Consider the following 288,358-nt stretch of genomic DNA (forward strand, 5'->3'; position numbering starts at 1 on the left):
AGCAACGCCACCCACCACCACCCTCCGCGCCTGGACCCCGGTCAACACCGAAGACACCGTCCACATGATGAACTCCGTCCACTCCGGATCTCCGACCGACCCCTGCCCTCACCACGTCTTCAACAAAGCCGACGCTGTCATCACACCCCACCTGCGGGACATCATCAACACCTCATTCGACACCGCCACCTTCCCCGAGAGCTGGAAGCACGCCGAACTCAGCGCTCTACTCAAGAAACCTACAGCAGACCCCACCGAACTCAAGAATTACCGCCCCATCTCTCTACTCCCGTTTCCAGCCAAAGTCATCGAGAAAACCGTCAACAAACAGCTGGCCGCCTTCCTCGAGACGAATGGATCCCTCGACCCATCGCAGTCCGGATTCCGCACCAACCACAGCACCGAGACCGCCCTCATCGCCCCCACTGACGACATCCGAGCCCTGATGGACAACGGAGAAACAGCGGCCCTCATCCTCCTAGACCTCTCCGCGGCTTTCGACACGGTCTGCCACCGCACCCTAGTGCAGCGCCTCAGCAACGTCGGAATCCAGGAGAAGGCACTGGAATGGATCGTCTCCTTCCTCGACGGAAGAACACAAAGAGTCCGCCTACCACCGTACAAGTCAGAGGCCACCGAAGTCATCTGCTGCGTCCCTCAAGGATCCTCGCTGAGCCCTACTCTCTTCAACGTCTACATGAGCCCCCTCGCGGCCATCGCACGCCAACACGACCTCAACATAATCTCCTACGCCGACGACACCCAGCTGATCCTCTCCCTGACCAACGACCCCGCCGCCGCCAGAGCCAACCTGCACGAAGGGATGAAAGAGGTAGCCGAGTGGATGACGACGAGTCGCCTGAAACTGAACTCAGATAAGACGGAGGTCCTCATCCTGGGCTCCTCGCCCTCCGCCTGGGACGACTCCTGGTGGCCCCCCGCCCTGGGCACCGCACCCAAACCGACGGACCACGCACGCAACCTGGGTTTCATCCTGGACTCCTCCCTCTCCATGACCAGGCAAGTCAACGCCATCTCCTCGTCGTGCTTCAACATCCTGCGCATGCTTCGGAAGATCTTCTGGTGGATCCCCACAGAGACCAGGAAGACCGTCACCCAGGCCCTCGTCAACAGCCGACTGGACTACGGCAACGCACTCTACGCCGGAACCACCGCCAAGATCCAGAAGAGACTCCAGCGCATCCAGAACGCCTCAGCCAGACTCATCCTCAACATCCCACGACACAGCCACATCTCCGGACACCTAAGAGACCTGCACTGGCTCCCGGTCAACAAGAGAATCACCTTCCGCCTCCTTACCCACGCACACAAAGCTCTCCACGATTAAGGCCCGAGCTACCTCAACAACCGCATCAACTTCTACGCTCCCAAACGCCACCTCCGATCTGCCAGCCACGCCCTCGCCGCCGTCCCACGCATCCGCAGAGCCACTACAGGAGGAAGGTCCTTCTCCTACCTGGCCGCCAAGACCTGGAACTCCCTCCCGGCCGACCTGCGCCTGACCCAAGACCACCTCTCCTTCAGGAAGAAGCTCAAGACCTGGCTGTTCGAGCAGTAGCGGCACCCCCCCCCCCCCCAAGCGCCTTGAGACCCTACGGGTAGGTAGTGCGCTCTATAAATGTCTTTGATTGATTGATTGATTGATTGATTGTGTCGGACAGAGAACCACAATTCATTGCACGATTTTGGAGAATGTGGTGTAAGGCCCTTCAATTCGAAGTAGCCACGTCTACTAGCTTCAATTCGCAGACGGATGCCCAAACAGAAAGGCTGAACCAAACCCTCAAGACTTATCTGCATTTTTATTCCAAAGAAACAAGTGACTCCTGGGTGTCTTTATTGTGGTTCGCAGAATTTTCCTATAATAACGCTTGGCACAGTTCCATAAAGGAAACCCCTTTCAGGGCCAACCATGTTTTTCATGCTAAAGTACTTCCACTATCCCTTCCCTGTGACGTGGTAAGTCAACCGACTGTTTTGTCACAAATGAGGGTTCTCCAAGTTATGCATAAAAAGGTGCAGAACAATCTGAAATGGGCTAAGCGGTTGTACAAAACCTGGGTGGATTGCCATCGCCATGAAGGCCCTACGTATAAACCAGGTGATCGTGTGTGGTTATCCACTAAAAACATCCTATTCACAGTTCGCAGCATCTTTCATCCCAGATTCATTGGTCCCTATACTGTTTTGCGCAAAGTCAATTCTGTGGCGTATAAACTGAAATTGCCTGCTTCTCTGCGTATCCATCCAGTTTTCCATTGTAGTTTGCTGAAACTGACAGTAGGGGCCAGACGGATGGCAGTTCCACCAGTGATTCGGGATGGGCAGCTGGAATACGACGTTTGGAAGATATTGGACTCCAAGTATCGGAGAGGAAGGCTGTGGTACCTCATCTTGTGGAAGGGGTATGCTGCAGAGGATGACTACTGGGAGCCTTCTACGAACGTCCATGCACCCCGTGCAGTCCGCCTGTTCCACACTTGTTATCCAGCCATGCCTGGCTCTAGGAGGCACTTGGGAGGAGGGCGTACTTTAAAGCGCTGCGCTTAAGCACCTACGAGAACAATTCGAGAGGGTTATGTGGAACTACATCTCCAAGGATTCCTGTTATTGGGAGCGGAGCCTAGGGATTATCTCCCAGCAACGCGATCAAGGCGCCATGCGTAATTCTGGTTGTTTGCTTAGAGTCATGTGCATACACGGCTATTGGTCTCTTCCTGTTCTGAAGTTTGTCCTTCGTGCCACCGAGGATTTGGTGGCGTTTCCTGTTGAGCAGTACACTTTTGCTATGTTGCGGGCTGTTAAGAAGCTCCGCCGAGCTTCGTTTGCCTTGTCCCCTGAAATGGAAGCGGGAAAGAGGTTTCTTCCGTGCCGACGATCGGGAGTGCTGCATTTCGCTCGCTTCTGTTTTCTGGCAGGATCAAGGCACATGGGGATTCCGGAGTCTCCGTTCTCCTGTTCTTTGAGGCTTCATCTGAGGCTGGATTACAAGGCTACTTGGGCTCGAGCAGCGGGCAATCTTTGTGGGAAGGTTACTTGCACCTAACTTTATTCAGGTATTACGTTTTCTGTTCTAGCTGATGTTCTGTACCTTCCCTTGGATATTAATTCCTTAGACTTTGGGTTGAACATTACTTTTTCCTCATTAGCTTGGTTGCTATTTTTTTATCTTATTGTTTGGCTCCTTAACAAGACTGCTTAGCGGATGCTGATGTGCTGGAACACAGTATCCCTTAGCATTTGTTTCTTCTTTTTTTCTTTCCGCTGAATGAATGGAATAACAGGGTACCTATGAGCTGGTGGAGTTCATGTTTGACGAGAAGCGGGAACGAATGGCAAAATAATACGTCTCCACTTTGGTGTTGTAAATTACATCATTACAGTTTGAGAGAGGCATCTCTACTGGTGATAGAAAGGAACACAGTGGCCACTACCTAGGTTGTTTAAGGGTAACAGTCAGTTTTAGTGAGATCAAATGGAGTGTAGCCTATTGTAGACATGTATTGACCTTGTGCTCTTTTGGTTACAGGTATCCCCATCCCCACTGTTCCTTTCCTAATTCCTTTCCCTAACTTGATTGCCTCAATACTCTGTGTTACTTGTTCAGAGTTGGGGCCATCAATAGGTGGCCCCTTTTTGTGCTTCGCCCGGGTTCTGAGGAGTTACAGTGGACCATTACACTTTCATCATCTTGCAGAATATTTCTGCAAGGGCTTGAACTTGTACTTGCCTCCTGCTGAAGTCTCAGGGCTACAAGACTTCACCATCAGCTGCCCCCTGAATTTCCTTGCTGGGAATTTTGTCTGCAGAAGCCTGAGTGTCGCTGGGAGCTGGAAGTGCGACTCAACGAGAAGAAGCGTGTTGCTGTCGCATCGCCGGAGAAGCGTGTCGAAGCCGCAGAGGCCGCTGCCGCATCACCGGAGAAGCGTGTCGCAGGGCCTGTCGCAGCTCAGAACTTGTTGAGTCACCGCAAGGCCGTCAGGTGTGCACTCATCATCTTCACGTCGTCGCATCGCCGCACCATCTTATCGCATCGCAACCGGGACGCACCACGAGATCGTCGCACCTGCTACTCTCCAGTAAGGAACAGACGCATCACCTACTTTGGGCAAGCACTGAGGAACAGACGCATTTCCTCCTCCAAAGCAAGTAACCAACGCATCGTTCTCCGGCTAACCTTTTGCTTATCTTGCGTGACGCCTCCAAGGGTACTTTGTGAGAAACGTGTCACATTTACCATCTAAAGTAAACTGAATTATTTCTGCCAAAGACATTTTCTTAATACTGTATAGTGGATTTTTGTCGTTTAGGTCTTGTGTTAAGTCTATATAAAGAATACTTATTTTTTATAAAACCTGTGTTGTGGCCATCTTTAGTGTTTTCACTGTATTACTGTATGTGTTCACAAATGCTTTACACACTGCCTCTGAGATAAGCCTTACTGGTCGTGCCAAGCTACCACAGGGTTGAGCAGGGGTTATTTTAGGAGTGTAGCCCCCCTCACTCTGACTAGATGCAAGGGTCCCTGTCTGGACAAAGGTACAAGCCATTGCCAACTATAGACCCCCAATTCTAACACATAAAGACGCATCAGTGTGCTGCTTCTTTTCAGATCCAATAGGCCACATTCATTGGGAAGCTCTTCAAGCCCACATGCCTGAAGATGGTTACACCTCATAACGGTGCCACCCAACACTGGTTGTCTACCTACATCTCACAAACAGACCATACAAATTTTACCTTTATGGAAGAATTGAGGCCGCAGTTTATTTGGCAATTTTTTCAACTTACAAGCGATCCTTCAACCACCACTTCTTTCATTATTCGGCGAGCATGTGTCCTTCTTACATAGCAATAGCACTGTGCCCTACATTCAGGTCTGGCCAGACTTCCCAGGTAAACTATTACCTTGAGTGTAACCATTCACTCACATTCCGGGCAAGCGTCTGCTTCCAGCCCAACCGGGTGACCTTTTGTTTATGGCGCAACCAGATTTCTTTCTGGGCAAGTATCTGCTTCCAGGACAACTGGGTGACCTTTCACTTCGGGTGCAACCACACATTCCTTCCGGGCAAGCGTTTGCTATGTGGCCGCCGGAAGACCATTTACTTCCGGTGTATTTATTTCATTCAGGGCAAGCGACAGCTTCCAGCCCATGAATGAATTGATATCATTCATGATTTTCCCCACCTTCCCTGCAAGGTGACCCGGTCCCCTGTAAAACTGACTTCTTCCAGGCCGCAGGCTCTGCCCTTGATTGTTTCCTTCTGGTCCAACCCACATGGCCATTGCGGGAGCCTGCCAGTACCCCCTAGGTCCTGACTGTCACCTGTTTGTAGCTTGTTCCCCACCATCAACCTGCTTGGACTCTCATACCAAAAGAACCTCCTCTAAGTCTCCTATGCCTCTGCGACAGATACTCCTTGATGTACCCATTATCTACTTTTTGCCTTCTCTAAGGGGGGGTTTCTCCCCTGCAGAATGCAGAATCTCCAGGAGAAAGAGGATCCATGTGAGGCGCCTGCGGGTAAATACCTGCCACCGCTAAGGGCAAATTCCTATAGTTACATTTACGACTGGACTGAACCCAGTGTCCCACACCACTGTCCAGCATCTTTCCGCCTTCGTTTAACCCTCTCATTACCCCTGTCTAGTCCTGGTTCTGCTCCCATGGTCCCTACCCCTTCGAGAAGAGGGGGGCCGGACCAAAAGACAGAACTCATAGTGTACATGTTTTTTTTGGGGGGGGGGGGGGGAGGGGGGGGGGTAGTTTTATATCGTGCAAACTTGATTCGAAGGTATCAGAGGACTTTCCATGCCTCTTACAATGGCCACACCTTAGAGACACATCACAACCCAATGTCACTATCACAGGACACAGCAACTGAGTGCATTCCACCAGTGCCAGCCAGCATCGATATCACCGGGACAGTCACTGAAGCACCCCCATTGGCTGCCTGAAACAACAACAGAAGGTCACTCACGGGAAGCTCATGGACCTGCAGTCATAGAGAAAAGCAGCCAGCCATTTGATCCTGGAGCGTAGAGTCAATAGCGGTTGTCGTAACTGAAAAGATGATAAGACAGACTTGGTAGATGTTGTAGCGCCCAGGGAGCGAGACTGCACAAGATACCTTTTGGGCCTAAGACTCTATGTGGAATATTAATGACACACGGACACTGGTTGCCAGTTGAGACCGGAAGTCACGAGCGACCCCGGCCCATTTATTTATAGCTCTCTGGCCACGCCTGGCCAGAGAGTGATACAGTGTGCAGGGCATTTCCGGTGGGTTGCCTTGGGAGACCGAACACTAGAACGCTACATCCCTTATCAGGTTGGATTTTGAAACAAAAATAAAGTCACTGTATTCTAGCACATAGTGTCCGCTAGCATTTGGCTAGGCCTGGGATTGGGCCGGAGTCCATACTTGTGTCGATGCGTCTCGCGTGAACCTTGTGGACTTGGGTGCATCCGGCTCACAGGTTGGTGATCTGAATTGCCGGCTCCGAGCACCGGTGTCTCCCCATTGGCACCGGGCGCATTATTTGCTGCCATGTGGTCAGAGTCATTCAGTGGTGTATTCGATGTTTCTGTTTGCGTGAGGGAAAGTTGGCTACCAGCCATGTCCAGGACTTGTTTGAACCACGAAATGTTTCTTGTCACCGTCTCACCGTTCTTTTCTGCCGTGAAAGCCGTTCCACTGGTGGACTTTACCATCCATATTCCTGGTTCATAATGGGTTCGAAACTTTCCGGTGTTCCAGCGATTCTTTATCAGTACTGAGCATCCAGGGTGCAGCACACGGGCTTTCGCCTTTCGTTTTCTGCTTGCTTTATCGTTTATGTGTTGTCTCCTCGCTTGAGTCTTATTGGGATCGTATGATTGGTGATCCCCGTTGTCAACTCTTGGAAGCATGTCTCTACGTGGCCCTGCCAGCATGAGTGACCATGGTGACACCTCTGTTGTGCAGTGGGGTGAGCTACGATAGTCTCTTAGGAACCGCTGCAATGCGACTTCAGGGTCTGTGCCTTCGGCTGTTGCAATTCTCAATACTTTATTATTAGTTTGCATAAACTGCTCTACTTCGCCGTGCAGCTGCAGCTCACGGAATACCTGGAGAATAACTTACTACTGCACGACTCGCAATCTGGATTTCGGGCAGGATACAGTACGGAGACGGCTCTGCTGGAGGTCTCGGAGACCATTCGTGAGTGCGTGGACAGAGGCGAGGAGGCCATGCTGGTCCTCCTCGACCTGTCCGCGGCATTCGATACGGTATCCCACTCCATCCTCCTTGACCGACTACGACAGATGGGCATTGGCGGCACTGCCATCAGTTGGATCGAGTCCTTCCTCTCTGGAAGAAGTCAAAGGGTGCTGTTGCGGCCCTTCAGATCGGAGAAAAAACCCTTATCTTGTGGTGTGCCACAGGGCTCGGCCCTCAGCCCTCTGTTTTTTAACATATATCTTGCCCCTCTGGCCGGAGTGGTGGAGTCCTATGGAGTCAGGGTGGTCTCCTATGCTGATGACACTCAGCTAGTGTTCTCATTTAGGGGCCACTCTGACGCCGCGTTCTCCAACTTCCGCCGGTGTCTTAACAACATCAGTGATTGGATGTCTGATAACCATCTAAGACTCAACGCTGACAAAACAGAGGTGCTGTTTTTTAACCAGAAAAACCCCATCCCCTCCTCCTGGTGGTGGCCCACGGCACTGGATCCCGCTCCCTCTCCGGTCCATTCGGCCCGCAACCTGGGCTTCCATTTCAATGACTCGCTATCTTGTAAGACCCAGATTCAAAAAGTGACCTCGGCTTGCTTCCTAAAGCTACGCATGATCCGGAAAATCCTTCCCTATCTCCCTTTGGATTCCCGCAGGACAGTCACCCACGCTCTCATCACGTCCCACCTGGACTATGCTAATAGTCTCTATGCCGGAGCTCCCCAATACCTGACTGACCGGCTTCAGATTGTCCAGAATGCAGCAGCGAGGCTGATTGGTAACATTTCTTATCGTCAGTCAGTTGCCGCATATCGTAGGGAACTGCACTGGCTTCCTGTGGCCAGCCGAATTCAGTTTAAGATCCTCACTCTGACTCATCGAGCCATTAATGATCGCGGACCAAACTATCTAAAAAAACGAGTTCTAATATCCAGGTCCATCAGATCTTTAAGATCCAATGACCTATGCCTCCTGATCTCTCCCCGCTTCAGACTTTCCAGAATGGGTGGCAGAGGATTCAGCGTCATTGCTGCAAAGCTATGGAACTCCCTGCCAGTCGATCTCAGATTCTGCTCCTCTGAATCTGTCTTCCGGGCCAGACTCAAAACCTGGCTCTTTTCTAGACTCTGATCTATCATGTCATCTCCCCTGTCTGTTCCCTTTTCCCCTCTGAGACTCAGGTTCCAGCGCCGGGACACCCCTCCGGGGGTAGCTGTGCGCTTTACAAGCTACATAAAATAAAATAAATAAAAATAAATACTTCGCCGTTCGCCTGCGGCCACTGAGGCGTTATGCAGTGATGTTTAATCCCTAGGTGTGTCAGAAACTCACGGAACTCATTGCCCTGGGACGGGGGCCCATTATCAGTTTTGATGATGCAGGGAATCCCAAATAGATCAAACACCTTTTCCAGTACTGGCTGGAGGTTGTTAAATGATGTGGACGGGAGTACTTCCACTATAGGATATTTGGAGTAGCTGTCTACTATGACTGCCGTGATTCTCCCATCTGGGAAGCTTCCAAAGTCGAGACTCAGTCATGCCCACAGTGATGGCGCTGGGTCCTCGGTTATGACAGGTGCAGGGGCTTCGGAGTTCCCGGTGAGTTGACACCCTCGGCAGTTGCGTACTACGGCTTCGACCTGGTCCTCAAGGTCTGGGAGCCATACCTTCTCTCTCATTAGAGACTTACTTCGTCCCACGCGGTATACAACCTTTAGCACGCATTTTTTACAACCCACTACCAATACCACGCATCTTTTACAACGCATGCCATTACAACGCATAGCGCTTTGGGGCGATCTGACATAGGGCATGGATAGCGAATAGGTTAATTTACTATCCAATAACCTTCCCTAGTGTCCATGGGGACTGGTGTTGGAATAGTAAATTTAACTATTCACTATCCAGCACCCAAAGCACTATGCGTTGTAAAGGTATCGCGTTGTAAAAAATGCGTGGTAATGGTATGCGTGGTAAAAGTGTGCGTGCTAACGTCATACATCCGTCCCACACCTTGGTGTCCTTCATGTGATAGTATCGTCGCTCGTTCTTGCAAACTGATCGGCATCACGATGCGCAACCCTCTTAGGATGATTCCGTCTGCTGTCGAGCTAAGCTCATTCCTCACCTTCCACAATTTGCCCAGACGACTGCGGTCAACTTCGCTCCAGTCTTGTAGGTCCCTGAGGAAGTGGTCCCACGATCCACCGTTCAGTGAGCTGGATACACGTAGAAGGCATGCGTCTTTTCTGAAGTGTTCCTTCACTTTGTCTAGGGACAGTGCGTGAGGGCATGACCACTGTGACACCATGTTGATGAAATCTTCAGTGCGTTCTTCCTGCTCCTCACCAGACGTTGACTCTGCCGCTGGATGGCGGGATAGGAAGTCTGCCAGGTTCTTAGCACCAGGTCGGTACACCAACTCCATCTGATACTGTTGCAGCTGGATGGCCGATCTTTCAATTCGAATAGGAGGGTGAGGCGCGGTTCCTTTAAAAAGTGGTGGGAGTGGTTGGTGATCTGTGACCACTCAAAATGGGTTTCCGCTTACATAGAGAGGGAAATGATTGCATGCCCATTTGATTGAGAGTGCCTCTCGTTCGATCTGGGAGTAGCGGGTTTCAGTTGCAGTGAGGGATTTGCTTGCGAATGCGATAGGGACCCACGTTCCGGGCTCGGTCTCCTGGTTTTTCTGCAATCACCATGGGTGACACCCAGGGGGTCAGTCCTGTCACCTTCTCGATGACTCCTTGCTTTTCTAATTCTTGAAGTTCTTGCTCAACCAGCAGCCGCAGATGGAACGGAATCCTCCTGTGCCTTAGTGCCACTGGTTGGATGGCTTTGTCTATTTGTAGCTTTACGGGTGGTCGACGTATTTTCCCTAGCCCTTTGAACAGTTGGGGGAACATGTCTAGGATGTCGTCTACTTGTAGTAGTTTGACTGCATTGGTGAATGCAATTAGGCTCAGGTCTTCTGCAGTGTGGCTTCCCACTAGTAAGTCCGCCTCCCGGTCTATGACGTGGAACACTGTCGTCACTTCATGATCTTCAGTCCTTACTTGTACTGTCTTCTTTCCTTTAAGGGGGAGTGGGGTCTTACTGCCATACGTGAAGATCTTGATTTTCGACGGCGTAAGCGCCGGTCTTGGGTTTAATTACTTGTAGTGCTGTGACCCCATGACATTGACGGTGGCTCTGGTGTCGATTAGGCCGTTTACTTTGGATCCATCGATCTTGATATTGCATTTTGGCTGTGGGCGTCGTCTTTTCTTGAGATCATTTGCAAATGCTACGAAGTAACACTCGATGCCGCCTTCGATACGGTGGATCACACCATCCTCCTCTCCCGTATCGGAGCGGCGGGGATCGGGGGAACCGCCCTGGTCTGGTTGTCCTCCTTCCTGAGCGACCGCACCCAGGCTGTTCCCCTGGGTGACTTCACGGCGGACATCCGGAAAGTTCAGTGCGGGGTGCCCCAAGGTTCCTCCCTTTCTCCTCTCTTGTTTAATCTGTACATTGCTCCCCTAATCTTCTCTCTTCAACAGATGGAGGTCGGCGTATTTAATTATGCGGACGACCTCCAGCTTGTCTTCAATCTATCTTCTCCTTCCTCTATTCTAAACTTTCAATCTGTTATGCTTCACATCAGGGACTGGATGAACCACAACCACCTTAAACTCAACCCCGTCAAAACCGAGTTGGTGCTGACGGGTGGTTCATCCAGCCCCTGGTCCCCTCTTTTCTGGCCCCCTTCTCTTGGCCCTCCTCCTACCCCCGCTTCCTCAGTCAAAACACTTGGTATAAAACTTAATTCTCAACTCACCCTTCACTCCCAGGTTAGCTCTGTGGTATCTTCTTCCTTTCTTTCACTGCGCACTATACGCAGGGTGTCCCGTTTCTTCACTCTCTCTGCTCTAAAGCTCATCATCTTGGCCATGGTGGTATCCCGCCTGGACTATGGCAACGCCCTGTATGCCGGCATCCCCGCCTACAGTCTGCGTCGCCTACAACAGATCCAAAACCAGGCGGCCCGCCTGGTTTTCAAACTCCCCAAATTTCACCACTCTACCCCGCTCCTGAAATCACTTCACTGGCTCCCTGTGCGAGCCAGAATTGAATTCAAGCTTGCTTCCATCACCTTCCGGGCCCGACACGGACTCGCACCTGAGTTCATCTCCTCCGAGATTGTTTCCTATGTTCCCACCAGGGAACTTCGTTCGTCCTCCCAGTCCCTCCTCACCATCCCACTCTACAGGAGAAAGAAGTGGGGAGGCTCTAAATTTGCCACCCTCGCCCCTACCCTCTGGAACTCCCTTCCCCTTGAACTCCGCACCATCTCTCTCTACCCACAATTCCGTAAACAACTCAAGACCTATCTATTCACGAAATCTTTCGAACAATAACTTTCCTGTTCCCCCAGCCTTTTAATTTAGGATCCCGTCAGTAATAGCGCCAAGAAACCGCAGGTATACGTGCGCTCTATAAGAAATTTCAAATTCAAATTCAAATTCAAATTCAACACTCCTCATCGTCCTCTGTTGACGAGTCATCCAGCCATTGGGGGTAACGACTGGAGCCTCTAGATGATTTTGGCGCTGTGGTGTCTTCTAGCGTCAGATTTCTGACTGCTCCTGTCGGTGGCTTTCTTCCTGTGGCACCTCTCCCTCTGGAGCTCCCTCTGCATACGCTTGCAAAATGATTAGGGATCCCACATTTTAAGCATGACTTTCCTCTGGCCGAGCAGTTTTCTGGGGGGCGTTCTTCACGACCACACCATCCACACGATGTTCGCCGTGTGGTTCTTGTCGGCCATCTTCCTCTGCCTCCTCGCGCTGACGTGCGGAGTGCGTCGACTCGCTCAGTCTTGATGCTGGATACTTGATCAGAACGTGAGGTGAGCGCTGCCTCCATGGCTATTGATCTTGCGTCTGAAAGCTCGCGAGACCTGGCGAGGATTAGTATTTTCTCTAGCGTTATCCGGGTTGGCGTAATATCAGCGTCCGCAGAGTCTTGTTGCGGCACCCCTGTATCAACTGCGCCATTACTTCTTTGGCTTGGTCGTCCTCGGTGCATGTGCTCGCCAGTTCCCTGAGGCATGCATGATATGCATCCATGAACTCTCCTTCTCGTTGTCTTGCTTGCCTAAGCTTGAACCGTTCATAGTGTGGATTGAGTTGCGGATCAAAATGTGCGTTGAGCGCGGTGACGGCGGCATCACATTTGTTGGCGGCACCGATATTCGGGAGGTGCTGAAACAATTTATAAATATCGTCACCTGCAGTGTAACAATAACGATCTTTGTTACTGTGTCATCTGTCTCACGTGTGGCTGTGAAGTAGTTATTCAGGTGGCTGACCGACACCTTCAACCTCGGGGATGCAGTTGCTGGTTCAATGAGTTCACTAAACGGTGGTAGCGCCGTGATTTGAGGGTGCACCGGGTGCTCAGCTGCTGGAAGTGCGGCTGGTTGTTGGGCTGCACCACCTTGGGCAGCTGGTTGTTGGGCTGCGCCACCTGTATTCGACATTATCACTTGTTACCGGTCTTGTCTGTTCTATTTGGTGTGTTTATCTGGTCTCTGAAGGTTTCTCTGTGTTCTTAGGCCTTCCTCTAATATTGCTGGATTCACCAGTGCTTGTTTACTGTATGCTCTCCTATATCTTTGCTAGACTTGCCAGTGCTTGCTTGCTGTGGTCCTTCTTGATTGCATTGACTGCCTCCGCTGATTACTTGCCTCGGCTTGGGTTATTTGTGTACTCTGGGCCTCTTGAGGTATGCCTTGGCTGTCTTCATTAACTTTTTGCCTTAGCTTGTGCTTGTTTGAACTTTTTGGGGGGGCCTCTGTATCTCTTCCCCTGGGGCTGTTTATGTGCTTAAACAATTGGAGCCTCACCTACATGTATACACATCCATATGCAAAACCATGCGGAATAGGGACCCCTTCTTATTAGTGTCCCCAGGGATTTGTTAATAACATAAATCCTATGGTTGGGATGTGTGTAGTTACTAAAATCACACAGGACCACAATTACCTCATCCACCAGAAAAGTGTGAAAGATAGCCTGAAAACTGTCGACTTTGCTTAGGTTCAGGTCTGTTCTGAACCCATTCTAAGATGGCCGCGCCTCACGTTCACGTGGTGGGCGGAGTCGCGTTCCCTCCGGCTACTTCCGCATCCTGGCAGTGACTCAATGCGTGGATCGTCGGAAGCGCCGGAGGGACTCGGCGACAGTAAGGAGGATGGGTGGTTGATCGTGGTTATAATTGTGAATGGTGACAACAATGTAGTGATGAGATAGAACCCGCCACTCGTATGTAATGTGGGGCACGATCGAAACTTTACTTTTAAGTTTACGCAAAAGATGCTTAATAGAATAGAGAGAGTGTTAAGCATGGGCTGCTCTTTACACTTTACCTGGCTCGCTTGTGGGTGTATGTTTTGCGCCGACACATTGGGAACGGGCAGCGGACCACCGGGGCTGGTTGATTGAGATTCTAATGGTCAAAGTTCATACGGGTGATATCTCAACAGTAAGCCATATGTATGGAGACACTAATTTGAATTTGTTCGCTCTTTGTCCCCCCACATGTACAGGTGGCTGTGATTTTCACCGGCCATATGCAGGTACACGTGTATGCTTAACACGGTGCCCCTATGAGTGGTGCTGGTATGCGCTAACGTAGCACCCTCAAGGTAAATTTACCTCAAATTGTGTGCCAATTTTAAGCTGCTTCAGTGATACCCCAGCTGCAGGGGTTTGAACGGCGTTTTGCCTGCGTCTTTCTTTTTATCTTTCACACAGGTCCACAACTACATGAAAAGACTGTGAATTTCCTACCCCTCATTGCCCTGATGAAATCGCTAAAATTACAGCGATGAAACATGTCGGCTTGAGTATCAAGAGAGTTATGGTACACGTTTACCATTTTTAAGAAGTAAGGTTCTGCTGCATCAGAATAAAACGGTAAAGCAAGCACAACCCTACCACACTTTTACTTATTATTTGTGTGTTTGGTTAGGGGTCTTTATATCGGTTTTCTGTACAATATATAGTGTGTTAGTGGTGTAATGTTTGCCACTATTCATGTTTTTCACATCACTATTCTCATTCATTAAATTCTTTATTTCGGCTAATATGCCATAAAAGACAGTGCATACATTACATTGCATTTCATTAATAGTTAAAAACATATTATCACTTGAATACATAAAACACAAAATATAAAATACAATACAAGTTGGATGGTAATTTGAGCAGATACATGCATTCATAAGGAGATAAAGAGGACCATCATGTCAATCCCAGCATCGGTGCAGTTACAATTGATGCCCTATTTTTTTCCTTTGATAAAAGATAGAGAGCAAAAATCTACTGACACTGAATGTTATTTGTTGTGATGAATTTGTTAGTAAGATTCTCAGAGCCTGAGAGCATGACCTCAAGCCCAGAGGTAAGCATATTGGTTTAATCCACCTCCTTCTAGCTTGAGCATATAAGGGGCAGAAAAAAAGAATATGCTGTTCATTTTCGGTCTGTTTTTGGTCACACATTGGGCAGAGTTCGTCCATTTCTGGGGCTGCTGTGTCACGATTTCTAGCCCACCGTGCCAAAGTAGTTTTGATCAGTAGATTACCATAACGAAACTTTAAAAATAAAGTTTTGGCGAGTGGCGGCTCGATCTCATCCATAAACGTCTCATAGAGCGGTTCATCCTTAAAGTTTAGGAACTTTGCAACTAAGGTACCACTGGTTGCAATATTTACAGTCCTACTTAGCATAAAACTCCAAAAGGCTCTTTTTAGGATTAATTTGGGATTAGCAGGTAGTTGCTCAGGATTCTCCCAAAAATGTTTCAATCCTATATTATTCAACCATGTCTTGATGTGCCTTAGCCATGGAGTGGTACTCTGGCTGTCAAGAATCATGATTTCTTTTAACCCATCTCGGTAATCTTGAAGTTCGGGCACTTGCCATAGTCTCACCCACAGCATTAAAGGTCGAATCAAAACTTGGTGATCAGTCCTTTTGAGGTTTAAATCAAGCTCCAGGGGAACTAAAGGGGTGCCTCTGGGGACCCTAACCAAGCTACGCATAAAATTGTTATCTAAAACACTAAAAGATTCCCTAGACCCGGGACCCCATATTTCAGCACCATAAAGTACAGATGCTTGGACCTTAAATTTAAATAATTCCATCACTGGGGATACCGCTTTACTAGTGCTCATACTTTGCTCCTTAAGTATTGGTTTGACGTTTTGCATGTATGTTAATTTACTTTTGTCAATTTGGGCTTTCCAAGTAAAGTTTGAATCCAAAGTCACCCCTAAATAAGAGAAATGTGGCACTGATTCAAGCGTGACTCCTTTAAGTGTTAGACAGCCCTTATCTGGTTTGATAGGATTTAGGGCCATACATTTGGTCTTCTTGCCATTGATCTCCAATCCCTTTTGGCTGCAATATTCATTAAAGGTGTTTAATAATGTCTGCAACCCATTTTTTGTTTGGGAGATCAGAATGGTATCGTCGGCAAATAGCAAGGATGTCACCTTTTCACCATTCAATTTTGGAGCATCATTTTTACATCTCTCTAAAAAAGAGGGGATGTCGTTTACAAAAATGGAAAATAGCGTCGGGGCCAGAACACAACCCTGGCGTACTCCTCGTTCAATGGGTATTTTTTGAGTTAATTCGCCATTTGGACCCCATCTAACTCTCGCGAAGTTCCCATTATGTAACTCTTTTATCGGGGCGACAAGATTTTTTGGCAAGCCTGCTGCACTCAAGGTAGCCCATAGGAGACTGCGGGGCACCAAATCAAATGCAGCCCTTAAATCTACAAAGGCTACATATAAATGACACCTCTTAATCACTACGTACTTCCAGTAGAGGCAGCAAAATCTAAAAATTTGGTCTATTGTGCTGACCTTGGATCTGAAACCGGCTTGGAATTTGGTTAAAAAGGAATTTTCATCTAGCCAATTACTCACTCGTATTAGAATGTGTCGTGAGTATATTTTCTGTAAAATGTCCATTAGACTTATTGGCCGATAATTACAAGGGTCCATCCTATCTCCTTTTTTAAAAATTAAAACAATTTCTGCTCCCTTCCAACTTTCTGGAAATTCTAAAGTGCAAGAAAATGTATTACACAAGTAGTTAATATAAGGTGCCCACACTTCAAGGTTGTGCTTGTACAGGTCCCCTGGGATTTTATCCAAACCTGGAGCTTTACCGGATTTAATTTGAGATATTGCCAGCTCTGTTTCCCCTATAGTAAAAACCAGATGTTCAGCTGGAGATTCAAGATTTTCCACACTCATATTCATGTATGGGTCATCGTATTTTTTATATAAATTCGTGAAATGAGTGACCCATGTTAACTCATCCAAGAAAACATCTTTAGATACCCTACCTACATGGTTCCCATTAGCGACCAGCCTCCAAAAGGCCACATTATCACGTGACTTGGCGGCTAGCAGCAATTCAGCCCATTTATCTTCCTCCCAAGCTATCTTTGCAGCCCTTTGAACAGATTTGTAGTCGCTCCTTGCTTTTTTTACGTCTATTGGGGATTTGGTCTTAATTGCCAATAGTAGTTCCCTCTTTGACTCTCTGCAGGATCTGTCATACCAGGGCTTACTATGGGACAGATTCTGTGTCTTCTGTTTGATTTTTTTTAGGCATCTTAGTGACTAATAACTTCAGATCAGCAAAAAAATTTTGGTGAATTTGGAGAAATGAAGTAATACCATCATTATCGCCTATTCTTTCTAAGTAAGGACCAAAGGTGTCTGCCAAAAGCGAGTATATTTCACTTAAAATATCACTATGATCCAATATAAATGGCCATTTTAGGGACCTTCTATTATTACTGATATGGATCTCCGGATTAGCGACTTCATCTTCCTCAGATGTTGAATGTTGGACCATGTCATTCAACAAATAGGCATCCAGCGTCAGGTTTAAGGGAAAATGATCACTTTCATACCGTTCCATTACTTTGAGGTCTATAAGATGAGGCCAAAGGGGAATAGAGGCAATCACAAAATCTAAATTGCTTTTATAGTTGTTCCTGGTGAATGTTGGTTTTTTTAAGCTGTCGGAGGGTAACCGTCCGTTACATGCCCTAAGGGAGTGTTCCGTACATAGATTAATAAGTTGTAAGCTCAGAGTTGTACATTTAACCTGTTTTACGTTCTCCAGGATAGGGATTTTGTTTGCCTGGTCTTCATCATCAAAGATTTCACTAAGGCCTAAGACTGGCTCAAAATTACAATTTAAATCACCAGCCAAGATGACAAAGTCCTCTCTGGGGTCCAATCTACTCAGAAAGCAATCTAAATTGGCAATGGTCGGTGATTCTTTTGAGGAGGGTGAAGGCCTATTATAGACATTTATTAGAAATAGGTTCCTCCCATTGCAAGCTGTAATCTTTAAGGCCAGTATGTCTACGGAGTTAGTGGATATCTCCTCAATGTTTACCCTTATATTTATTTTCACCCATATCAAAAGTCCCCCTGACGGCCTACCACTTCTAGAGGGTATCGCACCAATCCCATAAGTCTTGTAACCTACCCTGTGAGGTGTCTCCACAGCCCAAGTTTCCTGAAGGAGGCAGAAATCAAAGGACTCTATGTAGGTGGCCCACTCCGGATCCCTTAAATTTTTATCAACTCCGGCTATATTCCAGCAGATCATTTTTATCGGAATTTCGGGGGTGACTAATCTCTCAGGGAAAGTCCTAGGCGTCACTGCCTGGGGATTTGGGATGACATCGTGGGGTACAGTAACATTATCATTGTCGGTTTCGCCCATACAGCAAAGAGCTGTATTAACCAATACATCATTCACATCATCAAAAAACACAGTATTAGCCAATACATTCTGAGTGATATTACTCATGTCATCACCATTCAGTATATCTAACCCCGCACACCCCAGCATCTCATGGCATCCATCACAGTCGTCTAGACCGCTAAAGATGTCATATCTATTGGAGGTTTCTAGCGGTGTAAATGGTTTCAGATTATCCATTCTGCCCCTCTGGATGTTTTTGGCCGATACATAGTTCCATCCCATTGGATCTGGTGCTATCGAGGTGCATGGTATGTAGTGCATATTATTTACATTCTGCAGAGGGGGGGCATATGACGGATAACAATTACTCCCAGCATTTTGTACAATGGAATGGTTATTTGGTTGGATTGTGGGTAGGTGGTGTGGTTGCTGATACTGCGGCAAGAGAAGCTGTGATGGAAAAACCACTGACCTCGGATAAAAATAAGTTAATGGTTTTGGGATTATTATGTTATTTGTATTTCCAGCTTGCCAGTTCAATATGAACTGGACAGCGTTTGGATCCCTAAAATTCACCACCACTACGTCACCATCGATGTCTTTGGGTCTACCCCCCAGCCATTGCAGGCGACGTACATGAACAATTTCTCCATTAACATGCTTTGCAATGGGCCTATACAAGCTGAGCCAATGCATGATTTTATTTTTTAATTGGGCAAAACCTTCCCTCTTGTTTGGTCCAAGCACGGGCACCCCAGTTAAAACTACCACGTAGGGTACTGCCTCTGGTGGAAGTTCGGGCAGAGGTGTCCTTCTAGCTTTCCCCCAAGCATGGCTCGTATCTCCCGCCTCCCTTGTTGGTTTCACCAAAGGTGGATTGGATATGTTGCCAGTGTTTTTATTTGTAACATTTAATGATGGTATAGCAACAAGGTTTTTTGGGTGAGGAGGATTAGGGGGTGGGTGAGTTTGTACAGTCGTCATCTGCATATTCCCCGTGGATTTAGAAGTAGATGCAATAGGGGGTGGGATATTAGTAAGAGTAGTAGTAGCTTTGGGTGCTTGAGCTTTGGCTGATATATTTTGTGGGACATTTGCTACAGTTGTTTTAGTCGCATTACCCAAACCGATGTTAATTACATCATCCTTTTTACCCAAAACACGCTCAATGTTACACAATCTACATTCCACCTCCATCAACCTCTCCAGTATGCTTGCTGAGTAAGACTTAATCAAACTCTCTATGTCAAGTAGGGACACAGGGTCCCTGCTCGCAATAGGTGCATTAGTAGCCGAGGATATGTCCATAGAATCTTCATTAGCTGGTGGAGTGGTTGGCATGGCAGGAGAAATTATTGGAGCAGTACCCCCCTCACAATCTGTATGTGGCGTATTAAGTTCTTTACCAGCATTACTTATTTTCTTGCCAAAATCGCGGCAACTTAGCTTTGGTTGGAGCGGATCTCCCCTTTTCCGCGGTTTTTTATTTGGTGGAGGACCATAGGTTTTTTGAGCAGGAATCAGTTTTTTAACCTTAGAGCGAGTTATTTTTACAACAGGCGAAGCTTCTCCTTTTGATGAACTTTGGTTATTAGAAAGTAAAGATGACACACTCGCATCTGGGGCGGGTAAAGAGCTTTGTGTAAGCACAATTACATTAGCTTCCAAGGGCTGGCTATCCAATAAAGAGGCTGAGTCATTTACTGTCAGATCAATGTCAGTGTCATTAGAACCATTAGCTGGAAGCAAGGGCAAAGGAACTAGGCCATTTTTTATGTTTTCCACAGAGCGGCGTCGGTCGGCCCTCTTCTCAGCCAGGACAGACTCCCTAGCAATGTCGGGGGATGATTTGGAGAAATAATTATCTAGAGTGCCATTTAGCAACACTCCCTGTTTGTCAGGTACAGCCAGGTCTAAATTTACCGAAGCCATTTGCAAAGACACGGAAAGGGACCAAGGCAATCAAAGATAATAAAGCGTGATGGCAACAAAAAGTACCTTATAGGCCAAGGTTTGTGGCCAGTCCAGTCTCCTCGGTTCTCGGAGGGTCTCAGAGGGTCCGCCCTTAGTCCGGTCTTTGTCCCGGGTGATGTCCCGCACACGCGTCCCGCTAACGCGTGGCTAAGCCAGATCTTATACAGGATGAAGAAGGGAGGGGGCGGAGACACGGGAAGAGGCAGCAGGTGTGCTTGGTGTAACGCGCACAGCCTGGTGGGCCTCGCAGTCCCGTCCTCCTGCAGCAAGCACTCCCCTACAGCGTTTTCGATGTCCTACGGGCGCGGCAGCACAAGCAGGGGGCGGAGACACGGGAAGAGGCAGCAGGTGTGCTTGGTGTAACGCGCACAGCCTGGTGGGCCTCGCAGTCCCGTCCTCCTGCAGCAAGCACTCCCCTACAGCGTTTTCGATGTCCTACGGGGCTCCAGACGGCCAGCAGCAGCACAGGTCAGTGACTCCTTGACGAGCGGCACCCGCGGAGCGGGGGCCGCGAGGAGTTTTCAGCGGCAACACAAGCAGGGGGCGGAGACACGGGAAGAGGCAGCAGGTGTGCTTGGTGTAACGCGCACAGCCTGGTGGGCCTCGCAGTCCCGTCCTCCTGCAGCAAGCACTCCCCTACAGCGTTTTCGATGTCCTACGGGGCTCCAGACGGCCAGCAGCAGCACAGGTCAGTGACTCCTTGACGAGCGGCACTATTCTCACGTCTGCACTATTATCTTCTTTTAGTGCACTTTTGTCTTTTCACATAGAGAGAGTGGCCAATGATGAGAAGTGGGTATACCGGCAATTACTAACCGGGAACCCCCTCGGGTGGTGCTACCGTGAGGTACTCTCTCTATCTTTCACACTTTTCTGGTGGATGAGGTAATTGTGGTCCTGTGTGATTTTAGTACCTACACACATCCCAACCATAGGATTTATGTTATTAACAAATCCCTGGGGACACTAATAAGAAGGGGTCCCTATTCCGCATGGTTTTGCATATGGATGTGTATACATGTAGGTGAGGCTCCAATTGTTTAAATACTGTGTGAGTGGGGGGCTGCCTCACCTACTCCTTTCCCCCTATATCCCCTATTGATTGTACTGTTTATGTGCTGCCTGGTAGCTCCTTCACGCGATCTCTTTACTTTGAATATTGAGGCCGTCTGTGAGGCCCTCGTCGCTCCTTGCGCTGGCTTTTCCTGAGCGCTTCGCTTGGGGCGTGATTGGGGCTTTACTGCGCATGCACGACCTGTGGAGCCGTCTCTTCAGGCACGCGTTCCCTCGCTGCCCTTCTTTCGCCGTCCGGCGCTGCTGCTGCGGGTAGGTGATACCGGCTTCTCCTTTTTTTTTTTTCTTCTTCAGGATTGTTTGCCTGATCCCACCTTCTTCGCCAGTGTTGCGCCCAGGGAGCGTGACTGGACAAGATACCTTTTGGGCCTAAGACTCTATGTGGAATATTAATGACACACGCACACTGGCTGCCAGTTGGGACCGGAGGTCACGAGCGACCCCGGCCCATTTATTTATAGCTCTCTGGCCACGCCTGGCCAGAGAGTGATACAGTGTGCAGGGCATTTCCGGTGGGTTGCCTTGGGAGGGCAAACACTAGAACGCTACAGATGTGAGAGTACATTTATTCTCAACCATGAAGACCAACACCCAGGCAGTAAATGCCGTCCTAGGGTTCTTTTATTCTCTCAATATTCCCAACATTTCATTCATTTCTTAGGGTTCTTTTATTCTCTCAATATTCCCAACATTGCATTCATTTCTATCAGGCAGGCTGATTATAATAAGTTGTCATTTCTATCAGGCCTAAACCCTTTTTAAGGCTTGCACCATCATAGGCAATTCAGTCCTGCTGTCTTGATTATAAGCTTTGAAGGAAACAAAAAAATGCAATAAAAACGTTATTTTCAGTGGAAGTACACAACTTTTGTAAAATCAAAACCTGTATTCAAATTAACCGACCTGTTAGTGATGCCTAATCTTCTCTCTCAATAGTACTTTGAAACCTGGTTTTTTGTTGTTGATCACATAGGGTCTCAACAGCTGCACTGTGAAGCGAAAGCAGAGAAATGTAACTAGACAAATTTAATAGCAACAAAAAGGGGTTGGCGGACAATCGGCTAATATTTTTAATTTAAAATTGTAGAATGCCATATATCATTAAACACATTTTGAAAAGGGGTTACGTCACTTGTTAAAAAATTCTGAGCATTTTACGATTCCTTCAAATGGACTAAACTTTCTCATTCGGTCCTTCTTTATAAAGAAAGTTAGGGCAAAGAATGTGGCTGTATGGCCAGAACAGCAGAACTGGAGAACCAGATTCGGGTATCGGGGTCGGCTCAACGTGCGATTCTGGGCAAATCATGCCAAAAACAAGATAACCATGTGCAATGTACATAGCGCTCGTGTAACGCGCCTATACCTTCAAAAGGTCGACTTCGCGCTCTATAAAACTGAAAAATAAGTTAGCGGTCTAGCACTCAGGAGTCTGTGGGCGCGTCATTTTCTTCGTGAATTTGTTTTAGTATTTTTTTTTTGTTGTTTCGATCTTCCCGCCTACTTCCGGAAACTTAAACCAATAGCACGCCCAGCTAGCTGAACTCACCGATCACTCACGCAACTGCTACTTCAGAAGGGGCGGGATATTATGTTTGGCTTTTGTGTCTAGACTCGCTGAGTGGTGCCTGATTGTCACGTGACTCGAACGTATTCGTGACGTCTCCTTTGGGGTTGGGAACTTATGCGCTGGCGCGGGATAGTTGCTTGAGCGTAGGGAGGGAAAAATCGGAGTGTAAAACCATGGAGAGTGCTGGGCGAGACCAAGAGCCAGCTGCGCAAAAGAGGAATCTTCCCTGGTAGGAAAAAAAGCGTCTGTACTCCTGTTTGTTGGGCCGTATACGCCAGCCCCTGACATTGTATTGCAGGGTGCATATTGCTTTCCACGCTTGCTTTGTAGTGGATGCTGGCTTGCACATGTCATTGTAGATTTGGACTTGCTCACATGCTAGGACATGTTGATTAATCAGACGGCCTAGCAATAGACTTGTCACTATAGTTCCATAGTCCAGTCTGTTTAATAGACACGCAGTCAAGCACATGCACTGGTTTCGGGCAGTTCCCTGGCACTCATTTTATCTATATCAGGTGGGAGAGAAGTTGAGTTGTCAATGACTGAAACTAAACCTGCAATCTTTTGGCTGTGTAGAGCTTATTAATAAGGAAGGGGAGTAATTCACTGCAGTTGATGATCCAATTGGTGTTGACAATTAATGTAATCTACTTGTAGTTTGTTCTTTCAAGCCTGGTCTGGGCTTGAAAGCCATCTGTGACTAAAGAAATACATTTTACCTGGGTAGTAGCAATTTAGCCAGTCGCCAGAAAAACAGTGAAGTTTCATTTCAGTAGACAACAAATAGAGGAACTTAAGTGCTAAAATAGTTTAGATTCTACACCGGGTGCAGGTCTTAAAAAAAGAAGTGGGGGGACAAACCAAGTTAGACAGTATGCAAGTGACATCATGGCCTGGGACATTGCACGGGGCATCACAGGTAGTGGCATCATAAGCCATGACTTTACAGAAAGTCACATCACAAGAAGTGACATCTGATCTTAAGACCGCACACATATGTTAGCTTGTCTATTATGAGTACATTTGAGCGAATTGAGTATACAAACACACCTGATTTAGGCAAGAGACTCACACTTTTGTAAGCTACACATAAAACAATGTTGTCTTTTGTCATTGTAAAGCCTCCTTTACCACAGGGGTGCACAAACAAACTCTGTCACCAGACCACCCCACTAGGCCTAATATTCCATATGCAGCACATTTCCATGTAGATGTCATTGCTAAAGCTGCCTGCGCTCTCCAGAGGTGAGACTGCTCTCCTATACAAAGTGTGCTTACTGAGCCCCCCACCACTAAGTAGCACCCACCTAGCGCCTTGAGACTCTCACGGGTGAGTAGTGCGCTTACAATTTCCCAGATTGGTTGATTTGAATGTGTCTGTGGTGGACATCTGCACTTATATTTGGAGATTAGGGCTCATTTTTCACAAACATACCATTACCCAAAGCAAGATAGAAAGGGGTGAAAGAGAAATGGGAAAATAATGCTGAAGGCAGAAATTAGGAAGAAAAGAAATCCAGCAAGAATGAGCCAGTGTAGATTAGTGAAAGAAAAAGGTTATGGAAATCTTGCTTTTCAACAATTAGGCCCTAAGAAAAAGTTTGAGGCTTTGCATTTGTTTTTACAAATGACACACTGACCCCTCCATCCCCCCATGTCACCTCCACATTTAGCAGCAGACATCTCTCAAATTCTTATGGTTGGCATAACTATATCTAAGCCACCCTCACCAGCGCAACCTGACCTCTTACCCTGAAAGAAAACAGTGGCAGATCATCTGAAATGCCAATTGACTTGATCCAGGGCCAACGTTTTTCCACAATTTTGCTTATGGCATTGCTCTGGGTGCAGAAAGTGGTCACGCAGACTGCCCTCTCCATAAATCTTTTAGGACGTGGAGTGAGTAAAGTGCACACCCCAGCCCTCCCCGTAATACCCGATATTCCCACCCTGCCCTAGCCCTTAAAACTACCTCAGCCCCCCACCCTGAACCCTTAAGCTGATTCCCTCCCCGCCCTGTAAACTGCCCCCGCTCTGAGGCTTACAATCCTGCCCCATGCTAATAAAAAAAACTACCCCGCCCTAAAACTGCCCTGGGCCCTAAAATCCAGGCCCATCCCCTTAAAATTACCCGAACCTCCTCGCTTTGAGCCCTAAAACCCTGCCAAAAAACAACCCTGACTACCCTCCAAAACCCTGCCTCAGCCCCACTTACCAGGCTGCGTCCCGCAGCTTCCTCTCCCGATCCTCCCTGTTCTTCCGACTGCTGACTTCCTTAACCATGCATCTACTTGGTTACGACATATGTGTGGGTTAGGCAATCTTTGTTCTGTTTGCTTGAAAACTGCCTGGTGTCTCAGCCTGCGTTGTAAAGGCCGTTTCCTGTAGACATGTGTCAGGGCACTCTAAACCTCCAATCCAGCAAGAGTGGGAAAGACTGAATACTGGGCCACCAGGCCTCTGAGTCAAATTGCTCTGTCTGACACGCTTCAGGCAGAGGCACTTTGACTTTTTAAGACTTGTGACATTCTAGCTAGGCGCCGCTAGTGAGTTCGTCACGTAAATGGGGAATAACCACAATCCCTTGACAGGGAAGTTGGACTCTGGAGGTGACCCAGGGAAAGCAAGTGTCCCTGCCTTAAAAAAATGGTATATGATTTAAACAAAGTACATGAGTGGATGTACGGGAATGCCCATGCACCACCCATGTAATCCCTATCAGACACACGGTAACACAAGGCAGCGCAATGCGCTGCTCTACATTAGTTTTTTATTTATTTACAAAGCCAGATAAATACTATCCTATGAGACTGTTTCCTCTTTGTATGTGTACTGTAACATACATGCAAAGAGGAAATAATGAGGAGAAATAAAGATATTTTTCCTTATTACGCCAGTCTGTTAGACTCACCAGTTTGGTATAAACATATGTTTACAAGTCTTTGTAAATATGTGTTTACATCAAAATACATGGGTAGATACACGGGAACACCCAAGAACCACCCATGTAATACCTACATGGTGCAAGGTAATGCAAAACAGGGCAATGCTCTGTCTTTTATTAGTTTTTTTCATTTTTTATAAAGCCACACAAACCAGATTTGTGGAGCACTGTAGATACCCAAAATAGATTTTGCGTCCGGGTTATCCCAGAAAAGTAACGCAACCCAGACGCAAAATCTGGGCCTCAACTTATATATATTCTTTTAAACTCTGCCACAAAGAAAGTGGCAACAAGTAGATACGTGACAATACATCTGTTCTGCTTAATTGGTTGCAAAGACTGAATTTTAAAATATCTTATGGAGTTTAGGCACCTTCTGCTGCACTATGTGTTCCCAGTAAATCTGAGGGATTTATAATAATGGTACATTCACTCTGAAGGTTAAACCATTTGATGGAAAGATCTGTGTTTTGCCTAGTGCCAGTTTTGACTCAAAGTAGATTAATGAGTCTCATGCAATGCACATAATCTAACATGCAGATTATAGAATTTTATTTAATGTAGATATGAGAGTAGGTTACTGCTTTAAACACGGGCAATCCTTTTGTTACTTGCAGTTGAATTTCAAGCCTTCTAATATAGTACCATGAGCTATGAAGGATATGTGATGCCTGCACCTTGTAACCCTCACGGTATTATGTAACATATCTTGTACTTTGATTAACAGCCTTATATGATTTTTTGTCAATCTAATGTGTACGTGTTCTGTAAAGCGCTCTGACTCCTTGCATTGAGTTGAATAGCGCTATAAATAAAATACTGGTATTTATACTGTTATTTTGTACTGGGACAGAGCAACGCATCTGACATTCTTGCAGTGCATGCAAATCTATTATATTTGGGATCTGAACAAAGTCAAAATTGTTCCTCTGTTAAATACCTGTGAAGTTCTAATAAGCTGTGTGCTTTTGGTTCCCTTCCACTGGCTTTACATCTAGGTGTGTTACTACAGGGAGCTCTCCGCCTGGATACTCGAACTAAAGGAGGCCAAATGGCCCCTTAAGTTCGACTTTGGCTATTACCCAGATGGAAACTGAAACAACAAAGCCCATTCTCCACTTGCACTTTGCTGGTCGGAATGAAAGCAGACAATGAACAGGTGCTGCTGAATATGTCCCTGTGTTTGAAAATTACACTGGGACGAGTTCAGAATATTATTCAGTGGAGCCCAACTTCTTGGCAGGGTGGACGGGGCCCACCCTGTGAAAATAGTGAATGGACACTATCCAAGCAAGTTTACCCATCACTTTTGCCCTGATTCTATAGTACCCACTATTTATAAATAGTAAGATGTATCTGCTTTACACCTGGCTCTTGAACAAATAGTACAGAAGCTCTGCTGTTAAGTGGGCATTCAGATAAATGACATTCCTTGTCTGCTCAGCAACTACTAGATAGATCAGAATATCTGAAATAAACTTGGTTGTCTACGTCTGGCTTAATAGTAGATCTGTGTTTATCAGCTGAATAACAGATTTTCTTTTTATTTAAATTTTTATTGAGGGAGTACAAAAGTAGGGAAAAGTGTGAATAAACATAAAACATTACAAATCCATGATCCATTAAATATATGGTGAGCAAATATAAGACTCTTCTAGATTAGAACATTGCATACATTCGTAATACATAGTTCATAATTCATCCACCAACATTCTTTATCAATTCATTATTGTAAAGCCAATTCTGTGGAACACACATATATACCAAATATATATTATAAAAGTGCTCCAATCAATACGTCCGGTTTAAGACTGTACTAAAGATTACATACAGTAATGTAACCTAGCATACACGCTGTGAAGATAAAATCAACAAAAGGAGAAGCCCATGTTTCAATACCAGTTCATCAACTGTGACCAAATGACCGCTTTCCTCCCTCCTCCTTGCCACCACTACTTCTACATTGATTTAGGCGGTTCTCCAGATGGTACATCGACAATTCATGACAGCAATTGGTGGAAGGTTTAGGGTTTCTAATCCAGTTAAGCCCCAGCAATGCTGATGCGGTCTGCCGCCATATACTACAAAGATTTGGCATAGTGTGCATTTATCATTCAACTATTGGGGTTCAAACCCTATTAGCATCATCTGAGGTGTGATCCTAATTTGAGTATTTAAAATCATACCATCATGCTCTTCTATTTCTTCCCTAAATGAACCTAGGGTTATCCAAAAATAACACCTATGGGTTAAATCTCCAGTGCAATCCCGCAGTGAGGACAAGTTGAATTTGGTTGTTTTCCCCAGCTGTACAGCTTCCGGAGTGTATAATACAAATAAAACAATGTCTTGTAGTGTTGACTTCTAAGTCTCGAACATAGCGGAGTCCCCCCCCCCGCCCCCCCCCGTTCCCCAGTCTCAAAGACAGCTTAAAGAGGGTGTTGTCAGGGCTAGTGTTCAGCCTTAAGGCCTGTCTCTCAAGTTGACTGTCAATATCATCTGAGTCCAGTTCAATCAGTAGCTAATGTAAAACCCCTATTTTGCCACCAACCTTTGGTGTCAGATTCTGCACTAGAGTTTAATGCGATTTTAGGACTGGGGCAAAAATTAGGCCCGGGCACCAAAATAAAAGTGGCCCCCATTAGGAAACAATATATCTTTAAAAAAAACAGTGGCACATTTGTAAGTCAGGCCAGTTTTGAACTTGTAAAGACCTGCCAAATGGGTATTTTGCAAGTTATGGGCGATTGCATGCATTTGTATATGTAAATAGAAGAGCATGATGGTATGATTTTAATACTAGAAGATAGGCTCCTGAGGCGGAAGCCGGGAGTACTTTTGTTTTGTCTATCACTGTCATTCCTTTTGCGCCGCATGGTTTTAAATTGGTAACTGCACTCTGTTTTAATAAAATAGCAAATAGATACTACTCACCTCACTCTCAGCCGACTAGGTGCTGAGCTCGGGAGGTTTCACAGGCACGCTGGGCTGACGCAGGAGCGGACAGACATATTGGGCAGGCAGCCCAGGCAGCATGCTAATCGCTTGCTCCTCGGGGAGTACAAAGAGTAGGTAAACGCGAGCCCACTGCACTAGAAGATAGGCTCCTGAGGCGGAAGCCGGGAGTACTTTTGTTTTGTCTCACTGTCATTCCTTTTGCGCCGCATGGTTTAAATTGGTAACTGCACTATGTTTTAATAAAATAGCAAATAGATACTACTCACCTCACTCTCAGCCGATTTAGGTGCTGAGCTCGGGAGGTTTCACAGGCACGCTGGTCTGACGCCGGAGCGGCCAGACATATTGGGCAGGCAGCCCAGGCAGCATGCTAGTCGTTGCTCCTCGGGGAGTACAAAGAGGATGGCGCCCCGGACGTGCCGGCGGGCGCGCCAAAGGCAAGCCCGTCTACGCCCAGCAGCGGCCAGAAACGCTGCTCCCATCGAGGGTAAAAAAGTACCATCGCACCCTCCTATCTTACTCTGCTAAATCCCGACGGGATATTAGAGCGCCGGAACTCTTTAAAGACAAAGACCATTGGAACTGCTCCCAGAAATTACCTAATATGCTAGAAGGACCGGTATCATGAAAGCACTGCCACTTCCATATGGTCACTAAGGCAGAGGCTCTACCCCCTGAAAGCAAGATCATAAACCCAGCCTCTAAGGGATTAAAAAATATATTCTGTAATGTAAGGTCCCTTGCAAACATCCGTTTGAAATCTGGGACATGTTGGTCTCACACTCCCCGACACTGTTTTTTACGGAAACCTGGCTCAACCCCTCCAACCACGGAATGATCAAATCTAGCAATCCCAGAGAACTATAAATGTATTCACCTGGACAGGGAGAAACAAACAGGAGGAGGTATAGCCATTGTTTTCCAGAATGACCTCACAGTGAATTGGGTGTTCACAGAAATCAAAGAAAGTGTGGAATTAGGAATTTTTAAGGTTCTCATATCCCAACAGGGCTCCGTGCCAGCTTTCTATCAGCCCACTGGATCCAAAGCCAACTTTTCTGAACTTCTGGTTGAACATATAACCCTTCATGTGCTTGCAGCAAACAAGTTTCTGCTGCTAGGCGATTTCAATTTCCATGGGGATAACTCCTCAAATTCAGAGGTTAACAAACTCCTCTCCTCGCTGGAACAAATGGGACTCACACAAAGAGTGGTAGGCCCCACACATCGAGCTGGCCATCTACTTGATCTAGTCCAAGCCCCTTACTTGGACTGATCATTCAATGATCACTTTCTTCATCCATCAGGGGCGACAAAGAATTGGGGAACCACAAAAAAGGAAAACGCCTGAACTGCGTAGGCCATGGCGTAACCTTACTTTAGAAGCTTTTAATGACGTCTACCACCCAGAATTAGCTAACATCTTAATGGAGGCTCCCAACACTTTGGAGGCTTTCAATAGGGCACTAGAATCTACCCTTGATAAGATCATACCCAAAAAATATGGTTCCACCCAGCGGCGAATCTCGACTTCCTGGTATATAAAGGAGCTCAGGATAGAAAAAGCCAAATGCAGGCGGTTGGAAAGAACCTGGTGGGCAAGTAAAGTCCAGGATAATAAACTACTGGACAGACAGTCTCCGGCCAGATATCATCTGAACCTGAAAGCAGCAAGACACACTTTTATTATCAAACGGATAGAATAAGCCAGTAACTCCACAAAAACCCTATTCAGCATAGTAAAAGATTTTTCATCCCCCAAAGCTTGTATCCAAGCCCCACCCGAATCCCAGACCTATGCAATTAATTGGCAACTTACTCCCAGGATAAGAAATCTAGAATCTATGATAATTTCCCTCAGTTAACTCCCTTAGTTTCCCAAACTCTGTCCAATCTTGAGGCCAGGGGAAGAGCAATAAGCAGCTCCTTGGAATGCTTCGAGCAAACCACCACTGAAGAAGTCATAAAAGGTCTCTTAAAAGCAAAATCTGGGTCACCAAAAGATGTGTGCCCCCCAAAAACCATGGCTCTCCTAGCTACGAGCTGTGCGCCTGCAATCTGTGAAATCTTCAATAGTTCTATAACAACCGGTATCATTCCCCATGCATGGAAAGAGGCGTGTGTTCGCCCTATATTAAAAAGTCCACAGCTGACTCCTCAATCCTTAGCAACTACCGGCCTATCTCCCTTTTGCCTCTCCTGGGAAAGCTGCTGGAAAGCATCATCAACAGACAGCTATGTTCCTATTTGGAACTAAACGAAATACTGGACCCATCTCAATCGGGCTTTCGTCCGGGTTTCAGCACGGAAACCGCCATACTGGCAGTGACAGATTCCCTCAGACAGACAATAGATGCAGGGGGCTCATCGATACTGATTCTCTTAGATCTCTCGGCGGCTTTTGATACCATCTCTCATTTAAAGCTAGCGGAGAGATTGTCCGAGTGTGGTGTCGGGGGGACAGCCCTGAAGTGGTTACAGTTTTCTTGTCGTAGAGAACCCAAAATGTCACTCTTGGCCCCTATTGCTCAGAAAAAATGTTCCTGGAGAAAGGAGTACCTCAGGGCTCCTGTTTGAGCCCTACCCTTTTTAATATATACATGGCCCCCTGGCAAGGGTAGTGGAACAATTGGGCTTCGAGATCATTTCATACGCAGGTGACACGCAACTCATGTTTACCATCGGAAAAAACCCTGAGCAAGAAAAAATCAGTCTGGGAATAAAAGTAGACCAACAGCTATCCACGAAGGACCAAATTGCGGCCACGGCCAGCGCATGCTATTATAGCATACGACTCTTACGAAAAATCCTTCCATTCATACCTACCCTGCATCGAAGGGCATTGGTAACCAGTTGCCTGGATTACGGTAACGCTCTGCTGGCAGAAGTAGGACAAACACATCTGGCCAAACTGCAGGTGGTTGAAAATACAGCAGCTAGAATGATCCTGAACTGCCCTGCGGGCACCCCCTCAAGCGCATTGCTCATGGAATTAAACCTTTTAAAATCTGCTGCTTAACTTTCAATGCTCTGAATAATAGAGGTCCCCTCTACCTACAAAGAAAACTTTTTTAAATACTGCACCTCTAGGAGACTTAGATCCAGCTTCTTCGGGTGCCCCGATTTCGCATTTCCCAGGCTGTCGGAAGAGCCTTTTCATTTCTTGCTCCAAAATATTGGAACCAGCTTCCCCAAACACTGCGAGAAATCCCTAGCTACAGTATTTTTAGAAAACAACTGAAAGCCTTTTTGTTTTAACTCACTTCTCCCCCTGTGCTCCTTTCACAGAATCCTTACTTTTTTAGCACTTTACAAACCCTTTTACATAACATTTGTGTGCTGCAGGCACTGCTTGTGGTAATGAGTGAAATCAGCAGCAAACATTGGCCCATTTTACCATAAAACCAGCCCGCAAACAGCTAGAAAAGGAAAAGGCCCACACCCTGATCTGGCAGGCCAGTCCATTGGGCACTGCCTGATTTCCCTATAGGCCAATCTGCCTCTGTCTAACACCAAGGATATTGTGCTGGATAACTAACACTTATGAAGACCCAAAGGCGAGACCTATTGGCTATGCCAATGCTTGTTTTAGAATATATAGCTCTTCATTCACTGTGTGATATTTCAATATTATGCACGTGGTGTCTCACGTAGAAGCACAGAGTTACTGGGCTTTATTATTTAAGAATGAATCATTGTTTAAAGATTGAAATTTGAACTTCCAGATAAAGTTGCTTTGTATTAATGAAAGCCCGACCCCCAACTCTCCCAGCAATAATCACTTTAGAGATCCTAAAAATAGTCCAGAAAAAGGGTTTCTGTGTGTAGTACCAGTAAAATGGTACAAAATGCGTGTTGGAACTGGGGTCACCAACTCCCCGAGGGTAGCATGGCACGAGCACGTAGGCATCCGAAGGCTTATGTGTAAAGCGAAATTATTTTCGTCACGCTTGCACTCTTAGATCCCCTTATTTACTGTTGTTGCGTGCTCCAGGGTGTACCCTCCTTCTGAGTACAAGTAAAACCAAATCAATTGCGTGACCCTTAATTGAGTGACGTCCCCTGGTCACAGCGTTAAGCCCATAAATTGGGTTGTAAACTTCCACAGAAAGTTTCAAAAATAGCTCAAATTTCTTCAAACATCTTTATTTTCATCATTTCCAAAATTATTTCCTCAGAATGAGTAATCCAGCCTTATGGATAATTACTTTTGTGTCCAATGCATTTCAGCTACGTAATAGCCTTCATCAGGGACTGGATTCTACAAATTAAATAATCACATGTAAGGATATATCAGGGACTCAATGTCTGATTAACATCTACTTTGATGATAAAGTCTCAAAATGGTACACAGTAATGTGACTTCTAAATGTCACCCCGTGAATCAGAGAGTTAAAAAAGTAAATAAAGAACTAATTTAGCAAGCGTGAAAAGTTTGAATCAATTGCGCTTAATCTGTGAAAAAGCCGGAACTAGATAGTTCGAAGCATATAGTACAAACACCCCTCCACCAGATAAATGAAGGATAAAAATAAGACGTGCACATATAACAAAGAAAACAGTTCGAATGTGGTTACCAGAAGTGCCCTTTGCATGCACTTAAATGCCAGAATATGAAAGAAGAAACGTGTACACCCGTTTACCGGTTAGACTGAAAAAAAGCTCCTGCGTGCCATTCACGGAAGTGATTTACAATCGAGTTCGAAGGCACAGGTTTAATCACCGCGCTGTTAGTAAAAACAGAAAGCGGACTAGGTCCCTGGTAATTCAGTGAAAGCGGCCAAGAAGGTAAATATAGAAAACGGACAGAAGTCCGGAGTTATTTAGTGTAAGCGGCCATGATAGATAAGGGTGAAAAGTATAAACAAGGGCGAAAATAAAGGGTAAAAGATGAAGGAAAATACGGTGATCCTCATACAAAAAAAGCTCTTTAGTGACATTGTCAGCACTTAAATCATATAAAATGACAAATGAAAACTGTACCACTATCCAGTTCATGAGCAGTAAAGACAGACTAAATAAACAAAAAGCTCTAGAGAACTGAGTAGGATTAATCAAAATTAGGGTGTTAATGAAGTTTCAGAATCAATTAAGAAGGGAAAAAAACTGTAAACCTTAAACCATTACTATCTCAAGGAGGCAATTATAAGAAAACATGCAGAGTACATTTTAGTTCAGTGTATCATGATAAAGCTCATAGATAACAGCTGAACTCAGTCCGGTCATTCATTCCAGTTGGTTTGAGAGTTTCCAATTTAAAAATCCCAAAATTTTCTCTTTGCAGCAGGTTCTTATGGTTGTCAACACCTTCACGTTTTTTTACAATTTCTAGGATGGTAAACCTAAGCTGGCTGATGTTGTGTGAAGCTTCACAAAAATGAGTTGCAACAGTTGATTTGGTATGTTTGTTGCGAATGTTCGACTTGTGCTCGTTCAGTCTTACTTTCATCTTTCTCTCAGTCTTACCCACATATCCTTGCCCACAGGGGCATTTCAATAGATATATAACATTCATAGAATCGCAGGTTGCTGACACACGTAATTTGATCTTATATCCTTTGCTTGGATGGGTGATGGTATTCCCTCTGATGATATTATTGCAGTGACTGCAGTTATGACAAGGCAATGTACCATGAAAAACTTCATTAATGCTCTCTGTCCTGGATTTAATCATGCTACCCAAGTTCGTTCCCCTTTGGTATGCAAAAAGAGGCATTTCCTTGAAGACATTATTGAATTCTACTTCTTGGGATAGTATCACCCAATGCTTTTTAGGTTTCGACCTGGCAGTAGCACCTGCGAAGCAGGTGCTCCGACAGGGAGAAATCTATTGTTATCTCAGTAGTGAGGACTTGAAACCGCCCCTTCTTTCATTGGCTAGCTCCATAAATGGAGGCTAGCCATTGGAAGACATGGTTGTCCATCACTCTTTCCCAGTCAGAACGCGAATCGTGGGCGTTTCTGACTCTTTTTTTTAAGCCCCGCCCCTTGTTGCCGTGTGTCCCGGGCCGCGCTGTGATTGGCTGCCGGCCCGGGACACCCCCCTGACGTCATTCCCCGGGCCGCGCAGTGATTGGCTGCCGGCCCGGGACCTGACTTGTGTTTTTTATTTTTTATTATTTTGGGATAGACCTTCTACCGCTTATTGCAGGTTGGCGCTGGTACCGTGCTTTCCCATTAAGAGCTCCTGTAAGCACAAGCGTCCTCTGCATGACGAGGCGCTCTGGGTCTGCACTGAGCTTGCTATTGACTTTGGCTCCGTGTCACGACAGTGCGAAGGGGCTGTCATTGATGGAACGGGCTAATAAGGCGCACTGGCTGCAAACAGTGAAAGCTGGCGCATGCACTGGGCCTCGCGCATCTCGAGCAGGGTCGGGCTGCCCTGCAAACAGCGCCTTGACTTTTCTCATTAAGGATTCAACCTGTTTATTGAAGCTGGTAATGTCTGCAAACAAGCTTTCTAGGGATTAAAAGAGGGAGGGAGGGCGAGGGAGGGAGCGGGCGCGGGCCTCCAGCGAGCGAGGGGCCCTCGCTTTCCTACCCGTAGGGCACTGTCACTCACAACCTCTTTTACACTCATTAGCAATTGTGCCGGGAGGCGCTTGCTGCCCAGGGGTCGGACTGGGGGCCCAAAATCAGTCCTGGTCCTGGAGAGACTGTTCAAAGCAGCTCCGCTTCGTATCTCTCTCGCTTTCTCTTTTAATTCTCTCTGTCTCTCTTCCTGTCTCAGACACTCTCTCTCTCTCTTTTTCTCTCTGCCCCTCTCTCTCCCTCCTGTGTGCCGCCCGCCCGGTGCCTCACATCTTAGAACGCAGCCACCCCGATTCGTTCAACAACTGAGCAGCAAGAGTTGCAGTCTCCCGGAAATGCCCATTTGGACGAATAGTCAGTCCTACTCTGCGTGTGGGGATTCCTGCTGCCTTTGAATGAGTATGTTTTGCCATGTATTACTACAAAAAAGCATGAGGTGCACATAGGACACGTCTGGCCCTCCCTGTGGGTAACATCCTTGGCAGCTAGTAGCTAGTTGCCATTACATTGCTTGATAATATCCGGTCCACACACACTGCCCTCTGCTGGCCAGTGTGCGTCGTGCAGGGTAAAGTGCTTCTGCTATAGCAGTAGCGCTGGAATTAGAGCATCTGGGCTTCTCGGAGCTTTGTAGCATTGTATGTAAGCCATTCATTTCCCGCGCAAGACACTTATTAACGTTCAGGGCGAGGAACTCTGTAAATGTAAAGAAAACACAAGCAAGATACTCGGACAGTGTTTTTAAAAGTACTGTTTAACACCTGTCCTCGGCGCCCTTCCCTGTCTGCTCCTGCGCATCGCTTTCCTTTCTGCATCAGATCTGGAAGCGGCGAGGTGTCTGCAGGATGCCAACATCCCACCTTTAATCCTCAAAAATGATTGTTTGCAAATATGCCCCAATCTCAGTGTGGGGGAAGAATTCCTTTTTTGAGCGCTGTGTGCCCTCCAGTTAGATGGCGAGACATTCCCACCGGCGCAGCAAAACATAAAATTCGTTCTCCTCAAACAGTAATCATCAATTTTTCCCAGAGCAAATATTATTTTTTCCTTGCATCTGTTTATGAATTGCTTTTCACAGCTTGAAATCACATTAGAACTTCATAAACCCCCTTGTCTGCCTGAAATAACCACACACGCTGCTGCCCTGTGACAGCGTCACTCGAGAGATTGTACCAGCTGGGCACGGTGGCTCAGCTGTGCAAACACGCGCCGTGGCTGGGGAAGGCAGCTCACAAATGCCAATATATTCATTCACAGAAAAAGCAAAAAAATCCGATTTTACAACTGCCCCATGCTGCGAAAACGCACCCCCTTTGCTAAAAGCTTGATTGCTCATAGAAGGTCCTATCGGGGAGGAGGCGCTGTGTCGCGATAGTATGGGTCATACGCTCCTTACCCAGCATTCTTCTGGCACTAGCAGGGCAGGCTGCTGCCCCAAGCAGCCCTCATAGCAGGCCATAGAGAGCATTAGCGGGCACAGTTACCACTGGTCTGATAACACGGCAGGTAACAGTGCATGCAATATTACAAATAGAAGGCGGTGTTTCTGCGCCTCTGCCTGGACGCTGTGAATTTTCATGTCTACGATGGGGAATAACATGGAAAAGTTGTATTCATTTACCATTTTGAATTCTAGCCAATTTTATGGACATCATGCAACCCACTTTTTTTCAAATGGATATATCGCCAGATATATTGTTGAAGGCAAAAATGGGAGATTTTGTCTAAAATTAGGATTAACGTCCATTTTGGAACTAAATGAGTGAGTGATGGCTCAGTGCGTTTGTTTTGGTGGGGATTCTAATGCCGAAGGACAGAACGAGGCACTTGTCAGTGATGGCTCAGTGGTTTATTTTGGTGGTGATTCTAATGGGGTTGTGTTTTATCCTTGGGATGATTAGAGCGAGTTTTCATTGGTTTAGTGTTGTATGTGGTTACTGGTGGCCCTGCGAGCTTGTGCATGTATGTACCTCTAGGCCCCGCAAGAGGTTCTGACGGTCACACAGAGGTTTATGCGGTACCTTTCGAGATGGGTCACTCAGAGGTTTATACGGTACCTTTTGAGATAGGTCACTCAGAGGTTTATGCGGTACCTTTTGAGATCGGTCACTCAGAGGTTTATGCGGTACCTTTTGAGATCGGTCACTCAGAGGTTTATGCGTTACCTTTTGAGATAGGTCGCTCAGAGCTTTATGCTGAACCTTTTGAGATGGGTCACTCAGAAGTTTATGCAGAACCTTTTGAGGTGTGTCACTCAGAGGTTTATGCGGAACCTTTTGAGATAGGTCACTCAGAGGTTTATGCGGAACCTTTTGAGATAGGTCACTCAGAGGTTTATGGTGAACCTTTTGAGATGGGTCACTCAGAGGTTTATGGTGAACCTTTTGAGATGGGTCACTCAGAGGTTGATGTGGAACCTTTTCAGATAATGAGGCTCTTAAGGCTCAGAAACCGTCTCCTGTGAGGTGCCTTCACATGGTAAAGAGGCAAAGCTCCATGGGAGGGATAAACATAGGGTTATGAAGTTGGGACATGAATAAGAAGCAAGCAAATCAGAGTGACGAGGGAAAGCCAGTCAATAGTGAGAAATGGGCGGGCTCTAAGCTCTTCTAAATTCATGGTAATGCACAATATGCTCGCAACAGACCGCGCATGCATTGTCTAGTAAGCTTGACCCAATCATCTTCCCAAGCAAAACTCCAAACGGAATTAAATGAATAAATAACTTCTCAAATTCTCCGGAACTTTCGTCGCATGAAATGTGTCAGTCATTAGCGGATAAGGGAAGGAAATATTTGTTGTTAACTAGTGAGTTGCTGAGATCAGTACATGGATCTTTCTACATGTAACTACACATTTTGAAGAACATAACTGGCTTTGGACCTGACGTATTAAAAAGCTGAAAATATGTTTGAAAGAAATTACAAGCAGCCCATTGGGAGATTCATGTCTATTGTACTTTCCACATTTTTTTGCAGCAGGAACAGGACAGAATGGTGCCCAAATACTGAAAAGAGGGCAGTTGTGATATTGTGACCATGTAGTATGCTCTACCTCCACCCTCTTACTTGTCTCAAACCTCATTTTACTTCTATGATCTTCCAAATAACCATTTCTAGACTCTTCCCTCTTCTATCCTTTTTTTTTTCATAGCTCTAACTTTTGCAAAGGCGAAACCGTTGCATTGTAAATGCTTGTTAATAATGTTCTTAAAAGCTTTGCTCTTGGTTGAGTATTTCGACACAACAACGATTCTTGTGTTCTCTTTTTTTGGGGCTTGAATCAGTAAGTCTTTCCTTTCTCTTTGTGCACATCTAGACTTGGCATCATCTAGTACTTTTTGGGGGTATCCTCTACTTTTGAATCTTTCTTCCATCTCGTTGATTCTAGTCTCTGATATCACCGGGGATGATACAATCCTTTTTACTCGCAACATTTGCGAGTATAGCAAATGAGTTTTCAATGGATTATTGTGAAAGCTGTTATGATGCAATAGATTATTGCGATCTGTCGATTTCCGATAGATGTCAGTTTCAAAATACGACCCTTTCCTGCTTATTTCCACATCCAGAAATGTGATCTTGGTGGCATTGATCTTCGATGTAAATTGAATGCGTTCATCACGTGTGTTGAGTTCACTGATAGCATTTCTTAGTTCAGGTTCTGAGCCAGTCCATATGATGAACATATTGTCTATGTATCTCAATATCATTTTCGTATTAGACTTCCAAGGTTCCTGATTAAGAATATGTTTGGTTTCAAAATGTTCCATGTATAGATTCGCGTAGACGGGGGCTGCCGAATTTCCCATGGCAGTCCCAGTCAGCTGCAAATAGAACTTTTCCTTCCATGTAAAATAGCTATGGAAAAGTGTGAAGTGTAGTAGTTCCATAAGGAACACTTTAAAGTCCAATTCCTTCTCTGTATTGAGCAATGTATGCTCTATTGCTTCAATTCCATCTTGGTGGGGGATGGACGTATATAAAGATTTAACATCCATGCTACATGACATAACTTGTTCGTTTTCTTCCAATTGGACCATTCCTAGTCTTTCCAAAAAATGGGTCGTGTCCTTTACAAATGTCTTCATCCTCATCACATTTGCCTGCAAGTGTCTATCCAATAGTTGACCCACGGGTTGATGTATACTCCCAACTGTCGATACAATGGGTCGAAAAGGAGGGTGAACCTTGCAACAAACATACCAAATCAACGTTTGCAACTCATTTTTGTGAAGCTTCACACATCGGCCAGCTGAGGTTTACCATCCTAGAAATTGTAAAAAAACGTGAAGGTGTTGACCACCATAAGAACCTGCTGCAAAGAGAAAATGCTTAGATTTTTAAATTGGAAACTCTCAAACCAACTGGAATGAATGACCGGACTGAATTCAGCTGTTATCTATGAGCTTTATACATTGATACATTGAACTAAAATGTACTCTGCATGTTTTCTTATAATTGCCTCCTTGTGATAGTAATGGTTTATGGTTTACAGTTTTTTTCCCTTCTTAATTGATTCTGAAACTTCATTAACACCATTAATTTTGATTAATCCTACTCAGTTCTCTAGAGCTTTTTGTTTATTTAGTCTATCTTTACTGCTCATGAACAGGATAGTGGTACAGTTTTCATTTGTCATTTTATATGATTTAAGTGCTGACAATGTCACTAAAGAGCTTTTTTTGAATGAGGATCACCGTATTTTCCTTCATCTTTTACCCTTTATTTTCACCCTTGTTTATACTTTTCACCCTAATCTATCATGGCCGCTTACACTAAATAACTCCGGACTTCTGTCCGCTTTCTATATTTACCTTCTTGGCCGCTTTCACTGAATTACCAGGGACCTAGTCCGCTTTCTATTTTTACTAATAGCGCGGTGATTAAACCTGTGCCTTCGAACTCGATCGTAAATCACTTCCGTGAATGGCGCGCAGGAGCTTTTTTTCAGTCTAACCGGTAAACGGGTGTACACGTTTCTTCTTTCATATTCTGGCATTTAAGTGCATGCAAAGGGCACTTCTGGTAACCACATTCGAACTGTTTTCTTTGTTATATGTGCACGTCTTATTTTTATCCTTCATTTATCTGGTGGAGGGGTGTTTGTACTATATGCTTCGAACTATCTAGTTCCGGCTTATTCACAGATTAAGCGCAATTGATTCAAACTTTTCACGCTCGCTAAATTAGTTCTTTATTTACTTTTTTAACACTCTGATTCACGGGGTGACATTTAGAAGTCACATTACTATGTACCATTTTGAGACTTTATCATCAAAGTAGATGTTAATCAGACATTGAGTCCCTGATATATCCTTATATGTGATTATTTAATTTGTAGAATCCAGTCGCTGATGAAGGCTATTACTTAGCCGAAATGCATTGGACGCAAAAGTAATTATCCATAAGGATGGATTACTCATTCTGAGGAAATAATTTTGGAAATGATGAAAATAAAGATGTTTGAAGAAATTTGAGCGATTTTTGAAACTTTCTGTGGAACTTTACAACCCAATTTATGGGCTTACGCTGTGACCAGGGTACGTCACTCAATTAAGGGTCACGCAATTGATTTATGTGTAAAGCGACCATACAGCACACGCATCCACTGAGACAGTAAAATTGGGCACGCAATGAGTGACACCACTCCAGTTAGTTTGTACAAAAATTAGATAACTTTTATATAGAGCAGAGTCACGGTAATCACAAATTACAGTATCAACTACTTATTAGTTTTCCTTCAGAATACATATGGTTCAACACTTTGCAATAAATATCCAGAGGAATAAATATGAAATATCAGATAAATATTGAATATTAGATATTAAATATAGCTAACCACAGGCCTGACGTTAGCCTTGCTTCTTGTCAGCACCTGTAAGAAATACATTAAGTAGACAACCAAATGACATTGCATCTCATTGGTTTTTCAGGCATTTTACCCACTTCTCACCACGCAAGGGTGAGTGTTTTACAGCAGTAAACATGTAAATAAATAACTGTAGGCTTCCAGTAAATGCGTCACTAAAGGGGGAAAAACATTTCATTAAGAATAAACATCCCCTTGTGCAGGATTAACCATTTTTAAGAATCGCTCCCAGCAGGAATGAGCATTTAGCAGTTCCATAGTAGAAGTAGAACTTGTTATGCACCAACATTTCATCCAGGAAGTAACCACTTCTCTGAGCAGAAGTAAACATATAATAACAGGTAAACCATACATAAGGCCTAGGCTGAGCAGGACACTAGGCGCAATATGGATAATCCCTGGGTTTGGGCCTTGCCCTCGCTAATACTCCTCATTCTGGTACTGTAGGCATTCTATTACAGCCCCTAATCAGGGGTTAACCTTTTTATGAATTGAGGCCTATAAACTGTGGACCTTGGGCCCTGTAAAACAGTCCAATACCAGGGTAAACACCTCCATAATCTAGTAGGGACCTTTCACTAGGAATTATCCTGTTTGCAGGTGAGAACAACATTTCATGTAGAGCCGTTCATATTCTCAATAACAAGAACTTATTTTAATAATGATTAAAACGTTACATTACCCAGCATTAAACATTTCCAGGAGTTGTACTTAGGGAACATTGCACTTGGCATATAACCCTTCCCTATGGGCATTCATTAGTCACAACCTTAAGCTGGGCGAACACCTTCTGTGATGCAGGAGTAGGACAGTTCCGCAATCAGGCATAGGCATTTAATTTCCTCCTATTTAACTTCTCATTGCGTCAGACCTTTACATATCAATAAACCAGGGTAGAGCATTTCATTTTACACTGGCAGGCAATGCATCAACCTTTCTCTAGGGAAGGATAGGCACATCAGTAGGCATTACATTTAAAAAGGCATTAACGGGCCCCTAGCCAGGGGTTAACCCTCCTAACTCCAGTCACGGGGCCTAACTGATATCCTGGCCTTGTTTTGAGGCCCAGCAGGCCTGCAGGTACATTTCCCCCCCTCTCTTCCATCTGGGGGGGAAGCTTCTAGGCGATAAATGGGGCCAACAGGGCCCAACTACCACTTTCTCCCAGGGGAGGGGCGACTCGGGGCCTTCTTCGGCCTTCCGCCCGCCTCCCCCAGAGTTACCTTTTTGTTTGGGCCGCTCCGGGCACCTTGTGACGGTGATGGCAGCTGGGGGAGGGCTTCGGCTCCTCTTGGTGCCCTCTTGCGAGGTTCCCGCTGCTCAGGGGACCGGTCCCGGGCAGTACTCAGGCTCCTCCAGCCTCGGGACCAGTCGGGGCAAAGCGGCAGCTGGCGGAGGGCTCTCGGGACTCTCTGAGCCCTCCGGTGAAAAGGTATCCGGTTCCCAGGGCCTGGATGTCGTTCACGGCCTGGGAACCAATGGGCAGGCGCCTCAGGAAGGCGCGGCAACAGCAGCCAATGGCTGCTTGGCGATGGACGGAGGCGCGGCCGATGACACGGCTGGCGTCCCCCGTCACGGGATGGGGGTATTCTGGCCTCAGGGCCTAACGCAGCCTTCTACCACATTACAGCGGCCCTCTCCTCACATCGGGGGCCGCCGCGACCAGGCAGGCAATAGCAGGAAGCCCCCCCCCCCCCCCCCCCCCCCCCCCCGAGTTTCAACGGATCACTGCGCCTCTCCCACACTCCTCCGGGCAGACCGCGGCCCACAGCACACGGTGGCGGCCCTCTCGGCACCGGGGGCAGTTGTCGGCAAGATGGCAAGATCGGCGCTCTCCAGGGCACAGCAGACAGCCCGGGGTGGCGGTGGTGAGTACTTCTGCAGCGCCTCGGCAGGGAACTTCAGGGACCGCAGCGTTTCGCGGGCACCACAGCGCTTTGGGGGGAAAAAGCGCTCCACACAAGGACTTTGTGGCGCTTCAAGAGTATAGCGCTTCAGGGCCCAACAGTCTGCAGGACATAAGCGCTTCTCAAGGGGGCACAGCGCTTCAGCAGGTGATCGGAGGGATAGCGCCTGGGGCACAGCGCTTTGTCCAGTTCAGCAAGCTGAGGTAAATTAGGCAGTTCAAATGATGCAGGACAGCAGTTCAGGCAGATATAGCGCTTCAGGGTTCTAGCGCTTCTGCAGGCAGTTATAGTGCTTGAGCCTCAGTCCATTCAGTCAGGGTAGCAGTTCAGGAGGCTAGCGCTACGCAGAGATAGCGCTTAGGATTCAATTCAGTGGGGCACTTTCCTCAGGACAGGTAGTTCAGGGTGCTAGCGCCAGGGAATAAGAGCGCTTAGCCAGCAGACAGTTTATTTTAGTTGGAAGCAGGTCAGCAGGACCAACAGGACAGGCCACACAACAGTGGCAAACCAGCAAAAGGGGTCCCAGGTGGCGTCAGGGAGCGCAGGAAGTGACACAGCGCCAATACCTGGTTGTCTTCTCAATAGTCCTGTGGTGATTTGGTTAATCTCGGCGCTTTGTGTTTCTTGCGCCCTTGTAAATAGCAGTCTCTGGGTTCCTTGAAGTGGGGGGGGGTTGGAGTGGATGGCTGGTATCAAATCTCCTCAGCCGGTCTCCTCAGGTGGACTCTGGGTTCCCCTCCCGCCGGGCCAGATCAGGGGGTAAGTTCAGGATTCCTCAACACTTGGAAGGCAGCACCTAGGCCGTCACTCCCAGTGTCATAGGTCCCTCTCTAGGCCCCACTGCCTTGAACTCCTGCGTAGGTTCTCCCCCAGGTCTGTGCTCCCTCAATCTGACAGGAAAGTTTCCCTCCCTTTCCTTTTATAGCACCAGTTGACAGTTGGTAGTGGCAGTTGGTGTCACCTCACCTGTTCCAGAAGGTTCTAGGAGGCTCCACCATTCTGGATATGGGCAGGCTGGCAGGCTAGTATAGATACATTGTCTGAGGGTTCTAGCCAGCTCCTGGCTACTAAAATGCGCCCACAAAGACCGCGCTGCAATAGCATGGGTCAGTGGCAGCCATGTTAGGGGAAGGAAGCACCTGCACCTTAACTAACATTAGTTTGACATTACACAGGGCTTTCTCCACTACACAAGGCCTATACCATTTTATTACTATGGGGGACATCCTAAATTAGGAATAAAAAGCGAAAAATTTCTGGGAAAAGGGCCAAGTCCTACAATGCGCATGGAGCTGGTGACGAGCTATATTTATAATTCCATTAGAAGCATACAATAATCTATTTGACAACAACCACAGTTTAGAGGGTTGAGGTAACCCGCAGTCCCGAGAGCATGCTGCTTTTGAGGAGGGACAAGAGGCCAAGGTCAAGTTTATCAATCAATAATGCAGCTATTCGGCCATTTTCTGAATAATTTACTTAATGCGACTATTGTTTGCAGAACATATATGAAAGCTCTCCAGTTCCACAAATCGAACTTTCACACACAAATATTGGTTTATTTGAATCTTTTCATACTTTTTTGTGTCTTTTTCCACTTTCCGGAATCGTTTAGGCAATTTGACTTGCCTCTTAACACCTTGGCTGCTAGGTGTTTTCCCCCCCTGTGCTGGAAATTACTCTTCTCCTGTATTCATGACGAGCTCAGCTCGTCATCAGCACAGCTCAACTGTGCATCATGACGAGCTGAGCTCGTCATCAGCATCGAAAGGGTTAAAGATGTTTCTTAAAATTCTAGCACTTAAATTATTTCTTTTAAAAACACAGGTGGACCAACCATCTTGAACTCGAGTTTTTTTTCCAATCAGAATATAAGTGGTTTCACATACAGGTGGAATAAGTAACCAAGACCAATTTGCTCTGTGATACTTGAAACCTTAGGTTTTGAATAACAAAGTAAAACTACATGCACCGGCGTTTACCGAACACCAATTGTTTTCTTCACACCCCACATGGAACATGTTGAGTTGCCCTTCTCCAGGTCTTCTTTCAAGAGAGTTGAAGCCTGTCCATTCCTCACAAGTAGATAAATTCCTGCCTGAACATATCCCAGAGCATTCAAGGAGCAGTAAATTAAATTAACTTTTTTACCTTTCCCAGCCGGTGATGGTTCTTGAAACCAGGATAGCCATGGAAAGATCGACTCAGCAACCCCTTGTGGTTGAGTTGTCCAAGCGTCACTGGGTGCCCAAGACTGGCTCTGCTCGTGGTCGCACGAGCACATTGCCTCCCCGGGTAACTGAGCAGCAGCTAGGTCTGGGCGCGGCAGCTGGTGGATGCGGAGCGCCTTTGGTGTATCCCGGGAGCTCCTCACCAAGCTGCGCTCACGGGAGGCACTCAGAGTAAGCAGCAGCGCTTCAAGCACGCAACGTCTCGCAGGACATCCAAAGCTGTGCACTCCTTACCTGCGCTCAGCAGCGACTACCGGGTCTGCCTCAAAATGCCGTGGAGTCTGGCCGTCCTGCAAAAGCGATTCAGAAAGAGCCGGGCGGGGGCCCTGCACAGGATTAGAAAGCAGCTAGGCTATGTGCATCAAGCAAAGAGGACGGTGCAGCTTCTGGGCAGCTTTTTTTTTCTTCTTCAAACATCCTGTATGTAAAGAGAAAACAAGCCCGCGAGTGGTGCTCGCTTGCCACAGCGAGCGATCTGTTTTCAATCATCGCACCTGTGTCTGGGCATGATAATTCAAAACACCTAACGCCTGTGCGGGTAACCGCAACCAATAGACCATGGGCAGAGCAATGCACCCGCCTTTGCCCAGTTGCGTGCTGTCTTTGTCTAAAAGACGCACGCAAAGGCCAATTGCCTGGGACATAACAAAAAGCATGAGTGTGTGCGAGCGTGAGGTGAGATTTCAAAAGCCCTTACACAAACACTTCGCCAAAACCGCGCATGCGCTGTTACAGGCTCGACCTAAAAAGGGTGTGCTGGGAGGGTGCGCAAATGGAGAGAATGAAATGTTTTAAATGTCTGTGGTGCACTTGGATGAAAGAGGTGGCAAAAGAGCACAAGAAGAAGCTTTAAGGCTTTAAAGTCATCAGTCTTTATCATGTATAATGGGGCATCTAAACAGGTGTTTGGCTTGTCTAAATCTGCAAGCTCTTTTTACTGTTGTGGCCTTCAGAGTTATGCTTACCCTCCTATGGAGCAATAATGTTTAAAGATCAGTTATTTGAACTTCTGGACTAACGGAAATATGTACAATATAGAAGACTGTCTGCTGTCCCAATTCTATGTCAGGACCGGAGGCTTCGGATTATGCCATTCTTTCATCGCTTTATTCTCTACAGCAGCAAGAAAAAACATAACACAACTACTTTTCCCATGAACATTTGGGGGAAAGAATAAAGTCAAACATGAGTCCTATTACAGTGTCCATGTACAGGTGTCTCCCATCATGCTCCACTGTACTTGTTTCCTCCTCTTTCTTCGCTGCTCGCAGCAAGTTAAGTTGTTTTTTTCCTTCTCTCCTGGGTTTGGGGTTCTGTGTGGTGCCTTTGGCCTTGTGGCCGGGTGTCGGGTTTCTGTTTTTTTCCACAGATTCCCTTGATTGGTCGCGGGACGCCTAGTGCGCTCCTTACGCGATCTTTGCCCAGTAGTGTGCGGTGTGGTGGCGCGGCCACCAGGGGCCGGTGTCTCGTTTGCTGAAGGCACGCTCCCAGAACCTTCTAGGGTGTTCTGGCGCGCTCCTGTCACCAGCGGACCCGTGCCTAGCCTCCCGGCTCTGACACCCTGCGGGGTCGCAATTAGGTTTTCCCTTGCTTCTGAACGCCCTTTGGGTTGTACTTTTGGCGAACACCCTACGGGGTCGTAAGTGTGCTGTGGGACTGCTTTGCCGGGAGGCGCCCCGAGACTCGGTGGGCTGCAGCGTTCCCAGGCCTTTTTCCCGTTCATTGTGTGCCTCTGGCCACCCATATCGCTGGGACTCCCCAGTCTATAGAGCGCCCTGAGGAGGGTCATTGTCTTGCCTGCCGTTCCCGCTGGACAATTATCCGGAGGAGGACCCTCTGAACTATGTCCTGTTGGACGACGACTTTTACCAGGCAGTCGACGATTCAATCTACCGCGCAGTTGACCAGGCTATAGCCCCCCCTGGAACAACGTCTTTCAGCGCGCCTGGACGAGGCCTATGCCAAGTTTGCCGCCTTGCTTCCGGCGCCGGTCCCGGCCTCCGGGCCTGATTCGTCCCCTACCCCGCCCCCTCCAAAAAAGCCTTGCACTGAGGGGGTTGATTCGGCGGCTTTCGCCAGGGTGAAGAGTGCCTTCAAGGCCCTGGAGGACGCACAAGCTCCCGCTCCTCTTCCTTCGGAGGCTCCGCCGCTTTCTCCACCTGCGATGTCTCCGGACCCGCAGCGTGACGACGACGACTCCCCGGACTCGGAGGAGGAGGCCTGTCCTTCCAGGTCGTGGCTCCCCTCTCAACCCTCATCCTCCGCAGGTCCGTCGGACATGCTGGACCCGGACGATATCGTCCATCCCCGTTCCTCAGAGTGGGTCCCGTGCGACAAGGTGGCCCAGTACGTAGCTAATAGGCTGCGGAAGCCGGTGGACAAGGATGCTAGGAGCCGCCTGCGCGCGGAGTGTCCCCGGCCGTCGTTGGATGGCAAGGTGGCCATGACCTCGGACATCGATCCGAAGATGGCGACCTTCCTACAGAAATTTGTCATGGACCCGCGGAAGGGCATCGACAAGTCCTGGCGCACTTGCCAGGACAAGCTTCTGGATGCTGTCGGGCCCCTTACCAAGATCCTGGATATGGCGGAGGAAGCCAATGTGCCGGGTGACGCGATTTCCCCTGAGGTCCTTTCCAACTGGGCCCAGAGGGCCATTATCTTCCTTGGCAACGCCAACTGCGCCCTCTCGACGGAGCGGAGGCACTCCCTGCTGATCAAGGTGGATCCCAAGCTGGGTGACCTCGCCTCCTCGGAGGCGGGTGTTGTAGCCCAGGGGGGGCTTGTTTGGTGACCCGTTCATCAAGGAGCTGGGGAAGTTCGTGGCGACCTTCACGTCCCTGGATCGTGCCCAGTCCAATATCAAAAAGGTTTTCGCGCCCCGGGTTTTTGACAAGGCCGGACGAGGCAGGGGCCGCTCGTTCGGCTGGGGCGCCAGCTCAGATTGAGGTCAAGGCTCCGGACGTGGCTAGTACCAGGACAGGGCCAAGTTCAATAATTTCTACCCCACGAGAGGGCAGAAGTTTGGAGGTCGTGGTGGTCAGCGTGGCCAACAGCAAGGCGGTGGCCGAGGTGAGTGTTCTGCCTTCCGCGAGTTTGAAAGTGGGGGGGCGCTTGGCGCAGTTTCTTCCTGCATGGGCCTCCCTTACCAGCGATGCTTGGGTGCTGCAGACGGTTCAGGGCTTCCAAATGGAGTTCCATGGCCGTCCGTGTCAGCTACAGCGTCCTCGCCCCATTACCTTTTCCCAGCGCGATGCGGCTTTGGTGAGCGAAGAGGTCGCTGCCCTCCTCCAAATAGGGGCGATTTGTTGCGCTTGCGAACACCCCTCAGGGTTTATAAGCAATCTTTTCTTGGTAGACAAGGTAGATGGGGGCAGTGATCAATCTGAAGGAGTTCAACGAGTGGTTGGTGTATCGGCACTTCAAAATGGAAGGGATACATCTGCTACGCGACGTCTTGCGACAGTCCGACTGGATGGTCAGGCTGGACTTGAAAGACGCTTATCTGACGATTCCCATTTTTCCGCCTCATCGGCGTTTCCTCCACTTCAGGTGGGACGGCCAGGTTTACGAGTTTACTACTCTTCCTTTCGGGCTCTCCTCGGCGCCGTGGTGCTTCACAAAGGTGTTGCGGCCGGTGGTGGAGGCCTTGCGAGCGCAGGGGGTCAGGATGATAGTCTACCTAGACGACATGCTGCTCATAGATCAGTGCCCGAGAGACTGCGGTCACAGTTGCAGTCCGCGGTCCGCCTTTTGCAAGGCCTGGGGTTCGTGATCAACGAGAAGAAGTCTCTCTTGGTTCCCATGCAATGCGCTACTTTCCTCGGTTTCACCATAGACTCGGTGGCGGCCACCTTGAGCCTGCCAGCCAGGAAGATGGCGCGGATCAGACACGAGTTGCGACAAACCCTAGCGAAGTGGATGATTGCCTGTTGTTCTCTTCCATCCAGGCTATCTTCCCGGGGCCCCTTCACTACCGCGCCATGCAGCGTTTGAAGGCGTACCACCTGCGGAGGGGCCTGACGTACTATCAACTGATTCCTTTGTCGGAGGACGTGAGGGACAAAATGCAGTGGTGGCTTACGCACATGGAGGCCTGGAATGGCCGTGCAATTTTCGGTTCCGCCCCAGATATCGTGATAGTCGGACGCCAGCCGCTCCGGCTGGGGGGCGCGGTGCGGGGACTTCTCCACAGGCGGCGCCTGGTCTGCTCTCGAACAGTCCTTGCATATCAACTGCTTGGAGTTGCTAGCGGGCTCCTTCGCTGTGCAATGTTGGACCAAGGACAGAGTGCAATCCTGCGTCCTTCTGAGGATGGACAACGTGTCGGCGGTCCGTTATATCAACCACCTGGGCGGCACCAGGTCCAAGATGTTAGCGGACCTGGCCAGGGATTTTTGGCACTTTTGTCTAGAACACCAGGTGTCGGTTACGGCAGAGTATTTGCCGGGTCGTCCGAACGAGGTGGCCGATTGGCACTCGAGGAATATTCTGGACGCCAGCGTCTGGAAGCTGGACCCTTCCCTGTTTGCGGGGCTCTCGGACCTTTGGGGCCCGTTTTCGGTGGACCTGTTTGCGTCCCGCTTGGACCACCAGCTTCCGCGGTATTTCAGCTGGCGCCCCGACCCTCTGGCGGAGGCGACGGATGCGTTCCTCCAAGACTGGTCGGGAATACAGGGGTATGCGTTTCCACCGTTCTCAATGATAACGCGAGTGTCAGCGTTGTTACGACGCCAGCCGGCGCAGGTAGTGATGATCACTTCGTGGTGGAGGTCGCAAGTTTGGTTTCCGGTTCTTCTTGAACATTCTTGGGATTTTCCGATCCTACTCCCCCCACATTCTGCTGAATCCGGAGGGAGCGCCCCACAGGTTAGTCCTGGAGGGCTCGTTGCGCCTGATGGCGTGGAGGCTCTCCGGCGACGCTGGACGTTGCCTGGCCTTTCGAGAACGGCAGAGGACTTGCTCTCCAAGGCTTGGGCCGACAGCACGACCAAACGCTACAGATCGGCTTGGCTCCGGTGGAGTCTTTGGTGTGTGCGACGGGTTTGGATCCCGTGGGGGCGCCTGTAGTGCGTGTCTTGAATTTCCTGGCGGAACTGTCTGATCAGGGCTTGGCCTATCAATCGATCAATACGTTCCGGTTGGCGGTGTCTGCGGGGCACGACCTGGTTCAAGGGTCCCCGGTTGGTGAACGCCCCTTGGTCTGTAGGCTCTTGCGGGGTATACGGCTTGCCTTGCTGCCGGAGCCTCGGTATTCCGCCCTGTGGGATGTTATCAGGGTGCTGAATTTGTTCCTTTCCTGGCAACCGAACAGGTTCTTAACGCGTAAGGAGTTGACGGCTAAGTTGGACATGTTGTTGTTCCTGGTGTCCTGCAGGCGTGTCTCGGACGTGCGAGCGTTGGATATAACGGCCAGGGTTTTTTCTCCTGAAGGAGTTTCCTTTACCGTCAGCAGGCGGACCAAAACCAATACTAGGGTCATTTCGTACCCGGCTTTTCAGGACTCCCCTAAGCTGTGCGTGGTGCAGTGCCTCTGTGCTTATGAAAATATGACAGAGGATACTCGCCCTCCGGGCGAACGGCAGCTGCTTATTGCCCTGCGTAAACCGTATAAGGCAGTTACTTCACCGACGATCGCCCGTTGGATCATGCAGGAGGCGGAGATTGATACTAAACAGTTTGGGGCTCACTCTACGCGAGGTGCCATGGCGTCTAAAGCTTTTGCCCTTGGGGCTCGGTTGGAGGATCTGATGAGGGCGGCTGATTGGTCCTCGGACTCCACGTTCAAGAGGTTCTATTTCAAGCCAGTTATTGATGTGGCCAGATTGGTGGTCGATAAGCTTTGAACTGGCATAATCCGAAGCCTCCGGTCCTGACATAGAATGCGAATTTGCCTAGCCTTGGTGCTGGTAAGTTCCAATTCTATTAAGGACTCGGAGGCGAGGATTATCCCCCCCCAGTGACTTCATGGAAGTGTACCCTTCCCGTATGCAATGTAAGTAAAGCGTTTATGTTCCTTTTCGAATGTGCGCTTATGGCTCTGCGATGTACTGCTCTTCCTGTTTTACAGCTGACGTTCTATTGTTATAGGATGGATCTGATGGTATGTTCTTTTGCAGGAGCAGATAATTCTAAACAAGATGCGTGAGTGGACGGATGGTCTGGCTTCGCAAGAGGAAAGAGGAAAGAGGAGGAGGAGGAGGAGGAGGAGGAGGAGGAGGATAGACACCTGTACACGGACTCATGTTTGACTTTATTCTTTCCCCCAAATGTTCATGGGAAAAGTAGTTGTGTTATATTTTTTCTTGCTGCTGTAGAGAATAAAGCGATGAAAGAATGGCATAATCCTCGCCTCCGAGTCCTTAATAGAATTGGAACTTACAGCACCAAGGCTAGGCAAATTCGCATTAGGCAGACATTTAACATTTCCAAGCTAAACCTGGTGTTTGGTGCTAAATGCATATCATATTGTTTATAACTAAACAGAAGTATACTAAAACGGCTACTATGGAGGAAAATACAAGAGCCTAACTCTGAATGGGGTAAGTTCCTAAGGAAGTACATTCAAGTTCTGGACATGGAAAATGTCAATATCAATCCCTCAAAGTTTATGGCAGAACTACTAATAAACGCAAAAGCCCTATTCGGAAGACCGAAAGGACTTAGGGAACAAGACGCAAGGTAGCTGGGCCACAAATGTGTGCACTCCTTACCTGAGTTTGCTGCTCCCCATTAGGGCACCAATTAGCCTTATGAGATGGCTATGTGGCTTGATACCTCCTAATATGGTATCGGTATGGTTGCTAAAACAGAGATTTGAGCAAGCAATGTAGACTATGCAGTAAATCAGAGGAATCTCTGCTGCACGTGATCTGCATCTGTGAGAGTCTAATACTGTTGAAGTTTTGGCTAAGACCGCTTTTTCGCTCTATGAACATTCAATCTTGCAGGAGTGCAATTATTTGTTGCTTAAGAGGCAAATCCAGCCAGCTTTCTAGCCACTTTGTATGGTACATGAAAGTGGTCGCAGACCTACAGCTACAGGCTGGCAATCCTGACATTTAATCCGCAAGGAACTAAAATGAACTATATGCTGTTTGAAATCCTGATACACTCCATAATTGCAGGGGTTCATCAAGCTCTTATTGGTGAAGTAAATATGAGCTCAGTTTTTAACTGAGGGCACCGATGAAAGTAGGAACGGGGGCATGGTTCCGGGAGTATGGTGTAAAATACTTCAATAGATCAAGATAGGGGCCCTTTAAGGTGAACCGGGTATCTTGCCTATTGAAGGATGTCTAAGGCTTAGAGGGGTGGTGTGCAATAATGGGAATAGTGCAATATTCAACCAAGGACTACCAGGGTATGGTATAATGAAAAATTTCCTAGCTAACGTAACGGAAAGTTTCAATTCTATTAAGGACAAGGAGGCGAGGATTATGCAGTCCTTTCTTCTCTTTATTTCGACAGCACATTCAAAGTAGAACCAAAAACAAACTTCGAACTACAACTCCCATGAGCACATGGGGCACAGTGTCCATAGTAACAGCCGGCCAATGGAGATGGTGTCCGCTGTATAACCGGTGCTGACGTCCCTTCCGCTTCCTCTTCTTCTCTGTGAGGAAAACTCTCGGGAACGCTCCTTAGTCCTTTTGATCTTGTCCTAAATCAATACAAAACAAACCGTTATCTCGTTCTTCTTCCCTTCAAGGAAGCATCAGGAGACGGTGTACAACAATTCCTAGCAAAGAGCAGTGTTGAAAAACATTTCACCAAGAAAAACTGTGTACCTGTACCAAATCATTCTACAAACTATGATTACCACACAGCAGCAGAAAAGACCCATAAGTAAACATAAGGTGTTACTTACTGGATGTACGTAGATACGGGTGGGTGAGACCAGCAAGTCTCGGGTGGGATAATCCTCGCCTCCTTGTCCTTAATAGAATTGAAACTTTCCGTTACGTTAGCTAGGAAATTTTTCATTCTATGTCAGGACGGAGGCGAGGATTATGCATGTTTAAAGCTTATCCACCACCAGTTCTGCTGCGCCATAGATGGGCTTGAAGTAATATTTTTTGAACGTGGACTCCGAGGACCAATCCGCTGCCGCCATGATGTCCTCCAGCCGACCGCCCACCTGCACCGCCTTAGAAGCCATTGCCCCTCTTGTGGAATGGGCTCCAAATCTGGTCACGTCCACGCCCACCTCGGTCATGATCCAACGGACCCACCTGGCGATGGTTGGAGAGGAAACCGGTTTAAAGGGTTTCTGCAAGGCAATAAGGAGTTGACGCTCTCCAGGAGGGCGATACTCCAACGTCATGTCCTCGTAAGTTTTGAGACATCGTACCACGCAGAGCTTGGGCTGGTCCGGGAAAAAGGGATACAACACAGATCTGATATTGGTCTTGGTCCTTCTTGTCACCGTAAACGTGACCCCTTCCGGAGTAAACATTCGAGTTGTGACATCCAGCGCCCTCACATCCGAGACGCGCTTGCACGAAACCAGACACAAGAGGATCGCCAGTTTGGCTGACAGTTCCTTCCTAGAAAGATACTGGTTATCCCCCCAGGAGGAGAGGAAACGCAGGACAATGTTAACATCCCAGAGACCTTCATACCTGGGTTATGGGGGCTTGGAAAGTCTAACACCTCTCATCAGTTTGCAGACCCAGGGGTGCTCGCCCGCCGGTTCCCCATCGAAGTGGGCATGCCCCGCCGAAATGGCGGATCTGAAAGAGTTAATAGACCGGTAGGCCATACCCGACCGATGCAATTCAGCCAAGAAATTTAGGATGTGGCTAACGTCCGCCCCCACGGGATCGGCGTGTCTTCCCAGACACCAACGACGCCACCGCTGCCAAGCCGAGCGGTACCTCTTGACAGTTCCTGGAGCCCAGGCTCTAAGGATGAGGTCCTCAGCGTCCGCCGAAAGGCGTCCGTCCTGCCAACGTCCCCTGAAATCCTCCATGCCATGAGATGCAGGGTCTCTTGAATCACCAGGGGGTGAGGCTCCCCCTGAGGGTCCGAGAGCAACGAAGGGAACAAGGGTAGTCGAATCGGACAGTCCCATGACAGTTCCAGTAGAGAGGGAAACCACGCCTGGGCCCGCCAGAAGGGAGTCACCAGAACCATGGAAGCCCGTTGCCTGCGGACTTGAGCTGCCACTCGTGGAATCATGAGAAAGGGGGGAAATGCATACGCCAGTTCCCGTGTCCAGTCCTGTAAGAAGGCATCGATCGCCGAGGCCTCCGGGTCCGGCCTCCAGCTCACGAACCTCGGGAGTTGTCGATTGAGTCGAGATGCGAACAGGTCTATCGAGCATGGACCCCACCTGGCCATTAAAGCCTGGAAGGTTGAACGTTCCAGCCGCCAGTCGCTGAAATCCTGGAAGTTCCGGGAGTGCCAGTCCGCAATCGAATTCTGAGTGCCCGGAAGGTATTCCGCTGACACCGAGATCTGTCTCTCTAGGCAATAGTGCCAGAAGTCCTTCGCCAGATTTGCTAGCGCACGCGACCGAGGGCCGCCCAGGCGATTGATATACTGCACTGCTGACACATTGTCCATGCGTAACCGAATACAGCACGAAACTCGATGCTGAGTCAGGGACCTCACTGCAAACGAGCCCGCTAGTAGCTCCAAACAGTTGATGTGGAGTAGCAACTCCTCCTGCGGCCAACGACCCCCCCCCCATGGTAACGTCGCCACAGCGTGCGCCCCAACCCGACCTGCTGGCATCCGACTCGATGATCAGGTCCGGGCTGGATCCGAAAATCGCTTTCCCATTCCACGCACTCATGTGCTCGATCCACCACCGAATCTCCGTCCTTGTCTCCTCGGTGAGAGAGATGAGTTCGGAGTACGTCAGCCCTTTCCTGAGGTGCTGTGCTTTCAACCGCTGGAGGGCTCGGTAGTGCAGGGGACCCGGAAAGATCGCCTGGATCGATGAGGAGAGCAGTCCCACGATGCGGGCCAACTGCCGAAGGGATATTCTGTCCTTCTTCAGAACCTGGGAAAGTTCCTTGCGGATCTTGGACACCTTCTGTTGAGGAAGGCTGAGAGATGCCGTCTCCGAGTCTATCAGGAAACCTAGAAAAGTGATCTGTCTGGTCTGGAGGAATTCCGATTTCTGGGTGTTCAGCACGAAACCCAGGTCTTGCAAGAGAGCAATAGTCATGTTCAAGTTGAACTTGAGCCGGATTGGAGACTGGTCCAACAGCAGTATATCGTCCAGATATATGATCAGTCGGACTCCCCGTTCGCGGAGGGTCTCCACCACCGGCCGAAGGAGTTTCGTAAAGCACCAAGGGGCCGATGATAGGCCAAAAGGGAGAGCCCGAAACTCGAAGACCTCCCCGTCCCAAAGGAACTGAAGGAATCGTTGGTGTGGTGCAAAGATGGGGACCGTGAGATAAGCGTCCTTCAAATCCAGGCGCGCCATCCAGTCCCCTTGGAGGAGAAGATCTCGTAAGAGATGAATCCCCTCCATCTTGAAGTGGCGGTAGACCAGCCACTCGTTGAATTCCCGCGAATTTATCACTGGGCGAAAACCCTTGTCCTTCTTCTGGACCAAGAAGATATTGCTTAGGAATCCTGCAGGATGAAGATGGGATCTGCAGATCGCCCCTTTTCTGAGGAGGTCCGCAACCTCGTCGGCGATCAGAAGTCTTTCCTCCTGTGAGAAAACTAGAGGGCGAGGGCGAACCCTTTGATGGGGAAAACCGTAGAACTCGATCTGAAAACCTTGAACTGTCTGTAAGACCCAAGGATCCGAAGTAATCCTGCGCCAGTGGCAAAGGTGCTCCCGAAGCCTCCCCCCCAGAACGTGTGGGGAAAAAAGGGTAACACTCACCGGATGGACCTCCTGGGGCGTTGACGCCCCCTCGGTAGCCTCTGCCGCGCCCCTTGCCTCTACTGGGGTAGAAGTTTCCTTGGCGACCGTCGTTCCAGCCGTTGTTTCGGCGCTGGTTCTTGTTATGGGGGCCTTGCTGGGGCTGATGACCGGAGGAGCGGCCCCGTCCTCGTCCGGCAAAAACCCGCCCCGGGAAAATCTTTTTGACCGTCGTCTGAGCTCTGTCCAGTGCCGAGAAAGTGGTGACAAATTTATTAAGTTCCTTAATGAAAGGTTCGCTAAAAAGCTTGCCTTGTGCAATGATCCCTGCTTCTGAGGTGGCCAAGTCTCCCAGCTTGGGATCTATTTTTATGAGGAGGGATCGTCTACGCTCAGCCGCTAACGCACAGTTCGCGTTCCCTAGGAAGCACAGGGCTCGCTGTGCCCAGCCCACCACGACCTCCGTGGACATCGGAGTTCCCGACTCCTTGGCTCGCTCAGCCAGTTGAATAATCTGCGTCACGGGTCCTACCGCGTCCAGGAGTTTGTCCTGGCAGGCTCGCCAGGAGCGATCTATGCCTTTCTTCGGGTCCCGCATGAACCTTGCGAAGAACGCACAGAGCTTCTCGTCAATATCCGGCGTGGTGGCCACCCTGCCCTCTAATTTCGGACGAGGGCATTCACCTCGCATGCGGGTCCTAACATCCCTTTCCAGGGGTTGGCGCACTTTGCTTGCGGCGTAAGCCGCCACCTTGGGATCCGGTACCCACTCCGACGACCTAGGGTGGTAAATGCTCGTCGGGTCAAACATGTCCGAGGGATTGTCTTCTCCCTCCAAGGATCCCGAGGAATGAGGCGTCGGGCGCCAAGGTCTACCCGAGTAGCCATCATCCTCATCCGAGGAACCCTCGTCCCCCGAGACACCCTCTCCCTCCAAGGGGAAACCATCCTCCTGGTCCGTGTCTTGTGCGACCTCGTCGCCATCATCTCCGGGCAAAAGCCCCTCCCGGCAGGGTATATGCTTCAGTGTCCGCGCACTTTTGCGGAAAGAGTCTCTCAAACGCTCGAACTCTTTCAAGTGCCCCGCAGGACGTTTAGCTGATTTTTTTTTTTACCCCCCCCCCCCGCGAGCTTTTTGGCCCACGGTCCGCAGCACCTGCAGCGCCAAACACCCCGGGGATACTCTGGGCGAGAGCGTCCACTCTATCCCGCAGAGGCGCAAGCACCGAGTCCAGGGCCTGCGACAACGCGTGGCCCACCGTAGGCGGGAAGGGTTGGGCGAGGTGGAACTCCTCTGCCTCTTGGGTGGTATTAGCATCTTGGTCCGAAGACTGCATTATGGAGGGTGTAGGCACCAAACGCCTTAATGAATACCAAAGGTAGCCCCCTCGCCGGTGCCCAGACAGCAATCTGTCAAAAAATAGAGGTGCAATACCTCAACTCGCCACTAGAGGGCGTTGCGCAACTAGCGCGTGAGGAATCACCGAGAGCCGGTGTCAGGGCGAGGGTTGGTGAGGGCAGAAGAATCTGCCTCAGTGCGCCGTGTCAAACGGAGGTAGGCCGCCGAGCAGCGTCTCCGTGAGAAGCGGCGCCCCACAGAGCCGGGAAAGAGCGCGAAGCGCTCCTGACACGGTCCGCGATATGCGGGAGAACGCGCAGGCAGAGCCTGTCGCGTGTCAATTCGGCCGCGCGAAGAAGCGCGCGTACAGAGCAGGGAAAAGCACGGGCAAAACCAGGCTAACAATCAATAAGGCCACAATAACATATACACGTCAGAAAAATAAATGTCACTTATCTGACGAGCAGAGAAGAAAGAGGAAGCGGAAGGGACGTCAGCACCGGTTATACAGCGGACACCATCTCCATTGGCCGGCTGTTACTATGGAAACTGTGCCCCATGTGCTCATGGGAGTTGTAGTTCGAAGTTTGTTTTTGGTTCTACTTTGAATGTGCTGTCGAAATAAAGAGAAGAAAGGACTGCATAATCCTCGCCTCCGTCCTGACATAGAATTTAGCCAATCTTTTGTGTAATTTTGGGATAACGGAATCTGAGTAATTACCACAGGAAGACAACCAGGGTAAGGATGTTGCCAGGTGCGCACGAGTGCAATACCGGGAAAGAGTGCAATTTCTATTATAGCTACCAAAATGCTGACTCGGATGTAAGCGTGCCAGCAACCCTAATGAGGTTTGGTATTTTTTTAAGTAAAGTGGGTAGTTTTTATGTGGGGGAATCATGTTATTATTAAGTGAAGGATAAGTAACCACCACAAGTGATTTGATTTACGATTGTTTGCCTACAAATGAAATGTGTAAACAAGTTTTTTGTTAAAGAATGTGTAAGGAGGTTTTCCTCTTTAAAAGGTCACTGGGTGGGTGGTGGGGGGAGCCACATGCTATTTCTGTAATTATTTACTTAATCGAACAGTTTAATAAACTTAATGTCATAACATGGTGGTCCCATGATTTTTTCCTCAGCTGGGTAAATAACAAGAAAGGTGTTATTCGTGCTGGCGAATAGTCTCTCTTCATTGTTTTGCTCTCATCATTTTTGAAAGGCATCCTGATGGCGAGAAATATATCATCTGTTGTAGCACCTGTTTCCATCAAACGGAGTTACTGTTTTCTAAGCACTGTTGTATTATTGCAGGGTTGAAAAATATCGTCCGCAGACGCTGAATGATTTAATTTCTCATCAGGATATCCTAAGTACAAGTAAGTTGGAAAAAGAAAAAAAATAAGATAATATATTATTTCTTAGTTTAGTTGTTAAATACCGTGCATTTGGTATTATCAGTGGTGACAGTAACAGTCGCAGGACTAACCATAGCAGTTCAAGAGGTTCTGTTTGATATATTCCTCTCTAGAAACAGATGCTAAATGGGTCACATGTTTTAGATCGAAAGTAACCATGCATAATTGATTCTTTGGTGCGACTTCTATTTTGGCCCATGACATCCACGTACTCCGGCATTCTTTAGAAATGAGATAGGGTTAGTCTGATTGAGAAGGAGGATTGCATTCTGGTGTTTGAGGTAACCTATGTCCTCGGTAGTCAATATTTCTATGGCATTCTAAAGTAAAGAAGAGAGGAAAAAAGGGGTTGCAATGGCGTTCGTATGTCCTTGTGTTCAAAAGAGCTCTACAGTGGTACCCCTCAAGTGATTTATAATCAGATTTATTCTTAGAAACCACAACTGCATGAACTGGTTTGCCCACGCACGCTTTTATTCACTTTCACAATAAAGCACGTGGTAACATTTTGTCATCACTTTACTGCACTTGGCACATCACATCAAGGTGCCTGTCACCGAGTGCAGGGATTATCAGAGGGGCACAATAGGTGCCCCGTCGCCCCCAAATAGAAGCCGCGCACACAAGTAGGCCCCCTAGCTTTTCCCATACTCACTCTCCAACAGGCTTTCCATGTCGAAAAGGCCATCATGGAAAGCCTGACGGAGACCGAGTATCCTAATCCCAAGGGTGGAAAGACCGCCTTTTGGCATTACGGGCACAATACCAATTCAGTCTATTTGAGCCAGACCAGTTTCAATTCCGACCGACTGATCAATAATCAGCTGGTCGAATTGAAACAGACGATGGCGGTCCATCCTAATAAGCCACATAATATAGTCTTTCCTGTCCTTTCCGTCACATGCCATTGTCTGGTCTGCAACTCTAGAGCTAAATAATATGCCCAGGCCCGTCTGCTTCCAGACCAGATCCTGTGAGCAGGCCCTATCGCAGCAGCTACTTTCTTATTTGAAAAATGCTGAGAAATTAACAGTCCCACCGCAGTAGAGGGGGGTGTTTCTCTGTCCCCCCTCCGCTTCACTTGCACTCGCAGAAGAATCATCCCCTCTCATCACAACTCTGGTCTCTTTCTCTTGTATTTCATGGTTGCTGCTCTGTCTTCAAACTTACTGGCATGTGACTTTTCTTTCTTCCGCATAGTTCAGAGGTTTATCAGTGAAGATAAATTGCCTCATTTGATGTTCTATGGCCCACCTGGAACAGGAAAAACGTCTACCATCCTTGCCTGTGCCAAGCAACTCTACAAAGACAAGGAGTACAACTCTATGGTTCTGGAGGTATGTTCCTTTTCTGAAATAGTGCATTTATAAGTTTTAACACCCAGAATGAATTGGGTTTTGATTTTGAAGTGCTTGTTGTTTCTGGAGATATTAAATCTTTTTATAGTATTGTAGATACTAGAAATCATTTCTTGGAAGGGTTTTGGTGGTATTAAATATGTGTGCGTTGGTACAACTGTGGATATGTGTAGTTGAGATGTTCTGTCTGGAAAGAGTAAAGTACTGCTTTAGAGCTACAATATTTCATCTCTTAAGAATCAATGGTTTATTAGAGGAAATGAACATTTTTAATGACATGAATGACCCTGGCCTCTGACGTTGGAGATCTAGGATTTAATTTTTGGGAAGCATTACAGATTTGTGCCACCTTGCATACAGAAGGTCTTGCTTATTGAAAATAGGCTATTGGCTTGCAATTTTTAAAAGCCCCTTGCACAGTGAGGTAGTGAACCCAGTGAGAGGAACATGAGCCAAGGATTGTGGAGATCTGGGTGTCACAAGTGGTTCACTGGATGAAACGAGAAGGAGTAGGCACAGAATCAGTGCGGTGCCCGGCCAAAAAATGACAACAGTGAGGTTGGAGGAAGATGAGCACTCTAACATTGCTGTACCAGCGTGGTAAGAAAGAAGCTGAGATCCAGAAATACACAAGGGATGCCCTGTTGGTAGTCAATGGTGGCCCGGCCATGTTGTACGAACAGTGAGAGCTAGGGACACTTGTAGGGCTTGCTTGCTGGAGTTTGTTTTCGGAGGCCCACTAGAGGAAGCATGCTGTAGTACACCAAGGCAGTGGCAAAAGAGACTCAGCCACACCCTAATTGGATTAGTGAAACCTTCAAATCCTTATCCCATGATGGTTAAATCAGTCTGTAACCTGAGAATGCCTTAACGGAGCAAAAGCGGTCAGAAACAGAAACTGTTTTCAGGAAAAAAAATTAAGAAGAATGGCAAAATATACTTATGGGGTATTACTTCATCGAGCACACATAATGGAATTTCTTCTCAAAGTAGAGCGCAACATCACTATGCTCGGCCATAAATATGGCTGGCTGAACAATCTTGTAGGAACGGTTATAAAATTAGAGTAGTAAGCAAAATATGGAGGATGCTTGGTCAAGCTAATACACTATAATTGCTATATTTGTTACTTATGAAGATATCAAAAACACATATAGTTTTCGAAATAAATTATTCTGTGGTACAGCTGGAGAATAAAATTAGCTAGCTGGAGATAACACAGTACAATGCTAGGGACATCACAAGGCCCCAGTCCTAACTTTCTAAAGTGAGTGAGGACTGATAGAAAGATTCAATGTATTGGCTAACTTTGGCAAACTTTTAAATGGCTGGAAGCGATGAGCAAACCCATTTACTTTTGGACATGCGAGAAGGTGAGAGGGAAGAAGAACCAATAGCTTTTCTTCCAAGAGTCTTTTATTGAAAACGAAAAACTTGTGCTTGAGACGATGAGCAAGGGGATCCAGGGAGGTTTAAAGGGAGGAAGCTGGAGAAACTGTGACCATAGTAGTGCATGGCTACTTGAGAGAAATGATCCTGATGGCCACCAGAAGAACGGGCAGGGATACAAGAGCATATACTCAATCACTTTCTTCCTAGAGCTCTACCTAGCCATAGAGCAAAAGAGAGACTGTAGAAAATAGCTTAGTGAAGCGGGAGCACAGGATACCTATCATATACGCATATGGACCTCTAGGGATAGTTTAGAGAAAAGGTGTGGATATTTTGGACCAAGTGGTGCAGAATCTAATTAAATTCCCTAGTGATCCAAGTAGAGGCAACACAATAGAATTAATCCATCTTCGGAGATGAAAGTGAGCAGCCTCACAAATGCACTCCTCAGGAAAAAAAGAAAAATACAGTACCATGTAAATGAGGTAATTGGAAACTATTGCTACACAAGGAAGAATGAGCAGAACATAACCTGGCGCTGCACGTTATCAAACTGAACTTTGCCGACTGAGTCATGTTACCCCCTGCTGAGTTTTGCCTAATAAATATTTCATTTTTTCATGTTTTCCCTAATAATAAATATTTAAACTTTTCCTCTTACGCCTCCTACTAACCCATCCTCCTTGGTTAACTCACTGACCCAGTTACTCCATACTTGTTGCCCATCTTCTTTAATATCAGTGACTCTTATAGTCAAGGCCCCTTCCAGGTTGCTCAGCAAATACTTTTTCCTGTGCCTCCCACATTGTATAAGTAAGGAGTTCCACAAGCCTGACTACTTTAGAGGTTTGCCACCAACATGTTTTGAATTTGGGTTGACTGAATTGTGACAAAGCAATAGCAGAGTTACAGTGTTATGAATGAGGATCCTTATTGAGAGTTTCACATCTACCGAAATTGAACCCAGCTTCCTTTTGTTAATGCTATCAGTTTATTGTAAATTAAGTAAATGTCAATGTTTGAATCTTTAAAAAAAAAAAAAAAATCAGCATTGAAGCAAAAAAAATCTGCAGATACCACAGAACACTGTAGGTTAGCAGGTACATTACAAATACCCCTGAACCGAGCAATACAGGATCTTCCCTTTCATAGAAGAGCAATAATCTGGGAACACATTCTCTATACCAGATGACTAATTTACTCTAGACCATATTGAAGGTTTTAATTCACTAGAATGGATCGTGGTGCCTCTGTGTTTTAGTGAGGCTCTAATCAAAGATTTCAAACCTCTACAACACACATCAATGCTTTGGAAAAATAGATTTGAGTTTTTGCAGTCTGGCAGCTATTTCACCACGCATTAACTCCGCCAAGACCAATCTGGTTCAATACCCTGGCACTGTATTCGTTTTAGTTGTATCCAAATCTGGTTCTTCTGCTAACTGCATTATTCTTATGTCATTCATATTTATATAACTATGTACAACCCACAAACACAGTATGCGTGATGCTTCCGTGCCTTTGGTTCTGGACATCCCATCTCCAGAGACTTAATTCCTTGGAACACCTGAAGCGTTAAGATACCTTCACATTATTTTCCCTTATTCACCGCAGAAATCTTTGACTGCCCGATCTTGTACATTGTTTTCCCTCCCTTGAAGGCTTCCCGACTGTGTCAATACTTTTGTTTATATGGAACATCTTCACTCCTTAAAGATCATTATATTTAACCTTTCTTCCATCCTTTAGGGATGGAAGAATCTTTACAGTTTTAAGAACACAATAGTCTTCTTTATCTATGCTCTTGCTATAGATATTTTTAACACCTTTCCTGTTCCGACTTACACATTATCGTCCTGTCTTGTGAGATGCAGATGATTGCCTGGATATGATCATTCACTTTATTGTGTTTTCAATTAATCTCATTGCTCTTCTTGGTCTTTCATCTCCTCGGCCTGTTTGCTGACACATGTATGTGTCCTGTTTCTCATTACGTCCACCCGACCTCAACAAATTGGCTGCTTGTTATCCAGCACTGCTAATTCACAAAATATGAAAGTGACTAGTTCCCTTCTCAGACTTTTGGATTTGAGAGTAATATGTTAACCACACCAGAAACCTAGTGTGCACTGCCTGATATGTTGTAGTATAATGTACACCTACAGCCAATCCTATATTCTGAAATGGCCAACAACAATTTACAGGCGCAGCCCAAAACAAATAGATTTTCTTCTGGTTGTCTGCATGCAGAATACTTCGCTTGGACATGTGACCCATCTCTTTCCCCCCAAAATCGGAGCAGAAGCATATTGTACAGCGGTGAATTAAAGCACATTTAGTGCAACTTGGAATGGAAACCAAAAGGGCTTACTAAAATGTGATACCTGAAACTGTTAAGTTTGAAAGTTACTGTAGTGGGTGGAAAAAAGTATTATCCCGGTGCAACTTGACATCCCGTCTCTGAAGACTTAACTAAATTCCAGACTTCATCAAAAAGATTTCAAGCTGCAAGACGAAGACCAAACTGCTCCCATTAAGTACAAAACATTTTATCAAGATATTCAAAAACACCAATCGATAATTTTCTAATGGTGGACCCATCTTTCCTCACATGCCCTAGTGTAGTTTTCAAGTAACATGTATGTTGCGCTGTCCTAGAGTTCTTCCCCAGGCCTTCCAGTTCTCTCAGTAGTTTGTGCTTTCACTCTCAACTCTACTGCTGACAATGAGAGTAACTGCTAGCAGCACTGTGCATTTTGTGGCTAATCAGTAGGGCCACAAGTTGAGCTATACAATTCAGATGGGGCAAAAAAAACTCTCTCAATGTCAGCTAGGAGAATTGTGTCTTTGAAACATTTTTAGAGCCTTACTTGTATTTCACAAGAAATTCAAGGTGCTTGGTTTTCTTTTTCAGTTTATATCCCAAAGTTGTTTCAAATGGTTATGTTGATGAAAAGTCTTAAGTTTCATATCCTGCTTAAAGACTCTCCACAAACCGTGTTTAACTTGCGTTTAGATTCTGAACACGATTAATTAGAAAGAGTTGACTCCAGGTGTGTCACCTTCTGTCAGGTTTGCTACTCCACTGCCCTGCAAATGCTTCCCTGATTTTTCATCTCATTACTCCACCCTACTATAGCAATGCGACATTGCACCCCAAAACGTTTTTCAATGTAGAACCATCTGGGGCATTTCTTAGCAGAGTAATATATTACAACTGCTTACGTGACTACTTTTAGTACAATCTTTAAGCATTAATCCTCTGAATTCCTGGTTTCTGCATGTTACTCGCTTGAAATTAGTTTTATGCATTCTTTATCACCCACATACTTGTGTGCTTAATATGTACATAACATGTTGGGTATGTGAAAAACAGTTAAAGCATACAGAATTCCACAGTTTCTAGAATACATGAATTAAACTAGTAACTGTACAACTCTGTCTGTAGACTCCATGACACAAGTCTACTCTCGCAACGCTTTATCCAACTTGCTTGATTAAATGTTCTTTATGGGATCATAATGTATGGTCTATAGCTTAAGTCAGTGGCACCTTATCTGGCATTGTTCCTGTTTGTTTTTGAATTTGTAAGTTTAGCTTTGCGATCATTATGTAGCTCAAAGACGCAAGTTGAGGCATGCCTACTTTTCAATTGTTTATTCACCTCAAATTCTTTTCTCTCATCCTCTAGCTGAATGCCTCTGATGACAGAGGTATAGACATTGTTCGAGGGCCTATTCTCAGCTTTGCCAGCACCCGGACTATTTTTAAGTAAGTATTGTTTTACCATCTGTTCGAAATATCCCAGGCATGTCCTAATTTTCTGGGAATGTAACATAACTTCTGGTTATTTGTACAGACTAGCTTATCCAACCTCATGCCTTGTAGGTTCTTAGCTAATGCTGCTTGCGCCAATCATGGTAAATTTTTGCACCTGGTATTCTACGAGATGGTAGGGGGGATTGATATGTAGATTTATTTCGCAATTGATTGAGACAGAGGTAGCCAGCACCATTATTCAGGAATGGCGTCAGCATTTCTTACATACTAATGCATTTTCATTTTTTGCAATTGTGTTACACTGGTCACTTAAAAAAAAACGGTGTTTGTACAGTTCTATTCAGGCAATGCTTTTGATATCTACATGGTCCATAGCAATCCTTGATTGTCCAGAGATGGACTATGATCTTGACATTCATAATTAACAACTTGGAGTGACGGAAACAATTATGCACACAGTGCATTTTAAAACAGTTGAAAATAATTCTTGAAGTGTTTCCAAATTACTGCCATGTTTAACTTTTAGGATAGGAGACTCCTCAAAAAAATGTTTAGCACAGTAAGACTATAATTGTGAATGTGCAGCATTATCTTGTAGATTTCCACCCTGCGAAATTGCCGGCTATAATTTAAGGAATAGGAAAATAAGTTTTAAAACATTTTATTACATAATGTATGCGGTTTACCATGTTCTTAGTCCTGGGGCTTAATTTAAGAAATGAGTGAATCCTGGGAGCAGTGGTTTTATTTGATTTCATTACCCAGCACATTTGAAAACAATAGGAATGCCCAGAGCTGGATACATGCCTGGTGGGTAGAGTGATCTTGTAAATCTGCTTGTCCTATTTTGGCATTAGAGAAATGAAGGCACTGAATTTGAGTACTGTTGGCGTGTGTTTAGGACAAAAAAGAATGGAATGGATACTCAGAGCGCTGTGTTGTTACTGAAACATAATTGTTGCAAAGTGCACGGTCATCGAATTAGCATGCATCCTGAAGTGTTCCTTCACCCAGTAAATTTTGTTTCTTTAAACAGAGGTCGAAGATTGGTTAGGTATTGTCAGTAATCTATCCTTCACCTCAAATCCTAGTTTTCTCTGGAAAGGGTCAACATATTAAGTTAGTGAGATCTCTTACTGGTACTCAGCTTGGTCAGAAAAGTTTTGCCAAGCTATCTCTCCATAGCGGTATCAGGTTGGGACCTTGCAGCTTCAGCCGCTGCTGGATAGGACAACATTGGAGTAGGTGCACTGGTGTCTGTTTTTTTTTTATACAGCCTCCTCAATGCTTATTCAGAGCGGTTTCTTGATGTTTGACCACTGAAATCCCTCAGCATTTTAACAGCCTGTAGGCCATATGTCCTCTTGGAAAATATGAGGTTTTAACCCATGTGAAGAAGTACCCTAATAATACCTGCATGTGCTATCTGAACTCACTCAGAACCTGATGATCCAGGCTGCAACTCTTTTGTTTCCATGTACTTTATGGCCATAAGGTAGCATGAGACCAGGGCCTGCAGGAATATGTCAAGCATCCTCTCTGAGTTCCCTGTCAGGGAATGATCTCCTAAAGGATGTATGACATTACTACGCAAGCCTCTAAGTTTATATAAAAGGTCAGTAAAACATATATATACACACACACGTCTATAAACATCCATCCAAGAAAGAAGTGACTTAAACAGATGGATTCACCAAAGAACACAAATATATTTCCCTCTTAGAGCCCACTCCACTTGCACAAAAGGAGCCACTATGGCCTTCCTGGGGAATGTTCCATTGGCTGACATTTGCAAAGCTGCTACCTGGTCTACTCCACACACACATTAAAAAAATCCCTCATGCGGATGTCCTAGCCCACCGCCGTTGGACAGGCAGTACTCTGTACAATTTTTCAAACTACTGCAGCACCCACAAGTTAGCCACCGCTTTTAGAGTGCTGCTTTACAGCATATGCGCAGCATGTGTATCTTCAGCCACACTTGCATCAAACAGAAAATGTTACTTACCCTGTAAGTATTCTGTTTATGGTATGTAGTGCTGTAGATTCACATGTGCCCACCCCCTCTCCGGACCCCTGTGGTTCTTGCAGTGTTTTGCCTTTTTTATATTAGTTTAGTCTTTTTCATGGACATCTCTCTATACATCATATCACTTTGCATTCCATTCCCGCCTGCCTTACGGTGTTAAAAAATCTAAAAATAAAGTTGATACCCATGCGCATTACCAGCAAGAGGATGAGTCCCCGAACCTCATGACTCGATAGACTTCTCTGAAGAAAGACAACATGCACACATCCGGGCCCAAAAGTAGATGGCAAAAGTATGCACAGCATGGGAATCTACAGCAATACATCCTATGAACAGATGTCTACTGGGTGAGTAATATTTTATTTTTGGGTAATACTGCTATAAAGAGCATTGATGAGAGAATTTGAAACTGGTCTTCTGCTTACCTACATATTTGATTGTATGTGGGCTGCACCTGCTTCCATTTGTATGACCCCCTCTCTGCTGCGGATTGCAAAGGTTATTGAGTATCTGCTCATTCTGATTAGTGCCCATTGTCAGAGAAATGTTTTAATTGAAAACCATCCCACTGGGAAGTGAATAAAATACATAAACTTACTTTGAGTAAGCCACATGATCGGCAGGGTGTTTTTGCTGCTGCTGACTTGGTCAAAGTTAAGCTAGTAGGCATTGGGAGAAAAGTTGTATAGACCAGCAGTTGAGCACTTTGTGGTCTCGTAGACTGGTAATACAATTAGAAGTTGATGTAAGGAACATATTTCACTTATAGAATAACACCGAATTATGAATACTTAGTTCATTAACTTTTTGCAATACTCCACACAAATATGATGAGTTAGAATAAGAACTTGGAATTAGAATCCAACTAAAAACTATTTCAGGTGATTTTTTCTGAAACATGCTGTTTTGCCTTGAGTTTGACATTCTTTGCAGAGCTTACTACCTTACGTGATGAGAGGCATTCGAGAGCTTGGCTTGGCAAGCAAGTAGTCTTTTTGGAATCTGGCTGAGCTGCTTTCATGTAAAGTGTTTTTTTGTTATGAAGCATTGGTCTGAAGAGGGATTTTAGGAGCGTTGCTGTACTGACCTGGTGGGACGAAGTTTTCTTTTCAGCATCTAGTTAACAGCCTTCACCAGAGAGGCATCTTCAAAACTTGCAGCCTATTTGCTTAATGCTTAGCAAACTATGGATTGGCTTTTACTGATGGGGTGACCAGGCAATAGAAATTTTAGAACTGAACGTTCATAAGCTCTTACTAGAGTGCCTGTCCAAAATCATTGCTTTAATCTCTTTGTACTTTATAGGAAAGGCTTCAAGCTGGTGATCCTTGACGAAGCCGATGCCATGACCCAGGATGCACAGAATGCTTTGCGACGAGGTAAGGACATTTGTGTGCCCCTTAATACAGGTGCAAACTGAATTTCTGATTTTCTGGAGTAGGGTAATATGAGATATTTAGAAGATGACTTCCTAAGGATCCAGAAAATAAAATGCTGCTTTGGAGCCGAATTGTTGTATCAGCTGGCCTGTCATAAAACCCTCATTATTGTGGAGTAATTCAGTCACTGAGTGGAACTAGGGATGTTTTTATTTTGTGTACTTTTAATGTGTTAAACCATATTAGTTCATTGTTTAAGGTCAACTGTGCCCGCCAGTCTTATTCCTGTTCTCTCCATGGGTTTTTGCACCAGCTCTGCATTCGGTAAAACGTCATCCTCCTGTACGATCCTCCTGGTCCACAGAGCGACAGTTGTCAAACCCTGGGTGCCGAGTTTACAACTTTTGAGTCAAAACTGCTCTTTGGTACTGAATTGTTCACATTAACTGATGCAAGTTAAAGTTGGGAATGATTTGCCTTTGAGGCCATTATTCATGACCTATTTTTCAAGACAGTACTTTTTCATCTACAATATGTAAAAGCATATGTAAGAAGCCCTGAAAATACATATTGGATGTCTGAAGTAGTGCATTGATTTCCATCAGCTCATGCCCTATGCTTTCCTTTCAACTTACCTCTTTGTTCAGTTTTGGTTTTGTGCACATCCTGACTTTGATTATCTATCTGCAGTGCATTATCTTATTCTTTTCTTTCCCAGTGATTGAGAAGTTCACAGAAAATACCAGGTTTTGCCTGATCTGTAATTACCTATCAAAGATCATTCCTGCACTGCAGTCGAGATGCACCAGGTTTCGCTTCGGCCCACTGAGTTCCGAGCTTATGATCCCACGGCTGGAGTATGTGGTGAAGCAGGAAAAGTGAGTGAGGCTACCAAACGGGGCTATATTGGCACTGGGATGCACAGTTTGGGTGTAGTTATCACATGTACCAGGAGTAGATCTTTACAACCGAATAAGCCACTCCCCTACATGCTTATGCTTTGTTCCATTTAGGATGTTATGTGTAGTGTCATCCGTGAGTTCACAAATTGTTTGAATATTATTAATTTAGAGGTTGTATGTAGAACGTGAAGTGAAAATAGTAGCAAATTTGATTATAATTCATTGTTATAAAATATTTTGAGAGAAAATAACTGCATAATAAGTATTAGCAAACCTTCACTGCAGAAAAAACAGTAATGTTAATATACATGAATAAGTGTAGTTCAGAATTGACAAAAAAGAATGTAGGTAGTTTGGTCAAGGTAGAATCAACAATGATTAAATCTCCATGCCAGATAGGGGTTCTTGAATAAAAGAGCCAAGCTAAATCATGGATATCTACTGTGCAAGGGGAAGGTGCTACTACAGAAGAAAACATTTTTTAAGTTTGTGTTTGAAAGATGGAAAAAAATTGATGGTCAATGGGGCAAGATTGGCATTCTATATTTTGAAGGCACACACGAAGAAAGCAGACAAAGTACGTTTCTTGAGGGAAGCTGGAATTTCCAGGTTGAGGCAGCAGCCTCCAGAGAATTTGAGTGTGGGTATGGGGAAAATGTGTTCAGACCTTCTAATTCCAGCCATCAGTGTGCAACTGCATGCAATGAGGCTTTAAACGGAGTAAGAAGAGTATTCGGAATTCTGATGAGAATGACATCACTGTAGTCTAGTCTGAAGAGCACTAACGCTTGGGTCTCATCTGAGATTGTCTTTGCTCACAAATGTTTTATTTGACAAATAATTCTGAGTTGGTAGTTGGCCCTATGATTGTGGATATTGTAGTAGAGCAGCCAGAAAAAATGGATTGTCAATTCATTCTTGCACCTGAGAATGATCAGACCGAGAGGAGAGGCGAAAAGTAGCTTAGTTTTGTTTTCATTAAGACTGATGTAATGTCCGTGTAAGTATCAAAGGAGGGAAAGAGAAGCATGAAGTGATTTTGATCCCACTCAGCTTCCAGGTGTATAGCAACAACATTAAGTGAGACCGTGTGTTCTAGAGGGATCTCAATAGGAAAATTCTGTAGGATCCTCAACAGCTATTTTGGGTGGGTGGTATATGCTTTGCCACTGCCATACTAAAAGTTGGTAGGATCATCAACTGGTCTTCTTTCCCCCACCAGGAGGTAATCTCTCTGATTAAAGAGTTTAACTGGGATCCACATAAGACTAAGTGATTTAAAATGACCTCTTATCTAGAGAGAAATTATTTAATAAAAGATCTAGATAGGGGTATGGTTAAAATGGATGTGCAATTGGGATATGCAATGTGTCCCTCACATCGCATAGTAAAAATGGTCTGCATGTTTCAGCCCACCTACACCCTCACCGGGTTGGCGGATTTCAGCAGGACCAATAGTATATGGGATCTCTTGGTTTCCCACGACAGGCGGAACACTGTCCCCTGTGTTTTGTTATTATCCTGGTCCATTCATTCTGGAAAAAGATAAAAGACTGTTCTCAGCTCATTATTGTTTTAAATGGGCCCCATAGGTTCAGGGAGGAGATGATATGGCCGCCCTCTTGCAGTGCAGTACAGCCCCTTCAGTCCGGTCCCTCCTGTCATGGATGTTACCTGACCATACTTCTTTATAAGGACTGATATCCCGCTTCAATCCTACTGTAAAATCTACATGCTCCCCTAGTTAATACTTTTTTCCACCCAATAAATCTACACCCATTTCCAACCATGTGGGTTTCTTGGAGTAACACCATGCGTGATTTCTCTATAGTGCTGGAAATAACAATAATTTGGGTATTGTCTCAAATTTTAACTAGTCCCCTCCATACACCCATCTGAGGACTTCCCCTTAAGATTTGTGACTTCTTTATGGTTGCTGCTCCTATAGGGTGCTATTGTGCCATGTTAAATTGCGTCTTTCCATGCCACACCTGCACCAATGGCTTTGCTTCCCAGGACTGTCACAGGTAGGCCTTCCTCTACTGGGACCTAGTTTAGTCAGTCGTTCTGCAACTTCTTGGTCTTCGTCATGCCAGCTGAATCTTCTCAGCTACCAACACTGTGGCGATGTAACCCAGCCCAGGATGCCTACAGGTATTGGTGATGGAATCTGTGAGGCTGGAATCTTGCAAACTGTGCGCCCATCTTGGTTGAAACTCAGCCACGCCCTCAGAAAAGAAATGTCTTAGCACCCGGCTGAAACACATGCCTGTAGCAAGGTGGGCAAGTGTAGTCCTCTGCGTGACTTTTAGGTTTCAGGTTCACAATGATTCATAGGAAAATAGACTGTAAAATCTGCTAAAGATGGACCAGTTATATTGACATTTTCTGCAGGGGCCTGTATCTTCTATTCAATAAAGGGGCTGTTGTAGAGGCTTTAATTGCTTTAAGTTTGGAGATGAAGAATTGACTGAACTCTTAACATTTCTTTGGTTTAGTTATGGCCACAGGAGGCTGCAAGTTGGGTGAGTGAAATAACATTCTCAGAGGGTTTTTTTTCTTAGTCAATTTTTAGCCGAATCTATTATAGCTTCAGTAGAAGTGGACTTGGCAACACACAGATAATTTGAGAGGCAAAGAGAACAGAAAGACCGGTAGTGGAGGCACTGTTGCCAAGCAGACACAAATGAGCCGAGAGGTTGACTTTGGAGATTGTTTCTTTTATTTCATGTGATTTGTTGGATTTTGCAATACAGCCAATGCGTTTCGCCTGTAGCTGGGCTTCTTCAGGGCATCCAAAGATTAAAAACTCCTCGATATGAGGATTCAATTTAAAAAAACTTAATTACTGTTAAAGACCCAAAGGCTGTGTTAGAAGGTTTAAAATTTGCATACCACTGTATACAAGAGATCTGAATATTTCAAAATGTACAGCTGTAGTTTTGTGGAAGTAATTCTCTAGCAAGCTAGAGATGTAGCGCCATCAGCCTCATCTAGGACCAAACCCGTACCTGGTTCAGAATCCCTACACGGAATTCTATAAAATTTTAACCTTTGCCGCTCAAATTACTTTGTGTTTAGTTATTTGTGGTTCTAGTTGGTGGTGAACCATTATTGAAGGTGGGCAATTGTGAACTTCCTGGTAACTTCTGAATACCATAAGCTTCAGGCGATTGGGGCGACATTTGGTCTCCCTAGCCACCACTGTTTGTTTGACTTTCAGAAGTGGATTTGGCTTTGGTGGAATATCTGCTATTTGTAATGCAGTCTAGCAGCATGTAGGTGTTCTATGTTAGTAGGTTGGTATTGTTTGAGTGGTAGATGTAGGTCTATATTACTCACTCATTGTCCCCACAGCACACAAGATTTCAGGACTTCCAAAGCCGCAAACGTGGTCTGCACCCTACTTGCTTTTATTCGATTATGAACATAGGGATTCCACTTGAGCAAGTGGGTGTGTCCCGGAGTCCTGGGTTACTCTGGCCACCTTAAATATTTGGGTCCCAAATTGGGCTTTTGGCATCCCGAGGAGTACTCCTCTAGCCCCTCCCAAATGCCAAAGCATCTAGGGAATTTAAGATTGGAGTGGCCTGAACTTCAGATCTTACTTAGATATTCTCCTTATTTAGCTTGAGGGCCCTCAGGTGAATACAGAAACCGGGCAGACACATCTGTCTGTGTCTGAATGCCAATGCCAATGCCAATACAGAAGGTACAGAGCAGTTACCTAGTACTCTTCTTTGGACTTTCTCGGAATTAGTTTCCCTCTAAAAGACTGTTTAATTGTAATCCTCTCATTGTCCGAATTTACGCACTAAACATATGTTCAGAGATTTAGGCACACCCACATACACACCCTGGTTCCATAACATTTTCTCATTTGCTCTCTCTGCCCCATCAATCCTCTCTCACACAACACTAACAAACAACTTAAAAGACAGACGTGGATGCTCATATATTCACTAATATGTCGAATTGGCTGTACCCATTTGGAAATAACTAACTTACCTGTAAGTCCCTAGTAAATTGTACCCCGGTACCCAGGGCATGCAAATTAGAGAAGTATCTCAGGACTTTCTGCTTTGATTACGCCACCTCGGAGGTCCCCCATTCCACCACAGTAGACTGATCGAGCAGTCGTGCACTGCTAGCCCGACTTTACCATTGAAAGTAATGGAAAAGCCACCACTTCTCCTGTAGTGTGTAGGTCACCTCTGTGGCGGGCCTACCAAGCCCAAATGGCAGGGTGCAACATGTGACACAGGCAGGGCATGTACTTTACATGTTCTAACAGTAAAACACGTGAAACAACCGTTTTTACTGTGGAAAGACTTGGTCACCCAATTGGTGAGTACAGGGTTACACGCTGCACCCCTCAGCTGTGCAAACTCTGGAACGGTGTGACCAAGGTGGGCAATTCAAGGTATCAAACACATCATTACATTAAGCCCGACTTTTATCGCAAATCGAAATTAATGTAACTTGTTGACGTTTACAGCTTTAGCAAAGCTGCCACTTTATTACCTTTAAAACTGCTGTGCTTTCCCGGGCGCACATGGAGCCTGCTCCACAAGACTTCTTTCTGCCCTCCTGGATAGATGTGCTAACAATGTTAGTAAGGAGAAAGAGGAGGGATTGCAGGCCAGAGAGGTGTCACCTTCCTCATGCAGGAAGCCACTTGGGTGTTAGCGCCAAAAGGCAGGATTCAAAGGTGAAGCCACATTTGAAGGGCAGAGGTGTAGAACCGGGGGGAAGGCTGCCCCATTTTTGAGGTAGACAGCCTGGCACAGGAGACGGAGAGGGAAACCCATTCCCAAACCGTTTTCAACAGTGATGTGTTACCCTACAGTAGCTACATCCTGGGGGAGGCCTAGGTAGGTCTGTATTCCAGGAGAGGGGTCTCGCCATCTTGGAGTAGGCAGAATGGTGCATCCTGAGATGGCAAGATGCCCCACACCCCAGGAAGTTGTCACTAGTTTGGAGGGAACCTTGTAGCCCATTGGCTACCAACCGCATCATTCCCTGAGCGGCATTTTCCAAGCATAAGTGGTGCACCCCTGGCACCCAGGCTTTAGATCTTGACCAATTTGGAAGACTGCCCTGCTGCATCAAGTGACCAGCAAAGAAAGGCTACACCAACGAGGTCTGCACCTGTTTCACTTGGCGGATAGTGAAGAGTGGAACTATGCCTGCTATGTCTTGCTCAAGGAGAAGCCGTCTCCGTAGACCAGTTAAGTCAAGAGCACTCCAAGGGCCAGCTGACGGGCTCCTGTTCACAGCACAGGTACTCAACAGCTGAAGAATACTGCTGGGGCAAGTTGGTAGCCCAAGCCTTCAAGCCACTACTACTACCACCGCCACCGTGCAGAACAGAGGACGAAGGGCTGCACCTGTTGCACTTAGCGGATAGTGAAGAGTGGAACTATGCCTGCTATGTCCTGCTCAAGGGGAAGCCGTCTCCAGAGACCAGTTAAGGCAAGAGAACTCCAAGGGCCAGCTGACTGGCTCCTGTTCACAGCACAGGTACTCAACAGCTGAAGAATCCTGCTGGGGCAAGTTGGCAACCCAAAGCCTTCGAGCCTCTACTACTACTACTTCCACTGCCGCCGCCGTGCAGAACCAAGGACCAAGACCCGACACACAGAATTGCACCGAGTTCGCTGATCCCGGGAATGTTGTTGTAGAGTTGGTGGGGTCATCAGAAGGAGAGTTAATCAACTTAGGAAGGATTGACCTGTGACCGAGACAGCGGGTGACCAGTAGTCTATTGGCGACTGGACTTAGGCCAGACCAGAGTGGACTTTGTGGGACATTGAACCTGCAAACAAGATCCCCTTACCAACTTCACGGAATGTGGAATCCCTGCAGGAAGACTTCTGTCGCCCATGTTCCATCCACCGCATCCTTGGAGCATCTTCAGCATTCTTCCAGTGGTGGCTGGGACAGATCGAGGGTGGCAGGGTTAACGGCTGTGTTTCTCCTCCGTCGTGTCTCCTCTCTTCCCAATGTGTCCCGAAATGGAAACAGGAAGCACACAGTCTCACCTAAGCCAATCACGGCACTGCTGTTACCATGACAGCAGTGACAGCAGCTTCATGATTGGTCTGAGTGCTGCTGTTCGTCACTCAGTCAGGGAGTAGTAGTCTGTGCCTGTTCTCCAACTAGGCTGTGCAATACAGCCAGGTGGAGAACATGTGAAGCGTGCAGGACTGTTGGGCAGGCTCAAGACTTTCGGCCAAAAAGTAATGTGCACTTAGAAAGAGCTCACCACTCCTCCCTCTGCTCTGTGAACCGCCCTTACCCACAAAACTGCTTCAGCAGGGAATAAAGTGATAATAACATCGGGTTATTATCATTTTATTTTTCCTTTTTTGCACTGCTTTAAAGCAATGGGGCAGCGCTCCTCTGCCTTAGCGGAGAAGTCGCTGTTGCATCCTTCCTCCTTTGCATCAGGAGCACTCCATAAGAATCAATTGCAAAGTGGGTATAGTGCCTGGAACGGTTGAAGGACTGATCCTCCTGCGAAAGTTCTTGGGCACCTCGCTCGTCCCCCTGACCAACTACGTACCAGAGTTGGTTTGCCTCCTACTTATAACCAACAGCATAGAAACGTTTTCAAAGAATACTTAGGCAAGTGTCAAAGTTTTCAATTTGTTGCATTTACCAAGGTTTGTTTGCAGTTGAGTGACATTATATTGATTTATTACTGCTTGTAGAATCTATATCTCCAGAAGCCTTCAGTGGGTCTTTTACCCTGTAGTGTCTAAAATCTTATAAAAATACATTGTTTTTATAAATTGGTGTCGGATTTCTTGAGTGTCTTGTCATTTCTAGTTGCTTTGGTGCTGTTTGAACGCTTACCACTTATTCCTCTGTGTGAGCCTTGCTGCTCCGTGCCACAGCTACCCATGGTTGAGCTGAGGGTTTTAAAGACAAAACCCTTTTGCACCTAAAAGGGGGTTGGTAAGCGTATTAAACGGTGATCACCATATGGTAAAATAAAAAGCAGTATTCTGGCTGAGCAATAGAGAATTGATCTCAGTACCTGAAAGAAAAATTGAAAGGCCTTTGGCAAAGTCAACCACACACACACAAAACGTGCCTCATACAAATTCTACTACCCAACAGTTTTGGGGTACTGCAGATAGCAACAACAGTTTCTATTTCTTTCACAGGGAGTAGCCTTCCTACTCAGTGACTTTAAGAAGATCTGGAAAATTGAGAAGAATTTGTACCAAATCTCGACTTTGTCTTTTTTTCATAGGTCTGCTTGTTAAGTCTTTGGTCTACAATTATTGCTTAAAATTAAGTTGCAACAATTCGAGGAGGTGAACTTTTTACTTTTTACTTTTCGTCAGGTTCTTGGTACTTTTCATTCATATCTTTAGTATCCAGATCATTATCATGTTTGTATTGTTATCCATAAATTATGTCTGGGATTGTTCTTGGCACTTGATACATATTTGTCTACGGTTCTAGTCTATGAGCTTTATCCAGGCCGTGAGATATTCAGCAGAAGCAAACGCAACAGGACACCATGCTTGCGTTGCTCGGATTCCAGGGTTAGTTCAGTAGTGAATACTGACCATTGAAGGATAGCAGTGTGCTGTGAAAATGTGAAATGTTATGTATGTGGCATATTTTACTCTCTGTCCATGTGAGAGCATGTGAAAAGTGTGCCAATCATGAATCCTGTTTTGCTTTTGTCCAAAAAACAAACTAGATTCATCTTCGAAACGGGGTTAAACAACATTGTACCATGTTTTGAAACAGTAATGAATTCAAATTAATATGAGACTCCCTTTCTGATTGCGAGCGTGTTTAGTGAGGCAGGTCTTCCATACTTGCAAACTAGCCTTTCAGCATGGAGCATTCAATGAGTTTAATTTGAAGCATACCCCAGTTTCCCTCGAACAGTTTCTGAAAACATTTTGGGGTAAAGACCACAGGAAACTGAGTGTACCCTCAATACTTATCGCTGGCTTCTATATATTAGTCTGTCGGAGATTGTGTCACATACAACATTTTTTACGCTTTGCACTGGGGATTTGAACCAAGCGAAAATGGGTGATCAGTATACCAATACATATATTGGTGTAGTACCAGTGATCAGAAGGGTAGCCATCATGCTATGCTACCTAGATTACAGAAACCAGAGAAACCCAAGATTACGCTTTCTTTAACACTATTCACATAAAGGAAATAGCTACGCTGTAACTGGAAATACAAAGGTATCCCCTTGAAATATAGTAAATACCTCTAATCTAACCAAAATATAAGGTGGAATAGTAAGAAAAATGCAATTTAAATTGCAAGGTTACATTTTGTGTAATGTTTATTAATTTGGTCCATCCTTCATACTTTTTTTCCAGTGTTGACATAAGCCCAGATGGAATGAAGGCCTTGGTGACGCTTTCAACTGGAGACATGCGCAGGGCCTTGAATATCTTGCAGGTAATGTGACTGAATCAAAATGTGAGTGAAGCATTTTAGGGACAAAAGTACAGATCTTCCCCATAGCTGTTCCCTCCCCTGCCCTCAGGGTTGCAATGCATTCTTCTTTTTTGCCATTGTTTACGGAACGCTCAATCTCTGAGAATCCTTCAAAATGCAGATTAACTGTTTCTCAGGAACGCCCTTTGGTATTTCCTGAGAATGGAGGGGCTCTGAATTGGACTTCCCACCATGCAGTGCGAAAGAGGTAGGACCTTTTGGCCTCCACTGCCAACAGCATGTTTCAGATTTTTGGGGCAATTATAGTGTCCTTGTTTACTAACCTAACCTTTTATTTTATATTCAGTGGCATGGGGCAGATAGAAAGTCTACCTGTTTATAATTATTGCATGTTCATTCTTTTTTTGAAGGAACACATGCAAGTAGGGAAATTCAAATGTATTGGCCACAAACCTTTATGAATGTGTGATACAGTTCATGGTGATTACCCCATCGAGAGTGAAATCTTGCAGCCGAAATCCCAGACTAGTGAGGCCTTTGAAATACGCTCTTTGAATACTCTAATTTGTAATGTGAAAATCCTTAAGATTACAATGTATGTTTCGAGTGGGTTTAATCCATTAAAAAAAATTAAATATCAAGGTATTTGTCTGTTAACTTACAGGGTAAAATATCAGTTTTACCACAAATAGCTATTTAAACAAGCATTTCCAATGCAATGGTCTCCGCATTATTAAAGGTAGAGCTATTGGCATTGCTCATGACTTTAAAAAAAAAAATCATAAATAGCATTGTCATTTTACATTGCCAATAGCTTAATCGTTAAATAAATGGCATTGTCATTTACAATGCCAATAGCTTAATCCAGTGGTTCCCAAACTGTGTGCCGCGGCGCCCCGGTGCGCCGTTATGAGTTGCCAGGGGCGCCGCGCATGGTGTGGGAAAATAGTGTCTGGCCGTGTGCTGAGCAAGACTGTCTGCCAGGGCCTGAATGCATTAGCAAATGAAGGTTATTGTACCCGCAGCGCGACCTAAGGGGGAGTTAGAAATGCCGCCTGCACAATCCAGGAATATGGTTTTGCCCAGTAAGAGCGCACTGCCGCCATACGTGCATACCTACGTTCCTTCACAGACTTAGCCTCCGCATACGCCGGCATACACAGCAGATTGTTCAGCATTACTGCTGCCTGCCGTGTTCTGCTGTGCCTCGTGGGACCCTCTTCTCCAGTTACATAGGTAAGAGGACAGAATCACGGCTCACTCATGCTTAACAGGTATGTACCGGAGCAGCCTGTGACCCAGAATTGAAGGACACAAGCCTCTCTAATTAAGAACAAAAGACAGGGGGCTACCAGAGAGGTTGTAAAGGCATGTTAGCAGAAAATGTGTTTTGCACGCAGCCTTGCTGAATGACGGTGAAGACTGGCGCGTTATTTGACTTCTGAGAAGCCTAAAAGATCGTACATTAATAGACGATCCTTTGATGCACAACCGAATTTCCTTGGATGTGTGCAACCACCTCCTTTGCACTGCCTGAAAAGTGCACAGAACAATAGTCTCACGTTTCACCTGAGTCCCTGCTAAAAGATTCTGACTGGTGGACGCTGCTCTAAGATTAATTCCTAACAGTACTGAAGCCGCCCGAATTTTAAAGTAAAGATACCGGCTAGTGATTCTCGCCCTTGGGGAGTTACAATATTTTGTTTCGATTGTCCTGATGATGGTCTCGTCGAGTTGCCCATAGAGACCGAAACGTCGACTTCTGCTTTATCCGAAAGGAAATTTCTCCACCTTTTTGTTTTTTTGGATAAGCTTGTCACGGGCGATACAGAGAATTTGATTGATTTTCTAAACTCTTGTCTTGTATCCCTGTGTTGTACATTTTGGTCTATTGTATTTTTCCCTGTTAATTTAAATATTTTTGATAAAATCTTCCTTTTGCATATACACATGCCTATTTGTTTTCATGTCAATATTTGTTTTAATGTTGAGTATTGTCGTGTCTAGTTAGTCTTTGATTTATTGAAATTAAGTTACCTCAGGATAATTCAGTTACCTACACCTAATTCATCTAAATAATCCTAATTAATCTTGAAAACAAACTCCTTTGGAGGCCCTCCTTACCCATTTTATCATTTTTCACCCAGCCCCCAAAGGTTTACTGGGTAGCTCACTTTACTTAATATACAGCTCTTAGGGAGGCGCACATAAATGCTCCACTCTGTCGCTATCATCAGTAGTAGTTGAGCAGCACCTGCGCTGCAGCACAGACCACCACTTCAGCTACCCTGCAACCTGTATGAGTGCTGGTGCTGTCCACAGCAGAGGAGAAGTTCTGGTACTCAAACGAAAAAATGAAGTGCTGACCCAATTAAAGAACTGTTGGAAATTCCAAACAGCAACTTGACAAGATGGGACGAATTAGAAACAGGATAATTTCATATTAGAGCTAAAATGAGAGCTTGGGATTTCTTTACCACATGTTTGTTGGTCAGCATCCGTGCCATTAGCGGGAATTGAAATGCGCAGCAAGACTGACAATATTCGCTGTTTGCCAAGTAGAGTGTGGATTTTTAGAGGCATAACGTCATGGTTGCTCTTGGTTATCATGTTTCAAATTCCACCTGGGTAAGTTGATCAAAATCTGTACGGGATCTCCTGGTCGTGTCAGTGTCTCAGCTTGGAGCAGAGCACAGCTCCCACTGGCTTACTTTGCTCCATTCTGGCTCCAGTCCCAGTTTAAATATGCCAACATTACATAAAGCATTCTGTCTCATTATACAATGGTATGCATTTAACAAAAGGTTGCTTCTTATGTTATTGAAAACAGCTTCAAATTGGCTCATCATTCTTTTTCCTCAACACATCATCATTCCTTGGGGCTGCAAGCAGAATTTAATAGATGCAGGAAGTTAAAATCTGAGAAGAGCTCACATTTGTATTAAACAGTGCTGTGCTAAAACTCTCTGGCTGCAGCATGCCTTTGCCCCCAAACCATTACCACTGCAATTGCTCCTGTTTCTGTCTTCTAGAATATGAGGATAACTTTGCAAAGGACTGTGGGCGTGCAGATCTTTGGGAAAAGTTTAGAAGCCCAGGGAACGAGAATAGGGGAATACTGTGTGCCTTGTAAAAGGTATTTCTTTCTGGTGCACAAGGGAAGATGGCGTGTGGTAATCCAACACTCCATCGTTACTGTCTCCCCTGGATAGTGTGTGTATCTTCTTGTGCTCTCGAAGCTTGGCATTCACAGGGACACAGTTGAGCTTGCAAGAGTTTACTTCACAATAAGCTGATTTATTAGACAAGGTTTCAAATTTATACGGGCCTCGGTCTTCCCTTGGTCGGGCTTACATCCCCCCACTGGTAAAAAAAAATGGTGGGGAGCCACGGCCAACTGCCAATTAGGTCAAGGGAGCCCTAGGTCAAAAAAGTTTGGGAACCACTGGCTTAATCGCTCGCATATGCATGACCTATTGCATTTACACGCACACAGAGCCACACACACACAGAGCCACCCACACAGTCATTCACATAGAGCCACCCACACACACACACACACACATCCAACTACACAGAGCCACCCTCACACAGACAGAGCCACCCACACATAGAGCCACCTACAAAAGAAGCTATCCACACAGAGCCCCACACACAGAGCCCCCCCCCCACACACACAGAGCCCCACACACCCCCACTCACACACAGAGCCCCCCCACACACACACAGAGCCCCCGCCACACACACAGAGCCCCCACCACACACACACACGGAGCCCCCCCCCACACACACACGGAGCCCCCCCCCCCCGCACACACACGGAGCCCCCCCCGCACACACACGGAGCCCCCCCCGCACACACACGGAGCCCCCCCCCGCACACACACGGAGCCCCCCCCCGCACACACACGGAGCCCCCCCCCGCACACACACGGAGCCCCCCCCCGCACACACACGGAGCCCCCCCCCCGCACGCACACGGAGCCCCCGCCCGCACGCACACGGAGCCCCCCCCCGCACACACACGGAGCCCCCCCCCCGCACACACACGGAGCCCCCCCCCGCACACACACGGAGCCCCCCCCCCGCACACACGGAGCCCCCCCGCGCACACACGGAGCCCCACCCCCCCGCGCACACACACACGGAGCCCCCCCGCACACACACGGAGCCCCCCCCGCAACACGGAGCCCCCCCCCCGCACACACGGAGCCCCCCCAGACACACGGAGCCCCCCCAGACACACGGAGCCCCCCCAGACACACGGAGCCCCCCCCAGACACACGGAGCCCCCCCCAGACACACGGAGCCCCCCCCAGACACACGGAGCCCCCCCCAGACACACGGAGCCCCCCCCAGACACACGGAGCCCCCCCCAGACACACGGAGCCCCCCCAGACACACGGAGCCCCCCCCAGACACACGGAGCCCCCCCCAGACACACGGAGCCCCCCCGGACACACGGTGCCCCCCCAGACACACGGAGCCCCCCCAGACACACGGTGCCCCCCCAGACACACGGAGCCCCCCCAGACACACGGAGCCCCCCCAGACACACGGAGCCCCCCCAGACACACGGAGCCCCCCCAGACACACGGAGCCCCCCCAGACACACGGAGCCCCCCCAGACACACGGTGCCCCCCCAGACACACTGAGCCCCCCCAGACACACGGTGCCCCCCCAGACACACGGTGCCCCCCCGACACACGGTGCCCCCCCACACATAGAGCCCCCCAGACACACGGAGCCCCCCACACATAGAGCCCCCACACACACAGCTCCCTCCCCACACACACAGCTCCCTCCCCACACACACACCCCCACACACACACCCCCACACACACACACCCCCACACACACACACACCCCCCCACACACCCACACACACACCCCCACACACACCCCCCACACACACACCCCACACACACACACACACCCCACACACACCCCACACACACCCCACACACACACACCCCCACACACACACCCCCCACACACACACACCCCCCACACACACACCCCCCACACACACACCCCCCACACACACACACCCCACACACACACCCCACACACACACCCCACACACACACCCCACACACACACCCCACACACACACACACCCCACACACACACATCCCACACAGACACATCCCCCACACACACATCCCACACACACACCACACACACACCCACACCCACACACACACCCACACACACACAGCCCCCCACACACACACAGCCCCCCACACACAGAGCTCCACACACAGAGCACACACAGAGCTCCACACACACACAACCCCCCCCACACACACAACCCCCCCCACACACACACAACCCCCCACACACACACACAACCCCCCACACACACACACAACCCCCCACACACACACACAACCCCCCACACACACAACCCCCCCACACACACAACCCCCCCACACACACAACCCCCCCACACACACAGCCCCCCCCACACACACAGCCCCCCACACACACACAGCCCCCCACACACACACAGCCCCCCACACACACCCCCCCACACACACACCCCCCACACACACACCCCCCACACACACACAGCCCCCCACACACACACAGCCCCCCACACACACACAGCCCCCCACACACACACAGCCCCCCACACACACCCCCCCACACACAGAGCCCCCCACACACACAGAGCCCCCCACACACACACAGCCCCCCACACACACAGAGCCCCCCCCACACACAGAGCCCCCCCCACACACAGAGCCCCCCCCACACACAGAGCCCCCCCACACACAGAGCCCCCCCACACACAGAGCCCCCCCCACACACAGAGCCCCCCCCACACACAGAGCCCCCCCACACACAGAGCCCCCCACACACACACAGAGCCCCCCCCCACACACAGAGCCCCCCCCCCACACACAGAGCCCCCCCCCCACACACAGAGCCCCCCCCCCACACACAGAGCCCCCCCCACACACAGAGCCCCCCCCCCACACAGAGCCCCCCCCCCACACAGAGCCCCCCCCACACACAGAGCCCCCCCCCACACACAGAGCCCCCCCCCACACACAGAGCCCCCCCCCACACACAGAGCCCCCCCACACACACAGAGCCCCCCCACACACACAGAGCCCCCCCACACACACAGAGCCCCCCACACACACAGCGCCCCCCCACACACAGCCCCCCACACACACAGAGCCCCCCACACACACACAGACACGGAGCCCCCCCCCCCACACACACACACAGACACGGAGCACCCCCACACACACACACACACAGACACGGCGCACCCCCACACACACACACACACACACAGACACGGCGCACCCCCACACACACAGACACGGAGCACCCCCACACACACACTTTGCCCTTTTTCATAGCATTCATTAGCACCGATTCGTTAAAAAAAAATGTGTGTATATATACACCGAGAAAGGCACTTCTGCTGAAACACGTCTGTTGCTGTAATTAATAAAAAGAACTTGCATTTCAAGCTGCCCGGAGTGCGCTTTTCCTTGTGTACGTCAAGTGCAATTGGGATTTGAGCATTTTAAAGCCATTCATAACAACTTGCAGTGCCTGGAATACTATGTCATCGGTACCAATGTGGTTCTGAAAATTATGGGCCCTGCTATAATAGAGTACCGAGGTCCAACACTCGTGTCACCAAATTCGTCATGGTATGATATTTTCTATCGGCAGACCGGTAATGATCAGGACATTATGCCTGTGCATTTGCGTCACGATTGAATGACGGGAATACCCCTAAATCGCACTTCCTGTGTTGAACCCTCAGTTTCCATTTTGTGAGCGGCATCCATCTTGTGGTTGCCCTTACATAGTCAATTGACCCAGGCTGAATTCGAGCTGAAAGGACACGTCCACCTTTCCTGACTCCTCTCTGACCTGGGCGAGCTGCCTTCACTGCCTCCAGCCAAACCTGTTCGGGCAGTCCCCAACCCAATGGTCGAGAGAGATTAACATCAAGGCACAACATGTCATAAACCATTCACTGCATACACACCACGCTTATCATACACACACTTGTCCCGGTTTCTTCTTTATGGTTAGTTTTACAAGGAGGAGGTGCCCGATTTTATTGGGGTTTCATCGATATCTGATGGTAGTTCTGGGCCTGGCCGGGTAATCTATCACGAACTGGACATACAAAAATGTAGGCTGGCCATCATGACTTTGCTTTTTCTTTGTTGTAAAAATATGTATATGGTTGCATCATAAAACAAAGAATTCTTGCCTGAAGTGTAATATTGTGTATAAAAAGAGAAGGCTGGCTCTGTAAAAACGAACAGTCTCCTGAGAATATACAAGCTGTGCTGTTGTACTTCTAGGACGCTTGTTACTTGGTTGCAGCCAATAAAACTCGATCTTTGACATCACCTAGAAGACTCTGTGTTTCTGTGGTCCAGAACAGGAAGAACTCAAGAGGTCTTTGGGTGTTTTCCCCTGGCACCGCCGGGTTCCTAAAAACCCGGTACCTCAGTTTGGCGCCCAACTCGGGGCGGTATCAAGCGGTGTCGGTCCAAGCCAGATGTTCGTGAGGAGCTTCGTGTGAAAATTCCAGAGGACGGCCAGCCACTTCAGCGACCCCTGTATGTCGACGTGGTTCCGAAGGTCTTTGCTCCGAAGTTCCCCGCGTCCCGACGGCTACGAAGGACTGCTGCCCTGACTATCGCCCTGTTTTGGACCCATTGACTCTTGGTAGAGCGAAACGATAGACAAGTCTTCTAGTGACGTCATCGATCATCAATACTTCAGTTTAAGTATAAGGGGAGCGTCTCCCAGTCCTTAGTTTGATTCTTAGTTTTGGTATCCTCGAGATACACTTTGTTTGGAACTTGCAAGCGCCAAAACCAAGGGACTTGTGTATTCACGAGACTATCGTAATCAATAATCCTTTGAAGTTTGAAGCTGGACTAGTGAGCGAAGATGCCTGGTTTTAGCAGACTTGGAAACTTATTTTGTCTTGTAGTAGGGACTCCCGATTAGAAGATTCGTGTCCGGTTCCTCCAATTGGAACTCCAACATATGAGCTCTATGTGAAGCACGGAGTAGGCCCCATCACATACAATAACGTGTGGATAAAATACACCAGAAAAGAAGGTGTTTTAAAATGGCCACAATATGGTAGCTTTGATGCAGAAATTTTAGATAATCTAGAGGTGAAACTGTTCAAGAAGAAAGCCCGGCCGGCGATGTTTGACTCTTTTCGCCTATGGCGCAAGGAAGCCAAACAGAAAGAAATGAAATTAGCAAAGAAGAATAAAAGAGGTATGTCAATGGTACAAGCTGCCGTTGCATACAGGGATAATGAGGAAGAGCAAGAGAGTGAACAAATGCTTAGAAGTAAGAAGCTAGCAGTAGATAAATGCTACCCGGTGTTGCCACGTAGAGGACAAGGATCAACGGAGAAAATTGATAGCGATCCTCTAATGTCCCACTTGTTGAGTTTACCACCCCCCTATGCACAAGATGCTACTGCACCCCGCGACGCTTTGTTATACCGCGCCCGGCGCACGAACACCAGTTCTTACTCAAGCACCAGCTCCTCTTCAGCTGGTTTCTACTCCTCCGGCGCAGCCCTCTCAAGGGCCGCCGCCTTCGCTACATACTCCATTTACTTTTTCTGCGACTTCGCCTACTGCTCCAATTGCTTATCCTGATCCTCTTTCTGCTACTGCCTCGACTTCTACTTTACATCAGCCTGTCTTTTCTGGCACATCTGCCATTCCGCCAGCTTCTCCTTCTGTTCGACAGAGTGGCAAGTACGGTCACTGGTCTTTTCTCACCTTTCTTTGGGTCACCTAAGACAACCCCTAAAACCGAACGAAGACAGTTGCGGAGTCAACTGCCTGACTATCAAGAGAGAGAAGTACTGAATGAGTTAGCACGTAATTGGGTTACCAATACTGCAAAGTATGACACTCAGTCCGTTATGGAAGTCTTCAGTCAGTTGGAAGCATCTACACAGAGATATGTATTTGAACAGATGTGTGTATATCTCTGTGAAGAGATGAATAAATTATTCCGTATGCGATTTCAAGTTTGGGGAAGGCATGATTGTGGGTGCCGATGTTGAACCAGCAATCGACATGTTATTGTCATATAGGAGTAAGGGAAGCAATTCCCGATTACTGTCGGAGTATGACATGCCAGGTAGGAAAAAGGCGCGACAGTACCCCATGAGAGAAGTTCCTCCAGTTTGTAGGGAAGGTAATGCGAATCCAGCAATTCCGCCTCATTTCCAGCGTGTATGGGTACATGTTCCCTGGAAAAGATCTGAAGTTTTAGCCCTAAAACAGACATTGCCTGATCCTCGCAAAAATCCTGCAGGGTATTATAAGGAGTTATCACAGACTGCCAGTTCCTGTATCATGAATCTAGCAGATATAGACATGTTGTTTGGAAATGTTGTCCCACAGCCTTTATGGGGAAAGATTCGTCATGCAGATCATGATCAAGAATTAGGTGATACATGGGCTAATATTGCTGCTGCCGATGCTAGACAAGTTGGTGGCTCCAAGCCCGAGCCTTTAGTTGCAGAACTTACCTGGTAGAATTGTCACGTATATGAAGACTTTAATGCCCGAATTGCGTGTGAATTGGGACCACACCAAAACCACGCAGAGGGGGAGACAGAGATAAAATGCTTAGGAGGTTGGAATAACAGTTGATCTTGGAATTAGACAGTAGGTTCCCCAATGGGTTGAATACTACAGAAGATTTACATGTATTTTTATAACCATTACTTTCTTCCTTTTACCGATTCAGATTTTTGGTGGAATGCTCAGTTTTCTTTTGCCTCCCTAGCCGATTAAATTTTATGAATTTTGCCTCCATATCACACTTTTTGAGCTATACATGCACATGGTTTTTTCTTTTTTCGGAAATAGGTTTTATTTTATCATTTGCACTCCTTCACAGGACATAGACACTCTGATATTAGACTTGGTTCTGTTTTCCCAGCTTAATTATCACTCTTCGTGTGGGTCTTTAAGATTTCATTTACCAGGTTATGTGAATATGTTTGTGGCCATTAATGCATTTATGCAGGGATACCTAAAGATACTGTCATGAATTTTTTAATGCTTTTATTATTGGTTGATTTTAACATGTCAATTTTGTACAGTGGATTATCATCAACATTTTAGTATGTAGTTGATTTTATATCTATGCAATTTTGCACATATTATCTTGCATTGTTTGCAGAGTCTAAAATTGCACTTTACTTGCATATTTTACACTATTGTGTATAAAGCGTGATTTGCACATTTAAAATCTGTATTTACATGAACAGTATTTGTCGGCTATAGCATTTATGCTTTTATCACAGCCTATTCCTATTTATATTTTTAGCAGGATGTAAATATTTTATAATCCAATATTAGTGGGTTATAAAAATTATGGACTCAATTTTAACTTTATATATGTTATTTGTAATCAATTTACTCTACACATTGATGAGATTCTTGATTCTTTTACAAATGTTTGGAAAACAGACTGCATATGTCTACAGCTTGTAGTATGTCCTTGCTTTCTACCTATCACATGGTGTTGCTGTTTGAAAAAAATGTAATGAGAGAAAAAAAAACGTGCAAAAATACGTATTTAAATGGTGTTTGGCCAATTACCTGACGATCTGTGAGCAAGGGCGGACGCCCGAAACTCGTCAGATTTGGTGACTCTCTTTTAAATAAATCTTTGCCGATAACACGTTTGGATTCGCGTAGTCTTTCGTGTCCCTGCTTTCTTGGTGGTGGCGTTGTGAAGGACTACAGTTGCTATATATATATTACCTACTGGCGGTCGCCAGTAGGTAGTTATAGTTAGGATTGTTTTCCATAGGAAATCTGCAACATTCTATTGGGAATAACTTTGGCGCCGGTTGAGGAATCTGCCTGTAATTTTCCTGACATTTGCCTCGCTGCGCTCCGCTCCTTCCCTGAAAGTTTGGGGGGGATTCGTCAAGCGGTGGCCGAGATAAAAGGGGGGTCCCAAAACATGTTTTCCCCATATTAATTTCCATAGGGCGGTTGGACTCACTTTTAGCCCGAACGGCTGAATGGATTTCCACCAAACTTGGCAAAATTGTAGGGACTGGTAGCCCGATGTGCCTTTGCTATGTCTCAAGATATGTGCTCCAGTGAATTTTGAGTAATTTAGGTTAAAATAAATATATATATCTATTAGCGCGCACCAGCGCGCTACGCGAGTTCGCGAGCGGAAAGCAGATTGGCTCTCGGGTGTCTGTCAACATTCCAAACAGTCCGGAGCGGCCGCCATCTTGTGTCTCGGTAAGATCGAGACACAAGAGGTGGCAAAAAGAAAGGGGGAAATTACCATAAGGGGGCAGAGTAGACCCCCGCCTGACCCCCTAGGTTTGAAGTGGGGGCTATAAAAGGGCCCGCGCGGAAAACATTTTTTCGATTTGCGCGGGGGGAGGGCCCGGTACGCGCACCGGGGAGCGTAGCATGGGGAAAACCCAGTTTATTCACTGCGTCATCTCTACGACCCTTTCTTGCGTCAGTACGCCCCTTTTGCATACATTACACCTGACGTAGGTATAATGTGGCACAGGGGTTTACAAAGTGACGCATCTACCTAGATGCGTCACTTTGTAAATAGGACTCAATAAGGTGCATTTTTTACAGCACTGGTGCGTCACAAAAAAGTGACGTACGGGTGGCGTAAAACTCTTCTACTCATGCGTCAAATTAAATATATGGCGTATTATGTCGCAAGTACTTACAGATACGTCAGTATTTAAGATGTATCTGTAAGCGCAAAAGTGATGCATTGCTGGAGTGCGTCACAAAAATGATGCAACTCCAGCAATGCATCTTTTCTTCGCCTTCCACACCCCTGTTCCTTTTCTACATTTTCTTTGAATGTCCACATTCCCCATGTTTACTCTCCTTCTCCTTACTTTCCTTCCCAACACTCGCCTTCTTTCAGTCCCCCTACTTCACTTCTTTTCCCCTCTCATACCTTTCTGTTCTTTCTTACTCATTTTCCTTTCCTTTATCAATGCACTCCACTTCACTTACTCTTTTTCATTTTTTTAAGAACATAGCTCTTTGATGAGAATTGGAGGTAGTTCTGAAAAGAACTTTTTTTTTTTCTTCTTTTTTCTTTTTTTAGAACGAAAACAGGGAATGGAAACTGCTCAACAGGAGCAAAAAAAAAAAAATTAGGGCTGGGAACGGCAGCGATGGTTCTCCAATGCTCGAACCATGAGCAGAACACTTTGCTCCCCATAGCAAAGTAGCTGATCACAGTATCTGCATTTAAGGACGCCTTTATTAAATGCAGGTTGAATGTTCGGAACCAGCTCTTGTAATCTCCCCCTCACCGATGTTGTTGGTCCTCCGGTGGATGTAGACGCCCCATCACTGGGAACCTCTTGTGCCAGAGCCCTGACACTTTCCCGGGCAAAATTCTGGGGGTGCCTCCTCTCCACATGGCGAATCATTGTGGAGTTCCCAAAAGAATATTTTTTAGTGGGGTCACCCCGTGACAGGACTGTGTGACAGATCCTGCACTCCACTTTTGGAGCACTTACCTTCTTTTGTTCTTCTGGTATGGAAAAAAACTTCCATATGAAGTGTTCTTTTACCCGGGGTGGCGGAACCTCTTCATCAATAAATGTCTCTCTGTCTTCATCACTGCTGGATTCTCTGGCAGTCATGGTAATCCAAGAAAGATCCAAGAGCAAAAAACAGGTCTTTCAGTCACAAAAGTGAAAGAAGAAGTGAAGGAAATGGGTGGGGATTTCATTCTTTGTAAAAAAAAAAACTGTTAGCAACCAATGAAAAGTGTTATTTTAAGGTCACATGACTTGACGCGCTTATGCTGCGCGCACCGAAGCGCTTCCGGGGGCGCTCAGGCGGCGCAAACGTAGGCGATTCCGGGGGCGCATACGCGGCGCGAACGTAGGCGCGTCCGGGGGCGCGAACGTAGGTGCTTCCAGGGGCGCATACGCGGCACGAACGAAGGCGCTTCCGGGGGCGCTTACGCGGCACGCCTAAGTGACGTTTTGATAGTTTCACGGAAATGCAAAATCATTTTCATTTCCTTATTCAAAAAAACTGCTTTTATATGTATGGTTTTCACGAACGCAAGTAGCGCTCTGGGTGCGCTCTCTGGAGAGCTTACCGGCGCGCGCACCCAGAGCGCCCCAGGAAAAAATGATTTAAAAAAAATGATAAAAAATAATAATTCATACTTACACAAAACCGCAAATTTATAAAAAAAATCGTAGGTTAGAAACTCGATATAGAAAGGAATTAGCTTTTAAAAAACCTTTGAAATTCACTGAAAAAACCATAGGTTTCACACCAGTTATAGTTAGCTGGAAATTTTACTGACATAAAACCATTGAAATTCCCACGTTATAGTCAGTTGGACTCACTATAACTTACGCGCCTGCAATGCACTGCTGATGACGTCACATATTACATCACTCATGACATGGTCAGTGACATCACTCATGACATCACTGATGACACCATCCTTGTGACAGACTGACAGACCTCCTTTCAGTGTAATGTACCCCTTGAAACTCATATTCAAAAATAGAAACTAACATTTTCAAAAAAATGGAGATACCCATACCAGATACAACAACCAATTCAGTAATTCCACCATCTATATACATATCCACTCATTTAGCAACAGTTCTATATAGTCACTCATACATATACTCACTCATCATATGTAGTGATACACATATACATCCTGTTACACACCGACAGTCATCCAAAAGTTACTCACACATTCAAATAAACTATTGAATATCCATTTATTTGCGTATACAAGTATACACAGACTAGCACATTACTTCTAAGGAAACTTACACATACTTACACTCATAAACAATCACTTAAAGAAACACATACTTATTTAAACAGGAACTCTTACAATCTCTCACTCTCACATATATTTACTTATATACATCAATACTCACATATACTAGATTAAAACATGTCTTTACTAATAAAGACACTAGTCAGACAGTCATTCACTCACTAACACACACAAATACACACTCATCCACCCTTACAATCCTACACATATGGTGTCTTCAAAACACATACAAATAGTGAGTCCGTCACCAACCCATGCAGCCACTTATACACAAAGTGAAACACTGATACATATATTTCAATATTTAAAAGTTACTCGCTAATATATGTATTCACTAAGATACACTTAATAAGCCAGTTAACCAATCAATTAAAAAAAAATCCATTTAGACACTTATTTGAACATTTATTCTTCCATCGACCTTTACATATACATAAATAAAACATATTTATTTTTCTGAAAGACACACATTCACTGGATGGTGTTATCAGTGATGTCATAAGTGATGTCTCTGACCATGTCATGAGTGATGTAATATGTGACGTCATCAGCAGTGCATTGCAGGCGCGCATGTTATAGTGAGTCCAACTAACTATAACGTGGGAGTTTCAATGGTTTTATGTCAGTAACATTTCCAGCTAACTATAACTGGTGTGAAACCTATGGTTTTTTCAGTGAATATATGTGAATAAGATATATATATATATATATATATATATATATATATATATATATATATATATATATATATATATATTACCTACTGGCTATCGCCAGTAGGTATATATAGTTAGGATTTTTTCCCTATGGCATTTTTGAAAATTCTATGTCTAATAACTTTGGCGTTTGTGGACGGAATCGGCTGAAATTTTCAGGAAAATGGCACATTTTGTTTCTGAGCAGCTCCTGGAAATTTGGGGGGGGGTCGTCAAGGGGGGGCCGAGAAAAAAGGGGGGTCCCAAAACGCGTTTTTCCCATTCATTTTTCCCTAGGGCGGTTGGACTCACTTTTAGCTCGAACGGCTGAATGGATTTGCACGAAACTTGGCAAAATTGTAGGGACTGTTAGCCCGATGTGCCTTTGCTAGGTCTCAATATATGTGCTCCAGTAGTTTTTGAGAAATTAACGTTCAAAACAAGATATATATCTGTAACAGCGCTCCGGGCAGCGATCCGGTCCGCTTACTTTTCGCGAAACGGAACTTTGCGCGCAGAAAGCTGATTGGCTCTCCGGTGTCTGTCAACATTCTAAACAGTCCGGAGCGGCCGCCATCTTATCTCTCGGTAGGATCGAGAGAGAAGAAGAGGTGAAAAACGAAGGGGGAATTTATTGAAAGGGGGCAAGGTATACCCCTCTTGACCCCCTAGGATTGTTGTTGGGGTTATTAAAGGGTCCCGTGGGGAAAATAAAAAAAAATTGATTTTTCACGGTAGAAGCGCTTCACGGGCCGCGAACTGGGCCGCAAGCTGGTAGCGAAACGGGAATTCGCCATTTTGTGCTTCGTTTTAATTGTTTAGAGACAAAAATTATCGCCGCACATCGGTCACAATGCATGAATATCGCTGAAAAGTCAGCGTTATTCATGCATTATCCAGCAAATGCTCTTAGCCATGTTATCCACCTTTCATTGGATAACATGGCTAAAAACTGCTCTGTGCGTGAGCTTTTTTTTTTTTTTTTTTGCTGCGTGACGTTTGTTAACGTTTGATTCGATGGAAATCAGGAAGTGTTGACCACCATTTTGTCACTGCGAGTAAATATTTTGTTATAAATGAATCCTTATTGATAAACATTGTCTGCGCCATCTTGCGTTTTTGTCCAATGCCACAATTTTGTCGTGCACGGCAGCCATTTTAGATGCCTTGACCAGGGCCACTCTCTGCACGCCGCCGATCCTCAGCATGGCTCCCCACCCTCGCAAGCATCTCCCCCACGCACTGGTCACCCCCGCTCTTTCTCTCATGCATGGGCCATATACTTCCCCCCCATCTGCGCTGCTCTTCTCTGAGAATCACACCCTGTGCCCGCCCGACACCTCCCTTTCACCCTATTCACTACCGCACCCTCTGACACTCCTCTTCCTCTGTGTCCGATTGTCCAGGCCGGACCTAGGCTATCACCTAGCCCTGCGGATGTAGTTTATGGCCCCAGCTGTAGAGTATCCAGACATGCCAACCCTCCCGATTCAGGCGTGAGACTACTGATTTCAGTGCTAGTCTCCCGCCTGCCGATTCCTGCAAGCAAAAACCCGGGGGCATATTACCAACAACTAGCGATAATTTTTGTCTCTAACTTGTTTAGAGACAAAAATTATCGCCGCACATCGGCGAATTTTATCGCACATAAACCTTGCTATTAGCAAGGTTTATCGCAAATGCGATAAAAAACGGCCGCAATGCATGAATATCGTTGAAAAGTCAGCGATATTCATGCATTATCCAGCAAATGCTCTTAGCCATGTTATCCACTTCCCATTGGATAACATGGCTAAAACTGCTTAGGGCAGGTGTTTGTTTTGGAGATATTCGCGCTTAGCGCGAATATCTCCAAAAGTTGGTAATAGGAGATAGCGATGGTTAGGGACTGTTTGCAGTCGCTAAAATCTTGGCACGCCCACTTTGCATGTCATTAGTGATAAATATCACTGATATGCGGCGTGAACGGGCCTCCCCAGGTGGCGGCCATCCAGTTGAGTTGCGCCCGCTCTTGCGGCTACAGCGTCTCGCTCACCATGTTGTTGAGTTGCTCCCACTCTTGCAGTGCAGCGATAGGCGCCTGCCACATGACTCTTAAAATGGCGGACGGCTCTTCGGTTTTGGGCCTGGTCCACTGAAATGGCCCTGGGACACCTTGGAACTCGGACGCTTGCCTGCTAGGGCTTGGGCTCCATTCTCGAAAAGCGTCCCCTCAGCCGTGAAGATTCTACAAAAGTCTTGGGGGCCCCCGACTCCCGCAGGCTTCCGGTGGGGAGCGGCTGCCATGATTGCTCGCGGAATGACCACGACGGAGCCACGAGATGGTGGTGCTCTCATGCTGACACCATAGGTTATAGTGGATATATAGTTAGGAATTTGCATTTACAAAACCTTGAAAATTCAATGAAAAAACCATTGGTTTTAGGCCATATATAGTTAGGGATTTGCATTTACAAAACCTTATTTTACTCGCATAAAACCATTGAAATTCCATATATAGTTATAAGCGCTAACTATATATCGCGCACCCGCAATCCACTGCTGATGATGTCACATATTACATCATTCATGACATGGTTAGTGACATCGCTGATGACATCACTGAAAACATCTCATTTGACATGACTGATAACATCAATGATGATATCATTCATGTGATAATACCATGAACCTCTTCAGACTCTAATATAACCTTAGATACAATCCGTGTAAACAGACAGTCACAGACTGTCACTCATCCATGGAGTTACTCACACACCTAGTCAGTTATGCCAAAAATCAATCACACCTCCATTTTCTCAACTATACAGTTATACACACCTTACTTATTCAAACATATACTAACACATATTTACTTTACTCTCTTATACAATCTGATACATGTTCACAATGATCCATACAGCCACTCACACATTCACTGGCTCTTATGCAGTTATTTATAGATGTCAACTCTCACATGTACTGTGTTTTACATATGTACTTAATTTGACATGTAGCACTGAGATATCCATTCACTCACTAATACACTCATGCACAGTCAACCGCCCATACAGCTGTTTGCACATGCACTTTTGAATCTATACATATAGTGAATCAACTACTCACACATCTATGTACAGAGTCACACACCTTCCAGCCACCCATACACACACACTCAGTTTCCCATACAAATACTTGGACAACCAATCAATAACCCATACAGTTACTCATATAGCTACTGATCAACATATGCAGCAGTTTGTAGAACAACAGATATAATGATGCACAAATTAAAACCGTTTAGTCACTAACCCATGCACTCAGTGAGACACATTTAATCACTCACTCAATCAGTCAGTCATGCACCTAGTAAATCCTTCATCCAGACACTTATATATCCACTCATTCTTCAATATGTAAAACATATTTTAACTTTACAGAAACATACAGTCACTGGATGTTGTAATCAGTGATGTCATCAGTGATGTCATTTGAGATGTCATCAGTGATGTCATCAGTGATGTCACTAACCATGTCATGAATGATGTAATATGTGACATCATCAGCAGTGGATTGCGGGTGCGCGATATATAGTTAGCGCTTATAACTATATATGGAATTTCAATGGTTTTATGCGAGTAAAATAAGGTTTTGTAAATGCAAATCCCTAACTATATATGGCCTAAAACCAATGGTTTTTTCATTGAATAAATATATATATATATATATATATATATATATATACTCATTCCGTACCGCTAAAGGCAAAGATCTACCAATGGTTAACTCTACCCCAGTATCAGCTTTACTTTATACAGATGATGCGATCCTCTAGATATTTTGGTAGCCCTGCATTGGAATGCATTTGCAATTTGTTTAGTTCATTCTTCGCTTACAGCACATTAGTTTGACTCACTGCTGTCTCTCCAGTTAAACAGTTCCATGTCAGTGCTGTTCTATTTTACCCTTCCTCGTCACCCTCTTACATAAAAAGTACGCAAATGGGACAGAATAGTTTCCCATAATTAGTCCCCTTTTTTAGGTCGAGCAGTCGAAACCTCTTGTACATACTTTAGTCTCTTTGTCTCGCAGCTTCTTCTCCTGTACTGAATACCCTGACTTCAGAAACGGTTCTCCCCCTCTCTTTTCTTCTTTCGTTGATTTGTTCCCCTGTGAAATGGATCCGAAAAACACTGTAAATCGTCTCTGACATTTTCCTATTTTATAGCTGTGCTTAAAATGGATAAATAGAAGTGCAGGTACACTGTAATAGAGTACCTGCTTGTTTCTGAGAAGTGCCGGTACTCACTCTCTCAATATAAAAAAAGTGCTAGTACTCCTGACCGGACAGTATCGGCTCAATTAAAAGCGCTGTTCCAAAGTGCAGTTGTGGGAATAAAACGTTCAACATATGAAAAATACCTAAATTAAGCCAAACAGAGTGGTAACAAAGTGGGCAGCTTGATTTTTTTCATACCCAAAACATTTGCACCACTCTACAGAGTTTGCCAGTGAAGCGTTACTTTTGTTTACTTGTCTTTCTTTGAATAGCGTTGTTTTCCCCCAGGCGGTGAGCTAGTGCACCTATCCTAGAGGCAATGCAACATGTGGATTGGAAAACAAAATGTGTACTGCAGCTCAGTGTTCATGGAATTGGTATTTGCACTGTACTGCTTACGTTCTGTAAGGATTTCAGCAATGGACGTTGAAATGGGTCCATTCCGTGCCCTGTAGTCATGTCCTTAACTTTTCAGGCAAAACCACACACTGATTTCTGAATAGGGAGTGTAAAAGCGTTAAAGTAACCATGTTGTTCCTGCTTACATTTCACATGCTTTATTTAATTTTGCATTCCTTATGAGTGTTTGCTTTTTCCAGGATGTTACTTTTTTTTGTAGGCAGCATATTGCCCTTGTCTAATGCGTAATTTAAATTGAGCTGCATCCATGTGTTTATAGCGGGGCACAATTGGGTTATAGTTGAGGGCAGTGTGAGGTTCTCTCAGTGGGGCAGTATGGTGTTTAGTGGGGGAGAGGATGAGACACCATGGTCAGAGCTGCCGAATTTGGAACTGGGGAACCTGGTTCTGAAGAATGATTTTTGTGTTTTTTGAGAGATAAAAGGGAGTCTGTGCACGCGACACAAGAGGAGGCTGTGTGACTGCATCCAGGGAGCGAAGGGGTGCTGTGTGTCTGCACCCAGAGAGCGAGGGGGGCTGTGTGACTGCACCCAGGGAGCGAAGGGGGGCTGTGTGATTGCACCAAGGGAGGGGTGAACTTGGTACCCCGGCAGGGGTGCACTCATGGGCGCTAGAACATCCCAGGGAGAAATACTGCCCCCTCCCACAAGATTAGTAAGTTCGGAGATTGGAGCTGTGCTTCCGTAGAGCTGCAGAAACTTTAAAAATGCCTATGTCAAAGAGGAATACTATGCTAAAACAGGTACCATTGATTTAGGGTTGAAAAGGAATGATTACGAGTAAAATAAAGTGCTGCAACAATGTAAATGTTCATTTTTGTGCCGCTAAATTTCAATTTTTGTGCTGCAAAATTAGCAAATTTATGCCGTAATATCCTGGGGGGGTCTGAATAATATTTTTTTCAAATCTTGTATTTTCAGTGATCTGACCACCGAAGGCCCTGATTTTATATTAAAAACAGAACTTTGGACTATACCATTTCCTGCTGAAAGGCAATATTCACTCCATGTGTTCCCATACCTGGCGTGCCGCGCAGTTTGGTGCTTAATTTGCCTCCAAGTTAAAGAACAGTAGATGTTATAGCACCCAGGCTAATGTGCTGCATAGCTGAATACATAGAAGGTCCCAAATGCGAGACTGCTTGCATTGCAAATGCTTGTTTTAATAAGAAGGTGGGAGGAGACCTGGGGGTGCACAAGATGTCCGTTTACAGAAGGTGTGAGCCAAACTATAGAATGCCCCATCATAACTTTGTTGGCCTTGCAAACGCAGCAAGAGCCTTTGTGAATCATGCAGGATTTGCAAATCCTTGCATGAGACATATAGTGCCGGACCATAATTCATAGCGTACAATACCTTTTACTTTAAATTGTTCTATGTATAATGACCAATCCAATACCCTTGCAGTTACTGTTTATGGAAGATCACACCACCTATGCCATTTATTTTGTGTCAAGAATGAAAGATGATCTTAGTCTCTACTTGTGCTGCCTTTGTCCTTCTAATTATAGGACCGATTTAGCAGGCACAGAATAGATTAAAATGCAAAAAATACCCCTCGAAGTTGGTTTCTTCATTTTTGGAATAGAAATCCTCATGAATTTACACTTATGATTCTTTAAAGTTGGGGTGTTGTGTTTTCATCCACGAGGCCCGGTCGAGAGGCAGAACCCAGGTACCGAGCGGGTGCCAGGCGTTGCGGGCGGTGTGCCATTTTCGCCTCCACCCCCCTCCCGAGACCTATGGGGCGTGGATCTTTTAGCTGACAAACTATACAGGTTCCTCTGATTTCGAGGTAAATCCCACAACTTGTTGGTTTGTTCTTTTTCTTTGCACGTAATAGTTTTTACACGATTTTAACTTTCATGCCCTCAGGTTAGGGTGGGCCTTAGCGCGCCCATACCGCCAAGGTACACTCCCCATGGTCCTGAAGAATGTCCAGTAAATCACACATAACGGGCAGAAACATGTCGACCCCACTTTAAGTGGAAATATCCAAACAATTTACTTGGTATTTTCCCTACACATACTTTTAATATGTCAGGTTGACCACTGAATAAAGTTTTTTGTGTGGCATACAACCTTGACATTTTTAACTCACTTTTTCACACTATTGTCACAAAAACCAGCTCCGCAGTATTCTGGTGTGGTATCACACCAGGGAGGCATTCGGCTTCTCCTGGTGGACCCGATGATGAAGCATGTCACCAACCAGGGTGGTGAGTGAGGGCTTCCTGTAAAATCCAATGTGATTTATTATTTTCAACCCTTCTCATGTGTTTGTGCACATAGAACAACTGACACTCTTCTGTTGCTTGATATAGTGTTTTCTTAAATTGCATAACTTGACGATTGTTTCATGAATTTTATCAAATATTGTTTGTCATTTAGGTGCACTGAGTGTTCTAACTAGTTAACTGCTTCTGGAGCTTTCTCTCCAACTTCCACTTTTTTTGTTTGATTTTAGTTTAATTAATATCCGCCTTCATTACCTAACTGGGATGTGAGTGTATAAAAATAATACATTTACCAAGTGCATATACACACATGCATTCTGCATAGTCTTCGAAAGGTATAAAATAGCCATTTTATCTTTCTTTAATGTGGTTCCTGTATTCTATGGCTACTCACACAATTAACTTTATTTTTTTTTTGTATGAATGGAAAATATAAACTGGTTTAATGTCCTCTTATTTTTGTAGAGTACTGCGATGGCTTATGGATCAGTGACGGAGCACAACGTTTACACTTGTACCGGTCACCCACTGAAATCTGACATCGCCAACATCTTAAATTGGATGCTCAATAAGGACTTCACATCTGCTTACAAGAGTATCCTTACATTTGCGTTATAGGTCAAGAATTGGGCTGTAGATGGGATTAGGCAGTGGGTGGAAGTAAAGAAGAGCGCCTATCGCTTGGTTCAATTAATTTCAACCTTTGGCCTTCATACACTGGCTATTTGCATTTCTGTATTTTTTATAATAACGTTCTGGCAGCATCCAATACCTTTTTGTTTATAAAAAGTCTTTAAAAATAACATGTGCATATACATACACCCAAGGGCTTTCAGTTGGCGCGGTTTATCCATTGGTCTGTTGCACTGTCATTCACATTTTCGTTCTGCCCCCATGAAGCATACAGAATGGGGCTACGAGTCAGCCCAGTTCAGCCATTGGTTGCCCATTTTGTGAGGGATGGCTTTCTGTGCAAGAACAATTTCATCACACAGAGAAAAAATAGTCCCTTTCTGTACAAGCGACTGGTGTCTTTTTTTTATCTACTAATTGTTTTCCTGTTGACTTTCTCCAGTTTGTAATCCACTTTTTTAATTTAATTAATGCAAATGTCAAATAATGAAACTTTTTGTCTCTTTTTTCACTTGTTTTGGTAAAATGGATCTCAGTTGATCAATTTTTGCAATTGACTATGTTGAGTAGCGGATGGGTACCACCGGTTGCCCCATAACCTATGGTTTTGTTGTGAAAATGCGGAATCTTTCCACCAGATCCGGGGGAAGAGGTTTTGAAAAATCATGTTCTAGTTAAAGGTGTATGTTCACAGATCTTTTATAGTTTAATCTGCTCCCCAGCTCCTCCCTGTACTACTGATCTAAAGGTGCAGAGATCGTGAGAACACAATTGAATTGATATCTAGAGCAGCTTTTTAGCACATTTGCAAGGAAAGTGTGACAAGCGCTTATATTGGTGATGTGTATTTTTTTGTGTACTAGATTTGATAAGTCAGCTTGTGCTGTGTTGTCTAATGTGGCTGGTGTGTATTTGAGGAAAGCATGTTTTTGCCCAAGCTATTGTTCTGTGTGCTCCGGCCATTGCACCACTAGTACCCCTTACTGCTTTAGTTGTGTGTAAGGTGGAGTTTGCAATTGCTGTTGCCTTTGTGTTTCTTTTAAATTTGTACTGCAAAAGCTAATTGATCGCCTCTGATCCCAGTCCTTCCTATCATGAATTATCGTGAATTATCCTTGACACTGTTAAGGTATTATGGAGCTGAAAACTCTGAAAGGACTCGCGTTGCACGACATCCTGACCGAGGTCCACTTGTTTGTGCACAGAGGTATGCATACCTATCATTTATTTTCTTGGATTGTAGTAAACTGTAATACCTTGCTTTTCCTATAACTGTGGGTGCTGTGTTTGTGTGAAAGATAGGGCTTCAATATTACGAATTACACGATCACTGTAATCTAGCTGGCTGTAAAACGTGGATAAAATGAAACTTTTGAAGTCTTTTTCTAGGATTTTGGACCTGTGTAGATTCATAGGTCTGATTTTCTATCACAAAAAAGCTTTAATTTTGCATTTCCTCTCATTGATCTTGGGCATTTTTGGGAATCACACCATGATGGCAGGCCCATTAGTAGCAGCAGCAGCAAATAAGGGTAGGACCTTAGTAGTAGAGTAGTACAGTCCAATACTGGTGAGAAATGTTTTGAAAAAGGACAAGATAGAAGGGTCTTCGACTTGCGCACAGATGTCTAATATTTAGATAAAAACAAATCTCAATGTTGCTAGGGACAATAGTGACGTCTATCCAGCGTCATAAACAATGTAGTAAACTACATATAAAACATTTATAAGCAATATATCCCGAGCAGTTGCAATCCGCGTTAGGAAAAGCAATAAAGAAGAAAAAGTCTTTCAGTATCAATCTTCTTTAATGTTCTCAAAATGATATTTCTTCAGATCTTTAGCCTTTAGCCAACACGTGTTTCGTCTACAGCAGTTTATGCTGATAGACTTCGTCAGGGCTAAAACATACAATGAAATGTAGTTACAAATCCACGTATAGTTCATATCCCACACTTAAAACCAAAGTGATTAACATTTACAAATCACCTCAACTTTTCTCTCACGTTGAGTGTTTACAAAAAATGGCATGAGTCAATTTCAAATATAATACCACTATCTACATTTGTATATACCACCAAAACCATGCAACCAAAAGTGAAAACAAGAATTCACCTAAAGTGCAAAGAAAGAATAAAAACCGTAAAGAGAAGTGCAAAGTAATATCCAAAAGACCCTCATTCTACTTATAGCGTAAAAGTATACTGTTATAGAGTACTCATTATAAAAGAACACCCGTGAAACAACGTACAAAGGCAGATCGCAGTAGAGCCAGACTAGTAAAAGGAATTTTAATGTCAAAACTTTAGGTCTCAATTGGCGTAGTTTGCGTTGAAACATAAAATGGTTAATCTGACTGCTCACCTGTCTATCTGTTAGAGCTAGATCTGTATTTCAGATTAGATTTCTCCCATAGACAGTTTTAATATCACTCGCTGTAGCAGAGAAATAAAAATTACCAATAGTACTATATTGTAATATGGGGTATCTAATAGTCTAGACGAAAAAAGCCAAATTATAAAATACTCACTAAAATCTTAAAAGGACTATCCAGTCCAATGAAGTAGCAGAAAGAAATTAATGTTCTTGAATCGCAAACCCACGTCTGGGTTGGTCAATTCCCACAACTAAATAGAGGGAAACATAATAATGCAAACCTTAATTTAGCCTATTCAGGGTATCTCATATTTTATAGAACATTTTACAAGTGGGTACATTTCTATTTTTATTTTTATCGGGATTTATACTGAATTCAATTCGTGTGAATCCGTCATAGACTAACCATATGATTATTAAAGTCGTAATTCATAGCAGTTCATCAGAATTTAAAATATAAAACCTCATATTTGTAGGGTAACTCGAAATTTAGTAGCGCGTGTAATACTAAACCCTCGCATATTTAGCTTTTTAACACCAGACATTTTTCATAGCGCTAAGGATATTGCACAAACTAATGGTGCAAAAACTAAACGTAAATACAGCACACTCCTCGTGGTCAAACTGGTGAGAAATGATCAGCAAGCCAGTATTATAGCCCAGAAGATTGATTTGAGGCAGCAAGAATATGTTGTAGGCCTCAGGTCCCAATCCTTCACTCTTTTCAGGGTGATCAGTTGTACAAGGTCCAGGTAAAAAGAGGTTCATTTGGTCTATTGGGGATCGGACTTGGGTAAGTACACCTGTTAAATTTACATGCTATTTCTGGTTTGTCTAAATAGGCAATATATTTCACTGGTATATTCCACAATCTGTCTGACCTTGAAAACGTGTATCGTAATGCAGCTGAGCTTATAGCATTCAGCTTGGTGGATGTTGGGCTGCTGCCCGCATGTTCCTGTAGTGCTCCAAAAACCATCTTTCAAACAAACCTTCTACTTACCAAAGTCCTTAAGAAATGCTCAACTACAAATGATGATAACTTTGCTAAAAGGCAACAAATTGTGGCAATTTTTCTTTTCAGAATTAACTTTCCCGATAAACCAGGTTCTTGGTTAAAGGCCTATTTATTTTTTCCCCGCATTGGTCAAAGGTGTTTAAGTGTATGTGCTGAACTAAGCAAGTACACACCTTGGAGCACATATTGGCATTGATTAAAAGTAAAATCGTAATTTTATTGAAATCCAAGTCCCTTTGCGATTTTGTAAGAAACTATTTTGGTATGGTGCCTTGACCACGATGCGGGCTACACTTATACGAGTAAAAATACATCTTCAGAGTTTGTGAACAAATACTGTCAAAGGATATCCAGAGGCAAGCACTTGGATCATTAGTGTTGGATGCAAATAGTGATTGAATCCCTGAACACGGGAAGGAAGAGTGCTTTAGCAGTTTTCAGTCAATGAAAGTACTTAAAACGTACACTAAACACATGGGCTTCCTAGCACTGGAAAGAAATAAAAGGCAGTTATGAGTATCACACCAAAGTTAGCAAAACATATATGTCCTGAGGACATTCCTATATGTTTTGATCAGATCTAGAGCGCAGATCAGGAAGGGCGTTCAGGTGAGTTTGGCCTAGAATAAACCTAGGCTAGTACGAAATTCGGGTTTATTCGAAGTAATGGATTCTTAGCAGGCTTAGAGAACTACACCGACGAGAGCAGCTGGGAAAATAAGGAATCATTTTCTCCTGACCAAATGACCTGTTCCATAACGTGCCCAATATTGCTGCCAAGTGAACAGCTTCCAGCTCTAAGATTATTTCCGTAATTTATTAGCTCCATAACCCAACATGATGGATTGCACTCCTAAGAGTGCACACGTGCATGACAGTTAAGAGCAAAACTGCTGAGGATATCGCGGTACATTAATTAATTTAAAGTAAGAGTATCACCCCCCCCCCCCCTTTTTTTTTTTTTTTTTTTTTTTTTTTTTTTTGCCCGGCCCGAGATGATACTCTCCTATACATCATTAATAGACTGAAGACTTCAATGTATTGGAACATTGGAATGTTGAGAACTCTACGGAAGACAATGGAGTGGCACAGGGTTTATAATGGCTGGTATAAGACTTCTGCTCCAATCTCCGTCTTTGTTTCACCCTTTTTAATTTAGAACATTCTACCGCCAGTGGGTGGAATATTCTGAAAGCCTTAAAGCCCTTCTGCCTCAGGCTATACCCGTTGGTAAAGGATTTTAACCTCTTTATAGGCCCTCACCTGCGGCTCAGGCTGATAATACTGGTTTAGGGCCTTTAACCATAATAGCCCTCTGCAGCGGACTGTAAGATTATATTTAAACACATGTTTTGTGATAATCTGGTTTTCTTCTCTCCAATTAAATCTTGAAACATTGTTTTGGAGGCTTCTGGTTTACTTTCTCTGGCAGTTAGACCTGGGCCGAGCTACTTGAAACGCATGCTTCTGGTGGAATCTTTGTAACAAACTTGTACATGTGCCTGCCTTCTGAATATAGCCTCCAGATGAAATACATGGTGTCATAGAGTGGGATAAAAATGAATAGGAGAAGCAAGGCCAGTAATCCTAGGACACTGTAATGGAAAGATTTGTTTATTCACTGCACTGCATACAAATACATTTTTCCATGGCAGAAGAAAAAAGGAAAGTTTCCCTCATTCGAAAATGAAACGAAAGAGAACCATGAAGGTGGTATCTCCATAATGAGTACCTGTGCACTTCATTGGGCATTTATGGGAGTCAAATTAAATGGAGGTGTGTTGGGCCCCTGCACCCTTTAGAGCTTTGATATTTAAGGTTTAGAAAAAACAATTCATATTTGTTATTTTTGTAAACTGAAATCAGTATGTTCGAGGCATGTGTGCTGCAGATACACATGCTTTGCATACTCATGCCATCTAATGTTGTGTCGGGATGTTTTCAAGTTGTTTTTCTACGAAGAAGTCTTTCCAGTCACGAGGTAAGGTGTTTCCTCCTTTCTGTGATAGTGTGCATGGGCATCGACTCGATTGTTTGTTTTATTCAGCCATGGGGTTCGGGCGTGTATTGCTGTGCTCCGGTTTGAAAACCGTTGTACGGGTTTCCCTCGGTGCGCAATCCACTCAACGGTATTGTTTGGGTACGGGTTTCCTTGTTCTCCGCGTATTAAATCGCTTGACAAATTCTCCAGTTTTCGATCAAAAACATTGTGAGTGGCGTTGTACGTAGCTGCGTCGGGCCAGCAATCTGCCAATGGAACGAACTCCATTTCACTTCTGTTCTGGGTGCCACATCAAGTACCCTCGCACAGACCTACATCAAGTTTGAAACCTGTCTCTCTTTCCGGAGCACAAGGAGGAAGACTGCAACGCTTGTAAATCTTTTCGGTCCAGGAAGAATCTGCGATATCTTCGGGCTTGACAACGAGAGATGCAAAGTCAAAGCATCCAACACAATCCGGATATCTTAGGGGAAGAATCTGAGCAAGTGGAGATCGAAGCATCCGTCAAAGAAGAGGCCCTCTCTGTTCCAGAGTCCGTTTCAGAGCTTGCAATCGATCTGGAGTCTGAAGATCTGCCTCCAGAATAAGGTGCAGTAAGTACCGAAGACCCCTTGCCCCCGAAATCTTCCAAAACGCATGAGGCTACCGCACCTCCTCTGCCTTCTGGCAAAGGTCGGCACCAAGACAATGTTTCCGATGCCCCTCCTCTCGACTTTGCACCAAAACAGACCATCAAGCCTTCTGCCTCGGGACAGAGTCGACGCTTGTAAATCTTTTCGGTCCAGGAAGAATCTGCGATATCTTCGGGCTTGACAACGAGAGATGCAAAGTCAAAGCATCCAACACAATCCGGATATCTTAGGGGAAGAATCTGAGCAAGTGGAGATCAAAGCATCCGTCAAAGAAGAGGCCCTCTCTGTTCCAGAGTCCGTTTCAGAGCTTGCAATCGATCTGGAGTCTGAAGATCTGCCTCCAGAATAAGGTGCGGTAAGTACCGAAGACCCCTTGCCCCCGAAATCTTCCAAAACGCATGAAGCTACCGCACCTCCTCTGCCTTCTGGCAAAGATCGGCACCAAGACAATGTTTCCGATGCCCCTCCTCTCGACTTTGCACCAAAACAGACCATCAAGCCTTCTGCCTCGGGACAGAGTCGACGAAATTTCCTTCGGATTCAAAACCATCAGGCTCCAAGGACAAATCCAGTTCGGAGCCGAAATCCTCCGCTCCGGAATCAAAAATCCTCCGCTCTAAAACAAAAACACGCTTCGGAGCCAAGACGTTCTTCAGGCGAAATTGGATCTTAAGTAGAATTTTTTTTTTATAGTAATCCTGATACTGGACACATTTCAGCTAAACACCAGCAAAACACAAACTTCCTTTAGAGGACACTGCCAAGATCCCTCTAAAGAAGGACATGGCTACCAGCCCTGTTTATCCTGCCCCACAACCCTCTCTTCCTCCACCACCTTCTCCACAGTTAATTGAAGATCCCTTGCATATAACTCCTCTAGGATCTCCACATTCATTACAGATGGAGATCATGGAGCTAATGATACTCATTTGCCTGTAGAGCCATGAAATGATTATCCCATTGACCCTCCAGTAGACAATGACCCAGACCTGTACCCTGCAAAGCCATCTCCTCCAGATGATAGCATGGTTTACCAGCAACTCCTTGCTAGAGCAGCAGAGTATCACGGGGTGGCTTACATAAAGAGACTTTAGAAGAGGACTTTCTATTTGAAACACTCGAGTCCACACACAGGTCAAGTCAAACACTCTCTATGCTTAAAGGCATGATGAGGCACGCAGATCATATTTTTAAAGATTCGCACCGGGCACGTATTTTAAATCCAAAAGTAGATAAAAAAAAATATAAACCCTCCCCATCAGATCCTGTATTTATCAAAGGACAATTGCCTCTCGACTCCCTAGTAGTGTCCACTGCTCGTAAAAGAGCGAATTCACAAACCTCTGGGGATGCACCTCCCCCAGACAGGGAATCTAAACTTATGGATGCCTCAGGAAAACGAGTAACTGTTAAAGCTGCTAACCACTGGTGTTTCGCAAACACACAAGGCCTCCTAGCTAGATACGACAAGGCACACTGAGAAGAGATGGAGAAACTGCTCCAGTAGCTCCCAGATGAACATAAAACTAAAGCACAGCAGTTAGTTGAAGAAGGGAAACTCCTCTCTCTCACTCCTCAATCAAATGTGCTTTAAATAAAGCTGACACCACAGCTAGAGAGATTAATACCAGCATTCTCCTAAGAAGGCATGCATAGCTCAGAATCTCGCGGTGTAAGCCGGAAGTTCAACAGTCTATTTTGAACACCCCCTTTAACAAGGAACACCTGTTTGGTCCTGTAGTCGAACAGTCCTTAGAGAAAATGAAGGACACTGAAGCAGCAAAATCCTTGGGAGCGCTCCAATCCCCATCCAATAGAGGCTCCTTTCTCTGCTCATTTTACAGAGCAGGGTCCAAACCACATCCTCAGACCCAAATGCTTCCTCTTATAAAGGCAACAATCAATCCTCTCCCTCTAGAGGTTTCTATAGGGGAGGATATTGAGGAAACCATTCCAAAGGTAGGGGTAAAGGTGCCACACTACATAACAATCCTTCCCCTATAAAACAATGACTTGCCCACACTTCCCCCGATCACTTAACACCTGTTGAGGGAAGACTTCAACGGTTTCTCCCCATTTGTTAATCTGTAACAGACCAATGAATGGTTGACTTTATCCAACATGGTTATTGCCAGGAGCTCACCACCAATCCACCAAACATTCCACCTGGCGTTCACAAACTGTTATCAGAGCACAGTTACTCAAACAAGAGGTGCAATCTCTCTTAGAAAAGGGATCCATAGAACCAGTTCCATGGCAATACCAAGGTTCAGGGGTTTACTCTTTATGTTCTGATCCCCAAAATGGACGGATCATTAAGACCAATTTTAGATCTCATAGAATTAAACCAGTACATGCTGTCAGAACATTTCCATATGGTAACGCTTCAACAGGTCCTTCCTCTTCTACAGCAAGGTGATTTTATGTCCACACCGGACTAAGATGCAGTTTCACATTCCCATTCATCTAGATCATCGCAAATATCTCTGATTTGTAATTGCAGGCAAACACTATCAGTTCAAAGTACTTCCATTCAAAGTAACTACTGCTCTGGGTGTTCACAAAATGTCTAGCAGTAGTGACAGCTCATCTCGGGAGACAACAAATTCATGTCTTCTCGTACCTAGACGACTGGCTCATCAAAGCCAGCACACACCAAAAGTGTTTAGAACACACTCAGACCACAGTACACCTAGAGCCAGATGTACGACCATTGGCGCTTGTGAGTCGCAAAAGCCAATGTACCACAGTGTCAGACACTGTTAGCGATTCCCAATGGGGTAGCAAAATGCGAGGCTCATGAATATTAATGAGCTACTCGCAATTTGCGACTGGCTGGCTTTCCCAGGGATGGTGGCCTGCTGGGCTCAGCAAACTCCATGTCTGGGACTGCTTTTCAATAAAGCAGGGTTTTTTTCTTTATTTAATGCAGCCCGTTTTCTTTAAAGTAAAACTGGATGCATTTAAAAAGAAAAAAGAAATGAGACTTTTTAGTAAAAAATTTTAAGGGCAGTTGAGGTCGCAAAACATTCATACATGGCTTGTGAGTTGCTAGTGCATGCAAAAACATGTCGTACATCTGGCCCCTACTCCACAAATTAGGTTTCACGTCCATATTCAAAAGTCTCACCTACAGTCTTCCCAGATACAATCCTATCTGGGAGCCCCTCTCAACACTCACGCAGCTCTAGCCTTTCCCAATGGAGCCAGAATTCCAATATCCACACTCTAATGCTGCAATTCCCAGCCAACCAAACCTTGCCAGCCAGCACTCTCATATGGTTGCTGGGAATTATGCCATTGTGCATTGCAATAGTGCTTCATGCAAGATTATACATGTGTCCACTACAACACTGCTTAGCACTTCAGGTGAATCATTCACAGAGTCAGTTAACAGATCTAGTGTTGATAGACAGCCTCAACCATCGCTCTCTGCAGTGGTGGAACTGACAACATTTATTAAAAGGGCGGGCCTTCCATCGACCCTGTTCCACAAGCCGTGCTAACAGCAGACGTATCTTCCACGGGTTGGGGAGCACATCTCCATCATTACACAATTTGGGATCTCTGGGACGACAAACACAAACTACTTTACATCAACTATCTAGAGCTTCTAGCAGTATTTCTAGTGCAGAAAGCTTTTCAGTCTCATCTCACAGTCAAAGTTATCCTAGTACGCACAGACAATATGACGGCGATGTACAATGTACAAAAACAGGTGGGGGAGACCCTCTGTTTCAGATGATTTGGAAATGGGCAATCCATCACAAGATTCACCTTCTGGCAGAACACCTCCCAGTAGTGAACAATCACATTTCCGACCTCCTCAGCAGAAGGAGACCACAAATACTCGAGTGGGAACTTCATCCATACTTTCAACAATGAGTATATCCTCAAATAGATCTGTTCGCCACAGCAGAAAACGCACAATGCCTGAACTTCGCCTCGAGGTTCCCACACCCTCTATTCAAAGGCAATGCCTTATGGATGAATTGGTCAGGGATATTTGCCTATGCTTTTCCACCTCTCCCTCTCCTTCCATTTTTGGTGCAGAAGCAAACATCCCTCACACTGATTCTAGTAGCACCCACAAGGGCCCGTCAAGCGTGGTTACCACCCGGTTCTCCTATATGCGGACGATGCAGTTTTACTGGCCCGTACTGGCCTTGGTCTCCAGAGGCTGTTTGACTCCTTTGGGTATTTCATGGGGTCCTTGGACTTGAAAGTAAACATTAAGAAGTCCCATGTCATGGTGGTTGGTAAACACTGTATGAAATCTAAGTTAAAATCCTTTTTTTTTTGTAATGGTGCCGAGGTAACAAAGGTGCCGTTTTTACATATCTAGGGGTCCTCTTCGATGAAAGAGGTACCTGGGGCCCTCAACAGAAGCTTAAAAGTAATGCCGTAGTCAGGTCTACCTCAGCACTCATGGGTTTTGCTAAGCGTCTGTGGGCAAGACCAATGGAGGCCCTTTTGAAAATTCATAAATCTAAATGTTTGGCTATAGCTACGTATGGTGCCTCTTTATGGGGTTACACATCGCAGGAGAGGATCCAAGTTGCGGAAAACAAGTTTTTAAGATCTCTTCTTGTAGTGTAGTTCCTATATTCCCAACAGGCTCTGCGCATTGGAATAATATATCCTGTAGCTTAGACGCAGGCATGAGATCCCCTGGGTCTCTACCGAATATATTAGACTTAATCGTGAGTGCCAGCTAGTTCAGAGGTCACTAGAAACTTTCTCAAATTCACAAGAAGGGATTAGTTTCGGACAACCGCATAAACATGACAACTTTGTTTCCTGTTATTAAGAAAGCAATCTCTAGAGTTGTGGAAACAATAGATAGCTAATTCACTCAGTCAATCGTGCATGCTTCGTTTCACCAGAGCGGCTGAGAAATTAGAGACAGGCGTTTTCAATAAAAGAGGTTATTTATTGAACAGTCTTCTTTCTCCAAGCATTGAAAATGAACTGCTACAATAGTAAAGCTTACTGTGAAGTACAATGCATATAATACGAACAGTATTATAAAATAGTACTGTAAAAGCATGATATGGGTGTTATGCCATAAAGTGCATAAAAGGTATAAAATATATAAAATACATACAGTAATAAAAGATGACTAAAAGTACTCCACAGGTGCTTCTGAAATGCGCCTACCCCGGTGTTCCTAAGTCTAGTACGAGGGAGGAAGTATAAGAGGAGGAGTTTTAAGTCTAGGGTTTCCTCTTCCAGGAATCTAATTCCAAGAATTCTCTAAGAGGGCTAATCAGCTCCGTACCTTTGGTTTCAGAATGAAGGAGGTCTTGTATCTCGCTCTCGGGACTTGATTTCCCAGATACCCGCAAGGGTAAACTGGAAACACTGGAACTGGATTTCTCGGCAAGGAGAAATGGCAGCGTCTCGCAGTGAGTCTGCTGGAGGGTCGGCTTTCCTCTGAACTTGCTGCTGCAGGGAGTCGGGCAAGTAGATAGTCGATCTGCTCCAAACCACCTTGTGTTTGATTGGGCAAATCAAGGCATATTTATACTTTGAAGGTATCGAGATTGACGCATGTTTGGACTTAATAACGTCACTCAAAGGCTCAATTCTTGGAAAATGCAGAGAGTTCTAGGAAAACTTAATATTCAAGCAGGGGGAAGTCCTGGGCTTCTGAAGGCGGGTTTTTCTAAGAAAACGTTGTTAATTCTTGGAGCTTAGTGAAAGTATCCCTGCTGTATTTGGGCTGTATGGTTTGGGCCAAATATGGTAATGTTTTGTATGCCTTTATAAGGATATGATAAAATAGACCTATATAAGGGCATGAATCGGATTTTTATATTAGGGTCCTAGATTCATTTACAACACCCACTCCGCGATTTTAAGTTCAATAAGCTAACCATGTAGGCACTGAACATATCTAAAGCTATTGTTTACAATCCCACCCCAAACTACATAACGTGCATTTGAACTGGGCATGCAGAAAATTATCTTTAGCATTTCTACAGTATGCAATGTACTTCAGTGAAGAATATCTAAGCATAAAGTCATCAAACAATTATGGGAGCTGGAATATTCATGTCTTTTACTTTTCTAAAATGGCTCTTAAATACAGAAAAACAATTCGAAACCATTTTAATAATGTCATATCAATACTTCTATCAATAGGAGACAGGGCCAAATAGTATTTCTCAGTCAATGTTCAAAATGAATTTCTTGTTCTCTAGGAATAGTTTTACCTCGAGCAGATCACTCTGTGCCACAGAAAAATCAACATGTCCTGATAAGGAAAGAAATATTATGCAGAAGTCACATTTTTGTTTTGAAAATTGAAGGCCGAATTTCAGAGTTCAGGGAACGCTGTGAGCATAGATCAAAAGTTATTCTCGGTGTCAGGAGAAAACATCAGGTCGTCTAGGCTGGCCAAAAATTTGTCTACCACAGTAGGTGAAAGAGGAACCACTTGATCCAGGAGATCAAATGTGCACAGATGAGAAGCATTGCTTGTTGATGCGTTAGCAATGGTCAGGTCAGATGGTACCTGTGTGCCTGTTGAATCTCGTATCTCACCTTCAATCAGACTTAGTGGTGGGATCTCAATGAATGCCGTCATCAGGATTTGTAGCCGTTGGGGACAACACAGTGCATGAGCCGTTACCGGACCTATCAAAATGTCGACATCCGATGGCAGGACTGATGGAAGTGTAAGACAGATGTCTAACACTCCTTCTCCGCAAAGCAGGCATCGTAGAACAGGTAAGATGCAATCTTGCCAGATTGGTCTGAATTAGAGAAGCCAAGTTGTATTCAGATCTCTTAAACGAGCCAAGCTGAGAATCTGTGTTATTCTCTCACGATACCTCTGGGCACGGACCCTTTGTTCCATGATGTTCTGGGGATCGTTGGTTGCCGGACTTCCCATATCGGAGCAGAAGAAATAAAAAATAGTATTCCTGCTACGAGTCCCAAGATTAGATTCAGGCCGCCGAACACAGAGTGCACGAAATTTGGAAAAATGCCGAGGATTGCATCAAATGGTGCTAACAGTCCCGAAAAAACAGTCTTAAATACATGTGTGATGCCACTGGTATCAGACATGTTTAAGATTTTGCTCAGCACTTCTGCGAAATGTACAGGGCAGTTTGTTGATGATAATGCATGTATCTCTGCAGATGTCGTTGCAACTTGCAGATCATACGTTTCTTTTGATGTCAGTGGCACAGATTTTTGTAAAAGTATAGCTTTTAGTCTGCTCAAGGTATCAATTCGTATAGAAGAGATATTTAGTGAAGGCCATATTGCCGTCTTACTGTCTGACTTGCGAGTTGGATACAATACTTGCATACAACAAGTGACCATGGACGACACACTAACCAGATAAACTTTTCCTGGCACCATGCCACAGCAGCTGTGATCATTCAACATAACGTAACTGCCATTGAATAGCTGCCTGAAAACGGGTTCTATCTGTGTGGAGGGAGTACCGTGCAGGTGGCATGAAAGGTTATTCGCAGAACCGTCACAGGCTCAGTGTAAATTAATACCGTGGCACAGAAGTGTACCACTTAGTGAATTTTTGCAATTTTCCCCACTAAAGAATACTTCCTTCCCTTTGTTCCAACGTTTGTGTGTATATGGTAGAGTCCATGTTGATTTAATGTATTCTTTACCCAACCTTTCATACAGGCCTTCTGGCATATGCTGTAGACAATACTGAAACTGGAAAATCGTCACTGGTATCATAATGGTGCCATGAATTATCCATTTGATTACATGTTTCTCAAACTGTCAATAGTAATCTTTCCAGTTTTTCAATGCTCAGCACGTATAGTCTGCTCCTCTTTGTGCCAAAGAGATTTGTTTATCTGTAAGGTTAAACCCAGGAAACAATGACGTTTTGTTGATTGGCCTCCATGGCACGTAGCCTGAACGCAGATTTTGCAGTGTCCAGCCTAGCTTCATTATAGAACGTAATTGAGACTGGCCGTGTTGTAACATTAGCAAGTCCTGTTCCATTATGTCTATAGCAGAAGATACAATGCTGTCCAGTGAATATATTCTGGAGGACAGAGTAGTTAACCCATTGTCCACTACAGAGTGAGCTTTCTCCAAGTTAATATGATCAATTTCTTGTGTTCTTTCTGCAGTTTCGTCACTTTCCAAGCTTCGTTGTACACAGAATATATACCGGTGTATATGAAACGTTTCTGCAGTGGTTTGTGAGGTCCCAATAAGAAATCTCGCAAATAATTGCTTTCTTTAAGTAAAGTTAAGTGTTGTTTAATTTCTGGAAGTGTAGAAGTTTTCAGCCATTCAAGGCATAGCTTCCCTACACTATATGTTGTCACTATCCCTGGATGTTGTCTCTGGGAGTATCTTGGATCTGGCCTGCTAAATTTAAATTTTTTCCAATCAGGACTAGTTCTGTTCTTTGTAAAAACATATTGTACGTCTATCTCTCCATCTGATGTATTATTAGTCTCAGATATTGGCTTTGGTATAGACTGTTTATTTAAATCTTTTATTTTTGCTAATCCCAGACAAGATGTTTGTTGCACGGTGTCATTCAAAAACATTATTTGTTGAAGAACTGGTGCTTCTGGAATACGCCTCTGGAATACGCCTACCCTGGTGTTCCTAACCTAAGTCTAGTACGAGGGAAGAAGTATAAGAGGAGGAGTTTTAAGTCTAGGGTTTCCTCTGCCAGGAATCTAATTCCAAGAATTCTCTAAGAGGGCTAATCAGCTCCGTACCTTTGGTTTCAAAATGAAGGAGGTCTTGTATCTCGTTCTCTGGACTCTTTCCCAGATACCCGCAATGGTAAACTGGAAACACTGGAACTGGATTTCTCGGCAAGGAGAAATGGCAGTCTCGCAGTGCGTCTGCTGGAGGGTCGGCTTTCCTCAGCACTTGCTGCTGCAGGGCGTCTGGCAAGTAGATAGTCGATCTGCTCCAAACCACCGTGTGTTTGTTTGGGCAAATCAAGGCATATTTATACTTTGAAGGTGCCGAGTTTGACGCATGTTTGGACTTAATAACGTCACTCAAAGGCTCAATTCTTGGAAAATGCTGAGAGTTCTAGGAAAACTTAATATTCAAGCAGGGCGAAGTCCCGGCTGCTGAAGGCGGGTTTTTCCAAGAAAACGTTGTTAATTCTTGGAGCTTAGTGAAAGTATCCCTGCTGTATTTGGGCTGTATGGTTTGGGCCAAATATGGTAATGATTTGTATGCCTTTATAAGGATATGATAAAATAGACCTATATAAGGGCATGAATAGGGATTTTTATATTAGGGTCCTAGATTCATTTACAACATTCTTGCAGTACCCCAGTATACCCCAACCTTTTCGTTACATACGGAATTAGGGTTAGGATATGTTGCGGATCAGTTGAAAGTTGCCCCACTGATCTGCTGGGTAAAGACTTGGCTAAATCAAGAAATCACATTGAATCATCTGATCCTAAGTGATTGTGCATCTACGGATAAAGCTAACAGGGTCCCCTGGCTTGTGTACATAAGATTAATGTTCACAAAATTAGGGCCCCCTGAGATCTACATTTCACCGGACTGTATTAAAAGGGAGGATGTAAGCTGGACAAAGACTAGTTTTTTAAATATGCTAACATTGGAACGTGAGGAGCAGGAGCTAAAGAAACCATGTCTAAAAGCCAATGATGTGTTATTAACTACTCCCTCACTTGAGCCGTATGTAAAAATAGTAAATAGTAACAGCTTTTGATTAGATTTTGATTTAATTCATTTAACCCATGGCGTTTTTCCTACTTGGGGCAAACCTGAAAATTCTAACCCATGCCACTGTGATAACTTTTCTACACAAGACACTTTGCACTTTGTTTTGTGAGTACTACTCTGACATGCAGAATTTTTTTTTTTAGTACCTATTCTGAGAGGCTGGTTTTTTTAAAAGTTAGGCCCGCTCTTACTTATTTGCAGATGTTAGGTAGCACTCGTGACATTTTCTGTGTTGCTAGTTTTCTGGTGGCTGCTGTACTGAACAAATCTAAAAGATCAGCCACCCACAACAACCCTGTCTGATTTTTATCTGTATTTTAATATGTAATTATGTGTCTTCATTGTATATTGATTGTTATTATTGATTGTATATATATATATATATATATATATATATGAAATGTTTTTTTATCTTGTCTTTTATGATTTTATGTGATCAAATAAAGTGTTTTGACTGACTGACACCCTGTTAGAGCTCTCACACCCTGTTAGAGCTCCTAATAGTTCCACTTCAAAAGCTATATCTCTCCTCCAGTCTCCTCACCCAGAACCATGGAGAAATCAAGCATCTAAAGCCCAAGGAGCTCAACTTAGCGATTTGGCTCCTGAAGTCATAGTGGCTGGATATTTACATTTGCCACCAGACTGTAGGACTATTCTAAAGGAAGCAAGGAAACGTACTACCAGGGCTTGCTATTCAGCAAAATGGAAACAATGTGTTGTCTACTGTAATAACAGAATTCTACCTCTGAATGCTTCCGTTCAGAACATGGGTTGTTACCTTCTGAACCTACAGCAATGTGGGCTAGCTTACACATCAATTGGGTTGCATCTTGCGGCAGTAGCTGCGTATTTGCAAAATAGACAGCATGTGTCTTTGTTCAAAGTTCCTGTCCGTAAAGCCTTTATGGAAGGCTTAAAGAGATCTATACCACCAAGAATTCCCCCGGCACCAGGGTGGAATCTTAATCTTGTACTTACAAGACTTATGGGTCCACCCTTTGAACCACTACACAAGTGTCCTTTACAGTTTCTCTCATGGAAGGTTGCAGTCCTCATTGCAATAACTTCATTAAGGAGAGTTGGTGAGCTACAGGCATTAACATCAGAAGAACCCTTCTTTCGACTCCTTTAAGCTAGGGTTGTTCACACCAATCCCAGATTCCTTCCCAAAGTGGTTTCTGCTTTTCATATTAACCAATCAGTTGAGTTACCTGTGTTCTTTCCTCGACCTGATTCAGTAGCAGAACGGGCTCTTCACACACTTGACGGCAGAAGAACTCTATTGTATTCTATCGAAAGAACAAAAGATTTTCGCTAAACAAAGCAACTGTTTGTTTTATTTACACCACCTCACAAAGGCAATCCTATTTCTAAGTCTGGCATTTGAAGATGGATTGTTAAGTGCATTCAAATTTGCTACGCAAAAGCTAAAAGAACTTTATCTATAGCCCCTAGAGCGCATTCTGCTTGCAAAATAGGGGCATCTATGGCCTTTTTAGGTAACATCTCTATAACTTACATCTGTAATTCAGCAACATGGTCTACACAAAACACATTTACCAAACACTATTGTGTGGATATATTAGCACGTCAACAGGCAAATGTGTAGACCAAGCAGTGCTAAAGAAACTTTTTCAGACCACTGCAACATCTACTGGTTCGCCACCGCTTTGGGAGGATACTGCTATATAGTCTTTGCAAAGCATTTGTATCTACAGCACACATGCCTTGAACGGATTGTTACTTGTCCAGTAAGCATTTGTTCTTGGCAAGTAGGGCTGTAGATTTACATGCTCCCTCCCACCTCCCCCGGAAACATGTAGTTGTTGTAGTTCTCATTATTTACATTATATATGCATGGACATCTCTATACTACACTTACTTACTCCATTCTCACCCTCTTGCGGGAAAACAATCTAACAACGGAGTTGATGCTGATGCGCACTATCACCAAAAGGAGTCCCTTTACCTTGTGACTGGAAAGACATCTTTGACGAAAAATAACTTGCAAACATCCGAACCAAACACTGGATGACGGGAGTATGCAAAGCATGTGAATGTACAGCCCTACATGGCCAGAAAAGGCACTTACTGGATAAGTAACCTAATCCTTCTTTCTTGCTTTCCTCGGTGCTCGAGTGCCCGTCGCACCCCGATATGGGCTCCCTATTGCTTTTTCTTCATAACGAGACACTGTGACTTCACGATTAATGAAATCTCGCAAGATCAGAACCTGTGATCTCAGAAAGCCATTTTGGGATTAGGCAATCCATGTTGTCTCCGACCCATGACATTTTTCAAATCCAGCGTGAAATGACACTACTGCTTACGCCTGCCACTAGTACTGCCGGCAGCACAAATTACTGTCTGCTCCCCTAGCAACTTATTCATCACAGCTGCCATCATAGTTAGGGGCAGTTGTTAACATTTTGTTTTAGATTTTAGTTAGCACTATTGACGTGCTCTGTTCTCGTTGTGTATTTCAGTGGCCTACTGCAGCAAATTATAATTTAAATAGTGAGCTGAATGAAGACATGTAAGCATGTTATTACTCATTTTTTTACTTTTTTGGGGGCGACTTTAAAAAAAAAAAGGAAATAACACAATGGAGAATAACAATTTAAATAAGAGGCGGATCAACTGGCACAATTTATTTATTTTTGTTCTAGGCAGCTGTATGAATAATTTCCAATTTGGTGCTGGAAATAATAGGACAGTTACAAATACACAACAGAGTGTGCAGTTTGTCTTTACTTTATTTCCAGCGCTAATTCCGCCTCTGTTGCTCTCTATAATAGCTGTGTGCAGGTACCTCCACTCCCAAGTCTAAGATCAGGGCCCTTTTATGACTGGCATTATTTCCAAAGTGAACTTTCATTTCATTAAAGATGTGCTTTTGTTTTGTTTTGGGGCTTTACACAGAGAAACAATGTCCACATAAGGTGTTGAAGGCAGCAAACATTGGCAGGCTTCAAACATCGTACTGTAATTGTCTTTATAGGTTTAAAATAATGTAATCTTGCTTCTATTTTGGGATATATTATGCTTGTTTCTTACGGGCATCCATTATAAATTCAGCAGGCTGTAGATACCAAAACTGCACGGAGTGCGTACCCCGTTTGTAGAAGCCTACTGTGCACCATGGTCCCTGACCGTGTTAGCTAACTCCGATCACATCCAACTGTTTTCAGTGTCATGGACTCCCTATTGTTAAGACTATTTCTCCTTGGTCTGTTTGTTCAGTCTTTCATTCAGAAGAATGCAGTGGAGTTTGTTTTGAAACATTCAAGTAGTGAGAGTCAACGAAATCGATTTCTTGGGCAACAAAATGGGTCCATTCTGGAATATTGCGCCCAACCAAAATCTGAAAATTTGACAGACAAATGGATCATGAATAATCTAATAGTATCCCTGAATCGTATCTTCACAGAGCTACACTGGGAGATTAGATAGGTATATAGTTATAAAGGATGTAACATTTCAAGTCTGTTGTGCTTCAAGCACATAACATTCCGTATAGAGAGCTCATACTGTTAATAAAGATTCTGCCATTTGAACTGAAGTCACCCCAAGTGCCAGTCAGTGGTGGCCTATCATCAGAAAAGGTGTCTCTCTGTATCTGCAGGGATGGGATTGGCTTGTTAAAGACCGTATCCAGAGAAGTTACAAGCTCTATGAGAAACTCTGATCTTCTATCTATTGGACAACAAGTCAGCCTGACCAAGTCTGTTCTGCCTGTCGACATCATTAGGTACTTGGAGGACACACAAGTTTGAAGAATGTTTCTTTCAGAAGACCGATTCCTATAAATGCAATCCTATTGAGGATTCTACTTTCAACTATCAGTCTCCTCTCTTACGTGCAGCTGGGTGCTTTTTATCCTCATAATGCCAAAAGGCTGACTGAATGGGACCTGTTTAGGAGTATGTTCCGTTTAAGAGTATGTTGAGCATCAATGGTGGCACACAGGACGCTGGGAAGAAAGCAGTGAGATAAACGGCAGCACTACTCACTCCCTAGTTTGTCGATGTAGGAGGAAAATCATGCTATGGAGTTTTTTGCAAATCACCTTCAGCGTAGACCATTGTGGCTGGTGCTTTGAGACGGATGAGAAATCTCTGTGGACAACCCCTAAACTCCTCTAGGGAAGGGGACTGTTTGAGAAGAGAAGGGTCACATCTGTACGCTGTAGTGAAGAGCTGCCCGTATAGCTGTCAAATTCTTTCTTCCTTCAATTGTTTCTTTATCCATTTTTCTTGAGGCAAGACTATGATACTACATTAACCCCACAAGCAGATGAAATCCAGTATACTTTCAAAGGGTGTAGCTGGGTCACACTTGATCTGGCACTGTACACTGCAAAGGAAATATTGGTCTTCTCCCACGCATACAAACCTGGAAAACAGATGAACTCAACAGGCACCTCATGAAAGAAAACAAATTGCTGCTGAATGACTTCTTTCAAATCTTTTAGAAACATGTGAGACTCTACCCGTTGACTTCACTAGTGCAGAAAAAGCAAAACAAAATGTAGGTTTCCAGAGACTGAATCCCTGAGGCGTGCTCCTTTGATAGACTGGCCATGGACATGTGTCTGTGCTTTTTCCACTAATTCCCCTTTTCCAAGGTGATTGCCAATCCAAAATGACCGCGATTCCAAATGCTCCGGTTGTCTGAGCTAATGGCAATATCGAATATATGATTATACCACGATTTCAATTACCACGCATGGCTTTACCACGCGAATTTTACATCGCAAGTGGCTTTACCACGCTGGTATTTACAACGTAGGATTTTACTACGCGTAGAAAGGTCTTACCTGCACGTCTTTCTCTACGAGCCCTTACTTCCATCCTCCATGGAAACAAGCGTCAAAACACGTATACCAAAATAAAAAAGGACTGCTTTTTTGACGTACACGGCACGTCTTTGGGGGAGGCTCTTTCCTTTTTCTTCTAAAATTATGTTAGTTTTTTTTTTTAAAGTAACCTGCTTGTTATTTTTTGGGGGGGGGAGACCCCCCCCAGCCCCCCTCCGAGCCCCCCCCCCCCCCTGCCCCCCCAAGCCCACGCAGAACGACTTGAAGGAATACCACGTCTCCCCCCAGCCCGTGGTAAAGAAGTCGTGGAAGGCACCCTCGTTTTAAAGACGTTTGCGTGGTAAGTGTCACGGGGTAAACGTTAGTAGTGGTAATGCCTTCGTGGTAAATGATGTTTCCCGGCAATATCTTGTGCTGTTTCTTCTGTTGATGACACCACACAGATAGTTTCCTTGCAGTCTAGACCTCCCCAGTTGTTGGTCAATATCACCTTAGATGCGGCGTAAATATCCCTCCCCAGTGCTGCGCTGTCCATTGGAACTAGTGCTGAATGGACGTCCAATGGTCGTGCGCAGCACTGGGGAGGTAGTGCTGCCGTCGGCCAACGCCCCGACGCAGCACTTAAGAGGATATTCAGCACCCTATTCTGACACTTCTGACCTCAACTGCCTAGCTCCCTGCAGTACAGCATCCTTAATCTTCAGGATAACAGCATAAGTATTCTGAGAGGCCCAACACCCTTTTACAAGGCGATTGTACACCCTCTCGTGGAAGAGAATCTGCATCTGGTGCCAACTGAAAGGCTAGGTTAGAGCAATTCATAAAACAAGCATTTACAATGCAACGGTTTCGCCTTTTCAAAAGTTAGATCTATTGGCATTGTAAATGACAATTTTTATTTATGTGTTGATTTTGAAAACAGATAAATAAATGGCATTGTCATTTACATTGCCAATAGCTTTATCTCTCGCAAATGTGAGACCTATTTTACCCTACTGGGCGAGCTCAGCAGACAGCAATTACTACCACACACACACCCAGAGCCACACACACACAGCCAGCCACACACACACACAGCCAGCCACACACACCCGAGGACTCGGACGTGTCGAAGGTCACACACACTCCAGCTGCCTTTTGTCTCCGGCCAGCGTGTGTCCGTGGGGGCGGGGCCATCGTGTTATCTAACTGACTTGGTCTTATAAAACAATTACCATTTAGAAACGCGTAATGGGGCGTAATACAAGGGAATAAAAATGGAATAAAAGAATATATATATATATATATATATATATATATATATATATATATATATATATATAGAATAATCTTTCAACTATTCTGCAGAGCACACTTGCAAAAAAATATGTAACAAGGCATCTTACAGGAGTTAAGGTTAACCAAACATTAAATGTCCTTGTGGAAAATGAACCTTTGCTAGAGATGTGCAGCCTGAACGACAAAGCTCAGGCAGACAAACTCAAGACGGTCCAGGACTAGTGTCACACTGACATGGTGTGTGATACTGCATGCACGACTGTTTGAGTCACCGCGTATTTGTGCATTACCTGGTCTTTGACAGGTGTCACTTAACCATGCTCCCTCCAGTCTACAGATTTGGGAGCGGTGAAGAAGTTTGGTGCCAGAAACGTGGATCCCCTGAACTTCCTTTCAGGCTTGTGTTTGTAGCCATTCATGAGTTGCCGGAATTCCTCTGTTGGCTGGAAAAGATAACGGTACATTAGTTCATTGATAACAGGTTGCCAGCTGTGTAATGTGCTCGGATGTCTAGGCAACAAGTCATGCCCAGCAGCTTCCCGTGGCAGGGAGTGGAATGAGGTTCCCTCTGCCAAACGCACTTGTGAACTTACCATGTCACCAAACTGGTTCATCCCCAGGCGGAACGTGTGCTTCCCAAGAGTGTAGTCCAGGTTGTGCATTTCAATAACTTTTGGGTTTTTCTCCCAAACCATCCTGCGCCAGCCTTCTGTACTCTGAAGCAGAAAGTCTAAATTAGTAATTCACATTTACAGGTCTTTCTACGAAATTAGCACTCCGACTACTGCTATCTCAAAGCCTTTTAGATGAAACCAATTCTACAGCTGCCTTACTAATACTGGGAGAGAGTGTAAAACAAATTCTTCCGGTTACCAGCTACTAAGCACCGCCCATGAGCTCAGATTAAACAATTTAACTGGGGTCCACCCCCCTCCCCGCACTAATCAACAGATCACACACATAGTCTCAGGTTACGGGGGTGGGGTGGGGGTTACCAAGAATTAGAAGGGAAAACATGTTTTTTTGGAAAAGTTACCACACTAGAAAGCAGGATTGAGACATTGTTGCTGGCTGCTTTTGTGATTTAATAAAATATACTGTCACCGTGACCTGTCCGACACTTTTAGAGATATTTATTAAGTCACACTGGAAAATGAACGCAACACACCTTCATTTATATAGATGAAAGAAATAGCCTAAGCAGAAGCGATAGCATGTTCCACTTTACCAACTTCCATCAGGTCAAACATTGCAGGCAGGGTTCCCCCCGGGAGCTCCACATTCCCACAAAACGTGCGGCCACCTCACCCACCGCCATTGTCCAGACGTCCCCGAGCACGCCCAGCCAAGGCTATTCACCCACCTCCTTAACCCGTCACACCGCAGTACCTTAAGCTCACTAATGAACTATCACGCACACCTGCTCCAAAGGAAGCGACCCAAACACCTAGAGACAGGGCGGGGAAGTTGTAATAAGACACCTGCAACTTTTAACCCAACATTGCTGAGACTCGTGACTGAAGATGCTACTTCACTGAAATATTAACCCTTGGTCTGCCGCATCCCGGCAGGGACAAGCCAGAGTTAAGTGACTCTGGCAACCGTGTCTTAATTCTCGGCCCGCCCGTTTACACCCATGTCGTTAAACTTGTTAAAAACAGCTACGTAGAACCATCTTTGTTCACAGGCGTCTGATCAATGGACAGAGTTGAAACAAAGTTACCGACTACAAACCAATGGATGGGGGGGAGGGAAGCGGGAACAATCTGGGGGTACTTAGTACGGAATGAGAGTTTATATAAATTCGATTTGCAGTGCACCCGCAACATTGTGTTTATTCCAGTACTACAATTTAAAGGACCCACCTCGTCAGATAGTGCACCAAAGTGAAAGCTTTGTGCTGGCCTCTTCGAGGCGGAATCACCGGGTGGTAGGATTTGCCGTGCCATGTCTTCCACAGTTCCCAGTGTGAGTCCAGTGCAGGGTCCGTTCCCGGAGCTGCATAGGCGGCGGGGAGGCACAGGCAGACACAGATGTACAGCTTCATGGTTATGCAACACCTGGAAGTGAAGACACGAAAGCAGATGAACAATGGAGGCCAGAGGAAACGGACAGGAAACTAAATGAGCAGCTGTACAGCGGGAGGGGGGCGGGAACGGGCACACGGACAGCGGGAGGGGGGGTGGGATAGACATACAAAGTGCAAATGCCGCTTACCTGCTAGCAAAGCCAGGAAACTGAAATCGCGCAACCCACCCCTGCAAACGACACTTTCATAATGTCCAAAACAAACCTTTAAAAAAAAAAAAACACTGCCCACCGCCACAATGACAATCGCAAAGGGGCGGAGAGCGAAAAAAACAGCGGAACACCCACGAATCTGCTCCCACGAAGATTGACACATCTCTCTTCCAATGGCTAGCCTCCATTTATGGAGCTAGCCAATGGAAGAGAGAGGCGGGACAAAGCCACATACTGTTCCAACATAAGATTTCGCCTGCGCGAATGCTGCTGCGCAGCGGACGCCAGGCGAAACCTAAAAAGACTGCAGTGGCATACATTCCTTTGTCAAATTCAGCATTCTTTTATCTCCCATTAAAGTGCATTTGCATGATGTTATTCTTTTCTGGAAATGTCTGCTTCTTGCATCTGTTTCACTGTCCCAGGGATCAAAGATTTTCTGAAGCACCATAAGAAATCCTTCTCCCCAGTTAGGCCTTTTCCCTGAGAGTGGTTCAACCCTTTTCTTAACGAATTAATATGGAAATCAGAAGGCTGAATGAGCTTGACTGTCCAGCAGATCTTGAATGAAGGTGCTGGCATGATGACATCTTCCCAATATCCAAGGCTTTTCTGCTTGGTAGATAGAGGCTGAGGGACCGGACTGTAGGTTGCATTCCATGTTTTTCTAGTTATGGTTGTCTGGCTGTGTGCGATGTATATGTAGCGTGTAGTAGTCATTCATCCCAATGTAAGTGCAGATGTAACAATGTGAAAAATGTGTGCCTTGACACACATCGGCCACTGATATTGCCAGGTTTATATGAAGAGGTGGTTATAGAGAGCTTGTTCCTTGCTCATCTTGCAGTCATGCCTCCTCACAGTACCCGATTCTTCTTCTTGTTTTGGTGAAGTGATCTGATGGTGATACTCATCCTATAAAGGATCGGGGGAAGGAGTTGGTGAATGCATGGGCCAGGATGGCTAAAACTTTTTCTTTAATTTACTCAAAGTGAGGAGTCTAATGGTTTCTGTGATGGCTTTGTTTGGTTATAATGTGTGATGTGCTTTGAAAGAGGCGATAGTATAAAAAGGTAATTAAAGGCAGGTCTGCTGTACACTATATTGACCTAATGTCAGGCCAACGTTGATACTCCGTTTTAATGGTGCTTACATGTCATTGGTGTGCATCAGATACCCCCCCACCCCACCACCACCACCACCACCCCAGTTCCTTCCATGATCCAGATCCAGATACAGAGCTGGTGATCTAACAAGTAAACAAAAGAAGAATTCTCGCTTTCCCACTCCAGTCACCTCCGTTTTTTTGTTCAGGCACATCCTAACTGCAATTGGAGCTAAATGCCTAGATTGAACTAGTCCATAATGCTTGTTAAACCTGATAGACTTAGCCCTCCCCCACCCCCCCCACCACCACCACCACCTTTGTGCCACCTGCCTGCATTTCATTTTCTGACCTTGTTTTTGCTGGTTTTAGGATTCTGCACAATTTTGTGTTCAAATCGTTTTTATTAGACAATAAAGAAGAAAGGAAAAGAAAGCAAGTGTGGATCAATAATACATACAATCATGTCATTACATTGCTGAGGTCAAAGAAATAAGTAAGAAATAACAAATAAGAAATAAGCAATAAAGTAAAGTAACACAGTGTTTGATTCAGAACCACACCTTCATGACGGATATACGGTCAAGCGTAAGGATGACATTGCAACACGAGAAGACATTATATTTACAGTAGATGCGTTCTAATTGGTTATGACAAGCAGATTACAGTTCCGCAATACGATGTGAGGGTACAGCATCATAATGCTCTCAGTGTGGGTTTGATTAACAGTTGGTTTTTCCAAGATATACAGTGTGCAAGCAACCGTCTTATTCATGCATATTATGTCAAGGATATAGCTTGTGAAACCACAGTGCAGCTCAACAACCAAATGCAAGATCTTACTGATAGAATATGGTAGTGTGCTGGACAACTATAGAGTAGTAGTATGCTATTTGTGGCCTGTCCCCGGGTGGCTACTCGCCGGGCTCTCTCAGGTGTCTAGTGATTATTGGGCATTCTACGGGGGGTCAAAGGAGAAGGAGGCTGCATCCAGAGAGGTCCAGAGTTTCTTATTGGTAACCTGCCAAGGAGAAGAGTGTGAAGCGGGATTGTCTACTCCTCTGATACAAGATAGCCACTCCTTCCAAGCAATGAAAGAGGCCTCTGAAGCTGCCTTCCAGTGGCAGAGGACCACTTTACACGCCAGGGTGAGTAGTAGGTCAAGGAGTTGGTGATCATGGTCTCTTATTAACATCGGGTCAATGGCCCCCAGAATGATGTAGATGAATTCCCTCCTTGGTTTGATGCCGAACATGTGCTCAATGTAGTCAAAAACATTGGACCAGTATTTGTGTTGCATAGGACATTTGAATAGCATGTGTGGCAGGTCACCGTCAGCTAGGGAGCAGTTCCAACACATGGGGGTATCTCTTAGATTAAGTTTAAATAATTTTTGTGGGGTCCAAAACACCCTTTTGAGTATCATGTATTTGGTTTGCGAGAGGATTGGTGAAACTTTGTTTAAGTGCCGAAGCGTGGATCCTGTCCGAGTTAATAACTATTCCTGTATTGTTAGGTTCTGCTTCCCATTTAAGCTCGTTTCGTCTGTGATTTGCTTGGCGTTGGCGCGAGCAATTTGTAGACTTTTGAGACAGTGTCCTGATGATTGTAGGGAGGGAGCGTCGACTTTAACCAAGGTGTTGAGAGTGTGAATGAACGTGCGGAAAAAGCTGACTTTAATTTTAGGAATGCGTAGAAGTCAATAGGTTGAAGGGCATGTTTAGGTTGGATCGTTGCGAAAGGCAGTGGCATGTGCCCATCGTAAAGATCCGAAACCACGTTGATTCCTTTGTCTGACCAATGTTCCCAGGAAAGGGACGAGCCATTGATCTTTATAAGTGGGTTACGCCATAGGGATGAGGAAGCCGACTTCTTTATTTGCAGGCCAGATTTATGTGTATAATCTAGTCTTAGAAGAGCTCTTTTGGTGTTGAGCATGATATACTTAGTGTGTGATGTGTGATAGATCCATGGTGAGTATCGCAGCGAGTGGGGCTTTGCCTATAATAGACTTTTCTATATTGATCCACAATGGCGTGTAGCCAGGACCTTCGGCGAACCAGGAAGTCCCTTGTTTACACAAGAAAGCGGTTTGATAGTTTCTAAAGTTGGGTAAGCCTATGCCACATTTAAGTTTTGGAAGTTGTAGTTTTTTCATAGAGATTCTGGGTTTCTTCCCCTTCCATAGGAAGTTACTAAATAATTTGTCTATTTTTGTAGGAAGTCCTCTGTGAAGGTCATAGGGAGCATGCTTGCCATATAATTAAGGGGGTGACCATCATCTTTAATGTCTCCGCTCTACCCCACCATGACAAGAATTTCGGGGACCACCCTTCCAGTAGATTTTGTACTTTCTTGAAGAGTATATCTTCGTTAATTTTTTGTGTCGTAATTAGGTCTCTCTCAAACTCCAGGCCCAGGTACTTCAAGCTCTTTGGTTGCCAGGTAAGCCCAGAATCGCCTAGAATATTTTTATCACTCCTATTGTTTAGCATTTTCACCTCGGTTTTGTCCTTGTTCAGGGAGTATCCGGACACACAAGTGAACTCCTCGATCGTGGAGAGCAAGGCAGGTATAGCTCTATCCGCCTGTTCACTCAGGACTAAAACATCATCAGCATAAGCCGTGAGCTTGATAGTACATTCCTTAAACTGAATCCCTGGGATGTCCGTATTCTCCCAGATTTGGTATAGAAAGGGTTCAATTGCCAGGAGGAATAGGGATGGGGACAAGGGGCATCCCTGTCTAGTCCTTTGTTCTAGTTTGAAAGGGGAGGAATAAGCTCCACCAGCCCTCACTCTATTGGTGGGACAGGCATATAGCGACATCACCATTTTAGTAAATAGAGGACCCAACTTGAATTTATGTAGGACTGCTTCCTGGTATGTCCAATCCACTTTGTCAAACGCTTTTTCTGCGTCGAGTGTTATTGCTGTAGTGGGCGTGGATAGGAGCTTATCTTTTTCGATTACATGAGCTAGTATTGTCACTTGACAACCTATTTTTCAAAAAGCCGGTTTGTGAGGGGTGGATTAAGGACGGCAGCACCTTCTGGATGCGTCTTGCTAGGATTGAGGCCAAAAGCTTACAATTCAAGTTTATTAACTAAATGGGCCTGTAGTTTTTAGGGAGTTTAGAGTCCTTCCCTTCCTTGGGTATCACAGCAATCACTGCCTCAGCCATCGTTCCCTTTACCTCTCCTGTAAGACTAATCTCGTGGAACACGTTCAAAATTGGTGTCGTAAGGGTTTGAGCAAAGCATTTATAGAATTGTGCCGTAAACCCGTCTGGGCCGGGTGCCTTACCACTCTTAAGAGACATGATCGCATCAATGACTTCTACCTCGGATACCGGTTCGTTTAAGGATTCTTGTTCTGAGGGCGTAAGTGTTGGTAGTGCGCATTTGGAGAGGTATTCCTCCACCTTCTCTTTCCCCACATTCACGTTCCTAGCGTATAACTTCTCATAGAAGTCTTTGAATAAGTTGGCAATTTTATTGGGGTCCGAATTGGTGGTGCCTTTATCATCCAATAGGGAAGTGATCATGTTTTTAAAAATTTTAAATTTAAGGTAGGCTGCTAATCCTTTCCCCGCTTTATTAGATTCACAGACTTTAAAACGTTTCCTTCTATCTAACCAGACTCCTGCCTTTTCACTTACTAGTTTATTATAGATCTATTTTTGGTTGGACAAGTCAGTTAGTAACTTGGCACTTCTACTATTTAGATATTGGTGTTGGAGTTTTGAGATGCCTTCTTCTAGTTTTAAAAGGGCAGCATTACGTTTTTTATTTATTGCGGATGATATTTTTATGATGAACCCCCTTACGGTGGTCTTTAGTGCTTCCCAACGGATTAAGTCTGAGGTGTCCCCCTTTTTGTTAATTGTTAAGAATTCTTTGAGGGCGTTTCCTATAGTTTCTCTGTTTCTCATCATTCAGAATGGCGTCATTGAGGCGCCACATCGACTGGCGGATTGTCGGTTTGATATTTGATAAAGTGAGTGATATACAAGAGTGGTCAGAGACAAGTCTTGGTGCAATGTCTGTGTCCTCTAATCTGGCTACAGCGTTCCTAGTTATGAATATGTAGTCAATTCTTGAAAGCTAATCGTGAGGTGGGGAGTAGAAAGAGTAGTCTCTACCGTCAGGGTTTTGTATACGCCATGTGTCTACCATGTGAAGTCTGTTACATAGCTTAGTGAATTCCTTATGGGCTTTGCCTGGTCGGAAGGTGCACTTAGAGTCCCTATCCAGGGCGGGGTCAAACGGAAGGTTGAAATCCCCTGCTAGTATATGAACTGCCGAGTCCGGGATGGTGTCGATCTGTTTCGCTAGTTCTAACCAGAAGGAAGGATCATGTGTGTTGGGGGCGTATACCGTTGTAATGTAGAATTCAGTGTCATCTTTAATTAATTTCACGAAGATCCATCTACCCTTCGTGTCCACGGAGGAGGAAACTACTTCCACATTCGCCTTCCTAGCAAATAGTATCACTACCCCGTTTTTCTTAGACACAGCTCCGGAACCTACCACCTCAGTAAAGAACTTGTTACGTAGGGTGTGAAAGTGTTTCGCCTCCAGCTTTGTTTCTTGTAATAGGGCTATGTCTCCTTGTTGTCTACGGAGATAGTCGAGCACTTTTTGTCGTTTAATCGGTTGGTTCAAACCCTTCACATTCAGTGAGAGTATTTTAAGGTTAGCTATGGTTGTCGTCCCTATCGGGGTGTCTATAGTAGGAGCCATCAACTGTCATGTGTGGAACATTCTGACTTATTAAATTGAGCTATATTAGTATTAAAGGACGCGTTTTGGTCTGGGCCCAGGTGGAGCAGCACTACGCAGGAGACAATGTTAGCATGAGCAAGAGTCGTACTGGTTTCAAGAAGCACATTCAGTTGCAAGATAGGATGCAAATTCGAAAAATAAGGCAAAACAATACACAAAATGCAAAAACAATCCCCCCCCTCACCCCTACAAACATCCCTCCACCCTCCTCCCTTACCCACAACCCACCCCTCCCACCCCAATAGTAGAAAAGGAACATGGCGACTCGGGAACGACCGCGAGGCCGCCTCCAAGCAGCTTACTTAAAACTATTAATCGTATGAGCTGCAAAACACATTTTAGATCAAGAGTGAAACAAATATGCAGACAACGAGATATAACAATAACGCTGTATCAGTGAACTCAGCAAAGGCCACTATAGTGACTGTAGCAGTGGGAACAAGGTACAACAGTAATAGCGGATGGAGTATCATGAATGTACGTAAAACCTAGGAGGTGTACTACATAATAAAGCTACAACATATTACGCTACTGTTGCAACACAAGACCACTAGCATAGCAATCTAAAAATAACTTGTGTAACAGGTTCCAGAGAGACTATACTGACATATTCGAGTCATAAGAAGATCCGCTGACATAGCACCCAAATGGATCGTAGAACAGGAAGCTAAGTGGGTGGACTATAAATGTACAAGCAGAGCTGTGGCGACCTACCAGGCGCCATTTCCGGTCAATGCAGCTAACAGGTTGAGGGTACAGCATGGATCATACCCATTAAGTAGTGACAAAAATCATGGACTTTAAGCAAACGGAGCATACTGAACATAGTGCAGAGCAAAGACACCCAAGCTAAGTTTAGTTTAGGTGGACTATGAGGAGCCAGGGAACATGGGACTATTAGTACAGGATACTCAAAAGCTCATCCTAGGCCGGATGTAGAAGCGCTCAGTTGGGCCGAAGGGGAGACTTCCATATTGCCGTCCCCTTGGGTGAATAGTTGGTGTCGGAATTTTTGTGGTTCAGAGAACACATGAGTTACACCCTGTATTGTTACTTTGAACTTTGTCGGTCCAATAAAGCCATACATGTAACCAAGTGACTTCAGTTGTGGTCTGTTAGAACTGGGGATCTCTAGTTGGCAGAGGTAGGTACCACTGTCCAAATAGGGACCCTTGCTTCTAGTCAGGGTAAGGAGATAACCCTCTAAGATAACCCCTGCTCACCCTCTAGGTAGCTTGGCCTGAGCAGTCTAGGCTAACCAGAGGCAATGCGTAAAGTATTTGTACCAACACTCACAGTAACAAAGTGAAAACACCACAAACTGGTTCCACAACAGTTTAGGAAAATAAAGATATTTATTCTAAACTACACAAGACCAAAACGACAAAAATCCAACATACACAGTTCAAGGATATGGTTTCAAAAGAGTTCTTAAGGTTGTAATCAAAGTTCTTTAAGTTGCGATATAATAATCCACAGATGCGTGAAAAGTTCACAGTTGCGTAACGTTTACTCACAGTACTTTTTAGTTGCAACAAAGTTCCAAAAGCAGAAGCTGGTGCGGTGGAAAACAAGCGATGCGTTGCTCCTGAGACCCTGGGGAGGCGATGCGACAGCCCCGCTGCAGCAGCGGGCGTGTTGTGACAAATCCGGTCTGTATGGGGAGGAAGGCCACTTGTATGGATTCCGGTGCGTAGGTTCCGTAGGAAGTTTGTTCTCGCAAAGGCACGATGTGACGATCTCGTAGGTGCTGCGATGATCTCTGGGGCGACGATGCGCTGTCCAGCGGCGATCCTCTCTCTCGCAGCTCCTCGATGCGATGGTTCTGCGACGATGCTCGCAGCGACGTGATGCGGTCCGCAAGCAAGCGGTGCGACGACACTCGTGGCGATGTTCGGCTTTCCCACACCGGTCTGGTGCGTCCCGCAAACGAAGGATGCGACGGCTCTGGCAGCGGCGCCAGGCGCTGCGACGATCTCTACCTTTGTAGCGGCGGGAAACTTCTCGCACTGTCGGGGATGCGCTCCGCAAGCGAGCAATGCGACACTTTTTTCAATTGCAAAAGTCTCTCAAGCTTAGTTTCAAGCTTCTCAGCACAGGTACACCTTCCAGAGGCCCCACAACTGGATCAAGCACTCTAGGAAGGACAGAACTCTCTCAGCAGAGTTCAGGGAAGTTGGGGTGAAGTCCTTTTGTTCCTGGGACTTCAGAACAGGGAGCCAGCTCTTCTCAGGCCCTTGGAGATTCCTTCAAGATAGGGGACCCAGCACACCGCAAAGTCCTTCCCCTCTCCTTGGCAGCAAAGCAACAGCAGTCCAGCAGAGCAACAGCAGGACAGTCTTCCTTCTTCAGTTTCAGCTTTCTCCTTGGAAGAGGTTCCTTCTTGATTCCAGGATGATCAAATTTTCTGTTGTCAGGGGTCCTGTACTTATACCCCTAAAGTCTTTGTTCTCTTAGTGCATGTGGGCCCTGAGCCCGGTCTGAACCAGTTCTGGGTGGATCCTGAGCACTTTGTTTTGCTGGCTGCATCTTTCCTTTCAGAGTGAGGGGCAGGGTCCTCAGCCGCCCAGCAGGAGGTGGAGCCAGCATTGTGGCAGGCAGGCACAGCCCTATTCAGGCCCAGGTGCTAACTCCTCCCACCACTCAGGTTGCAATTGCATTCATTCAGCCTAGGACTGACTCATCCAGCCTCCTGGGGAATCCCCAGCCCCTGTCACTCTCAAACCAGACAGTCAATACACAAACCGGCCCAGGCACACAGAAGGGTCAGACAAGAGAACAGCAACTTTCTAGAAGTGCTGTTCTCAAACACAGGATTTAAAAAACCACCTTTCCTAAAAGATGTGTTATTAAATTCTGAGTTCAGGGATACTAAATACTTATGTCTAGGCTTTCCTGTTTTCAGTTTCTATTTTTGGTAAATTCTGGTGGTGTTTTTTCAGTGCTTTCCAGTGATTTTAATACCTCAAAAAAACTGTGCTTTTCAGTGGTTACTCGTTTTTCGCGCCGTAAAAACAACTGAAACAGTGTTTTACCGGTGTTTATGGAACGCTTTGCTTTTATTATTGCTTGTTTCTCAAAGACCTCTAGTGCAACCATATATGCTACACATGGTCAAGGAATCCCTCACAGAGGCCCTACAGAAGGGGCTTAACCACCAATTCAGAGGCACACACACACACACACCCAGAGCCACACACACACACACCCCCAGAGCCACACACACACACCCAGAGCCGCAAACACGCACCCAGAGCCGCACACACACACCCAGAGCCACACACACACACATCCAGAGCCACACACACACACACACACACACCCAGAGCCACATACACACAGAGCCAGAGCACATACACACACAGGAGAGTAAGCACAGCGAGGGGGCAGGGAAGCAAGCACAGCGAGGGAGCAGGGAAGCAAGCACAGTGAGGGGGCAGGGAACCATGCACAGTGAGGGGGCAGGGTAGCAAGCACAGCCAGGGGGCAGGGAAGCAAGCACAGCCAGGGGGCAGGGAAGCAGGCACAGCCAGGGGGCAGGGAAGCAGGCACAGTGAGGGGGCAGGGAAGCAAGCACAGTGAGGGGGCAGGGAAGCAAGCACATCCAGGGGGCTGTGCCCGGACTGACCTGTGTGCGTCCTCAAATGAGCCTTCAGGTGTGAGGACTTGCCGTACACCTTGCCACAGCCTGGGTTGAGTCACTTGTGCTTCTTCTGGGGCATCTCCAGGTCGCTCTGGTCCCTTCTATGCTTGGTGTTGAGTCCTTCTGGTGCCCTGCGCCGGTCACGGGGAGGTTGCATCTGTCCGCCGGGCTCCACTCCCCCCGCCGGGCTGGGGCTGTGCTGGTTCAGGTCTGCCAGGCCACGTCCAGCAGGGAGGCAGTGTCCCCAGCAGCCCCTCTAGAGGGCAGGGCGAAGGGATTCCCAGGTCTGGGAACTGAGGGCGGCGGGAGGATAACTCTGGGGAGGGCGTGCATCGGCGCTGCTGATGTGAATTTATTTGTGCCCAACTCAGTGCTCCAAGGGGAGAGTGAGCCTGCACCTCCGTGACCTTGCGGGAGGCATATCGGTGCTCCGAAGTGCCCACACGGCAGAAAGAAGACGAGACCTGCAGCCGATAAAGGGATTAGACATGGGGGTGGCTACGGAGGGGGCGACGGAAGCTCCACGGAGGAAGTGGGGGGGGGGCAAAGGACCGGGAGAGGAGAGTAGGGCACGGAGCCGTGCTGGTGGGGAAGGTGTATCTTCCCAGGTCTGGGAACTGAGGGCAGCCTGGGATAACTTTGGGGAGGGCAAGAATCGGCGCAGTGGGGATTGGCGCTGCAGGAGTCCTGGTCCGTCTGTTTCAATGGAGGCACCCCTTTGCCAATCACGGTGTCGGGGAATGAAGGCAGGACTCCCCCCCCCTTCCCCCCCCCCCCCCCCCCCCACTCCCCCCACTGCCGCAGGCAGTTTCTTAAGTGCCTCTACAAAAAACATTTAATGGGGTGAATAAGAATTTTCTATGTTAGATTTTGACCTCTGGGCTACTGCGCACTATGCTGATTCTCAAACAAATCCTCAATTTCATACACTATTTAATTTAGTGCATTTACCATCTACGCTGTGGGCACAGCATGGAGGCACACATTATATGAAATACTCCCTGTATGCTCTCGGCAGCAGTAGCTCACAAAGGCTACCTTTGACTTGCTGCGGAGTGCAGGCAATTATCGAAGGACTGTCTACAATGACTGCTTTTAAGTCTGCACCAAAATCTTGGTGTCTCTGCATTGTGTAAGAACAGTTCTATTCACAACATTCAGACAAGCCCTGGCATGAGATATCCAGGTCAGACAGTTTTCTTAAAATCTTGCCATCTATTTGGTTCAACAGGGCATCTAGCCATGAGGTAACATTTACTAAACATGGATAGTGCATCACAAGTACTACCTTAACAGGAAGGCAACATTCACAAAACTGGATGACATCAATAAGGAAGCTGTGATGGAAATCTAAGAAGCTGTTTAAGCTGGGCCTAGCTATGCCTTTACTAGCAATTATTCATTGTATTCCAGTTTCTTTGGCTGCAACGAGTCCTATAGTGTATGGCACACTCTATAGAAGTCGCACAAATATGAAGCATCATACGTGTAAACAATACACGTAGATTTTTAAAAATCTTCTGGAGTAGCTATACATTGTTCACTTTCCACATTAGAGCTGCTGCCTGTGCAAGTTCACACTCTTAAAGGAGTTCTATGAAAAACTTTCACAAAGCTTCTGTAGATTTTTCACAGTAGAGAAAAAAGAGATGGAATTGCTCCTTGCAGGCATTTCCATGAATAATTTATGGCAGCTGCTGTAGTGCTACAGAGAACACCTGGAATTCACGACGTGTTCTGTATAAATGACTCCTGGTCCGAGAGGTCCAACTGGAAATACTCACAGACAACAGTGCTTTGAGGTCCAGATCTACCCAACATGAGCCGTGGGGGGCACCAGGCAGCCAGACAAAAATGCTATTTTAATTCAGCTAACATCACTGTAGTGCCTAGACACCCCAGGGAAGTAGAGCGCTCTATAAATTTAATTTTCATTTAATTTACTAATTAAGGTCTCATTTGGGGTATTGTGCCCAGTTCCACTACTGAAAATGCACACATAGGCCCAGGTCGGTACCACAGAAAGCAGGAACCTAAAGAGTCAACACCTCAGCGTTGTGTAATTTCCTAATACCAAGTATTATGTTGAGTTTTAGAGACGTCACTCACAGGAGTGCTGTGCCCAGTTCTGAAGACCACACAAGCAAGCACTTCTGAGGCATCTCCTGCTGTTTTGTGACATTCTTGTACGCCCTACGTGGGGTACTGCGCCAAGTTCTCTAAACTTAACCTGAAATACGGAGTCGAGTTCTGCAGTCCACACTCCCATGCACAGAGCCATCGATATATTTACACCAAATAAAGTTGAGCAAATGCCCTAATAGACGTTTTCCAATGTAAACAGATGTACGCTGAAGAAACCCGGGTCTGTGTGAGACACAAAAGATACTCTCATTCTTAAGAAAATAAAACCAAAAAGAAGGCTCTTTCGGCCGTTTGACGCTGGAAGGGGTGGGCTGACATTAAAATTACATACATTCTCACAAGGAGAGTGAAAACATACATCCCATGGAGGCAAATAGTAAATGAATTAAAAATAAAAGCCTCGCCTAGGGAGAAGCAACCCTACACTGAACGGCAGGGTAAAGGACGCCACGTACAGTATGCGTGTTAAGAAATGACTTGAATTTACCGTCTCTATGGACCTGCCACTGGCCTAAGATGAGAACGAGCTCGGGGTTCCTATGCGCCGTCCATAGATCACGGTGCAACCCCGAGTGTGAAATTCCGCACAAAACTGTACCCGCGCCGGTTCCGTCTGGGCACACCCGGGGCATGCGGCCAAGCGCTTTAGCACACGCCCTGTCTTGTCTCACTGCTTGCACAGCAGATGTGAATTTCACACAGAACCTCCAGCTCTGTCATCGGGGCTTCCAAACTGCGATTTCCTTATTCTGAAACTTCCTCCCCCCAGAACCAGGACCCCAACGCCAACCACACTCACAAACACAGCTGCTTTCCATCTCGCCCCTCCACCTAAACACGTTGTTGAGTGCCAGTATTCTTAAGACCACCTGCCTTGTTAAGTAAATGGTCTTTTGAAAGACCTGCGAGGTACTCTGGTGTGGCCGCAGCAGGACAGACGGCATACAACAACAGCTCCCCTCCCCCATGTGAACCAGGCAGGGGACCTGGTGTTGCTCTGGCCCTCGGGCCATTCACACCTCGGCTCTCCTGACACCTCCGCGCCAGGCCACCAAAGGCAGGCCAATAGTTTCTAATCCTTTGGCTCAATCAAGTGGCCAAAAGGCGCAACTACTCTGAAAACTCAGAAAATCAGTGACACTCGGTTTAAACCATGTCAGCTGATTTTCATCCTGTGGGGTATTATCGTGCAGTCTCGGTTTTAACCGAATTCCGGACTGCCTACTTATGTCCTATCTTGTTCCTTTGGGAAGAAATGCTGTTAACCACTGTAGCCAGCATCCCCCATGTTAACCTATGGAGCAAGATAGCCTTACAATAGTGAAAAACGAAAATGGCTGTAATTCACTAACAGAGCATGTCACCTGCACAAGTACACGCCCTACCTTTCACATACACTGCACCCTGCCCAGGGGGTTACTTGGGCCTTCCATAGGGGTGACTGATGTGCACAAAAAGGGAAGGGTTAGGCCTGGTCAGTGGGGACACTGACCAGGAGGACATGGCAGTTTCTAAACTGCCCATAAGCACTGCAGTGGCAGGCCTGAGACACCATTTTAGAGCTACTCATGTGGGTGGCACAATCAGTGCTGCAGGCCCACTAGTAGCATTTGTCATCACCAGCCCTGGCACACCCAGTGCACTTTACTAGGGACTTCATGGTGATACAAATATGCCAATCATGTATATCCAATCATGATAGCACTTTACATAGGGAGCACTTACACTCTGGCACTGATCAGCAGTGGCAGAGTGTCCAAAGCATCGAAACCAGCAAAAACGAAATCCAGTACAGCATCAAAAATACAGGAGGCAGAGGCAAAAGGATAGGGGTAGTCACGCCAAAGATGCCAGGTCTAACACGGTCTCATTGCAAGAAAGGCTTTCCTGATTTCCATAGTCTCTTTACTGAAGTCCTGTGAGATGAAGATTTTGTGACCTTTCCATAGTACATGGTTATGTTTACGGACGAAGGTAAGTATCTGCTCCGTGTGCTGATATCTTAGCGGCTTGCACACTATCGCTCTCGGGCCTTTCTGATCCTTAGTAATTCGCCCCGGTACTCTATGTGCCCTATCGAACTCCAGTGGCTGAGTGAAGGTTAGATTTGTGGCCTGTGTAAACCACTGCTCAAGGAAGGGTATGCATGATCCGTGGGGTTCCTCCGATTTTTCTGGCATTCCAAAAATTCTCAGGTTCCCCCTCCTATTTCTATCCTCCAATTCCGCAACTTTCCTCACAAGATGATCTGAGCACAGGGTGAGATTCTTGATGGCTCCACAGGTTCTATTTTCGGAGTCTTCCAGTTTACTTATTCTGCTCTCGGACTCCGTCAGCCTCGAGTTGATGTCCTTTATATCCTGTCTAACTGCAACAACCTCCTCTTTGGTGGATTTGGCTAAATCTCTAACTTCTTCCAGTCTGCTTAGGATAGTCTCCATTGCTTCTGCTATTTCTTTTTTCCCTTTGACTGGCGTCGGTGGATCAGATTTCAGACGCTTGCAAGTTTTACCATTCTTTGTCCCCCGTTCTTAACTTATTTGCTGGGATATTGCCAATGCCTTTGTATCCTATTGGTTGGACTGATCCGGGATCAGTGTTGTAGCACTTTCCGTCAGCGTGCGACACAGAGCAGAGTTTATAGAAAACAGCCTGTTACCTTGGGGTTCCGAAACCTCACAGCGCTGAGTCTGGGTCGTGTTGTGCCAATGTTGTGGCAATGTTGTGCCAATGTAAGGCAGCGCATTGGTTAATTAGCCTTCCTTATGTAGGTAATCGTGAGTAGTGAATAGCGTTTTATTGACGGGAAGAATATGTTTGCATTACAGGTATACTGGATGCAGAGCCCTACATGAACACACATCGGTAGGAGCCGCCATTTTGTACAGCGCGTGGGGTGTCTCTCTGTTAATGGCTACTGCAGAAAACACAACCAACGTGTTGCACGAGGCAAAGTTTACAGATCATGTCCATATATACTGGTCTCAGGTCACCAGTGTCCTTATGAGCAATCACGATTCTGCATTGACATTGACTCACTAGTGAGGCACTGGCAGACGCGTGTATCGGCTTGGCAGACACTTAATCTTGTCAGATTACTGATTGCAGCATTACATTTAGCAAGTGCACACGAGCGGGAGCGTTAATTGCTTGCAGGAAGTCCTTCAAACCCTCTATTAGGAGCGTGGAGCTTCGTACCAACCATAGCAGTGACCACAGCAGCGGAGCGCAGGGTGACTCGAGCGCGAAATTAAGTGCGCCGGCAAACCGCCATTTTAAACGGTTGTTTCCCGCGCCGCTTTCCTTAACATTTGCCAACAAACTCACTGTGAGCACCATTACTCACGACTCAGCCGCTGTAGTACGATAACCTGGAGCCGTGCACCGCGTTGAGCGAGCATTCGCTCGCACTGTGATGAGACGAGTCCGGTGCTCCGGGAGGCCTCATGGGTGTAGCCGGGTTCAGGCTCCGTCACGTTCAGCGGTCTCCGGCAGTCAGGGCAGAAGGCTGATTTCCGCGTACGGATTCAGCTCAAATTATCTGCATTGCCGGGACTGATGTTCCGACAGCTAAATACCCGCTTTGGTCAGGAATGGAGTCGGATTGCAGCCCTTTGTTGTCCAAAGATCGCAGCTGCCTGGAGGAGGACAGAATTACGCCGCCATTTCTCCGGCGTCCAAGCCAAGCCCCCGGATTCTGCACAATTAACCACTGCTGACCAGTCCTAAAGTGCTAATGCTCTCTCCCTTAAACATGGTAACATTGGCTTAACCCCAATTGGCATGTTTAATTTACTGATACGTACCTACTAAAGTGCACTCCGTGTGCCCAGGGCCTATTAATCAAATGCTACCAGTGGGCCTGCAGCACTTGTTGTGCCACTGATGAGCCCTCTAACCATGGCTGAGGACTACCTTTGCAGAGCCTGTATGTGCAGTTTACACTGCCACTTCTACCTGGCAAGAGAACCCTTCTTGCCATGCCTAAACCTTCCTTTTTTTAATACCTCTACCTCACCCCTAAGTTAGAACCTTTATGACCAACAGGGCAGGGTGCAATGTATTTAAAAGGCAATACATGTACTGTTAAGTTTTACATGACTTTATTGTAAAAAAACTCCCAAATTCGTTTTTCACTACTGCAAGGACTAGTTCTCCTTTAGGAGAACATTGGGATTGCCTTAATACATCTAATGTGTAATTCCCAGTTATGAAGAGATGAACTTTATCAAGTTCGATGTCACTTGACTCGCACTTTAAAATCACAACTTGTGGTGAAGTTGAATTTTAAGATCGGATAGAGACATCTAGCCGCAGATTCCTTACCTTTGAACTTCCAGGCATCAGACTGAATCCGGAACATTTTTGATAGCAATACCCCTGCACGCTAGTAGGTGGCTTTGGTCGACTTCGTGTGACGTCGTAGGCATCGTGTTTGTCGTTGTGACGTCTGCGTCGTTAATATAACCGCCACTCCAACACACGGAGGTCAGTTATTTCCGTACCAGCCAGTGCCGATCCGTTGGAGAGCTACCCAGTCACTTTTTGACCTTTTTTTTTTTTTTTTTTTTTTGCCCTTTTGTTGACTCTTTTTGGTGTGTTAGGATTTCCAGAAGGCAGACTGCCGGGTTCAAGCTGTGCGGCGCTTGTCACTGCGCCATGTCTGTAACAGACTCCCAACTCATGTGACTTTGATGCCTAGCACTCAACCACGACACAGTTGTGCTCAGACTGCCGGGCCATGGCGCCAAGAGCTTTGAGGGAGCGGTACCTGAAGCTGCTCACAGCCCCCAACCACTGCGGAGGTCGCCTCGTTGATCTCGGTCGAGAGGAAGGTCCGAGCATCGTTCTGGGGGCTCAAAGTCCTCTTCGTCGAAGTAGTCCTGTAAGATTTGCCACAAGAAGTCGAAGCGTGCTTCAACTTTCCCCCACTGCGAGACGGAGGAGCCTCGGCGTTCTAGGCCCCGCTCTGCGCATCGGGCACCGGGGTCGACTCTGCATCTCCCTCCCTTTCCGGGATAGGAGCGACCTCCGCGCAACTTAAGGAATTTGTCGACGCCATGTGCGCCGTGTTTGGGCAGCCAGACCCTGCCGGCACGCCTATGGACCCCACAGGTCAGGGTGAAGGCGATCCCGTGGACACTGCACCTTCGACTCTGGTGACAAGGCCTCCTGGCAGACCTGTTTCCGGGTCCGTACTGGCGCCGTTGCACCTCCGCAGCGATTGTCCCTGGTCCGACGCAGGGGCTGCCAGTGCCTCCCCACCCTCATTCTGTACGATACGGAGCTGCTCTGGCGTCCACAGACACAGAGAATGGCGCAGATGGAGCCGTACAGCTTCATACTATCTAACCAACACCTTTCTGAAGGTTTAGGGTTTGAGGAAGAGGATTGGGAGGGGGAAGCAGGATCCCTTAGAAACCTTGCAGCCCCAGTGACCTGGACACCTGCCCAGATTCTGGCCTGCTGTCTTCCCCCTAACTTGTCTTCGGAGGGGGGGCATTGTTTGCTATGGTGATGCACAGGGCTGCCAAGGTCCTGGATCTGCAGCTTCCTAAAGTGGTGGTTAAGAGGAATGTCTGGACGGATGTCCTGCAGCCGGATGTCTCCTCATCGTAATCCTTCCTGCCTTTTAACAAGGCATTAGCGGGCGTTCTTTTGGCACCTGGTCCAAGCCCAGCACGGGCTCCTGTGAATAAAACGATGGCCCTGCACCGGGCAACCCAGTTTTCCTCACTGCCTCCTCCCCCCCCCCCCACCAAAGCTTGGTGATGCAGGCTTTCATTTCTAGTATCTTGTTCCCTTTTGCTCCTTCTTTTCCGCCAGCCTCGCATTGTGGTTGGGGAACACTACATGCCTTTTGGGCCGTTATTCCCATTCTATATTGGGTCGGGAGGCCAGAAGTAGAGCCAAGCCACCATCCCCTCCTCCACCACCAGAAAACCTTCCTTGTCGTTCCCTTCAGGGTTACGAGTGCCCAGTGGGTGGCGGGATACGCCATCACCGCCACCTATGGCCTGACATCACCTTGGACAGATGGGTGTTGCAGATAGTCGTGAGAGGATACTCCCTCCCCTTTGAGACTACTCCTCCTTCTATGCCTCCCACTTCCAATCGGCTGACGGAGGATCACATCGCGCTACTCCGCAAGAAAGTCAAGCCTCTCTTGACCAAGGGAGTTAGAGAGGGTTCCGGGCCAGAAATAGGCTGTGGTTACTACTCCCGCTATTTCCTGGTTCCAAGGAAGGACGGAGGCCTCCACGCTATCCTCGACCTCAGAGCCCTCAAATACTTCCTCAAGAAGGAGAAATTCAAGATGCTTACTCCTGGCTCAGGTACTGTACGCCCTAGACCCGGGAGACTGGATGGTAGTGTTGTAATTGCACTACGCCTATTTCCATATTCCTGTGTTGCTGGCCCATCGTCGCTATCTGCGGTTTATGGTGAGACAGAAGTACTTTGTTTGCTGCCCTCCCCTTTGGCCTAACCAGTGTCCTGCGGATGTTCACCAAGGTGATGGCGGTGGTCGCAGCTCATCTGTGGAGGTCAAGGGTTTCAGTCTTCTCCTATCTCGATAACTGGTTGTTGAAGGCAGGCTCGCCCCAAACAGAATCTCCTGCATTCGCTGTGGTTCACTATCAACATGCCGAAGTCACACCTGACCCCCTCTCAGATGCTCCGGATGTTCAGGCTATTATACCGATATTTCAGCCTCAATTCTTCACTTTGGTGAGAATGACGTTGAGGCTGTTGGGCCTCCTTCTTGCAGTTAGTGAACCATGCACTTAGGCACTTGCGGGCTCTAAATAGGACGTGAAGTTCCAATGGGCACAGCATCAAAGAAATTCACTGACCTGGTTCAGATTTCGGAGGGCACTTCGAAAGACCTGCAGTGGTGGCTGACAGACTGGTATTGGATCAAGGGCAGACCCCTCTCCCTTCCTCACTCAGATCTCACAGTAGTGACAGATGCGCCCCTTCTGGGATGAGGTGGCTATCGGGTAAAGGTGGAGATCAAGGGACATTTGTCTTTGACAGAGGCCTGGCTCCATATAAACCTGTTTGAGCTTTGGGTGATCCGTCTGGCCCTAAAAGCCACCTTGCTGTCCATCAAGGGGAGGCTAATTCAGGGGTTGTGGACAAGACCGTCATGTGGTACTGCACCAAGCAAGGCAGGTGGGGTCATGGACCCTGTGTCAAGAGGCTTTGTGTCTCTGGACTTGGTTGGAACAGTAAGTCGTTACCCTGGTGGTTCAGTGTCTGGCTGGTTCCTTGAACGCCAGAGCGGACAAACTCAGCCGTAGGTGCCTAGCGGATCACAAGTGCCATCTCCATCTGGCGGTGGCGCAAGGACTCTTTCAGTGGTGGGGAGAGCCTTGTTTAGATCTTTTCGCCTCCGTAGAGAAGCTCAATGTCAGCAGTTTTGCGTGCTTGAGTTTCCAACGTGGCTCTCGCTCGGCTACACTTTTCGTCACAAGTGGAGGTCCAGCCTCCTGTACACCCTTCTGCCCATACCCCAAGAAGATCAGGAGCGACCAGGCACAAGTTATTCTTGTGGCTCCAGACTAGGCACAGAGTTTTTCGTATCCTGAGCTTCTGGCAATGAGAATCGATCCTCCCATCAGGCTAACCCTTCGGGTATATCTCCTGTTGCAGCAGCAGGGAAGGGTTCTCCACCCCAACCTGTCCACTCTTCGCCTACTCGTGTGGAGATTGTGCGGCGACAGCTGTCCACTTTCGACCGTCCACCCGAAGTCTGTGATGTTATTCTAGCAGCCAGGCGTCTCTCCTTGAAGTCTGTATATGCCTGCTGATGGTTCAAATGTTGTAAATATTGTACAGACCAGTCTATTGACCCTCTATCTGCATCTTTATCTGATATCCTCCTGTCCATAATTTCCATGGCCCATCTGGGTTCTGCTCTGTGCACCTTGAAGGTCTTTCTTTCGGCCCTTTCCTCTTTTCTTTGGATGCCTGATCAGTCTTCTCTTTTCAAATCCCCTCTGGTCCAGAAATCCTTGAAGGGGTTAACCCACTTGTTTCCCCCTTCACCCTTTATTATGCCGCAGTGGGACCTTAATTTTGGTTCTCACTTTTCCTATGTGTGCACTGTTTGAGCTGCTGCACAACTGCCCCCTGTGGCTGCTCACCATCAAAACAGCCTTATTTTTCTAGGAGGGTGAGTGAACTGCAGGCGCGGTCTTCACAACCTCCTTACCTGATGGTCTTTCCAGATAAATTGGTGCTCCGCACAAGGGCATCTTTTCTACCTAAGGTGGTAACACCCTTTCATATGGGGCAGTCGGTTACTCTACCCGCTTTCTATGCACCTCCTTACCCTTCCAAGGAAGAGGAGAGTCTTCATCATCTGAACCTAAAGAGGGCATTATTATTCTACCTAGATCGAGCCAAAGAGTTTAGGGTGGATGACCAATTCTTAATAGGGTACGTGGGTGCAAAGAGAGGGTGTGCTGTCCAAAAGAGGGCTATATCCTGCTGGGTTATCCTCTTTATAAAAATCTGTTGCGCCTTAGCGAAGAAAGATCCTCCTGAAGGGTTTAGAGCCCATTCCACCAGTGCAAAAGCTTTTTTAAATATTTTTGCTGAAGCCCAATTTCCAAACATTCGTTTTGCATTATTATCAGTAAAACTACATGTTAGTGGGAAAGGTTTGTGTCTGTTTCAATGGAGAATATCCTATCTGTAAATGACCGTGCTCCACCACATCATACTTTAGTAATATATTTATGGAAAGTGAGATATTTAACATGAACTGGTAAATATTACTGCTCCTGCCCAGATGACAATGCTATTAGTGAACTGAGGGACATATTTACGAGTAAGTGGCAGAGTGCGGCCATTAGCCTCCATGGCTTAACGCTCCACCACTTCTGAAACGCAGTGCTGCAATGTATTACAAGGATACGGTGCCGCCCTGCGTTTCCCCTGGGCTGGCGCTAATTTCGCCACCTAGCACCAACGCAAACACCCTTGCACCATCGTGCAAGCTTGCCTGCGTTGCAGGGGAAGATTGTTCCTGCTGGAAGGTGTCTCTTCCTGCACATAAATAGTCTGAAATGGTGTTATGTAAATTATCTGTGATGCTAATGCAGCACATAGAGAAGTTGTAAAACGTCATTTTTTTAATGATTGTTTATGTGCAGGAAAGGACACCTTACTGCACATAAACAATCATTGTCGTTTTGCTGTTTCTATGTGTGCTGCACAATGCAGCACACATGGAAACAGCAAAAACTAGGAGAAATTAATAATTTCTGCTCTTAGTGCAAGGTTAAGACCAGGTTTTCCCTGATCTTAATTTTGGCACTGCCCCATATTTATGCCACCCTTGTAAATATGGAGCAGCATCAAAATCAATGGGTGTTGTGGTGAAACGCCCAGCGCAACACCCATTGCCTTCCCCTTGCATGCGAAGTATAGCGTGAAAGGTTGTATTGACAAGGCGGTGTTAAGTCATGTTAAGTGGCTTAACGCTGCCTTGTAAATAAGGCAAAGCACCCATCGCCACCACAACGTCCTAAAAAGCGACGTTGTGGTGGCGATAGAGGCTGTAAATATGTCCCTAAGAGGCAAGCCAGGGATCATGTGTACCCTGTATGTAGGCTCGATTGATCGATACATGGAGCAAGCGTTAATTCTAGTAAATTGTTTTTTGTACAGCAGAAATAGTGAACGTGCATATTCGAAGGTGCTCTCTTATGTGATAATAAAGAAACAGGCGGCTCCATAAGATAAAATATTTGCCTAGGAGCTTACAATTTGAGACCAGTTCATGGGTCAAGTACATTATAATTAGGTTGAGTAGATTATTAAAGTTACTAGACCTGCAGGTCTAGTAACATTTTTATGACTTTTTGAGCCCTGGTAAGTAACAATGTGCGTTCAAGCTCCGGGAAGCTTATACACTGAGAAACCAGTGGTGTTTTTCTCCTTTAATCAATTACTCCCATGGAAACCTGTTAACCCTTTTAACCCTTTTTTCCCCTTCTGGTTCCTGAAACTAATCGCAATCAGCTGTTACTTCAAAACCTTTTAGGTTCCCTTGCATTTAATCCCTTGTATGCCCATGACGAGCTGGACTCGTCATGGGACACAGTGCTCCTGTGCCCATGACTAGTCCAGCTTGTCATGGAACATCCCCTAAGAAATCCCTCCCGTGTGGGCACCAGAGGGATTCCCTTTTTACCAAAAGAGCCTCTGGAGCTGGGGAAAAGCTTTCGCAGCTCCTGAGGCTATAACCCCTGGTTTCCCTGAAATGGTGATCAGCACGCACATCGTGCTGACGTCATTTCAGTGAAAATGAAATGAGCCAAGAGGCTCATTTCAGTTTTCCTTTCTAATAGCTCAGGGGGCTATCTCAGCCCCCTGAGCACGTAGAAAGACTGGAGAGGTATCGTTGGAAGGGGGAGAATCTCCCCTTTCCAATGTTACCCCTCCCCAGTGGGTCCCTGCTTGGGGGTCACCACAGGAGGGCGATTCCCCAGGCAGGGATCCACCCACTAGACACCAGGGACGGGGGAGCAGCCGCTTGGGCAAGGGCCTTTGCTCCCCCCCCCCAATGTTATTTGGCGCAATTAAGTCTGTTTGCCCCCCCCTGGGGCAGATAGGGGCAGTAGCCCCCAATCTGCCCCCCGGGGGGCAAAAAGCCCACTAGACACAAGGTATTTTAAAATACATTTAAAACAAGGGTGGGGGCTGCCCGAAACGGGCACGCCAATGCCCCCACCCCGCCACCATTACAGCCTTTTTGTCCCCCCCCCCCCCCCCCCCGAGGAAAGATGGGGCATTTGCCCCTAATCTGCCCTTTCGGGACGCAGAAAGCCCACTTGACACCAGTGATTTTTTTGGGGTAAATTTGAATTGGGGTGCGGGCTGCCCAAAACTGGCATTCCCATGACCCCTCCCCGCAGAAATTACAGCCTTCCTGCCCCCTATGGGGGGCGTGGGGGGGGGGGGAGCCCACTAGATGCCAGGGATTTTTTTGGCCAAATTGTTATTAGGGTGGGGGCATTGGCATGCCCATTTTGGGCAGCCCCCACCCTAATTGAAATTTGCTCAAAAAAATCCATGGCGTCTAGTGGGCTTTCTGCCCCCACCCCATGAGGGAAAGATGGGGGCATTAGTACTTTGGCCCCCACACAAGTGAGGCACCATTTGTTTCGGGAGACCTAGGGAACGCTGGGTGGTAGGACATTTGTGTGAGCCCCGTGATGCCTCACTTTCCCACACACAAATATGTGAAAAAACTGATTTTTTTTTCTCAGCTAAAATTGAGGTTTGCAAGGGATTCTGGGTAAGGGAACGTTGGGGGATCCACACAAGCCATACCTCCTTGGAAGCCCCCGGGTTTATAGTTTTCAGAAATGTGTGGACTTGGTAGGTTTCCCTAGATGGTCACCGAGCACGGGGCCAAAAACCCAAGTGACCCCCCTTGCAAAAGCAGATGGTTTTGAGATAGGCAATTTTGATGTCGCCTCACTACGTTTGGAGCCCTTGCCTGTCGCGGGTACTTGCACCTCCCACACAAGAGAGGCACCATTTTAATCTGGAGACCTAGGGGAACGTTGGGTGGTAGGAAATTTGTGTGAGCCTGGTGATGCCACACTTTACCACACAAAAATGTGTGAAAAAAAACTGGGTTTTTTTTCCTGCTACAATTGAGGTTTGCAAGGGATTCTGGGTAAGGAAACGTTGGGGGATCCACGCAAGCCATACCTCCTTGGAAGCCCCTGTGTGTCTACTTTCCAGAAATGTGTAGGTTTGATAGGTTTCCTTAGGTGCCGGCAGAGCTAGGGTTCAAAAACTACAGCTAGTCAATTTGCAAAAAAAAGTCATTGACAGACACATAATTTGGGGTGCGAAGGAAAATAAGGGTAGAACACAGAATCTAAATGAGTTTTAGTTTGTCTGTGAATCTGGAACACCACACCTGTAGAGGAAAACTGACTAGAAGATAGGGGCCGTGTCATAATCGCACCTAAAAGACTTCAGGGCTTTGTTAGATATTAAGAATATGCATTCATGTTTCTTATATATTTAGGATATCTATAGTCATGTTCCTGGAGGTAGCGAATTCCGTTTTTTTTTTTAAAGGAGAAAGGTGCTGTAGTGCTAGAGTATCGCGCGAGACCCGTGATTTGTTGTTATTACGTGAATGTGCCCCGCACATGGAGTGGACACTGACCAGGGTTCGAATGGCATCTAGGCACTTGCCGTCCGATCACCGGGCCAGGAGGTCGCTTTATTTAGTGGGTGTTACCATTACAATAAACTTCTTCAGACTACCATGCTTACTTCATACACCTTCAAGGAACACCCACTGGGCCCTAACCAGCTGCAGCCTCCACTAAACCCGCAGCACTAACCCAAGGCCTGCCGGCTGAAAAAATACAAAAAAAATGTAATTAAAGAAAGAGGCTGTTACGGAGTAGGTGGGTAGGAAAGTGTATTTTCCTTGTTCCGCTAAACTATTGCGCGAGTTTTAGTGTGATGCATCTCTGATGGTGCTGCGGCCGGCTGCAGACATTCTCGATGCTCAGACAGCAGGGCTCAATGTGTGGGGTTGTTCTCTGTCTGTTATTTGTGTGTGAAAGTTGAGTTGCGCTGTTCTCGGTTTCCTGCGGCGCCGGGCCCTGATTATGACGTCTGGCGGGAATCCTCCTGGGAGCGCAGGTGGCGTAAACAGTGTGCCTGATGGCCTTGTTATGCTAGACCGAGGGGTTGAAATCCCCAGTGCCGCCCCTGAAAGCTTCATCTACGCACCATGTGTGCAGAGGGGATGCCGCCAGGTCCCCAGGAGGAGGTAATCCTTTGCGGCCCTTTGTGATGGTGGTGTTCAGTTGCTCATATTTTCATGCAGCCCGAACAGATATATAGCTTAAGTTTTCTCAGTTTCCACGTTTGGTGCTTTCCTTAAAGACACCAAGAAAATATCATAAATGTAAAAAATATTCCCCAAAATCCACCTTCCTTTCTTTGCCAAATGGCCAGTTATGTCTAATTTAAAACTAACTCAAAAGATTTTATTAAACAACGGGTTAACCCGTGTTTAATTATGTAGGCAACAAGGTATATTGTGTCGAAATTGAGCTATACCATATGATTATTTATTGCTCAACGTTCAAAAATGATTCAATAGCGAGTTTATGCTTTCAGCACTAGGGGTAGATTTTGAATTAGATTTCTGATCGGACTGGTGGTTGCCCCTTCCTTTGTGTATCGCCCTTTCTCGCGCACTTGTGTGTGCGCGCGATTAAAGAGGAGGCTCGCAACATTCTTCGAAGTCTCTCTAGATAAATACGCGTGAACAAGTGTTAAATTAGTCCTGCGCGCTCACTGACAGATGTTTAGAATTTTATTGGAATGTTTCCTCTGCTGCTAGACATGAGGGGTGTTTAATACAGCACTGTCCTTCAATTTCCACAGAATTGCAGAGCAATGCTTGCCCCGTAGCAAACACCTGCCAGAGCACAGCTGTGCCGACCTTCTTAATCACTCGTTGGTTAAAGAGCAGAAGTAATCACGTAACCATCTTTTTAATTATGTAACTTTATGCTGTTACTGATGGCAGGGACGCTTGCTCCCAGTGGAAAAGCACGCCCTGTAACGAGGTGCTCTTTCTGGGGTTGATAGCCCTGTAACTCAAATAGGTCCCCTGTGTACTTATTTCTCAGTCTGGTGGCAGCGACACCCCTGGTGCGCATGAACGTCATCATCCATTTTCCACGGAGAGTTGAGATAATTTGGATTTACATGGTAAATTTTGAGTGAGGGGGGAGTGGAAACTTAGGTTGTAATTGGATTGATTAATGACAGTCCAAGAGACTCATGACACAACTACCTCTAAGATGGAATATTTATTTATTTGTGTGGCCATTGTGCACTGTGCGGACGGTGGTGCCTCGTACATCTGCCTTTAAAATATACATTGTAAGTGCAGTAAGTTGCCTGTTACTATAGGACTCTGCTGATACACTGCCCCCATTCCATGTTCTGCCAGGATGAACAATCTCACTAGGATTTAAACTTGAGTTCTGCAGCAACACACTGATCTCTAGGGTAGGTTCCTTAGCTGTCTGAGCTTTTTAGGTCTCGCCTGGACATCGCATCCGAAGGATGCGTCCAGGCTGGAGACTTATAGTCGTCTGACACGGGGGAATGAGGGACACAAAACTGTGACGAGCGGCTGGATTGAGCTGCGTGCACGCGCGTCAACATTCACGCATGCGCACATCACAGCCACACGCATACACAGCACTCACGCATGCGCACATACACACGCATACACAGGCACACCCCCGTCACCTACACGCATACACAGAGACCCCTCCACACACACCAGCCCCTCTCCTCTCGGCTCCACACACACGCACACGCATTTACACTTACACAGACACGCAGGCACCCAGACAGGCAACCCCCCCCCCCCCGTCACACACACGCATACACACAGACTCCAGGACACATACACATACACATGCACGCTCACACACATACACAGTCCGCCGCCGCGCGCGCATACAGATGCCCCCCCACGGCGAAGCCCCACTCACCGGCATCCTCAGTGCAGCGGCTCCCACCGGCAGCAAGACTCTTCTTCCCTTCTTCGGCACCGGGGCGCAGGGTAGGCTCCTGCCTGCTCCGGTGCGCCAAACAATCGCGGCTCTTCCGTGGGAGGCGGGGTAGGCTCCCGCCCTCCTACTTCCGGTTGTCCCGCCCGGCCTGCCTGACTTCCTGGTCGCAGGCCAGGGGCTGAGCAACCGTAGTGGCGAAGCGAACCTGCCCTGTGAGGCGGCCTGATTGCTGTGGCGGAGCCGGAATCGCGGCGCGACAGACCGAGCCCGGGCCTCATTCAGGTGCGGAGAGAGGCGTCCGCGAAGTAGCAGCAGCTCCGGACTGAATTCCGGCCGCCTTTACCAAGATGGCGGCCGTTTGAGTGAGGTTCCGGACCACAGACGCGGAGACCGAGGGAGAAGCGGAACGGGTCCCACCCGCGAGGCACGGCGCTTGGTGGAGGTGCTACCCGGGAGCGGAGAGCGGGGGGATCCCTTCACCTCCCCCCCCCGCACCCCTCCCCCTCCAACGACGAAAACCGCGGGCGCTTGGATCGGCGGAGCTGGTCCGTTCCCGCAGGCGAGATTGGACGCCTACAACGGAGGTGAGCCCAGGAGTCAAAAGCGGAGGAAGGGACCGCTTGGGGGGAGGCCTTGCGCCAGTGGCCTACCGGTCCGGTGCATACCCCCGAATTCCCATTAGTGCCACCCGCATCGACGGAGGTGCCCTCTCCCCACCCCCCATACACACATTCCCGCCTGTGGAACGGCCGGTGGGGAGGACACACGAGACACGGGGGCAGGCGACAGACTACGGGAGGCACCAGCAGCGGAGGCTGACCCCGCCAGGGACGACACTAGCAAGGAATCGGGGCCACGCAGGGAAGGGAGAGCAGAACGATCACGAGAGCGGCAGGGGGTGAGACTTCGGACATTGCCCCCCCTCCCCCTACGTGACAAGGCACACAGCCGAACGGGGAAGAAGGCCCTGAAGCAGCAGTGGGGATACTAGGAACTGGAAGAAGAGATAGTGCCCCCCCCCCACCCCCCCCCCCTGCACCAGGGGTCATTGTGAGAGGACAAGCGCTACACGGGAGAGGGCCGGACCATATTCACGAACCGGGCGGAAGGAGAAGGGATGAGATAGCCACCTCAGCCAACCCTGACCTCAAGGGCCACACGGAGATAGACCACTTGCAAACGCACAACACGCCCCTGCTGGCAGAGACCCGCCTGGGATAGCTCCAAGGGACGGGCTTCGGAGCGACTGAAGACTGAGCACAGGGAAGAAAGACACCTGGATACGACGAGGGGGGTGGCAGGATCGCCCCACCCGGAACCCTGAGGTGGGTGCAGAACCAGACAAGCCCGATACTGTGCGTGCAGAGTGACAGTGAGTGCGGAGTGACAGTGAGTGCAGAGTGACAGTGAGTGCAGAGTGCGTGCAGAGTGACAGTGAGTGCAGAGTGACAGTGAGTGCAGAGTGACAGTGCGTGCAGAGTGACAGTGCGTGCAGAGTGACAGTGCGTGCAGAGTGACAGTGCGTGCAGAGTGACAGTGCGTGCAGAGTGACAGTGCGTGCAGAGTGACAGTGCGTGCAGAGTGACAGTGAGTGCAGAGTGACAGTGAGTGCAGAGTGACAGTGAGTGCAGAGTGCGTGCAGAAACAGTGAGTGCAGAGTGCGTGCAGAGTGACAGTGCGTGCAGAGTGACAGTGAGTGCAGAGTGACAGTGAGTGCAGAGTGACAGTGAGTGCAGAGTGACAGTGAGTGCAGAGTGACAGTGAGTGCAGAGTGACAGTGCGTGCAGAGTGACAGTGAGTGCAGAGTGAGTGCAGAGTGACAGTGAGTGCAGAATGAGTGCAGTGACAGTGAGTGCAGAGTGACAGTGAGTGCAGAGTGAGTGCAGAGTGACAGTGATTTCAGAGTGAGTGCAGAGTGACAGTGATTTCAGAGTGAGTGCAGAGTGACAGTGATTTCAGAGTGAGTGCAGAGTGACAGTGAGTGCAGAGTGAGTGCAGAGTGACAGTGAGTGCAGAGTGAGTGCAGAGTGACAGTGAGTGCAGAGTGACAGTGAGTGCAGAGTGACAGTGAGTGCAGAGTGACAGTGAGTGCAGAGTGACAGTGAGTGCAGAGTGACAGTGAGTGCAGAGTGACAGTGAGTGCAGAGTGACAGTGAGTGCAGAGTGACAGTGAGTGCAGAGTGACAGTGAGTGCAGAGTGACAGTGAGTGCAGAGTGACAGTGAGTGCAGAGTGACAGTGAGTGCAGAGTGACAGTGAGTGCAGAGTGACAGTGAGTGCAGAGTGACAGTGAGTGCAGAGTGAGTGCAGAGTGACAGTGAGTGCAGAGTGAGTGCAGAGTGACAGTGAGTGCAGAATGAGTGCAGTGACAGTGAGTGCAGAATGAGTGCAGTGACAGTGAGTGCAGAGTGACAGTGAGTGCAGAGTGACAGTGAGTGCAGAGTGACAGTGAGTGCAGAGTGACAGTGAGTGCAGAGTGACAGTGAGTGCAGAGTGACAGTGAGTGCAGAGTGACAGTGAGTGCAGAGTGACAGTGAGTGCAGAGTGACAGTGAGTGCAGAGTGACAGTGAGTGCAGAGTGACAGTGAGTGCAGAGTGACAGTGAGTGCAGAGTGACAGTGAGTGCAGAGTGACAGTGAGTGCAGAGTGACAGTGAGTGCAGAGTGACAGTGAGTGCAGAGTGACAGTGAGTGCAGAGTGACAGTGAGTGCAGAGTGACAGTGAGTGCAGAGTGACAGTGAGTGCAGAGTGACAGTGAGTGCAGAGTGACAGTGAGTGCAGAGTGACAGTGAGTGCAGAGTGACAGTGAGTGCAGAGTGACAGTGAGTGCAGAGTGACAGTGAGTGCAGAGTGACAGTGAGTGCAGAGTGACAGTGAGTGCAGAGTGACAGTGCGTGCAGAGTGACAGTGAGTGCAGAGTGAGTGCAGAGTGACAGTGAGTGCAGAATGAGTGCAGTGACAGTGAGTGCAGAGTGACAGTGAGTGCAGAGTGAGTGCAGAGTGACAGTGATTTCAGAGTGAGTGCAGAGTGACAGTGATTTCAGAGTGAGTGCAGAGTGACAGTGATTTCAGAGTGAGTGCAGAGTGACAGTGATTTCAGAGTGAGTGCAGAGTGACAGTGATTTCAGAGTGAGTGCAGAGTGACAGTGATTTCAGAGTGAGTGCAGAGTGACAGTGATTTCAGAGTGAGTGCAGAGTGACAGTGATTTCAGAGTGAGTGCAGAGTGACAGTGATTTCAGAGTGAGTGCAGAGTGACAGTGATTTCAGAGTGACAGTGAGTGCAGAGTGACAGTGAGTGCAGAGTGACAGTGAGTGCAGAGTGACAGTGAGTGCAGAGTGACAGTGAGTGCAGAGTGACAGTGAGTGCAGAGTGACAGTGAGTGCAGAGTGACAGTGAGTGCAGAGTGACAGTGAGTGCAGAGTGACAGTGAGTGCAGAGTGACAGTGAGTGCAGAGTGACAGTGAGTGCAGAGTGACAGTGAGTGCAGAGTGACAGTGAGTGCAGAGTGACAGTGAGTGCAGAGTGACAGTGAGTGCAGAGTGACAGTGAGTGCAGAGTGACAGTGAGTGCAGAGTGACAGTGAGTGCAGAGTGACAGTGAGTGCAGAGTGACAGTGAGTGCAGAGTGACAGTGAGTGCAGAGTGACAGTGAGTGCAGAGTGACAGTGAGTGCAGAGTGACAGTGAGTGCAGAGTGACAGTGAGTGCAGAGTGACAGTGAGTGCAGAGTGACAGTGAGTGCAGAGTGACAGTGAGTGCAGAGTGACAGTGAGTGCAGAGTGACAGTGAGTGCAGAGTGACAGTGAGTGCAGAGTGACAGTGAGTGCAGAGTGACAGTGAGTGCAGAGTGACAGTGAGTGCAGAGTGACAGTGAGTGCAGAGTGACAGTGAGTGCAGAGTGACAGTGAGTGCAGAGTGACAGTGAGTGCAGAGTGACAGTGAGTGCAGAGTGACAGTGAGTGCAGAGTGACAGTGAGTGCAGAGTGACAGTGAGTGCAGAGTGACAGTGAGTGCAGAGTGACAGTGAGTGCAGAGTGACAGTGAGTGCAGAGTGACAGTGAGTGCAGAGTGACAGTGAGTGCAGAGTGACAGTGAGTGCAGAGTGACAGTGAGTGCAGAGTGACAGTGAGTGCAGAGTGACAGTGAGTGCAGAGTGACAGTGAGTGCAGAGTGACAGTGAGTGCAGAGTGACAGTGAGTGCAGAGTGACAGTGAGTGCAGAGTGACAGTGAGTGCAGAGTGACAGTGAGTGCAGAGTGACAGTGAGTGCAGAGTGACAGTGAGTGCAGAGTGACAGTGAGTGCAGAGTGACAGTGAGTGCAGAGTGACAGTGAGTGCAGAGTGACAGTGAGTGCAGAGTGACAGTGAGTGCAGAGTGACAGTGAGTGCAGAGTGACAGTGAGTGCAGAGTGACAGTGAGTGCAGAGTGACAGTGAGTGCAGAGTGACAGTGAGTGCAGAGTGACAGTGAGTGCAGAGTGACAGTGAGTGCAGAGTGACAGTGAGTGCAGAGTGACAGTGAGTGCAGAGTGACAGTGAGTGCAGAGTGACAGTGAGTGCAGAGTGACAGTGAGTGCAGAGTGACAGTGAGTGCAGAGTGACAGTGAGTGCAGAGTGACAGTGAGTGCAGAGTGACAGTGAGTGCAGAGTGACAGTGAGTGCAGAGTGACAGTGAGTGCAGAGTGACAGTGAGTGCAGAGTGACAGTGAGTGCAGAGTGACAGTGAGTGCAGAGTGACAGTGAGTGCAGAGTGACAGTGAGTGCAGAGTGACAGTGAGTGCAGAGTGACAGTGAGTGCAGAGTGACAGTGAGTGCAGAGTGACAGTGAGTGCAGAGTGACAGTGAGTGCAGAGTGACAGTGAGTGCAGAGTGACAGTGAGTGCAGAGTGACAGTGAGTGCAGAGTGACAGTGAGTGCAGAGTGACAGTGAGTGCAGAGTGACAGTGAGTGCAGAGTGACAGTGAGTGCAGAGTGACAGTGAGTGCAGAGTGACAGTGAGTGCAGAGTGACAGTGAGTGCAGAGTGACAGTGAGTGCAGAGTGACAGTGAGTGCAGAGTGACAGTGAGTGCAGAGTGACAGTGAGTGCAGAGTGACAGTGAGTGCAGAGTGACAGTGAGTGCAGAGTGACAGTGAGTGCAGAGTGACAGTGAGTGCAGAGTGACAGTGAGTGCAGAGTGACAGTGAGTGCAGAGTGACAGTGAGTGCAGAGTGACAGTGAGTGCAGAGTGACAGTGAGTGCAGAGTGACAGTGAGTGCAGAGTGACTGTGAGTGCAGAGTGACTGTGAGTGCAGAGTGACTGTGAGTGCAGAGTGACAGTGAGTGCAGAGTGACAGTGAGTGCAGAGTGACTGTGAGTGCAGAGTGACTGTGAGTGCAGAGTGACCGTGAGTGCAGAGTGACCGTGAGTGCAGAGTGACCGTGAGTGCAGAGTGACCGTGAGTGCAGTCACTCAGCACCACCACATTATCACTCAGAACCACCACAGCATCACTCAGAACCACCACAGCACCACTCAGCACCACCACAGCACCACTCAGCACCACCACAGCACCACTCAGCACCACCACAGCCCCATTCAGCACCACCACAGCATCACTCAGCACCACCACAGCACAAATATGTTCTCTCAATGTTTCAAGCTTTATTACAAATGTCACAAAAAGATGTTAATATTTCACTTCTGTTCTTGGATTTTGTTACAATAAAATACACTGAACATAATCTTCACAAAAGTTATTTACAAAAGTTTAAGCTATTGCCATTATAAATTACAATCACTTTTATTAAGTATTAAAAAAAAATAAAAGCCATTGTTATTTGTAATATCAATAAATCTAAGTCACGTAAATACAAATGTTGCATGACAAATGCTATAGGTGTCACATTTGCGAAAGTTATAACTATTGGCATTGTAAATGACAAAGCTATTAATTTAGCTATTTTCAAAACCAACACATAAATGAACATGTGGTGAATTTCCATTAAAATATTTGACTTTTTTACTAAGATAGTATTATACTGTTTTATGCAAACAAAATTTAGATACTGCATAAATAACTTTAATAAAACATATTTTATATGAAGCTTTTTATGTAAAAAAAAAACTATAGCATAAAGCAAAAAACAATTGCCATTTACAATGCTAATAGCTCAAACTTAAATAATGCGAGACCTATTGCATTGCAAATGCTTGTTTACTTTGATTCCAAACTGTGAGACGCTGGTTACTGTTGCGATGTCTATAGTATGTATGTTATCTACCATTTGTATAGCGTGCAACTAGTATGGCATTGTAGAGATCTCGGTAGTGGGCACCATTCCGAAAACTTGGAACAGGTTCTCGGAAGCGCAGTGTGCCCTCTGGATGCATGCTCTCTCTACTCGTACTCACGCTGGCGTCTGCTTATTGCTATAGGTGAATGACCCTTTGAATTGACCAAAACGAAGAAATCGCCTTTAAAACCACAGGAGAGATGAGGTTGTTCGCTGCCACCTTCTCGGGGTGCTGATGACCTGGATTTGCGTGTACCATGCTCATCTTTCTCCACAGGAGAGCAGCACCGGTCTTGCTTTCTATATTGCCCAACTTGGCAGCAGAAGTTTCAAGGTGGGGATTCTTTCCTTTAAGATCTGTGCTTGAATTGTGAAAAATGGTGTTGAAACCCCACCTTCACCCGTCCCATCTAGCTGGGCCATCCTTCCCTCCCTGACCACACTAATAGGAGTATTTTGATTTGAATTGAGAAGTTGTCACTGGGCCTGGGAGAGCTATAGCTGTGCTCATAATATCACCCCGTGCTCCGGAGTCTCCTTGTGGAAGTCTGCACTCTTAAAACACACAGAAGTTGGGAGTGCTACTCTTCATCCACTGGGACAGCGATGAAATAAGAACGAGGTCTCAGGACGTTGATGGTTTGGGTGTTACACCCTTCACTTGCTGAAAAAGAAAGCCAGCAAGCCCCATGAGCCTCAGAACGGCTTACACACTCTCCTAGGCAACCATTGAGTTCACCGGCCAAACACGCATTGCTAATGCCAAATAGGCCTGGCTTTATAAGAATATTGTATTGTAATGTGAAACATTACAAGCAAAATAGCCTCTGAGTCGATATGCTTTCTGCAAACGAAAAGAACTGTTGAATAATGTTGATGTAGGTTAAAAGTTTGCATTGTTAAGCCAGACCAAAAAATCCATGGAGGTTAATGACTGTCGTGCTCGCACATGTGCTGCTGCTGGAGAGAAACAACGTACATAACCTAGTTATCTAAGACGCTCAGATAGCATTCCAGTGTTGTGTGTACCCATGAAAATTCTAGCGTAGGCAGCTGAATGTGACCCAAAAAGTTCGAGCTTAGGCAGCTGGATTAATAAACGAAATTATCACTGAATGAAGCCCACAACTTCTGCCAAATCGAAACATCTGCTCCTGCTTCTCAGCATGTGGGGCGAGCCAAAGCCCTTCTCTAGTAATACTCACATCATTTTCTGGCAACATCTGCACTAGCAGCCAGACCATAAAACGCTTTCTATAGTATGAATGGAGGTGGTCCAACTGGTCATATCCACCTCACCCCCACCTCCCCAACCCCACAAAACACGCAAAACCTGTATAATTAATTGAAATTAATTGCTATGACTATTTGTGACTGTCTTTAATTGTATTGGAATGGAATTTAAGAATGTTTATGTTCAGTGCCTATTGCTCAATAGGCCCTGTAACAATTGTGCAACTGATAGATATCTTCTGAAAACTGATCAGTAAGCGGTTGGGCTAGAATGCACACTGTAGTGCTACTCACTCTGTTTACACAGCTTATGCAGTTGCATAGAGTTAAAGCAGCAGCCGTCTTCCAGCCAGGCCCTGAAAGAACAAGTAACTAAGGCCTGATCAATATTTCCGGCCTTTGTCTCGTGGTAGACCCTCCACTGCTGTGAAGCAATACAGCTCCTGGCATGGAGTTAGTTTGGCTGAGGGACTTTTAGCCCCAACCAGCCCTAATCGGAGGAAAGTCAGTAATCTAATGCTGCCAGATATCTGGTTCTAAATAATCTCAAGATCTGTCCATATATCTCCTTCATTGAGCCAGGGCTTTGAACGACGAACGAGTCCTTTACAGACTCGACTGTTGGCACCGCTTATTTGTTGATCTCCCTCTCCCCACCTAACAAAGATTGAAACTTCACTACAAAAGTCCTATAATCTCCCACCTCATTGCTTCCCCACCCGCCAATCAGGGGTTTTAGCCATCACCTAAAACATCCTGGACTTTTCCACCCTCCCGTGCTAAATAGGAAGCACCAATGATTAAAATCTTGAAATCTCCCGCACCTTAAGAAGCATTATCAAAGCCAGTAGGTTTGTGTAGTGAAGAGAAACACAGATTTCTTTAGCTGGAGTTATTTATTGTCCTGTGAAACACAACAGACTGCCGTCAGCTTGTCAAACTCGTAGCTCGGGTCACTGTCTCAACATTCCACAGTGAGCGCCTGGCTGTCACATGGGAGATACCAACATTGGACAATGAGGAGGGGGGAAACCGGGATAGGTAAAGGGGTAAAGCATATCTCAAGTTACAACACATCATCCCCCTTAAGGGAAATTGCAAATGTGCTCTAGACATCTACATTGAGGTGAATGGAAGACTATGCCTGTAATGTATGTGTCTATCTCATTATGTACTGTTTGTGCCACTGAGGAGAGGTTCTAGATCTATCACTCCTTCTGTCTTGTCTTATGTTTTCTCTGACTTCATTACCTCCTGCCCTTCTCATTACTGTCCTATGTTCTCTCCCTTCTGCTGGAACCACTCGATCATGGCTCCATAGTCTCCCATCTTCCAGGACCACAGAATTTCTATTAGGCCGGCGGATGGTCTTGGAGGCATAGAACTTGTCGCCCCCTCTCCATAGTCTCTCGGGTTTCTTCACATAGACTCCTTGACCTTCCTGAAATTCTCTTTCCTTCACTCCCCACTTCTTGTCATACCATTCCTTGTATTTTCGTTGGCTGTCTTCAATCTTCCTCTTGACTTCTCCGTGCTTGATTTCCGTTGTCTGTTTTCTCCCCATCCAACCTGGAGTGAGTTTGGTGCCTGCTTTTCTTCCCCTCAGTAACTCGAAGGGCGTGCTTCCAGTGGTAGACTTTGGCGTGGTGTGGTATGCCCACAGCATGTCCCTTATGGCTTCCTCTATGTTCTCCCCTGCCCGGTTGGCCAACTGTATGCATTCCTTCAACATTCGGTTGACTCTCTCCACCTTTCCGTTAGCTTTGGGACAATACAGTGGCGTGCGAATGTGGGTCACGGAACAGTCTTTGAGGAAATCCTTCATCTCTTCTGACACCAGTTGGACGCCATTGTCGGTCACCAGAGTTGAGGGTATGCCTTCTAGGGTGAACACCTCTTTAAGGAAATCTACAATCACCTTAGTGCTCACGCTGTGGACAGACTTGCAGGTTATCCAGCTTGAGAAGTAGTCTACTAAGACCAATAAGTAACAGTCTTGTGGTCCTCTGCCATGGATGGGACCTGCAATATCAAATCCTAACTTGTTCCACGGCACTTCCGGAACTTCCACTGGTGCCAGTGGTGCTCTTCTCGTGATCTTGGTTTTATCACTCAGAGCGCACGCGTAACAATCACGTACCTTGTCCTCCATCTCTCTGTCCATTGTGGGAAACCAGTAGTCTGCACGAAGTCGGGCCTTGCACAAGCTTCTTCCAAGATGTCCTTCATGGGCCAGTTCCACTACCTGGTTTCTTAAGGCTTCTGGAGGGACTAATTTTCCTGATTTCAGTACGAGATCCCCTTCCACCGATAGCTCCTCTCTCACATTCCAATATGGCTGGATCTCTGACTCCACATCCTTGCATTTCTTTGGCCATCCTGCCAAAATATATCTCCTCACCTTCTTCAAAACTTCATCTCGTTCCATCTGTGTTTCCCATGACACCTTTTCTACTGCTGCTATACGCACCTCCAGGATTGAGCTACCCTTCTCCTCTTCTTCTTCTTCTCCTTCTGTGGGTGCTCTCGACAAGAAGTCTGCAACTCTGTTTTGTTGCCCCGGAATGTAGGATACGGTGAAGTTATAGGCTTGTAGGCCCACTGCCCATTTTGCTATCCTTGGCGTCATGCTTTCCATGTCCTTTTTGGTGAAAAGGGAAACCAACGGTTTGTGGTCAGTCTGTATCTCAAACGGAATACCCCAAATGAAAAATTTGTAGTGACACACAGCCCAATACACAGCTAGAGCCTCCTTCTCTATGGTCGAGTAATTCTTCTCTGACAATGTGAGGGTTCTTGATGCGAAAGCTATCACATTTATCTTGCTGCCTTCTTTCTGTGCCAGAGTTGCCCCAATGCCTCTGTTGCTCGCATCCGTGGAGATGATGGTTACCCCGTTGGGATCAAACTTCCCTATATATGGAGCTTCGATGATAGCTTTCTTTATGCTCTTCATGGACATTTCTTGTTCTTTACCCCATTCAAACACACTGTCCTTCTTGATCAGGTCTCTTAACGGCTGTGAAACCATCGCAAAATCCTTGATAAACTTGGCCATATATTCTGCCAGGCCTAGGAAAGACAGTATGTCCTCCTTACTCTTGGGAGCTGGAGCATTCTCTACTGCCTTCACTAAGTCATGTTTTGGCTTGATGCCATCTTCGGATAGTGTGTGTCCCAGGTAGTCCACCGAGCTTACTCCCAGTTTGCATTTGGAGGGTTTCGTGGTGAAGCCTACCTCTTTCAACTTTTTCAAGACTCTTCTAGCCATTTCATTGTGTTCTTCTTCACCACTTCCATAGATAAGTATGTCGTCTTGGAAACAGATGGTGTTCCTACAGTCTTTTAATGCATGTTGCATGACCCTTTGGAAGGCAGCAGCGGCTGACGCCAATCCGAATGGCATTCTCTGAAACTTGAAATTTCCAAATGGGGTGGTGAATGCGGTCAGAAGTTGGGAGTCCGGATGGAGTTTGATTTGATAATAGGCCGATGATAGATCCAGCACACTGAAATACTTGGCCCCCTTTATGGTGCTTAGCATCTCCCCTATCCTGGGAAGGGGAAACCTGTCCACAAGGATGTTTGCATTCAAGTCTCTTAGGTCCACACAGAGTCTTATGCTGTTCCCTTTATCTTTGGCCATGATGACAATCGGTGCTAGCCATGCAGAACTCTCAATTTCTGTGATGACCCCCTCACTGACTAGTCTCTTGAGTTCCTGCTGGAGGGGCTCCCTCATGCGCAATGGTATGGACCTGGTCTTGTGCACTACTGGCACAGCTCCCTCCTTTAACACTATCTTGTGAATGTAGTTCTTAAATACACCCAATCTATCACTGAACACTTCTCTGAACTCTTTGGTGAGGTCCTCTGATATTCCTTCTGGTTCAATTAACAACACCTGCTCTCTATTGTTTGGATCAAGGGTGATCCCCAACTGCTTCTGATGTCTCCAGCTCAATAGGGTCGAACCTCTCGTGGACACATACACCTTCCCTACTGTGTGCCTATCCTTAAAAGAGATTCTCATGGTCGCCATGCCCTCCAGGGGAATCTTCCCTTCATTGTAACCCTTGGGACTGATATCTGGTGGCAACAATTTTACAGGGTGGCTGGAGAATTTGTCATCAAACACTTTCTTATCTACTAGCGTATATGGGGAGCATGAATCTGCGAACATACTAAACTTGACCCCATCAAGTAAAACATCACATTTGGGGTAAATATCATCATTATTGTCTTCCTCATCCCCCACTTGAAAAACATAAGACTTTTTCCTTTCCTCTTCCTGGTGTGTCTCCTCAATAACATGTACTGCCTTTCCCGGGGCCTTACACACCTTGGAAAAATGCCCCCACCGGTTGCACTTTCTGCACTGTACATTCCTTGCCGGACATTTCCAGTTATTGGCTAAGTGGTTGGAACTTCCACATTTATAACACACAGAAGGACTGGGCTTGCTGCGAGGGAGCTCTTTACTCTTGTCCCCTACTTTGCAAACTGTTTCACTCTCTGTACTAGATTTTCCTTCAGCCCTCTCTCTGTTAGAGCCCTCTGGTGCCTTCATTTCCCTCATGCAACGTGCTGTGTGTTCTAAACCCTTAGCAATGTTTATTGCCTCCTCCAGATTGGGGTTCTTAGTAAGTAATTCTTCTTGTATCTTTGTGTCATTGGTGCACCTCACTAGTTGGTCTCTTATTAAAGAGTCTGTGAGCTGACCAAACTCGCATGTGGCTGACAACCCTCTTAACACTGCTATATAATTGCTCACTTTCTCCTCCCTCTTCTGAACTCTCTTGAAGAACTTATGCCTTTCCATCACTACGTTTATTTTCTCCTTAAAGTGAGCCGCTAATTCCCTCAGCGTGCTTTCATAAACATTGACACCTTCCTCCACCACCTCATCCTCATCCTCAATCAATCTTCCTGTAATGTCTTCATATATTTTCCTTCCATGTGTGCCTAAATTGTGTAGCAATATATGTTGTTTGCGTATGTTAGTGTAGTTGCTACCTCCAATTGCTATTAGGTAAGATTTGAATATACCTTCCCACCTTCTCCAGGGAATAACTGGTTCACCTAACTCATTGAGGAAGGGTGGAGGTTGGCTCATTCCTGCTCCTGCCATTGCCATAAAACTTCAAAATCTTATTGGTAAATGTATTACTTAATGGAACTACAACCATAAATTTCCAGAGGCAGCTCTACTCTCTTACTTTAGCTACTGAGGAAAACCCACATGCAAAATGTAGAAAAACTTCACTTTTTTTTTCTCAAATGTTAAACACAAATCATGAAAATGCAGGAGATTCACATTGAACCCATGTTCGTGCAGTCCACTTTCTGCCTCTACAGGTTTACTTTCACTTTATCCAATAGAACTGCTACTTTCCCTTGACTGGCGGGAACTTCCTGTGATGAGGCTTTCCCTCAGAGTGGTTCCTGTCAGAAAAATGTCGACTGCCGGCTGAGCTATGGCTTCCTGGACGTGCACCTCAAAGAAACGACTTTCCAGACTGTTTGACCGACACTCCCGCCAAGGAAAGGTATGTGCACCCAGTGCCGAGTCACCACCGTCCTTTAAAGAGGACCGACGGTGAATTTGCTGCTTGTATTTGCCAAACAGCAGGAGCGCTGTCAGTCGGAGAGCTGTTGCTGGGTTACCGCCTCAGCGTTAGGCTAGAGCGCTTGTGACTGAGCGCGCTGGGGCTGGTGCCGTGAGGAGAAACTCCACACGTCTTCAGACAGTAAACGGGTGGATGGCTGCGCTGAGTGTCCGGAGACCTCTCTGATGTTTCCTGATAAAGCCGCCTAGAATGCTCCGATCGAGTCACTGCCCCCACGTTATATGCTCGACCTAGCGGCTGCACTCCTTTCCTCAGCTGCCACGCAAATTCCCCTGTCAGAGCGGAGAACACGATGCCCGATGAGGCACCCGAGTGTGATAATTGGCCTCAGACCCCAACAGCTTCACTTCGCCCTCGCACTCGTGACCCGTCACTGCAAATCATACGATGCCCGATGAGGCACCCGAGCTGAGCCTGAACACGCGGGTATTAATCATGAAATATATAATAGGCTGAAACGACGCTGCAGAGTCACCTTACTTGTTTGTTTTCTCAGCTCCCACATCCGCCAGCATAGCGGTCACACTCCTGTTGAACTTTACTCACAGGCTCCTTGAGATTCTTCTCCTTATTGACAAGCGATTCACATATTCCAGGGAAACGGCAGTCACTGTCCCTGGCTCAGTTTCCTCCTCCTCGTCGCCAGGAAATGTAGTGAAGAGAAACACAGATTTCTTTAGCTGGAGTTATTTATTGTCTTGTGAAACACAACAGACTGCCGTCAGCTTGTCAAACTCGTAGCCCGGGTCACTGTCTCAACATTCCACAGTGAGCGCCTGGCTGTCACATGGGAGATACCAACATTGGACAATGAGGAGGGGGGAAACCGGGATAGGGAAAGGGGTAAAGCATATCTCAAGTTACAACAGTTTGGTTTTAATGTCCAGCGATGTGCAAGTGCATATGCACTGGTTATTGGAGTTGTGTGTCTGTGCCACCTGTCGCTTTCTGTGCCTCCTATTTCTTTGGCCTGTTTTTTTGCCTCCGCTTACAGAGCGGTTATTATTCCCAAAGCTTGCAACGCTGGTGCTACATTCATATTTGTGTATGCTTCTGTTTGCATGTATTGCCACATCAGTCGTACCTGTTGGCTTTGCCATTGCTTGTTTTCTTCTATAGTTCACGCACTTAAACATTTTGTTGCAAGATGATAAGTTACTTCATTTAATGTCCAATGGTGCCCTCTTGTGGCTATGTTGTCAATGTTAAAGGAAGGTGCTATAGTTGAAGTTATTTATAAAAATGTATTTTCTGAAAATGCAAAAGAACCATAGCTTTATCTTTTTTTTTTTAATTTCAAAAGATTTTATTACAAGAAGTATGGTATATACAGACAGGTGAAGGCATAATGGGGTTACAGTCGTTATATAATGTTCCATATGCTGCACAGTTCCGTTCAGTTGTTCAGTTAATACTGGTTGTTGAGGAGCCTTCAAAAGGGGGAGGGAAGAAAAAGAAAGCAGAAGGAAAACAAGCATTTACAATGCAATGGTTTCGCCTTTGGAAAAGTTAGAGCTTTTGGCATTGTAAATGACAACATTTGTATTTATGTGTTGGTTTTGAAAACAGATAAATAAATGGCATTGTCATTTACATTGCCATTAGCTTAATCTCTGCAGTCACTCAACAGTCCCTAGCACTCCCTAGTCACTCTGCACTCCGTAGCACTCCCTAGCACTCCCTAGTCACTCTGCACTCCCTAGCACTCCCTAGCCCTCCCTAGTCACTCTGCACTCCCTAGCACTCTGCACTCCCTAGCACTCCCTAGTCACTCTGCACTCCCTAGCACTCCCTAGTCACTCAGCACTCCCTAGTCACTCTGCACTCCCTCGCACTCCCTAGCACTCTGCACTCCCTTGCACTCTGCACTCCCTTGCACTCTGCACTCCCTAGCACTCCCTAGTCACTCTGCACTCCCTAGCACTCCCTAGTCACTCTGCACTCCCTAGCACTCCCTAGCATTCTGCAGTCACTCTGAACTCCCTAGCACTCCCTAGCATTCTGCAGTCACTCTGCACTCCCTAGCACTCCCTAGCACTCCCTAGCAGTCACTCTGCAGTCCCTAGCACGACTTAGCACTCTGCAGTCACTCTGCACTCCCTAGCACTCTGCAGTCACTCTCCACTCCCTAGCACTCCCTAGTCACTCTCCACTCCCTAGCACTCACTAGTCACTCTGCACTTACTAGCACTCCCTACTCACTCTGCACTCCCTGGCACTCCCTAGTCACTCTGCACTCCCTAGTCACTCTGCACTCAATAGCACTCCCTAGCCACTCTGCACTCCCTAGTCACTCTGCACTCCCTAGCACTCTGCAGTCACTCTGCACTCTCTAGCACTCCCTAGTCACTCTGCACTCCCTAGCACTCCCTAGCACTCTGCAGTCACTCTGCACTCCCTAGCACTCTGCAGTCACTCTGCACTCCCTAGCACACCCTAGCACTTTGCAGTCACTCTGCAGTCACTCTGCAGTCCCTAGCACTCCCTAGTCACTCTGCACTCCCTAGCACTCCCTAGCACTCTGCACTCCCTAGCACTCCCCAGTCACTCTGCACTCCCTAGCACTCTGAACTCCCTAGCACTCCCTAGTCACTCTGCACTCCCTAGCACTCCCTAGTCACTCAGCACTCCCTAGCACTCTGAACTCCCTAGCACTCTGCAGTCACTCTGCACTCCCTAGCACACCCTAGCACTTTGCAGTCACTCTGCAGTCACTCAGCACTCCCTAGCACTCTGCACTCCCTAGCACTCCCCAGTCACTCTGCACTCCCTAGCACTCTGAACTCCCTAGCACTCTGCAGTCACTCTGCACTCCCTAGCACACCCTAGCACTTTGCAGTCACTCTGCAGTCACTCTGCAGTCCCTAGCACTCCCTAGTCACTCTGCACTCCCTAGCACTCCCTAGCACTCTGCACTCCCTAGCACTCCCCAGCACTCCCCAGTCACTCTGCACTCCCTAGCACTCTGAACTCCCTAGCACTCCCTAGTCACTCTGCACTCCACAGTCACTCTACACTCCCTAGCACTCCCTAGCACTTTGCAGTCACTCTGCAGTCACTCTGCAGTCCCTAGCACTCCCTAGTCACTCTGCACTCCCTAGCACTCTGCACTCCCTAGCACTCCCCAGCACTCCCCAGTCACTCTGCACTCCCTAGCACTCTGAACTCCCTAGCACTCCCTAGTCACTCTGCACTCCACAGTCACTCTGCACTCCCTAGCACTCCCTAGTCACGCTGAACCACAACACACATCAAACTCTCCAAAGCACAACAACTATACACTAGTCCTTACATACACCCACACACACTGGACCGCTAAAACTCATACACCAGCCACACACGCCGAACCACATGCATCAAGACAAACTCACAGCGTCCATAAACTCCAAACCACGCACATATGTATAGACACCAAACTACAAAAGACATACACACATGAATCTACACAAAAGGCACACAGGGGTAAGCACACTAATGCTCACACAGGCGCGCATGCCGATAAACACACATACCCAGACCCAGACAAGGTGTACAGATAAAGGCCCCCGCACCACATTTGCATTCACCCATCATGGTCTGCCTACAGTTGACAGGTTGTGTGATCTTGGCCATATGACCGCATTCCAGTGTGTGACCCCCGTTGTTCATAGCTTGGTTGTGTATGTTTTAGTATTAAATACATATAGGCCTGTCTGCAGAAGTTTACCGGAACTGTGGTACACTGATAGAAAACCTCCTTTTTGCCCACAGAGAGGCGGCGTCAAGGGCCCTTTGTCACCGAAAGTTCTCACTAAACCCGAGTCAGAAGATGCCCGCGAGGTAGCGCTTATTGTAACAACTGTATTACATAATGCACTGTGAGCCCATTGTATTGGTTACATCATTTTGCCTCCCCTCCCGATGAAAAAGCTATCCTGCTGTAATAAATTTTAAGGAGTAGGAACCGATTTTCATTGACTCTAGAGCTGGGTGGGTGAAGGGGAATTAGGTGGTATGGTCGAATAGATGTTCATCCTCCAAAGGTCGATAACATTTGAAATTTGTGCTTTTTGCAGTTTTTTATACAATTACAGGATGTTTAGCGTCCCCACCGAGACTTGAACCTGGTTCCCCAACTTTGAGGTCGGCGGTCCTCTGCGGTGTAATAGTGCCCCAGGAGGAGGGTAGAGAAGGTGACTACGGCCACCCAAAAGAGGCTGCAGCGGTTCAACCGTGGAGCTCGGGTGCAAAAGACTTTGATTCCTGGAGGCTACGTTTGGGGAGCCTGCCCCTCCTCTTAACAGTTACTTCACGATCTGCAGGAACGCGTGTGTGGGTTAGTTCTAGGTCCCCCTAAGAGAGCGCGGTGAGGCAATGGAGTTCTACGTGTACTCAGCGGATCGCCTGTTCCAATCTCGGTAGGTTAATTCGCCGACTGCAGAGCTCTGTGCGAGCCGGTTGGTTTAAAGGTTCCAATTCTAGTAAAATTGTAGGGTGGGTTAATGCGCCGACCTTGGAGCTCTGTGTATGCCCGGGAAACTGCAATATCGAAGCCCGACAGGGTGGCGGTAGGTGTATAGCTAAATGTACCCTCACAAGTTGGAGGCGGGGCCGGGTCACCTGTAATTCCAAAAGAGCACTTCAAGCCACCCACATAGCTCCGCGGGGACCCGCTGCAGCGCCCAGCGAGCTGCCCCCGTGCCCCATTGTGAGCTGCGCATTTCAGTTTCATTTCAATCGTTGTTACTATCAGTGGGTCATAGAGGTACGCCCACCATCTTTTCAGATATACATTTTTTTCTGTGCTGACAGAAGGAGAAACTAGCAACTGTACCTGCATGGCACACTGCTAGGCTGCGTGATGGTAGTGTGGGGGAGGGGCGAGAGGCGAGAAGCTCGGGGGTAACATGACGCAGCGAGGTTTCATGGAACGGGCAGAGTGCAGGGAACACTCACCACAGACCAGCAGAATAAACTAGGCACCGCAAGGACAATATTTGTGAACAAAAGATTAAACAAGTAAGTATTGTAGATGCATTGTTTCTAAACCGAGGCATAACTATTTACTTTAAAAAATTTGGCGAGGTCACTATCGGCCTCAGTGGGATTAAACAATGAGCTATCGGCATTCAAACTGATTATCTACAGGTCATGTTGCACATCAGTCTTGTTGAGGCGTGGGAAATGTTCTTGGTGACAGTTACCCTCGAGCTATATAAACTTTTGAAATGGGTATCCTTGTGGGCAGTAGCATACCATTGATTGACTTCATACACAAATATATCAGCTTAAAGCACTATGTTTTGCGGTTATGACTGACATTCGGTGTTCTTTAAAATGCATCACTGAACGCCAAGATATTTTTAAAGCTCTCTCCTATCCGAAATTAATCCATAAAAGAAAATGAGTGACTGTCACATTTTAGACATACGAATGGTTGCCATACTAAAACTAAAACAAACTACCGTTTTTCATATAGACTGTGTGGAGTAAACCTCTTGGATTTTTATTTATTTTATTTTATGCGTTTTTATATAGCGCAGACTTTACCCAAAGGTGTCAGAGCGCTTCACAATAGGAACAGAACTGATGCATGAGAAGAACACTACAAGTGAACAAATTACAAAAGCAAACGTTAAGTTACATGAGGCAAAAATGACAATTGTGGGCAAACAAAATACAAGAGGTAGCAAACGGTGCGGTCCACTGGGTGTGCCTGGTGGGGTTAAGGGACAGACACTCTGAGGCCAAGGGGGGCTATAGGTTCTGGTTTCATTTACAATCTGAGAGGCCAGTAATGGCTTAATTCACCCACATGGTATGGGGCCATTTGTGGCACAAAACGTTTATCTCCCCGTCTTCCTCCATGTTCATTGTAAACTGTGTAGTCAGGCTCGCAGAGGGCGAGAGTGAGCGTGTGCCGAGGTTGATGCCCCTATTGCAAGGCAGCTTGACTGACCCCGCCCCGGGTGGTTGTATTCGGGAGTGTGATTTTCATGTCAGCTACTGCGGTACTGAGTGGGCTCAATTACGACATAGCAGTAATTGTAATTTTTGACATAATGTTGGTAATTATGTAATGTTTCCGAGATTCTGCAGCATGACTAAACATAGTCTGTCCGATTCCGAGCGTTGACTCACCCAGGGCTTTCGGTCTAGTTGTTCGTATTCCTAACGTAAGTCTTAGAGATAAATGAGGGATTTGTAAGAGCGTGCCTCGTTGGTGTGTGGGTACGGCACACTGCGTTTCGCTAGTAGCGGGCAGAACGGAACCACTTTGTGTTATGAAAACAGCTGTTTAATCAGTGGATAAAAATATAGAACCTGATGATAACATCTGTAGAGTACAAGGCTAGGACTGCGGAAATGTCTGGAGTGTTCTGTGGAACTTTCATATGGCTCGTGAGACAAGAGGAAAAGAAACCTGATTAGCGAGAGGGATGAGAGGACGAGACAGGAAAAGCATTGGCCGTGTGGTCGGGCCGTGCAATGAAATAATAAAAACAAGGTAGATAGTGGGAAGGGACGTGAGCCAGTGCTTTAAAAGTAATACAAAAGTGCAGGGATACTCGACTTCTCATAGCACCTGAGAAGTACCCGTACTCTTTCACTAAAAGCATTGCACCCTTTCTAACACGAACGGCGGGAGGGAGGCCTACGAGGACAGGGGGGGGGCGGGAGAGGAACGGACGGCGGGAGGGGGCGGGAGAGGACACAGGGGGCGTGAGGGGGGGCGGGAGAGAACACGAACGGCGGGAGGGAGGCGGGCTAGGACTGCGGAAATGTCTGGAGTGTTCTGTGGAACTTTCATATGGCTCGTGAGACAAGAGGAAAAGAAACCTGATTAGCGAGAGGGATGAGAGGACGAGACAGGAAAAGCATTGGCCGTGTGGTCGGGCCGTGCAATGAAATAATAAAAACAAGGTAGATAGTGGGAAGGGACGTGAGCCAGTGCTTTAAAAGTAATACAAAAGTGCAGGGATACTCGACATCTCATAGCACCTGAGAAGTACCCGTACTCTTTCACTAAAAGCATTGCACCCTTTCTAACACGAACGGCGGGAGGGAGGCCTACGAGGACAGGGGGGGGGGCGGGAGAGGAACGGACGGCGGGAGGGGGCGGGAGAGGACACAGGGGGCGTGAGGGGGGAGGGGGGGGCGGGAGAGAACACGAACGGCGGGAGGGAGGCGGGCTAGGACTGCGGAAATGTCTGGAGTGTTCTGTGGAACTTTGATATGGCTCGTGAGACAAGAGGAAAAGAAACCTGATTAGCGAGAGGGATGAGAGGACGAGACAGGAAAAGCATTGGCCGTGTGGTCGGGCCGTGCAATGAAATAATAAAAACAAGGTAGATAGTGGGAAGGGACGTGAGCCAGTGCTTTAAAAGTAATACAAAAGTGCAGGGATACTCGACATCTCATAGCACCTGAGAAGTACCCGTACTCTTTCACTAAAAGCATTGCACCCTTTCTAACACGAACGGCGGGAGGGAGGCCTACGAGGACAGGGGGGGGCGGGAGAGGAACGGACGGCGGGAGGGGGCGGGAGAGGACACAGGGGGCGTGAGGGGGGAGGGGGGGCGGGAGAGAACACGAACGGCGGGAGGGAGGCGGGCTAGGACTGCGGAAATGTCTGGAGTGTTCTGTGGAACTTTGATATGGCTCGTGAGACAAGAGGAAAAGAAACCTGATTAGCGAGAGGGATGAGAGGACGAGACAGGAAAAGCATTGGCCGTGTGGTCGGGCCGTGCAATGAAATAATAAAAACAAGGTAGATAGTGGGAAGGGACGTGAGCCAGTGCTTTAAAAGTAATACAAAAGTGCAGGGATACTCGACATCTCATAGCACCTGAGAAGTACCGTACTCTTTCACTAAAAGCATTGCACCCTTTCTAACACGAACGGCGGGAGGGAGGCCTACGAGGACAGGGGGGGGGCGGGAGAGGAACGGACGGCGGGAGGGGGCGGGAGAGGACACAGGGGGCGTGAGGGGGGAGGGGGGGCGGGAGAGAACACGAACGGCGGGAGGGAGGCGGGAAACGTGCCGGGGAAAAACATGCCCAGGACAGCAGCAATCACGGCCGGGCCGGACCAGACTCGGGGGCGTTCCCGGCGTCGCGTTACGTCGGCAAAAGCCAAAGAATCTCGGGAACGCCCCCGTGTCTGGTCCGGCATTGATGGACAGGCCCCTCGTCCAATGGCTAGGCTCCATTTATGGAGCTAGCCAATGGGACGGGGGCGTGTTCCATAGTGCCTTACTGTACTCATTAGATTTCTCTGGAGGAGGAGCCTAACGGCTCCGCCCCCCAGCGAAACCTAAAAAAGGAGGGCGGGGGGGAACTGACTACGTTAGGGATAAGTTTTGGGGCCAACTTGCCAGGGGTCACTTTTGGTACCGCCGGGGAGGGGCATCTTGGTTGACTCAGTAGTGGTACTCTCCATTGATTGTCTGGCCAGCCTGATGGAGCTGTTATCCAGTATTTGGGTGTCTTTCATAGATTCACATGCCTGAATCATTCCCCGTCGCCGAGACGGGAGCCTCCGGTACATAAAAAAGTAATGTCCTAAGGACATACATAGAGAATATAGGCCGAAGGGCCTCCCCTTTTGGGGCCTTTCCACGTCCTTATGTAAAAGGACCGAACTCTCATCGTTAGCCAATCAGCTCCGACCTCCCTCTAGAACCTTCCCGGGAGGAGCCTCCGTCCCTCAGATTTTTCTACCGCACGTTGTGCTAGGGAGTCTCCAACCTGAGCTCTTCAGGTTTTCCAAAATTCGAAGTCTCAAACTTCGCCGAAGTTCAATTCGTACGAAAAGGATTTATCCTATCATCGACTACATGTCGGAATCTAATAAGAAAGCTTCGTCCATGGCGGACTCACAGAAGAAAGCCCTTCTAAGGGCCTGTTCCTCCTGCGGCAAGCAGCGGATTCAAGCGGAGGACAAGCACGACCTGTGCTTATATTGCCTGTACCCTGACCACGTCACTGACAAGTGTAGGGTGTGTAGAGCCTTCCCAAAGAAGACGGTTAAGGAAAGGGAAACTCGCCTTCGCGAATGGCTCGACAGGCTTAAGGTCCGAGACACTCTGGAATCTTCCGAGGGTAGTGTCTCCGCGACCTCCAAAGTCTCCAAGAAGAGACCCAGGGTGCAGTCCCCTGGAGAGACAGACACTCCTCCTAAGAAGGCGCAGAAGCCTTCGGAGGCACGCTCCACCACCTCCTCCGTGTCTGTTAAGGATGGCCAGAGGTTCAAGAAGCCCGCTCCTTCTACTAAGCGGACCACCTCAGTCACGACCACTGTGTCGACCACTACGGCCTCATCGCCCTCCGCGACGGCCACGACGACCACCACTGCGTCCTCAGGCGCACCGGTCTCCTCGACCATTCCTCTGAAACCTTCATCCAATACGAAGGCGGCCTCTTCGTCACCTAAGAGGTCTAAATCTACAGGTACGCCTTCGCCGAAAACACCTCATACCGAAGGCTCGTCACCTAAGACGTCGAAGTCAAGTTCGTCTCCTAAAACGTCGAAGTCAAGTTCAAAGAGCACACCTTCGACAAAGATATCTCAAGTCCAAAGCCCTGCCATCAATAAGGCGGCGAATCCCTTATCCCCGCAAAATTTGATGCCATTGACCCTGACGGAGGTGCCCAAACCACCAACACACACGGCGGGGGCGCCATCTTCACGCACGTCGTCGGAAGAGACCCCGGCGCCATCTTGGAAAGAATCGAGATTGGTCGAAGTCTCTATTCACTCGATTCCAACGCCCTCGGTTCGCCCAACGGTGGAGTTGGCGCCCGAGCAAGAACAGGAAACACTCCAGAGTGAGGAGTCAGACGAAGAACAGGAGGTTCACGAAGAACACCAGGACGTCCACGAGATCCGGGACGAAGTTATGTATCAAGGCAGCTCCCTGAACGTCGACACGGTGAACACCCCGATGATCTGTTTGCCACTGTCTCTGGTCAACGATTTGAAATCCCTGGTGCAGGACTATAAACAACGGTTCCCGGACGCCGACAGCGGTGCCCAGGTACCGGTCACCCAAGCGCAACCATCGGCCTCGCACCCTTCCGCTCCCCAGGCCCGTCCTCGGAGCCACCTCCGACCGCAAACCCAGGCGGAGGACTCATCGGAAAGCGAGGAGGATGAGACGGACTTAGAGGAAGGCGAGGTGCAAGACGTCGCCTCGGACCACAGAGACGAAGATGCCGATGCTGCGTCATCACACCATTCGTCTACCCCGGCATCCCCGCGACCGCGCCACTCTGAAGCGGCGGACGTAGGAGGTTTCCACAAACTGGTGGACCGAGCTGCAAAGAGGTTTCACATGGCAGTGGAATCCGCGGAAACGGAATGCTTCCTCCATGATTTCAAGGAGCACACCCAGAAATCGGCCAAGTCTATTCCTCTTATAGACTTTCTATGGGAACAGGGCAAGAAGCTGATGCTCACGCCTGCTTCGGTGCCTGCGGTGGTTCCGCGCCTAGACAAAAAATATAAGGCCCCGAACTCCGCACCTGCCTGCCTGACCGGCCACCCCAAACCGGACTCGGTTGTCACTCAGGCGGCCCAAAAACAATCCCGCAACCCCTCCTCGCCGCTGTCCGCGCCCCCGGACAAGGAAGGAAGGAAGCTGGACACCATAGGCAAGAGGTTCTCCACCACATCCGCCATGTCCATCAAGGTGGCTAATTCCATCGCCCTCCTTGGCCGCTACAACCGCCAGCTATGGGAAGACATAGCTCCCTATCTGCAAGGCCTGCCGGCCACCGTCCAGGACGAGGTGAAAGCTCTTCTAGCAGAAGGACAAAACTCCGCGGCAGAAATTATCGACTGCGCCATCGACGCAGCCATGACGGGATTCCGCCAGTTGGCCGGGGCTGCCGTGCTCCGCCGCCAAGGCTGGCTCAAAGCGACGTCTTTTCGGCAGGAGGTCCAATCTAAGGTGCTGGATATGCCGTTCGATGGTCAATTCCTCTTTGGGGAGAAGATAGACGAGGCACTCCAGGCCATCAAAAAAGACACCGACACGGCGAGTGCTCTGGGCTCCCTCCAGTCCCGGAACCAATCCTTTCGAGGGGGCCGCTCCAGAGGTCAGTACTCCTACAGAGGTTCCTACCAAAACCGGTCGTCCTATTCCTACGGCAACAGGAACCAGCCCCAGCAAAAACAACAGTCCCGACAGTCATCCTATGGGAGATCGTCCTTCAGAGGCAAATCCGCCAAGAAGGGCACTGGCGGCCGCCAGTGACCATTTACTCCAGCCAGTCCCACCACCGTCTCAATCCTTTCGAATTGGGGGAAAACTGGCCCACTTCCTCCACAATTGGCAAAAAATCACTACGGATCGGTGGGTACTACAAATAATTCAATTTGGACATTCCCTCGAACTGGTCAACACCCCTCCCAACACCCCTCCGCTGAAGCGTGCTCACAACTCCGCCATGTTGGTCAAAGGAGCCATCGAAAGAGTCCCGGAGTCCCAGAAGGGGAAGGGTTTTTATTCCCACTTCTTCCTGGTCCAACAGAAAGGGGACAAGTGGAGGCCGATCTTAGACCTCCGGGCGCTCAACGCCTTCCTGAGGAGTCAATCCTTCCGGATGGTCACAATCCAGGAGATCCTAGGAGCACTGGAGAGAGGAGACTCGATGGTCTCCCTGGACTTACAGGACGCCTACTACCATATCCCCATCCTCGTCAGGCACAGGAAATACCTACGGTTCGAAATAGCGGGCAGACATTACCAGTTCAAGGTCTTGCCGTTTGGCCTCAAATCTGCCCCACATATCTTCACGAAGTGCTTGGCGCCAGTGGCAGCCTTCCTGCGACAAAGGGGTCACCAGGTGTTCCCCTACCTGGACGACTGGCTGGTGAAGGCTCCTTCCCCGGAGGACACGCTGGCTTCCTTCAACGCCTGCAGCGCTCTTTTCCAACAGCTGGGTCTGACGATCAACCTCAAAAAATCATGCACTACTCCGTCGACGAGGATCACCTTCCTAGGGTCGACCCTGGACACGAAGCGCGCGAAGGCTTTCCCCTCAGAGGACAGGATCAGCAAAATACTGTCTCTGGCCGCGGCGGTGGCCAAGAAGCCTCGCATCAAGGTCCGGACGTTCACCTCCTTGCTAGGGATGATGTCTTCATGCATTCTCCTCGTACCGCACTGCAGGCTCCGCATGCGCCCCCTGCAGGAGGCGTTGGCGAGACAATGGAAACAGTGTTCCGGCTCATTCGACGACATTATCACGATCACACCGGCCATCATAAAGGCCCTTCTGTGGTGGAGAAACAAGACACACCTGACGGCCGGCTTACAGTTCCTCCTGCCGCCGGCACCACTGGTCATCACGACCGATGCCTCACTGGAAGGCTGGGGCGCAGTACTGTTGGACCTTCGAGTCAGCGGCAAATGGGACGCCCATGAGAAACAACTACACATCAACCTCCTGGAACTGAGAGCAGTGTATCCAGGCCTTCCTGCCACGTATCGGCACTTCCCCTGTGCTCGTCAAAACAGACAACACCACGACGATGCACTACCTGAACAAACAAGGGGGAACGCGATCTCTCTCTCTCTCACGAGAATCGCAAAGAATCTGGAACTGGTTGGTGGCGCACGGCCTCTCCCTCAAAGCGGAGTACGTTCCAGGAAGGGACAACACTATCGCGGACGCCCTCAGCAGGCAGACCTCTCTCTCCCACGAATGGGAACTCAACGGCGACACGGTGGCCCACGTCTTCTCACAATGGGGCACCCCGAGGATCGATCTCTTCGCGACGGCAGGGAACGCCAAATGCCGAAGCTACGCAAGCTGGCATCCCCAACGGGGGTCGCTGGGAAATGCTTTTTCTATCGGCTGGTCCAGCGTGTTTGCGTACGCTTTTCCTCCGTTCCCGATGATACCGAGGCTCCTCCGGAAGATGAGGACGGAGCCGTGCACGCTGATACTGATTGCTCCGTACTGGCCGAGACAACATTGGTTCTCGGATCTACTTCGCCTGTCCATCAGGCCCCCGATTCACCTGCGACAACACCCGAACCTCTTGACAATGTCCGGAGGCCAAGTACACCACCCGAACCTCCGTTCGCTCAACTTATCGGCCTGGCTCCTGAGCACCGTGAGTTCGGAGACCTAGATATACCGCAGGACTGCAGGGCAGTACTGGCCAAAGCGAGGGCGGGCAGCACGACCAAGACCTACTCGCTCAAGTGGAAGAGGTTCTGCTTGTGGTGTTCGGAACAAGACGTACACCCTCTCCGGGTCACCCCAGTACAGCTGCTACCGTACCTCCTACACCTGGCTCAATCGGGGCTGGCTCACGCCTCCATTAAGGTTCATCTGGCTGCGATTTCTAGATTCACCAGGACCCCATCGGGACCCTCCCTCTGGTCCAGTCGACTGGTAAAGCAATTTCTGAAGGGGCTTTACAGATCCTTTCCGAGGCCTCGGAAAGTCCCTCCAACCTGGCAGTTGAACTTGGTGCTCAACCAACTCATGAAACACCCATTCGAGCCCATACACCGGGCCTCGCTCAAGCATCTTTCCTGGAAAACGGCTCTCCTGCTAGCCCTGACGTCAGCCAGACGGGTCAGCGAACTTCAGGCGCTGTCCATTCAGGAACCGTATCTCCAATTCAGGCACGACCGAGTGGTACTCAGGCCCAACCCTAAATTCATTCCTAAAGTGCCGTCAGACTTTCACCTGAACGAACCAATTGTCCTCAAGACGTTCTTTGCGGACCCTTCCACAGCAGCAGAAAGGGCGCTGCATTCCTTGGACCTTAAAAGGTGTCTCAAATTCTACTTGGACAGGACCAAAGACGTCAGGAAGTCTTCTCAACTCTTTGTAGCCTACAGCAACCCGCGCATGGGGTTGCCCTTGACAAAACAGAGCATCTCACGCTGGATTTCTTCAGCAATTGCTTTCTGCCATGATCAGGCCGGACGGCCTTTGACAGACCGAGTGGCTGCCCACTCGACCAGAGCGATGTCAACGTCAGCGGCGCTCTTCGCTGGAGTGACGATCCTGGACATCTGCCGAGCGGCGACATGGAAGTCCCCGCATACCTTTTCCAAGCACTACTGCCTGGACATCGAACTGCAGAAGGACGCTGCAGTGGGACAAGCGGTGCTGCGCCATCTCTTCCAATAAGGTGAGCCTTACCTCGTCCCGCCATCCAGGTATGCACATTCTTCATGGTTTTTTCTGCTATATGCATGACTGTATATTACCATGTTTCTCTCATGTTGTCTGTAATTTATGCAGGCCTGCTAGATGTGAGAATGTGCTTTACCACTAGGCATGTATAACTGCTGGCTACTCTGATTCAGGCATGTGAATCTATGAAAGACACCCAAATACTGGATAAGAAATGCGTTACTTACCTGTAACAGCAGTTATCCAGTATTGGTGTCTTTCATAGATTCACATGCAACCCTCCCGCCTCCCCGGTAAGGACTCACGTACCTCTATGTCTACATTGCGACACCCTAGCTGGGTGCGTACGAAAATCTGAGGGACGGAGGCTCCTCCCGGGAAGGTTCTAGAGGGAGGTCGGAGCTGATTGGCTAACGATGAGAGTTCGGTCCTTTTACATAAGGACGTGGAAAGGCCCCAAAAGGGGAGGCCCTTCGGCCTATATTCTCTATGTATGTCCTTAGGACATTACTTTTTTATGTACCGGAGGCTCCCGTCTCGGCGACGGGGAATGATTCAGGCATGTGAATCTATGAAAGACACCAATACTGGATAACTGCTGTTACAGGTAAGTAACGCATTTCTAGTCTGTCGTGTTCATGGAGGTTTGTGAGGTTCTAGATACTTGTCTAGGGCCGTTCACATCCCTGCTTCTCTACTCAGGGTCTGAGTGCGTTTGGTCGTCCTGTTATTTGCTCCCCTGAGGAAAGTTATCCAATTGAAACAGCCCTTGAACGTGGCCTTCCCCGTGTCTTTCCAGTTTGATAAGATTGATTTGACCGCTGCTGTGAGTAGGATGTCTATTAGTTCACTGTCCTCTTTGGACTGGATTTCCTAGGTCATGAAACCTGCCGCTATAGAGCCGAGCAACCCAAGGAGGCCGAACACGGCGAAAAAGAGCTAAAAGCCGCGCAACAGAAAGGCAGAGGTAACAGAGCGACGACGTAGCCTGAAAGCGGCCGGAATCGCCCAAAATCACACAGAGCCACGGAACACTAGCCGGCCGACATTAGTGGCAGCAGCGCAAACAAGAATGGAAGTACAGAAAGCGAAAGCAAACAGGTCGCGTCCATCTTGCATCGCCAGCTGGTCACACCCAAAGACACAAGGGATCCAACACCCAAGCAGGGAGAAAGGAAACAAGAGGACCCGGCAGGAATACAGCAGTACACCACATCGAGCAGAAGAGCTGAAGATTTGAGAACCATGTCTTTATCAACCCATTTAAATGCCTCGTTTCTGGTTCGTCTGTTACTCCTCCTATTTTGAAACGGGGGTAAAATTAAAATAAATACTGTGCCTGGAGACCAGACCGACCTAAAGTTACCTACATATTTTGCAAATCATTACACAGCTTTCCAACGATCATTGTTTTAGGTTCAATTATTAAGTTAGTAAATTATGTTTCTGTAAATACCATTAATACTGTGCTTGACTGGTGTGGAGATGCAGACATTCAATTGCGTTCATTAGGCTATTCAGATTGGACAATGGTATTTTTGTGATATGTACTCGACCTTTTATAAACATTTTGTACAATTATAACATTTACTGTAACACTTGAATTGTACAACAGAACTCATATTGTAACAGATAAGTCAAGTATGCATAATTGTGTATATTTATCTGTCTGCCATAGCAAGAGTAAAGATTGTTCCCTAATGTTCATTTCAGTCTTTTTCTTACTTTTTACAGTTGATTTTCCAGCTTCCGTTCGAATACATTTACTGAGCAAGATGGCAGATATAGAGTAAGTAGTTTTATTTATTCGAACATCATTTAAAGGATAACCTAGGCCACTAGTATTCATAATTGAGCTCGAAGGCGATCCTGCACTATTATTCAACTACCATTTATAGCCATGTTGATGGTGCACTGGAACAATAGCAATAGGGCTCTTCTCTAACAAAGTCAACAAGATTGAACTATCTTTCTCCATCCCCCCCATCCCCCACTTACCCACCCCCCTCATACCACACCTCCACTCAGCCAACACACCCCCCCAGCATTCCAACTGTACCTCTGCCCACTTCCCTTCCCTCCCCTCGCCTAATCCCCCTCAAACCCTCCTCTCTCTCCCCCAGTATGACACCAATTCCATTGACCTCCAGCCAAAAAGCAATGATTCTTGGAGTGAATTTTGCCCAATTTTTGAATATGATGTTCTCAACATCATCTCCAAACTCAAACCTTCCTCACATACCAAAGACCCTCTTCCCGCTCACTTGGTTCAGGAACTTAAGCACATCATTGCCCCTCTATGGACCAACATTATCAACTCCTCCCTAGTTACTGGTAGTGTTCCTGCTTCCCTCCAACTAGGTCAAATCACCCCTATCCTAAAACACTGCAGCGGACCCTAATGACTTAAACAATTTAGGCCCAATCTCAATCCTTCCCTTCCTTTCCAAAGCCCTTGAAAAATGTGTCCTGTCACAATTGGATAACCACAATGACACATTCAATCTCCTTGACATTTTCCAATCAGGTTTTAGAAAGGGATGCAGCACGGAAACTGCGATGCTCAACATTACTGATGACATTCACCGCTTTCTGGATAGAGGCGAATCCTCCCTCCTCATCCTCCTTGACCTCTACGCGGCCTTTGATACTGTTAATCATTTCACCCTACTTAAAACTCTCAAAGACCGCTTGGATTTCAATGTCAATGTCCTCAAGTGGTTCACCTCTTGTCTCCATAATAGAACCCAACAAATTAAACTGAACGGTTGCCTCTACAAACCACAACCTTTCTCACTGGGTGTCCCACAAGGCTCTCTCCTCTCTCCTATTCTTTTCCATCTCTTAATGGAACCCCTCACAACTATTCTCAAACAAGCTCAAATCAGTTACCACCTTTATGCCGATGACACTCTACTACATTACAAGATCAAATCACACAACAACATATTACATCTCAATGATACCTTACCAAAATTCAAGCCTGGTTCCATCTTAACCACCTCAAACTAAATCTCCAAAAAACGGAAATAATCGTTTTTGCTCCCAAAAACAACTCTCAGCCTATCCAACACTGAATTGCTGATATCAAAGCATTTAATTGCCCTCTCACCACTTCCAACTCTGTCAAATCCCTCGGCATTAGCGTCAATCAGAATCTCAATCTTATCCTCCATCTTAAAAACACAGCTAAAGGTGCCCTCTTCACTCTACATCACCTTAAAAAAATGAAACCCTTCATTCCAATCGACAACTTTAAAATCATTATCCAATCACCTGTCCTCTCCATAATTGACTACGGGAACGCCACCCTTGCTGGCACCCCTAAAGTCCATCTTGCCCCGATTAAATCTGTTCTCAATCTGGCTGCCAGGCTTATTTCTGACTGTAAGCGTTATGATCACACCTGCTCGGTCCACAAGAATCGCAAATGGCTCCCAATCTAAGGCAGATCCACCTACAAGATTGCGTGTATCACTCACAAAGCCCTTACACTAAAACACCCCCTCGTACCTTTCTGACAAACTCCAAAAAGCAGGATGTACTAGATCTTTGAGGGGCACTAACGCCCTTGTCCTAATCCCCCCTTAGACCAAAAAGAAAAAGACTCAATCATGTTCATTCTCAGGTAATGCCCCATCTATTTGGAATTCTCTTCCCAAAGATCTTCGCTGCAACCCTTCCTACTCCCTTTTCAAAAAAAGCCTCAAGCTGCTGCTTCTCAACAAATATTGGGGTCCTTAATCTTATTGAACTATCTGTCCATTTACTCTTTGCATTCCTCTACGCTCTCCCTCCCACCACCTTTCCGATTCTCTCTCTCCTTCTTTCATTCTTTAACTACTACACCCTGCCCATCTACTTTTTCAATAGGCCTCTTCTCCTTTTCCTGATCTCTGAATTAATCTTTCTTTTCCTTTTACACTCTGATGACTTGATCACATAGCCTATGTTAACAAATTGCCGTATGTTGACTTTTTCTCGATGTGTAAATTATCCTGTAAAGCGCTCTTATACTCTTGGGTCCAATAGCGCTATATAAAACCTTTTAATGAAAGGGGAAACGTCGGAGAACTAGTTTACCTTTTTCAGTCAGTTATGCAGCAGATCTTAGTAGTCTACTTCTAGCCACCATAGATGTGCAACTTTTGGGTGTGTTAGCCAACATGGAATTGCAGGAAAATACATTGAAGATTTTCACCTCTGATTTCTTATACATCCCATGCCCTTTGTGCATGTTTAGGTTCCGCTAGAGAAGTACAGCTCCATAACGTTTACAAGCTAGCTGGCAAACTTAGTAAGCATTTCCAGACATATTTTTCAGACAGATTATATGTTGATATATTATTTTCAGGAGTCCAAAACATCAAGTGTTGGCAACCTTGTTTTTGTTTCTAAGCTATTGTAAAAAGCTACACATTTTGAAGATGATGTATACTGAAATAGGTTAAACCGTTTTAAATGAAATATATTTATTTTACACCTTAGACCATTTCAATTGGTGCAAGGTATGGTAGGTGAAGCGTGACTATTTTAAAGAGTAGTGAGAGTTGTGACTCTCCTAATACCATTAATCTGGATTTCATTAAAGACACGGAGGCTGAGATTATGCATAACACTTATAATGCAGTCTCCAAGCATGTATACACGAATAAATCATAAAGCAAAGGTTCCAGAGCACCAGTAACAGGCATTAGCCAACAACAATCTGCCTCTTTTAAATGAGAAGAAGTAGAGCGTAAGTCCAAACTTTAAAACGTTCAAATGATATAAAATGTCCAAAACTTGAAATCTTCCAAACGAAAGTCAAATGAAGAAAAGGAGGTCGAAGATGAAGTTATGAGGAGTTACCTGAAAAAGGAAGAAAAATTAGTATTTCCGAAAGGAAAGAACGAAAAATAGAACACAATGCAAATAATAATAAAGAACATTTCATAAACAGGCTAAAATATAATGAGAAGTACATATAACAAAATATGTAAAATAATGCATAATCAGTAAATATTAAGTAGTCATCCCAGTTTAGGGATAGGAGGGATAATGTCAGCCTCCGTGTCTTTAATGAAATCCAGATTCTCTAGTCATGGTAATAGGAGAATCACAGTTTCATTACAAGAACGGAGGCTACATTATGCATGTTGGTAGCTCTGTAAGTCTATGTGAGACCTGTGTTCAATAGGTTTGGTCTAATGCTAACACCTTTGCAAGGCATTACTGCAATCAGCAGCTTTTAGAATATAATCTAACTTACCTCCAGACGAGAAAGATTTACTGGCCATAGCTCCTCTGATCGAATGAGCTTGGAATTTCTTTAGATCAATACCTGCTAGATTCATAACAGTTTTGACCCATCTTACAATAGAAGTTGAAGATCTACCTTTATGGGGTTTAACAAAAGAAATAAGTAGCTGATTCTCACCTAAGGCACGAAAGGTAGACATTCTGCGATCGTACTTTCTTATGCAGTCTACCACACAAAGTTTGGGGAATAAATCAAAACGAGGGTAAAAGATAGAATCAGACAGTCTTGGCTCTTCTAATTAGCTCAAAATTGATATCAAACTTATTGTAGCATCTTTTTTTGGGAGAAGAGAAGGTGGTATGGGTGATAGATCTGTAGGTGCTGAAGGGATATTCACTATTAGATATTTGCAACAATACTAAGTGTGACGGTGCTAATGGGATAGGAAGAACCACCTGCATTCCTAAAACATCTGTACGGAAAAACTAACAGAACAAATGCAAAAAGGACACCCTAGGACACGTAATCATTAAATACAATCTTTTCAGAGTTTAGTAAATGACGCAACACAGTTGATAGTCTGTATCAATTCTTTTCTTCTCTTAAATCAGACTTTCTGAAGTTCGGGTTTCACGTTTTTTCAAGCCAACGCGTGTTTCGTCGCCTCTTGTACAGATTAGAACATGCGACTTGTTCACGGCTGTATCTATGATCCTATTCGTTTTCTCTCATATGGTGATAATTCCAGGCCACATGGTCCCGTGGCGTGAGTTTAGAAACTTGACTTATGGGGGTTCCCATAAGGTACAGGAAAAATTATTCAATGGCCAATAGCCAGATGTCTTCCTGAATCTTCATTCAGGAAGACAGGCGCCGGTCTTGCGTCCACTGTCCTCACGCCGAGTTCTCAAGTGCGAGTCTCGGACTCGAGAACTCGGCGTGAGGACAGTGGACGCGAGACCGGCGCCTGTCTTCCTGAATGAAGATTCGGGGCATCTGGCTATTGGCCATTGAATAATATTTCCTGTACCTTATGGGAACACCAATAAGTCAAGTTTCTAAACTCACGCCACGGGACCATGTGGCCTGGAATTATCGCCATATGAGAGAACACGAATGGGATCATAGATACAGCCGTGAACAAGTCGCGTGTTCTAATCTGTACAAGAGGCGACGAAACACGTGTTGGCGAAGTGTGGCTCAATGGTTAGAGGCAGCAGACCCGGAAGCTGAGATCGGCCCGGGACCAGGGTTCGATTCCCAACGTGGCAGGGTCTTGGGTCAAAATGTCCGCGGGCCTGATAATTCTCGCCTCGGTGCCTACTCTAACCTTGGGTTCCGCTCTGCAACTCTGGGCAATAGCTTGCTTAATCTTCACAAAGGCCCCTTCAACGCAGGGGATGCCTGGTCTCACCTTGGGGGTGCCCAGAAGGGACCATCTCACAGGGAAAGCCAGGACGGGTTCCCCAGCGGTATACAGCGCCGGGACGCCTGCGGTGCGGGCAGCTGTGCGCTTTACAAGTATACAACATTTAAATTTACAACTTGGCTTGGACAAACGTGGAACCCGAACTTCAGGAAGTCTGATTAAAGAGAAGAAAAGATTTGATACAGCCTATCAACTGTGTTGTGTCATTTACTAAACTCTGAAAAGATTGTATTTAATGATTACTTGTGCTAGGGTGTCCCATTTGCATATTGTAGGATCTATTGGACATTTCAAGACCTTTGACATCAGAACCTCGTCTACATGTAATAAAACAAAATAATGTAGCAAGCTTAAAGGATAGTAATTCCCTATTTAGCTGAGAATTATCGGGCCAGTTCAAGAAAAGGTTTTGAATTTAACATCCCAAAGAGAATCATATTTGGGCTTAGGATGTCTCCTCAAACGAATACTCTTCATAACTCTACAAACAATGACATTCTTACCTATCGTTTTACCATTCACAAGGGAATGACCAGCAGAGATAGCCGATCTATAACAGTTAATGGATCTATAGGTGAGACCCCTTTCGAATTGTTCAACCAGAAAGTTTACTACCTCAAAGATAGAAGCCTCCAAGGAATCCAAGTTTCCTTCCACGCACCAACATACCCATCTTCTCCATATGTTGTTGTATCTGTAGAGAGTCCCGGGTGCCCAAGACTAAGCGAGGAGTTTGGCAGCCGTTGACGAAAGTCCTGAGATTTGATTTGATCTCCTGACACTCTCCAGGCAAGAAGGTTCAAGTTCCCATTCAGGATTAGGGGGTGACCTCGTCCATCTATGTCTGTGAGAAGATAATCTTGGTAAGGAATTATGAAAGGAGGGTTGCCGGCTAGTTCCAGAGTGGTGGGGAACCAGGCTTGGGAAGGCCAGAATGGAGTTATCAGAACGCGGCAACATTGGTCTTGTCTCACTTTCTGAAGAACTCTCTGGATCATGGCAAAAGGAAGGAAGGCGTAGGCTTTTATTCCTTTCCAAGACTGGAAAAAGGCATTTACAACTAGAGCACCCGGGTCGGGCATCCATCGGAAGCACTTCTCTAAGTGGTAAGTTAGTCTGCTCGTGAAAAGACCTATTTCTAGGGGACCCCAAATATTGTTGAGACTCTGGAATACGGAAATATTGCGCTTCCAGTTGCTGTAATCCAAAAGAAACCTTGAGTTCCAATCCGCTGAGATGTTTGGCTTCCCCGGTAGATATTCTGCTCTCAGAGCGATATTGTGTTCCAGGCAGAACATCAGTTTTTTGGCTAAATTTGAGAGATCCGGAGATTTGGTACCTCCCATACGATTTATGTAGGCAACAGTGACCTGACCCCAGGACACCCCCCACGCCTCGCCAGCTGTGCCCCCTCGCTGCTGCTCGTTCTCCCTGCTCCGTTTTCGCCCGATTTTCGTGCTCACTGTAATTTTACCTGTGCTTGTGTTTTGAACTTCTGCTTTTTGTATTTACTTCTGTCTTTTAGATAGTGTGCTTCGCTATTCACGCTACCCTCTGGTGCCCGCTGCTCTATCGCGGCCCTGCCCACTTTTCTTTTCTGTACCCGATTGGCCTCCCCGCGTCCCAGCTGCTCCTCCAGCCCACTTGGCCTCATATGGAGCCCACGCGTACGTGCAGCGTTCACGCGCAGCGGGCGCGCCAATTGTGCGCCAAAGGCAAGCCCGTCCGCGCCCAGCGCCAGGACCCCTGGCCCCCGAGGCTGCCAGCCCACACGACGGACTTACGATGCCGCCGTCCTCAACACACTCAAACCCGACCGGAACCCCGCCTGCTACCGAGCCACCCCGAAACGCACCCACGGACCCTTCACCTGCCAAGCCTGCAAGTTCACCTGCCTCCGGACCTGCACGGCACCCAAAAGGCCAGGCACCAGCAACAATCACCTCAAGTGCATCCTGCTCAACACCGGCTCCGTCCACAGACATGCCGTCGAACTCTGGAACCTGCTCGACACAACATCACCAGACGTCGCCTTCCTCGCGGAAACCTGGATGAACGCCTCCTCAGCGCCCGACATCGCCATAGCCATCCCGGGCGGATACAAGATCACCCGGATGGACCGCGTCAACCAGACCGGAGGAGGCATCGCCATCGTCCACAGGAACACCATCCGCATCATGACCAACTCCGACGACACCTTCACCGCCGCCGAGTACCTCCACTTCCAGATACACACCGCCCCCTTGACCACCCTCAGAGGCACCCTCATCTACAGACCCCCGGGACCACGCACACGATTCAGCGAAGACATCGCAGACTTCATCAGCCCCCACGCCCTGCCCTCCGCTGACTACATCCTCCTAGGGGACCTCAACTTCCACCTGGAGAACAATAAGGACTGCAACACCGCCGCCCTGCTGGATAACCTCGCCAACCTCTGACTCAAGCAACTGGTGAACACCCCCACCCACTACGCCGGCCACACGCTTGACCCCGTCTTCTCCTCCTGCAAGCACATCTCCTTCAGCCACTCCACCGGACTTCATTGGACGGATCACAGCTGCGTCCACTTCAGCTTCAAAAGAACCACGACCCACCACCACCCGCAACAGGTTCCTCGCAAGAGCTGGAACAAGATCACCGCCGACCAGCTCACCACCTCCCTCAGCCAGAACCCTCCCGCCAGCGCAACGGACCCCAACGAAGCAGCCCGCACCTTCACACAGTGACTCGCCAACTGCCGACGACCTCGCACCACTGAAGAACCCTCCCAGCAGACCCGGCAGCAAGAAAGCCTCCTGGTTCACCGACTAACTCAAAACATCCAAGAAAAACTGCTGCACCCTTGAAAAAGCCTGGCGCCACGACCAGACCACAGAAAACAGGACTGCCCTCAAGAACGCCACCCGCAAACACCACCAGCTGATCCGCACCACCAAAAGGACAACATTCAAAGAACGACTGGACAACAACACCCACAACAGCAAGGAACTCTTCAGCATCGTCAGAGTTCTCCAACCCCAACGCCGGAAACGACATCACACCCTCGCAAGACCTCTGCGACTCGCTCGCCACCTTCTTCCACCGCAAGATCGCCGACATACACAACAGCTTGGGCGCACATTCCACGCACCCAACCACGAACCAACGCCCCCCACCACCACCCTCTGCAACTGGACCCCGGTCAGCACCGAAGACACCACCCGCACGATGAATACCATCCACTCCAGATCACCAACCGACTCTGCCCCCACCATGTCTTCAACAAGGCCGCCTCCGTCATCGCACCCCAACTCTGGGACATCATCAACATCTCCTTCAACACCGCCACCTTTCCGGAGAGCTGGAAGCACGCCGAGCTCAGCGCCCTCCTGAAGAAACCAACAGCGGACCCCACCGACCTCAAGAACTTCCGCCCCATCTCGATCCTCCCTTTTCCTGCCAAAGTCTTCGAGAAGACCGTCAACAATCAGCTCGCCGCCTTCCACGAGACAAAGGGATCCCTCGACCCTTCGCAGTCCGGCTTCCGAGCCAACCACAGCACCGAGACCGCCCTCATCGCAGCCACCGACGACATCACATCCCTGCTCGACAACGGGGAAACAGCGGCTCTCATCCTCCTGGACCTCTCTGCCTCATTCGACACGGTCTGCCACCACACCCTAGTACAGCGCCTCAGCAACATCGGTATCCAAGAGAAGGCAATGGAGTGGATCATCTCGTTCCTCGCCGGAAGAACCCAGAGAGTCCGCCTCCCCCTGTTCAGATCCGAGGCCACCAAAGTCATCTGCGGCGTACCACAAGGATCCTCACTCAGCCCCACCCTCTTCAACGTCTACATGAGCCCCCTCGCAGCCATTGCACGCCAACACAACCTTATCTCCTACGCCGACGACACCCAGCTGATCCTCTCCCTCACCAACGACCCGCCACCGCCAGAGCCAGCCTTCACGAAGGGATGAAAGACGTCGCTGAGTGGATGAAGAACAGCCGCCTGATACTGAACTCAGACAAGACGGAAGTCCTCATCCTGGGATCATCACCCTCCGCCTGGGACGACTCCTGGTGGCCTCCTGCCCTGGGCACCACCGCCAAGCCAACGGACCACGCACGAAACCTGGGCTTTATCCTGGACTCCTCCCTCTCGATGACCAGACAAGTCAATGCCGTATCGTCATCGTGCTACAACACCCTGCGCATGCTCCGTAAGATCTTCCGATGGATCCTCACCGAAACCAGGAAGACAGTCACCCAGGCACTCGTCACCAGCCGACTGGACTACGGTAACACCCTCTACGCGGGAACGACGGCCAAACTACAGAAAAGACTCAAGCGCATACAGAACGCCTCCACACGACTCATCCTGGACATCCCTCGCCGCAACCACATCTCTACCCACGAGAGACCTGCACTGGCTCCCCGTCAACAAGAGGATCACGTTCAGACTCCTCACCCACGCACACAAGGGTCTCCACGACATGGACCCGAAGTACCTCAACAGCCGCCTCACTTTCTACACACCCACCCGCCAGCTACGATCGGCCAGCCTAGCCCTCGCCCTCGCCGCAGTGCCACGCATTCACAGAGCCACCGCTGGAGGAAGATCCTTCTCCTACCTGGCGGCTAAGACATGGAACTGCCTCCCCATCCACCAACGGCTGACCCAGAACCTCCTCTCCTTCAGGAAACAACTCAAGACCTGGCTTTTGGAGCAGTAACGAACCCCTCCCCCCAGCGCCTTGGGAACCTACTGGGTGAGTAGCGCGTTTTACAAGTTGTTGTTGGTTGGTTGGACATATTGTCCATCTTCAGGACAGCTGATCTGCCGTGGAGAGAGTGTCTGAAGCTCATTAACGGGATTTATTTTGAACGTATTCGGTAATTTAAGGTGATTTTAGAAGGATGAATTAATAATCCTTATCAAAAACCAATTGGACACAGTAAAATTCTGATTCAACATAAAAACTCTGTTTTGTCAAGACACAACATATAAACAACAACACAAGGTGTATTAGAAAAATATAGTTTTATCAAAAAATCATTTAGATGAATTGTTTCATATACAGATAAGTGAACAAACAAAACTTAGGCCTGTGGGTACACACACAAGTAAATTAATACGTGACTCAACAGAACCTAAGAACACCTATCCCAAATCACACTGAATAAAACAAGACAGGGATAAGATGAAAAGTCGACGTTTCGGTTTCCTAAGAATTAATTGTAGAAACCATCTTCAGGACTGATGTCAATTGGAATCTGTATAGAATGATTGTAATCTGAAATAAAAATATTTACAGTTACAAATCTACACTAACCATATATATTCATTACACCTTGGTGACATAACAAAGACATTTATAAAACAGTGACATTGTGATACAAAAAAGGGACAATGTGAACCTAGAGTTCATTTAGATAATCATTTCAATATAAACATATATACATATTGTGTGGGCCTGGCATGGCTTCGTTCAAAACAAAAGTTATTTCCACACTAGATCATTAAACAATGAAGCATTTAGTCAAGGGACGACAAATTCGGTGATACTTTAACATTGGTGCTTTTTTCATGTTCAAAGGAGATCGCTTTTATAATCTTGTGTTGTCCTAGTCCTATAGTTCATTGAGATCTATAAACACATGATTCTAACAGATAGAGTCATAGTCATTTATATTTCATTTTAACCTGAACTTGACAGTTTGGAACAGAGGAGATAACATTTAAGTACACACTATTTTTCTGGTTGTCATGCGGATGCTTAATGAAACCACATTGAATAGATATCAAATAACAAATACCTCAATTCCTAACGCTGCTGGTCTGTGATGGTTGTGAGACGGCCACAGTATAGTGTCGGGTTGGGGACCGCTCCTGAATACAGGTATCGAGATTACTACATGAATTAACCGAGTTTGTACAATTAAATAAATAATGAAGAACACTGGCAATAATTTACCTATTAGATGTGTTGTGTGACTTCTTGGTGTTAAAAACGAATTTTAGGCTTCACTGTGTTGGAGGTAAATTTTCGAAGTATTCCACCGCCTGATCAATTGTAAAATAAGAATCCAAATCAAAATGTTGAACCTGCCGATTTACAAGGCTGGCCCAAATTCCTATCTTACGACTAAAGCAGGTAGCAAACAACATACCTGCGGGTCAATAATGCAGAGAGTTAAAAGTCAACTTCAAATCGGAGACCAATCTCCTGGGGATACGAGGTGATGTTATATCTAGTCGTGCCGCACGTAGGAAGTTAATTTCGGGGCAGACTTCCAAAGAGCCATAGAGCGATAGTCTAAAAAGTAAGTGGTAACAAAACGTCAGAGCAGTAGAATGACAAAGGGACGCTTGTCTGTATAATGGTTCGTGGCATCTGGCTTACCTAATTGGAGCAGCAGTGGCGAGATGCAGCGCAGCATACAGTCAATTCAAGACGAGTGATCGCTGCTCAGAGCTCGCCGGTTTAAAGACTGCGTTTGGAGCTCGAAATAGGACTGCAATTTAGCAGCCATATTGGACTAGTCAAAAGGGTCTAAGTTCATCGGGTCGTAAGAAGGTGTGTCAATCCGAGTATTTCGACTGATTGAACAATCATACAACGACATGGGTACATAGAATGTAGCGAACTGAGGGCCCGACGAAATTATCATGTCTGTTGTTTAAAAATCCTATGATTTGGTATTTATTCATAGAACATCCGCAATTTTTACATACTGGTTGTGAATACTAACCAACATCATAGGTGATCCCATATGAAGAAAATATATCCAACATCATGAATAATCACATGTATTTCATAAGGTGTATAGAAACAATCAAACCTACACACATTATTTGCAGTAGATATGGTAACCGGTCAGCTTTTACAGAACATAGACCAATGGACATAACTCAGACATGATAAGGGTCATCATGGGGTTATGGCAGAGGGCTGTTTACGGGAGGCATGCTAGAGCATGCCACTCCGTTGCAGAGTTGAGGCCCCTTCTGACAGTGTCGGCAAGACAGATGAGTTTGCCTTCTCTTAGTGTAAGGATCCTGTCGATATTGTTTTGTCTCTTATTAGGTTTTATCACTTCTAGGACCCACCACATCATGTCTGTTTCCTTATGACCTAGCTGCAGATAGTGCTCAACTAAAGGAGCAGTTTCTTTTCTGCAACGTATTCGTGAATGATGTTGCAGGATTCGCTTTTTTATGGGTTGAATAGTTTTGCCCAGATAGTGTAGCTGACAAGGGCATTGAATGCAATAAACCACATTTGTGGTATTACAATTAGAAAAGTTTTTATTTGTGAATTGAATATTGTTGATTTTACAGGTTTTTACCATCGTGGTAGTGGCACATGCTGCACAATTGTTACATTTAAAATGACCAACTACTGGACTTAATTGCCTCATGTTGTCAACGGTGTTTTCAAAAGGAGTGTTATCATAGGCATGGATTAACCTGTCCTGTAAATTAATACCTCTTTTGAACGCAAAGAGGGGTTTCTGCATGAATTCAGAAATTGAATGAAGTAAGTTCCATTGTCTAGATATAATTCTTTTGATTGCATTTGAATGTGTACCGAAAGTGGACACACATACAATATTGGTTTTATTTGGTCGATCTTTAACAGTTAGCAAGGTCTCACGATCGTAATACCAGGCCCTTTTCATTGATTTTCTCAGTAGTCTACAGGGGTAGCCACGTGAGTGTAGTTTATCCTTTAGTTTATTAGCTTCACAAAAGTAGTCCTCTTTAAATGTACAATTTCGTCGAAGACGAAGAAATTGGCCAAAGGGTAGTCCATCCTTCAATGCTCGGGGGTGATGACTTGTATATTCTAACAGTGTGTTTCTCGCTTTTTTTTTGGTGAACAAGGTGGTATATAGTTGATTGTTGATATCAACCTTAATGTTTATATCAAGGAATGGCATTTCGGTGGTATTATGTTCAAGAGTGAACTGTAGATTGATGTTCCTAGAATTTAGCCATAGATGGAAATCTTTTAGCTGGTTTACAATACCATCCCAGACTAAAAAAACGTCATCTATATAACGTAGCCATTTCAAGATGTTTGAGGAGAATGGATTAGAAGAGTGCCAAATATGTTCGTCTTCAAACTGTGCAACGTAAATATTTGCTATGTCTGGGGCAAAAACAGCACCCATAGCTACTCCTTTCTATATCCACAGTTTGAGCTTGTATACTAACATCCCTCAAACTGAAGCTTTGGATATACTTAATACACTTTTGGATTCTAGACCAAGACCACACTCTGTCCCTACTGCTTTCATCTTAGAATGTGCAAGACTGCCTCTATGTGAAAACTTTTTCTTGTATCAGAACTCCTTCTACCAACAACAGAAAGGAGTAGCTATGGGTGCTGTATCTGCCCTAGACATAGCAAATATTTATGTTGCACAGTTTGAAGATTAACATATTTGGCACTCTTCTAATCCATTCTCCTCAAACATCTTGAAATGGCTACGTTATATAGATGACGTTTTTTTAGTCTGGGATGGTACTGTAAACCAGCTAAATGATGTTCCTAGAATTTAGCCATAGATGGAAATCTATCTACAGTTCACTCTTGAACATAATACCACCGAAATGCCATTCCTTGATATAAACATTAAGGTTGATATCAACAATCAACTATATACCACCTTGTTCACCAAAAAAAAGCGAGAAACACACTGTTAGAATATACAAGTCATCACCCCAGAGCATTGAAGGATGGACTACCCTTTGGCCAATTTCTTCGTCTTCGACGAAATTGTACATTCAAAGATGACTACTTTTGTGAAGCTAATAAACTAAAGGATAAACTACACTCACGTGGCTACCTCTGTAGACTACTGAGAAAATCAATGAAAAGGGCCTGGTATTACGATCGTGAGACCTTGCTAACTGTTAAAGATCGACCAAATAAAACCAATATTGTATGTGTGTCCACTTTCGGTACACATTCAAATGCAATCAAAAGAATTATATCAAGACAATGGAACTTCATTCAATTCCTGAATTCATGCAGAAACCCCTCTTTGCGTTCAAAAGAGGTACTAATTTACAGGACAGGTTAATCCATGCCTATGATAACACTCCTTTTGAAAACACCGTTGACAACATGAGGCAATTAAGTCCAGTAGTTGGTCATTTTAAATGTAACAATTGTGCAGCATGTGCCACTACCACGATGGTAAAAACCTGTAAAATCAATAATATTCAATTCACAAATAAAAACTTTTCCAATTGTAATACCACAAATGTGGTTTATTGCATTCAATGCCCTTGTCCGCTACACTATCTGGGCAAAACTATTCAACCCATAAAAAAGCGAATCCTGCAACATCAGTCACGAATACGTTGCAGAAAAGAAACTGCTCCTTTAGTTGAGCACTATCTGCAGCTAGGTCATAAGGAAACAGACATGATGTGGTGGGTCCTAGAAGTGATAAAACCGAATAAGAGACAAAACAATATCGACAGGATCCTTACACTACGATAAGGCAAACTCATCTGTTTTGCCGACACTGTCAGAAGGGGCTTCAACTCTGCAACGGAGTGGCATGCTCTAGCATGCCTCCCGTAAACAGCCCTCTGCCATAACCCCATGATGACCCTTATCATGTCTGAGTTATGTCCATTGGTCTATGTTCTGTAAAAGCTGACCGGTTACCATATCTACTGCAAATAATGTGTGTAGGTTTGATTGTTTCTATACACCTTATGAAATACATGTGATTATTCATGATGTTTGATATATTTTCTTCATATGGGATTACCTATGATGTTGGTTAGTATTCACAACCAGTATGTAAAAATTGCGGATGTTCTATGAATAAATACCAAATCATAGGATGTTTAAACAACAGACATGATAATTTCGTCGGGCCCTCAGTTCGCTACATTCTATGTACCCATGTCGTTGTATGATTGTTCAATCAGTCGAAATACTCGGATTGACACACATTCTTCTTACGACCCGATGAACTTAGACCCTTTTGACTAGTCCAATATGGCTGCTAAATTGCAGTCCTATTTCGAGCTCCAAATGCCGTCTTTAAACTGGCGAGCTCTGAGCAGCGATCACTCGTCTTGAATTGACTGTATGCTGCGCTGCATCTCGCCACTGCTGCTCTAATTAGGTAAGCCAGATGCCACGAACCATTATACAGACAAGTGTCCCTTTGTCATTCTACGGCTCTGACGTTTTGTTACCACTTACTTTTTAGACTATCGCTCTATGGCTCTTTGGAAGTCTGCCCCGAAATTAACTTCCTACGTGCGGCACGACTAGATATAACATCACCTCGTATCCCCAAGAGATTGGTCTCCGATTTGAAGTTGACTTTTAACTCTCTGCATTATTGACCCGCAGGTATGTTGTTTGCTCCCTGCTTTAGTCGTAAGATAGGAATTTGGGCCAGCCGTGTAAATCGGCAGGTTCAACATTTTGATTTGGATTCTTATTTTACAGTTGATCAGGCGGTGGAATACTTCGAAAATTTACCTCCAACACAGTGAAGCCTAAAATTCGTTTTTAACACCAAGAAGTCACATAACACATCTAATAGGTAAATTATTGCCAGTGTTCTTCATTATTTATTTAATTGTACAAACTCGGTTAATTCATGTAGTAATCTCGATACCTGTATTGAGGAGCGGTCCCCAACCCGACACTATACTGTGGCCGTCTCACAACCATCACAGACCGGCAGCGTTAGGAATTGAGGTATTTGTTATTTGATATCTATTCAATGTGGTTTCATAAAGCATCCGCATGACAACCAGAAAAATAGTGTGTACTTAAATTTTCTCTCCTCTGTTCCAAACTGTCAAGTTCAGGTTAAAATGAAATATAAATGACTATGACTCTCTATCTGTTAGAATCATGTGTTTATAGATCTCAATGAACTATAGGACTATGACAACACAAGATTATAAAAGCGATCTCCTTTGAACATGAAAAAAGCACCAATGTTAAAGTATCACCGAATTTGTCGTCCCTTGACTAAATGCTTCATTGTTTAATGATCTAGTGTGGAGATAACTTTTGTTTTGAACGAAGCCATGCCAGGCCCACACAATATGTATATATGTTTATATCGAAATGATTATCTAAATGAACTCTAGGTTCACATTGTCCCTTTTATGTATCACAATGTCACTGTTTTATAAATGTCTCTATTGTTTTATAAATGTCTTTGTTATGTCACCAAGGTGTAATGAATATATATGGTTAGTGGAGATTTGTAACTGTAAATATTTTCATTTCAGATTACAATCTTTCTATACAGATTCCAATTGACATCAGTCCTGAATATGGTTTCGACAATTAATTCTTAGGAAACCGAAACGTCGACTTTTCATCTTATCCCTGTCTTGTTTTATTCAGTGTGATTTGGGATAGGTGTTCTTAGGTTCTGTTGAGTCACGTATTAATTTACTTGTGTGTGTACCCACAGGCCTAAGTTTTGTTTGTTTACTTATCTGTATATGAAACAATTCATCTAAATGATTTTTTGATAAAACTATATTTTTCTAATACACCTTGTGTTGTTGTTTATATGGTGTCTTGACAAAACAGAGTTTCTATAATGAATCAGAATTTTACTGTGTCCAATTGGTTTTTGATATGGATTATTAATTCATCCTTTTAAAATCACCTTAAATTACCGAATACGTTCAAAATAAATCCCCTTGAAGGCCTCCTTACCTTTCTACCTTAACTACCCAAGCCCTCAAGGGTATTTTTGGGTTGCTCACTTTTTGTTAATCATGAAGCTCATTAAGGCTTAAAGACCAGCGGTCAGTTCTAAGAAGTTTATGTGGTGAGAGTGATAGAGCGCGCAGGTCACCCGGTTCGGAGTTTACCAGATTTTCACGCACTTGGGCCCATGACATGATTATGACACTAATTTTGTGAGTCGGGCGAGTTTACACACCACTATCAGTACTTTGTATATGTCTTTAACACTATTACCATGACACCTGACTTACCACAGGCACATATTTTCCTGACGGATCAAGAGATAAGATAATCCTAAAATACTATACACATTCAACAATACTTTCATAGCGTTACAATGACCACAGACACCTGAAGGGGTTTAAGGATTTTTATATAGTAATTAAAATTCAAAGTGACAAGAGTATAAGGCTGATGCAAATCAGAACATCAATGATCAAGATTACAACAATAATATAGCTATGGATGAGGGCAATAATATAGCTATGGATGAGGGCAAACACCATTGAGTGCGAGTGGAAAATCTACTGGGTATGGGTAACAGGGAACATGCTATTCAGTTTTAGGCTTATACTAGGGAAGGTAAGTTTAAAGCACATTAGTCAGTGAATTCCAAAACCTATAAGTGATGTAGACCCTAATCTTAGTCTATCTATTAACCCAAACTTAGATCCTAAACATCAATAATGTTCATCACACTTTTCAAGCAAAAACAAGTTTCAATATGCCCTACAGGAAGGGGAAAAATGGAACATAACTAATAAACAGTTTGCATATGCGACATTAGAGAGAACAGAGAATATCATGGACATAGAGGCTTTATTAAAGAGCAGGAAGGAAAAGGGATAGTAAACGGACACCCACTGATATATTTACCTAGGACAGGAATGAGGACTAACCCTGGCCACGGGTCAGCTTCGGGAAAAGACGAGGACAAAGACCCTCAAGGATTTAGGATGCCAGTAGGTGAGCAGGTACAGCTCACGGAAAATCAGGACAGGATACCCCTCAGGACTTTGGGTCAGGACTGGGCTCACCAAAGGGCACGACCAACACCTGCAGCTTCGGATGCAACGCCTGCGCTACCCCCTCACTGCACGGAATCCGCCAGTAACCCAGATTGGGTTCTCGAACCTCCCAGCAAAGTGCTCCGCCAGCACTTTGTCCGAATTTTCCACAAACTCTAAGGGGTGGAAATAGTCCTGAGTGCTCCGCAGCCCTCTGTATCAATCACCTATAGAGTCGCGGGGTCGGTGACAGGTCAGCTATTCAGACAAGTCAGACAATTTCTCTAACTAAACTAGGCTAGTTATACCCTTTTCGGGTCCCTAGACCACCCACAAATGTTGCAAGTGACAGGGTTCCAAATTATGATAGGTGGTGACAATGACCTAACCACCTTTGCTGACCAAAGATTCTGGTTTCCCATGTTTAATATGCAATTACCAGTACCCACCCCTTACATTCCTGTTCCCAGGCATACGTGTAGAAGAGAACAATAGAGCACACAGTGGAAAGAAACAAATGTAACATTTTCAGGTGAAATTCAGCATCTTCTCCCTGGGTTAAGGGTGAGTTTCCCAGGAGCGTCTCCGCTTCGGTAGCCAGCTGGCTGAGTTCCACTGATGCAAGGCCCGGTCCTCATATCACGTGATCGGGTCCACACAGACTTCTAAGATGGAGAGGCTCCCCACTCCCAGGCCCCCAGATACGCGGTACATGAAAAGTAAGCGAAAACAAATTAGAAACACAGAAAAAATGAATGCTCTGTACACCATGATAATCTACACTGCACCCCTTACTTCATAATAACTATAGCGGTTAAGAGTTAAGCAGAAATTATTATAATGAACACAATCAGACTTATTCCAGCTATTGGCATCAGTATTTTCCCCACAAGACTGCGACCTATGTTAGTAAACCAACTACCTGCAGAGGAGAGACCATCAGTCAGTCTCTTCCAGGCACTATCAACCTCCAGTGGTTTGAGTTCTTTTTCCAAATTAGTTATATTTCGTACGTATTTCTTAATTTCTACACTCTTATCAGGAATGTAAGTGCAACAATGTTGCGCCTTCAGCATCCTGCAGACTCCGCCCTCTTTTGCCAATAAGGTATCCAGAGCAAGGCGATTCTGTAAAACCATTGATCTGATCGCAACCATTTCAGTATTGACCAGCAGCTTTGTCGGTTGGTAACCGATCCACTACTGTAGATAATTTGCAAATACGCTGAGTATTCAGAACCACTCCCACTCCAGGTATCAGTGCACTAAATATATCACCTATAATTTCTCCTACACTTTCACGTCTACTACGTACTAAACCATTAGTATTTTCATTGCTTCCAGCGGCGTTGTTCACATGGTATATTTTCGGGAAGACTATGCCAAAATAGCAGCTTCCATACCAGTGATCTGGCAATTTGAAATAAACCTGGTTTCCACATATATAATAAATTCTGGGAAACACAGGTTCTGACCCATTTTTGAAACCCCAACCTCCAAGTACCTTGTAATTATGTTCGCATTCACTGGAACCGATGAACACATTGTTCTCTCTATGAAGACAGAGTTTCCCTTTCCGTTCAAAATCCAGCAACAGTGCAGGATTGAGGTGCTTTCCATGTTTTCAGCCCATTTAGGAGTTTTCTGTCTCCTATCATTGGCCTTTCTTTGGAAACTCTCCCTAATCTTTTCTGCCATTTTCAAAAACATTTTCTCTTGTTCATGTAATGAACAAGTCAAATTATCTCTGCGAGCTTCATTTAAATCTGTCACCTATAGTCAGAAAGTATTCTCCCATATAACGAGTCACTTCGCTTCTAACATGTACAATATTCAGGTTTCCCCGACTAGGAAGTTCAGAAAAAATCACGTCAGTGTTTGAATAGTAGTATTGTAAAGTGCTTCTATAAAACAAGCTTGCTAATATACTACAGGAAATTCCATAGGTCAGAGGTAAATGGTGATAGGTCACACCTTCAGCTACTGAAGTAGGTAGCTTCATGCAAACATAACAATCTTCTATTTCCATAGCTTCTACGTAATGCACTAAAAGATTTGCAAAGACATTTAAATGTGATCTGTTTCTCATTTTATGAAAATGCAGTCCTTCCTCATCTGGTGCTTCTAAGTCAGGTCGTCTCTGTTTCAGGCTGACTGAATTGTCACGTCTTTCTACACTTCGTGGTGTTTCTTCGGTATGTACAATTTCTGTGTCTGAAGTCATCGATTTAGTAGGGTACAAGTTAGTATCGTTACTTATCATAAAAGGTATCAAGACTGTTAGTCCTATCCATACTACTATAACTATTGCTACGCTGCATAAGCATATTTTACAGCAAGTTTTACAACAATTCCCTCTAGGTCTTCCATTCACATTTGAATCAGACATTTTAGCTTACAAGTGGCTTTCCAACCCCTCTTTGTTTCTTAACACAAGAGGCTTACGCAGTTTCACTTTCAAGGCGGGTCTTCTTCAGGACTCAGATCCTCAACCGAATCTTGGTCGCTTTTATCACTTATTTCAGGATCATCAATTTCTTCCAACACCAAATAAGTCCATTCAGGACTCCGATAGTTTTTGTTTTGTCTTTTTACTCTGGTACTGCGTCTGTTTAGCTGAGCTCCTTCTCTTTGTCTTTCACTGACAGCTCTTTTCCGATCTTCTATCTTCTCTTCTACTGTTTTCAATCTTAATTTCAGTCTCTTTATGTACCTGGGTTCACTTTTCTTCTTGAGCCTTTTAGCTGTCGATGTAATTTGGCCTTCTTCACGAGCTTTTATTTTCGTTCTGTTGTGGCACTACTGTTTTGTCAGTGTCTTTTTCCCTGCCTATCTGACTAGTTCCAGGTCTTTCTTCAGTTTCTTCTGCCTGGTTTCTAAGCTGGCCTTGTTCAGGTATACTTTGGATTTGTCTTTTATTTTCAGCTGTTTCTGGCTCTGTTTCCTGAACACGTTCGTCTATGTCTATCTGTTCCTGTTCATGCACTTCGAACCCTTGATTTTCTTCCGCATGAACTTCAGCTTTAATTACTATCTGTCCCTTTTCAGTTTCTGGAGTCTTTGTAGGGGTGTCGATGACTTGGTCTGTCCCTACTTGACCTATTTCCTGATCAGGTCTGACGTGAATCTCGATAATCTGACCTTCTTCTTCTAGTCCTGTCTCATCCTCACTATCCCACTCTCTATCTAGGTAGGAACATTTTCTGGTTCTAATTGGATCAAGAATCAGGTCGTCTGCTGGGAACCATTCGTCTTGACTGGTGCTCGGTAGTATTACATCGGCTAGATCCAGACCCTCATCTGGAGTCTCCTCAGCTGCACCACCTTCAGCCGCCTCTTCTTCGGTTACCTTTTTGGTATGGCTGGCATGAATCCACTTCGGCACGCCAGCGAACTTTACAGCAGTGATAGTGACAAGGATCACTTGCCTTGGTTTTCCCCACTTTGGTCCAAGGCAACTCTTCCGGGTATGCTTCTTCAACACAACCCAATCCCCAGGTTTCAGTTTATGGGCTGGAGTGGTTGGCCATTCGACAGCAGCCTCCCCAATCTGGTGAGAGAGAGAACGCACTTGGTCACCCAGCTGCCTGCAGTATTCTAGCACCAAATCATCAGAAATACTCAGCAGTTTGTGTCCAGGTACCCATGCCTGTCGCATCACTCTTCCCATTAGCACTTCATGGGGGCTCAGGCCTGTCTTTCGGTTTGGAATGCTTCTTAATCCCATCAAGACAAGGGGTAAAGCTTCTATCCAGTTCAATTTTGTAGAATTACACATCTTGGCCAATCTTGATTTTATAGTGCCATTCACTTGTTCGACTACTCCAGAAGCCTCTGGATGATATTCACAGTGTAGCTTAGGCTCAATTTTGAATGCTGTATAGAGCTCTTTTAAAACATCGTTGGCAAAGTGCCCACCTCTGTCTGTTTCAATTGTCTCTGGAAATCCATACCTAGGTATTAGCTCCCTGAGTAACAACTTTGCTACAGTAAGGGCATCATTTTTCTTTGCTGGGTAGGCTTCCACCCACCTTGAGAATAGGCAAACTATTACCAGGACATATCTATATCCTTTGCACATGGGTAACTGAATAAAGTCTGCCTGTAGGCTGACAAAGGGACCTTCTGCCCTTCCAATTGTACTTTGCTCTACTGCAGTCCTCTTCCCTGCGTTGAACTGCTGACACACTAAGCACCTCTGGCAAAGCATCTCCGCGATGTTCCTGAATTTTGAGTTATAGAACACTTGGTGGAACATACGGCACATTGCATCCCTCCCAATATGGGTATCTCCATGTATCATCCTGGCCATTGGGGTAACCATGCTATCAGGTAACACAGGCACACCCGTCTTATCAACCATAACACCATCCCTGCCCCTTGGCTGACATTCCTCAGTCTCCCATCTTTGCTTTTCCTCATCCTTTGCTGCTTGCTGCAACTCTTTCAGTTCCCTCCGAGAGGATACATTCTCAAACACCATAAGTTGGCAGCTGTTTCCGCCTCCCCATAATTTAATTTTTAGGGACATTTTGTATCGGGCGCAATATTGGGCAATTTGGTCAGCATATCTATATCCGGCTGTCACATCGTCGTTACCAGATTTGTGAGCAGCACATTTGACTACCGCCAATTCTTTGGGTAACTGGATTGCTTCCAGTAGGTTTTGTACCACTTTTCCATTTCTGATAGAGGTACCTGAGGAAGTCATGAATTCTCTTTGCAACCAGAGCTGGCCGAAGTCATGAACAACCCCGTAACCGTATTGACTGTCAGTGTATACGGTTACTCTCTTATTTTTCCCTTGTTTGCAAGCTCTTGCCAATGCAATTAATTCGGCTACTTGGGCAGATTTTATTTCACTTAAGTAGGATGCTTCTAGGGTCGTTTCCAGTGTGACTACGGCATAGGCAGCACTCAACCCGCCATCCTCATGTCTCAAACAGGAGCCATCAACAAACATCACAAGGTCCTCTATGGGAAGGGCCGTTTCTTTTATATCAGGTCGTGGTTTTGTGCTGAATTCAGTTAAATCAATACAATTATGTTCAAACTCACCCTCCACTTCTGCACTTTGGGTGATGGGCAACAAGATTGCAGGGTTCAAGATATTACATCAGGAAATTATCAAATTTTCTGCACCAATAAGAATTCTCTCATACCTAGTCAGCCGACTAGGTGTGAGATACTGGGTCTTGGTTCGGGTCAACAGAATCACAACTGAATGTGGAACATAAACCGTTACAGGATGTCCCATGACAATGTTTTCACTTTGTTCCAGACTCGTGCAAGTAGCAGCCACTGCTTTCAGACACCCGGGTAACCCAGCAGCCACTGGGTCCAGAGTGGCTGAAAAGTAGGCCACAGGGCGTCTAGTCAGACCATGTTCTTGTGTTAGGACTGAGAGCGCACAATTGTCTTGTGTATCACAGAACAATTCAAAGTTCTTGGAGTAATCAGGCATTCCCAATGCAGGAGCTGAACACAGACAATTTTGTAGTTTTATCCAAGCTGTCATGCTTTCGTCATCCCAGCTAACTGGATCATCTACTCCTTTCTTGGTCATTTTTATCAAAGGTTTGGCTAAAACAGCAAATCCCACTGTCTGCAGTATCCCACAACCCCTAGGAACATTCTGACTTCCTTCTGGGTTCTAGGTAATTCCATATCTCGAATTATTCTAATTCTTTCGGAAGTAACCTTCCTGACACCCTTTTCTATCTGGTGCCCCAGATATTTCACCGAATTTTTACATTACTGTAACTTGTCAGGTGATACTTTATGTCCTCCCTTGCCTAAATGATTTAATAAGGCAATGGTATCAGTAACAGAGTCGCTTTGACTTTTAGACGCCACTAGAAGGTCGTCTATGTACTGAACCAAAACAGACTCTTTTGGCAGGACTAAGGATTCAAGGCATCTTTTTAGAATCTGATTAAAAATCGAAGGGCTTTCCGTGTACCCCTGGGGGACACTATTCCAGACGTAGACATGACTGTCGAACTCAAACGAGAAAAGAAATTTGCTGTCTGGATGCAATGGGATGGAAAAGAACGCATGGCATAAATCAATGACAGTGAACCATTCAGCATTCCATGGGATCTGGTACAGGATCACTGCAGGGTTCGGCACAATAGGACAGCAAGGTACAACAATCTGGTTTACCTTTCGCAGGTCCTGCACTACCCTGTACTTTCCGCTAGGCTTTTTAATTCCAATTATGGGTGAATTAGAAGGACTGCTCATTACTTCCTGTATAATGTTTGCTTCTAGCAACCGGTTTACTTCCAACGCGACTCCAGCTTTTACTTCTGCACTCATTTTATACTGTCTAGTTTTCGGGTAGGTAGCATTGGGTTTAATCGCTATTTTAACTGGGTCCACATTTGCCATTAATCCTACATCTCTCCCAGTGAAATCCCATACTTCTGGTATCACCTTTTGTTGGAGTTCTTCAGGTAAGTCGTGAATTGTCAGGGCTTTGATTGCTGCATCGGGCCTTAACAACATTAGTTTGTACAGGCCGTCTTCGTCTGGGGGTCTGAATTTCGACGCCTTTTGGTGTGCAAAAGATGGTACAGTTCATTTTGCACAACAAATCTCGTCCCAGTAGGTTCACTGGACTGGACTGGAGTCACAGACAACAAATCTGTGCATTTCTTTGAAATTCCCTATAGAAATCTCCATGGGTTCAGTTACAGGAGTACTAATTATCTGATTTGATACGCCCACTACTTGGATTGCTTCTCCCTAGAGGGGTAGGTTTGGAACGTCCGCTGTTCTCACAGTCGAACGGGTAGCACCAGTGTCCAACAGAAAGGTGACATCATTTCCTTCAACCTTTCCTTCAATGTATGGCCCAGTCTGGTCTACCGGTAAGGAGGCGCCAAGCACGCACTCCTCTTCCTCCCCCCTCAGGCCCCGTCAGTATGGTTCATTGTAGAGGAATGTATCATTTAACAGGAATTGTGAAGTTGCTGCATTTCTTTCATTCCCTCCTTCCCATACCTCGACTCCCTCATTCTGTTTAGTCGGATTCTTATAATTAGGTCTAGGAGCTCGAGGCAATGGATGCTGATTTACCTGTTTCTGATTCTTTCGTGGCCCCTCTTTCTGCACCTGTGGATTTAAACCATTTATGGGGGCATTACCAGCCTGCAAATGTGGACACTCGTCTCTCCAGTGCCCTATCTGACCGCACCCGTGACAGGGGAATTTCTTTTTGGCCTCTTCTTTACTCATTTTTACTCGGGGTTTCCCTCCTCCCCGAGAGTTAATATTTGGAGCATTACTATTCATTTTATTGAACTGTTTCTCTTGTTGCTCGGCCAATTTTACTTGTGCCCACATCACCTTCTCCTTCAGGGCCTTCTTTTTGTTCTCCATCTCATCCTCACAGTACTTAGCGTACTTGAGGACATCATCTATGGGCTTTCCCTGCCAAGAGATTTTATTGTCTCTGATCCACTGGGATATCTCCGGTCTCAAACCCAACACGAATCGATAAATGAAATGAGTCATATCCTTCATTTCAATATTATCGATGCCACTGTAGGTTTTGAATACCTGTAATAGTCTTTCATAATAGGAATGCACAGTTTCATTATGATCCTTGGTAGTTCTATCTATTCGGGTCCAATCAGTCTCTTTTGCTGGTACCTTTCCTTTTAGGTATTGTATGACATGTTCATACTTTCTCATTACATCTGGGGAAGGAGCTCCAGTTCGGGAGTCCCTTGCATATTCGTCACTGGGCCAATCAATTGCTATCTTGCAATCAGTCCATAAATCTACAGGAACTACAATGTCAAGGAACCCATCCAGGTCCTTCAGGAGACATTTCTGGACTTTCGCAAATCGTTCCACCTGCCTATACCGCTCCACTGGCTTCTCTCTCAATTTTGGGAAGTCATTGGTAAATTACACAATGTCTTGCCGGGACCACGGGACATGTACATATTTCCCACCTGGCACTTCTCTCATGGGATACAGTTTTTCTGCTTGGCCTACTTCTTTTAACACTTATTCGGAAATCTTTGGTTTGACCTTACTATCTTCCTTTTTCTTTGCCCATCTGGCTTTCCATTTGTCTAGATCTCCCCATTTCTGCAGTATGTTTAGTAATTCCTTTATCTGTGTTTTCTTTCCTGACACATTCATGTTCTCCAAATCTTTATCTGAGAATTCTGCTCTATAGGGTTTCTGCAAGACTTTGGATCGACTCACATCAATTCCCATGTCAGCAGCCGTGTCCATTAGTTTTTCGTGGAGCACTCTGGTATTCCGGGTAAGGCTCTTGCTGATAAACAGCAACTCTTCTTCGTTAAGGGTATTCAATCTGTCTAATCTCACATTTCCAGCCATTAATTCTTCCATTTCTATCCTTAGCCTGTAAATATCCAAAGGTTTGGGCGGGGAAGTTTCTCTGTCTATTTCTTTAGTCCATCTATCCAGTTCTTCTGGAGTCACCACTGTGGCACTCCGGATCCCTGATGTTGTTTCAATTAGGAATTCCTTTGCCTTGGCCTGACTCCCTGCCCGAGGTTCACTGGTCCCAGGCTCCCTTATTGGCAAATCCATTAGGGAGATCACGGACTCACATTCACTCGCCTGATCATCAACTACGAGTGGCTCTTTTCTTGGGGGTGCTGAGATTGGAGTAATGACTGGAGTTCTTGGACTAGCCTGCCTATCCCCGTAAAGAGGTATAGCAGGACCAATAGTTACTGGGATTGTCAGGGCGTCAGGACTGGGATGTATCTGAGCTATAGTCTGAATTAGGTCATTTCGCTGCTTAATCAGGGCATCTTTCTCTCTCATGTAAAACCCTTTCCGACGAGTTGTCCTGCATTATTTGGGGCACTAAAGGAGGGTATATACTCGGGGCAGTGGGGATGGCTAACCCTGGTCTGTCTTCACCAAAAGGTCGGTAATTTGGGACTTCTGTACTAGGTCTGCAAAATTCATCACTATTACTGGGTTTGCTACCAGCACCAGTTACATCTGTCTCGCTGGCCCTTCTACTTCTGGGATGTCGGAAAAAATGATTTTTCGAACTTAGGGTTCCCGACGCTTCAGCATAAGGAGATGGATTTTTCATTAACAAATCCTCCAGATACTCATCCTCTGAATCCCCCATGGTCATTAGGTGTCGAGTTTTCTCTGTCTTTTTCCCTTCTGCTTGTTCGGTTACCCCAAACATCGGAAATAGTCCCTCAACCATCATTCTGTCTCCACTGCTTCATCTTCTGCTCTTTTGTTTCTCGCTGTAATTTTGGATACCATTTGCTCACTCCCTTATCCATTCGGGGTCTGTCTCGCTCTAGAGCCTCAATCTCCCATTCCTCCAAAGCTTCATTCTGGGTTAATCTGGGTCGGGGGTGTAATTCATTCATTCCGGTCCTCAAGTTAAACCGGATTCTACCATTAAAAGTACCATCGAGGGGAAATGCTAGGACTCCATCGTCTTCAGTGTACTTTACCCAATTTTCCAATCACACACAAGTATGATACCCTTTGTCAAACATCATAAAGGATGCGCGAGTATTAGGAGGTGGAATGATCACACCCTCTCTGGTTCTAATAGGTTTGTCTTTCTTGAAATAATTCTTGATCTTCTCGGCAAGAGTCAATTTTCTCTTTACTCCGTACATATTGTAAGGTCTACCTCTTAGCATCTGTTCCTTATGAAAACCTAGGTTTTACAGATTAGGTAAGAATTCGGGATACCACATACACCTCTCCAAACTATCCTCAAGCTCGGATTGATTAATTTTGTTTAATTATGGGCTTCCAATGCTAGCGCGTCTTTCGACTTACAGCAACCAATCAGCAATGAGGTTGCAAAACCTGTTGACCAATGGGTGCGCGGCCCCTTCGTGAGACGCGGTCTCACTCTTCGGCGCTCACCCCTCCCTTACAATTCTGGCTTCGCTACACTCCCGCTGGCTCAACCAATACCAGCGCGTCACGGAGTGACGTCAGTGCAGCCTTGCGACCGACTCCCTCCTTCACAAGGTAACGGAAACTTTGAATGTTCCTTAAAGTGCAAATGCGGATTTTAGTTAACAACGTATAACGTTCGCCACTGTGCTTGAGGGTTTTAAAAAGAAAGAGGGTTTTTCTTTAACTGCAAGTAAACCACTTTTGTCTACTTTTCATTCACTACAGATAGATCTCTTCTGCCTATCCTTTTCACACAAGCAATAGAGAACCTGCTACTCTTTTGACTAATCCACTTCTTTCCGGGATATATACTAAGTCAATTTTCACCAACGTCCTTTTTTGCTGTCATTCAAGCCCAAAGAACCTATTACTCCTGCCGTCTGTGACCCTTACTAGGTGATATCACAACGGGAGTTTCATCAAGGTAATTGTAGCTAACATTTATACATCAATAAATTTATGAAAATCCTAATTAGCGCTTCCAGTTCTGCCTAACCATGCACTAATCTCCCTCCTAGCCAGTGACCTCACAGCCAAGTGGATTCTACTCACCACCAGCTATTTTATTTCCCGGGGATCCCCACAACACGAAAACAATCACTCACAATTGGTTAGTAATATACTTAGTGTTTCATGAGATATAATAAACTTATTCTATAACATTTAAATGAAATAACAATCCTTATTTTAGCAGCAAAACATATTTAGCAGCACATTTTATTTTTTTCACGGTTCAACAAAAACTATCTTATCTACCTATCTTAACTAGTCCTAACCATCATCCTGCTACCAGAAAATACTGATAGAGCGCGCAGGTCACCCGGCTCTGAGTTTACCAGATTTTCACGCACTTGGGCCCATGACGTGATTATGACACTAATTTTGTGAGTCGGGCGAGTTTACACACCACTATCAGTACTTTGTATATGTCTTCTTTAACACTATTACCATGGCACCTGACTTACCACAGGCACATATTTTCCTGACGGATCAAGAGATAAGATAATCCTAAAATACTATACACATTCAACAATACTTTGATAGCGTTATAATGACCACAGACACATAGTAATTAAAATTCAAAGTGACAAGAGTATAAGGCTGATGCAAATCAGAACATCAATGATCAAGATTACAACAATAATATAGCTATGGATAAGGGCAAACACCATTGAGTGCGAGTGGAAAATCTACTGAGTATGGGTAACAGGGAACATGCTATTCAGTTTTAGGCTTATACTAGGGAAGGTAAGTTTAAAACACTTTAGTCAGTGAATTCCAAAACCTATAAGTGATGTAGACCCTAATCTTAGTCTATCTATTAACCTAAACTTAGATCCTAAACATCAATAATGTTCATCACACTATTCAAGCAAAAACAAGTTTCAATATGCCCTACAGGAAGGGGAAAAATGGAACATAACTAATAAACAGTTTGCATATGCGACATTAGAGAGAACAGAGAGAATATCATGGGCATAGAGGCTTTATTAAAGAGCAGGAAGGAAAAGGGATAGTAAACGGACACCCACTGATATATTTACCTAGGACAGGAATGAGGACTAACCCTGGCCACGGGTCAGCTTCGGGAAAAGACGAGGACAAGGACCCTCAAGGATTTAGGATGCCAGTAGGTGAGCAGGTACAGCTCACGGAAAATCAGGACAGGATACCCCTCAGGACTTTGGGTCAGGACTGGGCTCACCAAAGGGCACGACCAACACCTGCAGCTTCGGATGCAACGCCTGCGCTACCCCCTCACTGCACGGAATCCGCCAGTAACCCCGATTGGGTTCTCGAACCTCCCAGCAAAGTGCTCCGCCAGCACTTAGGACTATTTCCACCCTGTAGAGTTTGTGGAAAATTCGGACAGAGTGCTCCGCAGCCCTCTGTATCAATCACCTATAGGGTCGTGGGGTCGGTGACAGGTCAGCTATTCAGACAAGTCGGACAATTTCTCTAACTAAACTAGGCTAGTTATACCCTTTTCGGGTCCCTAGACCACCCACAAATATTGCAAGTGACAGTGTCCCAACTTATGATTGGTCAGCAGAGGTGGTTAGGTCATTGTCACCACCTAAGATTCTGGTTTCCCATGTTTAATATGCAATTACCAGTACCCACCCCTTACATTCCTGTTCCCAGGCATACGTGTAGAAGAGAACAATAGAGCACACAGTGGAAAGAAACAAATGTAACATTTTCAGGTGAAATTCAGCATCTTCTCCCTGGGTTAAGGGTGAGTTTCCCAGGAGCGTCTCAGCTTCGGTAGCCAGCTGGCTGAGTTCCACTGATGCAAGGCCCGGTCCTCATATCACGTGATCGGGTCCACACAGACTTCTAAGATGGAGAGGCTCCCCACTCCCAGGCCCCCAGATACGCGGTACATGAAAAGTATGCAAAAACAAATTAGAAACACAGAAAAAAAGAATACACTGTACACCATGATAATCTACACTGCACCCCTTACTTCATAATAACTATAGCGGTTAAGAGTTAAGCAGAAATAGATCGAAATGCAAGCAGCATGGGCAAGCAGAAAGCGGGTTTAGAGACAAGCGGCCATATTAGCTACAATGCGCATGAGCGAGATATCCCTCCAAAACTGCGTGTGCGTCACGTCACATGGGTATGACCGACGCATGCGCAGACTGGATTTCTGCGAAGCGGCCATTCTGTAGTATTGCAAGCGTAGTTAGGATTAATAGACACATCGGCAAGCGTCTCTGGGACACCCGCGTATACTGAAAAAGTGTAATATTAATGACAAACGGGATTGATTAATAGTATTACAAGTTAACGAGGTTCATGAATGTGAGCAAGTCGCTTTACGTGCGAATCCTTGCTCCATCAAGAGCACCAAATACCGCCAGTATTCTGGTCTAGGAGACAAGCTCCCCAACCATGGAGGCTCGCATCTGATTCCAAAACAAACTCTTTTATAGAGCCAAAAACTGCTTCGCCATTCCAAGCATCTAGGTTCTCTAGCCACCAGGGTAGTTCTGATCTGGCTTCTTGATCTAGGGTAATTAGATCTTCGTACTAAAGGCCAGATCTCAGAGCTCTCGCTTTTACTCTTTGAAGAGCTCGATAATTTAGGGGGCCTGGGAAGATAGCTTTAAGGGAAGAGGACAAAAGACCATGTAACCTCGCTAGTTCCCTTAGGGTAAGATTGCTTGTTTCAGGACATGTCTTATCCCCTTCCTGATTTTGGGATTTTCTTTCAAGGTAGAAGAAGGAGACACTTTATTGTATATAAGATAAATAAGGAACAAAGACAAATGTATAGAGGAGTGAAAAGGTTGTTGTTGTCTTTTGCCTATTATATATTACTGGTGTTCTGGAACCTTTGCTTTATGATGTATTCGGCTGCTTTGAGACTGCATTAAAAGTGTTACGCATAATGTAGCCTCCGTTCTTGTAATTACCTTTTCCTGTAGCATGGCTTTAATTAAAGCAAATAGTCCATACATCAACATGAGCTAATGCATATTAAAGGCACTGAGATTTTGTTGCAGTCTGTCTAGAGGAGAAGAGCAGCTTGTAATCAGGCCACCCAGTTAATGACAGACTGCTCCTCTCTCGTCTTTAGAACTACCTTTAATCCCTTGTTTGGCTGTGGTGCAACTTTAAGTGTTTAAACAGCCCCTTTCAAGTGAAGGCACCGAGAAGAAATAATTTAATAGGCTTACTTTTAAGCATGCTTGTTTAATCCTTCAAGCTCCTTGAAGCCAAAAAATAAACTGAACATGTTTTAAAGTTCACCAGTTCTCTCTCAGGAAATTTTTTATATACAACTTGTACTTTTAATTGTTTCCATTAATTAAACAAACTGTTTTTTTTTCTCCTATGGTAATCAAATATTGAATGGCGACAATTGGTGTCAGTATGTTATGGCATTTATCTATGCCTGCTCCAGAATCCAGTAATAAATAGAATCTATGACAGAACGTTTTGTACTGCAGCTGTTTTTTCCTGCCTGTTCAAGGAACTTTGGGATCCTCCCTGTATTAGTGCAAAAAGCTCAAAGAACTCTGATGGTATCAGAGACAGATTTTCTGTGGTCGTTTGTTCAATTTAAGGGCTTAGGTGGTATTTAACAACTTGATTAGGGAGAGCACCATCTTTGTGATTTGGGCACCTCATGGCGTGCTGGATTAGGAAGCAAAGGTATTTCCCTGGAACTTAATAAAATTCTCTGCCTGTCTGCGTTTCCGCTGTAGAAACTCTCGATCATGGGGCAGTTGTGTGCTTTCTTCCTCATTCACTGTTCAGTAGGACTGGGCTGGTGAATTTTCTAATCTCCTGATTTAACGAATGCAGGTGGCAGTTATTTCATTCCTGATGCATATACCTCCTCCTTCCCTTTAATATTCACCTTTGAGTTCACTTTTGCGCTTAGCCCACATGCCTTCTGAGTACATTCCTTTGAACGAATGTATCTCTAGCACGCAAGTCATTATAACGATTTGCAGTAGGGGGGCGCTGGATTTTGGAATAGTTTCATTTACTATTCCAACTCTAGTCTGTGCAACAGTAGGGAAGGCGTTCGACTTTAAATCCAACACCATTCCACCAATTTGCCCCCTAAAGCAAGTCATTGGAACAACTTGCATTCTGAACGGCGAGTTTTAGCATTGTTTCACATGACCGCCTACGAGTCCGCAGCTGGAAGTCTGCAGCAAAGAAGCTGCTTGCACATTTCTTTTTTCAGATTAGGTATGAAGTCAACTACTTGTGTAATAATGGGGGTTGAGATCCAGCGAAAAAATATCAATTTAATTTGGCTTGAAGAGGTCATGTATTATATAGATAGGGATGCTCCTTGACAGCTTTCTCCAATGCTCTCTTGAGCCAGTTGCCACTTTCTTCCACTCTGTCAAGGTTTGGGTTTAATTTAAGGGATCTAGGCCCCAACATCAGAAGTATATATCTGAAAGTAAATGCTCAATTACATTTTTCTGTTGTGTGATTTTTGCATCATCAGTCAATTGATGGCTGAATAGCTTACCTGAATTCTCTTGTCTAAATGGACCTTATTCTGCAAAATTGGTAGTTTGAGAATGTGTTAATCTAGTCTTATGTAAAATTTGATTGTACGCCTTTAGTTTATGTGTTGCAGTTTCAGATGTCTATGCACAAGACTTGTCAAATTAGAATTAACATGTTATCTAGACCATGTCATTAGGACCGATTAGTTTTTTAAAATTGTGTTTGGTCTTTCCAGGTACAGACTTGCGGCAGGAACTAGTGAGAAGATCCAGCTCAGTTCTCTCATAGCTGCTTTTCAAGTGACTCGTGACATCATCGTTGCTGAAGCTTGACCTCGTTGCTAATGTTTAAGAACATTATTTTGCATGTGCTTCAGTGGCCCAAAAACAGCACTCAAACTTTGCAGATTTCTGGAAATAAAAGAAAGTTCTTATTTTTGTGAATAGTGGAAGGAACTGAAACAATTTTGAAGAGACTGACGTATGATAACTTATGAAACATCGCCAGAAGGACCTCCGTGTTTCCTGTTCTATTCTAGTTTATTACATTTGGACTGTGGAACTCTTTTCAAAATGTGATTGTCCGATGTATACAGTAGTCTGGACTTGAATGTTTGGACTCCATTTGCTTTTGCTCAGTAAAGCAATGAAATGTTACTGAAAATACAAGAATGTGTTGTCATACTTTGCTTTGAGATGAGGTCATCAACAAGGACACAGCTGCAGCCACCAGAGCTTAAACAATCAGAAAATGATTTAAGTTAAGAATGTTTATTCTTCGACTAAAGTGCTGATTGGAATAAGGGAAATATACATTTGAGCTTGATATTAGTAAGTATGATACATCTATGAAAAGTGGCTACCAAGGAAGAGTAATATTTCCATTAAGATATTGTATGTGGTGTGAGCGCTATAAAACTAAAGATAAGGCGTACCACACAAGAGGCTGAAAAAATGTGTACAGTTTGTCATTAATTTACAGTCTAAACTTTCAGGCACCCCTCTTTATACATTAGTCTGTTGTGTTGTCATTCACATTTTACTTCTGCTCCCCACATTGTTGAGCCTGGAGCAGTGGGTCCGCTTACTTTATCAATTGGCTATTTTCATTGTGAGGCAGGGCATTTTACCTGTGTACTTATGCAGTTACACAAAAATGAATCCACATAGTGCAAGAATTGGGGGGGCCAAAGTCTCATTTGATTTATTTTTTCCTTTTATAACTGGTTTTGGGAGGGACCTGACACTGCAACTGGGTCCTCGCAGTCGCTTGCAGTGTACTCTCTTAATCCTTTTTTTTTAAATAAAAATGTTTACTTCAAAAACACATTACATATGAACAGTTCTTATTTCTTTCATCATGGTTATTAATCCATATTCGTTAGTGAGAACTTTTGATCAAAGACAAACATTTTTCTCGAACGCATACAGTGACATTACAAAATAATTATTTGTAAAATCACAATACCCTGGTTCAAATTACACAAAAACACCCATCTTACATTCATTCCACCACTTTCATACCATACAAACACACCAAATCTGTACACACAATAGGAAACCACAGTAAATAATCCATGGTTCCACGCAAGGTCGACGCGCGTTTTGGTGGGGTAAAAGATGTCAAGTCCACCTTCGTCAGGACCTATCTAGATATCCGCTCCAAACTTTCGAAGACCAGGGAATCTATAAATACAAAAAAAGATACTGTTGTATCTACAAAAACTACCTATAAAAAAAGGACCATTGGACCCACCCTAAAGCCAGCATGCCGTACCTAAGTGTACACCTTGAACATTAACAAAACCTGTTTAAAGAAATATACCCTATTTGACAGATGTCTATAAAGTCCTACTACAGAATAACGAGCCATAGACCAGTGTAAGAAAAGTAAAAAAATGGCCAACACTTTCACCTGAACATTTACCAAAACACCAATAAGTGTACAAGAACAGTTAAGAATTTTTAGGGCAACCAGAAGAAAAAAAAAAAGAAAAGAAAGAACAAGGAGTATAAAAGGAATGAATCCAAGAAGAAATAAAAAAAGAGTACATCCATTCTAAATTAAAACAGGCCGAAAAGTCAAGGCCTAAATATCATTGTTTTCCTACCACTTACGAGGATAATGCTTTATATCGGCAGACCATAAAAATTGAGAAAGATGTCTGTCAAAAATAGTTCTGGAGTCCAGCTGGATTACCAGTTCCGATTATCTTAGTCCTTATGAAAACAGTTCTATTAGCAAAGCTAATATAGACCCAGTTCTCACCAGTACATACTGCTCATTCAAAGATAGGCCGTTCTTACCCCTAATTTTGGTAGTTATTACATATCGTATTTCAGGAGTTCCTTATGAAAGATTCCTGTACCAGCATGTCAGATATTAGATGGAGGGCAAGCGTGCCACTAGTCTGTCTGTAAAGTAACAAGATAGAAGACCTTACCAAGGAGATATGGGTATGCGTGGCCAAATTTCCACAACCAACTCTACAAAAAGCCATCATATACAGTACTAACCTCAAAATGATAAATGGTCTAATGCCTGTTGATCATACTTCATCTTCATAGTTAAACCAGCATTTACAATGCACCGGTCTCGCCTTTGCAAAAGTTTGAGCTATTGGCATTGTAAATGACAAAATTTTCATTGATGTGTTGATTTTGAAAACAGATAAATAAATGGCATTGTCATTTACAATGCCAATAGCTTACTCTCTCGCAAATGCCCCACACAAACACAGAGCCCCACACAGACCCACACACACACAGACCCACACACACACAGACCCACACACACACAGACCCACACACACACAGACCCACACACACACAGACCCACACACACACAGACCCACACACACACACACACACACACTGAGCCACACAGACACAGACACACACACAGCCACACACACACACACACACAGCCACACACACACACACACACAGCCACACACACACAGCCACACACACACAGCCACACACACACAGCCACACACACACAGCCACACACACAGCCACACACAGCCACACACAGCCACACACACACCCACACACACCCACCCACACACAGACACACACAGACACACACACACACACACACACACACACACAGCCACACACACACAGAGCTGGGTTTTATTTTGGTCATAATTGCAAACTATTTCTCATGCTTCACTATATGACTTCAGCGACCCCAGTAGTTCATGCATTCCATTTTTACAGACTCTGTAAACATAAACGTGCTGCTGCTGCCTGGGAGCAGGGACTAAGCTACGTAAATTCTATAAAAATATGCGCCGTCTGGTAGTGCTGACGACTTTGCTAATATTCTGTGGACATTAGGATATACGATCCAGCATGGATAGTGTTGTGTAAATGTTTGGATATAGGATTTATATTTGTTTATGCTCTGCGGCCCCAATAGGAGTACAAACCATAGATTAGGATGGTAAAAGATAGCAAGTACTTTAAAGTTGAAATATAAATGCAGGAAAGCGAGGTCAATTAATGTAAAAGTTTAATCTTTATTTCAGGTCTGAGGGACACGTAAACATGAATGATGGTGGGAAATAGAGTGCTTGTGGGTGCTGTGAGCGTCATGCATGTGTTACGGGAACGGACATAATACACATGGAAAAGTTATAAAAAGAAAGCTGACCCCTTTCATTTTCAGGTGGTTCGGGTCGGGAATGAGCATGGGAGAGCCTGGCCCAAGGAGAACCGTAGGCTCAGCAGTGCCTGCAAGGGGTACCAGTGCCTCTAACGCGGGTGCAGAGCACAACCCATTTGAAGGGAAGGTTCTGTCAGACTGGTGCAGTCAAAGTGTAAGGGCATGTAATATAACACTGGTTCACGGGGTGGGGGGTGGAGAATAAACAGGCTCTCAATTTATACAGGGGTTGGGGCAGGTAAGAGGCTTCCTGGTCTTGTGAAGCACAGTGAAGACAAGTCCTGCAGGGAGGTGCGCCACAGTCAGTGCTGAACACAGGGCCTTCGCACTTTATGACAGCAATAGCAGTAATGCTGTACAGGGGGGCTGCTGAGACTAAAAAGCTAGGGCTTTTACTGCCAGGTACAGGGCAGCAATGTGCAAGGAAAACAGTTGAGCTGGCAGTATGACGTGCTTAGGGAGCAGCACGCGCTTCCGTGGCATGCAGCGGGGCTTGCACTGGGGTGCGCATGGTTAAGTAGCACGTGCCCTCTGTGACTTTCAAGTGAAATGGCAGGGTTTTAGTATAAAAGCATGAGGTGACAGCACGCGTCTCTGTGGTTGCCATGGAGGAGCAGTAGCCAGACCAGTGAGACGAAGCAGGATGAAGGCGTTGTGACCACAGGACTTTCAATATAATCATTCACATTAATAACAGTTGTATTTCCCGAGCAGCAGCGACATACAAAGGACAAACATAAGAGCAATAGATAACGACAGTGACCAGCAGCAATTCCACAAAGGCCTGGTCCAAGTGGCACCAAAAGCAAAGCATTACGTCAAAATGAACATGGCAAAATATGCAGTAAGCTACTCTCGCGAGGTCATGGGTAAACAATACAGTGGTTATCACCTCAAATACAAATTAATAACAAGTAGATACCGAAGTAAATAGCCCATTGAAAATTTATGCCCTTGGAAGAGGATAGCCTATAGGCACTAGGCAGTATTTCACAGAAGACAACATTGGGAGAAGGCATGAGAAGCCTTCAGAGCGAACAGCCGAAGCCTCCGGCTCATAATCACTGTAGCGAGGGAAGGGGGCGGCAGGCGTGAAGACGTGAGGTGGAGAAGGAAGAGGGCGGCGGAGAGAGGGAAAGCGCTGCCTTTAATATTTTAGCCCCGTCCCTTTCAGACTGGACGCCCAGACTTCCTACTGGCATAAAAGGTTCTTTATCTTCTTTATGGGGCCATCTGGACCCATAAAGAAGATAAGAAACCTTTTACTTCAGCAGTAAGTCAAGGAACCCAATCTGAAAAGGACTGGGCTAAAAGAGAAAGGAGAACGTCACTAGGACCTCTTCTCCAATGGCTGGCCACCGTTTAGGAGGCCAGTCAATGGAGAAGAGGGGTGGGGCTTAACCCTTGCTAGTGAAGTTCTCCTAAAAACATAAAATCTCGCAAGCTCGACTGCACATGTGCGCAGTGCGCCACGCGAGACCTAAAAATACATTATACGCGGCCAGGGCGCTTGAGATGGGCTTAAGGGGCAGTGGGAATTGTGAAGAATGTAGACTGGTAGAGGTTCTAATTGAGGGAAAACACAATATTTTGTAAAAATGTACCAATATGTTTGAAGACTTTCAAAACCGAGAACTGGAGAGTGTGTGTGCGTTTTTTGTCTGTGCGTATGTAACGCTTAGTGGTGAAACCCGAGCGACACCTCACCATACCTGACTAAAAGCAGCTTTCCCCCCACTATTTACCAGAAAATAAATTGATTAGGGGGTGTAACACCCCAAACATCACCCCCCCAAAGCTATGCCACCTTCAAAGCAGTCATGGTTTACTCCACCATCGTATACTAGAGATGCCGCAAACAACCACCTTGTCGCCTCAGGAGAATCTTAGAACCTTCTTTGAAGCTGGTTGCAGGTGGCTTTCTGTATTTTTTTTTTTTGTTTGCTCCAACCATGTCTCCTGTACTTTGCAATAATCTCCCAGTACATTATTGTGGTTTGGCAAAAATGTTTTTGCTGTTGGCTCAAAAGGACATTATATTTTGCCTCTGTTCATCTTTCATCTGCATTTGATCAGGGGTTCTTCGGATTGAAGTGAACCCCAGTTCTGTTTACTTATTCCACGTTTGCACAGATTTGTCAGCACTTTTCATTCTCGCCAAAAGGGCAGGACGTCCAGAAAACTGTTGGATCGATTAGAATGAAAATTCCCCATACAGTAGGTTTCAATGTACGTCTCCAGGGCTTTAAGTGGGCCGAGTTCCTGCCAGTGTTCTCCATTTTTCGGGCTCTCCATGTCTCAGGGTGAAAAAAATCTTAACACTGCAGCAGTGCCACCCTGCACTTCCTGTGGTGTAACTTCAAAGAGACTCGTAATAGTTCTTTTAAAGTCTCATCATTTCAGAACTTAAGCATTTTCAATATTATATAAAACAAAGCCACACAGTCCTGGCCTGTTGTAGGTATGATGCTACTTGTTGCATTATATATCTAGATGCAGTGACAGAAACAGTAAAATACCAGTCGGGTGGCACACTACGCTAAGCACAGATTTTTTGGGCTTTCCTTTTTTTTTTAAATCCGCGCCCTTAAATACATCAGCCTCCATTTTTTCATCCCACTTAAAGCCTTGTATGTCTCTACCCTGGTTCCCCAAAAACACCTTGCTTAACCTTTTTTGTATTCCCTCCTGAAGAACACCCTTCTGTCCCTATTGCAAATGTTTTTTCAAATAAAAGATGTACATTTAGATCTTCTGACAGCTGTACCCGTACTTTAAATGTTGCCTGTTGGAAGTCTTGTGCCTCGTTAGAACAGCAGAAAGATTAACGCACCTCCTTAAACAAGCACTGACAAAGCCACCAGGTTTGGCTTTTGAATATTTTAAGGTTTACGGTTTGAGAACGCCTCTCATTTAGAGGGCAGCAGAAATGGAATGCAGAGGTAAAAGAAAAATAAGCGGTGATCGGGTTACCGCACATCTATACTGTTGCCTCAGATTTTTGACAGCGCATTAGCACAGTGCTTCTTGGTGACTCCCTCAATATTACCACGAGCATAAGGGTGAAGTAAAAAGTAGCAGAAACCAGTAGCACGGCAGAGACAGACGATACAGCGAGCCTATATTTTCAGGATTGTCTTGCTGCTACACTTAGACTGAATGCATGCTGAAGCAGTGCCAATCTATATCGCACTCAAAATAAGGCGCTACTTCCCACACTACAGGCCTCATTTAAAGGTCCTTTCGAGATGTTTGATTTTTCTAGCATCAGTACATAATCGGTGGTAATGAATTGCAAAAATTCGAGTCTGTGATCTATTTTAATATATAATGACCGCAAATTACATATAGAGTCCGCATGTCAACGACAGTTATTGGATGAGACAATGTTTATAAAGAGTTCGTGCTCACGTTCTGACTTTTCATTTTTTAGCAGTTTTATATGGCAGGAACTCAACCCGAAGGAACAGGAACCACACCAGTTACAATACACAATTCATGTGTGGTAGGCACGGAGAGATTACGTGATTTGCCCAGAATCATAGGATGTTGAGCCGATGCCGAGACTGGAACCCGGTTCCAAAGTCGGCAGCTCCGGTTGTTACGCTACGTCCTTGCCCATTAGTAACCAAGCGCATTCTGGGAATTGTAGTCCTGGTTTGTCAGTTGGCCCAGTTGAAGTAAAACGTCTGGAGAAATGTTTCACCTCTCCTTAAAATATTTAATTGGTCGTCAGTGATGAATGTACTGAGACCCTCAGGGGTCCTGTGAGGTGCAGTGGTCCCGAGCGAGGAGTGGGAGGTGGCCGGCTGGGAGGGTGCACTTAGGCCTTCACGCTCATTGGAGCGAAGCGAATCAAAGGCTTTTGGGATAATCACAAGTTAAAACAAGCCCATCGGCGGCCGAGGAAGATGGCGACTGCTGGCGCGGGGCTCCCTACCGACGTACTGGCAGTGACTTCCCGAAGTCCCCAGCCGCCGGGAGGGACTAACTTCGCTTTACATCACAGAGCGGGACCTCGGCGGAGCGCTGTGTGACTGGATTCACTACATTAGGGGGTGGGGTCGTAAACCATGTAGAAGGGCAGTGCTGCGATAAGCGGCCCGGGGAATGACGTCACGGGGGTGTCCCGGGCCGGCAGCCAATCATAGCACGGCCCGGGACACACGGCAACAAGGGGCGGGACTTAAAAAAAGAGTCAGAAATGCCCACGATTCGCGTTCTGAACGGGAAAAAGTGATTAACAACGATGTCTTCCAATGGCTAGCCTCCATTTATGGAGCTAGCCAATGGAAGAAGGGGTGGGTTCAAGTCCCCCATACTGTTATAACATTAGATTTCACCTGCGCAAAACGCTGCTTGCGAAGCTTTCGCCAGGCGAAACCTAATCACCTGCGCGAAACGCTGCTTGCGCAGCTTTCGCCAGACGAAACCTAAAAAGGGGGCTCTACAGCTCACGCTTCATTGTTGTTACAATCCTGCGGAGAGTCAAGAGAATAATATATTTCAGATGTGAAAAATATATATAACTGATCACTCCCGGCTCCACTAACTCTACTATGGGATAACCTCTCTCTCTGTTAAAAATCGGGAGATGTTTTGTCAAGATATAGAAACACTGAGAATATCAAGCGTGGAGCCCAATTTAGATAAAGTGCTTTCTGTGACCTGAAGGAAACTAATTAAACGAGATCTCGATATCTGGTGTTGGCTCCCATTCTTAGGTGCCCAGTTATCACACTTTTTGGTACTCAGTTTCTAGCGGTTCTACAAATTTAAACAAATAGTTAAGAATATACTGCTCATCACCAAACGAGGACCCCATTAGCTACGCTGAGCCGAGTACATAGGAATGCATATTAAGGGTCTTTTCAAACTGCCAACCTAACATAGTCTCTTGTCTCCTAAATGTGATACTGGGATCATATAAATTGCTGGCTCCAGTCTCTGACAAAACAAAGGAGACCTATTCAGATACTACTTTTAAATAGTTCCAAAAACGCCGGAACCGCCTAACGCCACAACATCACATAGGGCAAAGAGCATATACATAAAAAGCGGACTAACAATTTCGTGTGATGGATGGGCGCCATCTTGGAATTCTCGGGGATAAGATTATCGATAGAAAGCGGACTAACTTCTTCACGTGATAGATGGGCGCCATCTTGGAATTCTTAGGTGTAAGTTTATTGATAGAACCAGCGATTCATCATGGTTCTAAAAGGCAATAAATACCCCAGTACCTATGACATTGAATCTCCTATATCAGTTAAACTTAAATAATAGATCCAAATGAATTGGAAGGGAAATTCAGCTCACAAAGAACAGTGTTGTGCAATTTATGAGTAATGACCCCCGAAGAGAGTCAAAAACAGATAGTCATATGTTGATAATTGACCATGCAATGTTCTAAAAATAACCTATTTGATGCATATTATTATTTTAACGGCAATTCATCTTTGAATAGAAATGATGAAAAGAAGAGATTGATACTGAATTAGATGGTTGAAAGGCTAAAAAAGTCTAAAACAATTTTTACAAAATTTTTAGACCTACACTATGGACAATGTCACGACATTCGAATGGTATATAACCAATATGAATGAGCCATACAAATATAGACAACACCAACAATCGGTTCCACAACTAAAAAGAGTTGAGAATGCTTATTCACTGAGTAAACTGGTAGGACAATCTTGTTTATAAGAAACCATAACTTATCCTATTTCATCTATATAGGCTCTGGGCAGAAGAGATATGGAATAGCACGTTTATTGAGATTTAGTTACATACCAGGCTACATCATTGTTTAGCCCTTTCCCGATACACTCTAAATGAAAGATCCAAAAGGTCTCTCGTCTTTTCCGTGTAGTTTCGACTAGTTGGCCTGTTTTACTTTGGATTTTCTGAATTATACACCATTTCAGTTCTGTTTCTTGTTGGTGTGTATCAATGAAATGTTGTACCAAAGGTGCAGTAACTTTTTTTGTCTTAATGGCGGACTTATGTTCGCTGAATCTCAGCCGAAATTCGTGACCAGTCTCTCCTACATAGGCCAGTCCACAAGGGCAGAACAGTATATAGATTGTTACAACTACTACATTTTATTATTATTATTATAATTACATTTATTGAGCACGCAGCTACCCGGAGGTTTCCCGGCGCTAGTGAGCAGACAGAAGGTAAGATAAGCTGAGAAGGATTAAGCAAACACATTTAAGAATTAAAAAGCCAGGTCTTGATTCCCTTGCGGAATTTAAGATAGCAGATTTCGGAACGCAGGGGTTGAGGCATGGAGTTCCAAAGAGAAGGTGCTAAAAGCGCAAACGAGCGACCGCCTATTTTGGCTTTGTTGAAGCATGGGATCTGAAACTTATTTTGCGTAGATGATCTCAAAGTGCAGGGGGGACATAATGCTGTACCAAAGAGGACAGGTAGTTCGGGGCTTTACCGGTTTTGATATGATGCATTATGCAGAGCTTTACATTTCACTGGGCTCTCAATGCGCAGCCAGTGCAGATTGCGCAGATGGATGGAGACCGAGGACCTGGCAGGCAGATTACAGATGAGACGAGCTGCCATATTCTGAACCACCTGTAATTTCTTAGTGAACTCCTTGCAGGCACCCAGAAGAAGAATGTTCCCGTAGTCCAACCGTGATGTAACAAGGGCCTGGACTACAGTCCTTAGGGTGTCGGCTGGAAGCATCCACGTGATCTTTCTCAGCCACCTGACGATGGTAATGCAGGTGGCTGAGACTTTTACCACATGTTGCTTCATTGACAACTGGTTGTCAAAGAGGACCCCAAGGTTACGAGCTGTTACTGAAGGGGTAGGACAAGGGCCCATCTGCTGAGGCCAATGTTGCGGGCCCCAAAGCGATGAGTTCGAACCAAATAAAAGCAACTCCGTTTTATCTCCGTTTAGTTTTAATTTATGTCTATGCATCCAGTTGGAGATTTGTTCCAGACCAGACTGCAGATAGATAGATAGATAGAGAGTAGACGATTTGAGTATCGTCTGCATAAGAGTAAATCGTGAGACCTGCTTGCTCAGCTAGGAAAGCTAGAGGTCTCACATAAAGATTAAAAAAGAGGGGACTGATGATAGAACCCTGGGGAACACCGTGAGAGGAAGCGTGGATGGAGGAAACAGAAGTTGAGGAGAAAACTTGAAAAGTGCGGTCAGAAAGAAAACTAGCAATCCAGGCCAGGGCAGGGCCGTCAAAGCCCACAGATTTCAAGGTGGACAAAAGGATGGTATGGGAGACAGTGTCAAATGCGGCACTCAAGTCTAACAGAATGAGTGCCACTGTCTCCCCATTGTCCACCTGTCTTCTGATGGTCTCTGATACTCCAAGAAGAGTGGTCTCAGTGGAGAAGCCAGCCCTGAACCCGGATTGAGAGGGGTGAAGGAAATCAGAGGATTCAACATATGAAGTAAGGAGAGAATTAACGTGCTTTTCAAGAATTTTGGAGTAGCATGAAAGCAGAGAGATGGGCCGGAAATTAGAAGGATTATTTGGGTCCGCATTGGCCTTTTTTATCAACGGAACCACCATTGCATGCTTCCATGCTTTAGGAACCATGGCTTCAACCAGTGAAGCATTCAGAAGATCTAAAATGATCTGAAGTGTAGATGAATCCATGGTGCTAAGTATTTGCGGAGGTATGGGGTCAAGGGGAGAGCCAGTTTTTATTTTGTCTAGATATTTACGAAAAAGAGAGAACAAGATCAAATCCCAGGAATGAAGTTGGGAGGCAGGGGAAGTTGTACTAGATGCCTCAACAAAACCGGAGTTGGATGTTTGTGGATCAAAGCAGGATATATCAGAAGAGGGGACGCTGAAATTAGCGTAGATTTTATCTATTTTCTCAAGGAAAAAATTAGCAAGAGAATTACATTGTTCTGTGTCGAGACATGGATCTTTGGGTGCAGAGGACATGCCTGATAACTCTTTTACTACTTTAAAAAGAGCCTTGGGTCGATTTTGGGCATTAAGTATAGTGATATTGGCATGATTAGCCCTGGCAGTATCGCAGGCAGAATGGTATGCTTGAAGGGCAGTCTTGTATCTTTTTTTATTATCCATGCAATAGTTGGAGCGCCAAATGCGTTCCAGTTTCTTGCAGCGAGATTTTTCCTGGCGAAGTGTATCATTAAACCAGAGTGCTGGTGGATGGTGGATATGAGGCTTATTCCTCTAAGCTGGGAGACAAGAATCTAAGGCTGACATCAGCCAAGAGTTGATGGCAGACACATCTCTAGTAGTGATGGTAGGGGGCGTGGGTCTAGAATTCTCGAGGCAGATGTTAAGTTTACCATTATCTAAGCGTTTCCAATTCCTGCTGGCTTTATGTGGATGTAAACTAGTAGAAGATTTGTGGTAATCAGATATATTAATTGAAAAGTTTATGATAAAATGATCGGACCAAATGACAGGTTTAGGGGGAAGGCAGGTGATGATATTGAGATTAGAAAAAACGGGGTCTAGTAAATTACCAGCTTTGTGGGTGGGGCCAGAATTATGCAAATGTAAATCCAGGGCGGCTATATCCTGTAGGAGACGAGTGCTAATAGGGCAGGATAAGTTGTTAAAATGGATATTTAAATCACCCACTATTAGAAAGTTGGTGGATTGTAACATCAAAGGGGCAATGAGCTCTGAGAAGGAGGATGCCCATGCACAGGCCGAGCCAGGGGGACAATAAATAAGGGTTCCAGTCAAAGTAAAATTAGGAGAAAGTAAAAGTTTAAAGAGACCAGCTTCACAGTTGGGAAAAGCAAGATCTTCCTATTTGCAAGAATATTCCCTTTTAAAAATTACAGCAATACCACCACCATCCTTGTGTACTCGGTTTCTCACCACAAAGGTGTAGTTATTAGGGAGAGCCATGGCGATGTCCGGGCCGGAGCTCTCATTTAGCCATGTTTCCGTCACACACATGGCTGCAGGGCTAGAGGACACAAGCAGGTCAAAAATGTCTCTCTTATGTTTAGCGAGAGATCGGCAATTTATGCTGATAAAACATAAATCAGGACAAGTTTTATGAGTAATAGAAGTAAGATGAGTGACAGAGGGAGTATCCCAAAATGTGGATGATGTAGTGCATACATCAGAAGTAACAGAGTCAAGCGTGAGAGAACATTTGCACACCTCAGCGGCGCGTCTTGGCAACGGAGTGCTGGAACATAAGTACAGGGAGGCGGCTGCAGCCTCAATAAGGTAGAGCGGGAGTATGTTATGTGACCGGGAGCAGAGAGAGTGGCCCCTGGTCCCGTCCTGTCGCGGACGGGCGCAGACGGGCAGGACTTTGGCACGACTTTGGCGCGAAGTCGGCGCTCCCGCTGCGCTCGTCCGCTCCGCTTCCGCCACTGCGGCATTAAATACACGGTGGAGAGAAACTCACTAGCCCACTAACCTGCATTTTGACCAGCAGGGCGGAAGTGAGGATGTTAAGGCCGGATGCAGGAAGTAGCGCTCGTGTGGGCCCGCCGCTGAAAACGGCACAAGGCGTGGCGGATCGGTGCCTAGAGCGAGAAAGAGAGTCCGGCCAAGGATAGAGCGTTGCGCCGAGGAGCGGCGTTCAAGAAAGGTACATTTGTTCTTAAAATCAACAAATTACGCGTTGCGTTTGTAAGGTGTTTAGCTTTATGTTCATGTTATTATAGTTGAAGGAGTTAGTCACTAGTGCTGCCTCACAGGCATGGCAGGAGCCACATCTGTGGTGTCCCAGTATCACTGGAAAACCTGTGATAGTCCTTTGAGTTTCAAAGTTTCTGGGTTTGTTCCTTGTATGAACCAACATATCTCTAAGGTTTCTATTTCTACGATAGGCCACCAATGGTAGTGGAAGTTGAGTGTCCTTGTCATCTATATTAAGAATGCTCCAATTCTTATTGATAACATTTTTGATCTTAAAATTAAGTCTAGAATGGTTAATGACACTAGTAATTTGGTTACGTTGTTCTCGCTTGGTACCCTGTAATAATGCCTCTCTGTCGTAATATTTTGCCCGTTTGAAAGCTTGACGTACCAGGCGATGTGGATTACCACGACTAAGAAGTCTTAAGAGCGTCGCCATGATGATGGAAATTATTCATGTTGGTAGAATTTCGTCTGTTGTCTCTTGCATGTGCACATCTAGTGATGGCTATCTTGAAAATCTTTCAGAATAATTCCCAAGATGAACACCCATGCTTGCATGCAGGCACACAGTAGGGCATATGGAACGGTTTTTGTTACAGTTGATGACAAAAAACATTCCAAGCTGGCCATCCATTTTTACGCATGCACATATGGACAACTTTGAATTCTTTTTCCTAAAATATAGCAAGAAAACATTCAAAGATGGTAGGCGTGAGGAAGTGTCAACTTTAATTATTTAGCTCTGCAGTTGCATACATAGGCTATACATTTATAATGAGATGTGAACACAGAGGGCCTGATTCACAAAGGTGAGCTTATACATTTGTGCCAGTTTACACTCTCTGTAGTCACTTTACTACTTTTTGCTATTCACAAACTAAGAGTTTAATTTTACTAGTAGTCCAGTTATTAGTACCAAATGTACTACTTTTTCGTATTTGAAAATTACAAGTGTAAAGTTACTACAGCACATGTAAACTTAAACAAAACTATACGTTTATGTTTTGAGTCTGGCCCAGAGGCATGCCACAAGGTAAGATGATTGTAATTGTATTTATATAGCGCTTACTACCCCTGACAAGGCTTTGAAGTGCTTTTTGGTGAATAGCACGCTACTCCGGAACCCAAAAAAGATTAGTGGTTGATTAGTATAGGGAAATGTGAGTTAATTTGAGTGGTGGGCATGTGAGTCTGGTAGTTGGATCGGATAGGATGATGGAGGAGAGGGATGAGTCTAGAGTGATTTTTGGGAGCTCGTAGTAGTAAGATGAGGTTTGAGATGAATAAAAGGAGAAATGGAGGGAAGAGTCTCTATAAATGGATTTGGGAGAGTATAGTTTTAAAATGAGTTTTGGGGTGATCGAACGATGGAAGAGTCAAGTAAGGGTTATTTTGGAGAACCTAGTAGTAGAATGAGGTTTGGGATAGATCAGAGAGTGGAGGTATCTGGTGAGACATAGGATAGTGCATTGGAGAGAGGCAAAGGTGTTTAATTGTATTTTTTTCTTCTACAGTATGAGTAAAGTAATAACTATATAGATACCTAAGTACATAGAGTGGGGATGCATGTATAAGGAAGATAGTTATCAAGATTTCAGTTGTAATTTTATAAACTCAGATTTTCAAGTGTTGCTGTACTTTAAGCTAATTTATTTGTGTATTGTTTACCTATTTTAATGTCAATATTTCAGTAGTGAAGCAATTGTAGATAAAATAGTTATTTACATACTGTGATAGATAAATAAAACTGAGACCCATAAGCATCTAATAAATTAACTTTTATGAAAATTATGTAGTGATCTATAGACATGCGAAGCATAGAATTGTATAAGTTAACCAGTAATATATACATTAGTTAAGCAGACTTAAATATATACTACAAAATAAAATGGATTATTCATATTTGTATAAACAAATACACATATCTAGATACGTACATATAATCACATTATAAATGTTTATGTACTCAGGGATATGCTTCACATTAGTTTTGTTTTGTATTGTCGTGGTTATGTAGAAAACATAACTCGTGAGTAGTCTTCTGAAGATAATATAGTTATCCGTGGGTCTTATATTTGAGGGCATTGAATTCCATAGTTAGGCTGCTTGAACAGAGAAAGATGTGCCACCTATGGGTTTTTTCTTGTATGGTGGGATTGTGAGGCGAGTTGCCAAGCTGGAGCAGAGGTTCCTTTGTTGAACGTATTTGGTGAATTTATTTCTAATGAAAAGTGGTCCTGTTCCATGTATTGCTTTAAGGGTGAGGCAAAGATAATTGAAGGTTGATCTTCTGGCAACCGGTAACCAATGTAGAACCCTCAATGCAGGGTAGATGTGGTCTTGTGGCTTTACTTGTAGGAGTAGTCTGGCAGCAGAATTCTGAATCTGTTGTAGTCTTTTCATAGTTGATCTGTGGTAGAGGCCATTGGTTTAATTAAGTTTAGATATTACAAGAGATAACGTAATGGTTGTATGAGATGAGTTTCGCACATTGAGATCTTGCTGCTCCGAAAGAGTCAAACAGTTTTAGCAATTTACCCTTTATTCCAATTCCAGAAGACAGAAAAATGTGTCTGATTGTATCAAACACTGCCTCAGTATATGTTGCTGCCCTTTTGAATCCGGTCTACTAGAATTGTCAATGTCTGTGTTAGGCCCTGTGTGACTTGACCCCAGATTTCCTCCTGTGATCCGTGCCTTTGAGCAATATCCGTGGTAGCACAAGACCGGAGTGCCTTAACCCTAGTATTCCTTTTGTGAGGCCTGTTGCACAAGCATTGTCGATGTCCGGTTGATTGCCTCTGTGCCTTTCCACCGGACATTCTCCTTCAGATCATCCCTCAGTGGCACCACCGTAGGATGTTGGCTTTTGTGGCTCCATGTGCCAATCTCCTGTTGAGTGTCTGTCTTCATTGTTTGATCTGTGCTTGCACATTAATCCCCCGTACAGAGCCTGGAAAGAGTCTCTACTGCTTAAACACTCTCTTTCCTGTCTGATGGCTGGGGCTGTATCCTCTTTTTTGGATGTGTAGTAAGCTGTTCACCATTGAAGCTGAGAGAGAAAACTTGTACAAGTCCAGGAAAACAAGACCTCCGCTGTTTCTAGTCAAACCACCATAGCTTTTGCTACTCCAGCAATCCTCCTTGCATGAGCTACGCTCTGCCTCATGAATGATGCATCAGAGACTTAGTAAGTCACCTTTTTCCAAAAATTGGCCATGGAAATTGAATACTTTTGTATACTGCTGCCCTGGCCCACCTGGTTAGTGAAAGATGAATTAGTAGGATACCATCAGATGGCAATTGTTCTGATCGCATCATTATTATGGTAACTAAATGGGTGTTGCATTTGCACTGGGCACCTTAGTCGGACAGTCTTGTAAAATATGCATTTTTGCCATTTTATCTTGAGGCCAGAATGTTCATTAATAATCTATTGTGAAAGGTTTCTTAGTTATCTTTGGAAACCCTCTGCCAGTTTTTTCAGTGTGAACCTGCCTTCTGGTATACCTCCACACAAAGTCGTGCAGACTACACAAGAAAGGAGATTGCCATTCCCTGTGGTGCCACGTGCAAAAAAACCAGTTGATGGACAGAATGCAGAACAATGTCAAACGTTCACCCCCAGTACAAAGATCTGGGCCTAAATCCATTGTTTTTTTGCTTACCATGCCATTCCAGTTTGAACCCACCCATATGCAAATCAGTCTTGACCCTGTGCCTCATGGGAACAGTCCAGCCCGAACTGCCAAGCCAGGTCCTCACTGAACTGGAAACAAGCATCCTAGCACCGGTTTCGGAGTTTCACCCCTCTTCAGCAGGATAGCTTGATTCCAGTGGCATGGAGAGCACAGGACCCACGTCTGGGCATACCCTTCCCACTCTGGGTGACAAATGCAAAAACAGCCGCTGATGGACAGATCTATTGTGAAAGGTTTCTTGGTTATCTTTGGAAACCCTCTGGCAGTTTTTTCAGTGTGCACAATCCTTCAGGTATACCTCCACAAAAGGCCCTGCAGACTACACAAGTAAGGAGATTGCCATTCCCTGTGGTGCGGCATATAATCAGTTCTGGTGTTTCGCTTATATGCTGTAATTCTAAGGCATTCTTTAGCTTCTCCTTCTTTAGGAGAGTGGTGTTTTAAGGGTCACTGTTAGCTTTGTTTTGCCATATATGGCCATAAAGTACATTAATTGTATAACACATGCATTCACTTAATACAAGTGTGTTCACTTAACCGAAGACTTGTTTTACTTGTGCAGCATTTAGATGTTTTATTTTGTTTGCACACTGCGTATAATTTCAGCTTGAAGCGAAAGCTTTCTGCTTCTGAGGATCACTTCTACCTGGAGATTTCTCACCTTTTGAATATGACCAGGCACCACACTGTATTTGGAAATGTTCAGCCATATTTCTTCTGCACCAGTAGGTTGTAATGGCACATGTCGGTGTCTGTTGCTTCACATATGTGACATCACCGGAGCCATGATGTTGGTTTCCTTTTTTCCGTGCACCTTGATGTTGATCTGGAGCTGCTCTCTGAAGCTTTTCACAATTTCTTTTTAACTTTTTGGTGTGCTTTAGGGAATGTCTTTCCTCATAGAATTACAGCTTTAAGCCCCACTGCTCTTGTCATGTACAGATGTCCATTTCAGTCCCTCATGATATCTATTTATGGTCCTGGGGGGAGAAGCACAACACCAAGTCGTGCAGCCTAATTGTTGTAATCAAGTATAAAGTCAATAAACCCATCAGAGAAAACTACTGGTGACGATCGGCGCAGGGAGCTCGTCAGTCATCTCTCTCCCTTTTAAGTTCGTCTCTCCGCGCATACCTAGCTGTGTTTCCTCAAGAACAGCTGACATTACATCATCAGAAGTAGGCGCACTTTTGACCTTCATTTCTGTCAAAAGAACACCTCTGTGGTTCCTGTTACAGCTTCTAAAGGAAACATACCAGCTGTCAAGGAGGATCGTGTGTTTAGGTCGAGCATAGCGATAGCGTAGCGATGGACCTTTTGCTGGCGTGTCTGGGGGAATGTGAGACAGCGATCGCCCACGCGCCTCGCTGTCTCAGATTCCTCCTCGTGGGCTCGTACGCGCCGTGCCCATGCTCCCGTGCGCACACAGCCAGCCACCACACAGACTGAAACACACGCACGCTGGTTACTTTCACTTTCCATCCCCCACCAGTCATCGGCTCTTTTTACACACGCACGCATGCATGCATACATACATACATACACACACACACACACAGATACACGCGTACACACAGGCACACACGCGCACACACACACACAGACACTCGCACACACACGCGCGCGCACACATCCCCCCCTTACACCCCACTCACCAAGTTCTTTTCGTGTGTCCCTCTCTCCCTCGGCAGGCAGCGGGTCATCCTCAGCAGCAGGCGGGGCTCTCCACGAGCACGTGAGCCCCACTAGCTGACATGCAAATCTTCCGGCTGACGGGCACAGGAGCGCTTCAGCAGAGGCGCGCGGGGTAGGCTCCCTGTCTGCTTCCTGTCTTTTTGCGGCCCCGTCCCAACACAGGTTGCCTGGCTTCCTGTTCAAGCCGGGCTGCGGCGGTGAGTTTTTATTATTTCATGCGACTAATTTTAGTGTTTTTATATAGTTTTTATATAGCGCGGACTTTACCCGAAGGCGTCTGAGCGCTTCACAATAGGAACAGTAAAGATACACGAGGAGAAAATTACAAGTGTGCAAATTACAAAAGCAAATGTATAACAGCTGTGAGCCTATAGCCAATGTCAGCGGGTCTCGGTACTTCACATCTACGTGTTGCTTTCAGAGCCACAGAGAACCATCCTCCATCTTATGCTTATGTGGGTTGTTGTGACAACACATGTTAACAATGGGAATGCAGCAGAGAAAGGTACATCGTATTCCTCCTAGTTTTTACTATAGCGATCGCTTTCTGTGCTGCTTGGTTTAATTCCACTTCCTAACTCCAGGGCAACAGAACAGACTCCACGGTTGGTTGGACTGGCAAAGCAAAAAGCCGGCAGTATCGCATACCAGAGGCGCAGGGGGCTGAAAGGGGTACTGTGACAACTGCCGCAAAGGCCACCCGAAGTTTTCTAAGCAAAGCTCTCTCCTTTACTAAATTATGTATAGCTTGCCACGGCGAAGGCATTGGCGACGAGAACAACGAGGGGCCTAAAGCCAACTCCGGGCACATATGAAAAAACGGTACATGAAGCGTTTCTGAAAAGAAAAACAAAACTGCATTTCTATTGACACAGCCGCTTTTCTTGACGTTTCTGTTCTCTTGCGAATTCAATAGGGTGGCAGTACACAGGCAAGCGTTGCATTTATTTATTTATGATTCTTATTATAGTGCTGCAAGGTCAGATAAGGGTGGCTTCCCCCTGTGTAGGACACAGTCCATCAAAACAAATGATTAACAAGCTATAATGGATGACAAAAGGAAAGAGTAGATTCAATAATAGGTTTAAGTTAGACAAGAAATCAGGTCCACCATAAAACTGCATGTAGGTCCCTCAAGTAAGTGTAAGGAATTAAGTCAAAGAAAAGCACATAAATGTAGGTCTGATGAAGTAAATGGTATGTGAGCTTACAGCTGAGTGGTGGTCAACAGCTTGTTGAATATTAATTAGTCTCTGAGAAAGTATTTAATGTTATGGAGAATGTTTACGTTCACTAAAGTAAGGTAAAATGCAACTACAGAGCCTACTTACGTTTAAAGCTGTTTTGCAGCCCCAAGGATTTGTAAATGTAGCACGACACTGGCCGTAGCCGTAGCCCCCCCCCCCCTCCTCCTGAGAGCCACTGACGATGTGTTTGTTATTCAGACTAGGGGAGGTTAAGTCCAATGATGCAGTTTTTCCGCCATTGCTCTCAGGGCAACTTGTTAGCAAAAAGCAGCAGCCTTGAGAACTCTCCGGTCCTATGAAAGGAGTGGCTGAAAAGCAGCTCTTGCTACCGTCGCGCGGAGGGACGGGTCACAAGCACGGTGCTGACCCCCGTCACACGCACTTCCGCCGAGGGGACACTTCTCCGGTCGCCAGCGGGAGCCCTTTATTGTAAGTCCGCCGTAGTCTGAATCAGCCCACAAAAAGGCGAATTCTCAAAATGTTTTCAGAATTTATTTTTAATTACCAGCTTTAGAATCTGTCCTACTTTTAAAAGAACGCGCTTGTATTATATGTTCGCAATTTTTGACACCTACTGTGGTAAGTGTTTTGCCCTTTTCACCCAAGAAGTGAACATTGTAGTTTTTTTGTTACATAATATTCTTGAGAATGTTTTCACACGAAATAGAGCTTTGGATTTAGACAAATGGTTAAGTTTTTGTCTAAATGTGACGGTTGTCACCTGTTCACGCGTGATTTCATCTATTTCCTAGTCAACGTCATTCAATGGAATGTTTACACAATAAAACCACCAAAATTGGGTTATGTATTCACCTGCAGCACTTTATAAATGTTTCAAAAAAGGACAGGATGTTTTCTTATTGATCGTATATGTATGTTATTTTTCTGCTCCTTCAAGTTTTAAAAACTGGCCGATTTTGTTAACCTTATGAGAGGTAATTGGCAAGGTACTGACGTAATGATGCTTCACTTAAGGTCGCTGTTAAAAACACTGGTATTTAGAGCTGCTTTAATTAAGTAATTTCATATATATCAGTGAGTTGAACGACTGCCGAAAACAAACGCATTGATGTGGAAAACATGAATTCGAATACCGGCAAGACTTGGCCCCCCCCGCATCCCCCCCCCACAGCAATGCCAAGAGCTTTCCCAGTACGTGCCACTCTCTCTCTGTTGCCACACGCATTAGTAGGCAGCCCACCCCCCTCCCCATTACTCACTGGTTGTTTTTTACTTCCTAAATTGTAGTTGCTGGACGCCCATTATCCTTGACGCCGGCTTTGTTTTCCCAACCATTAACTCTGTGACCATTAGTTGGACTCACAATACTTCACACCGTAAACAGCATCACTCAACAACACAGCATAACTCAACGCCACAGCATCACCCAACGCCAGAGATTCACTCAGCACCACTGAATGCCACAGCACCCCTCAACGCCGCAGCACCCCTCAACGCCGCAGCATCACTCCACGCCACAACACCACTCAACGCCACAGCATCACTCAATGCCACAGCATCACTCAATGCCACAGCATCACTCAATGCCACAGCATCACTCAACGCCACAGCATCACTCAACGCCTCAGCACCACTGAAGACCACGGCATCACTCAGCACCACTGAAGGCCAAAGCATCACTCAACACCACTCAACGCCACAGCACCACTCAATGCCACAGCATCACTCTGTGCAACCATTCAACAACAACTGGTTCAAATATATTCTCTCAATGTTTCAAGCTTTATTACAAATGTCACAAAAATATGTTAATATTTCACTTCAGTTGTTCGATTTTCATCACAATAAAATGCACTGAACATAATATTCCCAAAAGTTATTTACAAAAGTTTAAGCTATTGCCATTATAAATTACAATAAGTTTTAATTAAGTATTAATTATTTAAAAATTAAAAGCCATTGTTATTTGTAATATTAATACATCTAAGTCATGTAAATACAACACCTATTGCATTACAAATGCTATAGATGTCACGTTTGCGAAAGTTAAAACTATTGGCATTGTAAATGACAAAGCTATTAATTTCGCTATTTTCAAAACCAACACATAAATAAAATATTCATTTACAATACCAATAGCTCAAACATTCCTAATGTGAGACCTATTGCATTGCAAATGCTTGTCTTTTTCTGTGAGGAATTTATCAGGAGGGAAGCGTACGGACAGCTATTCACCTGTCCAACTGCAGCGTAGTTCCAATGCGCAAAGTGACTCGCACTAGAGGAGGTAGGGTGAACGGATAGCGGCATATACCGCCACAGCTGAGCCTTCAGGAGTGCCTCGCCGTGCCCCGCTTGTCAGTGTCAATTACCGACCCTGAGGTGGAGCGCAGATGCGGGGAAACTCAAGAGACTCCAGTAGGTGAAATACGAACACACTGTGAAGTAAGCCTCACGCAACGAAACTCCACAGCCGAGCCTTCAGAAGTGCCCCACCGTGTCCCCGGTCAGTGTCAATTACCGATTCCCAGGTGGACCACAGATGTGGGGGACCGCATCAGGAGTCTCCCAAGGGGTGGAATCCGAACACAGCTCAGCTGAAAATTTCAGGATTAAGTCCGTGTACACACAGTGAAGTAGCCTTCAGCTGATTTTGCAAGTGTGCTGAGGGAGCTTCTTCATGGTCTCCACACTTCCTCTGCGATATCTTCTACCTGCTGCACCACAAGTATAAATTCTTGAGGTACGGATTCTCTGAGCCCTCTTCATTTTACCTTTACTTCAGTCAGAAGTGTGTGCACTCTACGGTGACATGCACACTTCTTAAAGTTACAGTTGTACTGCGTGTGTATCTGCTTTCGGTGATCACACACCCCTTCAAGTGTCATTACCTTGCACACCCTTACATTTCTAATTACTACAGTCAGGAAGTGTGTGCACTACTGCGGTGACACTCATTCCACCTTATTACAACAGTGCTGGTGTGTAACCATTCTTCAGTGGCATACACACCTTTCAAGTACTATTTTATGTTCTTTGTCTCGCTTGTAGCCTTAGGTGGCATCTTCACCATAAATAATTATTAATGGTGTGTGCTTTGTAAAATTGTCAATTTATGTTTACAGTTGTGCAAGTACTTTACTGTAATTGTCATGGCTGTGCCAGCGATTAGCCAACCACCTGCATTCGGGGGACCAGAGATACATTGGAAGGACTGGGTTAAGCTGTTCGACTCACACCTTATAGCAATAGATTGGTGAAAGGTTTTCTGCTATTCTTAAATAACATGTCCTATTACACAACCTAGGCACTCAAGTCAGGATAATTTATGAAACGTTACATGAACTGGAATGTGAAGAGGATGATGACGCTGATGACCGTGATGTATTGAAAGTTACCCTCCTTAAGTTAGAACCTCACTGATAAGATTAATGTGGTCTTGGAACTACATACATTTTTTAGTCGTGTTCAGGGTAAACAAGAATTAGTCAACAAAGATATAGCTGCATTAAGGGAATTAACAAGGTTATGTGAGTTTGGTGAGCTCAACGACTCTCATATCCGAGATTAGCTGGTCAGGTGTACTAATAACAATTGCATACAAGAAAAACTGGCCAAAAATCCTACATTAAGGGAGGCTATTAGCATAGCTCGATCCTTGGAACACAAGGCTCATTGAAAATTATGCGGAAAGTGAAGTATTTAAGGTTAGAACAAGAGAAGTTAGTCAATTAACCCATCAGAGAAAACAGTACCTTAAAATGTTACAGATGTGGTAGCAACAATCAACGTGCGAATAATGTCAATTGTACTGCTCGCAATGTGATGTGTAAGAAATGCAATAGGAGAGGACACCTTGCCAGAGTTTGCAGCGATGGGTAGTTCAACCATGTCAAAGGGAGTTGCACTGAAGGGGACCAACAACCACCTAAGTATGTGTTCCAAGTAAAATATATTGAATCAAACTTCTCTAATAGGTATCCTAAATGTACTATCTATTTGAATAATGATCCTCTTATTGTGTTTGCAGACTCATGCTCTCCTTTCACCTTAGTTAACCAGGATGACATAAATGATTTGTTTAGCTAGCAGCAGAGTACAAAGTTCCCCAGTGATGGTGTGAATGTGTGGAGATAAGGGATGGTATAGTCTATACTGTGACTGGAAGGGTTCCCTAGTCGGAACTTGGAGAGCCTCATACAGTATTAGGTGTGAAACACACCCTTACTGGAGGGTATCCAGTGTCATCATCGACTCACTTCCCCTCGACAGACCAGCGCTGCAATGTGTGCCGGAGTACCTACAGGTACTCTTTTAGCGGGGTTCTTTAGTTCCTTGCCGATGGTGGGTGTGAGTGAGGAGAAAAGGGAGTGTAGTCAGTGTAAATGTGAGTGATAATAAAAAGGGTAAAACAGTCCACACTGAATTTTATTAACGTGGCTGGTTCCCTGGTTAAAAGGGGTGAGAGAGGGGAGCTAGAGACCGTGACAATGTATAGAACTCTAACTCAACCCCCTGGTGTGGTCAACATGTTTCTCGCCGAAAGGCGATTCGTCAGGACCTAAATACAGTGCTACACAGGAAAACACATGTGAACTAAATACTCATTCAATATTTAGACAGCAAATACAATCTCTCACAGTCGGAGGAAAAGAGGGCCACGGGGTTCTGCTCTATTTAGGCGACCCTAGGGGAATTGCATAGGGCCTCGCAGCATACTCCCGTGAGGCCAGCGCTAATAGGTTACTGGAACCTTGTATAAGGCGCTGGGACGGCGGAACACCTACCCCTCACGCTCGCGGCACCTGGTCAGGGAGATCCACGTGCGGCAAAGTGTACTTTGTAATTAAAGGATCCAACCTTTTAGGCTGGCATCATCAAAAAGAGTTGGGTATCATTCTTGATCCTATTAACAAGAACCAAGCACTCCTAGTTGATCGCCAGGATCCCTGAATTATTCTCAGAAACTGGGGTTATTCAGAGTTCCAACATTGCATAAAAGTCAAACAAGGTGCCAAGCCCATTGTGCACAAACCACGCCCAGTTCCTCTCATGTTAAGAGAGGAGCTGAGTAAACTTAAGGAGGAGCTGAGTAAACTTTGCAATTTAGGAGTCATACAACCCATAGAAGCGTCAGAATAGTTGGCCCCCATTGTCTTAGCCACCAAAGCCAGTGGGAATGGGATTAGGTTGTGTGTGGAACCCCGCAGTCTAAATGACAACATATGGGTGGAAAGATTTCCCCTTCCTCATAAATGAGATGCTAAGCACCATGGGCGACACCAATGTATTCTCAGTTATTGATTTATCGAAGGCATACCATCAAGAAGAACTTCACCCCAAGTCAAGGCCCCTTACTGCCTTCACAACCCCCTTTGGGGCTTACATGTTGACGAGAATGCCTTTTGGCCTGGCCTCTGCCTGCGGCAGTTTTCCAGAAAATAATGCAAAAGATACTATGCGTCATAGACCAAGTCTTCTGCTTCCAGGATGACATCCTAGTGTATGGGTCATCTGCAGAAGAACATGACCATACCCACAGAACTGTTTTTAAAAAAACTACTAGACTCTTGACAGTAAAACAAAATAAGTGCAAAGTCAAAGTCAGTTCAGTAGATTACCTGGGGCACACTATATCTCAAGATGGATTCGGACCCAAATATAGCCTTGTGCAATCTGTAAAGGATGCCCCGTATCCTAGTAACAAAGAGGAGCTTATATCATTTTTGGATCTAATCGAATACATGGTCAAATAGGTAAAAAGAATTCTGAGAAAAGTGAATGTCTGAGGGTACTCTTAAAGGATATTGAGTTTGTGTGGGGGCATAACACAGTGCTGCTGTCAATAAGCTAAAAGATGAGATATTATGTTCTCCTGCTTTAAGTTCATTTGATCCAAATAAAAAAAACTCCTCAAAACAGATGCCTTTAATATGGGGTTGGGAGCAACCCTATCTCAAGCACTTGCAATGCAATAGGTCTCGCATTAGGAAAGTTTGAGCTATTGGTATTATACATGACAAATTTTGTATTTATGTATTGGTTTTGAAAATAGCTAAATTAATAGCTTTGTTATTTACAATGCCAATAGTTTTAACTTTTGCAAATGTGACACCTATAGCATTTGTAATGCAATATGTGTTGGATTTACGTGACTTAGATGTATTGATATTACAAATAACAATGGCTTGTTTTTTTAAATAATTAATACTTAAATAAAAGTTTTTGTAATTTATAATGGCAATAGCTTAAACTTTTGTGAAGATTATGTTCAGTGTATTTTATTGTGACGAAAATCCAAGAACAGAAGTGAAATATTAACATCTTTTTGTGACATTTGTAATAAAGCTTGAAACATTAAGAGAACATATTTGAACCAGTTGTTCAATGGTTTCACAGATTGATGTTGCGGTGGCGACGAGTGATGCTGTGGTGGGGACGAGTGATGCTGTGGCATTCATGATGCTGTGGTAGCGCATAGTGCTGTTGTTTTGCCCCTGAGTGATGCTGTGGTAGTGCTGAGTGATGCTGTTGTGATGCAATAGATAGAGTGAGTGCGATATATAGAAAGACTGAGGGCGATAGATAGATAGAGGAAGGGCAGCAGATAGAGGGAGATAGAGTGAGGGCAATAGATGCAAATACATATAGTGAGGGCGATCGATAGTGATGGCGATAGAGTGAATGCGATAGATAGACAGTGAGGGCGATAGATAGATAGTGAGGGCAATAGATAGGTAGAGTGAGGGCGATCGATATAGTGAGGGCGATCGATATAGTGAGGGTGATAGTGAGTGCGATAGATAGAGGGCAGGCAATAGATAGAGGGCGGGTGGTAGAATGAGGGCGATATATAGAGGGCGATTGATAGAGTGAGGGCGATTAATAGAGTGAGGGCGATTGATAGAGTGAGGGCGATTGATAGAGTGAGGGCGATTGATAGAGTGAGGGCGATTGATAGAGTGAGGGCGATTGATAGATAGAGTGAGGGCGATTGATAGATAGACGATTGATAGATAGAGTGAGAGCGATTGATAGATAGAGTGAGGGCGATTGATAGATAGAGTGAAGGCGATTGATAGATAGAGAGGGCGATAGATAGAGTGAGGGCGATTGATAGAGTGAGGGAGATTGATAGATAGAGTGAGGGCGAATAATAGATAGAGTGAGGGCGATTGATAGCGTGAGGGCGATTGATAGAGTGAGGGCGATTGATCGAGTGAGGGCGATTGATAGAGTGAGGGCGATTGATAGATAGAGTGAGGGCGATGGATAGATAGAGAGGGCGATAGATAGAGTGAGGGCGATTGATAGATAGAGTGAGGGCGATTGATAGAGAGAGGGCGATTAATAGATAGAGTGAGGGCGATTGATAGAGTGAGGGCGATTGATAGATAGAGTGAGGGCGATTGATAGAGAGAGGGCGATTAATAGATAGAGTGAGGGTGATTGATAGAGTGAGGGCGATTGATAGAGTGAGGGCGATTGATAGAGTGAGGGCGATGGATAGATAGAGTGAGGGCGATGGATAGATAGAGTGAGGGCGATGGATAGAGAGAGTGAGGGTGATGGATAGATAGAGTGAGGGTGATGGATAGATAGAGTGAGGGTGATGGATAGATAGAGTGAGGGTGATGGATAGATAGAGTGAGGGTGATTGATAGAGTGAGGGCGATTGATAGATAGAGTGAGGGCGATTGATAGAGTGAGGGCGATTGATAGAGTGAGGGCAATAGATAGATAGAGAGGGATGTAGAGAGAGGGGGGTGTAGAGAGAGGGGGGTGTAGAGAGGGGTGTGTAGAGAGAGAGGGTGGTGTCTGGGTGGGGAGCGGATTCCTTTGAAGTGTGAGTGCGGAGAGAGGTTAACACGCTGCCAAATGGTGTTCAATGTGCATGCGCCTGCACACATGCACGGTAGGCAATCCACCTGCTTGGGAGCATTTTTTGAATGCCCCTTAGTTCAGTCTCGCAGAGAACGCATGTGCATTATCTCAGCGAGACCTAAAAAGCTTGCCATCTGACCTGCCAAAATACAAACTGTTGTAGGAAGGACCATTCATCTCCAATGTTCTTTCCTATGACTATTCCCACCACCTACCACTAGGACTTGAAGATTTCTTGAGAAGCAATGAAAGGAAATCAACCCACATCTAGAGCCTTGACACAAACTGTTGCAATGATGCACTATTGGTCCAGCACCTCACCAGAGTAGAGCCTCCATACCAACAACATGACTTAGCTATTTCTATTCCCACTCCACCCTCCCGATTCCAGTGCCTTTTCTTTAACACTTTTGAAATAACCGATAATCTTTAGAAGTGTAGAATAAAGCTTTGAAACAAAAAGAGAAAAAACACCGGAACGTAAAGCACTATTGGTTGAATAGATGACACGATAAAAGCATACTTGGCAATTATGGATGTTAAATTCAGCCTTGTGGCCCTACAAGAGTTGTACTATTGCCCAGCTAGTCTGCATCAATCAACTAGATATGTCTGCAAGGTCGGTGTGTATACACACAAGCACAAATAAAGCGAAGGAGGCATTACCAGGAGACCCAGACTACACCAATTACAGGTCAAAGTCACACGAGATATACCACAGAGAGGGCGATTGGTGCTTGCTGACAAGATTAGTATATCTTTAACTCACTTTAAGTTACCATCTTATTGTTCGCTGTAAACCAAAGCAAACATCAGAACAATGTCCTGGCTGAGGCACATACAGGATTATCAGTCACCAACATTTAGTAACTGTTTACCTCCTCCACCTGTATCATTCCTACAGTAAATGTCGGGTATACTGTAATCAGGCGCGGTTCGTCCATTGGGGCGTGGGGGCGTAGCCCCCCCCTGCCCGAAGCCGCCCGCAGCTCGCTCGGTGTCAATCATGTCAATGAATCAACATGGCGTCAGACCGCCCTGCCCCTTCAGAGTCTGAAGGGGTGGGCGGTCTGGCGTCTTGTTGATTGATTGACATGATTGTACAGGCGGCAACACAAGTGCTCATGCGTGGGGACGGAGGGCGAATTTTTACCCGTGCCCACGCATGCGCACTTGTGTTTTACGACGTTGCGCATGCCCATTAGGAGCCCTAATGGGCGGGCTGCGGGCGAGAAGGTACCTGTGCCCCTCGCGCCACGATTGGCCAGGGGCGCTGTGAGCCTGTGACGTGTGGGGAGCAGAGCCCAGAGGTGGCGCGGACGGGGACCGGCAGCAAGGTAAGTGTGTGTTTTTTTAAAATGTTAAAGTGTTTGGTGCAAGCGTGCGTGTATGCATGAATGTTTGGTGGAGAGTGTTGCGAATGGATGTGTTTGTGTGTATGTGTATGTGAAAACATTTATTTGAGTGTTGTGTATGGGTGGCGGGGGGTCGCCGTCGGTCTGAGTGGCCTGGGACCCGCACTCACAAATCAGTTTGCGGCCACCACTTGAAAATTTCACCAGCCGCCTCTGACTGTAACAGAAACAGCTTTTTTATTGTGCACTCAACCGTCAGGCTCCCCTCAAAATAAAACCCTCTTCACACAGTACGTGATAAAAGTGAATAAGCACAATGGCGCGCAAACCTCTGCCCGCTCTCTTTTACAAACTATTCTAAAAATAACACAGTAAAATACCATATTGGTTGGAAAGCTCGGATGTCTGAACTAGAGGGAGTTTTCTGGCAACTGGTCCCTGAAGAAAACAGAGTGAACGTTGTATTGTATTTATGGTAACATAGACCTCGCCTCTTACAGAGCATACCATGAAACCACAGTGACATCTAATCTTTAGGGCCTGTGAGAGAAGAATGTTACTGCCACCTTCAACCCTGGGCAGGCTGTATTCAGGGTAAGAAAAAAAAAAGATCTCAACGCGGCAAGACTCGCAAAAGGATTGTACCAGTAACAACAGTAAGACGCTTGCATCCAAACCTTGGACACCGTTAGTACCCTTCATACCGCAACTTTCATTCCGCATACCATTATAACGAAAGTACCATCAGTCCGCAAAATTTTAAAACGCATGCCATTATATCTTATATGCTTTTACCACGCATGCTTTTACAACTAAATTCGTTGTAAAAGCATGATTGGTAAAAGCATATGTTTTTAATATTTAAGTGTTAGGTAAGTATATGGTTTTAGTTTGGGGGTGTTGGGGTATATGTTTTAGGGGTTCAAGAGTATTTTAAGGGTGTGTTTGGGGGTGTTGGGGTATATGTTTTAGGGGTACAGGGGTATTTTAAGGGTGTGTTTTGGGGTGTTGGGGGTATATGTTTTAGGGGTACAGCGGTATTTTTAGGGTTCAGGGATAGGTTTGGGGTACAGGGGAATTTTTAGGGTTTAGGGAAAGGTTTGGGTTTTGGGGTACAGGGGTATTAGGGTTCAGGGCTAGGTTTGGGTTTTGGGGTACAGGGATATTTTTTAGGGTTCAGGGATAGGTTTGGGCTTTGGGGTACAGGGGTATTTTTAGGTTTCAGGGCTATGTTTGGGTTTTGGGGTACAGGGGTATTTTTAGGGTTCAGGGATAGGTTTGGGTTTTGGGGTACAGGGGTATTTTTATTTTTAGGGTTCAGGGAAAGTTTTGGGTTTTGGTGTACAGGGGTATTTTTAGGGTTCAGGGATAGGTTTGGGTTTTAGGGTACAGGGGTATTTTTAGGGTTCAGGGCTAGGTTTGGGTTTTGGGCTACAGGGGTATTTTAGGTTTCAGGGTTAGGTTTGGGTTTTGGGGTACAGGGGTATTTTTAGGGTTCGGGATAGGTTTGGGTTTTGGGGTACAGGGTTTTTTTTAGGGTTCAGGGCTAGGTTTGGGGTACAGGGTTATTTTTAGGGTTCAGGGATAGGTTTGGGTTTTGGGGTACAGGGGTATTTTTAGGGTTCAGGGTAAGTTTTGGGGTACAGGGGTATTTTTAGGGTTCAGGGATAGGTTTGGGTGTACAGGGGTATTTTTAGGGTTCAGGGCTAGGTTTGGGTTTTGGGGTACAGGGGTATTTTAGGGTTCAGGGGTAGGTTTGGGTTTTGGAGTACATGGGTATTTTTAGGGTTCAGGGGTAGGTTTGGGTTTTGGGGTACAGGTGTATTTTTAGGGTCAGGATGGGTTGTTTAAGGGTGCTGGGGTCTAATAAGGAGTAAGGGTGGGTTATGATTTTGGGGTGCAGGGGTACTTTAAGGGACCGGGGTTGGTTATTTTTTTAGGGTTTATAGGGTAATTAAAAAATGTATATATATATATATATATATATATAACTGTACATACTTATGTGTAACAACTACAAACATGTACTGGCCATGTGTCCACTATGCAGGGTTGGTGGTCTAGATGACCATGGAAATAGTAGAGGGTACTTACACTTATCACTGTATTTAAGTAAGGTCTAGACCTGTGGGCTCTATGGTCCAGTTGAAGGCAGGAGCCGAAACGCGTAGACCGTCCATTTGATGCACTTTCCTTTTTGCACTGGTGTGTAAATAAATAAAAAACGCGAAGAAATCATCTGCTGCTGTGCCTTTGTCTACTAATCGTAGGAAGAAGAAGCTGTGGTAATAATTGGCGTGTAAGCTGGAACGCGCAACACAGGCACTCCAGGACAAGGTGAAGCGGTCGTGACTGATCGGGAGATCGGAATTCAGCAAACTGTGTTTTGGAAAAGAAACGACCGACGCCTCTGCTGCCAAGCCGGGTGGCCCTGTGAAGAAACGCTGCGGGGAAATTCGCAGCTAGAGAACACCAGCGGACAGTACGTGGCGACTGGAGCAGGGGTGAGTGAACCGGCGAGGTGTGTGTCAGTCTCACCTAACTCTGCAGCGCGGCGGAGGCGGCGCTCGGGTGGGGTGAGGGGCAGTCGCCCGTCGGCATTACAAACTCCTGCAAGGGAAGCCGGGGAGCAGCGCAATGTGTAGCGTTTGAAATTGACATTAGGAAATAAATCCTGAAAAACACGAAATAACGCTCACCTTCCAAAAACGTACAGCCTGGCTAAACCCGTGGTAACCGGGAGGAAAAAGCAAATCATCCAGAAAGGAAGCCGAGAGAGTACGTCATCGGCGAGATTGAACATTCCTTAAAGGGGCCGTGCAACATTTCTGGAAAACCGAGTGAACACAGTGTGTTTCACAGGTAGCAACAGACGCGTGTATTGGGGTCCAGCATACTTTAGGATTAAAGGAGCTGGTGGTCCTCAATAGAACTACGAACACTATACACACCTAGCAAATTGAAATTGTGTATCAAGAAGAAATTTAATAACCCAACCCTGCATAATATATACATGGCGGATAAAACTAGGAATAGCCAGTTAAGGGCGAGTGAGCTTCTGAATGATGATAATCCACCCACGGAAACCTCTGATGCCAAAAGAGATGGGGGAGAAAAAACAAAGGAGAGAACGCTCGCCAATATAATACGAGAACTACAAAATCAGCGAATCCAAGAAGTCAACAAATGGTGGGAAAAAACATCTTTGGAAAAATATATTGAATTTAAAAGAGTCCCACGAGGTTTGAGGATTCTAATAATGCCAACCCTGAACGACCTAGATACTGATTTGATGAAATTATGGCAAACTGATACAAATGAGTGCTCCTATAAATTAATGAGGACCCTAATCATCCATGCAGAGAGGAAACTGGAAAAAATTACGAGCACGATAACAGCTCTGAAATCAGAAATCGCGGACCTTCCAACATCTGAAGAAAGCAAAGAGGCAATTGAAAACATGGAAAAGAAGGTGGCCAAACATGAAATGGAGGTAGAGAAGAGGAAGGCCAACAAGTTCACCGGAGATAGGTTGGACTATATGAACGGTCGAATTTACACATTCGCACGAAATTATGACACCCTAAGAAGTCATGTTGCAATGGACAAGAACATGGATAGAACCAATGAGCCCACAGAGGAAATAGACAGCTCAGAAGTGAGTTCTGTTGAAGGAAAATCCAATACAACACCACTGGATTTTCAGGGGGAGATCAAGCTAGCACACATGGTCACGCGACAAAGAGGAAGGGAACAACGTCCACCAAAGAAACCCCCGACAAACCAAAAACCAGAAGGGGTGGAAAAAGAAGTAAAAGCAAAGCGAGGAAAAGGAAAGCCAAAGTAATATCAAAGAAGAGAACGTCCGTGTCTAACAACATAGTGGTAAACTTATCGAACATACAACTTTCGGACACTCACTTGAAACTTTTAAATAAAGGTCTTTCTTTTTGCCCGACAAAGACTATAAATGTACCTAACGCGCGCATTGACCTGTATAAATTTTGCAGGAAGGTGAAACTCAAAAAACATTTCGCTGAGAGAAATCAGAACAACAAAAATACATATGTCTCAAAAACGAATATAATTACCTCAACTGTCGCACAAAAAGACCTAACTGCGATGATAACTCTAGCAACGATTAAAGATACCCCCTCTACCAGCCCGGAGGATAATACAATCACTCCAGAGATGGAAATTAACTTTTGTAAAAACATCGGTCTGTCCACAAACCTAGGAGGAAATAGTGGATTGAAAAGAAATTCAAAATTCTGTCCACAACTCCCACCAGGCAACAAAGTGGACCTATTTCAAGAACTCATGGTCGAGGAAATAACAAAAATTTCTGACAAATCAATAAAAAATGGACGAATGAGAAAACAAAACCTTCCTCTGGAAGAACAAAAGGCGATGATGGATTTAAAAAATGACACGTCCATAATCATAAAATCCTCAGATAAGGGGGGCAACCTTGTTATACAAAATGTTTCTAACTACATCGAGGAAGCAAATAGACAGCTAAACATCCAGGAACATTATGAAAAACTGACCACGAATCCGATGGAAGAATGGACAAATGAATATCACTCTATGTTGTTAACCTGGAAAGATAGAGGTCTATTAGATTTTGACGAATACAGTTATTTAAAGACAAGCAACCCGATCATGGCAACCATATATTTTCTACCGAAAATTCACAAGTCACTAGACCATCCACCAGGGAGACCAATTGTAAGCTCAATAGGTTCTCTTCTAGAGTCTACATCAAGATTTATAGACGTCTTTCTTATGAACTATGTGACAAGTCTACCATCCTTTCTGAGAGACACAATGGACTTTTTGCATAAAATCACTACATGTGAATGGAAACCATCTTATCAAATGGCAACAATTGATGTTACATCACTTTACACCTCAATCCGCCATGAGGACGGTATTGAGGCTGTGAAAGAAGTACTCAAAGCACGATCTGTAAACTTTCTGGAACACTCGAATATGTTACTGGACATGCTCCGATATTGCTTGACCCACAACGCTTTCCTGTTTTTGGGGGGGGACATATCTCCAGAAGCAGGGGACCGCTATGGGGACATCATTTGCGCCCACGTATGCAAACCTTCTTATGGGGGCATGGGAAAGTGACGTGAACAGAAAGATCGAGAGAACCCTGAGGGGCCAAAAATCAAACTATGGTGTCGTTTCATTGACGACTTGTTTGTCATATGGGACGGAACTGAAAACTCATTGAAGGATTTTATTAGTTCTCTCAACAATAACAAATATGACTTAAAATTCACGTCTGCACTCAGTTCCCACTCTCTGATATTCCTAGATGTGGAAATTTTCATCAAAAACAACAAACTTTGTTCAAAAATCCACAGAAAACCGACTGCATGTAACAGCATTCTACATGCGAACAGTGGACACCCCATAACACTGAAATGGAGTATCCCCTATGGTCAAATGCTGAGGGCAAAAAGAAACTGCTCTGAGGAAGAAGATCTAATCGAGGAAATAGGAAAAATGAGCACTAGATTCCTTGAAAGAGGATACCCAATGGAAGTGATATCTATCGCACAAAATCGGATGCATTTGAAAAAAAGAGAGGAGCTATTAACTCCAAAAATAAAAAGATCAAAAACAAACCCGGAGCAAGATCCAGATCAGGGAAATGAAACAACCAGATTAATAGTGGACTATGACAACCAAAGTGTAAATATGAAGAAAGCTTACAAAAAACACTGGCAAGTCCTCCTTCTGGACAAAACTTTGAGAAAAACCCTGACAAGAAATCCAAGCATAACATATCGAAAGACCTCCTCCTTAAGGGATATATTAACGCAGAGCCACTTAGTACTGCATGAGGAGAAAAAACAGACATGGCTAACAACACCAGGCTTCTGGAAATGCCACAAATGTAAAGCCTGTGAGCATGGAGTAAACATCAAACATTATCAACTACAAAATGGCCAAAAAGAAACTATACAAGACCACATTACCTGTGAATCAAAATGTGTGGTCTATAGGCTACAATGCCCTTGTGGAAAGTACTACATTGGGAGCACAGTGAACAAGTTAAAACTGAGAACACTGCAACATCTAAGGGCGATAAAAAACAAGGACCCTTGCTACCCAATGGCCACACATTTTGCTCAATATCATCAAAGCGACTCCACCCTTTTGAAATACTCGGGGATCAAGATGTGTAAAATCCCAGAACGAGGTGGTGATCAGTTGCTACAACTGAGACGTCTGGAATCAAGAACGATACTGAGCATGGGAACAGAGGTACCATTCGGCCATAATTTGGACGCCGAATTACATGTACATCTATAAAATTGGTATAGGAACAACAAATGACATTATAAGAGTGGAATCCTATAGTTTATAACTATATGAGAACTCACACATGGTTAAAATGAATGATGTTGGACTAGGTACATGTTTGAAATCATCATGTAATGAGGAACCAGAAAATTCAATCAGATCAAATATGTGGAAATTGAATGAAAGACATAGAATGATGGGGGAGATGAGAATCAAAGAACAAAACAATTGAAGGAAAAAATATAATAATAAGAGGACATGGATAAATAAAGTACTTTACATATATCATGCTCTGCTGCAAAGGGTGATGGATGATGAAGAAATGTATATAATTGTAAATAATAGGTTGTATATAGACCTTAATTACTACATTATGCATTGTCTAGAACAGATCCACATAGTATCTTATACTTTATAGTTTATAGAGTGCAGCTGGCAGCAACTTTCCCTATTTTTTTCTTATTATTTTTTCCCTTGTTGTCAATGAGTCAGAGATTATATATAATGGAACATCCATGAATATCCAAGTGTTCTAGGAATTACTCCCCCCCGTCTTTACCCTGACCCCGTCTTCCCTATATAGACTAGTGAGAGTACTTTACAGAAATAATTATAATTCAACATTGAATTACTGTATATAGACGGAATTGGATCTGACTGTAAATACTTTACTTAAAATTGTTGGTTCCGGGTTACTTGTGTACTTCACGTTAACTGTACATACTTATGTGTAACAACTACAAACATGTACTGGCCATGTGTCCACTATGCAGGGTAGGTGGTCTAGATGACCATGGAAATAGTAGAGAGTACTTACACTTATCACTGTATTTAAGTAAGGTCTAGACCTGTGGACTCTATGGTCCAGTTGAAAGCAGGAGCCGAAACGCGTAGACCGTCCATTTGATGCACTTTCCTTTTTGCACTGGTGTGTAAATAAATAAAAAACGCGAAGAAATCATCTGCTGCTGTGCCGTGTCTTTGTCTACTAATCGTAGGAAGAAGAAGCTGTGGTAATATATATATATATATATATATATATATGTATATATATATATATATATATATATTTAATATATATTTATAAACAAATATAATTATAAATAATTCAATTTAAATGTAAAAAAAAATTATTTTTAACTTTTGTAAAATATATTTGTATATGTATATGTGTATATATATATATATAAATGAATTCCCCGAAACGCGTCAGGCTAAAGGACTTCAATAACGGAACGAGAAACTGCTTGTTTTTAATAAAGGATGTTTCCTACCTTGCCTGGAGTGCGGAACTCGTCTTTGGAGCACACTTGGGAATATATATATATATATATATATATATAAATAATGTACTTTTACAAAGTATATGCCTTCACCACGCATGCCTTTGCGTTGTGATTGCATGCGTGGTAAAGGCATATTGGGAGTAAATGTTTACAGGATAATGGTATTTCGTTGTTTTGGTTTTGCGTTATCAAAAATGCGGACTAATGGTATGTTTTCCCGCGGGATAACGTCATATATTCCTTGGACACACATTCCATGGATACCAAATATTATACAAAAATCAGTTTTTGAAATTGAAACATTTTATTTACTCCGGGATCCCATAAATTGGTCGCAAACGCATGGCAAGATGAAGGAGGTGAAGTCATGAAGAGAGACATAAAAGGCATTGGCCGCGTGGCAGTGAAAGGACTCACGGAGTCAAAGGGGCTGGGGGAGGTGCACAGATACATGCTATAAACAAGCATTGACTTTCACGGCCGCGCGGCAGTGAAAGTGATAGCCTGCATGTCACGCGCGTGGTTGTGCTCGTGATAGTATGCTGATCGCCGGCAAAGGAGCATTTCCCAGAGCACCTACTAGAATCTCGGACAGATCAGAGCATGCGCTGGATCTGGCCAAGACATAAAAAGGGGAACATGGGTAAACCATCATTGCCTTCGCCTCAAGAAGCTTAACTATTCTGTAATTGAAAGAGAGGCCCTCTCATGTTTCTGGGCGGTCCTACATTTCAAATTATATCTGTGGGGCATAAAATTCACGATTCGTACTGACCACAAACCTCTCACATTCATGTTCTCGGTTAAAAAAAACGAATTGGGGTTCACCAAGAATTTCAAAATAGATACTTGGTTTGGAAAGCTACTCCTTCAAAGTCGAATACCTACCAGGTGGGAAAAATGTTATTGCTGACTATCTTGTAGTGTTTTTATCTAGGAACCTGAATCAATATTACCATTTTATGCCCTTACACGGCTATAATCAATAAATATAACTATAATGGCATAAGAAACAGATCCATATTTCAGTAAATCGCCCTTGCAGCCCAAGGCATGGCAAAAGCTACTTCCTTAGATTCCTAGAAAGCACAACGAGTTCTTTCAACACACCAAACCTCCAGCAACCTGGGAAATCCCTACTTGCTTTGTTTTGATTTGTAATAGAACTACTGCGAGCACTGTAAGAACGGCCAGTTCTTAGTGACATCTTTATTGACCTCTTATGTCCAAACCTTACGTCAAACTCTGCACCTTTCAGGTATAAATATACCAACGTTGCTTTAAGCAAACACACAGTGGTGGTTTCCGGAACAGAGCAGCTAATCTACTTGCCGAGAGCCTAGCAGACGCGGAGAGCCCACGGACGCTGCCCCTCCTCTTTGACGCGCTGAGAAAGACGCTGTGGAGGAGTGTGGCTCACTAGTGGAGGAGTGTGGCTCACTGATTAGAGCGGCAGACTCTGATGCAGAGGTCTGGCCCGTGACCAGGGTTCAATTCCCGACGCGGCAGGGTCCTGAGCCCAAAAATGTCCACGGACTCGATAATTCTCGCCTCGGTGCCTACTCTAATCATGGGGTCCCACGCTGCAACTCTGGGCAATAGCTTGCTTAATCTCCAATACGGCGGCCCACCCGCTGCGGGATGCCTGGCTTCACCTTGGGGATGCCCAGTAGGGGTTATCTCACAGGGAAAAAGCCAGGACGGGTTCCCAAGGCAAGCGCCTTGATGCCTTCGGGTGATACGTGCGCTATATAAGTTGCAATACATTTACATTTACTGCCGAGAAAATCCAGCTCCGGCGTTTCCAGCCTACCCTTGCGGGTGACTGGGATATCGAGTCCTGAGAGAGAGATACCAGACCTCCTACATTCTATTCCCAAGTTACAGTGCTGACTAATCCCTTAGAGAGAATTCTTGAGTCAGATTCTTGGCAAAACCTACTTAACTCAAACTGCTACTTACTCCTTCCCATGTATTAGGCTTAAGTCAGGTACACCGGGGTAGGCGTATTTTAGAAGCACCAGTTGAGCACGTTAGCCTATGTATATATGTATATATATTTTATCCATTTTAAAGTGTCTTATGGCTAAGAAACCATATCAATGCTTTTACAGTATTATTTTATAATACTCCTTTTACTGTACGTACTTAATTTTATATTAAGTATTGCAATTGTGGCAATTCATTTCTCTTGCATGAGAAGGAAGACTGCTCAATAAATAATACCTTTTATTGAAAACGCCCGTCTCTATTCTCTGCACTCTGGTGAAACTAAGAATGCACATCTGACTGAGGGAAATAGCTGTCTATTGTTTCACACGACTCTAGAGATTGACTCTTATTCTTAGGGGGCAAAGTTGTCATGTTTATGCGGTTGTCGGAAGCTGAATCCCTTCTTTTCTGAGCCAGGGAAGCTGATCACTTCCTATTCAGTCACAAAAGTTTCCAGTGACCTCTGAGCTAGCTGGCGCAAACCTAAATTAAGTCTAACATAGTCAGTAGAGACCTAGATGACCTCAGTCCTACATCTACACTGCTGTTTATGTTATTACAATGTGCAGGGCCTATAGGGAAAAAAAGAACTACACTACAATCTCTCAAGAGCATCTTTAAATGTGGAGGAACCTTTGGATAATCCTATCTTTGCAATACAATTACCTGCCATAAATGAAAGAGACTTGACGTTGAGGACCGCGAACAAGCAAAAAATGCCTGATACGCTACGCGTTTTTTCACTCTGCTATGTGCAATGGGCGTAGTTGCACAAACTAAGAGAGCATAGCATAGGTTTCCCCCCAGGCCTAGTTGCAATGCTATGTGATGTAACGTTACATATTCCGCTCTGCTCCATGGATCTGACGGGTCTCCTGACTGGAACAGAAATCTTACAACCAGCATCTAAAGGTTTGGTACTGCTACCTCTCTTTAACAAGCATTTACAATGCAACGGTCTCGCCTTTGAAAAAGTTAGAGCTATTGGCATTGTAAATGACAAAAATTTTATTTATGTGTTGGTTTTGAAAACAGATAAATAAATGGCACTGTCATTTACAATGCCAATAGCTTAATTTCTCTCAAATGCCACACACAAACACAGACCCACACAGAGTCCCACACACATACATACCTACAGAGCCACACGCAGAGCCACACACACACATACACAGAGCCACACACACACATACACACACAGCTACAGACACACACACAGCCACACACACACACTTCATCCACCCACTAAGTCCTTCTACCTAGCCACCACTCAACTCCATTCATCCACTGACTCCATCCACCCAACCACACCTTGTCAGGGGTAGTGAGCACTAGCTGTGACTGCGGCGGATCATGTGTCTCTCATCTGGGTGAGCCAGTAGGCCTTCTTGGTTCGTTCTCAGTACGGAGCGCCAGGACCCCCGCATCAGTGCCCTTCCCAAGATGGGGGACACAGTGGCCCGCGTGGGGTATTTTCCCTCACCTGTATACGGCAGGATAGGTCAGCCCCGGTGATAGAGATAACCAGATGTGGGAGGGAGGGGAAGCCCTCCAGAACCCCCTTACCTTTGAAGACGATGCTGGTGACCGGGTCCGGCTTCCCCAGTTTGGTCTTGGGGATGTTGCTGGCACTTTCCACGATGACCTTCAGCATGGTGCCGGAGGAGCGGGGCGAGGACGCTGGGGTGTGGGAAGGATGAAAGGAGCTGGCTTGGAGTCTCCTGCGGGCTCTCCGAGGCTCTGCTCCAGACCTACCCCAGCGGCGAAGACAGGGAAGGAGGCGCCGGCAGTCAGGGGGGAGGAGCGGGGCGAGAACGCCGGGGTGTGGGAAGGATGAAAGGAGCTGGCTCGAAGTCCCCTGCGGGCTCTCCGAGGCTCTGCTCCAGACCTACCCCAGAGGCCGAGGCCCGGCTCCTGCCTGCACGTCCGGGACCGAGCGGAGCGGCTACTGGAGCTTCCTATCCATCTACAGCTCCTCCGACATCGGCCACCGGCCTCAGTGCGCAGCCCACTCCTGCAAAAGCCACGAACAAATGATCAAAACATGCCGCCCCCCCCCCCAAAAAAAACCCGCCCACCGCCACATGACGTTCGCAAAAGGGGCGGAGCGAGAAGAAATCACCGGAACGCCCACGAATATGCTCCGAGAATTACTGACAGATCTCTCTTCCAATGGCTAGCCTCCATTTATGGAGCTAGCCAATGGAAGAGAGAGGTGGGTGAAAGCCCCTTACTGAAAAACATAAGATTTTGCGTGCACGACACTGCTGCGCAGTGAACGCCAGGCGAAACCTAATAAAGGACTAATGGAGCTTTTCAAATCAGCCGAGGATATGCCCACATCTACTTCGTAAGTAATCGGGCTAATCACCTCCCACTATAGGCTGGTACTGGGTGACCCTGTGTTCTTGTCTACCCACCGATCGCCAGAAAGCTTGGTGGTGTAGGACTTGTGCTCCAAACAAAATCTGGGAGCATTCCCAATTGCACTTGTGTGCTTCAAGTTCAGAGAACTGGAAGCATGGGAAAGGCAGGTGTTCTCTATGAGGACTCTTGCACTCTGATCAGTGAATGCCGCTTACATGCCAGTGAGGTATATCCCATACACTATGGCTATGGGAAATTAAAAAAAATGGTGGTATACAGAGTTTGCTTGACATGTGAAAAACGATAGCAAAGGCCTTTGGCTCTTTGTTGGCTTTGAGGAGGCATGACTAACCTAACTCCATAGGCTTTCTGGGCAATGTCCAGGTCTGCTTCATGAACATGTCCTTCCATGGTTCTCAAGTCTATGGCAATAAAGCAGACTCTGCCCTGGAAAGATTCAAGAAGAGAGGGTGACACCCTGTTCCTTTGGTCTTGCATCTCCAGACTGGGATTTCAGATGATATAGGAAGTTTTGTGGCAACTTGAAAGTGCCTCCTTTTTGCCAGTGCCAGTCAGTCCTGCAATCAAACTAATTCCTCAAGCAGTACAGAGACTCTGGTAAGCCTAAGCCCAATGGCAGGCATGCCCAGCAGCCTTTCTACTCCCCTTCGTAGCCGCTTTAGCTTCCCTTTAAAGAAACATATTACCTGTTGCGAAGAAGGAGGCCGTCCTTGATACAGGCCTGGGAGGTAATTACCACAGACCAATGTGTATTACAAATTAAAGAAAGGAGCTATGCCCTTTCTTTCTAGCAGAAGCCCCCACCCTCCCCTCTTAATTCCCCTTAGTCTTTTTACTTAACATAGTAATTCTCTGGCAATAGATTATGGCACTTCATCTGAAATGGAGTTAATCCCAGTCATGCTCCCTTATATTTCTCCTACACAGCTGTGTTGAACAGCTGGGTTGGAGAAAAGCCACAGGCTCCCTGTGCTTTAGCGAGCATCAGACCAGCCGCTCAGGCCAATCCAGGTGCTTCCCTCATGCTAGGTTTAGCTTGAGAGCAGCGTCTGAATTGGGTGGAGAGCCTGTGCAGTGACTCATGGACTGCCGGGAGAAAAACTGGAGAGGAGCACTGGGATGGCCGGCAGCGGCAGCTAAGTCTTTATTTAAATTTCTTTACATTTATTACCCCCTATCCTCCTCCCACCCACCCCCTGCGCCAAACATCCACTTTAGATTGACTGCGGCCCAAAATGTTATGTCTGCTTAGAGTGGTTCCAGCATTGGAACGATCTGACTGACATCATGATCTCCTCTACCACCAGCACTACCACAGTAGTGAAGAGTGATTGATGCCTCCACCTGAGGGGGGTCGCACTGCTGGAGCCAATTGGAGGTCAGAGGCCTCTGATCTCCGTATGAACCAAGACTCCACATCCAGCTGCTCAAACTGCAGGCATCTTGCCTGGTCTTGAAGACTTTCCTGCTCTCCCTTTGTGGTCAGTCTTTCCAGATCTTGACTGACAGTACAACCGTTAGCTCACCAGGCTGCACACCCCCTCACCCCCATATGCTCGCTCGCCAATGTCCCTCCCACACTTCCTTAGATCTCTGCTTTTTAGGTCGAGCGACCTATCTCAATGCGCATGCGCATTGAGCGGGAGCGAGATATAAAGGGGCTTAAACAGAGGTTCAACTAGCTGGCGATTTGGTGCTGTGCCCGTGAAATGCTCGTGCACAGCATCAAATCGCCAGCCATCTGCCATCTGTTCCCCAGCAAGCTTCCCCCAGCGTGCGCTCTGGCTCAGCCGAGCCGCACTCCTCCCACACCTCTCACACACAAGTGAAGCTTCACTTCAAAGCATGCGCGTTATCATATATAAATTCTCATTGTTTTCACGGCCGGCCTCCGGCCGTGACTCGCATTTCTCCTTCCTTCCAGCGCTGGCTTGTTTTTATCATGTCCCTTTACTTGTAAGGCAATCCTTGATGGCAGACTATCATTGCAGCGTTTCTCTGTTCACGTTATTTCATCCGTGAGTCTCGCATTAAACATTTAAACCTGTTTTCATTAGAGAAAACAGTATTTTATCGAGATACCGTCACTTTTCAACTATATCTTCAGTATGTAATGCTGCGTTATCATATATAAATTCTCAAGATACTGTATGAATGTTACATCCTCTGCCCGCAAGGCCATTCCATTATTTTTACTGCGACTTGCACCACTAGATGAAGGCTCCAATGAGAACTTCTGGTCTTCTTTACATAGATGTTTGATCCAAGCATTAAGTTCTTGTTTCACTAATGGATCCACAGGACATCCTGATCTTTCCTGCAGGCTGTCTCTGCACTCTCCCAAAGTCTGCATCATCTCTTACAATCTGGGGAACTGGGTTCGAGTCTTGGCAACAACGCTGAACATCCTGTGATTCTGGGCAAATCACTTAATTTCCCCGTGCCTAACAATAAATAAATGTGTCCTCGTGTAATGCAACTGGTGCTATGTAAAGCACTCTGGCATCCGATTCGGGTCAAGTTCACGCTAATTAAAACTCCGTAAAATAAATATAAGTGTTAGCAGGGAACTGGTGTATGCATTCTCTGCCAATGGCATACAGCAAACCACCAAATACATCAGTGCCTTCTAAGCTTAACCATAACAAGTCAAGTCAAGTCAAAAATTTGTATAGCGCGCTACATACCCAGAGGGTCTCAAGGCGCTTGAAGAAGTGTGGGGAGTTATTTGTCGAAAATCCATGTTTTGAGTTGCTTTCTGAATGCTAGGTGGTTCTGAGTGAGACGAAGGTGAGTGGGAAGTGAGTTCCAAGTTTTAGCTGCTAGGTAGGAGAAGGATCTACCTCCCATGGTGGTTTTGTTGATGCGAGGTACAGTGGCAAGGGCTTGGTTGGAGGATCGTAGTTGGCGTGAAGGGGTGTAGAAGGATAGTCGTGAGTTGAGGCATTCGGGTCCGATTTCGTAGAGTGCTTTGTGTGCGTGGGTTAGGAGTCGGAAAGTGATCCTCTTATTGACGGGGAGCCAGTGGAGGTTTTTCAGGTGATCAGAGATGTGCTCCTGACGCGGGATGTCTAATTTGAGCCTGGCTGAGGCGTTCTGGATACGTTGTAGTTTCTTCTGGAGTTTTGCGGTGGTGCCGGCGTAGAGGGTGTTTCCGTAGTCCAGTCGGCTCGTGACCAGAGCGTGGGTGACTGTTTTTCTGGTTTCGGTGGGGATCCAGCGGAAAGTTTTTTTGAGCATGCGAAGAATGTTGAAGCAAGATGAAGAAACGGCGTTGACTTGTCTGTTCATCGAGAGTGAGGAATCCAGGATGACGGCCAGGTTCCGTGCGTGGTCCGTCGGGATGGGTGCTTTTCCAAGGGCCTCTGGCCACCAAGAGTCGTCCCAGGCGGAGGGGGAGGTACCTAGGATGAGGACTTCTGTTTTGTCTGAGTTCAGTTTCAGTCGGCTGTGCTTCATCCATTCGGCTACTTCTTTCATCCCTTCGTTAAGGTTGGTTTTGGCCGTGTTAGGGTCTCTGGTGAGTGATAGGATCAGTTGAGTGTCGTCGGCGTAGGAGATGATGTTGAGGTTATGTTGGCGTGCGATGGCCGCAAGGGGGCTCATGTAAACTTTGAAGAGGGTGGGACTGAGTGAGGATCCTTGAGGTACTCCGCAGATGACTTCAGTAGCCTCTGACTTGAATGGTGGAAGGTGGACTCTCTGGGTTCTTCCGGAGAGGAACGAGGTGATCCATTCCAGAGCTTTTCCTTGGATTCCGATGTCTTTGAGGTGCTGTAGAAGGGTGCTATGGCAGACTGTGTCGAATGCTGCAGAGAGGTCGAGGAGGATGAGGGCGACTGTGTCTCCATTGTCCAGTAGAGTTCGAATGTCGTCTGTTGCTGCGATGAGGGCGGTTTCGGTGCTGTGCTTAGCTCAGAAGCCGGACTGTGAAGAGTCGAGGGATTTGTTGGTTTCGAGGAATGCGGCGAGCTGGTTGTTGACAGCTTTCTCGATGACTTTGGCCGGAAATGGAAGGAGCGAGATGGGGCGATAGTTTTTGAGTTCGGTGGGGTCAGCTGTGGGTTTCTTCAGGAGGGCGCTGAGTTCGGCATGTTTCCAGCTTTCCGGGAAGGATGCGGAGTTGAAGGAGCAGTTGATGACGTCTCGGCGGTGCGGTGCAATAATGGAGTCTGCTTTGTTGAAGATGTGGTGAGGGCAGGGGTCTGTGGGGGATCCTGAATGGATAGAATTCATCAGACGGATGGTGTCCTCAGTTGAGATTGGCTTCCAGTCCTTGAGGGTGTTCAGGGGGGGTGGGTGTCCTGCAGGGGATTGGGTGGGTTGGTCTCCGGGTTGGTTGTCGAAGCTGTTGTGGATGTCTGCAATTTTATCGTGGAAGAATGAGGCTAGGGAGTCGCAGAGGGCTTGAGAGGGGGTGATGTCGTTGGAGTTGGCTGAGGGGTTGGTAAATTCTTTGACGATGTTGAATAATTCCTTGCTGTTATGGGCGTTGTTATCTAGACGGTCCTTGAAGGCTGCTTTCTTGGCATTTCGGATTAGTTGGTGGTGTATGCGGGTGGCGTTTTTGAAGGCGTCCTTGGTGCTGGTGGTTGGGTCTTTTTTCCAGGCCTTCTCGAGGGAGCGACAGAGTTTCTTGGATTTCTTAAGGTCGTCGTTGAACCAGGAGGCCTTCTTGCTGCCTGGTTTGATTTGTCATTGTTTCAGCGGTGCTAGGATGTCGGCGCTGTTGGATAACCATTGGGTGAGGTTGATGGCTGCTTGGTCAGGGTTTGAGGAGTGGGCGGGGGGCTTTTGAAGAAGCGATGAGGAGATCTGGTCGATGGTGATTTTGTTCCAATTTCTTTGCAAAGTGGGTTGGGGGTGGTTGTTGGATGTGGGCTTGTTGTAGGTGAAGTGAACGCAGCTGTGGTCAGTCCAAAGGAGAGCTGTGGTGTGGCTGAAGGAAACATGCTTGCTGGAGGTGAAGATAGGGTCGAGTGTGTGACCTGCGATGTGGGTGGAGGTAGTGACAAGTTGTTTAAGTCCGAGGTTTGCGAGGTTGTCCAAAAGGGTGGTGGTGTTGCGGTCGTTGTTCTTTTCAAGGTGAAAGTTGAGGTCTCCCAAAAGGATGTATTCCTCGGAGGGGAGCGAGTGTGGAGTGATGAAGTCCGTGATGTCTTCACTAAATTGTGCGCGGGGTCCTGGTGGTCTGTAAAGGAGGGTGCCTCTGAGTGTGGTCTTGGGGTCGGTGTGGATCTGGAAGTGGAGGTGTTCAGAGTTGGCGAGATTGACGTCTGAGCTGGTTGAGATGCGGATGGATTTCTTATGGACGATAGCGATGCCTCCTCCTGTTTGGCCGGTACGGTCCTTGCGAATGATCTTATAGCCTTCCGGGATGGCAATGGTGATGTCCGGGGCTGAAGAGGCATTCATCCATGTAACTGCCACTCATTTTCACTTCCTCACATACTGACACGCTGAGGCGCAGGCACTTAGCACAGCACGAGAACACATCTTCTCACGGAGCATTGAGCAATGTACTGAAACACACTCCCCATGGTATTTCCTATCAAACAACGCAATTCCACAAAGTGACATGCAACAGGTCGCTTTGGCGCCTTTTCTGGGTATAAAGCACTATATGAATGTAAACCCATAACAATACCCGAGATGGTTGCCATTAAGGGCCAATGAACATTGAATTAAAAGATATCAGAGTTTGCACGTGTGGGAGGGTAGCATGTTACTGTGTAGCACAATGCATTCTTTTTTTCTCTATAAATCACAACACAGCACAATTAGCTGTGTGGCGAGCTGTAATTGGATATTTCATTACATTTGCAAAATACTTTTGTATTTTTTGGCCTATACGATGACGATACTTCGCTTTATAACGAATATGCATCACACAGGATGCATTGGAACACCGGAAGCTAATACCGCCTGGAGACCTCCGGTAGCCCTGCTGTGTGGTATTACCTCCTTTACGATCTCCGTGGGTCAGAATCGGAATAACTTGGTAATTTGCTCATGTTCAACCCAGTATCACGCTGCAAAACATAGAATACGGTGTGTTTTTCCCTTACATTTTAAATCTGGAAAAACTGTGGTAAATGTGTGTGGCGAAAAACAAGGCTATTTTATGTGGTTGGGTAAGCTGCCAGACAGCCAACTGAAAGCTTCATGGCACCTTCTTCCAAACAAGCATTGAAAATGCAATAGGTCTCGCCTTTGATTAAGTTAAAGCCATTTGCTTTGCTAATGGTATTGTATATCATCCACCACCACCACATCCACCACACCCACCACCATCACTTCCACCACCACATCCACCATCACCTCCACATCCACCATGACATCCACCACAACCACCACCACCACCGCATCCACCACCACCACCACCACCGCATCCACCACCACCACCACATGAACCGCATCCACCACCACTGCATCCACCGCATCCACCACATCCACCATCACCACCACATCCACCACCACATCCACCACCACATCCACCATCACCTCCACATCCACCATGACATCCACCGCCACATCCACCACCACCACATCCACCACCACCGCATCCACCACCACCGCATCCACCACCACCGCATCCACCACCACTACATCCACCACCACATCCACTACAACCACCACCCCATCCACCACTACCACCACCACCGCATCCACCACCACCACGGCATCCACCATCACCACATCCACTGCATCCACCACCACCACATCCACCACCACATCCACCATCACCACCACATCCACCATGACCTCCACATCCACCACCACATCCACCACCACATCCACCACCACCACATCCACCACCACCACCACCACCACATCCACCACTACCGCGCCCACCACCACCACATCCACCACCACATCCACCACTTCCACCACCTCATCCACCACCACCACATCCACCACCACCACATCCACCACCACATCCACCACCTCATCCACCACCTCATCCACCACTGCATCCACCACCACCACATCCACCACACCCACCACCATCACTTCCACCACCACATCCACCACCACTTTCACCACATCCACAACCACCACATCCACCACATCACCACCACATCCACCATCTCCACCACCACCACCACATCCACCACCACATCCACCCCCTCATCCACCACCATCACCACCACATCCACCATCACCACCACCACCACATCCACCACCACCATATCCCCCAGATCCACCACTACCACATCTATATGTGTGTGTGTGTGTGTGTGTGTGTGTGTGTGCGGCTGTGTGTGTGTGTGTGTGTGGCTCTGTGTGTGTGTAGGTGCAAATGCAATGTTCTTGGATTTTCGTCACAATAAAATACACTGAACATAATCTTCACAAAAGTTATTTACAAACGTTTAAGCTATTGCCATTATAAATTACAATAACTTTTATTTAAGTATTAATTATTTACAAAATTAAAAGCCATTGTAATTTGTAATATCAAGACATCTAAGTCACGTAAATACAACACACATTGCATTACAAATGCTATAGGTGTCACATTTGCCAATGTTAACACTATTGACATTGTAACTGACAAAGCTATTAATTTTGCTACTTTCAAAACCAACACATAAATAAAAAAAGTGTCATTTACAATACCAGTAGCTCAAACTTTCCTAATGCGAGTCCTATTGCATTTCCAATGCTTGTTCTTTTAACTTTCAGCGCGAGGTCTCACAGGCTCCTCTCCGCCCCTTCCTTTAATGGCCCTCCCCTTTAATGGCCCTCCCCAGCACAGAGCGCGCATCGCTTGTTACTTAAATCCAGGGCACGAGTCGGGGACGGCATCCCCCCACTTATTTCCGAGGGTTTTTCAGGGTGGACGCCGTCCACCCTGCTAAATCAAAACCGCGTCCAACATTAAAAAAACGGGAGCGCGGCGCGCACAAAGAAAATAAAGCATTTCCGGGTGGGCGAGTGGCTGGCTGAATCCTGAAGTTACCAAGCACGCCGCTGGTCACCTCGCCCCTGCCATTTGTCCGTAATTTTAACCGGGCACAGCTTGCCCCCACCTCCCTTCTTGACTCCTGAAAGCTCAGACCCCCAGCAGCACCCTCGAGGCACAGCGGGATGGCAACCCTCACACCTTCAGCCCTTGATGAGCTGTTAAGAGGTGCTTGAAGGTGACAGAGGGGGGGCGGCAGCTTCGGAGCAGGAGGCATCCATTCACACGCAAACAACCCTGAATGCGTCTTGTATCTGCTATTTAGAAGGGGGCTCACACATTCCATTTCTACCCAGGGCCCCAAACATCCTAGACTCGGCCAGATTACACCCCCGATTACACAGAGGCAGCATCTGCTTCTCTTCACCGAGCTTAATTACTGTCACTAATTTGTAAGCAAACCTCGGTTCTTCAGACATGCATAATCTAATACAATAAAGAAATGGCACAATCGCACCCACACTGATTAACAAAGTATGGAGGACAATCAGTTCTCTTAGAGTATCTCCTGTTGTCTTGTGCAGGAGGGGGCGAGAAGCCCAAGATGATACTAGAATACTGCATGCCCACCCCTGTGCCCACCCTGGTGGATCACGTTCCCTCTCCTGTGATGACTCCTGCTCCTGTCCCCCCATGTTGTGGCTCCAGTCCACCCCCGCCTGTGATGGCTCTTGTCCCCCCCTGCGGTGGATCCTGTCTCCGCTTTGGGTGGCTTCTGTCCCAGTCCTGGAACGGCCCTTGCAGCGAGGGTGAAGTTCTTGATGGACCTCTTCTCAAAAGGGCTCAGCTCAAAATTAATATGGAAAGGTGGGCGTGTAAGTAAGTGAAGGGATGTGTGAATGGCTGGATGAATTAGTGAAAGGGTGAATGGATGAATGAAAGATTGAATAAATGGATAATGAGAGAGGATACATGGATTAATGAGTAAGGGGAAGGATGGAGAGAAAATGTAAATAGCTGGATGTATGGGTGGAAGGGTAGCTGGGTGATTGATGAGGGGAAAGATGGATGAGGGGAAGGATGAGGGATGGAGGGGAAGGATGGATGGATGAGGGGAAGGATAAATGGATGAGGGGCAGGATGGATGGATGGATGGAGGGGAAGGATGGATGGATGGAGGGGAAGGATGGATGGATGAAGGGCAGGATAAATGGATGGGATGGATGGATGGGTGAGGGGAAGGATGGATGAAAGGAAGGATGGATGAGGGGAAGGATGAAGGATGGATGGATGAGGGGCAGGATAAATGGATGGGATGGATGGGTGAGGGGAAGAATGGATGAAAGGAAGGATGGATGAGGGGAAGGATGAAGGATGGATGGATGAGGGGCAGGATAAATGGATGGGATGGATGGATGGATGATGAGGGAAAAGGATGGATGGATGATGAGGGAAAAGGATGGATGGATGATGAGGGGAAGGACAGATGGATGGATGGATGGATGATGGGTGGGTGAAAGGATGGATGGATGGAGAGTGGGTGAAGGGATGGATGGATGGATGGATGATGGGTGGGTGAAAGGATGGATGGAGAGTGGGTGAAGGGATGGATGGATGGATAATTGGGTGGGTGAAAGGATGGATGGATGATGAGTGGGTGGGTGAAAGGATGGATGGATGGATGATGAGTGGGTGGGTGAAAGGATGGATGGATGAGTGGGTGGGTGGATGGTGGGTGGGTGAAAGGATGGATCAGTGGATTGGATGGTGGGTGGGTGAAAGGATGGATGAGTGGGTGGGTGGATGGTGGGTGGATGATGGGGGGTAGGTGGATGAGTGAAATGATGGATGGATCGATGGATTGATAAGTGCAAGGGTGAATGAATGGACATATGAGTGAAAGGGTGGGTGTAAGGATGGATGAGTGAGTGAAAGGGAGGGTAGATGGACAAAATGATGAATAGATGTTTGAAGGAGTGAAATGATAGATGGATGAGTGAAAGGGGCAATGGATGGATTCATGAGTGGATGAGTAGATGGATGGATGGGTGGGTGGATGGATGGATGGAAGGAAGGCTAAGTGAAAGGGTCGATGGAGAGAGAAAGGGAAGATGGATGGATGACTAAAAGAGTGGATGGGTTGAAGGATTAGTAAGTGAAAGGATGGCTGGATTGGTGAAAGGGTAAATGGCTGAATGGATGAGTGAATGGATGGATGGGATGAAGAGTGGATGGATAAGTGTACAGATGGATAGGGTGAAAGGGTGGATGGGTGGATGGATAGTTGAGGATGAGTGAAAGGATGGATGAGGGGATGGAAGAAGGGATGGATGAGTGAAATGATAGATGGAAGGATACATGATGGATAGGTTTTCAAATGGTTGAATATCTTTGGAAATGGCTGGGCTTACTTATATACTATTGCGCGACCTCTGATGTGTCTGTAAAACGTACCTATTGTCCTAAAGTTTTGTCCTGAATTTTGACCTCCTGTCCTGAATTTGTGTCCTGAATTTTGACCCTTTGTCCTGAATTTTTACACTCACCGTCCTGAATTTGCACCAATGCCAGTTGGTCACCCTAATTCTTTGTGCGGTAGAACCGAGGCTCTTTAACACAGCAGCATGAGAGTGACAAGAGAGAAACCTTGCAGAGTGCTGCCAAAGAGCTCTCACACTCAGAATATTTCATTATTCAAGTGATCGTGAACAATTAAGGGTAAACTGAGACGTGGGCGAGTATTTTCAATCCGGTGGATTGCTTCTAGCAAAAGGGCAATACGAGCAGTGTGGGAGTCATAATGTCTGAAATAACAGATGAACAGAGTATCAGGCTTTAACTGTAAGTGTGCACCTTGCATTTTTTTTTATCTCATGGTCACAGTGTATTATACTTGTTAATAAATGTAAATGTCGTGTTCTAGGTAGCGTAATAAATTTTATAGTTTTGATAATCACTATTGTAGTTTCTAGTATGTGCTTTTCTTCGGCTTTTTTCAACACACTAATTCTACTTTTGTTCATGGTCCCATGTTTTAGTACGCCTAACTTACAGCACTTAATGGTTTGACTAATGTAGTTGTACGCCAAACTTCATCCACATTTGGGCTGCTAATTCCTCCATACAGGGACCTTAAGTCACAGGCTTAAGTACCAAGCAGCTTCAATTGTTAAATCTTGCAATATATGCAAATGATAGATCTGCCTTACAGGCGATGTCACTTCCTGTCGTGATGTCACTTCCTGTCGTGATGTCACTTCCTGTCGTGATGTCACTTCCTGCCGTGATGTCACTTCCTGTCGTGATGTCACTTCCTGTGACCACGCCTACCTTGGAGAGTCCCCCCACTTCTTTTTTTAGGACTTGTGCCCTGCTTAAATCCAGTCTCTCCATTCCACTTCACATTCTTTTGAAACACTTCTCTTCACAACTGCCTAACTTCAACGCCCGTCTCCTTACTCTATTCTTTTTACAACCAGTTCACTCCCCTGTTCTCCACTACCTCTTTGCTGCTCTCCCTCTCACTTATCTTCGTTTCTCTTCTCTCTCTTCTTGTGGGTGACTACCTCCTCACTGACCCATTAAAGGTTCTTTCCTCCTTCAATGTCACCAGTCTCTGCTTTCAGCTCTGTGCACTCTCCCCCCCTCACCGCTCTCACATCCTTTCACTGCCTCCCTTCACTTCCATTATCTCTCCTGTTTAATGGTTCCGTCTGCACTGGCCTCTCACTGCTGTCTCCAACTGTCAGTCCACTCCTTCCTTTCTCCATTCGCAGCGCTCACTTATTCACCCTTTACATCTGCAACCTTGGCTCTCTCCCGTCCCGCCCTTATGTCTTCCTCCCGTTCCGGCTTTCCCAGCTCTCCCCTTCCGCCTCTCCACCCCCATGCCTTGGCTTTCTCTCCTTCCGCCCTCTCCTGGCTCACTCCTTACAGTTATCCTATCTCCCCACCCCTACTTTATCTCTTCCGGCTCCCTTCCTTCTTTGGATGTCCTCCAGAAATGTTCAGGTTACTGCCTCAGCGTCTTTCACAGCATCCTCCCAGTACAGGGATGGCGAAAGCAGCCATGAAACCATCCAGTTTGAACTCTGCCAGGTAGGTCCCTGTAATGCAGGACGTGCCCAGGTGCAGCCTTAGCCTGCCCCCTCGCACTGTTTATGCTACATTACCTCCTCGCCACCGTATGGCTGGCCTGCTCTCGAATTTAGGGCTCTATTTGTTTACGTCATCAGTGAGCAGGGCAAAGAGGCCTCCGCTTCCCACTACGAGATTCTGGTGCTTATGTGACGGGCGCCACTTGCAGTGTGAGTGTTGACTTTTTTTTTGTATACCTTGCCCGTTCCTCTAGTGCACCTTTGTTGACCTTTCTTTTCTTTTGTTTTATGTATTCCTTCTGCAGTGCAGGGTGACTGAGAGGCGTCAGTAACTTGGCCGAAAATTTAATCAAAGTACAGATTGACATTCCAAACCTAACACTTAAATGAAACTTGACCCATGCGCACGTTCACAACTACACAAGTATTTATTTTTTCTAAAAGCATCTTGCAGGGAGCGGGTTATGGCTTTGCAACACTGATCCACTGGTTGTACAGCTACAGGACCGTGCTGCTATTCATTTTGTCATCTTTTTTTTTTATGACTTCATTATCGTTTATGAAGCAATAAAATTATACAGAGGCAGTCTTTTTCCTTTTATAGTAGTTACATTGCATATGATGTATACAGATTCTGCGTATATCGTTCTATGTAAATTACAATACCAATGATCATCATCTCAAGTAATCCTGTTAGCAGTATAAGCTGAAAGGGCTCGATAAAGGATGCATCAAATACAAAGTTGTGTACATTTTTAGCGAACAACTAGAACGTGTGTAACCCCAACTCCCCCCTCCCTAACCCCCCACTCCCCCTTCTGGCCAGTCCTTCCCTCACAGCTAAAGTAATCAACGGGAATCATTATAAACAGCACACCCACAGGTTGTAGCCCCCTCGTGATGTAAAGTGCTGGCCCAGATCACAGAATCCGAGGTTAGGGAGCTACCCGGTGACAAGTAGCGCTATTGTGTCGGGGCATCTAGTGGGGGTACTAAATCTATCGATTCCAAGTCAATCAGCAAAGCTTCTCACTCTATGGAGATAGGCTGTGTCCTCAACCCCCTCTCTTCTCTACGAAGAGCTGAACCCTCTGCTCTTCCTCACTGGAGCAAGTCAGCCTGCCAATGGATATCGTTGGGCATCTGGGGTATTTCCACCTCATGGTGAGAGCTCGCACCGCCAATATAAGGGCTAGGTCTAGAAATTTAAGCCGTACTTTCTGTACTCCTGGGCGCTTACGAAGACCAATAAGGCAGTTCAAAGCGTCAGTTGGGACCGGTAACTGTGTGACTGTATTCAGTGTGTGGCACACGCACACCCAATAGGCTCGGTGACAGGGACAAGACAATAACATATGCAGGAAGTCTGCCTCATCTCCTTTGCAGCGGGGGCAGCAATGAGGGAAGCCCAGGAACATGCGGTGGAGTCTCTTAGGAGTAAGGTATGATCTATGGAGAATCATTGATTGTATGAACTTCAGTTTCGCATTACGCAATACCTTCTTAGGGTGTTCCAGCATACACTTCCAGGCCTTATCAGTGAGTTCAACCTCAGCATCCCCAGACCATTTCGCCCTCAAGGAGGTGAGTGTGATCGCTGCATGTGCTCGGACACCAGTATACAGCCACCGAATCAAATGCCCCCCATTTCCCATATATTATGAGTTGTACCAGGTTATGCTGAGTGGGTTCAGTCCGTTGCAGGGCCCATGTGTTCTTAATGTAATGTGTCACTGCGGCATGCAGTAAGTATAGACGGGTGGTGCGCCTGTAGCCCGAACAAAGGAGTCGTGATCAAGTAGGACACCATCCCAGAAGAACGCCCCAACATCCTCCACTCCACTATCTGTCCAGTCCTGTATCCTGGCCCTTGTAAGTCTACCTTATGGTGTGGGGAGCCACCGGATGGGGATGTTAGCGGCGTAAGGGGTCGCTGGAGAAGTATATGACAGTGCCTTCCATCAGCAGTGTAATGCTGTTTTTAATAGGGGAGGGCTATCTATGGGAATCTTGGCTTTTGGTAATAGTAAAGAGTGTAGTTCGCCAGATCCAGCTTCTGAGACGTGAACCCAATCTCCTGCAGATTCCTCCCTGCCATCCAGAAGGAGAGCCATTGGAGTTGACTGGCATAGTGATAACTTCTGAAGTCAGGTACACCCAGGCCGCCACTCTGGGTCTCCAGTTGCAACTTCCTCAGGCCTATTCGTCTGTGGCCAGTGCCCCAGATGAGATTCACCAGCATTTTATTCAGTGTGTTAAATATGGACTGTGGAAGGATCACAGGCAAGTTCACAAAATAATATAAAAGATGAGGCAACATCACCATTTTCGATATGGCAATTCTCCCCATCACCGACAACGGCAGAGAGGTCCAGAAGGCTACACTGGCCCAAACGGCCATTATAGCTCGCACTATGTTGCCTTCAGTCTGATCCGCCTTCCTTCTGTAGATATGAGTTCCTAGATATTTAAAGGTGACAGGGGCCACTGGCACGGTATAGTCGCCAACCTGTAAGATAAGGTGGTACGGTTTTTCCCGGAAGACGTAGTCTGTCGACTTCCCCGGGTTTATAGTCAGACCTGACAGGCATGCAAAAGTGTCAAATATATCTGGTAGTGGGGCATTATCCGCTTACAGATCTCGCAGAAACAGAAGTATATCATAAGCGTAGATGGAGAGCACGTGGTCACCACCATCAATGGGGATGCCAAGCTGGTTCGCTGAGCCTCGCAAAGCTATGGCCAGGGTTTCTAGTGCCAGCAAAAACCACAGGGGAGACATTGGGCACCCTTGCCGCGAATAGTGTATTGTTTTGAGATGTACTGGCCATTGCGTGCCCTGGCCGTGGGGGATGTATACAATTATCGCACCCATTTCAGGTACGTATCCAGGAACCCAAACTGTTGCAGCGTTGCAAACATGAATTCCCAGGAGAGAGAATCAAAGGCCTGTCTAAGATCCAGTGCTATGCATCTCGCCAACTGGTATGCGGAGGGGTGGGGGGCGTCATTACATAGTGTAACCATCGGGTATTTAGGGAAGTGCTTAGATTCGGCCGGAAGTTGGAACCCACTTTGGTCCCAGTGTATGAGTGTATTGAGAAATGGCTGTATGCGATTGGCCAGGGCCTTACTTACAATTTTGTATTCCGTGGCTATCAGGGAGAGGGGTCTATAATTAGCCAACTCAGTGTTATCCTGCCCCGGTTTAGGTATTGATGAAACCAGCGCTTGCATGGTGGAAGTTGGTAAGTGACCTGTTTCAAAAGAGACCTTGTACACAGATTCCAGTGTTGGGACCACGGTCTTTGAAAAGGTGTGGTAGAACCCAACAGGGAGTCCGTCAAGGCCAGGCGCTTTGTTGCTATTCAGACCTTTAATTGCGGGTCGTATTTATTGTTGAGTTATTGGAAAGGGGCGACCATTCGGTCCCCCCGAACGTATGGCAGAGTACCACGATCCCCCCCGGGAAGCCATCTTGGGCGGGAGGCGAGTCTCGGCTGGTATGCCCGAAGCGGCGTAGCCGGGGCGCGCTTTTTCCCGCCCTGGAGTAGGCTGGCCTAGACACTGACGCGGCCGGCCACGCCCATTGAGGCAGGCAGGGGCGGGTTGACGCCCGCCCTGAAGACGGATAAAAGGAGCAACAAGCCAAGAAAGCATCCTCTTGTTCCTGTGCTCTGAAGCTGCACCTCCTCGCTACACGTGAGCTCGAGACGGAACGAAGAGCCAATTTTGAGCGTGGTAATCTTTCTTTTTTGTCTTACAGATACTCTGTCTAAGAATGCCTAAGAAAGTCGGAAAGCGAGTTACTACCGACCAGATGCTCCGTATGCTCATGAAAGAGGTAACCGATCTAAAGAAGCAGATGGCGGCTAGAGATGGGGAAGGGGGACCGAAACGACCTTTGGCAGGAGCCGCTCCAGGAGGGAAGGGCAAGAGGCCCAGACGGGGGGCAGCTGGGGGAGACATCCCGGTTCCCGATACCCCACTCGAAGGGCCAACTCCGGTGCCGACAGAGGGGAACCCGATTCCCCTGGTGGTCACTCCCGTGTCCGGGGAGGATATGCCGCCCGAGTTGGCAGCACAATTGGCAGCGTGGTTGGGGAAAAATGGCGAGGGCGCCACGGCTGACGACGCACAGGTGTTGATGAAGCAACTGCGTGAAAATAGGGAGGTGGCGAAGGCACCATCGCCAGTTATCACGCCGTCTCCGGCGGGTGAAAAATCGACAGGAGCAGGTTCAGCGGCAGACGCAGCTTCCGGTTCAGGTAAGCGGCCATTGCCGATTGCGAGGGATGAGTCTGCACCCTCACGAAGGGAAAAGTTGGGTCAGCATGTCCCTCTGGCTATTAAGGAAAAGATGTGGGCTGATGAGTATGTAAACATTTTCTCGTTGCTTACAGATCATTATGAGATGGATCATGTTAAGAGCCAAAGGGAGCTCATGCATCCGAGTGTTTGGCGCGCAAAGATGGCTGCCTTTAAGGTTGACGAAAACATTGGCACTTGGGGCAGGGCATGGGGAATTTTTACCTCCATCATGGGTGAACGTAGGCCCGAGTTGCTGTCCGAATTGCCTATTTACCAGTCACGGATCATGGAATATTCTGTATCATATGGGGGCAATCAGTGGTTCTGTTACGATAATATTTTTAGAAAAGCGAAAGAACACGACAAGAACTTGACTTGGGATTGTTACGATTCTGTTTCATGGTCGAAAATGGAGAGTACTGGTATGTTGAAGTTACCATTGGTAGGGAGTTGCGGGGGTGAGTCCTCACGCCAATATGTTGGGACACCCTTTCGATCAGGTACAGGTAACGACCACCACTCGAGGCCGAATGGCAACACAGGTAAAAAGGGGATTTGTTGGAACTTTAACAGGGGTAAATGTACGAGGCCCCAGGGGTCGTGCAAATTTAGACACGAATGTGGAGGGTGTGGGCAGTCATCCCATCCTGAGTCCATGTGCAGAGCCAAAACGGGTGATAACGGTGGTAGAGGAGGCACCAAACAGGTCTGAAATAGTCCGAGGGGTGCCTTTACCTACTCCGATTGATACCATGGCAATGATTCCTTGGCTCAGCGAATACCCGGATCATGCTTCCGCTGGGGTGTTGCGGAACGGGTTTTCATATGGTTTCCGCATCCCAGTGGGGGAGTTTCAGGGTTTAGCAAAATGTAAGAACCAAATGTCGGTCCTGCAACATACGACCGTGGTACAGGAAAAGATTGGGAAGGAGGTTACTCGAGGTCGAGTCGCCGGTCCATTTGACGAGCCACCGTGTGCTAACTTTGTTTGTTCTCCTTTGGGGGTGGTCCCGAAGAAGGACCCGGGTGAGTTCCGACTGATACATAATTTATCAGCCCCACGTGGCCTTTCCGTGAATGATGCGATAGACCCGGAAGTGTGTTCGGTGCGGTACGCATCTTTCGATGAGGCCGTCGCCATGTTGAATCGCCTAGGGCCCGGGGCGCTGATGGCGAAGTCAGATATTGAGTCAGCGTTCCGGTTGCTCCCGGTACACCCAGACGATCAGCGTCTCCTTGGTTTCATGCTTCAGGGTCACTATTACATGGATAGATGTATGCCGATGGGATGCTCTATATCTTGTGCCTATTTTGAAAAGTTCAGTTGTTTCCTGCAATGGGTCTTCACAAAGAGGACGGGTTTTCAACATGTCATGCATTATCTCGATGACTTTTTGTTTCTGGGGGCGGCCGGGGATCCGGAATGTGGACAGGCTTTGAATGAATTTTGTGTCTTAATGAAGCATTTTGGTGTGCCACTGGCACCAGGTAAGACTGTGGGTCCCTCGACCTGCCTCGAGTTCCTGGGGATCGAGCTCGATTCAGGGGAAGGTTGTTTTCGATTACCAAGGGAAAAGGTGTTAAGATTCAGGGCTTCCCTGAAAACGTGTATGAGTCTAAAGTCAGACTGCATCAATTACAACAATTGGTGGGACAGCTGAATTTTGCCCTGAGAGTAATGCCGATGGCCCGCCCCTTTTCCCGCTCGATCGCTCAAGCCATGGTCGGACTGAAGGAGGGTCATCATCGTACGAGGCTATCGGCAGAGGTTCGCCAGGACATGCGCATTTGGTTGGCATTTCTGGCGGAGTTCAATGGTCGAATTGTCTGGAATAAACCGGCGGTGTCCTCCGAAGAGCTGGGGCTGTGGACAGATTCGGCTGGGAGCATTGGTTTCGGTGCCATATTCGGCACACAATGGTCGGCTCAAAAATGGCCGTTATGGTGGCATGAGTGTGGGCTGACAAGTAACATTGCCTTTCTTGAACTTTTTCCCATTCTGGTGGCCCTAAAAACTTGGCCTGAGGGATTCAGAGATCACTCTGTGGTGTTTTGGTCTGATAACATGACCGTGGTTGAGTGTATCAATAGCCAGGCAGCACGATGCAAATGGATTCTGAGATTGCTCAAAGAAATTGTGTTATTGTGTATGCAATTGAATGTGCTATTTAGGGCAAGACATGTACCGGGGGTAATGAATCAAGCGGCTGATGCGCTTTCTCGTTTTCGTATGCAGGCCTTCTGGGGTTTTCTGCCCACAGCGGACCCGGTGGCGGCACCCTTTCCCGAAGCTCTCTGGTCTCTCGGTGCCCCGAACTACAGAACCTCGTGGGAGAGAGTTTAGCACCCAGGACAAGGAAGGCATATGAAGGGGCGTTCCGAGCATATTGGGCCTTTTTGGGGACTGCTAGGGGAGAGCTTTGGGGCCAGGAAGAGCTAGTAGTAAAATTTCTGCTGTCTTTACACCAGGCAGGCAAATCAGTGGCTACGGCCCAGAGGCATCGGGCCGCCATTTCCTTCATGGCAAGGGCTCATGGGATCCAGGACCCGACTGCGTCTTTTGTGGTGCAAAAAGCGCTACGTGGGTGGCAACGCCTTGAGGGTCGCAGAGTAGATGAGAGGCGCCCGATAGGTTTTGATAGGTTGGCTCTTTTGTTATCTGTACTTCCCGCAACATGTTCATCCCGGTACGAAACGGGGTTATTCCGAGCCGCTTTTGTGCTAGCATTCCATGGGGCTATGCGGGTAAGCGAACTAGTGGCAAAGAACAAGCAGGATACCATGGGGGGACTGTGCCGAGAGCACGTTCAGGTCAGGGGGGAGACAATGACTGTCTCGTTTGTCAGGTCCAAGACCGATCAGGGTGCGATTGGGGACTGCATAATCATACAAAGGATTCCCGGGTCTCCCATGTGCCCTGTGGTGTGCGTGGAGGAATATTTAGCACAAAGGGTGGCATCATGGGGGGGGACCTTGTTGAGACACGCTGACGCCACCCCACTGACGAGGTTTCAGTTTCAGCGGGTGCTTGCGATGTCAATTTCGGCCGCGGGCTTGAACCCCGGCGAGTTTGGGACCCATTCCTTTCGGATAGGGGCTGCTACAGAGGCTACAGCCAGGGGTCTGAATGTTGAACAAGTAAAACGTGTGGGGCGTTGGTCCTCGAACTGTTATAAGAGGTATGTGCGGTTGCACATGTTGTGAAGCTGTAATGATGTACTCACGCTTCTTGTTTTTGTTTGGTTTTCAGTTGCACAAGCCTACGAGGCGGGGCAGACTGTGCAGTCGACCCGACACCGGGGGGCCAGCGGTCAGACATCACCGGCTGCGAAAAAGGAGGTGTGGGTCGTGGGCCACTCATACGTGAGGCGTGCCGCGGACGTATTCAAAGCAGGTGACATGATTCACGTGGCTGGGGAATACGGGTACAGTGTGTCCTTCTACGGAAAGGGCGGGCTCTGTATTGACCAGTTTCGATCATTTTTTGAGGGTTTGTTAGGGCGGATGAGGTCACCGCCGTCTGTAGTCATAGTACATCTTGGGGGCAATGATTTGGTGACCACTGGTAGACGACTTCTTCTTGAGGCAATGCTTTCCACGGTAAGTTGGTTGGCAAGAAGAGTTCCAGGGTGCACAATTGCATGGTCCCATATGATCCCACGGAAAGTGTGGCGGGGGGCTATTTCGGTTTCTGCTCTGAATCATTCAGTAAGGAAAATTAATAATAAAATGAGTAGATTGTTCCGTTCAAGTACACTGCATTCTATTTCGCATGGTTGTATTACAGGGGACAGTATGTATTTGGGGGATGGTGTTCATTTGTCCCGGGTGGGGAACGAATTACTCATAGGAGACCTGATAGCTTGGCTAAAGACTTTATGACATGACCTTTAGGCAGGAGTGTTGTGGGGGGTCCGGATAGCCGGTCAACTATCCGGCCTGTGGCGGTAAGGTCATGATCGGTGAGCAGTAATTGGAAGATCCCTATGGGTGGGCGTCACCCATTACGGATGGGAGCGCTCGAGGGAGGTGGCCATTGGCCCCTCAACGGGGAGACGGTCCCTTCTAAGGATGGGCCGCCGAAAGGAAAGGAAAGGCGGTCAAGGCCCCTTCCTGGGTAGGAGGGGCTACAGCCCCCTCCTGGGGAATTTCCCGGGGCCTGGACATCTGCGACGGTAGATGTGGTAAGTTGTGTGGGGTTTGGGAGGGGGTCTACGCTACCTTCTAGATACCTCACACGAGTCCTCGGACGACCTTTAAATGGCGTCGAGTTTATTGGGGCCCCCGTCAAGTCAAGGGAAATTGGTAAATGCACTTGAGGTACACCTCGGTGCGGTCGCCCCTCACAAGTGAGGGGGATATGTCTGGTTTAGGGATCTTGACACCGGTTACGACCTTGCCGCTGGCCCTTAAACGTTAGGATGTACAATTTCAAGTTAAACGTTTTGTAGGATGTTAGTTCGGCTAGGAGAACCTTTGTATTAGAGAATATGTTAAGGTTAGCCAAACATCGCAATGTGGAAATGAAATTGTACATTAATATGAAACTGTTATTTTAATGTTTTAATTTTGTTTCATATTTTAATAAATACGGCCGGGAGGGTCACTCCCTCCCGTCTTCCAAAAGTTCAGAACCGTTTCCGGTTTCCCATTCTTGGGGATTGTGTTGAGAGGGGGTGGCGGGTATCTCAGCTATATGGAAAGGGGCGACCATTCGGTCCCCCCGAACGTATGGCAGAGTACCACGATCCCCCCGGGAAGCCATCTTGGGCGGGAGGCGAGTCTCGGCTGGTATGCCCGAAGCGGCGTAGCCGGGGCGCGCTTTTTCCCGCCCTGGAGTAGGCTGGCCTAGACACTGACGCGGCCGGCCACGCCCATTGAGGCAGGCAGGGGCAGGTTGACGCCCGCCCTGAAGACGGATAAAAGGAGCAACAAGCCAAGAAAGCATCCTCTTGTTCCTGTGCTCTGAAGCTGCACCTCCTCGCTACACGTGAGCTCGAGACGGAACGAAGAGCCAATTTTGACCCACCCACCAGCCCCTGAGGACAGCAAGTGGTTTTGAATAAAGTTTGATGTGGTAACACTAATTTTTTGCAGGTTGTGATGACTATCGTGATAACTTTGAATATGCAATAAAGAATGGTCGAATTATAATATGTTTTACAAATAAAGTAATTATGCACTAGTGTTGATCAGTAATCATGCCTTTTAATAAAGTTGTAAATTGTTACTGTCTTTTAGTAATTTAGTCATTTAGTAATTTAGTTAGAATTGTCGTATTTATTTTTGTCGGGCGGTAAGGTCATGATCGGTGAGCAGTAATTGGAAGATCCCTATGGGTGGGCGTCACCCATTACGGATGGGAGCGCTCGAGGGAGGTGGCCATTGGCCCCTCAACGGGGAGGCGGTCCCTTCTAAGGATGGGCCGCCGAAAGGAAAGGAAAGGCGGTCAAGGCCCCTTCCTGGGTAGGAGGGGCTACAGCCCCCTCCTGGGGAATTTCCCGGGGCCTGGACATCTGCGACGGCAGATGTGGTAAGTTGTGTGGGGTTTGGGAGGGGGTCTACGCTACCTTCTAGATACCTCACACGAGTCCTCGGACGACCTTTAAATGGCGTCGAGTTTATTGGGGCCCCCGTCAAGTCAAGGGAAATTGGTAAATGCACTTGAGGTACACCTCGGTGCGGTCGCCCCTCACAAGTGAGGGGGATATGTCTGGTTTAGGGATCTTGACACCGGTTACGACCTTGCCGTTGGCCCTTAAACGTTAGGATGTACAATTTCAAGTTAAACGTTTTGTAGGATGTTAGTTCGGCTAGGAGAACCTTTGTATTAGAGAATATGTTAAGGTTAGCCAAACATCGCAATGTGGAAATGAAATTGTACATTAATATGAAACTGTTATTTTAATGTTTTAATTTTGTTTCATATTTTAATAAATACGGCCGGGAGGGTCACTCCCTCCCGTCTTCCAAAAGTTTAGAACCGTTTCCAGTTTCCCATTCTTGGGGATTGTGTTGAGAGGGGGTGGCTGGTATCTCAGCCATATGGGCCATCTATGACTTTACGCATCTCATCTGAGACTACCGGAAAGGGGAGATCTTGCAACAACTACTCGATGGAGTGGCCATCTATAGGAGCAGGTGGGGCATAAAGATCTTCAAGGTGATCATAAAAGGCATTGTTTATTTCACATTGTGTGTGAACCATGTGTCCCTCAGGTGTACTGATACTAGTGATAGTTGTCGGATCTGGTCTATCCCTCACTATACGAGCCAGTAGTGCACCTGACCTATCTGCTTCTGTGTGTTTTAGTTGAAGGAATACACGGTGGTCCATAGTCCGTAGTGTCTCTAAAACGTCCACATGGTCTATGTGGGCGGCTTGCAGCCCTTCTCGTTTGCTCGGTTCCGACACAGCCTCCCATTCAAGTACATCCAAGCGTTGTTCTATGTCCTTTAAGTGTTGGTGTATTTCCCGTCTGGCCCCCACTAACTGCACAATCGATGCCCCCCTAACCACCACCTTCAGAGCATCCCATTCAATTAAATTAGAGGAGGCTGTGTCCCAATTTTCGGCTAAGTAGTTAGTGATAGTGTTGGAAAGAGTTATACGAAAGGGAGCGTCTTCTAGCAATTGTGGATGGATCCTGCAGGTGGGCACAGGGGTAGGCACGCTACCCCAGCCGAGTGTGAGCTGTAAAAGGCTGTGGTCGGAGAAGGTTTTTGCTAAGTATGTGGAGTGCTGAGTCTGGGTGGTGATGGACCTGGAACAGAGGAATCTATTGATCCTGGTATGGAGACTGTACACTGAAGAGTACTAGGAATATTCCTTGTGGGTAGGGTAGAGGCATCGCCATGCGTCAGTGAGTGACCACCCCGTAGCCCAGGTTAGGAAATGTCCAGCCAGTTTGCCAACGATAGTGCCCTGAAGGGGTGGGTGTGACCTATCTGGGGTAGCATCTAATATAGCATTACAGTCCCCTCCCAGCACCCAAGGGATACCGTCCAAGTCCACCAGTGCAGTTCCAAAGCGCAGTAAAAAACACTCTTGTTCAATATTGGGCACGTAAACGCTGCCGAGGGCCACCAAGGAGCCGTCCAATGTACCTTACACCAGAATATACCGTCCTTGGTCATCAACCCTGCATTCTAGCTCCAGGAAGGGGACCCCGTGGTGCACTCAAATCATTGCACCTCTAGCAAAGGCAGAGTAATTAGTAAAGTAAATCTGCTCCCTCCATTTTTTGCGCATTATTTGAGTCTCAGACTCGGTCAAGTGGGATTCCTGGAGGAACGCGATCTGTGTCTTATGTCTGAGGAGATAAGCATGAATGCGATGTCATTTCTGGATTGCCCTCAACCCTCATACATTCCAAATAAGTAAATTATAAGACCCTACTGTGCTAACAGTTCTCGGCATATTCCTGTGTGTAGTTCCCGGTTACCCCACACGTGAGGCAATATATCACAGCCAGCCAGAAGTATCCATCCCCCAAAAACATCAACAGGACTTGGCGCAGAATCCAAACTGCGCTGTGCCCAACAATATCGTACAAACAATGCATAACATATAACGGTGCATACGCCAATAGGGGGGTAGCTGTCCATAGACGTGGTCCTACTCATACAAAGGTCCGTGATCCGACTGCTCTACGGGACCTTTCCCCTGGGGGGGGGGGGGGAGCGGGGGGGGGCCGTAGCCAGGCGCGTCAAAGACTGTCTTCCAGTCTCTGCCGGGTGTGGGTAGGATAATTCCGGAGCCACACAAGTGTTCAACCCAATATGTAGTATATAAATCTTCGTAATCTATTTAGTTGTACCAAATCTTTTAGGCATTTACATTACAAATCAATACAAGTCAGAGTAATAACATGCACAGGACCCATATTGAGAAAATAGAAAAAAAGGATATGCCTGGCTCCAGGGCGTGTAGTCCGCTCTGTCCGGATGTCATTCTTGCATAGCAGTTCTGAGATTCTAATTAACTCCTCATCCCCGATCAGGTATCAATTATATCATCAGCTGCCTGTGGCGTGATCGTGGGGAAAAGAGTTGTGCTATGTTCAGAGTCTGAGTGTAGTATGCTATTCTCCGAATACGGGCGGAGTTTGTTGGGGTCTTCACGGAAGGCACCAGCAATGGCAAGGGCTCCCTCCTGATCACGCTGTTGTTGTTCCCATGAGGGGTCAGCGCCTCTGCTGTTCCTGTTGGAGGTCTGAGATCGATGAGAGGTCCGTTTCGGAAGGAAACCTGATTCCTGTGAAGAAAGATCCGAGTGGCTGAGTTGCTTAAATCCAATACACATGACTTTCATCCACTCTTCGGCATCTGCCAGGCTTTCGAAGAAGTGAGTCTTTTTGTCGTGGATAACTTTCATCCGGGAATGATACAGCAAAGCATATTTGAGTTGTTCTTTCTGAAGTTTTTTCTTTACGGCTTGATAAGACGATCTCTGCCTCTGCGCTAACACGGTTTAGTCGGGGTACAATGAAATACGCTGATTTTCGAATTGGATGAGCAAATTTTCTCTCGCCTTCTGTAGTAGTGTCGCGGTCCCCGTAATTTAGGATTTTAACTAACCGGGGGCCGGGTGGTGCGCCGGGTCTGGGCTGACCAGTCAGGATCCTATGGGCTCTTTCAACGCAGAAGTTTGGGGAGAGGCCCTCGGGGCTATGTGGTCTCTGAACCATTGTTCCATAAATTCTGCTGCCCTACTCCCCTCGCTGTGTTCCGGCAGACCAATAATGCGTATATTATTTCGTCTATTCCTGCCCTCCGCATCCACCACCCAATCCATAAGCATTGTCATCTGTTGTTGTAGCTCTTTGATAGTAGATGAGTGGTCCGCGACCTTGGGGGTGAGGTTAGCTATCGATTGTCCGTGCTCCTTAACTGTGTCAGCTAGCTTGCCATGGTCCGCCCTGAGTAGCGTCAGCCCAGTGGGAATAGCCCCTAAATGCAGATCGAGCGCCGTCCGAGAGTCCCAGATCTCTTTAAGTATAAGGTCTAATTTATCAGGTGTTCTGCCAGTATGATCCATGGAATCCGTTCCCGACGAATGGGGAGGACTAGTGACTTCAGTCCCATGGGGTGGGGGGTCAGTCCCTTGTTGGCCCTCCAGCGTCTTCGTTCGATTCCTGCCCATGTTGCGGACCCTGGGCCAAGTTCAGCCCCAGCTCGTTTCCGTGGATATCAGGCGGAGCATCTGAAATTCCCTGGGCAGTGGTATACCCACGACTCTGGTTCCCAACTAGTGTAGGCCAGGGCGAGCGCCGTAGTGGAGACCCAGGGATCTCAGGAGAAGGCAATCCCCAAAGGGGGTGAAACTGCGCCAGAACCCCCCTCCGTCTGGCAGCCAGCAAGGTCGTCTCACCCACACGACAACCAATCAGTCCGGCCGCCCACAGGGGTGAGTGAGTCGGTTCCACACTGCACTCAGCCAGGCGGGTCCAGATGTTCTAACAGGGATAATTATTGGCGTACCACAGTAGTCCAATGCCAGCCCGTGAGCATGTCTCTATAGGTGCTCTATGCTACATATCGTAGGAGGACCCCACTTGGTTCCCTCCGGTAGATGCAGACAGTGCGCACCGGAAAGGCAGGTCCAGCAGGTGGGGGGGGGCACAAATAGGAAAAGTAGCTTGTACAGAGTCACTCTATACCGTGGGGGGGGGAGAGAGAACCGTCCCAGCCTGGAACCCCACAGCAAGGCGCCGACACTCCCTCAAGGCCTGCGGCAGAAGTCCGTAGCAACCTAGTCTGTCTTGTCACTGTGGATTTAGGTCCTCCCTGAATGTGTTAGTCCCTCCAGCAATCTCAGGGCTAAGGCGCCAAGGCCAGTGCAGAGGCGCACCCTGTCTCTAGTCCCCACATTATTCCAGGGATGGGCTTACCGCCTCGTTGCCACTCCACTGCCGTTATGCCGCAACTTCGCCTAGCTTCTGACTCCAGGGTGGCTCCGTCTCCGCGCAGCGTGGTCAGCCGCATCCCCCCACCAAGGGCTCCCGCTGCGTGGCGTGGCGTTGCTCCAGCGATGAGGGGGAGCGTAGGTGGATCCGCAGTGGGCTGAGGCCGAAGGCGCCGGTGGATCCGTAATGGGCAGAGGCCGGGGGGCCGCAGTGGTATTCAGTCGCGGGGACGAGCCGTGGCCGTCTGTAACAGGTGTGGGCTCGGTTGTAATAGAGGCCCCGGTCTCCGTCCCCACCCGGCAGCAGGTAGGCCATAGTCAGGACCCTCTCCGCGACACAGCCTCCAGAGACAATCGTGGTGCCCTCACCCCATTCCACATGCAGAGTTTGTAATTTTCAGCTCAGCGCGCCACTCTAGGGCAACGATCCCAGCACATCCGCACTTCACCTCATGCCGGGATCCTCCACGTGGTGCAGCCGCTCCCCGGCGGCGGTCGATGGGCAGGCAGGACAGCGCTAACCAGAGCCTGGGAGTTCTTGTTTTGACTGGCCAGGGTCCAGTTTCAGTCCGGGGCAGCCACAACCGTCCAAGCAGTGACTTTGTCCATTAAGAGCATTATTTTGTCACCAAATTAAGTCTCATCATCCTTGAGAACTTGTAGCATCAATTTCAGATTTTGCCCTTGTGGCAATTTGATTATTTTCCTCCAATTTTCCTGACTTTTCACCGCTGACATGTCATTTTGAGTCAAATAAGCTTTTCAAAGTACTTATCTACCAGTTGCTTAGGTGGTTGGGAAGATGTGCGTGACTTCTGCTCCCTGGCTGCTACTCCTTTCGTGGTCGTTTCAAGAATCCGAAAGGAACAGTTGGATACTACTCCATGTCCAGATTCTTTTGTATTTGAAATATCCCAAGCAGTCTTATTACAAGCTGCCAGGATGCTTTTGGGTGGCACTTGTATTTCATTTTCTCTCATGGAATTGCATGACTTGGGATTGCATCACTGGACCCAGTACGTAGATGGCACACCTCATTGAAGCTCATCAGTGCTTCTGTCTGATGTAAGGGCACCTGAATACCCCTTGGAACCAGATCATATTGTTCAAAAGGCCACACATATTTTAATCAACACGTCTTCATTTTTTGTTTTGCCTACTTTATCTGTTAGGTGTCGAAGACCTAATGCATACAATACAAATCATCTCATATGCTTTGAGTTGTTAATTTCATTTTCTTATTAAAGTGCTTCCATTACTCTTTTTTTGTTTGTCCTGCCCCTGGAGCAAAGCTGTGTTTCTAATCTATCTATCTATCGCCCTCACTCTATCTCTCTATCTATCTATCTATCTATCTATCGCCCTCTATTTATCTATCACCCCATCGCCCTCACTCTATCTATCGCCCTCACTCTGTCTATTGCCCTCCCTCTATCTATCGCTCTCCCTCTATGCATCTATCGCCCTCCCGCTATCCATCTATCACCCTCACTCTATCTATCTATCTATCTATCTATCTATCTATCTATCTATCTATCTATCTATCTATCTATCTATCTATCTATCTATCTATCTATCGCACTCACTCTACCTATCTATCGCATCACCACAGCATCACTCAGCACCACCACAGCATCACTCAGGGGCACCACAACATCACTATGTGCTACTACAGCATCACTGAACGCCAAAGCATCACTCGTCGCCACCACATCACTCGTCGCCACCACAGCATCAATCTGTGCAACCATTCAACAACTGGTTCAAATATGTTCTCTTAATGTTTCAAGCTTTATTACAAATGTCACAAAAAGATGTTAATATTTCACTTCTGTTCTTGGATTTTCATCACAAAATACACTGAACATAATCTTCACAAAAGTAAAGTTATTTACAAAAGTTAAGCTATTGCCATTATAAATTACAATAACTTTTATTTAAGTATTAATTATTTAAAAAAATAAAAGCCATTGTTATTTGTAATATCAATACATCTAAGTCACGTAAATACAACACATATTGCCTTACAAATGCTATAGGTGTCACATTTGCAAAAGTTTAAACTATTGCATTGTAAATGACAAAGCTATTAATTTTGCTATTTTCAAAACCAACACATAAATAAAAAATGTGTAATTTACAATACCAATAGCTCAAACTTTCCTAATGTGAGACCTATTGCATTGCAAATGCTTGTTGTCAGATATGTGGGCAGCAAGGTAGTCCAGAAAGGGGACTCAAGGATGGATTTAAAGTTTGGCAAAGAAAGTACCATCACACAATGATGGAGTACCCTCTCCACAAAACTGAAGGTCCACCCTCCTGATTTAACAGTGGGGCGGACCGCAATGAAATGTTTTTGGGCCCCCCAAGGAAGACTCGCACAAGGAGCTCTGGATGGCACCTCTTTATTCATCGGTGCAATCGCCATACTGCCTTTCCTTCTCCCCTTCAGGCTCCTCCCCTTCCACCTCCGCCTGCCATGTACAAACACCACGATCAGGCAGGGCGACATGACACCTCCCCCTTTTGGACAATAATGCTTACTGTCTCTCAGAGTTCTTCAATGAGTCGAACAGGTCGCTTGGCTGTTCTTCGTGGATGGCTGATTCGCGCCTGTTCAGGAGTATGGCAGTCCCTGGCCTCTTCAAGCCTCACTGAGCTGCGACGCGCTCTATCACTGTTTCCTCCTTGGCTGGACGAGTCCGTGCCGGAGCCACAGTCCTGGACTCGAGTGTGAGCAGAGGGATTGTATCTTTTGAAATGGGATAAGTTTTGGGTTATCCGTTTGCCTTCAGACTCAGCTGGGATCATAGTCCCTTTCCGTTTGGAGACTCGCAACAGGTGTGCGAGGTATCGACTGTCTGCCTTTGTTCTACGGTCGCATTTCACCAGCACCCAGTCTCCTTCATGAATGTCCATCTGTTGCGCATGCTTGCGTTGATCAGCATAGTCCTTCATCTTTGATTTTTTTTCCTGGTCCAGTTTTACCAGGGTATCATGATCAGTGGTCACGGTTCGAGATTGCATGACCGTGTTTGAAGCGGGCAGCCACGAGCGGGGAACTCGCCCAAGCATCAGGGTGGCAGGGCATTGGTTCGTGGTACTGTGCGGCGTGGTCCGGTATGCTCGCAACACTTCATTCAACGCTTGCTGGATGTCGCGGTGAGCGAGTTCTGCTTGCTGAACGTCTGCTTGAGGGTCCCCATGAATCGTTCAACCATACCGTTGGCTTGAGGCCATAAGGGAGTAATCTTCAGATGTTTAAAGTTGAGATGTTTTGCAAACTCAGAGTGCTTTCTTGGTGGCTACGACTCCTCTGTGCCCTTCGTGAGCTAAGTTGATGACCCCATGTCGCAGTCGCTGAGGAATGACTATCATCCCTCCTCTCCGCAATAAACCATCCGTGCTGATTGATAGTTCTTCTTGGACGTGTTTGAACGCCACGAGTTCTTGAGTATCAGCAGCTGCATCCTGGTGACTGTTGTCCAGATGTCTCCATGAGTTGGTGCGTATCCGGACCATGATGGCCTGAATGGTGGAATCTTGAGCAGATGCTTCACGAATAGCTTCTAATGGCACTGCCGGAGGGCATGCATTGTCAATGACGAAGTGAATGTATTCCTCTGCTACAGAGCATCGTTCTAGGGTGTAAGACTGTGGGTGCCGTGACATGTAGTCCGCTGCGTTTTCCGCCTTTCCAGGTTTATGGACGATGGTGTAAATGTAGTCTTGCAAGCGTAGACCCCATCTTTCGATTCGTGGGGGCATCTTCGCCCGTGGGTTGCCAAAGATGGTGATAATCAATCAAAAAACCTTCATTCGGCTATTACATTATCCATAAAAGTACACACATAATTACGTACATGGTCAAAATAAAATCAAATTAAAATACGGTAACAATACTGCATTTTCCTTGATAAAAACAATGACAGAAAAAGTGCAAGGTATCATTAATGTCAGAGTCCACAAATTCATGTCTATTTCCATGGCTTCATCAAATAAAATGTACATGTACAGGAATCACCAGTAAACTAGCAGCAATATATACATAGAACATATGTTTAGCAGCATTATTTTGGGCACAAATTTTGTAAAGTGCATGGAGCATAAATCCTAGTTAATAGGCTATCTAGGTAAAGTGCAGAATGCAATGTCAGCCAAAGAACAAAAGTGGGCCGTCATCTATGCCTCCGTATTTACAAATGGAAATGCGGGGAAAAAAGTGCAACTGTGCCAAGTGTGGATATATAAAATCACTAAAAACGTGTTAGCCAGATATACATTAATTGTCAGGTTAATGTGATTCACATATTTACAAATAGCAGCATGGGTGAAAGTGCAACTGTGCAAAGTGCAGGCACGCTATCCGTAGCACCAAGTAAGTTCACAAACCGCTCCGCTTTCAAGCGTTACCTTTGTAATTACCTCGCATCTTGCACGCTGTGTTACACGCGCGTTAGAGTCCCACACCACCCTCCCTTCACCAATTAAAGTTGTCACACTGCGCACGTTAACCGAGTAATGCAACAGCGCACAACCCTTCACCTAGCTCACGTTAAAAACCCAACCCCCCGTTTTTTTATCTTTCACACAGCCACTCACCCGGCCTTATCTTTCTTTCTCTTCAGACTCCGTGATCAAGGGCTCTCCCGCCCGAAATGCATTGGGACTAACTTTTGCATCAATCTAATGAACCAACATTGCAACTGATATGTTGTAAACACCAACATGAACTAAACATCATTAAAACGCTGAAAACTTTGAACCTTTCAATTTACTTTTTTGCGAATCATTTCTATGAACGCCAGTGGTGTGCCACATGAGGGGATGTATCAGAAGGCCTTCTGTATACACAACTCAGTCACTCAAATCTAGGTGCATTGACGGTTTGCACCACCCTCGAGAGCACCCTAAAACCAACTCACACTCGCACTACAATTGACTAATCTCCAAGCTGTGCACCTCCCATCATTTACAATTTTGTCATATCCTCATCCGCCACAGGAAGGTAGCACGCATTCAAAATGCAATTTGAGGAAATAAGCAAAAGCACAGAAGCTCGAGCACATACGCTCGCTTACGACGAATCAGAAAGAGACCGCATTTACTCACTGATAGAGGAAGAAACCAGCACCTCCACCACCAGCCGGAACAAGGAGCAATGTATAAAACAACTATTGTATTTGTCCAAACGCCACATCAATCAGAAGCTCCATGCGAGTACACTACTACGATACCATCGGGCGCTAAGAATCCCACGCGGTCTGCGAATTGCTCTAAAGCCTTCCTTATGCAAAAACTCTAAAACTTTCATTGAAAAATGGAATGGCATATTAAATAAATGCAGCCTCGATTTAATATTGCTGATAGTTGAAGAACTTGCTGGAATTCTAAAAGATCTGGAAATTGAAATCAAAGAGATTGACAACGAATTGAAAAACCTACTCACCCCAGAAGAACTCACATCCTCACTAGAAGACATCAAGAGTATCTTGGATAAACATCAAAAGGAGATCAATGATCGAAAAGTCAGAAAGTTCCGACGGGACACGCTTGATTATAAGCTTGACGAGGTATACTCGTGGGCTGACATATATGCCCAACGACGACGCAATCGTCCACCAAAAGCACAAACCGATACATCGTCCTCAGACACTGATTCATCCAGTAGAACTTCGAGACGCACACCAGCATCCAGATCACCCCCTAGTACAGAACCAGCCAGCACATCAGCAGCCAGCCAAGACCAAACTTCATCGAGCCATTTTTTAGAGGTAGGCCCGGACCAACTCGACGACTCAGGCGGAGCCAGACCAAAGGACAGAGAAAAAAGTCCTCCAGCCACCCGGAGCACGGTGGCGAAGAAAGATCAAAAACCCAAAAAGACCGTCTAGTCATTAACATATCTGATATAAATGTATCGGATTACCAGATGGACCTATTAGAGAAAGGCACGTCCTTCATCCCAACCACTCTTACCAATCTCTTAGAACTTGAAGTTAGCACCTTCAAATTCACAAGAAAATTGAGGCTACGCAATTTCTTTGACAACACCCTCCCGCCCACCACCACGGTGAGAGATGATGAGCTCCTTGGATTAAGACCTCCTAGTTCTTTTCAAGCACCAAGCAGCCATAAATGTATCGATCTATTCGAAACCCTCGTACGTAATGACATTCAGAAAATCAATTTCAAGTCCTCTAGGAAAACACAAAATCTTACCAAAAAAGACCGGGACAACTTGAAAGCACTTGCGAATAACCCACGCATTAAATGCGTCAAGGCTGACAAGGGAGGAGCTTTGGTAATCCTCAACACAACCATGTACGTCAAAAAACTGCAAGAACATATTGAAGACAAAACGACCTATATGGCTCTTAACAACAATCCCACCAGGGAATTTCAAAACATCTTGAAAGCCATTGTCAACAAAGCTTACCATGCTGGTATCATCCAGGAACGTACTAAAAACTACTTATTGATTGAACATCCCAAGAGCCCCACCATCTACATGTGTCCCAAAATCCATAAAAACCTATTGGACCCACCTTTCAGACCCATAGTGTCAACAAGAGGATCGATACATGAGACACCCGGCAAGTTCATTGACAAGTACCTGCAACCGCTAGTCACCAAATCAGCTAGTTACATCAAGGACACAACCAACTTCTTGTTGAAACTCTCTGAACTACAACTGGCACCCAATGAACCACTTGTCCTCTGCACCGCAGACGTGAGCTCTCTGTATACCTCAATACCCCACTTAGGAGGTATTGAGGCTGTGGAACAAATACTACTGCACAGCGAAATTGACGTAACCAAACAGGCATTCATCATGGAACTCATGATGTTCATTTTGTACCATAGCTACTTTAGACTGGATGATCAATGGTTTTTGCAACTCTCAGGCATGGCGATGGGAAACTGCGCCGCCCCCACATACGCTAACGTCTACATGGAGAATTTCGAGAAACAGCACATATACACTGATCAGCGCTTTCAAGATAAATCAAAAATGTACGTGCGCTACATTGACGACTTATTTTTCCTATGGTCAGACACCAAAGACACTCTTGAAAACTTTCTATCAGAAATCAACACCAAAGACTCGCGGATTAATCTGACTTGGCAAATAAGTGATACCAGCATTTCCTTCTTGGATGTTCATATCAAAACCACACCACAAGGCCTAGTGACAGATTTGCATAGAAAAAGTACAGATCGTAACAACACATTACATTTTTCAAGTTTCCATCAGGGTGCTCTAAAGAAACATTTACCTTACTCGCAGATGCTGCGAGTAAAACGCATTGTATCAGACGAGTCCATACTTGATACACGTATCAATGAAATGTATGAAAGATTTCGCAACCGAGGGTACCCGGAAGATATACTGCAAGATGCACGAACCAGAGTCCAACAGATACCCAGAAAAGACAGCCTACTCAAAAGCCATAAGAAGCAAGAAGATCGAATGGTTCTAGTTTCTAAATACTCTACTGTCAGCCACATCTATAAAAAGATCATACATAGGCATTGGCCTATACTGCAGATGGAGCCAGATTTTCAGGGCATTTTCCAAAATCCCCCAATATTTGCTCACACAAGAAGCAAAAACCTACAGGAGATTCTAAGCAAACCCAGTGACACCACAATTCAACACCGTGGCACTCAACCGTGCCTAAATTGCAACCATTGTCACAACATCATTAAGGGTAACTCAATACAACATCCTATGAAAGGCCACAAAATACAACTACAAGTGGATGCCACATGCGACTCGATGAACTTAATTTACGCCCTAAAATGCCCCTGCGGGAAACTATACGTTGGAAAAAACGAACGTAAGATCAAGACCCGCTTAAATGAGCACAAGTCGAACATCAGACTCAAACTTGAAAAATCTAGTGTAGCTATGCATTTTCTTGAATCCCGGCATACCATTGCCCAGTTGAAATTTGTCATCTTGGAAACAGTCACCAAGAAAGAAGGAATTGACATCCACAAGTTACTATTGAAACGTGAACTTGAGTGGATTTACCGTTTGCAGACCTTCAAGCCTTTTGGCTTAAATGACCGCAGTGAATTTAGTTGTTATTTGTAATTATGTGTATCATTCGTGACTTTGTTTACTTTGTTTACATTGCTCCGCTATGTTTCCTCCATTCTCATTCATATCTCTTCTCCTTTTAACATGGCCGCTTCCTTTACCTCCTTCACACTCCCGACACTTAGTCCTTCATTTATCTCTACCATCACGTAAACGCGCCCGTCAGCCACTGCATGTATACCAGCAAATCACTTACACCTCTGTCACCGACCCGCGAATGGATTACCAGGCACGCTATCCGTAGCACCAAGTAAGTTCACAAACCGCTCCGCTTTCAAGCGTTACCTTTGTAATTACCTCGCATCTTGCACGCTGTGTTACACGCGCGTTAGAGTCCCACACCACCCTCCCTTCACCAATTAAAGTTGTCACACTGCGCACGTTAACCGAGTAATGCAACAGCGCACAACCCTTCACCTAGCTCACGTTAAAAACCCAACCCCCCGTTTTTTTATCTTTCACACAGCCACTCACCCGGCCTTATCTTTCTTTCTCTTCAGACTCCGTGATCAAGGGCTCTCCCGCCCGAAATGCATTGGGACTAACTTTTGCATCAATCTAATGAACCAACATTGCAACTGATATGTTGTAAACACCAACATGAACTAAACATCATTAAAACGCTGAAAACTTTGAACCTTTCAATTTACTTTTTTGCGAATCATTTCTATGAACGCCAGTGGTGTGCCACATGAGGGGATGTATCAGAAGGCCTTCTGTATACACAACTC

At 46.1% G+C, this 288,358-nt stretch overlaps 1 protein-coding gene across 1 annotated transcript; it reads left to right on the forward strand.

Moving 5' to 3' along the window:
- The first annotated feature begins 22,801 nt into the window (after positions 1 to 22,801).
- On the forward strand, positions 22,802 to 213,451 carry RFC5 (replication factor C subunit 5). Its single transcript, XM_086943272.1, has 11 exons — positions 22,802 to 22,891; positions 58,592 to 58,656; positions 59,896 to 60,032; positions 65,137 to 65,216; positions 68,560 to 68,633; positions 69,352 to 69,511; positions 77,908 to 77,989; positions 99,950 to 100,079; positions 101,247 to 101,324; positions 179,507 to 179,561; positions 212,369 to 213,451. The coding sequence occupies exons 1-11, from the start codon at positions 22,836 to 22,838 to the stop codon at positions 212,463 to 212,465; spliced, it is 1,014 nt and encodes a 337-aa protein (XP_086799398.1). The 5' UTR covers positions 22,802 to 22,835; the 3' UTR covers positions 212,466 to 213,451.
- The last annotated feature ends 74,907 nt before the right edge of the window (positions 213,452 to 288,358 follow it).

The sequence above is a fragment of the Lissotriton vulgaris genome, chromosome 11 (genome assembly GCF_964263255.1).
Source record: "Lissotriton vulgaris chromosome 11, aLisVul1.2, whole genome shotgun sequence".
Lineage (NCBI taxonomy): Eukaryota > Metazoa > Chordata > Amphibia > Caudata > Salamandridae > Lissotriton > Lissotriton vulgaris.

Bases quoted from the DNA above. Each gene is read 5' to 3' on its own strand.
- RFC5 (XM_086943272.1), top strand. From the start codon at position 22,836: ATGGAGAGTGCTGGGCGAGACCAAGAGCCAGCTGCGCAAAAGAGGAAT. The intron at 60,033-65,136 runs GTATGTTCCTTT...CTCATCCTCTAG, and splicing joins ACAACTCTATGGTTCTGGAG to CTGAATGCCTCTGATGACAG. The intron at 100,080-101,246 runs GTATCCTTACAT...GACACTGTTAAG, and splicing joins CTTCACATCTGCTTACAAGA to GTATTATGGAGCTGAAAACT.